Source organism: Ursus maritimus, unplaced genomic scaffold (genome assembly GCF_017311325.1).
Source record: "Ursus maritimus isolate PB19 unplaced genomic scaffold, ASM1731132v1 scaffold_4, whole genome shotgun sequence".
In the NCBI taxonomy this organism is placed as follows: Eukaryota; Metazoa; Chordata; class Mammalia; order Carnivora; family Ursidae; genus Ursus; species Ursus maritimus.
In genome coordinates, this window is record NW_024426552.1 from 73,790,539 (window position 1) to 74,078,896 (window position 288,358).

General features: G+C 38.5%; 3 protein-coding genes and 1 pseudogene across 4 annotated transcripts in view; 1 reads left to right on the forward strand and 3 right to left on the reverse strand.

The window, feature by feature from the left end:
* Positions 1–61,494: 61,494 nt before the first annotated feature.
* LOC103676019 (interleukin 1 receptor accessory protein) lies at positions 61,495–187,171 on the reverse strand. Of its 2 annotated transcripts, none has more exons than XM_040621448.1 (11): positions 187,005–187,171; positions 140,934–140,998; positions 105,607–105,892; positions 102,220–102,406; positions 90,003–90,168; positions 87,966–88,037; positions 85,850–85,976; positions 83,442–83,590; positions 74,073–74,216; positions 72,619–72,762; positions 61,495–63,853 (listed from the first exon to the last, which is right to left on the reverse strand). In XM_040621448.1, exons 2-11 carry the CDS (start codon positions 140,995–140,997, stop codon positions 63,135–63,137), a joined length of 2,058 nt encoding a protein of 685 aa, XP_040477382.1. In that variant the 5' UTR covers position 140,998; positions 187,005–187,171; the 3' UTR covers positions 61,495–63,134. The 2 variants fall into 2 exon arrangements, with proteins under 2 accessions (XP_040477382.1, XP_008703380.1); XM_008705158.2 differs by lacking the exon at positions 61,495–63,853 and adding an exon at positions 68,513–70,090.
* A 40,058-nt stretch (positions 187,172–227,229) lies between these two features.
* On the reverse strand, positions 227,230–227,585 carry LOC103676020 (annotated as a pseudogene).
* Positions 227,586–245,800: 18,215 nt separating this feature from the next.
* TMEM207 (transmembrane protein 207) lies at positions 245,801–264,284 on the forward strand. Its single transcript, XM_008705364.1, has 5 exons — positions 245,801–245,875; positions 247,765–247,802; positions 253,834–253,878; positions 254,676–254,818; positions 264,148–264,284. The coding sequence occupies exons 1-5, from the start codon at positions 245,801–245,803 to the stop codon at positions 264,282–264,284; spliced, it is 438 nt and encodes a 145-aa protein (XP_008703586.1).
* Positions 264,285–283,769: 19,485 nt separating this feature from the next.
* Positions 283,770–288,358, reverse strand: part of CLDN16 (claudin 16) — a 21,116-nt gene continuing 16,527 nt past the window's right edge. The window contains 3 exon segments of the mRNA XM_008705159.1: positions 283,770–284,058; positions 284,781–284,972; positions 288,315–288,358. The exon segment at positions 288,315–288,358 is cut by the window's right edge and continues 121 nt beyond it. Coding sequence (XP_008703381.1) covers positions 283,925–284,058; positions 284,781–284,972; positions 288,315–288,358 — 370 coding nt within the window. The 3' untranslated portion in view covers positions 283,770–283,924.

Below are 288,358 nucleotides of genomic sequence, written 5' to 3' on the forward strand. Positions count from 1 at the left end.
TGATAGATATGCTTTCCATTTAAAACTACTATTGAAAGAGTCTTTCTTCGATGGTGACCCTGCTCCCTTCTTACTCCAGTCCTCCTTTCCAATACACACACACACACACACACACAGCATGCACAAACACACACAGCACTCATCTTTCATTACTACCGGAATGATCATACTAAAGCACACATGTAGCTATGCCCTCATTTTGGTTAAAAACAAAAACAAAACACGTTTAGTGACCCACACTGCCACTCTTCTGCTAAATAACCATCAAGGCTTCCTTCTGCTCATGGCAGGAAGTGCTCTGTTCAACTACTAAGGGGCTTCATAATCTCGCTCTGGCCCCCAAACTCTCCTTTTCGTGTATTTCATGCCTCAGCCAAACCCATTCCCCCAAGTATCTTCAGTAGTTTCTCACCTCAGGAATTTCTTCACATGGTTTTCTCACTTTGAAGTACGTTTTATCCAACTCTACAACTGGCCTACAAACCCATTTATCTTCTAAGACTCAATTCAAATTTCCCTTCTTTTAAGACATCGGAGGACTGAGGAAAGATTCAAATACCTTCCTTACGTGTTAAAAGGCAAAGATAAAACCGTGAGGTGAACACTATAAAGTTAGCGGTGATGGTCACTGTAGACAAAACAAACAAAAAACACTAAGATACATCTGTGCACAGAAAGTAAAATAAATGAACAAATAAATTCTGATTTGAGGTGGTTTTCTATCCATGTAAGAAATGCACGTTGCCTACCTAGTCTCATACATATATATTCATTCTTTTAAAAGTTCCAACACTGCAGATTTTTCTATTGGTTATTTCTCTTCCTTTTTCCTCCTCAAGTGTTAATCTGTAGTTTTCTTTGAGGCTGAAAGGTCAGAGTATTTAGATCTTATCTTTTTTTCTTGCATCAACTAGTTACAGCACCCTGACCACTCACTAAAACTCTTTCTAGATAGGTGAAATAGTATAATAATACTGTGTGTATATGCCTCACATAGATTTTTGTGTGAATCAAAATGTTTAATTTATTCAACATGCTCTTACAGCATAGTTATATTTGCCAAGCATTGTGCTTAAAAGAAAAAATATGATTAAGATACGTTGTACATAATTGAAGCTCTCACAATACAGATAACAGTAGATGAGAAAGCCTTTTGGAAAACTCTAAAATTCTTCACATGTATAAGGAATTACCATCACTAAAAGTGTATAAGGAATACTTATAGTACTTCAATTAACCCTTGAGATTAACGTCATAACAACTTCCATATGCTTGCTAACAACTTGTCCTTTAGAGAGGTTGCTGTAAAAAAGAGTCCAGAACAAGACCCATTGCTCATTGGTCTCATTTGGCATGGCTTTCTTAAGCTCTTATAAGTCTGCTTAGTTGGTTTCAATAGTGAGATTTCTCCAAAAAGTATCATCAGTAACATATTACTTGTAGTCAAGATCAAGGCCTTTTAGTTTTTGTAAAATATTAAAATCAGTATTGTCATTTATTAGAGTTTCCCAAAGAGTTCTCTGGAGTCATAGTTAAAATGTGATGAATCTGGATCCACTCAGACTTCTCCTTGAGGATAACTTCCCACCGGTGGTACTGGGAGAAGACGGAAGTCTTCAGCAGGCTGGGACGAGCAAACATTGCCCTCTGACTGTCCATAAAGCTGTCAGTCACTGTAAATTAAAACTTGAACTTTCTTCACTAGTGCCTTCATTCAGATTTCAGTGTTAGCATCGCAGCTGAGGCAACAGGCTAATCAATAGTGATTCCTGTCCATTCATTACTTGAATGTTGCTTTGTGGCCATCCAGGGGTCTATCCCTATGCACAGTTATGGGCAGTTGCATATTTAGAAAACACCGTTTTTTTCTTTTCACAGTTTTAAGGATGCTTCAGTTTTAGGTCCTTTCACAGTAATCATTTTAAGACTCACATCACCAGACATTTAATTACTATGTTTTCATTTTCTGTATTTTTGTTTTGTTTTCTTTTTTTTTTTAAAGATTTAATTTATTTATTTAACACAGATAGAGACAGCCAGCGAGAGAGAGAACACAAGCAGGGGGAGTGGGAGAGGAAGAAGCAGGCCCATAGCAGAGGAGCCTGATGTGGGGCTCGATCCCATAACGCCGGGATCACGCCCTGAGCCGAAGGCAGACGCTTAACCGCTGCGCCACCCAGGCGCCCCTGGAGTTCTGTTTTCTGTGGTACTTTTAGAACACCACTTCTCTCATAGCAACTGGTATACACTCAGGAAACAGTGTAACTCTACTGTAGGATTAAAATCAATACAACAAATGGTTTTTTTAGATTTTATTTATTTATTTATTTGAGAGAAAGAAAGAACAGGGGGAGTAGCAGAGGGAGAGGGACAAGCAGACTCCATGGAGCCCGACATGGGGCTCTATCCCACAACCTTGGGATCATGACCTGAGCTGAAATCAAGGGTTGGATGCTTAACTGACTAAGCCACTCAGGTGCCCGAATAAAAAAACAACAACAACAACAACAACAACAACTTATGAAAGTAAATCTGATGGGGCGCCTGGGTGGCTCAGTCGTTACACGTCTGCCTCCAGCTCAGGGCATAATCACAGGGTCCTGGGATCGAGCCCCACATCGGGCTTCCTGCTCTGCTGGGAGCCTGCTTCTTCCTCTCCCACTGCCCCTGCTTGTGTTCCTTCTCTCTCTGGCTGTCTCCTCTCTGTCAAATAAATACATAAAATTAAAAAAAAAAAAAGAAAGTAAATCTGAGCCTACTCAAGGAAGTTATCTTGCTAAAAATAAAATTAAAAATTACATGTTTTAGGATTTACTTTAAATTTTTGAAAAATTTTACAGAGCTTTTGGTAGTATTTGAAAATCATCTGAGACCCAAGTGTTAGAACAGAGGGCCATAGAATATTGAGTCAGAAGGTTCTACAGGAATTGTTCCAGTCCAAACTCTTCATCCCAGAAATAGAGGATGTCCATAGAGACAATCTGACTTGAATGAGGTGACTAATCAACTTGGTGGCAAAGCCCAATCTTCCTGATGTTTGCTGTCCCAGTTCATTTCACTGTCTCACATCAACTGGGTTGTTTAAATCTCACTGTGAAAATTTATAAGAGTACCCTCTCATCTGATAATATGCTTCTGACATTTGTAGTTGGAATAAGAAGCAAATACACACAACGAAAGATGTGGCTGTTCAGATTCTCTAGATTCTTTTCCTGATTGCCTAGATATTACATGTAGAAAGCCTGAAACATTACAAGAAGCATAAAGGATGTAACTAACATGGGGTGTATACCAGACCTCTTGAGGACCCGATTTAAGATGAGTGCTGAATGAGGATTGTGTGGTAGCCACAGGTTGGCAGCAATGGGAAGAGCATTTAGAGCAGAGAACAGCATAAGCAAAATCCTTGAAGCAGGAAGTCTCTAGATACGTTCAAGGATTTGAAATGAAGCCATAACAGCTAGAGCATGATGAGTGAAATAAAAGCAAAGTTTGGAGAAATGAATAGAGATCAGCCAATGCAGGCCTTGTAGACCACATTAAGGGTTCGTATTTTACCTTTTTGTTGTTGTGGAAAGTTTTAAAAACATTTTAAGCAGGAAAGGCCATGATGCAAGTTTTAGGAACTATCTCTTCTAGGTTCAATATACATTATGGGTAAAAAGTGGACAAGAATACATGTGAGGTGATCAGGCAGAAAGCTACTATGATAATCTAGGAAAACATGAAGGGATTAGTGACAAAAAGATGACAATGGAGTTGGGGAGAAATGCACACACTTGGAGTTTAATTTGAATGTAGAACCAACAGATTTAGAATGCATGTCTCTGTTTAAAAGAATTAAACACAGGCGCCTGGGTGGCTCAGCTGGCTAAGTATCTGCCTTTGGCTCAGGTCATGATCCCGGGTCATGGGATCAAGTCCCACATTGGGCTCCCTGCTCAGCAGGGAGTCAGCTTCTCCCTCTGCCCCTCACCCTGCTCTCTCTCTCTCAAATAAATAAATAAAATCTTTTTTTAAAAAAAAGGATTAAAAATGCCCAAAGTTGGGGCACCTGGGTGGCACAGTGGTTAGGCGTCTGCCTTCAGCTCAGGGCGTGATCCCGGCGTTATGGGATCGAGCCCCACGTCAGGCTCCTCTGCTGGGAGCCTGCTTCTTCCTCTCCAACTCTCCCCCTGCTTGTGTTTATATATATATATAAAACTGTCAGATCCTCATAAACTGGCAGAGAAGTTGTTTTCTAGGCTTGCACCTCGTCCATACATCTTTAGTATAGTGTCTATGAACTCAGTCTCCCTGTGTTTAAATTCTGACTTATTCATTCAAGTTAGAACATGGACAACTCACGAAACCCCTGTAACTTCACTTTCAGGGGAATAAGATTAACACTTTCCACTTACCTACGCCCGTCTTAGTTTGCCTGAGATTATGAGACATACTTGTTTAAAAAAATTTTGATCTTACCTCCTCACGTCCAAAAAAAATTAAAATACGTGAAAAAGATGTTTTAAGGCATTAAACACACAATGACAATGTTAAAGAATTATTTTCTTCCAAACTGACCAGCCTAAGGAAAATGACTAACATTACATCAAGAGTCCAGGTAAATCACCTTGCAGGTAATAAGCCCCATCCAAGCACTCAGGGAATCCAATTCACTTTAGGGTTCCCCTTCTTAACATGAACGCACAACCAGCAGGGATGGGCATATAACTGAGGGAAATATCTAACAAAGAAACAAGAATAAACAGAAAAAACAAAAAACAAAAAACTTGGAAGAAATAGAGCCTTTATGAAGAGAAGTTTAGGAGAAATTTTAATTTTCATGTTCAGAGCCTTACGAAAAAAATTATCAGAAATTAAAACACGAAAAAGCAGAAGTGAGGAGCTCAACAGAAAAGTTAATCAGATTTAGGAAAATGGAGAAGAAACAATTTAAAAAAGTAGACAATGAGCTTAGGATGTCTGACATATAAGTGAGAGGAGTTCCAGAAATAGGAATAGGGAGGAGAGAGGAGAGGACAGTGTTTATAAAATTTGTCCAGAAATGTGGGAAATTTTTCCAGAAATATGGACTATGAATTTATATAAAATGGAAGAAAATAAATCCAAATTGAAGAAATATAAGAACTCAGGATACAAAAAGAAAAATTTTATAAGCTTCCAGAGAGGAGAAAAATGAAACTAGATACTATGCATAAGACTGGGATTCAGAATGGCTTAGGACTTCTCAACAAACAACACTGGCAGCAAGAAGAAAACTGAGCAATGTCTTTACCATTCTTAGCTAAGTAATGAAAAATCTAAATTTTTAATCCAGCTTAATAAAAAATAAATCTGAAGATAAGATAGAAACATTTTAGTTCACAAAAAAATCCCATGAACTATTCTCAGAAAACTTCTGACATTGTCTTCCACTTCAATATAGGACTCAGGTGATCCAACACAGGAGACAGCTACAGGTTTCGGCTCAGGTCATGATCTCAGGGTGGTGAGATCGAGCCCGACATCGGACTGCATGCTCAGTGTGGAGTCTGCTTGAGATTCTCTCCCTCTGCCTCTGCTCATGCTCTCTCTCTTTCAAAATAAATAAATAAATACTTAACAAACAAAAACCAAAAAACAAAACTAGACAAAAGATGTAGTGAAAAAGCTACCCAAGCAATCAAGAGACCTTGAATCTTGTTCTGAATGTGTCATCTAAGTCATCAAGCCTGGTAGGGTCACTTCCCCCAGGGCAGCAGATTTCTTGTCTGCAAGATCAGAACATGGGACATCTTGTGGATTGTACCTGGACAACTTGACTAAGGCTGGGAATGACATTTCCCAGAATCTCTTTCTCTTTATGGTCTTGAGGTAGAGTTGACAAAAGAGGGACCTGCCTGAGATTTGGAAGCTCAGAATAAAGCAGGTTTCATGACTTTTAGAAGGTTGTCTGTTTCTGACGTGTTCTGGCGTGGTTCTGTGCTGAGCAGATGCAGAAGTCCCAGTAGACCTCAGCTTACACTCTGCTTACAGCTGTATTTCCTTCCACTCTGCCTACAGCTCACCTTCTCCACTGCCAGCCCCACAGCCCAGGCTCATAGTAAGGATTTGGCTGCAGTCTTACAGAGGCCTAACTTCCTGGGAGGTGGAGATTTCCATTCAACCTCAGCAGCTTCCCACCTTGTGTTCTTATTTTTTTTTTTAATAATTTTTATTTTGTTATATTAGTCACCATACAGTACATCTCCAGTTTTTGATGTAATATTCCATGATTCATTATTTGTGTATAACACCCACTGCACCATGCAATATGTGCCCTCCTTAATACCCATCACCGGCCTATCCCAATCCCTCACCCCCCTCCCCTCTGAAGCCCTCAGTTTGTTTCCCAGAGTCCACAGTCTCTCCTGGTTCATTCCCCCTTCTGTTTACCCCCCCTTCATTCTTCCCTTCCTTCTCCTACCAATCTTCCTGCTATTTCTTATGTTCCATAAATGAGTGAAACCATATGATAATTGTCTTTCTCTGATTTGCTTATCCCACCTTGTGTTCTTAATTCACAGACTAAAAGTGTTTGAGATCCTGAATTTCCAAGAAAGCTTCTGTTTGTCCACTCACATTAGTGTTTTAAGTGGACCGGTCAGTGACCTTTTCATAGATTTTCCAACTCCTCTCTAGACTGTCACTTCTTCCCTTCCTCCCACATTTGGGTAAGGTCTAATTCCTACTATAAATCCCTCTTTCAAGTGGTACTTATAGGGGCTCTGTTTCCCTGAGAAATGTGTTAATGAGTTCTATGGCCCCTTCTAAATACGATTTTCTAGGATTCTCGGTATGATATTATATGATCTATGTATATCACAGTAAACAGTTGGGGCAGATTCAAGTCCTTTCATCTATTTGTAGCGGACAACAGGGAAGTTAAGCCACATTGTAAGCTGATTGCATGTGACTTCCCAGAACACCAACAGAGTATTGAGTTCTCGGATTTCGAATATATATCCAATAAAAGGATTTACAGTGACTGCATATGGATTAAGTAGACACACAGACTCACCTCTACATAATAGTATATATTTAGAGCATAAGTGCTTAAAAAAGACATTAAATAAGAAATAACAAATACTTCTATTCATGCTTCTTAAGTATACAAAGATAAAATAGAGACTAAAGATTTGTTCAATGGCCAAGGCCACAGCCGAGTCCCACCCCCAGCTCCTTCCCATTAGTCCTCAATTGTTGCAAAAGTATTTCACTTGTAAGTAAAGGAGAACAATATCTCAGAAACTATTCTTAGACAATAAATCATGAGAGCTGGTTTGTTCACATTTTTTTCTTTTCTTTTCATTCTTGAGGTAAGCCTCCCACGGAGAAAGTTATACCAAGCAAGGGATTCAGCAAAATGAATGAAAATATATTTATGTCACTCATGGATTGCTTTTCTGTGGCACAGATCCAATCAATAGCCCTGAAGGAAAAAAACCCAAAAACGTGTGTGTGTTTGTGTGTTGTATGCTTCCTTAACTTCATAATTGCAGCTGTTCAAACATTTATCATTTCATGCTACAAAATAAGGAATTTACTGAAGCACAGAGAAGCAGCATAGTTTTCCACAGTTTTTTGTCTTGGAGTTAAGCAAAATAAATTAAGAATGCATGTGGCTTTCACATAAACTAGTCCGGTGTCTTAAAAGCAATTCCAAAATTACCTTTTCTTTGCTACCTCCTTCCATTGAAAGCATTATCAATTCATCTTTGCTTGCTGCATTCATTATAAAAGTTAATATCGGCATATTATGTTGCAGTTTAGAAAATGATTTTGTGCACATAAAATGGATCATCAAGGCGTAGTAGGAAAAGACACTGTCTTAGGAGTCCAAGGATCCTTATTATCTGTGCAACAGAGTGGATGGGACAGAGGCAGGGGATCACTGCTATTCTGTAAAGCGTAGATGAGATCATGGATGTGAAGGTGACTTGTGAAAGGTCTGGAATGAAACAAATAAAGAGCATGAAATCAATTTGCATTATATAGATGAGGAACAGCCGCTAAGCGATTCACCCAGAATTAAATAGAGGTGTATCAGGACCAGAAATCCAAAGTCTACACTTCTAGTTGTAATATTCTTTCCACTCCATCTCACTGCCTCTCATTCGTTAGTTTTGTTCAAAAACAAAAACTGTTTTTGTTTGCTTTTTTTTTTTTTACTATGGAATACATCATTTCATGTAGAAATTTAACAAGAAGCAACATATTTTAAAGATTCGAGAGATTGCAATCCAAACCTTCTGAGTTTAAATCTGAGCTTTCTCTCTCTCTCACTGTGGGACTGAGTACATTAATTAACTTCTCCGTGCCTCAATTTCATCATCCTCAAAATCAGGATAAAATTAGCATCAATATCATAGGGCTGTTTTGAAGATTATATGAGTTAGCACACGTAAAGCCCTGAGAATAGTGCCTAGTACATAAGAAACGTTCAGTAAATGTTAGCAATTTTTATGTAAACAGTCCTGAAGAGGCACTATGTTGAATGCAACGTATTATACCAGACTGGCCATCACTAGTCATAGCAACATGACTAGTATCCTGGTATTCTTAAGAGCACTGGGGATGAGGTGAAGAATACACGTGCAGGATGACACTGACTTCATTACCAGAGCCTAAGCAGAATCTTTAAGAAGTTCCAGCTTCAAAATGAGCAACACCATTCATTGCTAGAAAATCCAGAATTCATGGAACAATCATATCTGAATAAAGGCATGTATTACTTATTTTCTCCTTTTTCAGTAAAACTATAGGATTCTTGAAAGGGTTAGCAATGACTAGAAAATATCAAGATAAATATACTGAGAGTTATTTGCCATCAAATAGGAGTCCATTGATACAATATATTCTAGGAAATGCTGTATACCAGAAGCACAAATCCTGGAATATTATGATGGGATGAGAATTTAGGGTCTACCTGTTCAAACCAACCCTCATCCCATACAACAAATACTTTCCATTTACAGTATCACCTATCAGTAATCTTTTAGCCACTATTTAATGTTTCAAAGGACAGGAAAATTCTCACCTCTCAAGGAAATTGTCTCACCACCTAATAGTAATAAATTTTTAGAAAATTTCTTTAGTATTTCTTTACTTTGAACACAATCTTGTTTCACAGTTACTATTATCAACAGGAACTCATTCCTGGTCTAAAGGCTATAATAATATTTCATAAACAAGAAGGACTGTGAAAAAGTACTACAAAACTTAAGTTGTCATTAATAAGCATTATAAAATAAGCCATATTTGGGTATCATGAAATGGCCCTGACTATCATGGCCCTGATTATAGTCAACTGAACCTTCTTATCATCATCTTGTGCTTTTCACACTAGATATGACCTATATCTGCTCTCATTTTTGGTCAGATATACATGTCCAATCTACAGCTTTCATAAATGAACCCACAATATAGTTTGCATAGACATTTATTTCCTTCTGATCAAATTCATTTGTTGATGACATATTTCTTTCTATTTTGACTTATATTTCCATTACTATTGGAGGGGGTCATCAAGAGGACATGACCACTGGCTGACCCATCAGCTGAACCTGGGCATTCAAAGCCTCCTTACCCCTCCCCTGTGCTTGGAATGTACACCCTGCCCATTGTTCCCATAACTGGAGCCATTTCAAGGATGCAACATCGAAGGAGTAATGTGTTGTGGAGACTATCCGGACTGTATATGTGACTGAACCCTGTTTAAGCCTCTATACAATTTGTTACGATTCTGGCAGGTTGGTTCCGAGAATTATTTGACTTGTGACCAGCCAAGACAAGCTTTATATGTAAGTTCCCTTGCTTATTAAAACTGCCACCTACCAGTCTAGAGTGATCTTCCTTATCCTTTGGTCTCTGCTTGCCCTCTGTGGATGGCGGTCTGCTTCAGATTTCATCCAGAGAACTTCTAAAGTTGCAAGCCAATAACTGGTGAGCCAGCCAGGAGATGTTAGGAATGGGTCTTGGGAAAGAGGCATCCACAGGGGCAACTCCAGGTTGGACATTAACATCTATGTGGGGAAGCTTGGCCCGTATGTCAGCTGCCTGTGGACTACTGTATGAGTACGGCACACCCTCAAAATGCTGGCCACTCTAATGTATTCGATTGAGGAATTATTCATAGCATATACCATCCACAGCAAAGAAGCGAAACACATGGCTGCCACAGTGGGATGGCCTCTAACGTAGGCAGCTTGGCTGGCTACCAATGTCCAGTTAGAGGCGGAAGCTTGAGTTAGAAAGTTGGAAGATGAGCTGAGGTTAGAAAGGGAGTGTCTACCACTCTGCTAGCTTCCAGGCTGGCAGACAAGGTGGTAGAAGAGCAGGATAATATGTTGCAGCCTTTAGCATGCCAATTTGCATAGCTAGCAGTGCATGAACGGCCTGGGATTAAGATCCAGGAGCTTGTGACAGAGCCTAATTGGGACACCAAAAAGTGCAATCTCTGGGAAAGTGAGGAGAGCCACGAGGAGTGTATTGTGGTGATTGACAGTGAAACAGACAAAGCTTTCCATGCCCTCTGACCTGCAATACAAAGGAAAATTTTAAATAGTAATTATCCAAGACTTCTGATAATAGAGAAATATATGTCAATGGTCTTCGGAGAAAATCTTGCATTCTTTCACTGTCCCTTGAAAATGCAAATTTTAGCATATCTTTGAAATGTAAATACTCCAGGAGAGAACTAAAACACTGCCCACAGAGACCAAGGAAAATAAAAGGGGGAAAGAGGCTTTTAGAATACAGAGGGCTTAGAAGCTCCCTTGCCCAAAAAGTAGTCCATAGTCTCCATAAACTACTTGTCAAAGGCAAATACAATCTTAAAAATCTTCTCCACAAAAGTTAATAAAAAGTTTTCGCCATGGGAGCAGGTAATCTTAACTTGGACATAATTTGGATTCAACAGTTATTTAGAAACCAGTGAGTTTTGTATTGCTGAATGTGATCCATGAATAAAATTTTGGAATGGAAGCTCTAAGGTCTCTGTGTTGGTTTGTATGTTCATGTGTGTCTATGGATGTATGTTACACATGTGTAATTCTATCTCCACGTGGTATTGCCAAAATTTGTAAAAGAAGTCTACTTAATTGGCTTAAAATAAGTGCATATATAAGTTAAGTATTCCTAAAACGCTCAGAAATATAGAAAGTAACACAAATGCTTTTCAAGTCAACTAGTTTAAGTTTGTTGGCTTCACTAAATATGTCTTCAAATTATCAGCGTTAGAATTAATGCAGGCATACAACTTTTATTCTATCTGGGTTTACTAGTCAAATAAATTCACGTTATCTCTGTTACAAAATTTGTCAGCAAGAAAAATAATTTAAGTTGATGGCTGCCTCTTTAACGTCTCATGAAATTTTCATGAGTAATCTAAACATATTTTTTTTTTTAAAGATTTTATTTATTTATTTGACAGAGAGACAGCCAGCGAGAGAGGGAACACAAGCAGAGGGAGTGGGAGAGGAAGAAGCAGGCTCCCAGCAGAGCAGGGAGCCCAACACGGGGCTTGATCCCAGAACTTCGGGATCACACCCTGAGCTGAAGGCAGACGCTTAGCGACTGAGCCACCCAGGGGCCCCTAAACATAACTGTTAAGAACAAGTGCATCAAATAGATGTCTATGGATACAGAAAGTTGGGGGAAAAGAGAATTCTTACCTTGCGTAATGAAGCTGGCTAAAAGTGGATGGATCTGTGCTAAGCCTTTAAAAAAATACTCTTTAATATCAGTTGTGTACTTGTGTGAAACTGAAACTAAATTTTCCTTCAACTGCTAGTTACAAGTTTTCTTAGACCATTGATCACGTCTGCTAAGAGATTATAAAAGGGTTTTGTTTTGTCTGTTTAATTTTAAGTAATCTGCCTAGAAAACGAAGATTGTGTTTTATCAAAGTAATTTCCCGTGTCTCATGCTGTTTTTACCAGGTCTTGATTACTTTAAAAAATGGAATCTTAATTCCATATTACAAGAGCTAAGTTTTGTTCGCAACTATGAAATCTTTTGTATCTCCCTTAAAAATCTTTTATTGTAATTTTAGTTAAACAGATAATGAAGTGTTGTTTCACAATGATCTGTGATTCTCTTTGGCCAATTTTTTGACAAATTTCCCTAAGTTCAAGTTCTAAATGAAATATTTTGTCTTTCTTTAAGTGTGATTTGTTCCTCTTGTAAAGTTGGAAGCATAGTTGATTTATCTCAAATGATTCTCATTTTCTAATTAATGTTTTATGGCAAAATATTTATCCTCCAATTACTGTTTGGACCTCTTCCTTCTTATTTCCATATATTGTGCTATCATACATTCAGTAAATCATCAGCAGGTCTCAGCGAGATCACCAGCGTGGCTGTTGTGCAATGTAATTAGCTGAATACTAGTTCTCAATTGCTCTTTAAACATACTTTTGCTTTTTAGTTGTCTTTTTAAAAAAAATACTTTCCAAGTAGACAGCCTTTGGTTGTCCTTTTGCTGTTGATGTTTACTATTATCACATTACGGTCAACTGTATTTTTCACTTTTTTTTAATTCATTGAAATTTTATAAATACTTTCAGGGGGTCACAAAAACAGTGCACTCTTTTTGTTGACTCTGTCTTCTAGCTTAGAAGTTCAGTCATCAGCTGTGTTGACTCTGTGATTTTACCCCATCTGTTTCTTGCTTCTGCAATGGGGCTTTTATTTTTGAGATCGAATTGTTCTTTTCAAAAACGCCTGCTTATTTCCCTGAATGTAGTATCCTCAAAAATTTCTTTAAGGGCATTAATTACACCTAGCTCTCTTCTGGTTCCTAAATTAAGAACTTGGAGTTTATTTATTTGATGTTTTGATGTACATGTTGGAAAGTCTGATAAATTTTGGGAGCAGATGAAGGTTTTTTTCACTCCACTGGAAATCTTCATTGCCATGGACGTAAAGGCACATCTGAGAGAAGGTCTACTGGGAGGCATTCGCTCCTTTCATTGTTGTGTCTGCACTTCCAATCTGGAGCCGCTTGCTGCTAGCTGCCAACCAACGATGGCAGAAGCCACGGAGACAAAGCCAACACACCAACGATGTCAAAATGAAAAGATGAAAGGGCTCTAGTCCTTGATGTTATTGCTGAGGCAATGAATAAACAACGCTGAAGATGTCCTACCTACGGACTTCTTACATTATGAGTTAATATATTCTTTAAACTTTTATATCCACTATGAGTTAGGGGCTCTATAATTACAGCCAACATTATCCAAATCCATATACCACCTCCTACAATCCATTTTCCAAAAATTAATCAGAGCAGTCTTTTAAAATTACATATCACATCATGCTACTTTGCTGCCTATGTGTCTCCAATGGCTTCTCATCCATTTCAGAATAACACCCAGACTCCTACCTGCCTACAAAACCTTACATGATCTGACCTCTTCTTTCCTTCATGACCTACCCTTTTTTTTTCTTTTTTTACCTTCGATCGTCTTGCCTTCTTTTGGATCCTCAAACATGGTAGGATTTTTCCTGTCTTGGGGCCTTTGCATGAGCTCTTCTCTCTCCCAGGAGTGTTTTCCCCTGGTCTTTAAACAGCTGGTTCCTTCTTGCTCAGCTCTCAACTAAAATATCAGCTTTTCAAAGAGCTGTTTCATAATTATCCAAATGAGAGCAGCCACTCAGTAATTTTTCTATCACATTAGCTTAATTATTTGCATTGCACTTATTGCAATCTGATAAATTCCTTTTAAAAAATGCCTGATTTTCCTTTCAATAGTGTAAGCTTTATGAGAACAAGGATATTTAACATCATGTTCACTGCAGTATTTCCATTACCTAGGAGAGTGCCTGGCATTTAATACGTCCTCAATAAATAGTTGTTTAATAAGTGAATGAATCTGCTCTTTCAGAAATTCTTCATTGCTCTGATCACTAGTGGTACTTTTCTCCAGTTACTCATAATGCGATGCATGTATTTTTATATCTGTTACATCATTTCAATAGGATTTGGGAGGGAGAGGTAGAGAAATACATATATTCAGCAGCATTTTATAGGAATCAGAGAAAGTTTCCCTAAATGTAATCATCACTGCCTTTGAACTTTTTAGTGATATGAACACCACTGTTCACCCTAAAGTAATATGACTTTTGTACACTCCCCATATTATTATAATCTTAATTCCTGAATAGAAGCAGAGAGCCAGAAAGGAGCTTCATACATGAGGCATACATATAGAACGTGTCTGTTTAGTCCTTCCTATTTTAGAGTTATTAATTTGCATTAAGTAAATATAAAAATAAGCAGACTCTAAAACCCAAGTATAGACTAGAAGAAAAATATGTTAGTAAGAATGCAACCTGCTCCCCACATCTTGTGACCTGAGACATGAGAGTATATTCGGTGATTTCCAGACTCTGTATATTATAGATTATAATATTTTTTCAAATAGGAATTAATTTTTTATTTTGCCTTATTAAGGCATGTATGAATGCTATCATTATTATTATAAAAGAGGACATTTTGACATCAGATATTACAAAATGTATATCTAAGAAGAAAAGACACTTCTTTAAATGCAATACTTTAAGCTTAACAACAAAGTACTCCAGTACTCTTATTATTCTCATTTTGCAATGGACCAGTGGAAAACCTAGCATTCAGCACTAGTTTTAAGACTAGCAAGACTTTCCTGGGACTCAATCTGAAGATGTGAACTTAAGTTTCAACTCCACACTCTGTGACCATGAAAAAATTACTTAATGACTAGAGACCCAGTTTCCTTACCTTTTTCTACTTATCTAGGTGCAGAAGTTTGAGGCCCAAATGAAACAATTATCCTTAAAAATATTTTGTAAGCTATAAAAGTCTTTATAAATATAACTGATGGATTTGATAGAAGGTGAGAGATAGAGGGGCATGGGGACTCCAAACTGTTTCACCTGAAGTGCTGGAAGTTGCTTTAAACTTAGACAGGAATGAAGTTTTGGAGGAAACATCAGCAGTTTAGTTTTTGGACGTAAGTTCGAGGTATTTATTAGCCACTCAAGTGGACATGTCAAGTAGGCATTTGGATATAAGTATTTGGAATATATGAGAGAGGAATTGCCTGGAGATATAAATTTATCAATCTTATAGGTGGTTTTAAAAGTCATGAAGCTGGAGGAGATCTGAAGTTGGAGGAGATCGCCAAGGAAATGAGGCAGACACAGAAGGAAATAGGTCTCATGTCTGTCCCCTGGGCATGTTGCAGTTCTGACATCAGGGAGAAAAGGAAAGTAAAAGACCCTGAGGAGGAACAGTCTTTGATGTGAAAGAAAATGCAATAGAGCATAGGGCCGAGGGTCAACTGAAAAGTTCTGCAGATACGCTAGGTTAGAACACCTGCTTGATGCCCTTTGTAATTCAGGCAAATGAACTCAATACCCATTCAGCCAAACCAAATGTAAAACCAGTACTTGCCACTGAGTTGCCAGGAATAGATGTTAAAACGTAAAGTTGTTTACATAGACAATCCGCACATATGCACATTAACATGCATTCAAAAAACGCCCCCTGCAGTCTTGAACTCTGAGCATTCCGAGGAGGGTAATGAGAGGGCAGAGCTGAAATTTAACAAGGTGCAGATGATCACAAGAGGTATAGCTTCGAGGCGCTGGAGGAAGCATCGGGAGCCCATGAGCAGAATCGGTGGATGTGCTAAATGACTGCTTAGGGATTTGGAAATTGAATTCATGCTTTGCCAGTGGTCTAATCGGGTAGTATGTAGGTCTAATGAATCAAGCCTCAAGGAGCTTAGCAATGTGTTACACCTGAAATCAACTTAGTAAGGACTTTGCAGGTATGTTCAAATGCTACGAAGTAATATTTTGCTTTCCTAAGGGAACTCTTCCCATTTGAAAAAGACCTGCCTCCGCCATCTTTTAATAGTGAAACCACCCACCATCATTAAAATAGATTCTGAATTCCAGAAACTCAATTCATACCAAAATGTTGGGTAACACGCTGATGATCTAATTTAAGGCACATGCACCCATAAAGCTGCAAGTCAATTACAACATCTATGTTAAGAGTGAGTGGGAGGAGAATAAAATCTAGGGCGAACACCCACCACATTTTATGAACTCTTTTTTAAACTTCATTCTTGGTTCCAGCAAAATCTTTCCTTGAGACAGTTGGTTATATATATCTTAGCTGTCTGACCCTACTGACGTGTCTCACCTTTCCCCAGGTGAAGGACTTGCTGTTTACCTCCCTCACGGCTGACGGGCAATGCCCTCCAGTGGCCACAGTGGAAAAAGAGTCTGCAAAGAACGCCCAATTCTACAAAGGATGGTGAGAATTCGAAGCGCGAACTGGTACCGAGGAACTGTTGCCAGCATGTTTCAGCTCAAACCAGTTTTCTTTCCTTTCTTTTTTGTTTATTTTGGCAGTCTATCTTCCTGGATATTCTTTCCAAACACACTTTCTTTCTTGGTATTATTTCTAAACATGTAAATGTGTCTCTTCTATCCACATGATCTCGGTACAGATTATATACTTAGGAAGAATTTACGGAGTAACAGGCAAGTAAAGGCAGACAGTGTGAATGCTATTTTAAGCTCCCAGAGATCCTAGAGCAAAGCAGAGGGTTATTTGAAGAAATTTTTATTCCTGGAGAATTAAAACAGGATTCACAACATTCTTTTCCTAAAATATGTTGCCTAGTGACCAAACGGAATCAATTGTCAATTGATCTGGTGGGAATCTCAATAGATGGTCTGTTTGACTACCCTTTATGAGGAAGAATAACGATGAGTTTGTGAAGCTCTATCTACCAGGGGAAAGGAGTCTGTGGCAAGAAGAAATTGAGAGGGGGAGTGTCTTTCCAAGGACAGGAAAGGGCTATGTGAGAATAAGAGAGTAATAGAAAGGTTCGATTTAATTTGTTGAAAACGATGATTATTTCATTTAAAAGAAAGGAATAAGACAAACTTCATAACAGGAATAAAAAATGCATGTATGTTTAAAAGACTTTCTATGTAATAATGTGTTATCTTCACAACAAAGCCTCTGAGGAAATGAGTATTAATATTGTTCCCCTTTTACATTTGAAAAAAAAATTGAATCAAAGGAAGTTAAGGAACTTGACCAAAGTAAAAGAGAGTCTAGGTCCAGAATCCATTCTCTTATGAAAAAATGAAATAAAATAAGAAAGAGAATATAGAGTTTGGAAATAAGCAATAAGGACATTAAAAAAAAAAAAAGAATGCCCCCATATATGTTAATCAGCTTGGGCTGCCATAACATAATCCCACAAACCAGGTGGCTTAATCAACAGAAATTCATTTTCTCACAGTTTTGAAGGTTGGCAGCCCCAGATCAAGGTGCTGGCTGGTTCCATTTCTGGTGAGAGCTCTCTTCCTGGTTTGTAGACCGACACTTTCACGCTGTGTAGCCACATGGCCTTTCTTCTGTGAGCATGTGGAAAGAGAGAAAGAGAAAGGGGAAGAGAGGGAGGGAGGGTGGGCAGGAGAAAAGAGTGTTTCTTCCTCTTCATACAAGAATACCAGCTGTCTGGGATTAGGGCCCTACCCTATGGCCTCATTTAGTCTTAATTACCCCTGAAAGGCTCCATCGCTAAGGACAGTTACACTGGGGATTAAGCCTTTAATACATAAATTTTGGGGGACACAATTCAGCACATAGTATATTTTATCCTATTTAAATGATATAAAAAGTTAAAAAGGATATAAAAAATATTCTTTTGGGGAGATATGTACAAGAATGTTTATGGTAGCATTTGTTATAGTGGTGAAATAAATCAAAACTGAAAAACAAAGAAGATGCTCCTTAATGGGGCAGTGAGTGAACAAATGTGTGTACCCATGCCATGGAATATTAAATAGCCACGAAGAAGGATGAATTAGAGCTAGCTGATGTGAGGGTTAACGTTAAATAAACAAGAAGAGATGTATACATGAGATAGTCATATTTTTACATAAAACAGTGACAAAAATAATCTTATGTATGTTCCAGTGGGTTTTTTAAATTGACCTATAATTGAGTATATAGTATTGCATTAGTTTCAGATATACAACATAATTCAATAATTATTGCAAAATGATCATCACAGTAAGGCCAGTTAACATCCACTCATTAAAGAAAATATTATTTAATGCAATTTGGACAATGTATTTAAATTTTATCTAGCATAAATGACATAATCCAGAATAAATGGGAATAAAAATCCAACATTCAATGGGAGAGCAGATTAGATTTCTAAAAAGAGTAATCAGCAAAGAAAAGATGACCAGGCCTTAGACCACATCTTCAGAAACTGGGCTTTTGGAAGCAGGCTTGTGGGATAATTCCTAAGACCTTAAGATGCTGAATTAAACTAGAATTTAATCTGAGTAGAGTATCTTAGATTCACTTCCCCCAAATTTTACCTCTTCATTTCTGTCTCATCATCAATCACTTTCCAGTGAAAACTGCCCTTCGTGTTTCTCCCCAAACAGGCACTGAGCCTAATATTCAGGTGATCCCACGAAACACTGAGATGTGTGGCAGTACAGTAGGAAGTGAAAGGATGTCAACTAAGGGCACATGGGAAAGCCAGTTACCACTGGGCAAGTGGAGTGAACATGCCAAGGAACTCCAGAACTCTGGTACAAGGAACTCATGGGTATGTCTCGGAGAGAAAAGAAGCTGAGGATTATGTCAGGTGCCCGTATGTCATTGTGTGAGAGCTGTTTCTGGGACAATAACTATGGCCCTTCCACTCTTCCCTGAGTGTAGATCCAGGATGCTCTCACAGTCAGGAAAAAAAATCCACAGGCAAGCAGTAGCATGTATGGGCAGTAAACCTGAGGCAAAACCTTCTCTAAACTGTTGCTCATCACCATTTGGTATGTCCAAGTTATTTCCAAGTCTTGTTGCTTCCGTGTCTGGAAAATCTCTTGAATCTGGCCATGTCTTGACCTGCACTCTCCTACCACACTAGATCCATCACCATCTCTAGCCCAGACTGTGGCACACGTTTCCAACAGGCTTTCTTTCCTTCACTACGCTTTTCTCCAGTTCATTCTATGCATGACAACTTGACTGGTATTTACACAATATAAATATGATCATGCCATTTCTTTGCTTAAAACATGGTGATGTTTCTTCGGTGCCGTCTGAATGCATAGTCTGAACTTGTTAGCATACTTTGGACTTCTTCATCAGCCATAAGATGTAGTCCAAGTGCCTGCTCGCTACAGACATACCTACACACTCACCCCACTTCCCGGTATCGCCCCGAGCATTCATCACGTTTGACAAACCTGTTCTTGGCCTAGGAAGTGGATCTCTAATCCTTCTCATGCTTCTCATCCCTCAGAGAAAGCCAAAAGAGAGCGAGAACACAAGTATATGATTCCCCTACCTGAGCTTATCTCGAAGTGATATAAATAATCTCGGCATCTCAGTCCCTTTACAGCGTATCATTATCTCTTATGATGGTAGGAATCTGTTCCACAGTTTCTCTGTGGCTTTGAACTCCGGCCCAAAGATCACTTCACAATCTATTTCTTCTTTTAGGTCTGAGGGAAGTTTTTGCAGAATCTTTTCAGGCAAACTTATGTTGGGGGGGGGGCGTTACACATTTTGAGGGGCAGTCTCTGGTGTGGAAAAATATTTAGAATTAATTTACAGAAAAAAGATAGTTGGAATTGAGAAGATGGTAGATGAGTCACTTCTCAAACACAAAATACCAGCCTCTGATTCTCTTTCCTGTCTAGACACTAGACCTGCAATGCCTCCTATAAGATTGCGTGCAGGGGGGCCTTATGTATGGCTGAAGAATAGCATAGTCCTGTTGTTACAAAAAGATTTTCTTCTAGCAGGAGCAACCTTCTGAGATGAGGCTTTGGGTTTGGGGAAACCCCAAAAGGTAAAAATTGACCCACATATGCTAACAAAAAAAGGGACATTATTTAAATGCTAAGACCCATGTCTAACTCCATAACAGTAAGATAGGGATTAGGAGTGAAGGAAGACTCTTTCTCCTGCCCAAACTCTGAATAGATGCCTACTGTACATGATCTAGTCCCTGATTATTTCTGAAAATTCATCCTCACTATGCCCCTTTCTCCCAACGTACTTTTTCTCTCTCTCTTTTTGTAATGTTTCAGGCATACTGTTGTACTCCTAATTCTCTAGAACTTTTCACTGGCTCTCTGCTACCCAGAAGGACTGTCATTTCCTCCTTCCCTCAGGATTGCTTACTCATTCTCTATGTTTTACTTCAGATATTATCATTTTTAGGGAAGCTTCCTGAACTTTCCAAGTCTGGGCTTTGCCTCCTCCTTTGTCCTCTCCTGACTCCTTGGATAACCTTTAATTTTATTTAAAAATACGTATAGTTAATCACACTGTCTTAGAATTGCCTGCTTACTTACCTATTTCAACCACCAGGTAGAAAAATTATTGACAGGATTTCCTTTTCTTTTCATTTAAATCCTAAGCGCCTAACAAAATGTCTGGTACAGATGTTATGATATGAACAATAAAGCTATAAACGAACAAAGTTGCTGTATCATGTAAGCGAAGTAGAGTTGACATGGCCATTTTCCCTCACCTTCACCACCTTCCTTATCTTTCCCTAATTTCACACCAGGTACCAGCCTTGGTTTTATAGCCTGTCCTCAAACAAGTCATTCTAAATGTTCTGGATTCTCAGGTTAAATGGTTAGGCAGACTCATTCATACATGTCACCCTCTCTCACTCTGATCCAGATTAGATATGGATTTCACTATGGCCTCAAGAAGAAAGATATGGGTAGTTACAACTTCAGGAAAGTAGTGACATGGTCTGAAGTTCAGTGGAAAATTCCATGGGCCCACAGACATGAAGTTTGCATCCTCCACTCCTCCCACCCTGCCAGTTACATTGACTCAATGACCAAACCCTGTGAACTGTATTCCAGAAATGTCACCAGAATCTGGGCTCTTTCCACCGTTACCGCTACTGCCCTAGTTGAAGTTCTTTTCTTATCATCTTTCACCTATAAGCCTTTGGTCACAAATTCCCTCTGTCATCCAGTCCCTTAATCCTCCCTGTTCCCCCCTCCCCCTCATTTCCTATACCTCAGCCAGATTTATCAATTAGAAACAAATGTCATCATTTCATTTCAAAATTTGTGTTAGATCATCTTTGATTACTGAAAAAAAGGCTATATAACACTTTCACAATTTGCTTCAGGACTAAATAAATATTAATTAATTAATAATGTTTATTGTTTCAAATTATTTCTGCTCCTCGGACACCCAAAATTCTTGTAATTCCTAGGTGGGGGGGTTCATGAGAACTGATTTTTGAAAGTGTATTTTGCTGTAACACTAAGCACCGGTGCATTTTTCTAGGGGTATCAAGTTGCAAAGAATTATAATTCAATTTCAGAGTTAATTTTTATTTAGACATGCAAGTAGGTCCACAGCAATGTGAAAAAGAAGTTGCTGAAGGAACTAAGTAGTCTTACATTTCAGGCATCCACCACCAGGGGGAGCTAGATAAAACTTTTTCCTCTTTTTCACACAAAACTTATATCAGAAAAATGATGTGATGTGATTTTTCTGGATCTCTTATTTTGGCTGTTCCTTGGTAATTCCAGTAGATTCATCTCAGTAAAGGTGGTCACCTGGCAGATTTGGGGGATTCCTTCAATTTTCTCGGTTTTCCTCAAGTCCTTCTACAACTCTGGAATGTTACAATTTGAAACTGTGTATGTCAGTAATTTAAACTAAGGTTTTCTTCCCTGTTATAAAACAAACGAACAGAAAACAAAACAAACAAACACTCAAGGAGTGATAACTACTTTGTCAAAGATTTTAGTCTAAATTTTCTCTACTGGAAGTTAGGGCCAGCCCAGTCCATTCACTACCCACGCAAATGAGTGGTTTTGAGTGGGGAAAAGCTAGCATGGTTTTTTAGCCCAGGCTGGTATCCAGGACCAGAGGAAACAAAGGGGAAGTCTAAGCCCACGTCCTGCGAGAATTCTGGGACATAAAGTTCACGATGCCTCATATAGTTTCCATGTAAGAAAGCTGAAGTAGGCCATATGCCGTGAGGGAAGCTGGAGAGTACGTGGAGTAGGTAGGACATTGCACAAACAGCATCCTGGGAGACTGGGAAATTTGCAATTAGGTTACTTATTCCACAGATTACAAGCCTGATCAGCTAAAAAATATAGGGTCAAGTACATATCAGTCTCACATTCATGAATACCAAAAATGTAAATGATCTTAGAAATTAGGCAATGCAGTGCTTTCACAATAGGCTATGAGATAATGACTTCACAGCTTGCTAAAGAGGTAAAGGTAGTGGACAGAGGATTGAGTGATGGGGGCTCTGGTACTTTGTCCAATTCAATCCAAGGTGATTTTTGCTTAATTTAGTATGTTTCCATTAAAGATTTCCCTTTGGGGGAGAAGCATTAAGTGTATATAATATTTATTATATATTACATATAATATATATAAAATATATATTTATATATATATTTATTTTATTATATATTTATTTTATTTATAAGATATATATAAGATATATATTTTATTTTATTTTATATTTAGATATATATTTAGATATATATTAAATATTATATTTAGATATATATTAAATATATATTTAGATATATATTTATATTTTATTTTATTTATAAGATATATATAAGATATATATATATCTCTTGAAAGAAGAGTTTGCAGAGGGAAAAAGACCAGAGGAAGGGAGAAATGATGGTTCCAAACTTTAGTGTTGCCCACTTCTTACCAAGGATAGATTGCTAATGACCAATTTATATTTTTTACAATACTGTGGAGGTTCTTTAAAATATTTATTTATTTGACAGAGAGAGAGAGAGAGCGTGCGTACGTGTGTGCAAGTGGGCGGAGGGGCAGAGGGAGAGGGAGAAGTAGACCCCAGTCTTCCCGGGCTCCATCCCAGGACTCTGGAATCATGACCTGAGCAGAAGGCAGACGCTATAGACTCTGGGAAACAAACTGAGGGCTTCAGCTGGGACGGGGCTGGGGGATTGGGATAGGCCGGTGATGGGTATTAAGGAGGGCACGTATTGCATGGTGCACTGGGTGTTATATGCAATAATGAATCATAGAACACTACATCAAAAACTAAGGATGTACTGTATGGTGACTAACATAACATAATAAAAAATTATTATTAAAAAAAAGAAGAAGGCAGACGCTTAACCGACTAAGCCACCCAGGTGTTCCAGTACTTTAGAGTTTTAAAAAGATTTCACACTCACTATCTTATCCAAAGCCCATAACTCTTTGTTGGTATGCATCCTAATTTACCTCTTTTTTTCAAGTTTTTTTAAAGTATGATTGGCAAATAACAATTGTACATAGTAAAGATGTACACTATGTTTTGATATGTGTTTATAATGTGAAATGATCAGCATAATCAGACAAATGAGCATATCACATAGTTACTCTGCATGTATGTGTGGTGAGAACACTTGAGGTTTACTCTCTCAGCAAATTTCAAGTATAAGGTTCAGTATTATTAATTATAGTCAGCATGCTGTATATCAGTCCTCCCTAATTTATTTTATGACCGAAAGTTTGTACCCTTTGACCAACATTTGCTATGATTTTTTTTAATGTATCTGTTGGCCATTTGCATGTATTCATCTGAAAAATGTGTATGTAGGTTATTTGCTCATTTTTAAATCAGGTTATTTGGGGGGTTTTGTTTGTTTTTATTTTTTGTTACTAAATTGTCTGAGTTCCTTTTATAATTTGGATTCAGATATACTGGTAATTTGGATATACAGTATAATTCAGATACACAGTTTGGAAATATTTTCTAATATTCCATAGCTTAACTTTTCACTTAGTGATTGTTTCTTTTGCTGTGCAGAAACTTTGTAGTTTGATACAGGCTCACTTCTTTCTTTTTCCTTTTGTTGCCTGTGCTCTTGGTATCAGATCCCCACCCCCCCCAAAAAAAATTGCCAAGACCAATATCATGTTTTATCATGTTTTCTACTTTGTTTCCTACTAGGAGTTTTATAACTTCAGGTCTTACTCTTAAGTCTTTAATCCATTTAGAATCTAATTTATGTATGATATAAGATAAGGGTCCAATTTCATTCTTTAGGGCTTGGGTTTTTCACAAAACCATTTATCAAAGGGACTGACTTCCCCCCATTGTGTATTCTTGGTTCCCTCATCGAATATTAGTTGATTGTATATGCAAGGATTTATCTGTAGACTATTATGTTTTTTTGGTCTACAGGTCTGCTTTTTTTTTACACCAGTATCATACTGTTTTGATTACTCTAGCTACGTAAATAATTTGAAATCAGAGAGTGTGCTGCCTGTTAACTTTACTCTTCCTGCTTAAGATTGCTTTTTCTATTAGAAATCTTTTGTGGTCCCATATGATTTTTAGGATTTTTTAATTTATTTCTGTGAAAAATGGCATTGGAATTTTGATAGGGATTGCATTAAATCTGTAAAATGCTTTGGGTGGTATGCGCATTTTAACAATATTAACTCCTCCAGTCCATGCTCTGGGAATACTTTCCCATTTATTTGTGTTGTCTTTGATTTTTTTCCATCAATGTCTCAAAGTTTTTAGTGTACAGATCTTTCACCTCCTTGGTTAAATGTATTCCTGAATATTTTACTCATTTTGGTGCTGTTGTAAATCAGATTGTTTTTTAAATTTCTTTTTTGGATGGTTCATTCTTAGTGTATAGAAAGGCAACTGATTTTTGCATGATGATTTTATATCCTGCAATTTTTCTGAATTTATTAATCTTAACAGTTTATTGATGGATTCTTTAGGGTTTTCTATATACAGCGTCATGTTATTTACAAACAGAGGCAATTGCACATCTTTCTTTCTCTTTGGAAGCCTTTTATTTCCTTTCCTCATTGCTCTGGTTAGGACTCCCAGTACTATGTTGAATAGAAGTGGTCAGAGTGGGTACCTTTTGTCTTATTCTTAATCGTAGAGAAAAATATTTTAGCTTTTCACAAATGAATACAATGTTAGCTTTGGGCTTGTATACACCCCTTCTATACCTTATTTGTTGGGAGTGTTTACTATAAAAGCATATTGAATTCTACTTCTACTGTCCCTATTGAAATAATCATATGATTTTTAACCTTCATTTTTAATACATGTGTGTCACATTTACCAATTCAGTCTCATTACTCATTATTGGTCTGTTCAGATTTTATATTTTTTCATGATTCATTCCTGGTAGGCGGATGTTTCTAGGAATTTATCCATTTCTTCTAAGTTGCTAATTTGTTGATGTGTGATTATTTATAGTATTCTCTTATGAATCTTTGTATTTCTGTAATATCACCTGCAGTGTCTCTTATTTATTTGAGTCTCTCATTTTTTTTTCTTGGTTAGTTTAACTAATGGTTCATCTACTTTGTTTATCTTTTCAAGAAACTGATTCTTGGTTTCATCCATCTTTTCTATTGTTATTCCATCTCTATTTCATGTATTTTGAATCTGGTCTGTGTTATTTTTTTTTCTGCTGCTAACTTTAGGCTTAGTTTGTTCCTCTTTTTCTAGTTCCATAAGATGTGAATTTAGGTTGTTTATTAGAGCTTTTACTTTTTTCTTAAAGTAGGAGTTTATTGCTGTGAACTCTTAGCACTGCTATTACTGCATTTCATAAGTTTTGGTATGTTGTGTTTCCACTTTCATTTGTTTCAAGATTTTGATTTCTCTTTTGATTTCTTCTTTGACTAATTGGTTGTTCAGGAGTAGTGTTGGTAATTTCCACATATTTGTGCAATTTTCAGTTTTCTTTCTATTGTTGATTTCTAGGTTCATAACACTGTCGTCAGAAAAGTTGCTTATATGATTTCAATCTTCTTCAATATATCCAACCTTGTTTTGTGGTCTAACATGATCTATCCTGGAGAATGTTCTGCGTGCACTTGAGAAGAATATATGTTCTGCTACTTTGGATGGAATGTCCTGTATATGTCACTTAGGTCTGTTTGGTCTAAAGTGTAAGTCTAAAATATCAAATCCAGTATTTCCTTATTAATTTTCTATCTGGATGATATATCCATTATTGAAATTGTATGTATGGTATTGAACTCCCCTATTATTGTACTGCTGTCTATTTCTCCCTTCAGTTCTGTTAGTATTTGGTTTATATATTTAGGTGCTCTGATGTTCAGTGCATATATATTTACAGTTGTTATATTCTTTTAATGAATTGATCCCTTTATAATTATATAATTACCTTCTTTGTCTTATCTTCTTTGTCTCTCATGACAGTTTTCAAACTAAAGTCTTGTCTGGTATAATTATATCCACTCGTGCTCTCTTTTGGTTAGGATTTGCATGGAACATCTTTTTCTATCCCTGTGTGTGTCCTTAAAGTTGAAGTGAGTTTCCTGTAAGCAGCATATAATCGGGTCTTATGATGGTATCCATCTAACCACTTTCTGTCTTTTGATTAGAGAATTTAATCCATTTACATTTTGGTGCCTGGGTGGCTCAGTCAGTTAAGCATCTGCCTTAGGCTCAGGTCATGATCCCAGGGTCCCAGGATCAAGCCCCACATTGGGCTCCCTGCTCCATGGGGAGTGTCCTTCTCCCTCTCCTTCAGCCCCTCTCCTCAACTCTGTGCTCTCTCACGCGCTCTGTCTCTCTCTCTCTCTAGAATGAATGAATAAATACGATCTTTAGAAAGAAAAAGATTATTGGTAGGTAAGTACTTACTATTATTATTTTATTGTTTTCTGGTTGTTTTGTGGTATTTTTGTTTCCTTCTCTTGCTATCTTCTTTTGTAATTTGATCATCTCTTTACTGGTATGTTTTGATTGCTTTCTCTTTATCTTATGTGTACTTATTATAACTTTTTGCTTTGTGGTTACCATGAGGCATAAATATTTTATAATTATAACTGTTTATTTTAAGCTGATAACAACTTAACTTTAATTGCATTCAAAAATTTATCCCTTTTCTCCACCATTTTATATTTTTGATGTCACGATTTACATATTTTTATATTATGTATCTATTAACAAATTATTGGTAGCTATAGTTGTTCTTAATACATTGTTACTATTCTTTATACCAGAGTTAAATGACTGACACACCACAATTACAGTATTAGGGAGAGTGTTCTGAATTTGACTATATACTAACCTTTATCAGTGAGTTTTTTACTTTCATATTTCCATGTTAGTAATCAGTTTCTTTTTGTTTCAACTTGAAGAGCTCCCTTTAGCATTTTTTATACGGCAAGTCTACTGGTGATGAACTCTTAGATTTGTTTGTCCTGGAATGCCTTTATCACTCCTTCACGTCTAAAGGACAGCTTTGTTGGTTATACTATTCTTGAGTGTCAGGTTTTTGTTGTTGTTGTTGTTTTTAGCACTCTGAATATATCATTTACTCTCTTTTGGCCTGTGTGGTTTCTGCTGATGAATTGGCTGATAGTCTTATGGGGGTTCCCTTGTATATGCTAATTCTTTTTTCTTTTGCTCCTTTCAGAATTCTCCCTTTGTCTTTGATTTTTGATAGCTTGATTATGTGACTTGGTGACATTTTCTTTGGGTTGAACCTGTTAGGAGACCCTTGGTCTCCTTATACCTGGATATCTATATCTCTCCTCAGTTTGGAAAGTTTTTAGCCATCGTTTCTTAAATAAGTTTTCTACCCCTATTTGTTTCTTCTGTTTCTGGTATTCCTCTGGTGTGTGTTTCACCTTCTGGATGGTGTTCTATCACCACACTACTGCTCTAGTGGTGGCTCTGGTGTTCCAGGTGTGGCCACTCATAGAACAGCTGTGAAGCCAGCATCTGGAGCAGAGTATGTGCGGAGTGAGTGTAATTCCAGAGCCAGGATCTGGAGTATGGGTATGCATGGAGTGGCCGTAGCTCTGAAGTCCAGGAAGTATTGGGGTTGGGGTTAAGGACATCCCAGTCCCATAGTAGGCGACAGTGGCTTCTTCTTGAAGGCCACGACATCATCCCCTTCTTGGGGTGAGAGTAGAGGGTCTGAGGCAGAGATGGCTATTGCTTACTTCAGTGTCAAAAGCTGCTAGTGTCCTCTGTGGAGCAGACCGCTGGGTTCTATGCGGATAAACACTACTGGATCCTCCATTGTGAAAGCTTCAAGGAGTCCATGGCGGTTACAGGGGCTGTTGAGGTACTTTATGGCAAAGACAGCTGTGATCCCCACAGAGGAGACCACTAAGGGTCATGGTACCATCTTCTGCCTTCTTTGTTCCTAGCCATCTCTGAATGTCTTAGTTATGCTGATCTCCACAGCAATGCTTTCTTTATTCTCTGCTTCTTGTTTTGTTTTGTTTGCTTCAGTATGTTCTGCAGGTTTTTAATTGGACCTCCTAAGGCTATCTGTACTTGTACGTAGGTGTCCAATTTTTCTTTTTCTTGTGGGGAAACAAAGGTTGGCATTACCTACTCCACTGTCTTACTGTCATCACCACTATGTTATTTTCCTTGGTCTTATTTTTTGTCATTATTGGGCTTGTCCTATCTATCACTCTCACTAGTTTTTACATCCTTCTTTAATTTATGTATTTTCTGCTTATTCCTAGCACAGTTCCTTGCTCACAGTAGACCTCAAGAACATTTGTAGAATATGAAATGTGCTTGGCCTATAGTAGGCACTCAAAAAATGTTTGCATATAATTGGTTTGGATGAAGCATTACGATGTACAGCAAAGCATGTCCTTTAGCCTTCAGCAGCAAGAGTCATTTCTTTTAATCTCCTAAAGCTGGCTTAGCTAATATACCTGCTCTAAATATTCACTTGCGTATTGGAATAGGAAGTCTATTCCTGGAACAAACTAAACTCATAGGCTCCGTGAGGGCAATAGCTTTGCCTAGAGCACCTCACTGACATTTATTCACAGAAGGAAACCACCCTAGCATCAGAATGAGCTGAGCAAGCTGTAGGTGTTGCAAATTAGGACTCCAGTTGGGAAACCCACACAGCACACACCAACAAAAAACCCTTCAGCTAGCTTAAGCTAAATGCACAGATGTGTGGGGAGGATTCCTTAAATAGCAGGGGTGGGTTGTAAGTTTAGACTATGGTATCTCAACTGTGTGCTATGGGGGTGTGGAGAGGGAAAGAAAATTAAAGCAGAATTACAGGACATTTTAAGTTGGAATATGATAGTAGGAATAACTAGATACCCAATATTTCGAGAATATGATTCTTCCCATGACTTAACTTTGAGACAGTTAGATAGGTAAGTGTGCATGTACACACACACACACACACACACACACACACACTATACTACACTGTGTTCCCTGCCCTCTTCTTGGGTGGAAAAAATACACCCTAGATTTATTTGGATTTCCAACGCAAAAGAAAAGGAAAGAAGCCACAAAAGTACATGCAATTGGAAGTTAAAACAGTGTACTCTCTTTTTTCTTTCTTTCTTTAAGAGGAAAACTTGATGTATAGTGCTCTATCTGGGACTCAAGACATATGTGGAAAAAACAAGATCCAGCCCTCTCTCCCTTTCTCCCTGTCCCCCAACTGCATGATTGGTCCTGCTTGTCACTGCACTCTTAGGCATTGCTAAATTAGACTCCCTGGTTCCCAGAGGAGTAAACACTTTTATCAGGGCCACAGTAAGATTTCTCATGAACTTCAAACTGCATCTACTGCTTTCTTTTGTCTCCTTTTGTCATTGGATCAATAGGTAAAGTAAGAAATTGATGTAGTAAGGATGCAATAATCCAAGATTATCAGAAGTTGATGTTTCCTGTCACCTAATGCAAGCAGGAAGGTGTATATTTGGAATTGCCTTGTTGATTTTATACCCAGTAATAATTACTGGATGACAGCGATAAACACAGCTGAAGAAGGCAAATAAGGGCTTTGACCAGGCAGGTAACTCAGACTAGCCAACATGCTAGCCAAGAATAAGGAAACCCTAGAATGAATAGTTGTAGAGGAGGGAAGTGATGACAAATGTCAATTACAGCCTCACTACTACATCAGGAACTGGAGTATATATCAGTATCTTGCCTTAAATCTTACCATCTGAGTGGCATTAAGTAGATCTTGGAAGTCACCACGCTGCCCCAATAACAAGTAAAAAGATGAACGGATTGAAAAATCAACAACTCTTCTTAGGTCCATAAAAGAGGCAAGGACGCAGGGAAACCTACTGCCCCAAGGAATGGAGAGATTGACAGATATATACAGGGAGTTGCAGCTCAGCAGAGCGGAGGCTCATAAATGCAGACTGCCCGCAGAACCAGTGCCAGCGCGGGAGACCTGAGCTGTAACTGATGAGCTGCTGAAGGCTCTGACAGCCCTGAGTTGTCTCAGTGCAGACAACGCTGGAGTTGGAAACTCCAGGAGGGGTACAGTTAGGCGGGGCAACACAATATTGTGAGATTTACCTACAGGATTTCGATCTGGTTCTCATAGTAAATATAGGAGAAACATTCCCTGGGGCTTCTAGCAGGGGGAAGAGGAAAGGAACCATTTTGCAATATGCCAGAGCACTCTGTCCTTCTTAACATGGCCTGCCCTCAGGGGAAATTAGTAAACCAGAGTTTACCCTGCTGGAGTATTATCAGAGTCTACTGACCTGGGGAAGGGAAATGACTAACTCAAGCCACTCTAGCTTGTGTTCCACTTGTGTTCCACTAAAGGTGGAGGAAAGCACCGAGAAACACTTGTAGAGAAACACTTACAACCAGGTAGCTAAAAGAATGAGACCTCATCATAAGACTGCAGAACACTTCCCCTCCTCTGCACCTCACCACCAGTTTACTAAAAGCCTATTTACAGCAGTTCCTTTTACTTGTTATATCATGTCAATCTATTAAGAAAAATTTGCAAGGCATACCAAAAGGCAAAAGAAACAATTTGAAGAGACAAAGCAAACATCAAAAGCAGACATGGAAAGGATGCTGGAATTATTAGACCAGGAATTTTTAATGACTGTTTAATATGCTAAGGACTCTAATGGACAAAATAGACAACATGTAAAAACAGATCTAAGATGTAAGCAGAGAGATGGAAACCCAAAGAAATAACCAAAAAGAAATCCTAGAGATAAAGAAACAGTACTGTGAATAGAAATGATGAACACTTTCAATGGAGTTATTAGTGGACTTGACATGGCTAAGGAAAGAATCTCTGAGCAGGAGGATAAATAAATAAACCTCAAACTACCCACAAAAAATAAAGTCTTAAAAAAGGTATCATATGTGTTTATTTTATCTGTACCCATGTTTCCTTTTTTGGAAAATAAACTGCTATGAGGTACAGAAAAATTGAAGAAATAGATGCACACAGGTGTGACTTTCACTGACAATAACTTCCATGTAACAAAACCTAGTAGATATTTTGCAGTCTTTAATCTACTTGCTTCTAAGGAGCAACATTTCTAGAAGAAACATTGTCATTTGGCCTTTGGAGTACCACATTCTCTTGGTTTTTTGTTTTGTTTTGTTTATTTTCCTACCTCTATGACCCTTTCTTCTTACTCTTCCCGATTCTTTCTTCTTTTACTAAACATGTAAAAGGTGGATTAAAATATGATTTAGTCTGAAGTAGTCTTTCATTTTTTTTTTCCAACTCCACACTTGCATTTTAAGTGATCTAATTTTTACTCATGGATTCAATTACCACTGAATAAGATGATTCATAGTACATTAACCCAGAGCTTTCATCTGTACTCTAGAATCTTAATCTAGCTGCCGAACTTGATATTTCTACTTGGGTATATCAAAGCTATCCCAAGCTCATCATCTCTCATGTCGAGCTAATGATTCTTTCAACCAGTTAAAACAAAACCACAATAACTCAAAGCAAACAAAGAAACCCAAAAATCCCAAGCCCTGTTTTATCAGTGTTTAGTAGTGTTCCTTATCTTGAAGAAAGGCGATGTCACTCTTTCAGTTACGCAGAATAAATAAGGGTTATCCTTATATTAACTCATTTGACATCCTGTGTGCCAGACATAGTTTTATATGTTTAGAATTACATCATTAAATAAAACAGACACAGATTCCTGTCCGTGTGAAGGGAAACACTTTTCTCCTTTCTACACCCATTTCTTTCAGGTTCTAACCCTTTACCGCCTAATCATTCCTTCAGTCTGTGCTTTTTGTTTCAATGTAAGTACTCGGTAGTCTAAGCTACTATCAGTTCTCATTTGTACCATTACTAAAATAGCCCATGACTGGTCTCCTTCCTCTATTTTTATCCCTTTCCTTGAACACTCTTCTTCTTGTGGCCAGAATAATCTTCACAAAATAGTAACCTCATCATCTCTTTTCTTTGTTCAAAAATCCTTTCATAGTTCTCCATTACTCTCAATCTGAAAACCAAAATACCTAACACAGTTTATAAGGCTGTGCATGATCTGGCCACTGTTAATTCCTGCAGCCAAAGTTTTTCCTCACTTTTTCTGCTCCTGCCACACTGACACTTTCTCATGTGTCCTTGAGAACATGACATTCCTTCCCACCAAAGCTTCTGCATGTGCTGTTCTTCCTGTTGGGAAGGCAGGTCAACTCCATTCCCACGCCTCTTCTACAAAGTCACTCATTGTAATTCACAACTGAAGTTAATTCAGCAAGACTAGGGAAGTGGTCTCTGAGTCCTTACACTAGTGATATTTAATTTCATAAGAATAGGCATTTCCTTCTATGAAGGAATTGAAGCAAGTATATTCATATGATGTCATGATAAATCAAAATAAGAATGAAGGGAAATCTGCTTTTGGTAATGACAGAATAGATTGTATCAATCTGGCCCTCTAATGGGTTACAATTATAAACATGGAACAAAATAAGAAAAAAACAATAGAAAGCACTGAGGAATGACAAAAAACAGACAAACTGGAACGGAGTCTATCCTTAAAAGAAGGGTGAACTTTGCATTCATGCCCCTTTTTGTCTGAAGAAATGCTCCAGTTTGCACACCATATTGCCCCTGGAATTTGGGCACAAAGCCACTATTTGAAGAGAAAGGGATAAGGGTTTGAATGCCACTGTCCTGGCTGAAAAGGGAATTGGAGAATCCTGAGAAAGGATCCAGAGAGGGAGAACTACAAAATCCACATATTACTCCACCCAAGTCCTTGACTGACCCCTGAATTACATAGATGCTGGATGGAATCAAGACAGCCAAAAGGAAGGCAAGAGCCAGAAGGATGAAAGAACTAAGCAGAGATTTCACCTGTTGCTAAAGACGGAAAAATAAGTTTGAATTTTGACACAAGAATTTGTACTTTTGACTGCTAGAAAAAAAATCATGTTTCATTGGAAGATAAGAGCATTTAGTATCTCCACAACATATTAAGAAAATGTCCAGTACAATATAAAAAGTAATGAGACATGAAGAAACAAAAACATGATCAATAGTTCAGGAAAAACAATACAGACTACAAGATGATCCAATGTTAGAATTAACAGACAAGAACTTTCAAACAGATATCATATTATAAATATGTTCAAGTATTTAAAGGAAAATACAGCTGCAATGAATGAACAAATGGTGAATACTGGCAAAGAAATGGAAACTTAAAAGAAAAACTAAGTGGAAATTCTAGACCTAACATTTACAGTATCTGAAATGAAAAATTCACTCTTGAATTTTTGAACCAAGAGCAGATTGGAGGTGGCAAAATAATGTGTAAGTAAACTTGAAGATAAATCAATAGAAAATTCGTAGTCTGAAGAACAAAGAGAAAAAAAAATAATAGAAAAAAAAAAAGGAACAGAATTTCAGTGATCTGTAAGCCCATAACAAATAGTATAACATATATGCAACTGGAATCTCATAAAATTAAGTAAAGGAGAATTGAATAGAAAATATTTTGAAATAATCATGGCTGAAAATTCCTAAATTTGCTGAAAAATATAACTTATAAATCCAAGATAAATCATCCAATGAACTCAAAAGAAGTTAGCAAACCTCAATGATGATAGAAACAAGGAAAGCACACATAGTTATCTCATAGTCAAACTTACTGTAAATCAAAGGTAAAGGGGGGACTTTGAATGTAGACAAAGCAAAGCAACCCACTGCATATAACAGAACAAAACCAATATAGCTGACTTCTTAGCAAAAACGTAGGAAATTGGAAGAGAAAACTTTCTGGAATGATGGAGACATTCTATATTGTGATAATGGGAGTGATTATACAGGTATATAAATATAAGGGGCACCTATGTGGCTCAGTCAGTTAGGCATCAGACTCATAATTTTGGCTCGGGTCACAATCTTGGGGTCCTGGGATTGAGCCCCACATCAAGCTCTACACTCAGTGCAGAGTCTACTTGTCCCTCTCCCTCCCATTCTGCTCCTTCCCTCACTCCCACTCTCTCTCTCTCAAGTAAATAAATAAAATCTTTAAAAAAACATGTGTGTGTGTGTGTGTGTATGTCATCAATGTATCCTCATAACATGTGTGAATTTTAATTTATGTAAATTGTATCAAAATAAACTTATTTTTAATACGTACAAGGAGAAAGACATATTGCACAAAGAATAGCAGGAGTATAAATGGCTGCTGACTTCTCACCAGAAGTGTTACACTTGAACAAAACAGAACTATTTACATTGGATTCTATAGTCAGTAAAAATATCTTTCAAAATAAAAACATTTTCAGACAGACAAAATTGGAGAGAATTTGTTTCCAGCTGACCCGCACTATAAAAACTTTTCAAAATGCTAACTGAAATTATTCAGGCTAAAAAAAATAAATACCAGATGGAACTCTGTATCAGCAGGAGGAAATGAAGAACATGAGAATAGATAAATATCTGGGCAAATATAAAAATACTTTTTAAAAAAGTATCTTATTTTCACATGTAGTTTTAAATTTGAAATACTGTTAAGTATTTAGAACAAAATAATAATATATTATGATGTATATAATATGTAGAAGTCAAATATGAAACAACTAGAGTATAGCAGGCGGAAGGGCTGAAAATGGCATCATATTGTTTCAGATCCCATGAAGTAAAACTCTATAATATTATTTGAAGGTAAACTGTGAATACTTAAAGATGTTTATTATAATCTCTAGAGCAACAATTAAAAAGCAACATAAACTAGTTTAGTTAAAAAGCCAGTTCAGAGGATGAAAACATATACTAAAGACAATGATTTATCCACCCCCACCTACAAAAAACAGGTGGTAAAGAAAGACTACAGGAATAATGAGTAAATAGAATTAAGTGGAAATTTAAATCTTATCAATAGTTACATTAAATAAAAATGAACTGAACACTTCAATTAAAAGGCAAAGATTGTCAAACTGAATTAAAAAAAAACCACAACAACGACCATATGCTATTTACAAGAAATACACTGAACACAGAGCACGGGCTGGTTGAAAATAATAGAGTACATAAAATACATCATGCAACAGTAATCATGAGAAAGCTGGTGTGGCTGTGTTTATACCAGATGAAGTAGACTTAAAATGTAAAGTGTTGCTGTATATAAAGAGGAACATTTTGTAATAAGAAGAAAAATTAGTTAAGAAGATGATAATCCCAGATATGTATGCACATTATAGGAAAGAGAGAGAACCCTTACTTCCTCTAGATGTCAACATAACTTGAGGCCAGGTTGTAAAATTCTATAGCAATATATTAATCATGAAAGACTTTGGTCTTAGATTGAAGCCAAGACTTAGGGCAGCAGAGTGAAGAGAAAATAAGTATTATGCATCTACACCCTTGTTTACACTATTAAACCTTTAGTCTTATCTCCCTGGGTCCTGTCTTACCACTAAACTTCCAGTTACAAGTTAATCAATGCATTTGTTATTGTTTCAGTCAATTTTTGGCAAGTTTTTGGTATGTGTAGTTGAAGATGTCCTATGTGAAACAGTGAAACATGAATATACAATTGCTAAATTAAATAAAGAAAATAAACATTATCCTGCAAATGAATTAGAAAATCTGTTCCCAGGGTGTCTGGGTGGCTCAGCCAGTTAAGTGTCTGCCTTTGGCTCAGGTCATGCTCCCAGGGTCTTGGGATCCAGCCCTACATCCTACATCAGGCTCCCTGCTCTGTGGGGAGTCTGCTTCTTCCTCTCTGCCTGCAGCTCTCCCTGCTTGTGCTCACACTGTCACTCTCTGTCAAATAAATAAATAAAATCTTTAAGAAGAAAAAAGAAAATCAGTTCCCATAAGCAGATGCTGAGGAATCTAAGATTCTCAGGGTCACCTACTGGAGCAAAATTGATACTGGGAAGCATTTAGCGTTTTATAGGACCCTCAGGGTAGTAGATCTGCTGGGAAGAATATGGATTTTATGATGATCAAAGATGTCATTTTAGAATCTTCCTTTTGAATATTTTAGTTGTAACTAAACCAGTCACAGATGTATCTTGAAACAGAGACACATTATTAAGCCCCTGTTTGTTCTTCAATCACCACTCTGATATCTTTGCTCTGAATAAACCTCTCTTACCCTCTCCAGTAGGAATTAACTCTTTTTCCCATGCACCTGCTTCATCTTCTATCCTTGTATCTGTTACTCTGTATTGTAATTCCTTTTTTTTTCGTTTATCAACTCAACCAATTAATATGCAAGTTGAAGGTAAGGTTCATGCTTTATACATCTTCAAATTCACCATATCTGGTATGGTGTCTGCTGGAATGAACATTTATTGAAACAAATTGAATCAAATGAGATGAAATCAAATCAAATCAAATTTATATATATTTGTACCAATATTGCTCTTTTTTCAAATCTACTATTAGGATTTCTTAGACCTAACATGTATATGTGTATAGTTAAAATTTTTATTTTTAATTTTTTCAAGTTTTATTTAAATTCCAGTTAGTTAGCATACAATATAATAGTTTCAGAAGTAAAATTTAGTGATTCAACACTTATATAGAACACCAGGTGCTCACCACAAGTGCCCTCCTTAATCCCCATCACCTATTTAACCCATTCCCTCACCCACCTCCCCTTAGGTAACCAACAGTTTGTTCTCTGTTGTTAAGAGTCTGTTTCTTGGTTTTCTTCTCTTCCCCACTCATGTTCGTTTGTTTTGTTTTTTAAATTCCACATATAAGTGAAATCATATGGTATTAATCTCTCTCTGACTGATTTATTTCACTTAGCATTATACTCTAGTTCCAACCACATTGTTGCAAATGGCAAGATTTCATTCTGTTTTATGGCTGAGTAATATTACAGTGTGTGTGTATATATATAAGTCACCTCTTCTTTATCTTTTCATCAGTCAATGGACATTTGGAGTCTTTCCATAATTTGGCTATTGCTAGTAATGCTTCTAATGAACACCAGGGTGCATGTATTCCTTCAAATTAGTATTTTTGTATCCTCTTGATAAATACCTACTAGTACAATTGCTGGATCGTAGGGTGGTTCTACTTTTAAACTTTGGTGGAACCTCCAACCTGTTTTCCAAAGTGGCTGCACCAGCCTGCATTCCCACCAACAGTGCAGGAGGGTTCTCCTTTCTCTGAATCCTCGCCAATACCTGTTGTTTCCAGTGTTGTTGATTTCAGCCATTCTGACTGGTGTGAGGTGATACCTCATTGTTGTTTTGATTTGTATTTCCCTAATGATGAATGATGTTGAGCATCTTTTCATGTGTTTGCTAGCCATCTGTATGTCTTCTTTGGAAAAAAAAAAACTCTATTCATGTCTTCTGACCATTTTTAAATGGATTATTATTATTTTTTTATATTTAATTTGGTAAGATCTTTATATATTTTGGATACTAACCCCTTATCAAATATGTCATATGCAAATATCTTCTCCCATTCATAGGTTGTCTTTTAGTTTTGTTGATTGTTTCCTTCTCTGTATAAAGAAGCGTTTTTATTTTTATGAAGTCCCAATAGTTCATTTTTGCTCTTGTTTCCCTTGCCTTTGAAGATGTGTCTAGCTGTGGCTGAGGTCAAAGAGGTCGTTGCCTGTGTTCTCCTCTAGGATTTTAATGGTTTCCTGTCTCACATTTAGGTCTTTCATTCATTTTGAGTTTATTTTTGTGTATGATTTTAAAAAATGGTCAAGTTTCATTCGTTTGCATGTGACTGTCCAATTTTCCCAACGCCATTTGTTGAAGAGATTGTCTTTTTTACATTGAATATTCTTTCCTGCTTTGTCGAAGATTAATTGACCATATAGTTGCAGGTTCATTTCTGGGTTTTCTGTTCTATTGATCTGTGTGTGTATTTTTGTGCTAGTATCACACTGTCTTGATCATTACAGCTTGGTAATATAACTTGAAGTCTGGAATTGTGATGCCTCCAGCTTTGCTTTTCTTTGTCAAGATTGTTTTGGCTATTCAGGGTCTTTTACGGTTCCATACAAATTTTAGGATTGTTTGTTCTACCTCTAGGAAAGATGCTGTTGGTTTTTTGATAAGGATTATGTTAAATATTTAGATTGCTTTGGGTAATATAGACATTTTAACAATCTTTGTTCTTCCAATCCATGAGCATGGAATGTTTTTCCATTTCTTTGTGTCATCTTTAATTTCTTACAACAGTGTTTATAGTTTTCAGAGTATAAATCTTTTACTTCTTTGGTTTGGTTTATTTCTAGGTGTCTTTTTTTGGGAAGCAGTACAATTGTAAATGGGATTTATTCTTTGATTTCCATTTCTGTTGTTTCATCGTTGGTGTATAGAAATGCAACAGATTTCCGTATGTTGATTTTGTATCCTGTGACTTCACTGAATTCATGTATCAAGTTCTAACAACTTTTTGGTGAAGGTTTTTGAGTTTTCCTTATAGAGTATCATGCCATCTGCGAATAGTGAAAGTTTGACTTCTTTCTTGCTGATTTGGATGTGTTTTATTTCTTTGTGTCGTCTGATTGGTGAGAGTAGAACCTCCAGTACTGTGTTGAATAATGGTGGTGAGAGTGGACGTCCCTGTCTTGTTCCTGACAATAGAGGAAAAGCTTTCAATTTTTCCCCATTGAGGATGATATTAGTTGTGGGGTTTTTTGTATATGGCCTTTATTATGTTGAGGTATATTCTCTCAATCCCTTCTTTGTTGAGGGCTTTTATCATGAATGGATGTTGTATTTGTCAATGCTTTGTCTGCATCTATTGAAAGGAACGTATGGTTCTTATACTTTCTTTTATTAACGTGGTATATCACACTGATTGATTTTCAAATATTGAATCACTCTTGCAGCCCAGGAATAAATCCCACTTCATTGTGGTGAACGATTTTTTTAATGTACTGTTGGATTTGATTTGCTAGTATTTTATTGAAATTTTTTCTTCCATGTTCATCAGGGATATTAGCCTGTAGCTCTATTTTTTAGTGGAGTCTTTGTCTGGTTTTGGTATCAGGGTAATGCTGGCCTCATAAAATGAATTTGGAAGTTTTCCTTCCATTTCTATGTTTTAGAACAGTTTGAGAAGAATACGTATTAACTCCTCTTTAAATGTTTGGTAGAAATTGCCTTTGAAGACATCCGGTCCTGGACTTTTGTTTATTAAGAGTTTTTTATTTTTTTATTTTTTATTTTTTTTTAAAGATTTTATTTCTTTATTTGACAGAGAGAGACAGCCAGTGAGAGAGGGAACACAAGCAGGGGGAGTGGGAGAGGAAGAAGCAGGCTTCCAGAAGAGGAGCCTGATGTGGGGCTCGATCCCAGAACACCGGGATCACGCCCTGATCCAAAGGCAGACGCTTAATGACTGAGCCACCCAGGCGCCCCTAGTAGCATGTTTTTAAACTTCCATGTATTTGTGGTCTTTCCAGATTTTTTCTTGTGGTCAACTTCAAGTTTCACAACATTGTGGTCAGAAAATATGAATGGTACGATCTCAATCTTTTTCTATTTATTGAGGCCTGGTTTGGGACCCAGTATGTGATCTGTTCTGGAGAATGTACCCTTTTGTGTGCTTGAAAAGAATGTATTCTGCTGCTTTAGGATGGAATGTCCTCAATATATCTGTTAAGTCCATTTGGTCCAGTGTGTATTTCAAAGCCATCATTTCCTTGGTGATATTCTGTTTAGATGATCTCTCCATTTTTGCAAGTGGGGTGTTAAAGTCCCCTACTATTATTTTATTATTGTCAATTAGTTTCTTTGTTTGTTATTAATTGTTTTTTTAAAAAACAGCTCCTGGTTTCATTGAAATTTGGGTGCTCCCATGTTAGGGATATAAATATTTATAATTGTTAGATCTTCTTGTTGGGTAGACCCCTTTATTATGATATAATTCCCTTCTTCATCTCTTGTTACAGTCTTTGATTTAAAATCTTGTTTGTCTGATGTAAATATTGCTACGCTATCTTTCTTCTGAGGCCCATTTGCATGAAAATATTTCTCCATCCCCTCACTTACAATCTGCAGGTGACTTTAGGTCTAAAATGAGTCTCTTGGGGCAACTGGGTGGCTCAGTTGGATAAGCACCTGACTCTTGATTTTGGCTCACGGTCATGAGATGGAATCCAGCTTTGAGCTCTGCACTGGGTATGGTGTCTGCTTAAGAGTCTCTCTCAGGGCACCTGGGTGGCACAGTTGGTTAGGCATCTGATTCTTTGTTTCAGCTTAGGTCATGATCTCATGGGTTGTGAAATCAAGCCCTGTGTTGGGCTCCATGCTTATCATGGGATCTGCTTGGGTTTCTCTCTCCCTCTCTTTCTGCTCCCCCCACCCAACTCTCTCTCTCTTTCTCAAATACATAAATAAATCATAAAAAATGTTCTCTCCCTCTCCCTTTGCCCTCTTCCCTGTTCTCTCTCTCTAAAAGTAAATAAATAAGTAAATAAATAAATAAATAAATAAATAAAAAGTAAATAGATAAAATGAGTCTCTTATATGAAGCATATGGATGGGTCTTGGTTTTTTAATAAAGATTTAATTTTTTTATTTGACAGAGAGAGAGAGAGAGTGAAAGCAAGCACAAACAGGGGGAGTAGCAGAGTGAGAGGGAGAAGCAGACTTTCCATTGAACAGGGAGCCTGATGTGGGGCTCGATCCCAGGACCCTGGGATCATGATGCTTAACCAACCCACCCAGCCACCCAGGCACTCGCACCCTATGTTGTTGACTGGAGCATTTAGTCCATTTACATCCAGAGTGATTATTGATAGATATGTATTAACTGCCATTTTATTATTTGTTTTGTCATTGTTTCTGGAGATTTACTCTGTTCCTTTCTTATCTTTGTCACTTTTGGTCTTTCCTTTCTATGCAAAGGGTTTCCTTTAATATTTCTGGTTTAGTGGTCATGACTCTTGAAGATTTTGTTTGTCTGGGAGACTCTTTATCTGTCCTTTTGTTCTGAATGACAGCTTTGCTGGATAGTATTCTTGGCTGCAGATTTTTCCTATTCAGCATCTTAAATATATCATTCCACTCCCTTCTGGCTTGACAAATTTTTGTTGAAAGATCTGCAGCTAGACTTACGGGTCTTCCCTGGTAAGTTAGGGACTTCTTTCATCTTGCTGCTTTTAGGATTTTTCTTTATCACTATATTTTGCAAATTTGATTGCAATATGTCTTGGTGTTGGCTTGCATTTGTTGATTTAATGGAATTCCCTGTGCCTCCTGGATCTGGATGATTGTTTCTTTCCCCAGATTAGGAATTTCCTCAAATGTATTTTCTACACCTTTTTCTTTCTTTGTCTTCTGGAACTCCTATAATACAAATGTTATTATGTCTGATAGTGAGTTCCCTAAGTCTATTCTCGTGTTACATAATTCTTTTTTCTCTCCTTTGTTCATCTTCATTATTCGCCATCATTTATTTTCTGTGTCACTTATTCATTCCTCTGATTCTTCCAACCACATGTTCATTGCATCCAGTCTGTTTCATATCTCACTTATTGTATTTTTAATTTCTGACTGTTTTTTAACTCTTTTATCTCTGTGGTAAGGGCCTCCCTGAAGTCATCCATTCTATCCTCAAGCCTAGCAAGCATCCTTATGATTGTTACTTTAAATTCTCCACCAGGCATATTACTTTTATCTGTTTTAATTCAATCTCTGGCCATGACCTTATCTTGTTTCATTTGGGATGAATTCCCCCATCTTGGCATTTTATCTAAGAAGTCTCTGTCTTTTTCTCTGTGTTAGAAAAGGCTATTATGTTTTCTGCTCATGAGATAATGGCTTTATGAAGAAGCAGTCATATAGTGCACAGTACCTGGTGCTTCAGCCAGTGTTTCTGGTGTGTACTGAGTGCACCCTGCTGCTATGTTTTGGCTGCTCTATCTTTCTGGCCAGTTGTCTGCAGAGGCTCCTAGGGAAGCACTCTGAGAAGAGCCAACAACCTCCCCCTGTGTGTCCTAGGCATTTTTCAGACCACTGCTTTCACACTGTCTGACTCAGGGTTGCCTGCTACCTTCTCTCCAGGAGCAGCACAGTGCTCTCTGAGCTCTATCCCAGCCAAGCCTGCTGACTTTTAAAACTCCAGGCTTTAGGGACAAGGTGTTGGCAGGGGCCTGCACTGGCAGGGGCTGGAAGGTCTCACTGCATTGGGACAGATGCAGTTTTGACTGAGAAGGGCAGTCATGCCAGAGTGTGGAGGCATGGGACCTGCAGCAAACAGGTTGGTAGCCAGTGTCCAGGGAGCCGCCCTCAACAGTTGTCTCTGAGCCTATGCTGAGGGGTGGGGGAGGGAAATGGCACTCACCATCTCCTTTTTCCCCAGAGAGGTATCTCTGTGAATGCCAAGTCTCAGTGTCAAACTCCAAGAGAAGACAACAATCTCCCTGTTGTGTGCCCCCGATGTTCTTCAGATCTCTGCCACTATGCCATCTGCCCTTGGGTTGTTTGCCTGCCTTCTCTCCAGGAGGGGAGCAGTGCCTTCAGGGCTCTATCCCAGCCAAGCCCCCCAACCTTTAAAACTCCAGGCTTCAAGCACCACAAGCTGCAAAAATTTATGAAAATCTGCCCCTCATTTTCCCAGTCAATGATTTTGAGGAAGTGTCCTCCTTGTGCATTCCCCTGTGTGCTCCTCTCTGTTTCTCCACTCTCCATGACCAGGGCTCCCTTCCACAACCCCCACAATATGTTTCTGCCCCAAACCATGTCTCCACACTTCTTACCTTCCTCGATGTGGCCTCTTTTCTCCCTCTAGTTGTATAGTTTGTTCTTTCAGTCCTCAGGTCGATTTCCTGGATATTCAGAATGATTTGACAGTTACCTAGTTGTGTTGGAGGGACAGAAGGAGCCTAGGGCCCTCCTATTAAGCCACCATCTTAGCTCCAGGCAAAATTTTTAAATTGAAAGCAATAGAGAATCTCCTAAGTTACTTTAACCAAAGTGAGTTTATTTTAATGTGTCAGTAAACGATGAAAGTGCTCAGAGGGACTTGAATATTTGTTACTGTTTCTTGGAAACCCTAGGTATGGAATGATCTATTGATACCCAGCAGAAGCAGGGGTTTATGACCTTAACTTCAGTGACCTATTAATATGATTTATGACTTCTGATGAAAAATGAAGACATTTAAAAATTAAAGCCCTGACCTGGTATTTAAAAATACCCATATACTCACCCCTCAGACTTGGCAATTGATAACATTATGATATTTGCTTCAAGTCTCTTTTTTCCTAAAAGAAACAAAAAGCTACAGGTAAATTGAACCCCCCTTCAACCAATCTCATTCGCATTTATCTTCCTACTCTACAGAAGTAACTGCTAATGTGAATTTAGAGAGCAGGATCTTCTGATATGAATAAGTATACTCATAATCAATATGTATTTCCTTTAGTTTGAAGTTTTTTGAAGAGATTATGCTTTATCAATTACTAGTATTTTTGAACTATTTTTACCTTTTTAATTTGTGTTATCTCTTTATCATGCTTTTTTGCTATCTCCCTTTCTTACCTTCTGTTGGACTGATAGCACTGTCTTTTCTCTGAACTACCAACACTTTTCCTTCTGTACTGATCTACCACTTTAAAGTTATAACATACTATTTTAGTGGCTTCTATATATTTTGATATGTCTAAAATATTGTTTAGTGTTTCTAAAACTTTAAACTTAACACTTATTTCTCCTAAACAAGAAAAAGATGCATCTACCTTAACAAGCATCTTAATTACTCCCCTCCAATCTCCCATGTTGTTTAGCATTTTCATTCCCTCTCCCTTTTTTACATATGCAAAAATTGTTATTTAAAATTAATATTTAATCCTTGTGTTTATTTATTAATATATTTATTTAATGCTCTGCTCGCATTTGCTTCTTGCATGCTACTTCCTCTGGGTTTACTTTCTTTCCTGCTTAAGTATATTTTCTATTTATAAATTCCATGGAGAGTACTTTCACTTAGCATTTATTTCTTTTTGAAAATGTGTTTCTTTCATCCACAGGTTTGAATTATGGTTTAGCTGGTATATAATTTTAGGGTGACAGTTTTATTTTTTCCTCAGAGGCTTGAAAATATATTCCAAAAGTCAGGTAGCCTCAATTTTTGCTGATAAGAAGTTCATTGGCAGTCACAACTACTTATTTTTATATCATAATTTTCTATACTTTTTTCTTTTTATCAGGTTTTTTTAATCACTTTGAGCACTGTCCACACATAAATACATTAATTTTAAAGTTTATTTCTTACATTTCTTTTTCCTGTGATGCCATACATATACATCTTCCCAGCTGTACATGTGTGGTCTGCCTTTCTACTTTTCATATCTATAAGAATATCTTCAGTGGTCACCTTCCCAGGGAGACTTTTGCAAACTTGTAGTGCTAGAAGTTCCTCTCTGGGGCAGTTTTATCATTGACTGGGCCTAAGCCTTTGGGTAGGCTAGTTCCAATTTTTATATTGTTTTTTCACTTGAGTTTCTTCCAAATATTTCAAGTGGTGTACATTTGTGCTGCATAGGAGTATGGGACTCTCTTACTGGTGACTCGGTTTATGCCTATGACTTCAGAAGCCGTTGCTTAGTAAGCAGAGATTTCAGAGGTTTTAGGACTCTATGCATACACAGAGTAGTTCTAAATTGGCTTCTGGCTTACACTAAGAGCCCAGCTACAGTTCTGACTGCATTGATTAATTTTTGCATGCAGCATTAAAAATTCAAGTCACTAACACATATATTCTTACTTTCCCAGAAACAACATGGCCTCACCTCTTGATTATTGCTATGGCTCTGGGATTATTTTTCATTTATGGCATCTAGATATTTCCCTTTTTTGTTTTATAGCCTGTCTAATTGTTTTTAATTTATTTAAAATATGTTAGCCTGCATTACTATGTGTTCAGAGTAAGATCAAGAGCTCATGCTGTATTTAACCTTCCTTTGCACTCGAAGTATGGCTCCTCTACTTCCTCAGTTGGTCTCTTTTTGAGCGTCTTCCTATTCCATAGCCATTGTCTCTGTGAGCAGATATTTTATTCTAGGCCATATGTTAGCAGCCAGTTTATGGATTTGCTGCTCTTAAGCCAGTCTGAGTGCACTCACTACAAGAATAACCTTAGACACCTTCTTTTAGTAGGGATGGAACTTGAAAAGATGTTAGTTAGGCCTTGGTAGTCACTGTTACTAACATATTTCATATACTCTGTAATGTAAAGTACAGGTTTATGAAATGAATAATAGATTGGATATCACTTAAGAAATAAAAGTATTACATAATAGATATGCAAAATTATTTGCTGGAAGAGTGACTCCATCAATGAATGAATGGCCTGTGCTTTCATTTACTTCTGCATCCATTTCACCTTAGCAAACCCTTCTTTGTCTCTCAATTTCCTCAACTTTAAAATAGTGAGGATAAAATTAGCTCTGCCTACTTCATAGATTGTTACAAGATCAGGATCACAGGAGGTAGTGTATGTGCAAATATTTTTAAACTGTAAACCATTATAAAAATATGACTTTTTATTATTGCAGTCATCATAACAGCTATATTTTGATTCACAAGACCATTTATGTAGTCTTATTATAATCTGTGATCTGTAATGACAAAATAATAAAGCTTATTAATCATCAAGTCATTCTTGGTCATATTTCATTATTATAATATGTCAATGGTGCCAAAAATATAAACAATAATTTAAGAATTATGTTGCTTTGAAATGTTATGAAGCAGCCTGATTTGTTAGGAAAGCTTAGTCTTTGGAGCCGGGTTTATCTGGTTTCCAAATATTCATTCTGCCACTTCATAGCTGCTTGATCTTGAGCAAGCTAATTTTTCTGAATCTTGGTTATCTAATTTTTAAATGGGGATAATTATACCGGCTTCTTGCTGTCCTTAGAATGATTGAATATCATGATGTGAGTGAAGGTAGGTAAATCCTACTACCCTTCATCTCCCTGTCTCTCCAGTCAGTTCCCTGCTGCCTTCCAACATGATTTTTTATAGCAAATTTCAAGGTCAGCAAGATTGAAAAGGACTATATAGTTGGAAGAAATATTTTAGTTTTTTAAGGAAAATGCTCTCTATAAATGCAGCTATTGATAAGGTATACAACTGTGACTTTTTTTCCTCTATAGTTTAATCAATGTAAGCCATCGGAAATATGGTTCAGGACACAGTCACTGTCTATGGTTAATTGAACTTGATGGCCAATCATGACGGCTTGTTTTATGCAATTAATGTAATTCCCTGAACAGTTTTTGATGTAGATATTTGGCTAGGATTTTTCAGATGAAAGCGTATGTAACAAAACAATGTAGTGTGTTAAGAATGTGACTGTGATTCTGTTATACTCCAGAGGAAAAGGTTGCGTTATTTTTTAATTCTTCCAAAGATAACGTGTTTCACAAAAATAACTAACATGCTATGTGTTTGATCTGCTTTTCAAAACTGGCAAGGAATTATGCAGTGTATTTGGAAAAGTTCTCTCTGCCTTTTTTGTGTGTAACCTTTCTCTGTTCTGGGTTGCTGAATTAACAATAGTTGATTAATTAATTGATTTATAGCTCTGAATAAAAATTTGAAATTCACGAATAAAATATATTGAAACTCTTCCTAAGGGTAAGCAATTTAATAAAATGTAATAGGAAGCAGACTTCCTTTGAGACAGTTTGATTTTAAACTTTTCTTTGTTTCTCTCAAGGACAGGTTTTATCTTCAGACTATGTGACTTGTGTTGAATATAGGCACTGTCATAATTGAGTGAACTTTTAATTGTAGACTTTGGGTGGCTTTCAAAAGGAAGAAGAATTTCCTCTTAATTATCTTTAGCTAATTATCTCTGCATTAATGGCCTGACTGCTGTTATTCATCATACTTGAACTATAAATAAAGGATTAGAGCTGAGGGGAGAGTCCTAGACATTTCCCCACGTTAAAGAGACTGTTCGTATTAGGGGTCCCTGAAGGCCCAGTAATTCTCAGGAGCTTGGGTTTTGATTAATGGGCACAGGACTTCTGATGCTTCATCATATTAAATGATTGTCTTAGTCGTGGTTCTTTTATTTATAAATGAAAGATATTCTAACCATCTTTCAGGAAAAAAAAAATACTGGATCATATGGTTATAAAGTCCAGAGAGAAAATGCTGTAGATACTGCTGGATCCAGGAACTCAAGATCTTCAGGAAGTTATTCTCTCTTCATTGAATGGCTCCTCTTTTTCCCTCTGTTGGTGTCATCCAGCAGATGACAGCTTAGCAGCTTCTGTTCTCCCAATAACCTCATCAAAAGATCATTTTCTTTTTGAAAGTTCCATTAGTAGTCCCAGTTCAATTTCTTTGGAGTAATTTGGACCATATGCTTTTTATAAACTAATTGTTGGAGCTAGAAAAAAATGCTACTGATTGGGTGGGCTTAAATTATAAACCTTCTTCTGGATCTAATCCTACCCAGAAATCAAGAATCAAGAGAAAAGAGAGCTGAATGTGCTAAAAATAAATTAATTAATTAAAATCAGAATGTCGTTACTCTGAAAAGGGAAAGTGGATACTGGGTTGCAAAGAAAAAAAGTCTTGGTCATGTATTTGTTAGTAATATTTGTGTTGCGACTCAAATAATGAACAAAAGTTCATAAAGTGAACAAGTTATTGTGGAAGGGAGAGTAGTGGGCATTTGGGTCAAAGAGGACAGCATAGACATAAGGATGGTCAAAGAGGGTAATAGTTTGGAGAAATGGGATTAGGTTGTTGCTGTGGCTAAATGTCATAGCAATCACATCATACAGTATCACTTCTGGTAGGGGAAGGTCATTTGAGACACTAGGCATTCCAAGGACAAAGCATGTAAAAGTTTTACTGACCAAATTTAGGGTGGAATAGAAAGTGAATGATCAACAGGAACTGAGGGTGGCTAGATCATTACTTCAAGACGGCTTCTGAAACAGCTTCCATGTGTAAGATCTTGGAGAGTATAGAGAAACTAAGGAAACAGCAATAATCATGCTTTCAAGGAACTGTTAATTGGATACTGTAAGATATATAAACAAATCACTATATACAGGACAGCCTATTTTTTATCCTTCACACTTCCATTAATTTGGGTTAAGAGAGAGCCCCAGGACTATTTGTGCTCCTGGAGAAACCAGTGGATCTCTCTAAGTCCAGCACTCCCAGCTTCATGACTTTTTCTCCCTAGAGAATATTGGGACCAATCCTATCATGCTCTGTCCTGGCTTGCATCAGCTATGGCCACAAACACTTAAGACTCTCTTGTCATCTCTAAGCCATTAAACTCTCCTCCTCATAGGTCTCTTTATGTACCCCTCCCCAATTTGATTTAATCTCCCACCCATCTGTCTGCTTGGATCCATCTGATTACTTGCATCATAGGTGACCCATGAACCCAAAGGTCCCAGAGAATACCTTCATTTCCTCCACTATAACTCACATGGGTTTCTGTTTTTCCCCATTTCTGACCTGTTCTACTTCCCCTCTCCAAGCACTAGACCACTTTTACCAAGTTCTCTGGAAGTGATGGTCAATCATCAGCAGAATTTCTGATATCCTCTATCTCTTCTCTGTAAATTACCCATTCTTCTTATTCTAGTAGAAGCTGTTTGCCTTGAGAATACTGTTTGTTCTTTAACCTGCTCAAGTAGTGGTTGTGTTCTTCCCACACTTCTGATACAACCAGTCTGGCCGTGAAATATCTGTCCTCCTTTCTTTTTGTTTTGCTTCTGGATCCTTTTCCCTCCCTCCTTTATAAAATTCTCCAGCTTTAAATTCCAGTATACCACCCAGATTCTCTCTTGAATGCAGTCATATACCAAATTGTGATCCCTCCCCCTTACTTTGTGACACTGTCACTCTCTCAATAGTACTGCCTTAATTCTTGGTGATTAAAATATTCCCATTAGTTATAGTCGCAATACTTTAGCTTCCCAATTCTTTGAGCTTCTCTTCTCTAGTTGTCCTGTCTTCAGTCTACCTCATTGCCACTATCTGACTTTCAATGCTATGAGGCTAAATAATTTTAATTTATCCACAATCTCAGGTTTAAGTACCATCTTCCTGTCATTTCCTATCTTTCTAGCTTGCCTGATCTATTGCCCTTATTCTTACAATCATTTGACCTTACCAAGAACTCCAAACTATTGATTTTACCACTTTTCACTATTCTTTCTTCCTTGTGTCCTCAATTCACTCCTCGTGTGGTTTAAATCCCATAATCAACATAATGGTGATTTTGCAGGTATTTTCAATCCTATCCTAGGTAAATCTGTCTATCTTCACATGTGTAGCCAAATGTGGTGGAGAAAAGCATACAACAATGTTGACTACTCTCCTATCAATTTCATGACCATCATCCTCAAGTAGACCCTTATTGCTCCTCAGAAATAATTCTGCATTGCTCAGGACCACTCACTTTCTCACTTTCCTAGATGACTATTTCATATCTGATCCTTTGTCTCAAATATCCAACACCCAACACCTACTCTCCCATTCTCACTCTAAGCTGATTATCTTTTTTCCCATTTAGAAAGCAATAGAAGAGAACCAGAAGAGACAGTTCTCAAATTCCCAGCACTACATCTCCTCCCCTACTAGCATCACTCCTGTTGCTCTGAACTCTGTGCCTTTTAAAGAAATCTTTCTAGTTGTGCACTAGATTCAATTCACACAGGGTCATTCTTCCAGTAATTTTCTCCTCCCTATCCTGCATTTTTCATTTTCCCTCTCTACCTATATGTCCATGTGCAGCTAAATATGGGTGACAATAACACAAAATTATGTTGAATGGTCTCATATCATACTCAAGACTACAATCCTGAAGTGAACCCTATTGTTATTATTGTCATAAGCATAGGAGAAACAAAAACAAAATACTTCTTGATGCCATGTACACCTCAAAAAGCCATCTCATTCTGTTCCCCCTTACAGCCAAAATCTTTTAAAATTATTTTACTTCCCGTGCCCAGTTCTCTTTCCCCTCTGTCTTGAACCTGCTTCAAGCAGCATCTGCTCCCACCGTTCCACAAAGTTCTTCTTGTCAAGCTCACCAATGACCTCTCTTGTTGCTATATGCTGTAGTCAGGTCTCAGTGCTCATCTCACTTGCCATATTGACCATTTCTTTCAAACATTTTCTTCACTTGACTTCCAGAGTTCTACATCCTTCCTGGCTTTCTTTTTTTCAAACTCTTCATTGCTTCCTTCTCATCATCTTGACCTTCCATTACTGAGGTATTCAGGGATACTCCTTGGACCTTTTCTTTCCTTGAGACATCCACTTTTTTCCTAATCACTTCTGATGGTTTCAAAATGAGTATATCCTGATCAGTCCTTTCTCTTGAATGACAGCTTCCTAGGTTGTCTCCTAAATATGATTACTTTGACGTCTAAAGCATCTTGAACTCAAAAAGAAACTCTAATATACCCCCTTGGTCAACACTGCCACTCCTCCCTTACAGTTGCTTGGGCCCAGACAATGAATTTATCTTTATCTTACACTTTCAAATCCTTTATCTAATATGTCAGAAATTCCTATAAGCTTAACTTTTAAAATATATATATTTATTTATTTATTTATTTTAGAAAGAGGAAGAGAAAGACAGTGCATGTGTGCATGTGGGGGGAGGGGAGAGAGGGAGAGAGAGAGAGAGAGAGAGAGAGAGAGACAGATCCTGACTCGGGGCTCCATCTCACAACCTATGAAATCATGACCTGAGCCAAAACCAAGAGTTGGAGCCTCAACCAACTGAGCCACCCAGGCACCCCCTGTAAGCTTAGCATTTTTAAAAAGCATCGTTTGCAACCACTTCTCCTCACTCCTTTGTGCCATGCTAATCCAGATCCCCATAATGTCACACTGTTTACTGCAGCAGCCTCTCACCTGTGATCGTGTTCCCCTAGAGTTTATTGTTCACAAAAGAATCAATGTCTTGATAAGATTAACAGTATATCATGTTCCCCTCTGCTCAGAACCCTCCAAAAGAACCCAGATCTGAATATCTTCTGTATGCTCCCTAGATCCTTTCTGTCTTTCCCTACCTTGTTTTATGCCCAAAGAAACTGAATCTTTTAGATAGTGTGTAAAAGATTCCTTGATATTTGGGCTCTTTTTGGGTTGAGCAATGAAAGGCACTAGCCAGAGATTGGTGAGCAGGAGGAGAGTGAGGCCTAGGTTTTCCTCTGCTTCTATATGGTCAACAAGCATTGACTATTGCCCTCTATTAAAAGCCACAGGTGCCGCCTGGTAGCTCACTCCATTCAGACACCCTTGGTTCCTCATAACCACTCCTCCCCTTGCCACTTTAGTCCAATGATAGTTACATGCTGCTCACTGCTACATGTACTGGGTCCTATAAGATTCCATATTAGTCTTCTTAAATCTTGTCCATACATTTGTAAGTAGAGTTAATTAAACTATGACTAAATTTCCCGATTTATGTATGCCATCTGTTCCTGCTGGGACTGTGGATGATACATTTGCCATTACACTCAGAGTAAACTGAAAGGTTCTTACAATAATCAGCAAGTATACACATTATTGTCACCTCACTACAGTGATTTCATTTTCTATTCTCTCACACACTTCTTACATTCCAACCACAGGACTCCTCTTTTCTTTTCCCTTTTCTTTTCTTTTCTTTTCTTTTCTCTTTTCTTTTCTTTTTTTGTTTTGTATTCTTTTCCTTTCTTTTCTTTTCAACATCTTATGCCTTTTATGGTTGCTATTAAGTCTGTTCACTCTTCCACAGTACTTAGGCCTTTACTCAAAAGCTGTCTTCTCCTTGGGGTTTTCAGTGAATAGTATTTAGAATTGAAAATCCCCTCTCAACACTTCCTATCCCATGTCTCTGCTTAATCTAAATATGTGGAATTTATCACCATATAACATGCTCTGGATTTTACTTATTTATTTTCTGTCTCCTGTCACTAGAACATAAGCTTGAAGGGGAAGCAATTTGGTCTGTTTTATTCATTGATACGTTTTGAGTTTTACAGTGGCTCTGGGCACAGAGTAGATGCTTAATTAATATTGCTGTGTGAATGAATGAACAAACAAACAAAAAACCCAAAAGAAATGTTATGGGAGATTTAATAAGAAAGAAAATATTTTCTGCTGGTGGTATCAGAAAAATGGAATTTGGATTGTATTTTGAGAGTGACATGTGAGATGAGAAGAAGAGATTCCCTAGACAGTAACAACCTGAACAAGGTCACCCTGATGGAAAAATTATTCAAGAAACAGTAAGTCTTTTAGTTGGGTTGTGTGTTGTGTGCATATGGAATCAGAAAAAGTAAGCTGCTGAAGATAGGCTGAGGCCAGAGAATAGAGTGCCCCAAATTCAGGGTAAAACAAACCGAAACAAATTTTATCTTGTAGGAAATTAGATGCCACAGAGTCTTTGAGACTTGAAATGTCACATCAGAGTTGTGTACTAGAAATATTGATTTGGTGATAGTGTACCCAAGTTTTGAGGGAGACCGATGACATTCAAATAAACTAAAAAGCCACTAGAAGAAGTGATGAATCCTAAACCACAGAAGTAGTGAGGAGAGGAAGGCTGTCACATAGATTGTGGAGAGTATATTGACCCACAGAGGAAAAGAATATATTATGCAGGGCGCTTAGACAAACTGATGACATAATTACCAACTGACCCTGAATCAACACAGCCCTTTATTTCATTTTTCTAATATTGTGTAGATTTTAAAACAATAAATATGTTTAATGTTTTTCTGCTTGAATTCCTTACCCCGCACCCTGTGGCGCACTGTAGGCAGAGAGCGTGTATCCTGGCTTAGTGCGCTGTCATTTTGAGCCTATTTAATGACAACATCACAAACTGAACATCTGCCGACGAGCGTGGTACTGATTCCAGCCTCAGCTGTTATTGCAGATCGAGTGTGGCAGGGGTGGGAGTCCTTAATGTGAGGGTGGCGACCAGGCCAGGCATGGCGCAGCTGGGGCTCTTTCCACCCCTACTAGGTCATGGATCATCTGTCCTCAAGCAATGCCAAGGGCCAAATTTAGTGATGCTGGATGTGGTGTTGGGAGCCCCAGGATTCCGATATTGGAATTCATTTTATACAATGATGAACAAAAGCCTAAAATGGTGCCTTGGATATAACACTGCATCTGTAATGGAGGGGAAATAGAAGAAAGAAAGAAGAAAAGCTCTATTACTTTGTTTCCAATGATAGTGTTCATGATAATTAACATGAATGGAAAAACTGTTATGTGCTTGTCATCATGTTAAGTGCTCGAATTAGGGATTCAAAATATAGCATTAGCCTGTGGGAACTTACAGCATAGCAGGTGAGAGAGATATAGAAATTTTTAATTCAATAACGGAAGTGTATGAGCAACACAACTGTAAAGGAAGGAGCACTCAACACTACCTGGGAAAGTTTCATAGGTTTGAAAACACTGAAAGAGCACTTACAGGGAGGGGGAGGAGGGTGGGCATTCCATGCAGAAGTAATATTAGCAAAGGCACTTGGAGCATAAAAGTATACAGGGTATTCAGGAAATAGGGTTTGGAGTATTTGTAGTTTAAATTCATAGAATTCTTGGGGAGAAGAGGAGAGAAGAATTTTGAAAAGCTTTTTGGAAGTAGAATCAACATTTGGAAAGCAATTGACTCAGGATGAGTAGAGAGGAGAGATCTCTGAGATTTGGTTTCACTCTGTGCAACTTAACTAGCATTTAATGCACTTACGGAGAATCAAATTTCTTAGATATCTGACTTCAGATTACTTGGAGAGAACCATGGTTATACCCTGAAATTCATAGGAAAGTCTCGCTTTGTTACTATTCCACTAACTCCTAGAATATCAGAGATGGAAAGACATAGTGATCCTTGAATTGTAATGATGGGGAGAACATTGCACAGTTCAGTGCTTTGCTCAAGATCTCATAGCAAAAGCGAAAAAAAGAACAAAGAAGAAGAAGAATTATAGTTTGGATTAGAACTCAGATCTCATTTCTGTTGCTGTTTCTACTCTGTATAATTTCAAAATTAGGCTCCCTTTGTGTTTTTTGGCATCATGCAATATATAGATATATATCACAATAGGAAGGTTGCTTGAGGTTTGCATGGGTAAAAAATAATGGCATAAGGCTGTTAGGAAGACAAAAGGTACTATTTCTTCAGTCTCATTTAGAAAGTAGTGACCTTGAGACTTAAGATTAAAATTGGTTTCAAGAAATTGGAGGCACCAGAGTTGAACTATGGGTAGGCTCCTAGTAAACTTGATGTATCTTCTCATAGTCATAAGCCCCAGACAGTGAAGGACAGTAGATAAGGGAGAACAGAAGTTAGCTGTTTAGCTTTACAAGGGAGAAATGCATTACAGGAACTAGGTCTAGACAGACAGAAGCATTCTTTATGACTCTTTGCAAAGAGCTCTTGCTCCTTTTAAATAGTCTTCCAAATCTCACTAGACCTTGGATGCTGATGTGTGTGATACAGAAGGAGGAGAGGGGGTTATCTAAGCTTTACTCAGTGAATCAAAAGAGCATAGAATGATAACATCCTACAGATATGCTAGTCTAATTCCATCCATTCTGGGGCCTCAGAAGTCTGAGATACAGAGGGGAAATGCTTTGATTATTTACATATAACCATTTCAGTCAGAGCTAAGATGAGAAGCTAGGTTACTTCAGAGAAAATAATTACCTCCTCATTTTTTCCTCTTGCAATGGCTCTTTTTTGGAATAAACAATCACTTTCAATCTCTTTAGAGGTTAAAATAAAAGTTGTTTCAATACTCAAACCCCAGAACAAGAATGTGACTAACCAACTTTGTTCATTTCATCCTCCTGAAACTTTCAGAGCCTGCTGTCTCTTTGTGGACTTGAACAGAATGAGGGAAAGGGGAGGAAGGGAAGGGGGGAGGGAAGGAGGGAGGAGGAGTTGGAGAGAGAGAGAGACAGAGAGAGACAGAGAAGAGAGAAAGAAAGGGTAAAGTAAGTGAGGCAGACATACGGGGAGAAAACAGAGACAGAGGTAATGAGGACTACAGATGACTGAATTCTTCCCCACTCTTCATCTTCCACGAGGAAAAAGAAATGTCCTAGCCAGAACAAGACAGCTCTCCCTTGAGTTGTGCCACCTCTACAGCTGGTCAGCTTACTATGTTATGGACAAAGTTAGGAAGCCTGAGGACCAGTCACTTTCCTTTTCTGGATTCAGTCAACGGAAAAATAGATGGTTGTCTATGTTATAGTGCTGGCTCTAAAAGATGTCCCCCAATTTTTGGTTACTCCTTCCTTTAAGAGATAGAGCTGAATTTCCTTCCTCTTGAATTTGGAAGGGACTTAGGGACTCGTTTCTAGCCAATAGAATATTGCAGAAGTGATGATATGTCACTTTGGAGACTAGGTCTTGGAAGCACTGTGGTTTCCTCCTTGCTCTCTCTCTTTGGGATCGCTGGCTCTGGGCTGAGCCAGCTATGTGTCACTAGGATGCTCAACCAGCCTAGGAAGGTCATGTGAATAGGCACTTAGGCTTCCTACCAACACTTATGTGCCTGCATTAGGAGGTGGGTCTTGCAGCCCCGGTGGTGTTCGGAGGGACCTTGTCCCGGTCAATAGTTTGACAGCAACCTCATGAGTAGCCCTGAGCCAGAAACACCCAGCTAAGCCTCTCTCTGATTCCTGACCCAGAACCAAGGAAAATGTGAGATAATCAATATTCCTTGTTTTAAGCTGCTATTAGGTAGTTGGTGATATGGTAGTCCAAAACAAGCAGTTTTTTAAAAAAATTACTTTTTCAGAGTCTGTGGTTTTTTTTTCCCCAGAGTCTGTGTGTGTGGTGTTTTTTTGTTTTTGTTTTTTTTTTTTTTTTGGTATCTTCAACATTTAGAGTCATGTGAAATTGTATTGTTTATTCTTTAATTTTTATGTTATGAAGGGTTACAGTTAGACTATGTGCTCTGGAAAGTACCCCAGTAGTCAGCCAGATAAGTAACTTCTCTTGAGCCCCTTTCTTTTCCGCAGCTTTCTTTTATAATATAATAATAATAGTAACAATATCACTACCAAGCATGTAATTTACAGATGCTAGAAGTTCACCTTTATTATATGATTTTACCCTTACAACAGTCTAATGAGGTAGATATTATACTATTCCCATATAATATGTGGGGAAATTCAGAACTTGAGAGCAAAAGTGTCTGAAAGTCACACAGTAAAGAGAACTGGCACTTCGGTTCAGGTCTCCTGATTCCACTCTATCAAAAGCCTTTATTTATAGAAATGACCATTCAGCTTTATTGCCCAAACTCTGACTCTTACTCCACATTTTAGCTGTGGGAATTGTTCCGGGTGTCTTTTCTCTTTTATGTTATGGTACTAAGGTTTGTAAGTGAGTGAGTGGGTTCACTTATTCTCCCCTTTTTCCTTTGGTTCTTCTTAGAAGTCATTTAATTGTCTTTGCCAATAGCCAAGTTGTTATCCCTTGAGCATTTTGTCCTATTGTAGATGACTGATGACATGGGTGTAATAAATACTAACGTTTCAGCCTTCTTTGGCTCTCCGCTTGATTATTGCTATATTGATTATTGCTATAATTTTATTATGTGCATTTTGTTTTTCTCCTATTTTATGCAATTTCAAAGCAAGATATGAAAATAAAGGACTCAAATTCCAGTATTTGGCAGTGAGTTTTAAGGTTTGCTCTTTAAGAAAAAAATATTGTCTAAAAGATCAGGATTTGCTTTCGCCTTTTTTTTCCCTCCAAATTTATAATATGTTATCACCGATTTTTCACAGAAACATTTGCAGATATTATAAAGGTCCTTAAGTCAGTTATTCTTTAGAAGAGTATACATCTAAATCATTTTGGGAGATTTAGTAGTCTGAGGTAGGCCCCAAATATGTGCAATTTTTTAAAAGAACCACTTACCTCAGGTGTTTTGAAACATGGTATTGAATTATAAACCGACCGCAAGCATATAGCATAGCTTTTGACAATAGAAAAGTAGTAAGTTGTTATGTATGGCTTTGTGTCTTAAATGAAAGATAAACACGTGTCAGCTTTGATCTTACTTTGTTTTTTTCAATAAAGCAATAGAGTATTAAAATTCCCATCACCTGAAGTAGGATAAAAATAGTTCATGATCTGAGTTCAGATTTGGAATCTTTCTGCTTTTTCTATGAGCCCATTTTCAAAGAGCCAGTTTTTTTCCATTTAAATATTTATAAGTGTTTTGTATTATCCAAGAGAAAAACTTCATAAATTACTCTCTGAAGAATTTTGAATATGTCCGTAATCTCCTCACTATACTAAGCAATCCAACTTTTTCTCTGTTCAGCATCGTAACTTGTTAGTATGGATCGAGGCTCTTTAAGCACTGATCTTCACCAACCCGAAGAGAGGTTTCTTCATGACCAAATGATACTGCACAACATTAGACAAGTCATAAAAACTCAAGTCTTTAATACAGAGAATCCAAATTGTAGAGAGAGCAGATGCATACCTAGCAGCCGACTTCATAATACCCACCGCAGCATTTTTCTCTTGCTTCATCTGGGCTCTAGCATGTTCAGTTTGAATCCCCCATTTAGCTCTTCAGATAACTAGATCAAGGGAGTCTTTCTAATGACCGTGTTACATGCTCTGCTGTGTTCTAAATGTCTTCAATCCTTCTGAGGCTCCCTGGATATTCAAAAATGAAATGGCTCGTTGACAGATGGTTTGAGCATCACATTCTGAGAGAACTACCTGAAGTCGCTGAATGGAAATGAACCAAATACAGAAACTTACCAATTTTTAAGAATGCTTTTCCTTAACCAGGAGCTGTAATTATTATGAATGCCTTCAACAACTTTCCTTTAGGAAATTAGGGACAAGCCCTATTCATTTCTGTACACTGTTTTTTCATAAGTACCTGACTTGACACCTTGGCAAGCAGAGGTGGGGTGTTGGCAGGAAAATCATCCCATTTCTTCATTATCAAAGTATGTAACGTAACTCCGGTTGTAGTTCTGCCTCTTGCCTGTTCAGGCAATCTCAATATCTCATTCCTAGGCAAAGACAACGCTATGTGTTCACCAAGTCCCATTTCATTTTTCTGTTCCCAGGAGCACAGGAAGAATGCATTTTCCAGCTTCTCTATGACTAGATCAGTGCCATAGCTAGTTTTGACCAACGGATTGTAAATGCGAGTGATAAGTGTCATATTTAGGCTGGAGTTGAGAATAGCAGGAAGCCACACAATTCAGATGGCAAAACTACAAAAATGTAAGCCCCTATCTGGACATACAGCATAAACAAGAAATAAATCTTGTTATAAAGCTACTGAAATGTCGGGGTTATTTGTCAGCAGAGCATAGCTTATCTGAATCTGGTTAATACATGTGATGACTACAGCAATCCTACCAGATTCCGAATGTCAGTGTTTGATGCTTTGTATATGAGAAATACACTGTACCAACCACTCCTCTATTTAAGAGGCAACTCAAGGGCTAAACATGCCCTATAATTTCATCTATTGCCTGCAAACACCTTGTTAAAAGGATGATTTGTAGTCCTTCTTGACTGTAGAAAATCAGAGCCTACAAGGGTAAAAGAGGAGTTAAAAAGAGATAAAATTAATGGTTCTTAAACTATTTTGTGCATCAGAATCACCCGGAAAGTTTATTCCAAGTGCAAATCTGCCCCATTTTAGAGATCTTCATTTAGTTATTCTTAGATGGGTCAAGAAATATGCATTTTAACACGAACCCAAAACTGGTTCCAATATGGATGCATCAAGGAACACACTTTGAGAAGCCCTGGACCAGACTCTAATAAAATTTTCTCTTCTTAAACCTGAATAATAATATAAAAAATATGGGAAGGGTTTGAAAGAATTCTTATAAGAGTAGTTGACCCATGGAATACATTACCTGAATTATCAAGGTCACAATATCAAAAAGCAGACTCCTAGACGATGCCCAGTACCTAATAAATCAGTTCCCCTGGGGGAGGAACTTGTCCCAGGATCTGTGCTGTAAGATGCTCCCCAAACAATTTTTAGACACAAAAATTTTGAAACCATTACTGGAGGGATTGATTGTCCTTCTGCGTCCTTATATCTTTATAACTAGGCCAATTTATTATTGATGGCATTTTCATGTACATTAGTTTGACCAACTACTGCAACTTTTCAAACTGGAAGTGAATACATTATTCGAATTTTTAGTAGTTATAAGAGATGGTGACTAGAACTCAAAGTGTAAATCATAACTGCTGAAAGATTAAATTTGTTTTCCAAGGTAAATGGTGGATACATTTTTATTTTCCATTAAGACAAATACAAATATTTATTTTGAAAGAAAATTTATAACCTGATCATAAAGTCTGGAAGACACAAAAAAATGGTTCTACTTTTTAAATTCTTAAACAAATGTTATAATATAATATTAAAAAATGAAATTATATAAAATCATAATATGACAAGGCCGGATGACCCATCAGACATTTGATATGACATTTAATCAGCTGCTTGTGGGTTTACATTAACTGACTTACTGATTTGAATATATAATGGTCCAAATTAAATAGTTACAATTAGAAATACTTCCACATGAATCTTATAGGAGTAGCTCCAGAATTGGCACTGGCTCAGGTGTCAGAAGCCTAGATTAGAGGCCCAACCATATTGCTAATTGGCTGAGAGTCATGAGGAAAGTCACTTAGCCCGGATAATACATTCTTGCTATGTACTGCTTTTGTGCATTTTGTGAGAGTTAAAAAAAAAAAAAAAGAAAGATAAGGGAAGAAAAGTGATACATATGAAATCAATTTGTGAGTCATAAATCATTATGCAAATGTAAGTTTATGCAGTCATGAGCATGATTTGACTATGGGGATAGTACTGGCCAACACGTATCAAGCATTTATAATATGTCAGGCACTGTGCTATGCACTTACATGCATTATATCATTTAATGCCCACAAAACCCGGTGAGGTTAATAATATTACTTCCATTTTAGCTAGTAGGAGATTGAGGCCCGGAGAGCCCATGGTCAAACAGATACTTAGAAGCAATACTCACATTCATCTCTACTTGACTTAAAACTCCTGCTCCTAAATAGGCAATATTCCTATGTAAATGATATCCATTTAACCTGCAATCATATCATATCAGTTATGAATATGCATGACCCATGAGGAAATTTTCTTATCATTTGCCTCATTGAAATATATGGCAATGAATATTACACTCAAGTATGGAATGTTGGGTCAGAGACTAATAACATAACCTCCTAGCCTTTCTTCACACAGCAGAAGTATGGTCCATTATCTTTCTGACCCCTGTGTAGCTAATGCCAAAAGCTATGACTTTATACTGCTTACACTGTCCTTATATTGTTAATGGAAATTGATACTGACCAAAACTAACTTAGCTTTTGAGAACACAGTTGTCTAGCTACTCATTCATAAGAACTCATGTTTAATTTCCATGCCTTTGCCACTTATCCTTTATTTTTTTCACACACAAAAAATAATTCATAAATGAAAAAGTAATTTCTCAATTTTTCCAAAGATATGTTATAGTTGGGACACTGAGCTCATAAGGAATAAGACTGATTAACTGATAACAGGTAAAAATATTTATCTCCCTTTTTAGGATTTGGAGAAAGAAACGTTACTCCCTTTTAATAGATTGGAAGAGAAACTGCTGTTTGTCTTCCAAGTGAAGATCCTTGAACATACATCAAGGATGGATTAATCTCTTCAAGAAGAAATATAATATAAAATATGGATTGTGCTCAACTGTTTTCTGCTAGATATTCAGGTAGGATGGCCTGTCATTTCCTAATTACAAGTTCCATGATGAGTCACATTTACTCTGGGGTGTCTTATTCCCACATCTTTTTCTTTCAACAGGAAATGGATATAATAGTTTGTTTCAACAGAGAAGGGATTTTCTGCTTTTCTCTCCAAGTGGAGTAGTGGGATGAAATGTCTGGCTTCTTTCTCCACCCATCCTTTACTATTAGTAACTGGGAATGGCTGATACTCATTGGGTCATAGCTAACTAGCAGCCAGCTCTAATGTATTGAAGGTGACAGCTCATGTCTGGTATGGTCTTTTGCTCTTTTCGTGCTGCTCCTGTTCAGGGCTAGCAGATTGTGCTTCTAATTTTCTTAGAGTAACCTCACCAGACAGGAAGCCCATACTCTTCCACCAGCACAGATGGAAGGCACACTATATTCCAGTTTTTTTCTCCTCTGCTGAAGTGGTAGGTCAGGTCAGCCTTATTTTTGAGGGTTCAGATGTTTTTGATTTGGGGAGGGAATGGAAGTCTCCCATTATGTCCTTAGGTCCAGCCTGTGTTCTCTAGGCTCAGTATTGCCAGGGACACTTGAATCCCCACTCAGATATATACTCTTGGGGTGAATACTTTAGTTCTGAAACTACAAACTAGCGGCCCTCAGGCTGACTATGTGTTCATGTGTTTTGGTTGTTATTGTTTTGTTTTGTTTTTTTTTTTCTTTTAAGCTTAAGACATCCCATAATTGAGAGACTACATACAAATTTTAATTTTTAGATTCTTTGAAAAACTGGACAATCTGCCAACAGTGTGGCTGAGTGACAAGTATCTTGATGGAACTGAGTAGAGGTTGCTCCCTTTTTAAGAAATATTTTTCAGTTATCCATAGGCCCAATCTTCTCTATTATCTCCCTCATTGGAAGATCAAATGCTATGTGTCTTTTATGATTGTGTTAAAATGTTTCAAGTAAAGAAATATGTATCTATACCTATGTCCCTATACACATGGGTCTTAGATGGACAGCATGTGTATTATGCTTATATCTAGCCCCTTTTCCTCTTTTTTCTTACTTTCTGATTCTTGTAGGCACTTGGACTGACTATCCCTTCTCAGAATCTTGAATGCAAAGAAGGGATACATACACCAAATGCTACACTGAATCCCTAACAATACAGAATTTTTCAGCCGTTAGTTCTAAAATTAGGAGATTTTTGTGTAAGCTTCCATTTCATTTGAAATATTTTCTCACTTTCTTTCTGTCCTTTCCAGATCTCCCCTCCATACATGTTAGAAAGAAACTAAGGAGATACCTCAAACTTTCCTAGTACCTAAACCAAGTCTTGATTTCCTGAAATGGAATACTCTTCTGATATGAATTCAAAAGCCATGAAAAGAAGAGGGGAGAGACAGGTAAAAATTTGTTAGTACAAATGAAATCACATAAAAATATAACTTTATTGATGCTAACAACTTTAGGCAGTTTATAGAACACCACTTTACAGTGAGACAGAACACCATGTATCCCTGTGTGAGTGTGTTTGATTCTTCCAGGGAAAATGCACTGTAGGTTTTTGGTAGAGCTTAGTCCTATAGCTTCCACCAGAATCAACTCATTTCCACAATGCTCTCTTGGATACACATACCCTGTAAGTGTCATAGCCCAAGTACACCTGACTGACTCATAATATGAGGTTGATCAACAAACTCAAAGGAAACACACTTAAATTCTTTGCTCAGCTTGAAACCATTGGGCAAGATAGAGGATCAGACTTTAGGCGACTTTCACATACTGACCTTCTAGGGCCGGAGAAGAGTGTGCTCTTCTGAGGCCATTAGAGGGAATAATTCTGGATTCAGGTCCTCAGGTCTTTTGTCTCCTAGAAATAAATAGTTTTTAAAAATCAATAAAGGGGACACAGTCTGGCAGTCCATCAGATGATAAAAGTGTCAATTTCTCCCATAGGTTCCTGACACAAAGAGGGCTGGTGTATAGATAGCAGCCACCACCCACCACACGGTAATTATAGGATATAGAAGTCATTGTTATTGGATAAATCCGTGAAATGGTGAAGAGCAAGGGCTGAGATCTGGGAAGCAGGGGGTTCCAATCTGGTGCCATTTTGTATCCATTGAGTTTCTGAATCTTGGGGAACAGGCTTACAGAGGTGTGTCTCCCACTGGGGCTGGGTATGTATCTCTGCCCGGCTCTTGCTCCTAAGGTGACTCTCTCCTTCACAGTAGGTGACACAGCAGCGACAGGCTGCGGAGGGCTTCCCTCTGTGCTTGGACATCGTGTCTGGGGCGGGAGAGGTGCCTGCAGCTCTCCCTGAGCCCTGGAGTTCTGGGGGCTCTTTCAAACGACTTCTCCTCCTTTGAACATGGTCCAGACTGATGTCAGACTGGGAAGAACAGCTTTCGTTCCAGCCAGAGCTGGCACTCAGACTTCTCAGGGGAAGAGCCAACCTCAAGGCCTTCCAGAATTTAGAGCCAGAATGTTTGGACTTTTCTCCCTTCCAGCTCACAAAAGACACAGATTCCTTCAGCTGCAGGATACTTGGGTGTGGATGCTCAAGGGGGCGGTACTCAACCACAATGAGCTTGGTGGAAATGGAGTTTTGGCACATGACACCCAGTTTAAACTCCAGCATGCTGATGCTTTTTTCTGTCACATAGTCTGGGCTCAGGACAACAATCATCCTTCGGCTTCTCTGAATGAAGTCAAAAACTGCTTCCACTGTATCTATAGGAAAATGGAAAGATAGGACAATGCCTAGTGAAAACTTACATAAACTGTAGTTCATCATTGTCCATCGTACAACGGAGAGATAATAAATAAACACTTAAGATTATAGGATCTCAGTGTTAGATAATCTACCCAGTTAATGAATCTCATTTACGCCACTCCCATAAATGATTGCCTAGACTCCGCTACCTTCAAGGATGAGGAATTTCCCACCTCTAAAAGCAGTTAATTTCAGCTGTTTGCAAGTTATTTTTTTTTTTTTGAAATATCCTTCCCTGCCATTTTTATCTGGTGGTCTTAGATCTGATATGTTCAAATGTTTAAAATATTCCACAACTATTTTGACCTCACTGTATATTCTTCTCATCTTTAGATTTTGATCAACCTTAGAATTTTTTTCTTATTCCTCATAAGACATGGTATCAAGTCTCTTCCCTACTTTTATCATCTCCTCTGAATAATATTCAGTTTATATATGAAACTCCTGAGAGTAGTGTCTTGAACTGGACTGAACACAGTGCTCCAGACATAGTCTGATCAGCAAAGAGCAATAGGGAATTACCATCTCCTGAGAACCACACAGTTGTAGCTCTTGATTCTTAAAATTTTGGGACACAGCATCAGACAGTTCATAGTATTGATCTTGTTATCAGCTAAAATCTCTTTCCTTTTTTTTCATGTACATGTGTGAAGAATTGGACTAAAAATCAATTAAAGGGGTAAAAACATAGCAATGGGCAGGAATCAATTAGTTAAATACTTCCGACAAAGCATTAACTTTTAATAGTTCCTGAGGTGGGTTTGGCTAGAGATTCCAATGGAAAGTTCCTGAGATACATGTAGTTCTTAGCCCATCATGAGATTTAAGGGATTAAACAATGTGATTTTCTGAAGGGAAGGATTTCCAAATATATAAATCACAGCCATTGACAATGCTGAAAGCAGGGGCTGCAGACAGACCATGAGGTTGAGTTCCTACTCTTTTGGGGCCAAAGATGAAGCAGTGATGGAGAGACTTTCTAGCCTGTGAAGACGAGCTGAAAGTTTGCAGCAAATTTGATCATTATGAATTTGACAGAGAATAAAAGAACTGTGCTCTTTACTGGATTAGTTCTTTCCAATTAGTAAATTTAACATGAATTTGAAGGGTAATTGGAAGAGACATGTGCTCGAATTTTAAGACCTTTGAACTATTATGTCAAGAGTGTGAAGTAGTTTTAGAGAATTTTAATTTTGATCTTAAAAGATAAATCTAAATTTTCACTTATCTTCAAAGCCTGTGTGTGTGCATGCGTGTGTGCTTGTTTTGGAAACTCCTTTATCCAAGTTCTACTGAGAATTTGTGTAGCTGCCTTTCTTAAACCTGAGAAAGTAAAAGTAGAAAATCTCCTGCTTCTCCTGTCTCATGAGAAATACGATACAACCTTAAGGGAACATGGATGGATTTCAACAAAAGGAAATTTCTGTGCTCAAATTGTGTGTGCGTGCATGTGTGTGTATTGTGTGTTTTACTTTGAAGTAGTCATGTTAAGAAAATGTATGTTCTGTCCAATAGGGATATCACTGCTGAAAATAAAATGCTGTCTTAGATCCTCTAAAGAAAGACTCTGTGTCTTTTTTTTAAATATATATATATATATATATATATAATTGCTACCTCATCCTGAATATGTAAAATTTGCATTTGAAATAGGGCAATGCTAAAGAAACAGATATGAGTGGTGGAATTCAATGACATTGAGGAATGGATGGAGAAGATGCTTATTAGATGGGGGATGGGCTATACCTGGGGATCTTCACACAGTACTTTGAAGGAACCTGCCTCCTTTATGGCATATTTTAATGTTTTTCATATTGTAAAAATGGCAGTTGAGGATGTGAATTGTTATTTTTTAGTACTGAAGATTATTCGGAGGAGTCATAAATTAGGTCATTTATTCTGTTGGGCTCAAAAAAGTTAGTTGTGGCTATAGACTGATGAGACCATATTTCTTGTGTGGTACTAAGTTAATTTTGAAGTCATGTTTTCTGATCTAGAATTCATCAATGCTCTAGGATACTCCTGCCTTCAAAAGTCATAATCTCCCTGGAATTCACCTAGAAGAAAACCAGGACTGTTATTTTGTTCTCTAGGTAGGTTATTGGTGTATGCAAGGATGACAAACCTCTCTCTTTCTTAAAACATGAACTGTAGTAAAGAAAAGGGCGGGGAGGTACCTAATTTGGAAGATGAATCTAAATTCAAATATTAGTTTCTCCATTTATCTCTGTTTTTATCTTAATATCTTTAAGTCTGAGTTCATCCATCCATAAAATGCATATAGTAAGAGTAAACAACAGGATTGTTAAAAATTAAAAATATCTATATGTGAGTGTCTACACATAGTAGACATTTGAATTAATCACTTTGGGTAAATCCAGTGAACACAATATTAAACTAATGTAGGGCTAATGTTAATTGAATTTGAATCAATTCTTATGGTAACTTTAGAGAATCACCTTAATATGTGGATTTATAAGTGAATAATAAATTTAAAAAATTGTCTATTTACTTTAAAATAAATGTGAATAAAAAATACTACTGCAACATTTAATCTCCTAGCCCATTGCTGTCTCTCTGCTGCTCTGTTATCCTTCCTCTGTCTACACACACACACACACACACACACACACACACACAGAGGCACATGTGCGTGCACGCACACACACACCTGACATACTAGAACAATTCATTTTAAATAACTCTTTTATTCACATGTAAAGATGTTCTTGATATAAAGTTCCCATTTTTCTCAGATTTCTCTCAAATCTAGAAATCTACAGATTTCTACTGTAACTTCTAACATTTCTTTTTATGTGTATCATTAATTCTTCTTATTCTCATTTCTTATGCCCAAACATGAAAACAAAGACATAAAACACATGCACAAAATAAAATTCAAATCTGAAAATAAATGGTTTATTTTTAAAGTAAACAAATTTACAAATCAAATGGAAAATGGAAAATACAAAAGTTTATGAATAAAATAAAAAAGATAATAAGATAATCTTAAAATACTAAAACCTATGGAAAGAAATGGATAATTAGCAAGTGGAGTGATGTTTTTGTTTCCCAATACAATGGAGTGTTTGTTTATTAGAATCCTAGGGAATCACCTAAGTTACAATATAGAAGATAATTAAACAAATTTTATATGATTGTGTAATTAGGCACTTTATATGTCATTGTTCTTTGTTAACTTGGGTGCAGAAGATCTTCATATCATATATGTAAGACCATTAAGGTTTTTTTAAACATTAGATACATAGTTTTTTAATATTATAGAGTGATTTCTCCTTGCTCTTAAGATCATATTTCCTCATCTTCCTCAAAAATTTTGTATCGGGTATCTTCTGGGACATAAAATAAACAAGAAAACCTTGAAACAAAATTCTCTGAGAATGAGACATATCATTTAGATTTGAGATGTTTTAGATTTTAGCATTTGGAAAAGTTCAATATCAAAGACCAGTAGATAAATAGGAAAAAGAATATCAAGAAGTTTCTAGGGGTACCCAAAGCATCTGGGATAAATATCGAATCCAAAAGTGCAAAAGAATGCAGCATCGGCAAGAGAACGGCCCCTTGTGATGGGACTGTTCCCGATTACCTAAAGCTCATGCAATTGATATTCAAAGCTTATCTGGAGTCAGCTCTCCTCTGGTCTTGAGGATGAAGGGTTAACAGGAGGAGTAACTGTGGTTTGTAATAAAGAAAAGCATTAGTAAGACCAAAAAAAAAAAAAAAAAATCCAAGAATGACTCCAAACCATAGTTTTACAGTCAAGAATTCATGAAGCTTCTCTTTTCTTCAATTTAAAGTAATAACTTTACTATAGAGAAGTGATTTATTATGGACTTTACCACTGCTGAAGGACACTCAAATGCAGGAGATAGTTTTAGAATTGGTTATCAACAGTCACAATGCTGGGATAAGGGCTCCCTTAAATTATGAATTACGGTGTTTCATAGGACTCGGGCTTATTTACAGCTATTTTCTTTTCCTTTTCTCTATTACTCAACAGTCGAAATAGAGCTTTATCTCCCTAGTAGTTGAACACCGAGCTTACTATAGTTTAGTTTCTAAGGGTGTGTGCTTGCGACATAGTAGATGGTCAATTAATGCCAGAGGACTGGTACTGCTCAGCAGTGACCACAGAAAGTTCTGTGTCCAACAGATTCCACTGCACCCAGACCAAATGTAGCAGCAGTAAATTCTTTACACTAATTTAGGGAAGACAAGAACTAACAACTACTGCTCCGTGAGCTGTGAATTCACAAATAATGTACAGAAAACACGGACACAAAAGCAGTGCAGTAAAAACATAATTTAAAAACTGGATAAGAGTTCCAGTGGTTTGTAATATTGTGCCAATAGCTATTTAAAGTCACATGCATGTGTGCATAAGTGTGTGTGCATATATATATATACACATATACATTCATACATATATACACACATATACACATATATAATCTATGTGTATATATATACAATGTAGATATATATACATATATAATTCGTGTGTGTGTGCATATACGTATATGTGCGTGTGTGTATATATATGTATGTATATACGTACACCACAGGTATTCACCACTCTGTAAACTCTGGACTCAGTTTTCACTTTTCCACATCTTAAGAACAATACAATTTTATTTAAAACAAAGTAAAACAAGTTTCATGGTAGAGCCTTTCCAGACTGACTTGTTTGGAGTGAGCGTATTAACTGTACCAGTGAATAAAATATGGAAACTACTAGGTGGTCCAGTTAATTCTCTTAGAATATTAATGCCAAAACAACTTGCAAGGTCACTGAGTCTAACTTCCACATTTTACAGTGGAGAGACAGAACAAGTGAGGAGAAATCACTTTCCTAATATTCACATTAGCAAGGCTGAGATGAAAAGACAAATTGCTGAACACCCTGTTCTGTGCTTTTCTCACAAGCCAGAAAATGCCCTAAAAGCATTTTGCTGTTATTTCACTCTCTCTTAGCACCATTAGAAGCTTCCTGTCAGACTGAACCAAGTGCGGAGCCATCTGCAAACTCTAAATGGTTGATACGAGGTACAGTAGATAGGGGAGGTGAAGTGACAAATACAGGTCGACCTACAGATATCCAGGAGTTTACTGCAATAAAGAAAAATACGGTATGTTGTTCAAGTTGACAGATAGGACATCAATGACTGAAATGGAGGGCACGAGGGATTTAGTAGAAGAAAATGCAGGCAAGCCCTTTCAAACCATCATAAGGAACACTTTCAGTTATACTGCCTCGTGGAGTCCTATGTGGGTGTCAGTCTGGCGCAGCAGAATGAGCAGAAGAGCTCATTGTCATCAGCTCAAACGAATTTGGGCACTGATTATCTTTTTAACTGATGAGTAAAAATGCAAAGAAAATGACTTGGAAACTCATAATGACCTTGTTAACAGATGAGTTATCTTTAAGGACTCTTGAAATTCACAGCAAAAGGCTGCCCCACAATGTTAAGATTATAAACAATGAGAGAGAAAGAGGGAATAGAGATGTGGGGACCGGGACAGAGGATGCAGAAAGGGGAAATTCGCATCAACCAAGTCTTTGCCTGCAAAGAACATAGTGACATCAGACCCTGGTGACAGACTGGTGGCACGACCATTCTAAACCATAGTATTGCCTGAGGAAGCAGAACGACCAGTCATACAGTCACCCTGAATGTATCCCTATGGGGAGGCTTCGACAGAATTTTTTTCTGTCTGTGAAACAATAAACTGGGAATAAAGAAAGGGGACTCTTCCTTCCTGGCGTTCCCTTGGTTCTTTTTACCCCTTTCGTTGTCCCTTTCATACATTTTTCAAGGATGAATAGGAGAGACCCTGCTCGCCACTTCTAGACCACCTGGAACTTTTCTTCACTGGCATGGCCACCTGCAGCTGCTTCCAGAACCTGCCCTGTGGATACTTGGATTTCTCCCCTTTCCATTTAATGACTGTGAGCACCGTCTTAGCCCTCTTCAGCTCTTTCACCTTCGTCTCCTTCACCGCCTTGTACTGTACTAAAATGACGTTGATGTTGCCCCGAGAGGCCATGTTTTCTAGGCCAGCCTTGAGCTCCAGGAGGGCTTGGGTTCCCTGGAGCACGTAGTTGGGGCTTAGGACAACCAGGAGGCGTCTGCTTTTCTGAATGAAGCTCAAGGTCTCATCCGTGACAACTGAGAAAGAAAACACCATGGGGATTAGTGTTGGCCAGGAACTCCCCAAAAGCCTGGGGCTTCAGTGTAGTGTAGGGAAGTGTAGGGAACTTAGAGTAACAGCCTGAGAATTGAGATGAAATTTTACCAAAAACATTCACAACAACTTAATCCTTAGACCCACTCACTCTGTCCAATAAATGCCATGCTCCTCCAAGGTACTGAAAACTATATGCACATATTCCACCCCCCAAAAATTCCAAACAGGCAGGAAGCCAAGTATACCTCTATAACCCTGGGCTTCAAAAGCCTTACGAGAAGTAGATGGGTTGTACAGATATCAATTTCTTCAAACCACGTGGCATGCTGCAGCCCTGCCAAATCAGCTCCTGAGTCCTTTCTCCCCAACAATACCCATGTATTTACTCTCTAATGCCAGTGGCTATTCAAAAAGGTAATCATTATAGAGGCAAAATCATGGAAATCCATTTCTCAGTAACACAGGAAAGAAAGAATAAGAACATTCATTTTTCTGAAAATCCCACTCTACTGCCAGACTCCTACCCGACTCAGACTGGTATCACTATGTCCTTAGAATAGGAACTTAAAAAAGTCTAGCCAACGGAATGGCATTTTGGCTGGCATCACATTCTCAGCTCAGCTTTCTATTCTGCTCTCTGCTCTAGAGCCTAAATCAGTCCCTAGATCTTTCTCCTTAAACTCCTATCACTACTATGAAGACACGTGTTTCGGTAGGCTGCTAGCTGATGTGTCTGCCTTCACTAACAGCCAAATGCTTCCTTCAGGTCAGAAAAGAAGAAGAAGAAACAAGGGAAATGGAAATTCAGTATAATTTTATTCTATTGTCAAGGGCTCTGGTTAGTTCCCGTCACCAAATTCTTGGGAATAATCCGTCTCCTCAAGGCTGCTTATCTAGGGCCGTAGAATCCTTTACTTGGGGTTCCAATAGGAGCCAACTCCAGGGAATGCACTAGTGCTGTGGAAAGCTTACAATAGTCCCCTGAGCAGTCATTCTGCCCCTTCATCTTCACAGGTACAGAAGCAAAGGGGAAAGACTTGCAATTAAAATTCCATGTGCAGCCTCGAGGAGAATCCAGGAATCAGTAATTATCTACTCCATGCGGTACGGCTGGAGGCAGACCGTGTGTAAGCATGGAAAGAGACCCAGAGGCAAAGAGGACGAAGAGCAGCTAGGAGAATGCAGATCACAAGGATCGACCATCAGAAGCAAGATGCAAGAGTAATTATGTAGAACTCGAATTCTTCAAAGAATTACCAACCCCTATCGGAGGGTCATTGCTGTTATACTGTATGTCTTTATATAACTTTTCATACCGTAATAAATATTTGTTGAATGGCAGAATGAATGAATAAATGGATGAAAAAGTGACTTAGGATTTTAAGTCTTAAAATGAGTGGAATTTGTCCCTTAACTGTATAATCAAGTCATCATTTCCTGGCAAAATGCTACTGAGAGAGACAGCCACTGTAGAACACTAGCATGATGGATTTCTAGGTAATGGCTGAGGAGATAAAATAAGTGGTCCAGCTAATTCCAAATGAGAATAAACATTTAAGTCTATTTTGTATCTCCACTATCCATATAACATTTTAGAACATCTGAAATGACTAACATAAACAAGATTGGAGGGGAGGAAAATTAGTTTGTTTTGCTGAGGATTAAACACATTACATGCATCTCAACAGTACAAAGTTTAACAGTGGGTTTAGGAATGCTATTATCTATTTATTAAAACAGACTCAAATGGACCATCACTTTGTGTGTTACTGGGTAGACTTGAAAATTTGAGATATGTTTTTATTTGAAAACATTCAGCAATTCAAGTTTCTTTTTTTTTTTTAAACCTACTAGAATATACTGGCCTTTTAAAAATTTTAAACAACATCTCAAATGTATGAGCTGGTAGAAAGAAAGAAACAGACCCATGAAAAGGGGGGATTTAAATAGCATTGGCTTGCTAGAAAACAAAAGTGAGGAAAAGGAAATCAGCAAATAATACAAGGAAATATTCTAATTATTACCAGTGAGTACTATAAAGAAAGATTCCATGGACTCTCGTCACAAACTCATTCTTAGTAAAATCAAGTAAACCTCAGTCTTCATAAAAGTGTTGTTTAAACTCAATGTTTGCAAAAAAAAAAAAATTCTAGGGAAATTAATGCAGATTAGCTTAAACCTTCTAAAAATCTAAATGTGTGTAAGCAGAACATTTAAAACTGAAGCATTTAATAGAGTCCTAATCCACTTTGCATCCACACTTTTCTGACTTGGAGTTCTTAAAGCTTACAAGGGGAACTATTTTAGTACCATAAATGGCACCTCAATAATCTACAGCTCACAAGGTAATTTTATTCCTAAAGAAGTCTCCATTATATCGAACAATTGGACGTTCCATCTCCAAAGATGCCAGCACAGAACTCTGCCATGACTTTCACCCATGACCCCAAACTAAGGATTCCCTTTGCCCTTCAGGGTGGCGTTACTCGTACTCATGTGAAATACCTACTTCCCCCAGGTAGACTGTCACGGTCAAAGATGCACAGCTTGTATCCAAATTCATTCTCCAAAACTCCACGGAGGGTCAGTAACACAAACTCTTCTTCCTCAGCATTCCTTGCATAAGATACATAAATATCATATTCCTTCCCATCTAGCAAAAGGAAGAGAGATCCCATATAAATTAGAAAACTTTCACAATCATACTGCATTTTTTCTTAAATCGAATTTTTGCATATTAAACATTTTTACTTTTTTACATGTATGAATTATGTGACAGATTTCGGTGTGATTTCCCACTTGTGACAGGTCTCCAGGCAAAATGACTATTTTAAGGTGTAATTGCAAATTTTATCTGATATGTCTTCTACTCTCATATCACTAAGTTTAGTTTTTATAGTGGAAAATAAATGAGGTTTGGCTCATTCAACTAAGATTTAACACAATCAGGATGCAAATAGCCAATCATAGGTGCTGGCAATTAATACCATACAGAGAATTTATAGTTCCTGTCCTAGTTTGTCACTACTAATATATTAGAATTATAAATGGAGCAAAACTTTTAGAAAGTGTCTAAATTATTTATACCTGAAAATAACTGCAATTAAAAATACGCTTAGATTCCATAAACCCATCTTTCCCAAAGTTGCCTAATTATAAACATCACCTCTCAGTAAAAATACAGGTTCTTTGTCTCTTCCACGAAACTATGGAATGAAAATCTTTATGGGATGAGTCTAAGAATCAGTATGTTTCATTGTTCCTTTCTTGTCACCAGGCAAATTTGCACTAGTTTGGTGCTTCTAAACTTTTAATGTGCCCTTGAATTTGGGAATATTGTTAAAACGTAGATCTTGACTGAGAATAGGGGTTAGGCTTAAGATTCTCCTTTTAACAAGCTCCTGTGTGCTGCTGATGCTGCTGGGGCCTGGACTACCCTTAAGCACAAAGAGTGTGGGCTTGCACTGTCCAGTTACAGTGGACACAACTACACATAGCTCTCCAACGCTTGCAATGCAGCCGGTCTGAACGGAGATGTGCTTTCAGTTTAAAATATAACACATGCTGAATTATGAGATTCTGAATACCAAAAAATAAGACCGAAATATCACCATTAGCTTTTAAATATGCATGATATACTAAGATAATAATATTTTGAATACATTGGGTTAAATAAGATATATTATTAAAGTAATTTTCACTTTTTACTTTTCCTACTGTGACCACTAGAAAATTTTAAGTTACACGTGTGGCTTGCATTCTATTTGGACAGGCTAATCTAGACGAAACACATACTGAATCAAGAAAGCAAAGTTATATATGTTAGAAGAGTTTTCAACAGTGAGGGTCAAAACCAAAGCTAGTTTGATTAAATTTCCCAGGTATTCTAGCTTTCATCAAGCCAACATGTTTTCTGAAAATGACAGTAGAAGAAGGTATTTGCATCAAACTTTTATTACTCACCTAAAATGGTTTCATCTGTTCCAAAATGAGCCCGGTAAAATAAGACCATCTCCAGCCAGTAAACGTGGTAAACAACAATGAGAATCACTACCAGCAGGACCGTGGCTCCAAAACCACATGCTAATTCCACTGTGTATCTCGGAGCTATCGATGGAGCGAACAACAAAGAGACAATTGATTTCTGCGTGGTGATCACAGTGATCCATCATCCTGCAAATAGCCGGGTAAGCCAGCCAGCTAAGCCATGCACCTGACTCGTATGTGTGAACAAGTAGAGATAACATGATAGGGTTTAAGCACTATGTTTGAATGCCACACTGTGTCATATTTATCTTTTTGTTTCTGGCACCTGACGTAAGTGCTTTTAACTACTAGATGACTGGAATAGGTTTTCATATTATATAAATACATATTAATGGGGCATAAATGGTATATTCGTTGTATATACATGTTAGCATAGGAAAGGATTTGTAAAGTCATCTCATTCAACTCATGATCTGATATATGAATCTCCTCAAAAATATTTTTGAAAGTGTAATTCCATCTTCCGTTTGTCCATCTCTTGGGATGGAATCCTTACTACTACCCAGACCAGACCATGATACTGATAGAAATTTAATTAGAGCATTTGGGTTGAGTGAAAATCTTAGTGTGTTTCCATTAGTCTTAATTCCATCCTGTCGTCAGTGCCATAGGGAAAAAAAATTTAATTACCTTTCCTATACATTTGAAAAAAAAACCTCAAAAATCTTATTTTCATTGGACAGAAGCAGAAGATATCCGCCAAATGCTGAGTATGCCTGGGTTGAAAAGTATCTCTCAGGCTTACAGTTCTAGGATACACATTCTGAAAATTAACTTGCAATATCCAGGTATGGACAGATTCGCACATTCTCTGCTTACTTTCGTATGAGAGGCAATTTAGCAGTTTCTTTGGAACTATCAAAAATAGAATGAGGTAATTCCTGACTTCCTAAAAACTAGATATATATTAACTCAGCCCTGTAAACAAGGTCTGTCATGACCAAACCAAACAAAGACCCTACTGTCTCATTTACCAGTACCTTTCCCTCAAAAACGTCAGGGAGATTTTGCTTCATGTTTTGGTTCATGCTGTGACTTCTGGCAAAAATAGTTCTCTTTCTTTAGTTTTCAAGTCCATGCTCAAATGTCATTATTTTGTATAAGCTTTCCTAGAATAAAACTCTTCTTGCAACCTGACATCAGCCTGGAAGCAATTCCTACTCTTCTTATTGTTTATACTTCTATTATAACATTTGCATTATATTGTAATTCGTCTACAAGCCTGCTGCTCCACTCTCTCTCACTCCCCAGTAAACTATACATCTATAGTCTTCTAGGTAAGCCTATGTCTTCTTCATCCATCCTACTCCTAGAATACGTAGGACCTCAATGAACATTTCCAGGTATAACACCATCTACTTCTGAAATATAAAAGAAATTTAGTACTACTATGTATCAATAACTTCATTTGGTTGCTTTATTAGCTTGTGATAATGAAGCCTCGGTGTTTGAAGAAGGAATAGAATATTTGGATCCGAAGTGGGAGTGGCTTAAATTACATAATTGTTGATTTGAAAATTACTCATCAACATCTATTATTTGCCAGAAGCTGGTGGGGATACAACGGTAGATCAGACCAAAAGGTTTCTGTCCTCTTAGGGTTAATATTCTAATGCAAGGAAATAAACAATAGGACAACTAATGCTAGGTAGTGAGCGGTGCCATAAAGGAAATAAAGCAAGGTAATGTGATGGCAGGGACTAAGAGGCTGGGCTGGGGCAGAAGAGGTATTTCAGGTCGGGTAGCGAGAAAGGCTTTTTGATCACCTGAACATTGGGTTAAGTGCTTGCCAAGGTGAGGCACAGAGGAATTTTGTTCAAAGCTGAGATTGTTATGCAGGCTCTCTGACTCCAAAGTCCAGAGATCTTTACAGAGCTCTGCCATGAAGTTTAATTATTGATCATGTACGAGTGGAAAAATCCCTTTTAAAACAGGTATCTATCCTAAGGGGAAAATGGTAAGCAGCCTGGAGCTGAGCCTGAAGTTCTCTAATTAAAGAGCAGATCTTAGAGTTTCAAGTTCATTATCCTAAATTCGGGATGCTAATCCTATCTCAGAGAGAGCTTGGAACTCCGCAATGCAGAATGATTACCAGGTATTCTCGAGCTCGGTCTATGAATAATGGTGTTTAAAATAAGAAAACTCCATCATCGAATGTCAAAAGCTATGTCAGTGCAATTGTTGAGAATTTACTAAGATCAGTTTGGGTAGCTGGCATGAAAATTGCTGTGTCCTTGGTATTTCTGAGCACATGTTATGTTAACAGTACACTGGGGTAATTCCCACTGTCATCTTCATTATTTGCTCAGTTATTTTGGCCCTTCTGGCGGGACATTTTGTAACAGTGAGGGGGAGAAAAAAACGGTCAGCTGATGCACTTACCTGAAATGGATTTAAGAAAAAATATCGATAGATATCCTGCCTAATGATCAAGAGATCAATTACCCTCATAAATTTCCCTCTGTCACATTCATTTTACTACTACTTATTTTATTTTAGTGCGGATTTTTACTTTGGTTTTGGGTCGTTTAATGACATGTGTCATATTTACAGATTGCATTTTGTGGGGGCCATCTTGATGAGATCAAGAAGTTCCTAATACTATTTAACTAATTGAACTCTTAAGATAAATAATCCACAAGCCTGAATTTCTAAATGGCTTGAATCACATGCAGAAAATGTTCTAAAAAGCTTTCACATAAAGCTTTGCTGGCTTACAGGGAAAGGATGACCCTCAGCCCACATTTTCTGTCTGCCCCAGCTGGAACCTCTGTTGTTTTGGCATAAAGATTTAACTCTGATGCAATCCCAGACCAAAGAGTTTCCAATCAGGAAGGGGTGATGCAATTTGACCAAATTGCACTCCTAAACCGCTTCTCTCTTTGATCTCACTTATAATTGATTTAGGATATAGCCAATTTTAGCCACGTGCTCTGCTGTTGTTCCCTGAGTCAGAATTCCCTCCACTCCTTTTGCAGTTCAACAGTAATAACGGGTTCCAAGGTCCACGTTTCCAGTTAACTGCCCTGAGTTAAACCAATCCAGTACTTTAGCTCCAGTCTTCTTCCCTGTTTCAAGTTATTGGTCTACAATCTTGTTTCTCCTTGGGAACTTAACTTATTCTCTTTGTCTTCATTAGTTGGGACCTTGCTTTCCACCGGGGCTCCGAGCCTGACTCCAGCTGCTTGATAATGGGCTTGCAGGTATTTCCTCCCACAGAACCTGTGTCTGTTCTACACGAAATTCCTGAGACTTCTTGATAATTTGGGGAACCACGTAATGACCATTTCTCTGAATTACAAACAACCAGAATGCTTTATTTAGATGATAGAAAACCAGAGACCTCTCACTGAATTAACCTGCAGACCTGCTTTGTTTGACTCTCATAGTGTTCTAAAATGTATGCATTTTGCCCTTCAGCTTCTGGCCTTTGAGAGGTAATGGGTATTGGAGAGGCTTTCTCTCTGTAGTGTTTATAATGACAGTTTTCCTAAGACATAACCACTGGTAGTTGATCTATGTGTGATCCGTGTGAGAAAGGACACCAAACAGTTGAGCCCCACCATCACCCTGGTTTTTTGCCTGAAGGCACTTTCAGACCGTGGCAGAGAATAGAGAAAACCACAAGTACAGCCATCACGATCAGCTAAGGACACAGAAGTCACAGTTCAAAACTACTGAGTTGGGTTGACTTTACAGGCCTGGGGAAAGAGGGAAGGACATTGTGTGGAGGAAGCGCTCTATAAATCTGCAAGGGGTGACCTCAAGTCTTTGGAAAAATATAAAACTCTGCACAGATGAGATGACACTTGACAAGATTAGACAAAGAACGGGTACTAGTGAAAGAAAAACTACCAGGGAAGGAACAGCTGCCAGGAGACTGGGAACTGAACAACTCTAGGTGCACACGAAGGGCTGGGGGACACTTGAGCTAAGACCAGAATAAAGACACTTTGGGTAGCTCCCTGTATGTTAAGTAGAGACCCCAGATAGTTTAGTTATGTCCAATCTGGCCTTGGAGAAAAGGCTGTTTTTTAAATGTACTCTAGCAAAGGTAAGCAGAACGCTTCAAAAAAGCAAGCTGTTAGGCAAGTAAATTAACTACTACTGAGAACAAAGCAATACTCACTTTCAAAAATCAGACACTCAATAATGCAACATACATAATGCCCAGTATATGTTTAAAAAAAAAAAAAGACAAGAAAAAGCAAAGGAAAAAAAAAAAAGACCCATAATCAGAAGATAAATCAACCCACACAAACAGAATCAGAGGGGCGCCTGGACGGTTCTATCGGCTAAGTGTCTGACTCTTGGCTTCGACTCAGGTCATGATCTCAGGGTCCTAAGACTGATCCCCATCTCGGGCTCTGTGCTCAGCAGGGAGTCTGCTTGAGATTCTCTCTCTCTCTCTCTCTGCCCCTCACCCTGCTTGCATGCTCCCTCTCTCAAATAAATAAATAAATCTTAAAAAAAAACAAAACAAAACCAACAAAAATGATGGACTTAGCAAATAAGCACTTTAAAATGAGTATTATAAATATTCCTGTTGAATTTTTTAAAAAATTATGAACCTCATTAAGAGCAAATAGGAAATATCAATAGGGATATTTTTATGGAGACATGGTAATACAAAAACTGAAAAATACAATTCTGAAATTAAAATTGCTGCAGACTAAACATCAAAAAAGAAATGATTAGTGGAAACTAGAAACTACTCAAATCGAAACACAGGAACAAAGAAAGGATGAAATAAAAATGAGAACTTCAGTGGCATGTGGAAAAACCTCGAGTGATCTATACTAAATTTAATGGGACTACTAGAAGAAAAGGAAAGAACGAATAAATGAATGAGCAAAACATATCTGAAAAAGTAATGGCTGAAATTTTTTTCAAATTAAATGAAAAATATAATAAACTCATGGAACCAAGAAGCTTAAAGAACCCTAGGTAAGATATAGCCAAATAAAACTACACCAAGAATTTGGTAAATTTCAAGACACTCATCATTTATGTGTGTATGTATATACATACATACACACACTCATCATTTATATACATATATATACACATGAGAATTATATATAATTCTCTCTCTTTTTTCAAATCAAATGAAAAATATAATCAACTCATGGAACCAAGAAGTTTAAAGAACCCTAAGTAAGATATAGTCAAATAAAACCACACCAAGAATTTGGTAAATTTCAACACTCATCATATATGTGTATATATATACTCATCATTTATATACATATATACACACGCACATGAGAAATATAATTCAGCAAACCAAAAATAGATTAATCTCTCACATAGATAAAATTCAGCTAAAAAAAACCCTATAATTAACATCATATTTAATATATAAATACTGAATGTATATCCTCTAAGACAGGGAACAATGCAAGGACAGCTGCTCTGATTTCTACTGATCATGGTACTGGGCGGTCCAAAAGAGGCAGAAAAAAGAAATCAAAGGTGTAACGTTTGGAAAGGAAGGAGGAAAGTATGTTTATATATGGGTGACACAATCAAGTGTATAGAAAATGCTAAGGAACCTAACAAACAAAACAAGCAGAAACCCTATTTAAACAGTGAATTTGGAAAGACCAAGATCAAAACATAAAAATCAACTAATTCATTTCTATTTTCGATCAATGAAAAGTAGTGAATTTTTAAAATACCATTATAATAGCAACAAAAACAAAATACTAAGGGATAAATTTAACATGTGCAAGACCTGTGTATATAAAACTAAAAAAAAAAAAGCTGAGAAAAATCTATGAGAACTAGATAAATTGAGAGATATATCATGTTCATGGATTGGAAGATTCAATACCGTTAAGATTTCAATTCTCCCCGAATTGGTTTATAAATTTAATATTATCCCAATCTAATCCCAGCAGACTTTTATGTAGAAATTGACAAGCCAATACTAAAATATTTATGAAAAAATAATATGGTCTTCAGAATAGTCAGATTAATCTTTGAAGAGAAAAAAGGAGGAAGACAATAGTTTCTGACTTCATGACTTACTTTAAAGCTATGGGTCAAGACAAAGTAGTATTGGACTAAAGACAGGCAAACAGACTGATTGAAGAGAATAGGGAATGGAGAAATAGACTCACACTCATGGAGTTCTTTTTATAGTCTAAGTTGGCAAAACAATCCAATAAAAAAGGGAGAGATATTTCAATATGAGGCTAGAACAACGGATTTCTATATGGAAAACAAAATAAAACAAAACACTAAACCTTAATCCATACCTCACAGTATAAAAAAATTTTTGAAATGAATCATAGGCTTAAGTGTAAAAGAAAAAGCTAAGATTCTGCTCATCAAAAATAAAATGAATGCATAATGCTGAAAATATTCACAAAGTCATATATCAGATATATCTATATCTATATCTATATCTATATCTATATCTATATCTATATCTATATCTATATCTCATTAACAAATAGCCCAAGAACAAAATGGGCTGAAGATTTTAATGGATACTTCACAAAGGAAGAACAATTAATTAATGGTCAGTAAGTCCATAAAAAAGCACTCAACATCATTAGTATCTGAAAATGCAAATTAAAAAAATACAGTGTGATACTAGTACCCACTTACTACAATGGCTAAAATTGAAAAGTAGGACAACTCCAAAAGTTGGTAAGGAAATAGAGCACCTGGAATTTATATACATTACTAGAGGAAGTATAAAATGGTACAACCTCTTCGGAAATAGGTTTGACAGATTCGCATAAAGTTCACCACACGCCTTGCCTCAGTCCCTACCTCTCTCCTATTATAAAACAACTGTGTGTTTAATACACTTACATTAGCTGCCTCTCCTTTAATACTTTGCTTTAACCGACTAGATGAAATTGCGCTGTCAGTGAATTCTTATTTTGAGCCCATCCTGTCATCTTTTTAAGGAAGACATAAAATGCGTTGTCAATGAACCCAGAGAAGGACTCACACATATAATTTATGAATGTGAACAGAGATATCACCTCTGAATCTCCGCATTACCTGGCCCAGAATACAAGCCAAGTAACAAACCCATAGCACCTCTGGTACCACAGAACGTTTTACACAGCCCAGACTGGATTCTATGTAATACTGATGGAATTTCAGCATAGATCATCTGTCATTTCACATTCCAGATGCCATTCATACCCAACCATTCAGAGCATGGCCTTCTGTGAAAGGGAGCTACTTGCGTAGCCTGGGCAGGCCGACTTCCGCATCTCTCCTAGACTAAACATGATTTTTTTTTTTTTAAGATTTTATTTATTTATTTGACAGAGAGAGACAGCCAGCGAGAGGGGGAATACAAGCAGGGGGAGTGGGAGAGGAAGAAGCAGGCTCCCAGCAGAGGAGCCTGATGTGGGGCTCGATCCCCAACCGCCGGGATCACGCCCTGAGCCAAAGGCAGATGCTAAACGACTGCGCCACCCAGGCCCCCCTAAACATGATTTTAATTGATTGTTTAATAGTACCTATCTGACAGTAGGTAATTAATTTATGTCATCCTCCATAACTGTTTCCCAAAACACAGGCTTCAAAAAATGAGCCCCAGAAAATGCTCCATACTTCAGGAATCAAATACATTTGAAAAAAACCCTGCCTCCTATATTCCAATTCCCCTCAGATATTCATACCAAGTGTTAATGATGTGAAAGACTCTAAGGGGCCCTTGACTAAAATAACTTGATTGATTTTGTTTAACCTAGCCTTTAATGATACTTTATTTCCTGCAAAAGCCTTTGTCGAATAACGCCTGTGAAAATTTTGTGGAAATAATGAGCAGACTTAATATTTGTTGAGCACTTAGTATATATGTATATAGGCCAGTAATTGTGCTGAGTACTGTAAAAGAATCTTATGAGACAGTGGTAGCATTTGCCTACCTTAAATATAAAGAAATTGAAGCTCAGAGAGGTTAAGTGATTTTTTCAAGATCACAGAGTTAGGATGCACAGAAACCAGGATTCCGACACAGTTCATCTGAGTCTAGAGCACAAATAATGAATTGCAGTACTATAAAGAGTCCTAGTAGTGTTCTGAGGAACCAACTTTGGGAAACTGCCTTATATTATTTGGTTCAGTCTTGCTGCTTTACACTGGCTTCTGAGGAGCAGAAGCGATGAGAACCAATCCACTAAGACTTAAGTGGCATATAGACTTCAGGACTTGCTGTTTACTTTCTAAATTATAATGAAATGTTAAGGTGAAGGCTGTTTTTGCATCCACATTGAAAAAAGGGTTTAAATCCCACTGTAAAATGTAATAGCTATGAATTGATTTCTTCTTTTTAACTTTTGGCATAAATATTATAGGCTCTATCTGACACAAGGATCCATGATGATTCTGAATGACGTGACTGCACGTGTGATAAATCATCATTATCTTTCTCTAGGTCACTGAAACACACTCTTGAAGGGATTAATTGTCTGGGGTTCTGTGTTAGGTGAGAGACCCAAAGATAATTTTAGACACAGTCTGTTTCAGTAGCAACAGCTCACACAAGAGAGCTTTATCACTTTTATTTATTGTGGAAAAAATTAGTAATATCAACATAGAAATCCTCTTACATTACTTTAAGTCATAGTTTAAATAATTTCCATTTTAGCAATTGTGGCTAGCGGTATGTTATAAATCTGTTTGAATACTGATACATAGTATTTAAAATGATCATTTTAAAATTACATTTTCGAGAAGAAATATTTTATATTTTACTTAACTACTTGAATATAATTAAATGGTTGCTATTTATAATGTTTCATTACTATAGATAATGCTTCTAAGAATAGTGATGGGTACATAATTCTCTTTCTGTTATTTGTTCAGGAAAAATTCCAAAAGTATTAAGTCATATGGTATGGTCATTTTTATGTCCCTTGAACTCTGCCATCAATGATTTCTAACAGGGTCTTTACAATCCACCAATTATATGTGACTCCACCAGTTTTATTATATCTTTGGAAGCTTTATATATTTTCTTTATTTTTCATTTTCCATGACTATACTGATATAAAATTATGCCTCATTTTTATAATCATATGGATTTTGGGGCCACATTTGGGCACTAAGTTACTAAAAGTATAAGAAACAGTATTTCGAGTGTCTTCACATAGATGGAAACTTTCCCTCAAGATTTTTCAATTCACCTTTGATTCATTACTATGTGCCAGATGTGCTAGGTGCTGGAGCACTGTCTCCTCATTTTCCTTATTCACCACATTGTTACAATTGGAGTTCACGGACTCATCTGCTGAGCGCATCCATTACCTTTCTGTTTCACCTTGGCCGCTTTGTCAACCTCCCCTTTGGCATTTCTAGCATGACAGACATAGTTGCGCTTGAGATCGTCTGCAGTAACTTTTTTGATGTTCAAAATCTGAGTTCTCGTTTCATCTTCGGTTGCAGTCAAACTTACACTAGAAAGAGGGGAAAGAAAATCAAAGCGTGAGTGAGACCGCAGGGTCATGCGCTGCGTGTGAATCAGACAAGGAGACAACCACAGAGCCCCCAGGTGTGGGCGGCCAGAAGGTGCATGAGGTGTGTTGCCTGAGATCCAATGGTTACAAAGGGAGGATAGCTTCCAGATGTCAGCGCCATTCTTTACCTTCTATACCACACACAATCCCAGTTCTAGATCAAATCCCATTGCTGGCAACGTACAGCAGATCTCTTTTCAGGGCAAAAGTTCTCCTTCCCACAAACTTCTGAGACAGTATTCTGTATCAGTGTAGAGATAAGTTTCTGAGGCCAGATCCATCTGGGTTTTGATCCAAGCTTTGCCACTTACTGGCTAGATACTTTGGGCACAGTATCTAATCTTTCCAAATCTCAAGTTCCTCCTTTAAAAGAGACGTAAGTAGCAATGCCTACACAGTGCATTACATGTATTGACTTATTCAAGAACTCTGAGCATTGTGAATGTCAATGGGTAAGTCTTAGAACAATGCTTAATAAATATTCACATGGGCTATTATTACCATCCTCAGCAATAGTCCATGCATTTCAGGGATTCCCAAAGCTTGGATTTTGAACATAAGTAGAAAATTTCAATAAAAAGCCCGAAACTCCCTAGGTTAAATCCTAACATATAAAAAGAAGAGACGTCTCAAAGCAAGTCATCTTTATGAAAATAAATACATCCAAATCTCAGCATGTCAGACATCAAGTGTTTTGGGTCCAAGACCAAGATTTAAAATCCCTTGGAACTACTTGCTCCAAAGAGAAAACAAAATCTCTCTCCTATAGCTGACATCCAGGCTCTCCTTCTAATGAGGCTGACTGTCAGTCATGAGAAGTTGGTCAAGGGTTGGGATGGGTTTAGCCTGAACTGAACTGCACGGCTCCACTCTGGAGGAGCAGTGAGGACAGACAGCGTGACTTTCATTATCATTCATTCGATACTCTTATGAGGATAGGAACCACGCTGTTCAGAGTTCCTGAAGTGATCAATAACTCCCCCTTTGTGCCTCCAGCCACATCTTTAATCTATACCTTCTGTAAACACTGCTCCAATTTCAGGAGGCTCCTTCTGTACGTTTAAATATTTGCTGCTTCTCTAAATTTCAGCCATTGCACATGGTGTTCCTTTTACCAGGAACATTCTTTCTATTTCTTCACCTAGTTTATTTCTACTCATCCTTCAAATCTTTATTTAGGTACTGTGCCATCTGAGAAGCACTGCCTAATCCCCTAAAACTGACTGGAATTCTCAACCAAAGCTTCCGATAACATCCAATACTCTCCAGTCACTGCATTTATCACAATATACTGAAATTTCTGCTCTATCACTCTTACTCCGATAAAATCTACTCAGTTAGGGACACAGTACCTTGCATAGCACTTGATGTAAAGTAGACATCTTATAACTTCTGCACAAAGTCTGAGTTTACCATGAGGAATGATATATCTTTTGAATCCTAGAAGTTCATGTAGCCAGAGATCTATTTGCACATCATGCTAAGGCTTACGGTCTTTGAACCACTTTGTCATGTAGTTGGTCAGCTGCTAATTTTTATCTGTTGTTTCCATGAACCAATTGTTGTCTTGCACTTGTGTGCTTCATTTACAAAAGGATCTTTTGTCTTCAAAGACCCATATTTTCTTCCTTATCAACCCAACCCCCCTTCACAAAAAGTTGTATTTATTTAGAAATAAAATGACCCAGCTTGTTATTTTAAGAGTGGGCTATATTACCACCTCATCCACGTTAAAAAATAAATTTAAAGAATGTGAATGTATTTAGTCAATATTTTAAAAAATAATAATTATCAGTTATAAATGTGACATGCATGCTATGTGAGTTAAGAATGAGGAGGAAGATAGGAAATATACGGAGGTCTAGAATTCAGACTTGAGAAAGAAAAGAACAGGGCCACACTGACCAGCTTTCATGGATTCAGAGCCCTATACTATGGCCTCTCATTCATGTGGGGTATGCATCCCATCTACTTTCAAGTGGGAATCATGAACGTGTGATCATCAGAAGGTATCTGGGTCTTGAATAGCAAGTCTAGTAATCCTGCTTTGGGATGCAGCCACTAAAGACTTGAAAATCTTGCAGAATTTTGGTACTGATGGGCCAAAGTCAGAGTTTTTACTTTCAATGATTAGTATACACCAGCGGGCATTCAACTGAGGGACAAGCATTGATCACCCCTTGTCTGAGCCAATGGTACCTTTCATTAACTGTTACATCAATATTGGTGTCGTCTGGCTTTTTTCCATCAATGGTCCACCAAACTTCATTGTGAGCGTCCTTCAGGAAAGTAAAATAGACTGTACAGGGGATGAGTAGCTCCTCTCCTAAAAAAACAAGTTAACCCATCAGTGTGTAACCTTCACATGGCTACACTGGTTTCACCCTGTGACTAATCAGAAGCTACAAAAGTACTTCAAACTCTACTTCTGCGTAATTTTTAAGTGGCTGACCATAGTAATGTACCATACTTCACTGCAAAAGAAACAAACCAAGAAAAGAAGTACAGCAGTTTTATACAAAATTTCCAGAATGACCATCTTTTTATACAATCCATATATGCTGTTCCATGGCAGTCCTTGTTCAAAGAGGCTCTGAAAACGTCCTTTTTAGCCCTAAACTTCCATGGACTACTCTTACCCTTTGTTATTTCCCTCACGAACAGTGACTAAGGAGAGTTTCTCTAGACCTTTGGTGCTTGGCCTAGAAAAGATGGGGCAGTGCTGAGACTGAGGGACAGGCTAGATCTTGAAATGCTCAGGTTATTAGGGTATAATCAATAAGTTTAAAGACAATTTACCTATATACACATAATGGAAATATTTATATGTTTATAAATACTAATATTTATGAATAACAAATCTATGTTATCTTCCTGAGATGGAACATGAGGTCAGGAGGATCTCCAGGCGGAAAATGGTAATAACAAGGAGAAGAACAACACCCTCACTAAGAAATTTATATAATTCATTGTTCTAAGGTTTCATACTTACTAGTGAGTTTACTTAATTTTAACAAAATACTATGAGGTATTTTTTAAATTCATGTTTTCTAGATGTGAAAACTAAGGCTTAAAGATGTTAAATGCCATTCCTAGATGAAATTGTTAATAAGCGGCAGACCAGAAGTTGACCCAGACTGACTTTCATTCCAGTTTGCCCAGGACAGCTCTGTTCTAAGCTTGCTTTCCTTAGTTAGTTATTGATATCAACTGCTTTCACTCTCAAAAAGTGTGCGGGTTGAGATGACAAATTATACTGTCATCCAAATGTGAAAGCAAGTTTGTCTCACTGAGTGGTCCTACCCCATCCCCTCTTCTAATGCATGATTCCTGCAATTTCCCTTTCAGTTTCTATATTAATACACAGCAAGGTAACCTGTACGTAGATTCTGTAACCATAGGATAGGGAGATGAAACATACTAGAGCATTAGTAAGGGTTTACCCCGATAGCCAGACAAATGTTCATATTACTATACAAAGCCACTACGAATTCCAGGATATTTGGTCCATTAGACCCGTTTGTGTGTTCTTTGTCTTCTCAGGCAGCTTGCTATTTCAAACCTTATCTTAGTTTGGGGAGGGCATCACTGTGCTCTCCCTACATTTGATCACGACCTCTGTTATCTGCAGTACATTTTAAAAATATATTCTTTTACACCTTTCATTGGGTTTGGAGAGAGCTTATTGTAAAGGAGACAATACAGAAAATGGTAAGATTTTCTCTGTTTTCAGTTTAACTGTGGGAGGTTTTGAGCAAGAAGAATAGCAAACGATGCCTTATTCGGTCAGTCGCAAATGAATTTTGTACAGAATGGAAAATTATGAAAACTGAAAAAAACTAAAAGGAGACCCAGACAGCCATAGGAAACATTCCATAGTGTTCTGATCAGGGTGTACTAGTTCTACCAGTTAACCCATTAAATTCAGTCTCGCCTCCGAGCTCCAACCCCTGTCCCTCCGCAGAGGAGCAGAAGCTTAAAGGATGTCTTGTGCTCATATCACAGCCTTGGCAAACCCAAACTGCGTGCAAGCTAACGTGTACATCAGACAGAAATCACTAATCAGGAGAGGGGAGCCACTGCAGGGGAAGAAGGGAGCAGCTGTGGAGAGAGAAGCCGAGAATCCCAGAGATGCGTAGAGATCCATGACAGACTAGCTAACCCCCAGAGCTGCCTTGGTTTCTGAGGATATTTCAGTTTCGATTCATGTGTTTCCTTACAAAAGCCCTCTATTTGCGTGCATTAACTTAAATGACATTTTATTCCTTGTCATTAAGAGAATTGAACTGAAATGAAGAGGCACAGCTATAATTACCCGGTTCTTTCTCGTAGACCACAAGATCATTGGGTGAATAGATTTGAGGAGGCAATGCGTCTTTTGGAGAGCCTGTTTTAGAGAGGAAGAAACAAAAGGGAGATGATGTTAAATCGTGTAGCCCTCATCTCTCATAACCCATTTCTAAGAGCTGCTCTTTTGTAAAGTTTTGCCCAACTTCCTGGCATAGTTTGTCAATTCTTCCCGCAAGGGCCCACAGCTCAATGTAGAGTCATGTACAATGTTTCATTCATTTTCAAACAAGCAAAGAGACAAACATAACGTACTAAGTACCCTCCACATTTCAGGATAGGAGATTTAACCAGTGCTTTTGCTTCCCAAAGCTTACAGGAAATACCCTTCTCATACGATAAAATAAATGGTTTTCATGTCTTCCTCAATTGTTTCTTTTCTACATATTTCTCGAGAACATGCCCAGGGTGTCTACTATGGGACCTGGTTAAAGAAGTAAATATTAAATCAATGAATTAGTGAATGGAAAATTCGAAATCACAATTGTGAGGCCAGGACATCAGTCTATCCGATGCCTGTGGCAGTTGACCGCTCGTTCATAGGATTGCTGCTCTTTATAACATTCTGTATTTCTAAATTGAAAGAAAAATACCCTGAAGGGGTTTTATAGGGTAGCGTTCAAGAGTAGAAGCTTCAAAGATTTAACAACCAGGCTCTTATCCTTACCTAGTCATATACTAACCATATGACTCTGGTTTTTTGCTTAATCTTTGGAAAGCTAATTTTCCTCACCTCTGAAATGAGAATAATTAAACTCACCACACAGGTTCATTAGAAGGATTAAATTAAGTCATGCATATTAAATGAAGTAATGCATATTAAAGCATCCTACTGGTATATAATAAGTACTCAGTACTTCACAGCTTTAAAAACAAACTTGTGTTGCTTAAAGTTGGAATAAGAACCCTACCCCACATCAGTGTCTATCAACTTCTCTATCTGTAAATTAAGGTGACCAAGCATGTCTGTTCTCAGCTTCCCAAAAAGGGGTATATTTAAGTATCTGTATCAGAAACAATTGCCAAGTTGAATTTAAGGTTAGATTATTCATTTGGCTTTTAAAGTCCATTCATGTTAAGTTCTAAATTTAGTCTGATTTTTCTTCTGAATTAGTTCCCAGCTCAGCATTATTCCAAAAGTAGGCAGAGGAAGAGGAGAGGTAATTACAAAATTTTTCAATTTGAATTTTATTTCCACTGTTATGTTAGAGCCCTTAAAAATGCTGCATCTGGTATCAGACTAGGAGAGAAAGCCCTGAACCAAGAATCAGAAACCTGAGATTTGGAATCACTTCTTACACTAACTCAAAGAGCATCTCTAAACAGGTTACTCTGTGTTATTGAGTCTCGATGTTTCCATCTGTGAAAAGATGGGGCATGAAAAATTCTCACTCTGATATGCTGTCATTTTTAGTATCATGGGCACAGTGGTATTTAGGGCTCTCCCCTAAATGCTGACACTGGTTCTCTTGATTTTTGGGTTTGATAGAAGTCTTTTGACGCTGCCTGGACATTGCCCTTTCCACTTTTTAGTTCAAATATGCTTTTTTTGACAATAATATTAACTACTTAATTCATTGAGTTTCTCTGTTTGCCTGGAACTTGACTAGCATGTGTATTACTTCTAATGTTCTCAGCTATACTGAATGTTAGGTACTCTTAGTCCCAGAGTACAGATAAGGAGACTCAGACGCTGACCAAAGTCATATTGCTAATAAATGGCAAGGGTACAAGCTGAACACAGATTCCTCTGGCACTCTTTTCACTCCCCAAACTGCCTTCATTCATTCACATATTCATTCATTCATGCATTCATTCAGTAGACCAATAGTTATCGAATCCCTATTCTGTATGTGGAACTGCTATGGCTCTCGGGATAGTGCAGTGAACATAAAAAGATAAACCTCTTTTCTCATAGAATGGACACACTTGTTTGTAATAAACTATCAAGAGCCAAAACAGAGTTAATGCATTTTTGTTGTGTGCATTTAAAAATCATGCTTACCTACCACCTTTACAGTCAGAGTCCTAGTGAGATGGAAGGTACGCCCATTTTCTGGATATGTAACAACGCAAGTGTAATCTCCATTGTTCGAAACCAAGGCTATGAGAAAACTCAAGTTCAAGCCTTCGGGTATCACATTGTTAAAGTTCTGTATTTTCTGACAGCCCTAGAAGAAGTAAAAGCAAAGGTGTTCAGTATTTAGATACAGGCACAGAAAATATACAAATGCATATACACACACATCTAATTTTGCACAGAACATACAAATATCTATGCTGGCTGTACCTTTGACAAACTATTTTTGTCAAATATTTGACGATGTTTCTGCAAAGAATGAATGTGAAGTTTCATTATACTTTCTGCAAAAGGAAAATAGGACTTCTGAATGCGATATAGATTCAAAAGCACAGGCTTCCTGTCTCAGGATCCCATATTTGAATTTTGGAAATCTCATGTTAATAGTTAAACAAGGTTAAAGTTTTGAAAAACAACTAAGGCAACTTAAGAAAGTTCACGTGCTATTTAAGAAATGCTTATTTTTCATTTTTCCACATTTATTTAGTGATTATATTAATTTGGGAAGCCAGCCACTCTGACAATTAAGGTCTCCTGTTAGGTGTCCGGTTTCAGTGCTGTTGTTGTTATGTTCGGGGGTTTTTTTTCCCCCTCTTTTTTTTTTTTTTTTTGATATTTTATTTACATATTTGAGAGAGAGCACACAATGGAGCAGGGGGGTGGGGGAGGGTCAGAAGGAGAAGCAGGCTCCCCACTGAACAGGGAGCCAAAGGGCTCAATCCCAGGACCCTGGGATCCTGACCTGAGCCGAAGGCAGACACTTAACTGGTTGAGCCACCGAGGAGCCCCTGGTTTCAGCGTTCTCCTTGGCTCTGTTGAATCATTCTGTCACTCCCGAACATTTTTGGGTTTTCCTTCTACTTATCCCATTTTTTTTTAATAATCAAATATTACAGACTTCAGACTCTAAAACTAAAAGATATTTTATGAATCTTACCAAGAGTTACATTTCTTTCTACTCCAAATTATATTTTTATATACTTCTGCTGCTTTGTAAAATTTGGAGATTGAAGTATCTCATTCAACATAGCTGCAATCCTCTTCTGGCTCTCTGAGCCCCACTAATGGGCTTATGTTGTTTTATTTATTTTTTCTCTCAAAGAAAAAAATACATCAACTCTGACAAAATTGTATGTGGAACATTTACTTTTAGAAAAACTTCTGTTTTTCTTTAAAAAAATTAAATAATTAATCTGCGACAAAAACGGACTGGGTTATGTCTAAGGTCTTTTAGATCTTGAAAATTCAGGGAGATGATTATTGGCTTGTACTTTAGATTTACTGTATTTACATATTTAACTTTGATTCTTGAATACGTAAGTTTTTCTTACTTCAATTCCTGGAGCATGTGTTTTGAAATATGACAGTTACACTGAGTGGCATATTTTGCAATTCTTTGTCATAGGAACTATGTCTTTTAAGAATATTACTACGCTTTTGATTCATGGAAATGAGCACCAAGAGGAAGCTGTTATATGCTCAGTTACTTTCTGAATGCAATTTATCCTGTTCTGGTAAGCAGTGTTTCTAGACACTTGTCACATCAGCAAAATATTCCAATGCTCTTAGGTTATCACAAAGTATAAGGCCACAGAGACCTGTACTCTTATAATGAATTTATGTCAGATTTGGTTTAAATTGAGTTTAGACTATCTATAGAACTCTATTTGATTTTTGTGGCACCTTTCATTTAAACAGTTCAAAGCTATTTTCTTCTCTCATTTGTTAGCTTAGCTGTTCTTAAATCCCCATGAAGTAGACAGATCGGACTAAATATGCTCTAGTTTTATAGGAGGAAAAAAAATAATAATGAGACAGACAGATAAAGAGGTATTGTAGATAACACAGAGCAAAGCTAAAACTCTGTTTTCCAGACCGATGAACAAAGGTTTTTCACTAGCTTCTTAACTAAGAATGAACACCTCTCCTTGGGAGTTGGTTGGACTGGAAAAATTGCATGGACACACGTATTTACATGTACTCCATTATCCCATCTGACCCTTATTCCAAACTTACTAAGTTTGGAATGTTTTTATGCCCATTTTATAGATGAAGATATAAAGGCCTAAAAAGATTAAGTGATTGCCAACGTCATGGAGCTAGGTAGTGTCGGAGCTAAAATAAAATCTAGATCTACCTGCTTTGAGGCCTTTACTTTTAATCCCACCTGACACTGTCTCCCTACCCTGTCCTGTGGTCCTGTCATATGGCACACCTGGGCCAGTCCCAGTGTTAATAGTGTGCTATGGCTCTATCGCTTCTATGAGGTGGATTCCCACAATTAGTGATAAACTGGAAAAGCATACTGTTCAGGATAAGAAGTTAACAATTAGTACTGCACTTGTCAAGAGCACTTCTCAAGAAGGTACTAAAGGAAAGTTATTGTTTTGATTTATCAAGTATCATTTATGTAAAAAATTATTTAAAACACATTTGTTTTAGGATTCAGAGTATGTGCTACAAATATGAAGTAACTCAAACCTTTGCATTCATTCACTCATTAGTTCGTTCACCCTTGAGTATTAATCATAAACCACGTGTCAGCCATTGTTTGAGGTTCTGAGAATATAGCATTGAATAAAACGAAGGGTTAACTCTTATGGACTTATCATGAACAGAGAAATAGAATCAGACACGTCTAAATAGCAAGGAAAATGGTACAAAATAGGTGTGTGTTGATCTCTTGCTAGCTCTCTCTTTTTCTTCGTTTTATTTATTTATTTATTTTTAAAAGATTTTATTTATTTATTCAACAGAGATAGAGTCAGCCAGCAAGAGAGGGAACACAAGCAGGGGGAGTGGGAGAGGAAGAAGCAGGCTCATAGCAGAGGAGCCTGATGTGGGGCTCAATCCCAGAACGCCGGGATCACGCCCTGAGCCGAAGGCAGACGCTTAACCGCTGTGCCACCCAGGCGCCCCTTTTTCTTCGTTTTAACCAAACCCATGAGCATTAACTTGAAATTTGGGCTGGATATGCTTAAGGGTATTCAGTGGTCCTGTGCGTCAATGGTATAAGTATGCTTTCTTGTGAGATTTTCTCTTCTTTCCATAAAGGACAAAAATGTAGGCCAGGGACAGGTTTTTCTTGGAGCTGCTTTGTCTAGAAAAAAATATTTCAAATTAAGGAATATTCCACAAAAATCAATGGGAAAGTTTCCGCTCTAATCGACTATTCAGAAAAAGCTGACCCTTCAAAAAATTTAAATTAACTAGTTTTAACTAAAAGAAGTAATAAGAAAAGGAATAAAAAGCCATTTCAAAGTTATTAGACCTATAGCATATTGGAAAAGGATATGAAAGAAATACTTGACATTCTAAGTGTGCATGTGCAGGGTAGGGGTGGCTCCGGGGCATTGGTGAATTCTAAATAACCATTGACTTTAGCCTACCATGTGTGATAAACTCTTTTTCTTAAAAGCAGGTGCATCTCTAGACCCTTTGGCACATGTGCCTGAGACACACAGTATGTTTTTTAAACGCAATAAAGTATTCTTAAAAATAAATACTGGAGATCTCAAAATTATTTCTTTGGAATCCAGAAAAAAAAAAGATATGAATAAAAATCTAGATAGCCAAAGGAAAAAAAATGTGTCCAAATATGAGAAATGGTTAATGGTAAGTTGATTTCCGCTGTGAAGTAAACACTTGTCTGACTAGAAAACGAGTCATCCACTTCGTTGACCAATCAGTTCCTCATTTTGAATTCAGAAGAGAGAAGTTCGACAGGAGAACATTTTCTAACACATAGTGGTAGCCATGGCAACCTACCACAATATATAGGTAAAGAACAGCCCAAGAAATGATTTTGAGATCTCTGGGAGGAAATAAATCATGTGCTGAAGTGTGGGGTGTGAGTGGGGAGATGTTGTGACTGAAAAAGGACAAATATTTCCATTTGATAAACCTACAACTTTTAAAGAACTGTATGAGGGCACAAGAATGGAAATGGTATAGTTTTTGACCTAGAGGTATGCTGTCTAGTGGAGAACTGCAACAAATACTATGAGAAGCATATTGGGGAGAGGGGAGTGGGGGAAAAGATTAAACAGAAAACATTTAGAAAAACTTCCTGGAGAAGAAAGATGTGGGCTAGATTGTTAAAGGGCAAGTAGAATATTACCAACTATGTGGGAGGAAGGGAGATGTGGGAGACTGGCACTCTCGGCACAGGGAAAAATGTGAAAAAAATCCCCTACGTGGGACACCTGGGTGGCTCAGTTGCTTAAGCGTCTGCCTTCGGCTCAGGTCATGAACCCAGGGTCTTGGGATCGAATCCTGCTTTGGGCTCCTCACTCAGTGGGGAGCCTGCTTCTCCCTCTGCCTGTAGCTCCCCCTGCTTGTGCTCTCTCACTCTCTGACAAGTAAATAAATAAATAGGTAAATAAGTAAATAAAAAAATAAATAAAATAAACAAATAAATAAAATCTTAAAAAAAAAAATCCTCTACGCTGTTATAGCTTTTTGCCCTCTGTGTTAGTCCTTAACCAACTTTATTATAGTGATCTCTTTTCATGCTTCTTTCTTCTCTAGAAAACTTACTGCCAGGGGCAAGCGAGGGGCAAATGAGTACTGTTATCCACATGGGCAGCAACTTGCCCAATAATTGGCACATGGGAAATGCTCAACACTTTGTGTTGTAGGTCAGAAATATGAATGAGAGAAGGAAAGACACAAGACATGGAGTTGAAAGTTCAAGTGGTATGCACATTGCACATGATAACAAGAAGATGAATACAAGAATGGTAACACCTGGAATGGGGGAATTATAGGATGAGCAGGGAAACTGAGTGAGGATACAAAGAGTTTGAGATATAACATTAGAATAGTTACGAATATCTATCGACATTTTTGCATCTAAGATTAAGTTGCTATGAAATGCATCTCACTTGTTTACAAAGTCTTATAAGAGTTCTATGCACCAGTCACTTCCAATGAACTTCAGAACTACATCATCCAATGTTTACGCAACAAATACTTACAAAATCCCTCCCATGTGACAGGTACTGTGTTAGGAGCTGGGCATACAGTAGACAATAAAAACAGAAATGGCCCTTATTCCCATGGAATTTATCAGTCCAGTCCAATTCATTCAATTATTGAATCAATTCCTAAATACAAAGTATATTGGCTCCGTTTTGTGCTGTGTGCTTGTTATTCAAGGTTAGAAAGAGAGTGGTCACTACCCAGTACAGGAGAGAGAAATGCAAACATTACAGTAACGAGGTATAATTTAAGTGCTATCAAAATACAGAGTGGGTGATTCATTCAGCCTAAGCCAGCTTCAAGGCTTCACAGATACTTGAATGGGGTTTAAGTTTAAAGGACGTACCTTAACTCCTCAGAAGCCCTGAAACTATATGTAAAATGCTGTGTGTATATACACATATATAGAATTCAATGTATATGGCTTGGAAATAAAATATGATACATACTTCCTTTATACCGAAGGTTAAAAATCACTACATTGGGACTATAGAGAAAGGAAAGAGATAACCAAACTAAGATGTCAGCTCAGATTGAAACAAGCACCTTAAAATAAAGTCCATTACATAGACCTTGGACTAACTTAACAACACGTGCCATGCCAAAAAGAAGGCCAAGCCTGGCCTTCTTTCAGAAATGATTTCCTGATGACATTCTGTCAGGAAAAGCAAAGGTTTTCAATTTCCTGAGAGATTTATAAACAATACCTGGCCAATTCTGATTAACGTCACGCTGAAAATTAGAGGTGGAGGTAATATTCCAATTTTAATGATCACACTGAGTACAAGGAAAACCAGCATTTTGCAAATTGAGATCCGGAATGATATCTATCCTGCTAAATAGCAGCTCAGAGCATTTCAGCAGCTGCTATAAAGGTAATATCCAAAACACCCACTAAAGTGGTTCCTCTGATCCTCAGTAAGAAGGGAAAAATTGCCTTTGTTTTTACAAGTGCCTCCGGAGAAAAATATTCAAATACCCAGTTACAACAATAAGAACAAGGAACGATCGAGTAGTATGAAAGTTAGATGGCTCGCCATATTGTAAAGCTTCGGTCTCTGAGTAAATCCAATAATGATGGTAACAATAACAACGAGATCACACTTAACCTGTGTCTTTACACCTATGCACTCAGAAGTCCCTATGTGAAAAAACAGGCAGCCTCCAATTTATACACGTGTTGTGTTCCAGAAGTTCTTTTATAAGCTGGCTATTTGAAATTCAGTAAATCACTTCCGAACCATGGTTTGCTTTCCAGGCTAGTAACAAAACCTGGCTCATTTGACAAACATTTACTGAACATCAATTTAATTCACAGGATTGTTGAATTAGAGAACTATGAATTCTGGGCCCAGATTGAAGAACACTCTGCCATCCAGAAGAGAGCAGGAGAGAAGACATGCAGACGAAAAATTCAAGCCTGCCCTATTTCTCCTGCAATTCTGAAAGAGAAACTTCTGATTTTCTGTTCCCACCAATCTCAGTTTTCTGAGCCCCTTCTGACTTCCCAGGGTGAGCTATCCACTGGTCTCCTTGTGGCTCACAGTCTCCCTTGTGACCTAATCTGTGTCCAAAGATGGCTCTGCCCTTCAAAGGGCCTCACGCTCCAGAAATAAAGACTGGAGCACCCTCGCTGTGTCATTTCTGAAGAATATAAGCTTTGGAGTCCAATGAAAGTGGCTTGAAATCCCAGATTCTCCCGTTACTGGCTGGATTGTTTCCAGTAAATTATATAAAATAATGTAAAACTATGGGCTCTTGACATAGATTGTATAGGGTTAAATCTTGGCCCCCAGCTCTGGGACTCAGGCAAAATCTCTCAGCCACTCTGTACTTGGGTTTTCTTAACGATAAAATGGAGAAAATGATAGACCCTATTTCATGTTGAGAGAATTAAAATAATCAAAATATTTAGAAAAATTCCTGTGCTCAGTAAACATCAGCTATTATTGCTAACCTCTCTCAGCCTCTGGTTCCTAATGATATTGACACCGAAGGATGTGGTGAGTATTACATATAACATATAAAGTACCCAGTACAAGGTATTTTACTAGAAAAATGCAAGGAATATTAGTTTCCTCTTCCCTCTTTCAATTCATCCATATTCACCTTCTGCCAAGAGGAAAACAAATTTGCTGGAACTGATTAATGTGTCTTCACTCTCGCAGTTATTACTAAAAGAAACTATTTCTCCAATGTCAAGGTACAGAATTCAGCTGATAACAGTGGAAAGACAACTACTGTAGGAGGGCCAATATACCCAGGCAGATGCAGGGGGTGACTGCAGAACGTAGGAAATAGAAAGCAATGTCAACATTGCTATACAGTGATGGGAGAATCCCCCTGCCAAGAACTCTGATTTTGTTTCCAAGATTGCAGAACTCAGGATTAAAGGTGTCAGTCAACTACTCAAAGATGGAGAAATAAAAGGCAGCATAACACACATCTATAGCAACCTTTTCAGAATCACAGAATAGAAAGGATGTCTGGTTACTGGCTGTCCTTTTAGTCACACGCACGTTGTTGAGTATCTGCCATAGTCACCTGCACATTGTTGGGTTTCACTGCTATGACTTTTTTTCTTGATCTTCTTTCTATGTTTCTTGCTTTCATTCAGTCCATGAATATTCTCTCCAGATTTTGACTTTAGCTCTCCTTCTTTATCATTTTATTTTGTACTTTGTCTTCTTCTAAAGGGATTCAACTATTATACAGATGCATCCAATTCTCTGATCTCCAGTTTTGACTTTTCTTCTGAACCCCACACCCAAACACATGTAGCCATGACCTACAGGTCACTGCTACCTAGATATCTCACAGACATCTCTAACTCCATATGACATTATCAAAACCCATTACTTGCCCCCAAACCTGCTCCTTCCCTGCTGTTTCATATCTTGGTTAATAGCACCAACATTCATCCAACCAGGAAAACCAAAAATCTGGAAGTCTTTGAGGATACATAGATGGGTATGCCATAACGTTATCCTCAAGAAATAGTCAGTCTCATAGGGTACAGGCGTGTACATTTTTCCTTCTTCTTAGAACCAACAATTAATTCTCTTTGGCACTCTTGTGGAACTTAGAATTCTGCTTTTTGATAAGAATAAGAATTCTTATTTATAAACTTGTCTGAATTAAACTATGGGATCTTTTTGAAACTATGTAGGGTAGAACATATATCTCATTCATCACTGTGTTCTCCCATACCCCTGACATATTGCATTAAATACAATTGATCTTCAACAGCTGTTGAATGTATATATGGAAGATAGTAAAACAATAAAGGATGTGAAAAGTGACATGGAGATAGGCATAAATAAGTAGCTGTGGGATTATATTAGGTAAAAAATATTTCTAGCTGGAGAGAAGAGAGAACATTTCATGAAGGTGGTAGAATTTGAACTGTTCTAAAGAAAGAAAGGGGGACATTCCAGTAGGTAATGCATCAAGAAAAAGGAAAAAAAACCATAGAATATATAAAGAAATAAAATTAATTTTTTTTCAGACCACGGAGGATTCAAAGTATAGAAAAAGTGAGCAGGATTAGAGATGAGAGAACTCAACTGCAGGTAAATAGAAGAATACATTTTTTAAATTGGAAAATGCATTACACTTATTGATGTAAAATTGTTAATATTATTCCTTTAATCATTTTTTATGCTGTCTACTATGGAACGCCATGATCATAGAATATACAATGATCACCTGTACCTAGCCTCAAAAGTGTAAATTCAGGATATGTCTTATTTCATCTACACCCACTCACTGCACCCCAAGATTATTGTGAAGCAAATCACAGACATTATATAATTTTACTTGTAAAGATTTCTACGTGTATCTCCAAATGACAAGACCCTTATCTTCTGCAAGCATAACTATAGTACTATTATCACAATTTAAAAACTAATAGCTCATTGTGTTATTAATAGTCTGTGTTCAGAATTTCTCATAACTTGTTTTATAGTTTGTCTGAATACAACACAATCTAATTAAGGTCCATACATTGCAATTAGTTGTTATATATCTTAAATCAGTCTTTCTCTCTCTCTCTCTCATTTTCTTTCTCACCTCCTTCCCTCCCTTTCTCTTAATCACTTTATTATGGCATAAAACATATACAAAAAACAAAGTATATATGAGTTATCGTATTATTGTAAATAATAATGTTATTGTATTTTATAAAGTTAATATGTATATTATATATTTATATATTATATATTCATATATTATATATATTATATATTTATATATTATATAATTATATTATGTATTTATATTATATATATATATATATATATATATAAAGTCAATATTATTATAAAGCAAATACCTTCATAAGCACTGCTCAGGTCTGGAATAGAATGTTACTAGTCACCCCTGAAGGCCTTCCACATGCCCCATGTCAATCTCAGCTCTATTACTACCCCCCCCCCCAAAGTAGCCACTATCTACACTTTCATGGTAAAATCAATTTCTTATTTTCATATATAATCTTATCACCTACATGTACATCCTTTGACACTACAGTCTCATCCATTGTTAAACGTGTCTTACATGTTTCTCTTAACCTACACATTCCTATATCGTGCCTTTCTTTTTCTTGCAATTTATTTGTTGAATAAGCCAGGACGTTTGGCCTATAGAATTTTCCAGTCTGGATTTTGCTGACCACAAACTCATGGTGTAGATCAATACATTCCTCTGTTCTCTATGTATCCGGCAAAATGGCAGCAGGATCCAAAGGGTTTTTTTTCCAGACTCAGGTTTAATCCATTTGGCACAATTATAAGTGATATTTTATTCTTTCGTGAGAAGGAATATGTCTAGCTGTTTCCTTTCTTATGATGGTATCAGTCATTGATGCTTCATGCTTAGATTTATTAATTCATTAGGGACTGCAAAATGATTATATACTTTTATAAAAACACACTTCTCTGCACTATTTCATTACTCAGTGCACATTTCTTATAGGAAAGGCAGAATAAATACCTGATTTTTTTCCCTTTTACCAATTTTCAAGATAACGGATTGATTTCCTATCATCCACTAAATGTGACCAATTATTTTGAGATATCATTATGAACTTATGGATTTAAATTTAATTCATAAGATCAACCCATTGTGATTAATAACCTGACTGAAGTTCAAATTGTTCCATTATTGGCCAGTAGAAAACTCTTAAAGTTGGCTCCTAAATCATTTCATTAATGACTTAAACCGTTAGATGCTAACATTTTAAACTATGATTATAAATTGCCTATTTCTTCTTTTAAATCTGTCAACCTTGCTTCATGCATTCAGACACACTGCTGTGAGGCACATATACTTGTACTATTTTTACGACTTCCTGATGAATTGACCCTTTTATTATTCTGAAAAGTCCTCTTTATCTCTGGCAATACTCATTGTCTCCACTCTACTTTATGTGTTACTGGTATATCCATTTTAACCTTCTTATTTTTATTCACCATTTATTTTCAATTTTAAATTCTTTCTCCCTTCCACTTTCTGTTCATCTTAAGGCATTATCTATCATGTTCATTTGCTGTTACATTCCTCTTAGGTTTTAGCTTCCTTTCTGAAATGACTTATTTCCTTCTTCCTAACTTTCTCATTTCTGGACTTTTCTAATTCTTATTGATCTATGTTATTTTTTCTCATCTCATTTCTTAATGTCTTTTAGCTCATTTTTTAAATAGTAAGTCACATTATGTTCTTCTAGCATGCTCTCTCTTTTTTGGTAGAAATGTTATTCTGCTTCTTCTTTTTCTTATAAGTTTGAATGGGATTTTACCATGGTTCTTTTTTTGGGGGGGGGGTTTATTTTATTTATTTATTTAGAGAGAGCACATGTGAGCAGGGGGGAGGGGGAGAAGCAGAGAGAGAGAATTCCAAGCAGATTCTACACTGAGCGTGGAGCTCGATGTGGGGCTCGATCTCAGAACCCTGAGATCATGACCTGAGCCACAATCAAGGGTCAGATGCTTAACTGACTGAGCCACGCAGGTGCCCCCAATGTGGCTCTTTTTGTTGTTCATTTCTTTGTAGAACTTTTTTTTTTTCCTGAGCTTTTGAATTTGGCTGGATTTTCTAACTTCACAGAGATCCTTCTCCCAAACTATGATCTTGAGATTTCCTGAGCCTGCTGCTTCTCTGTTTTTAGCTGGTCCTTCTCTTTCCTTCCTCTATATTGTCCTGAGCCTGTTTACATTTTATTATACTCCCAGCTGCTTGTCCTCAGTGTGGGTGGCAGTTTTTCAGAGTTCTGAGGCACTAGAACAATTTCAGTCCCTTCAGAATTTCTTACTATGGGTCTCTTGGACTCAGCCTCTGTGAGAGAGCAAAGCTCTTCCCAACTTCATCTGCTGTTCTCAAGATTGGCCCACCATACTTTATAGTGAGTACCACTGGTTCCTCGTTTTCAAGTCTGCCAGATACCACATTACTTCCACCTGCCCCCTTCCCTAGACACTGATTCTATATGTAGTTTGTTTCACTCACGTCATTGAAAGTGATTCTTGTGGATAACTCTTCACTGAGTTTGTTCTAAATGTTGTCCAGTACTTTTTAGCTTTGGCATATGTGGGTATTTGAGGAGATGAAAAAAATAAGGTTGCGATCACAGGTGCCACCTTCCAACACTTTCATTTTTGATGAAACACTTTCCAAGTCTCTCCGATGTGGAAGAGACCACAGATAGACTGTGGCCACAAATGAGGATAAACATGAGAACACATACAAATAATAGAATAATTTGACTAATCAAGAAGCTGACATTTACCCTATGAGCTAGCAGCTTCTGTCCTTACTCAGCAGTGAATAGAAGCGTGCAAGCATTTCTCAAATGGTATCTCATATAAAGTTAATAGAAATATGGTAGTTCTAGTTGTCCGGTGAATGTAATTTAGGAAATGGTGAGTTGAGGAAAAGCATTCTCTACCACTTCCTTAAAATGGCACGTGAAATAAATAAATAAGTAATTAACTAAACAAATAAATTTAAAAAATGGCACAAAGCGAAAAAATGGTGAAAGATCTGTATAAAGTTATTAAGGAAGAAATCAAAAATCTGAGGAGAAAAATCTCAGTTTCAACATTAACTTGACCATCAGGGACAGCCATTTTAGAGAGGGTAAGATGCTCTCGAGTTTGCTTACCATGTACCAAGTGATGGTTGGTTTGACAGTGGAAGGAAAGAACCCATCTACATTTGGACACGTGATCTTCTGAACACCATACTCTATATACAGTTTATGCAGCGGGAGTTTCATGGAGGAATTGAAGCAGCTGTCTTTTTGAACCACTTCCAGAGGAAATGCAACTTTGCTGCAGTATGTGGTGTTCCTGAAAAGAGAAATAGGCAATAAATGGGCAATCTCCTTTGCATTTGATTTGATGCAACAATCACATTAAAATGAGCTAAGTGAAATATGCTGCATATTGAGACTTAATTTACGTGTCAGTTCACATAGGAATTAAATGTGTTATGGAGGTATTTCCTCTACCAATTTGACGTCACAAAATAAAAAGAGACAAAATTAACTACTGTTGATACACTAAAATATTTACATTTTAAGATGACTGGGGAATTGCATTTACGTTTGAGTATCCACACAGGTCATGTAGTCTGCCTGGGGCTCTTCTCCTCCCATTAGCCCACCTTTCACATGGAGGCTTCCCATGTCATCCTCCACACACCCCATTTCTAAATTAGGCCTTTTATTCTCTGAGCACCTCAGACATTTCCTTGATTGAATTTATCATAGTTTAAACAAGAGCATGACCATGTGTCTTTTTTTGGTCCTTGCTTGTAGTACAGTGCCTAAACTTCCAGTAGGCACTGAATAAATGTTTCTTAAATGAATGGAATGGATATAAAGCGTGTGTCTACACATAGGAAAACAATAAAGGAAACACAAATAATAAAAACAAAACAAAACTGACTTCTTAGGATGATGGGTAAATGGGTCATTCACTGTCTACCCATTTTTGTGATTTCTATTTAAGGTGCCAAATACATATTAGATACTCATTAACTAATTAATTGAGACTATATGCAATGAAATGGGGGGATGCATTTTCCTCCCAAAGATAGGAAGAGGGGATGTTTAAAGATGACTTATGACAATGGTAATAAGGTGAGAAGGGAGAGTGGCAGCTATAATCACCACCTAAAAATAGCAAAAGGTCTACCAGGTAGAAGTATTCTACAGGTGGAAATTATAGAGGGTAATTTTCAGCTTCATAAGATATATTCTCTGACTTAAAAAAATAATGAACAGTGGCGGGACTAATTTTTCTGGCTTCAAAAATAAAATCTGGATGTTATCCTCAGAGGGGTATTGAAGCAAGAATACAAGTGGTACAGTCTTGGAGGAGGAATCTTAATTTATGGCCTTAAGGACATCGGGCCTTTGATTTTACATGGTTCAGTTTAAGGTCATTTTCCACTTAGGAATTGCCTCAGGGCTGCGGGGAGCTTCTGGTGTCCCCACCAGACAAGTTCACTTCTAGATTTTCTTTAGGGACACAGAAGATGAGCAGACAGGTAAACTGAAGAGATGGCCATCTGGAGATTGATAAATCACATTAAAGGAATACTCAGGCCTTAACAGCTATGCTGCTCCTCTAATATAAAAGAAGGTTAGAAAAGTGTGAGGAAGAGCTCTAGACAAGTAGGAAACAGAAACAGAGATAGTGAAACACTAAAATGCAGAGTAGAGAGCAAGGTCATCCAGAAAGCTACTGAGGGTGCCTTCCCAGCTATTTCCTGATGTCCACGGTGGGATGTTAACGGATTAACAATTACTAAAGATGGAAAGGAGCCCCCGGAGCATTGAGGCTGATTTTCTCATTGGGTGGATACAGATGCCAAAGCTCTCAGATACACTGTGATGTGCCGAGAGTCACCTGTGAGTAGCATCAGGGCTGGGATGATGGCCTGGTTTCTGTGTCTTTTCATTCCATACTCTTTCCAGTATAATCTGTCCTAACCTCTCCTACAAACATGTCTTGGGACATAAACAGTGAACAAGGTTCTTTGGAAGCCTACATATCAGTCTAGAGTCCACTCCAATAAAACTAAAGAGTTGGATGAAAACCTCAAAAGGGCCTTCAGAGGTTCGAAGGGACTCTCAAGGCCACAGTGATGAAAATGTTTTCTGTGAGAAAAGAGGTCCTTTTTCACTTAATCGTAACACAGCTTAAATATATCAAAACGTAGTCACATTTCTCCATCAGAGACCAGTTAATATCCATGAAAAGACAAGGGGCATTCAGAAGATGGTGTGGAATTATCTATTGTTATGTTATTCTATGTTGTTGCATTGTTGTATCATTCAGCCCTATTGTTATGTTTGCTGAATGTTATGTTACTAATTACATCCAGTCATTCAGAACGTGACCATATTTGGAGACAAGCCTTGAAAGAGGTAATTAAGGTAAAATGAGTATGGTGGGCTGTAATCCAATATGACCGATGTGCTTATAAGAAGAGGAGATTAGGACAGAGATGACGCAGGGGGGAGACCATGTGAAGACATGGGAAGAAGATGGCCATCCACAAACCAAGGAAAGAGAAATGAGACCAACCCTACTGACACCTTGATTTTGGAATTCTAGACTTCAGAACTGTGAGAACACACGTTTCTGGTATTTAAGCCACCAGTCTGCGGTATTTTGTTTTGGTAACCCTAGCAAACCATTGCACCTATTAAACAGTAGGAAACTGTGTGAAAAACAAAAACAAAAACAAAACCATAATCCATAAGCAAAGTAAGGCCTGGAAGCTAAAAGGGGACCTTGGGGAAAAAATAGCCAAAGACCTAAGCCTTAAAATGATTATTCTTCAGACGAGCTTTAGTTTTTTAAAGCTTTATTTTTCTGAATAAAAATAGTATTAATCTGTGGTAATGGAAGAATAGGTATCTTACAGAGTAAAATGCAAAATCTACATGAATTTTCAAGATTAAACAAAATGGATTTGAAAGAAATTTTGCAGTATCGGTGGGGTACTTTGGATTATATTCTTACATTCCCAGTGACATGGTGTTTATTTGCTTTATAGGGAAATTTTGATCAAAAAGTTTGAAAGGCATTTTTCTAAATACATTTGATACCTCCCAAATATTCTTTCTTCCATAAGGCATCATAAGGCTTTCTTTTGTGTCAGGGACATTGAAAGATGCCAAGAATAACAGAAATGAATGGCTTTTGCTCTCCACCCTGCTCATTGTCTAGGAAATAGATGCTTCCAGGTGGGGCAGAAATGCAGGCAGATTTTAATATCAGGGAAAAGGAACCAATAAACAAGGCTCCACCATTCGATAATCTTGATATATGTCAGAGTTTGAAAAGGAACCCCTCATGGAGAAAGTTCTCGGGAGTACAACCATTGTCTCTGCACACCTCTTAGGCAACCTCTGCTAATCCACCGAGGTGAGTGTAACTCTTTCCAGGTGTAACTCTTCCCCAGCTTCATAGCAGATGCACAAAGCCCAGGAACTAAAGCGAAAAGAGAAAGTCGCCACCAAGAATCAGGCTACCTTAACATGCAGGTGTAGTTGCCTGTGTCATTGAGGAGTGTGGGTCGGAACCACAGCACGTCTTTCTCTTTACTAATGCGGTTGTCAGGGAGGCGGAAGTTAATGGGCTCCTCTAGGTCCCGGTCCTGCCTCGTCCAATACCAGATCAGAGTGAGGCCAGATGAATGGGCTGTGCTGTAGTTGTATTTCAAGAAGTGTTCAAAGAGTGGGCACTTGATGCGAGCTGGCTCATCTTCAAACACTTGGATCTGCCTCATGGTATCTAGTCCCCAGTCATCACAGCGTTCTGGAACGATCGAAAAGAAAGAAAAGGCCAGTGAGTCATCTCATGTTAAAAGCCTGGAGAGAACACACCTTCTCAGGACACCCAATCTTCTCTAGGAACCCCCTTGTCTGGTGATGTTCAGTAGCCTCTCTATAATAATTGCATGGAATAGGAACCTGTGGTAGGCAGAAATGATTTTTCCACCTTCCTCTATCATCTTTTCATTACCTCTTGGATGATTTGATCAGATAACTTGATCCTGTCCTACCCTATAAGATATAGGGTAGAATTTCACCTAAAAAAGAAGTCACGTGCTCTATCACCCTCCGGAGACAGAGGAGATTCTAAGGAGAAAATTGTAACTGAAAAGACAACCCTCCAAGACTCTCAGTTCTTCCCAGGTCTCCTGATTTGGGAGCTAGATGTGCCCAGGCAAAGATATCTACATCATGGACTCAGGAACAAAACTATATGTGTAATAAATAAAATGAGGTTTGTTACTAACGTTTATGGTTGTTTGTTAAGGCAACGTTTTTGTGACAGCAGATAAATGAGAGAACAACTAGATTTGTGGCTACTTTAATTTTGATAAAAGCAAAGTATTTGAAGCTTTATGACTTGCAGAGGGATTTGTAAGCAATAAATCCCTAAGTAAGCAATAGACCTCTGAGAATTTAACAAACTGGCTTTTCCAAGACTCAACAAATTACTATTATTTATAATTGCTATGCTTTTATTTAGAGACATGTTTTAAAATCCAATATACAAAGAAAGAATTGGAAAAATCAAAATGTTGTTCACACCAATACAAGTGCGATAGTAATTTTTTTAATAAAACATCTATCTTACCAGGTTCTTCAAATACATTTTCATTAAAGCTACAAAGTTGCAGAATCAGCTCATTTGGTTTATAGGAAATTACAACCACAGATTTTCAGATACATATGTCAGATTGAATATATGCAACAATTTTCACTCCTTTCTGAAACTCCACTACAACTAAAATAATTTTTCAAGACATAACCTCAAGTAACAGCAAGAACAAGAGAAAAAAAAGCAATGACATCGAAATTGACAAGCTGTACCCAGTTCAGCCCATTTAAATAGATAAAGCCTAAACCAGGAGGGGAAAGCAGGGGAGCACACCAATGTGTAATTCAGAATACTGGGAAGACCCAGAAGGAACTGCCAGCCCCAAGATAAGGAACCACTATTGCCATTCGCCCAATGGCAATCTCTGGGTTCTCTTCCTAGGCATATGTAAGAATCTAGTTTTCTGCCCCTCTGGAGAGGCCATGTGACTCACTTCGGCCAATATGATGTAGTGAGTGTCAGTTGTGTTGATTATTTTAAGGGTTAGAGCATATTTTAACATGCTCCTTTTCTTCTGCCCTGGCAAATATAAACGCAAAGAGACTAAACCTCCTTTAACTTGGGTCCCTTGATGTAGGTGACATACAGCAAAAGAAGAAAACAAAACAAAACAGAAGAGAACCATCAATTAAATAAGTTGATGAAAATAGACTTACCCCACAAAAATATCTTCTAAAATTGTGGAAAAAGAGAAGATTCTAAAAACTACCAGAGAGTAAGAAAGGAGACAAAAATTGATTCTACACAAAAGGTAGAAATTGGAATGGCTGTGGAAATTTCAAAAACAAGACTAGAAACTAGAAGATAATGAAGCAATATAGGTGAAGGGAAATTATTTCCAATCTTGAATCTAAACCCAGGGAAACAATCAACTGCGAAGGTGGCATTTTCAGACACATCAAGACTCAGTAATTTTCCTTCCCATATGCTCTTTATCAGGAGGCTTCTGAGGGATTTGTTGTTACCAAAATGAAAGGGGGGAAAAAGAGCAAATTATGGGATCCAGGAAGAGGGGATCCAATTCAATAGAGAGGGGTAGGGAATCCCCAGAATAACAATGAAGGAGACCCCAGGTTAACAGCTATGCAGCAGGGTTGGGCATGAAGCAGTGTAAGTAGAAGGTAATGGAAATCTCCAAATAAAAAAAAAATAATTGTAACTAATAAATTATTTGATGAAATTAACACTGTGGAAAATTATGCTAAAAGGCAATTGTAAAGTATGAAAACAGTTACCCAAAAGGTGCAAATTAAAGTAAGCATATGAGATGGGTAGTAAGGAGGGCACATATTGCATGGTGCACTGGGTGTTATACACAACTAATGAATCATCGAGCCTTACATCGAAAACCGGGGATGTACTGTATGGTGACTAACATAATATAATAAAAAATCATTATTAAAAAAAAATAATAAAGTAAGCATATGAAGGCAAGGCAATTAATAACTTCCAAAAATAAGGAAGTAAACATAATCATAGTTCATTAATATATAAAGGCATATTAATTAAATGATTATTGATTTAACCAAATATTGTAATATTAGTATATAGAGAGCAATGGGTAAGGAAAGGAGAGGGGATGGCCATTTAAGAGAGAAAAATAATCTCATTTACCATAATTAAAAAGTGAACAAAATAATGCCCCGGGTTGACTAAACGAAAAATAACAATATACACAAATTGATTAGCAAAATATAGATAGGAAATGTCAGAAGAAATAAATAAAATACTTAAAAGTGGTGGCTTCTAAAGAAGAGAGCTAACAGATGTGAGGGAAGTTAAGGCAAAAAGAGTACAATTTTTTGTATAAGCCTTTTAATATATTGACCTTAAAAAAAATCTCCATGAATGATTTGCTTTGAACATCATTAAAATAATAATTACGAAAAGAAAAAAAAAGGAAGGTAGGAAGGGAGGGAGAGCATATCCATTATACAACACAAATGGCAAAGCCATTCTCAGTGTTTAACCATCCTAATCGTATTTACTCTGTTCGGAAAAAAGAAAAAAGGCTTAATTTCATTTTTTAACTCCAAAATTTTTATCAATATGCTTTGGCACGACAGTCATTTCACTTTTGAATTATAAGGTGATAGTTTAAAAGAAAAAGAGAACGAGGCAGGCAGTTGGGCAGCTGACGGTGTCTGGAACTTCACCATATTGTTTGTTATCTGAATGACAAAGATGCTGCCACTTTCTGTATTGCATAAAAATATTCTTTAAGCTGTTCCTAAAGGCACCTCTCCCAAGAGCTCTGCACTATTTGTCCAAATCTGGATGATGGTAGAAGCAAGGCGGTTAAATGAAAATGATTCTCTTTCCTGAAACCCCACTCTCTAATACATCTCAATTCAGATTGCCCCAACTTGGGCCAGTAGACAGCAGTCTCACGCCAATGACTCTCTTAACAGGAGCGCTGGCAAACTGGGGAGAAAGAGGAAGCCCTTCCGAGGGTTAATGGTACTTTGATTAAAGGAGACTTCCTGACACCAATATTACAAATTGTCACTTTGTTTGGTCCCTGGAGGTCTTTACAGTCCTGGGAATGATTAATAGTAAGATAGATGATAAGTGACAGGTCAATTTTTCTTTTGTAAAAGTAGGAGAATGCACACTGTGGAAAGGGAGACGAACAGAGAGCTGGTGTGACATCTCAACCACAAGCTAGTGTGACATCTCACCAACTTAGGAAGTACAAAATGGAATTCTGGTGACCACACAGATGTGGCAGAGACTGGCTAAGTGTTCATGAACCCTGGTTTCCCTTGGCCCCTATGGAGACTACACAGATACCCTTCGCAGCTGAATTGGGGCCATTTGATTTGGTTCTGGCCAATGAATGAGGCCAGAAATGGTGTAACTTGAAACTCCCAGCATAATCTCTGACACTTTTTCCTGCCCTCACGTGGAGACCCTGAGGGTCGGAAAAGTTTGAATAGGGTAGCCTCACAAGATGGAAGGAGCCTGGATCCCTGCCTATGCTGTAGCAGAGCTCCACGGAGATGCCATTGCTCTTTCAAGGGGCTGTGGCTGAGTGAAAAATCAACTTCTATTGTGTTAAATCACTGAGATTTGGGGGGCTTGTTGTCACAGTGACTAGCTTTTCCTATCTTGACTACTAAAAGAAGGCAGAATTTTCCTTTTATACCATAACTCAATAAGTCAAGCACAGACACATTTTTAAATAGCATTTGTTAAAGGCCCTTACATATTAAAAATTCAAATACAGATCAATCACCAAGATTTTGGGCTGATTCCTGACACTTAATATCTTTTCAATCAATTTAAATGCGATTCATCTTAAAGTGGAAAAGAGATCATTACACCTGCTAGGTATCTCCCTTACAGAATGTTCCCTGAGCCAAACGAACATACCCATAAAGTGAATCAGCCTCCTTTACTATAGGGACTGAAAACACACATGCCGGTATTCCTAAATGTTAGCCAAAAAAAAGTATTATTATGGAGGTTTTCTTTGGGGTATTTGCCCATTTGAAATATGTTCTGTGAGTTTTTAAGTTTCCCTTGCCAGCCACCTGACGGTATTTTGTCAGAGCTTTTTAAATTATTCAATGAACAAATAAAAATACAATCTATGGCAGCAGGCTGGAGTGTCATGTAATACCAAATTAATTATATGATTCACTGCAGGCACCAGCAGAAGAAAAGACTGGGGAAAAGGCTGTTGTGCAAATAGATTTATCTCTAATAACAGCAAAGGGAATTTAGCAAATTATTGGCACAGAGAATTACCTTTTTGTTGAGCATGTCCCTTCTTACCCAGTGGACTCCACAGTGGAAGTCCCCTCTAAATCGGCCCTTAACATGGGGAGCCACAAAGTCATCATTTCCTTCAGCCAAAGGATTTCTTAAGGCTGAGGCTTGGTGGCACAGAGGACTAATGGAATGTGCAAAGCCTCCCAAAGCCAAGTCACTGGAAAATCCAACCCACGCTCCTGACAGCAATTAGCATTTATATAGCAGGGTATACATTTTAACTAATTAATCTCACAACACCCTCTTGGGCTTTCATGCCCATTCCCACATTACATGCCAGGAAACGGAGACAGAGAGATTAATTGACTTACTTTTGCCTGAGTGGTAGCACAAATAAAAGCTGCCTGAACGTAGATCTCGGATGCTTGTCCCAAATCTGTGCTCACACATTCAAAGCAAGATATTTCCCACAGGAAAGCTAGTCATATATTTGTATTTATTAAATATTCATTCAGAACCTGCTGGGAGCAAGGCACTGTGCTGGGTGCTGGGGTAGAGAGATGTGTAGACTTAAAAACCCAGGAAGCTTAGATATAGGAAAGAAAGAGGAAAAGATTTTAATATTGGAAGACCTACGGTGGAATTACATTCCATATGTAATTATTTGCCCTTATTTGGCGTATCGCCTTGGACAAAATGCTTCCCCTCTCAGACTCAGTTTCTGCATGTGTCCCATGCCCGCCTTATGGTGTTGAAAGAGGACTAAAGGCCTGGTAGAATGAAGGGAGGAGCTCAGTACGTATTAGGCTAAGTTCGCATAAAAAATCTGAATAGGTCCTTACCCAATCTTGGAAAAAAGAAAGACTAAATGAAAATACCTGGTGGAATGAACCAACTATTATAACAGGCTTCTAAATAGGAGAACAGCTATTATATGATTATATTATATTACGTTAGGCCGGGGGTGGCAATGGTAGTTCTGAGATTAGATTGTGATCAGAAACGGTCCCTTTTTGCATCCTCAACCGGAACTCAGTGTGCTTAAAAAACTGTCCCGTCGGTACATTCTAGGAATCTTATCTAGGCCTGAGGGCAGAGACTAAGTATAATGGAAAGGCTGGTTTCACAATCCATTCTCATAGTTTTGCTAAATTTTCTTTTTCTAGTGGTATGCGTGGCTTCTCGGGAAATCTGAGCCTGGGACTGTGATCCGGGGAGAATCCAAGGTGTGATCGATGTAGCAGGAGTGGCATGATGACAAAGAGTCAGTCAACGAGTTAAGTGTGGGTGAGTTTCCAAGGCAAGACCTAGGGGTGCCAGACACTGAAACACTAGCAGGAGCCCTGACAGAAGAGGCGTGTGGCACAGAGCGCAGAGCATTACTATGGAGGGTAACAGACACGATTCAAAAGCAGGCTTTGACACCTTCTGGCTTTCTTAATTCATTTAAAAAACTACATACTGATCCTGTGGCATCCCGTCCTGGGGCAAATGCTAAAGCAGGTGCTCAGGATGCACTGGGGACAAAACAAAGGGAGCACGGAGCTCACCTTCTAACACAGGGAGGCTGACAATAAACAGTTAGCACACTACATAAGAAATGTACAGAGCATGCTGGAAGGTAAGTCAATGGAACAAAGAAACACATAAAATCTGGTAAGAGGGATCGGGAATGAGGGAGGGGGAAAAGGGAAGAAGGAGGAGCGTGCAACCTTAAAGAGGGTAGTCATGGTAAGTCCCTCAGCCATTATGAACCTCGGCTTCCCAAACCAGAAACTCAAGCTCAGACTTGAATTTACTTGAATGTACTCTACTCTGTAGAGTAGTTATGAAAACTGAATGAGCCTAAGACATAAAGTACTACACATGGCCACTGCGAAGTTCTATAGTCATATTACCTACAATTAGCCTGTGGACTGCCATTTTCTATGGAAAACACTTTCCTCACTCCAGTCTATGAAAGAGACTGCTAGACATGTCCCATTTACCATGTCCGCATACTCCCCTTCTTCGAAAGTATGGGAATTTTCATCTGGGCACATAGCTATTCAGAATCAAGGTTACATTTCCCAAGCTTTCCTCTCATGGAGAAGTGCTCGGGTGACAAAGTTCTGACCAATGGAATATGTTTGAAATTTCATGTGGTAGATTCTAAACACCATTCTTGAGAGGTGCTGGCATCTCCCTATGTTTCCTATGCTCCTGCTACCATCCCATTTCTCCCATCCTGCTGCTTGGAACATGGATGCTACATCATGGACCATGAGAATGAAGGCCACACCCAAAAAATGGTGGAATGGGAAAGTGAAAGGAGTAACATAAGGCGCTGCCTTACCAGTCCTGAGCTTTCTAGCTCTAGAGTTTACATGACAAATAAACTTCTGTATATCCTTGCTACTCCAAGTGTGGCCCACAACCCCAACCAGCATCATCCGCGTCTTGAGAGACTGTCAGAACTGCAGATCTTCTGCCCCACCCAGACTAACTGAATCAGAATCTGCAGTTTAACAAGATCCTCAGATTATTCCTAAACCCATTAACACTGGCCGTGTATTAGCTGAAACCACTTTTATTTTGTGTCTCCTTCTTCACAGCTAGTCATCATACTAAAGGATAATAATGTCTTATTTCATCTGCTCAAGTCGGCAGGTGGTTGCACAATTTGTGAGATTATCTCTACCCTCTAAGTCTGTCTCTTTGATCAATTACATTTAAAACATATATATACTTTTTTTGTCCCTCAATGGAAAAAATCCTTAAAAATTCCAGGATATTTTTCTAGCAATGTTTTATAGTAAACAACCAGTTTTCAAAAAACCCCAAAAAACAAAAAACTACAAACTACATTTCCTAGAGTAAGATGTAAGTAGAAAAAATACCATTAAAATTGATATTTTTTATTCAGGGGAGAGCCACTCAAGTAAAGGTCTAGAATATGTTTCTCAAGTTCTGTGGTTATCAACTAAACTATCAAAAGAAGAGAGAGAAGTTAGGGGTGGGGGCGGAAGAAACGGAGCGCCTGTGAGCATCCATCAGACGTCCTCATGTCGCTTGTGCTGTTCAACACCACTGTGCTAATAACTCGGCAGATGGTTTTCCTGGACCAGATAATTAGACATACCTTACTCCCACCAAAAAAAGGGAGTTTTCTTGATTGAGTAATTTGAAGAAAATAAGAAATAGCCCTGAGCAGATGATAAGATTTGCCAGATAAGGAAAGAACGCCAAATTCAGAAAGCTGGTTGACAGGGGCCGGGGTGGGGGATCCACGGGCGACTGCTTCAGTTTTGCTGGTGTCATTAGAGTTTGTTCCTAGAACAAGTTTTATTCCCGACTGTGTGCCATTCATCTTTACACTGACCTAAAGACTGCGATTTTATACCAGTTAGAAGGGGTGAGTCTGGAAGCACCTGGGTGGCTCAGTTGTTTGAGCGTCTGCTTTTGGCTAAGGTCATGATCTCAGAGTCCTGGGATCGAGTCCTGCATCGGGCTCCTTGCTCAGTGGGGAGCCTGCTTCTCTCTCTCCCTCTGCCTGCCACTGCCCCCTGCTCTTGCTCTCTCTCTCACGCTTTCTCTCAAATACATAAATAAAATCTTAAAAAAGAAAAAAAGGTGAGTCTGGCCAGTTTTAAAAAAAAATGTGGAGAAAATAATTACCAGGCAAATGTGAAAACAAAGAAAATAATAAAAAGGAAGAGGTAAAAAAGGAAAATGAACCCTCACAGATGAAAACAACCAAATCTATGAAGTTTAAATTCAGAATATATACCATTGTAGGTGATACTTAAAGGTACAAAATCAAATTATCTAAAGGATGTCTGAGGGTTGGGGTATTTCAGAACCGAATTATCATTTCAGGACCAGTACACCAGGAGCTCTGAACAGTTTGATTTTCAGTTGATCTCTCAGGTGGCATTCATGAACATAAGTGTCATGTCCTGCAAAGTTTCCCTCACGGCAGAGGATGTGAGGAAAAACCCTGAGGTCTCCAGAGAGTTTTCCAGGCCCTAGGTCTAGAGGAGCTGCGGAAGGTCTGCAGGCTTTTTCTAGTCTCCATGAAGTCAGTCCACAACGGGTTTTCGGAGCTCCAACAAAAGGACCCCTTAATGATCATGTGTTCATGTCCAAGGAGGGTCCAGCAGCCCCCCTTCCTGCTGTTGTACACGATGAGGAAGAACATGGAATAGCATCATCCAATAGCCACCTACAAACGGCTCTGTTTCTCTCATCAAAGTTGCAGCAGGGGTTAGCAGGCTAAAGAATGGATTCTGGGTGTGCTGTCTCTGTACCATGGTGCCACTATGTTCTTAAAAAAAAATCACTGTAATGAGCATCCTGATGCAGCTGAAGGGAATGATTTTCTTTGCAGGGCTGTTGTGACAATAAATAAACTGGCTAATGTCAAGTGTGGCACAGTACACGGGGAAACTCGAAGCAGTCATTGGCTGGTTTTTATGACCCGCCCCCCCCCAAGTAATCTTTTCTAATCCATGATTAAGATGTAAAGATCCAATTACTATTCTCATGTAATAATCAAGCAGCCTTTTGCTCTCTATTTTCATTATTACATAATATTTATTCAGGGTCCTATGAGTGCTGGCGGCTGTAAACAAAATGTAGGGAAAAACATGCTCTCTGCCTTCGGATTTCCACTCAAGAAACAGATCGTCAGCATTGGAAGTAAAGGTATTTCACACTTTATCATAGAATCCCAGAACACACGGGTCTTAGATCGGGTCGTAGCCCCCAGTGGCAGTAGAATAGGTGTAATACCCCATACCACAGAGGAGTGAAGGAAGCTAAGAGAATAAAACAGGTCTGAGACATGGGCCAACCATCTAGGATAGAGATGAGGAGGAACCAAACCAAGTCTCTTATATCCCGAAATGACTTCCCTGATGGCGTACACAGTAGCTAGTCTCTGGCGTCTGACAAACTCAATTTAAGCCCTTGTCCTGTCACTTCCTAGCCACGTGAGTACATGCAAGTAAATTAAAGTTCCCATGTGTCAAAGAAGCCTGATTTGAAGATTAAATGAGACAGTGCTTTTAAAGTATTTAGCAAGAGCTCTTCAGTGGTCCTTACTGTTGTTAATATTACATTCCTCTCTTAATTCCAAACTGAGTATGGCCAATTTCAAACTGAAAGTGGCCCAATAAATATTGTTAACATTTAGCCTATGGGGGCTTACCTCTAACAAAGTGTTTGAGGGCATTTGACTACGAGGCAATTTTAAAAACATTTAGAACAACTCTTTCATTTTACAAATGGGGCAACTAAGCCCAGAGAGCTAACTTGATAAATGACGTTGAGCTCACGCGTGGCAAGCACAGAATCACTTCTTTTTGATCCAAATGTCAAGTCCTTTCTATTACATCATCTGGGTAAAATATATATTCCAAATACATATCTGCAGAAACTTTCCCAGTTGGTATCAGGAATGTAAATAGTACAATATTATATTCCTCTTCGAAACAGAGGATGAAATGGGAAAAACGAAAACAAAACCCCAAACCTCAGGATATTGGAACAAATAACATTAATAGTGGGCCATAGAAGATAACTTTGCATGCATTCTGTATGATTCTGTATGATTAAGCCACACGATTACTCTCTTCCTTCCTCTCATTCTACAGGTGAAGACACTAATATGTGGATCTTGTCTTTAAGGCTGAGAGCAAAGTAGGTGTAGTGTGGACCATATTGTGGCACCTGGAAAGAAGGATCTTGTTTCCTCGTATGTAATAGTGCAGGAAGCAAAACCCAAAGCCAATAAAAGTACCTAACACATAGGATTGTTGACAGGGGTAAAAAAGATCATAAACAAAAATACCACATGCTCGGGTACACCGTATGAACTTAATAAATTTTAGCTACAACTATTATGTTGATTTTTGCCAATAAGGGAATTAAGACCTAGAGAGATCGCAGGGGAAATGAATTATTGTGTGTATTTGTCTGTGAGTTTTTATTGCATTTTGCCAGAGCCAGGGACAGAAAACACAAAATTAAGATTTGAGTCCTAAAATGTAGAAGGCAGGCAAAACATGGACTGACTTCGTAATTAGCGAAGATAGCTCAAGCAATCACTTTTCCACTCAACGGCGTGATGGAAATGTAAAGACTCAACGGGTCTTTGTGCCCTCCATCCCCATGTCTGACTTCTCAACTGGAGGTTCAGGGAGGCTTGCTCAGTGAAAACACATCAGGGATGCATTCAATTAGGAGCTATACGAGTCCTCCGCCTCAAGACTTGCAGCCATGTTCTACAGACAACTACAAAGCCAAAGGAAGGAGCATCTTGTGAGCCTTGCCAGCAACCTCCCCAGAAATTCTCAGTAAATTGCTTAGTGTAAAAGGGCGTTTGAGATCTTCATCACCTGCCAGGAAGAGACACAGGCCACAATCCTGCCACTGCATTTAAGAGAGGCATCACCTGTGAAATGCCAGTGCAGTCTCATTCAATTTTAATAATGTGTCAAGCATGTAGATTTTTCTAGAAGGCTGGTAGTGACAAGCAGAAGACAAAAGAATTTGAGAGAAAATCAGGGGAAGCAAACATCAGAAGCTGAGAGCATAAGCAATGGGGTTTGAGGAGACGTCTGGCTGTGAATGATGAGGGAGTTGTTGGAAGAATTCACAAGGGAGGAGTTCTGAGTGGCTGGGTTTTCAGGGGCCCCACAGCTTAAGAACAGTGTCAGCTCCCAAGGGGAGGAACAGATCTTGGGAAGACAAATGCCAAGATACCATCATGGTCCACATTTCTAAATATTTAAGTCACCTATAATCCCCTTTTCATCTTAGAAAACTGCTACATGTTGGAACTGGAAGGAGGCCTTCTGAATCACCCAGCAACATGATACATTATACAGATTAGTCTCTGAGCCCAGAGGGGTGACAGAGTGCCTGAGGGAAAGACTGGTTAGTAGCAGAGGCAGAATGAAACCTTCCAGATTCCTAGTTATTTGCCCTGTATCACATGTAACTTTTGCCTGTAAAACCAACTATGAAAGAGTTTCACTACACTGACATCAGTCAGTCTTTGCTTTTATTTTTCCCCAGTGTGTCAGAGGTTGAATTTTTTTTTACCTATATTTACATTCTGTTTGTTTGTTTTTAAGTATAGTTGATACACAATGTTACATTAGTTTCAGGTGTACAACAGTGATTCAATCATTACGCTCTGCTCACCACAAGTGTAACCACCATCTGTCCCCCATCCAATGCTATGATAATACACTCAGCTTCTTCTTTTTTTTTTTTTTAAGATTTTATTTATTTTGTTTGGCAGAGAGAGAGAGAGAGAGGGAGAGAGCTCACGCAAGCAGGGGGAGCAGCAGGCAGAGGGAGAAGCAGGCTCCCCACTGAGCAGAGAGATGGATGTGGGGCTCGATCCCAGGATCCTGGAATCATGACCTGAGCCAAAAGTAAACACTTAACCAACTGAGCCACCCAGGCGCCCCTACATTCAGCTTCTTGACTCACTACAGTCTTACAGTTGAGGACATTTGCCTCTACTGTGTGTAGTGCTGAAGAGAAAGGGGAAACTACAGATCAACTTTTCTGAACTCCAGAGCTCTTACAACTTAGGAGGCAAAACAGGAGGAGGAAATTTTCATACATGAAGTAAAAGCAGTTTCACTCTAAGAAAATAAAAATGTAGAGTGTCTTCTATACTATCCTTCCAATTGTGAGCCCTCTTTCTCATGGCACACATGTTCCCTCTCCATACACACTCGCCAGGGGCTATTCACCAATGGTCTTCCATTGAAAAAAAGCAAAATAATTACTATAAAGTAGAAAAATGACAATAAGAGAAATTGGTGCAAGATCAGGAAAAGGGTCTGCTGTCATTGACACGAGGGCTGTTAGGAGCTTCATGGTACAAGTGAAGCTGTCTAGGTCTCCGTCTCTGGGGGAATGTGTTTATCCAGGTATAAATCCTCAGGCAAAACTGTTCAGTCCGGAATGCTCAGCCCTGGTATATTCAGCCTCCCAATGCTATAGTTCCCTGCCTCGTGGAGGGACCAATAATGAAGGTCATTGATTAGAAACACAGCTTGTTGCTTCCATACTCCTAGAGGCAGGAAAATGTTCCAAACTAATCATTTAAGAATCACTGCCTTCTTACCCCCACCATATCCCATCCAAGATTATAAATCCATAACTGTTAACAGGATCCATAATAATTTATATTTTACCTGGCAGTTTCAGACACATAATGTTCTTTGATCACAGAAGGAGCCATTGTTGCCCCATTTTGGAGTTTGGAAAGAGAGGCTCAGGAATGATCTGGGAAAGTTATGGTGCTAGTGGGCTGTAGAGCTTTCTGAATCCAGAACCGGTAACCTTCCCAGAGCCAGTCCTTTCTCCATTAACCCTCTCAGGCTCTCTGGTATCATTCTCAGTCCTTTGGTTTCCAGTTTAGAGACTTTATATATAATCTCTTCCCTCAATTCTTCCCACTCACATTGATTCTTTGTGTTAACAAACATCTCAAACCATGTTCTTTCCTTCTGTCTTATACCAAACTAGCTACTGAGTCTTTCTTCGAATAGAGGGATGCAATTTCAGACAGATATCTTTAAAATTCCTTGACACTAAATACAGTTCCTGGGGTACACTTTGAGAATAGGGTCAGGAGACCTGATTTCTTGTCCTAATCCTGTCACTGTGACCACCATTATTATTATTTTAAGTACCACCACCACCACCTAATAGTGAATGCTTCCCATATGTCGGGTATTAAGTGATGTACTTTTATGATCTCTTTCAATTCCCATAACCACTCTTTCAGATAGTTTAATCATTGCCCCCATTTAATAAGTGAGGAGCATGCGTCTTAGGTAAGGGAAAGAATATCCACACAATTGCACAGAGTTAAATTAATTAAACAAGGAGGCCATTAGACTGAGGTGATTCTAATGCTTTAGCAGCCTACCTAAGCAAACCAAAGCCTAAGACTGTAATGCCTCAAGGTCAACAAATCAAAACGCCAGGAAACTGAACACAAACAGCCAACCAGACTTTAAGCTGTAGTCAAACAATTTTCTTACACTGCTTCTGACTCTTCTCTATACAAGTCTTGCCCCCAGGGGTACCTGGGGGGGCTCAGTCAGTTAAGTGCCTGCCTTGGGCTCAAGTCATGATCTCAGGGTCCTAGGATCGAGCCCTGCATCAGGCACTCTGCTCAGCAGGGAGCCTGCTTCTCCCTCTCCCTTTGCCCCCCAACTTGTGCTTGTTCTGTCTCTCTACTGCTCTCTGTCAAATAAATAAATAAAATCTTAAAAAAAAAAAAAAAAAGTCTTGCCCCTAGCTCCCATTGGTGGAGTGCTTCCAAGCACTTCCAGTTTGGTGCTTCCTACTTCGAACTGATATTTGCTCAAATAAACTCTTAAAATTTTTAATATGCCTCAGTTTATCTCTTAACCATAGGAAGTATGGGAGAGAGGATTCTAACACCGATCTGCGTCATTCCCGAGTCTAAAATTGAACCCTGGCTGTGGCCGAGTAATTTCCTTTTCTTGCATTCAGCTTTTTCATGAGTGATATGTAAGAAGGTAAAACCAGATGATCTCTAACCGTTTCCATCTCTAGAGTATGATGGGTGTAGAATCAATGTGAACTTCAAGAGTGTTTCCTAGCCTGAATCTTAAAATTGTAAAATCTAGCCAGTTTTTCAGGGAAAAGCGTGGGGTTGGGGTGGGTGGCCAGGCACTAGTTAATAAAAAGTAGAACAAACCAGGTCTCTTTAATGAGAAGCAGAAAATCCTCGATTAGCAGTTCCCAGCATCAGAAGGCACACGTCACAGCCAAGAGGCCATGGGGCAGATCATATCTGTCTGAATTAAAGTGTCATTATCTAGTCATGTTTCCAATGGAGACTCCGAAGCTATCTTCAATGCTCAACTTTCTCTCACAACACCCACTTTTAAAAAGCAGAGAAGTCAGAAATGTCAGCTTGTCCTCGAAGGCAGCTCCCTCTGGCATTAGCTGCCTCTGTCTTATTAAGTATAGTCAGGCATGACTCAGCTCTTCCATCAACTGTCTGCGAAGGAGAACATTTCACGCTGGTAGAAAATCACCTTAAGCAGAAATATGGAAGGCATTTAAGGTACACAATTAGAGCTGCATTGCTTATTACTCAAAATCAAATCATCCTTTTCATATCCTAGACGGGAGAGCATAATCACAGCCAATAGGGAAACAAAACTGCATTCGATTAGAGCACATAAGATCGCCCTGTCACCTCCAGTTACAACTATCAGCCACTCAGGCACCTCTTCTGTCTGGGTCACAAAGAAAGGTGAACTGTGGGTTATGGCATGTCCTTCAATCAATAAGCCCTCAGTGAGAACCTACTACATGCAAGAGCTTATACTGCAGTTTCCGCTGGGGACCTAAAGACACAGGAAGGCATGGTCTCTCATCTCAGAGATCTCACTATCTGGGGAGGGTGCACAGACAATCACAATGCAAAGAAAATGAAGTAAATGCTATAAAGAAAAAGATGTAGCATGTCATAAGAAGGCAGAAGGAGTTCTTATTTCTGACTATGAGAGGTGGGAAGTTCAATGAAACCTTCATAGAAAAAATGACATCTGACTTAAGCCTGAAAAATGAATAGAATATGTGCTGACAAGTGCAATGGGAGGAGTCCAAGCTGATGGAACATCATAAGCAAAGCAAAGAGGGCGCAGGAGCTGTGAGGGGCAGGTCAGTCAGCTGGGCCTGGGTTACAGGGTGTGCGGCATTGGAGCAGAGCCTGCGAATGAGAGACTAGGATTATACTGGGGAAGGAGTTCCTACTTTATCTTGGTAGCAACTGGGAGTCACTGGTCGTCCTGGAAGAATGAAGTGACACATATTAATTACAACTATGGCAGGGATATTTCCATTGGAAAATATATTTGTGCCCTGAGGTTGTCTGATGGGTCAGACATGTGTGCAATTCCACATCAGTCAAGAATAGAATTTCTCTATCTACTTGTTATCTCCGCCTTTCCTTGTACAAATCACAAATGAAGACAAAAGAGACCATTAAAAAACCTGGGCAGGAGGGAGTGGGAAGGCAGTGAAGCTAATCGCTTCCAAGGTGGTCCTTTAGCTCTGCAGTTGCTGGAGTGGAGGACTGTTATTTATCAAGGTGAGAAAGGCATTGCTGTGCCCTCTCCATCTCCCAACCCCCATCACCACCACTGATAACACATGGGGCTAGGAGGGGGCAGCTACTTTATTAGAGTTCCTAAAATTTAATTATCCAGAACCTTTGTTTCTCTCTTGAGCCTGTCCTCAAAGTATCTTAATAGTCAGAAATGAATGAATGAATGAATGAATGAATGGCAGTGCTCTGTAGTGAGGCACACTATCTACACATCCCTTATGGCACGTGGAACACCATTCCATGGTTATAGATGTTTCGATGCCTAGATTCTCCTTCCAACAACCGAAGGGCTCCTTGTTAACAAGACAATTCTCCATTTCATCATCATAGCCCCAATGTGCCTGAAAAGGCCAAAAAGCTCTGTAAACATTCTAAGCAGAGAAGAGAATCGTGGTAGATCCGATGATGGGATTGGAAACTGGTTTTTTAAGTTACTTGAAAAATTAAAGGTTAGCAAAGATAAGCCACAGAGAAGAAGAAAATATTTTGTAATTACATATCTGATAAGGGACTTATATCCAGGTTAAATAAAGAACTCTCAAAATTCAATAAGAAAACAATTTAAAAAGGGACAAAAGATTTCAATAGATATTTTATCAAGGAAGGATATACAGATAGCAAGTAAGCCTATAAAAACATACCCCAAATCATTAGTCATCGGTTGCAAATAAAAATCAAACAAAATACTACTTCATACTTACTAGAATGGCTACTATTTTAAAAACGGAAAACGCCAAGTTTTGGTGAGGACATGTAGCAGCTGAAACTTTCACTCATTGCTGATGGGCAATGAAGGCACAATGAAGTAAAGTCACTTTGAAAACCAGCTTAACATTTAACATGCACTTATAGTACGACCTACCAATATTAGCTCTAGATATTTACCCAAGAGAAATGAAAACTCATGTCCAGACAAAAGCCCATACACAGATGTTTATAGCAGACTTAATCATAATTGTCAAAACCTTGAAGCAGCCAAATGAACTTCAGCTAGTGAATGAATAAACAAACTGTGGAATTTCGGAATACTACTTAGTGACCAGAAATGAACTTCTGATAAACTTGATAATACGAACTCATCTCAAAAACATTATGCTAAGTAGAAAAAAAAAGTCTAGTACCATACAATTCCATTTAAATGACATTCTGGGATCAGCTGGGTGGCTCAGTCCGTTAAGCATCTGCCTTTGACTCAGGTCATGATCTCAGGGCCTGGAGTTGAGCCCGGCATTGGGCTCCTTGATTAAAGGGGAGTCTGCTTCTCCAACTCTCCCTCTCCCTCTGCCCCTTCCACTCCCCCCACTCATGTGCGCACACTTTCTCTCTCTAATAAACAAATAAAATCTTAAAAAAATAAAATAAATGACATTCTGGATAAAGCATAATTACAGGAACATAAAACAGATTAGTGATTGCTAGGGCTTGAGGTCAGGGAAGTTTGACTGTATGGTAAAAGCATGAGAGAAATTTGGGGCATAGCGGAAATTTCTATCTTAAGTACAGCATCTTTTATGCTGCTATATGCATTTGCCCAAATTCAGAGACTCCATACACCAAAAACTGAATTACTGTATGTAAATAAAAGAGTAAATTTTAAAAAATAAATTCTAAAAAGTCAAGAGTTGTGTAGAATAAAAATGGATCTAAATAATTCAAGCCTCTTGATTAGAGATTTGGCTTTACTTGCAAGGACTGGTGGGAGGCAAGCATTTGCTTATGGACTCATTCTACACTGCCTTTTCCCAACCCTTTCCAAGAAGTTAAATCACACAGACCCTCCAAGACCCACTTGGTCACTACCCCTCTAGATATGGCTGACTCTCTCTAGTGACTCTAACTACTTCCTACCTTGTATAGTTGTTATCTGGAGTTACAGCCGATCTCCTGCTAGATTGTGAGCTCAAAGACAGGGCTTGGATCCTGACTACCCAACACAGTGTCCAGCACTCACAGTTTGGTGGCTAGTTCTTTCAAATTGGGTGCAATGAGGAATATCACTGTAAAAGCAGAGATCAATAACTGCATAGAGATTAAAGTCTACACTTCCTCAGAACTTCCTGATATACACCTTATGATCTCTCATACAAATAATCTCATAGCTGATGTAAAGACTAAAATTTTAGCCAATTATTACATCTATTCATTCATTCACTGAGTATTTACTGAGCACCTAGTAAGTGCAAAGCCTTCGTCCAGGCACTAAAGATACAGAGGTGAATAAAATTGTGCCTGTCCCCATGGAGCTTTCGTTTCAGGGAAGATGACAAAAATTAAGTAACTAATTAACTAAGTAATTAAGTAAATAATTACACAGTAACTTAGATGCTATCATAACAGGTACAATGAAAAAGAAGTACAGGGTAATATGAAATATACAACAGGGATATAGATAGATAGATAGATAGATAGATAGATAGATAGATAGATAGATAGATGATAGATAGATAGATAGATAGATATTTGAAGAACTGACTTTTGCACTGAGTGCTGTAGAATGTGAGAGACAAAGTTGAGGGGAGAGTGTGATAGCCTTAGAGTAGAAAGGGAATGCTCTATGTGAATGTCTGAAAGTATTTCAGAAAGCTTCATTGCCAGGATCAAGAAAATGGAACACAAGGAGGTTGAATCAATAGGTACAGACCCAAACATATAGAGCTACAGGCCACCATAAGGAATGGAAATTTTATTCTCAGAATAATGAGAAACACTTCCAAGATTTCCATCAGAGGAGACAGATTATTCAATTTAACATTTTAAATAGATCACACTGGCTGCCGTGAGAAGAATGAGTTATACGGAGCAAGAGTAGAGGATGAACAGCCAGTTATGAAGCTACTGCAGAAAAGCCAAGGCTTGGACTAGGATGATAGTTAGAGAGAAGTGGACAAAGCCACAGGAAAGAAGACCTAAGACAGATTGATGAGAAGTGCAAAAAAAAAAAGAAAGAAAGAAAGAAAGAAAGAAAGAAAGAAAGAAAGAAAGAAAGAAAAAAGCAACTTGGTTCATAAGCTCTTGAACCTCAAATTCACAATATCAATTATGGAATCCTAGAAGGTTAGGCTCAGAAGGAGCTAGACAATTTTACAGATGAGGAAACACAGATTCAGAAAGGTTAACTTATCCAAGGTCACCCAGCAAAGTAGCAACAGAGCTAAACCACAATATCAAGTTATATTATGTCCCTTGTGTTATTTCTTATTTACACTTTTTAAAGTTCAAATTCAACCTCTGCTTTATTCTGAAGAGAAACCAGAGTATATTATTCTTCATTTTTAAAAGCAAGCACAGTGATGGTGCCATCCACAGGTCATGGTCAATAACAGAGACCCTAAGACATTTAGACTAAGACACAGGGGATTGTAAATAGCATAAAGATAGGAACAGGACCTACTTTGTTCACCATTGTATCCTAATGCTTAGCAAATGCCTGGCTCATCAAAGTATCTCAATAAATCCCTGCTCAATAAATGAATACATTTTCTTTTGCAATTATATTGAAAAATACAATACAATCTAGAAAAACAATACAAATCTCAACTGATCTAGAGTCATCAAAGCCAAAATAAGTGGCAGAGAATCATGGGACCACAGACTAATTTTCAAGCAATTGGTTTTGAAGGATATGCTACTACTTGCCTTTGCATTCTTAGAAGATTGATAAGTAAATAACATCTGGAGAAAATGAAAACCCTTCTGGGCAAGGGTTTAATTGCATTTGGAAATGCATATTCTTGTGGGCAAACACCCACCTTCGAATGTAAAAATCTCAGTCCTAATCTCTTAATACAGAGAAGCAATTGGTGCTTACCCATATGCCAAGCGTTGTCAGTTTTAAAGCTCATCAACTGACTTTCTGCTTACTTACTTACTTTTGCTGATTACAAAAAAAGCTTTGAAATATGTTATCTCACTGTATCTCCATAATAACTTTGTGATATTATCATATTCATTTTATAGATAAGGACAGAGAATTACATGAAGCCAAGATTTTACTTGAGTCCAGAATTTTTTTTTTCTCTGCATCATATATTGTGAATTATTCAGGGCATTTTCTGACCCAGGACATTTTCTGAAATCCCATAGCAATGAAATTTAAGTTCATTATACTGACAAAAAAGAAAATACTCAGATGCTCCTCTCCTGGATCAGAGAGTAATGGGCTGAGCATTGGGAAGACCTCTGAATTCACTATGCTCTTTTTTGATGTAATGTGTTTTATCTTAAGGAGCCATTCTAAAAGTGGCTGAAGTATTGCACCTAACCTGAGACTCATCTGCTATTCAAAACTTCAAAAAAGCTTACTCAGCAATCAGAAAGAATGAGTTCTCAACATTTGCTACAACATGGACGGCACTGGAGGAGATAATGCTAAGTGAAATAAGTCAAGCAGAGAAAGACAACTATCATATGATTTCTCTCATCTATGGAACATAAGAACTAGAATGATCAGTAGGGGAAGAAAGGGATAAAGAAAGGGGGGGTAATCAGAAGGGGGAATGAAACATGAGAGACTATGGACTATGAGAAACAAACTGAGGACTTCAGAGGGGAGGGTGTGGGGGAATGCGCTAGATGGGTGATGGGTAGTAAGGAGGGCACATATTGCATGGTGCACTGGGTGTTATACACAACTAATGAATCATCGAGCCTTACATCGAAAAGCGGGGATGTACTGTATGGTGACTAACATAATATAATAAAAAATCATTATAAAAAAAAAGTGTCTACGAATGCATAGGGAAAGGGTCACCTACTTTACTCAAGGAGAGAACACTCTATGTGAAAGCATCTTGCACCTCACATCTGGTGTCATGAAGTGGGAGCATTGTGCCAAACGGTGTCTGCAAGCATCAAGATAATGCCCTTCATTTAACGACGTAAGAACACTACACAGAAAGCATCTCTCAACTCACATCAGTCATGAGGAGGAAAGCCCTTCAAAAAGGTTGTGTGAAAACGAAAGGAAAGTGCCATCAGTCAATTCAGCGAACCATGTTTTTGTAGAGACAAGGCAACGTTGATCAGTGAAAACACCAGGGTTTACCAATACGTGTGTTGAACCTTAAGGAAACAGCCATAGACGTAATCTCAGGAAGAAGAGGGTATGGAAAGGGTTTTCCAAGTCCCATAAACTGTCATGATGATGGAAGCATGTGTCTGATTGGGAATAAAAGCATAAGGAAAGGGACGTGAACCAATCTTAGGAAAGAACATTGTACCAAAGCCATCTTTGAAGTCACGTCTTCGGTGGTGAAGATGAAACCATTTGTACAGGTGCCTAAGAAAACATAAGGAAAGTGCCATATACTGAATCAATGAAGGAACACCGTAGAGAAACCATCTGGCATCTCACAGTCCTCTGTCATGAAAACGGAAGCATGTGCAAAAGTGTGTAAGAAAGAGACACATAATGCTCCTGGAGCATTCACCGGCCACTAGGAGCTACTTTTCTAATAGCATTTGCTCATTTTGTGTCTCTGTGTTACATTTTGGTAATTCTCACAATATTTCAAACTTTTTCATTATTATTATATCTGTTATGATGATTGGTGATCAGTGATTGTGACTCACTGAAATCTCGGATGATGGTTAGCATTTTTAGCAATAAAGTATTTTTTAATTAAAAAAACAAAACAAAACAAAACAAAAAAGCTTTTACAATGGAAGATAGTTTGGCAGTATTTCAAAATGTTAAACATAGAATTACCATATGACTCAGCAATTCCCCTTCTAGGTATATACTCAAGAGAAATGAAAACACATACTCATACAAAAGCTTGTGCACAAATGCTCACAGCATTATTTATAATAGACAAAAAACGAAAACTATCTAAATGCCCATCAATGACAAATAGATAAACAATGGAATATTACTAATCAGTGAAAAGTAAGGAGCACTGATACAGGCTGCAACATGGATGTATTTTGAAAACTTAAGTGAAAACATTATGCTAAGCCAGTTGCAAAAAACCACATATAATATAATTCCATTTCTATGAAATGCCCAGAGTAGGCAGATCTACAGAGACAGAAAGGAGACTAGTGGTTGCCTGAGGCTGAGGGGAAATGGGGAGAAAGGATGGGGATTGGCAGCTAATGGATACAGAGTTTCTTTCTTGGGTGATGGATATGTTCTTAATTTAGGCTTAAGATGTAGTGATGGCAAGGCTAACAGCACTGGTTTCTATTGCTTTCAAAATGTGGAGTCTTTAGGAAAAATATGAAATAAATGATGTCCTTAGCAGTGAAAGGTTTGGGATTTCCTATGTCTGCCAGGGAAAAGAATAATAGGTTTGGGACTAGAAGCCAAGAGCTGGAGTCCTGGTTCTTCTGTCTACCGTCTGCACAGCTATGGCTAAGTCTCCTAACTTCTCCAAGTCTCTGCTTCCTTATCTGTGAAATGGAAATATGATACACTTTATTGCTATTCTGATGATCAATAATGCAAGCACTTTAAAACTATAAAACACTATATAATTGCATTCACCACTATCACACTTAGTTGATACAATGTGAACAGTACCTGGCACATACTGTAAGCCTAAAACTACATATGTTTAGTGCATGGAGAAATGAAGGACAGCTGAACGGTGAAGGAAGACACACTCATTTGTTTTACACATGTACAATCATGCCCACAGATGCTGAAATATTAACACCTGGCTGAGTACACTCTATAGCACCAATATCTTAAAAAAACAAAAACAGACAACTGCCTGTAATCAACAGAAATGTTTAAATGAGCTGATGAACTCAACAAGAAGTAATGTACATAGGTATTTTGGGGGGCTGAGTATCTAGCATAAGCAAACTTTGAAGCAAAGACATGGGGACTCAACTGATTTCAATTTCCAACAATTTGGGTGGCTAAATGTTTACTTTCTTGAAATTACATACCTAGCACAAATATCAGCCATGGTTATAATGTAGAAATTCAATAGTATTATCTCTTTCCCCTTACCAATCTTCCAAACTTAGTAGTCTACCAAGGTCATTTCATGAATATTGAAATCATTACTGTGTTAGTAAAGTTATTAACAACCCAATGTACAGATAGAAACAAAGAGCTAATTAACCAACAGTACCTTGCAATTGTTCCTTAGTTACCATCCCGAGAACTCCAATGGTTTAGGTCTTCATGCTTTCTTCCCAAAATTAAGTTACTTTTTATTCCTAATTATAAATATAATCAGATTGTAATATATTCAGGTAATACATAAAATTATTTTGAAAGGGTGGAAATAAATTCAAACATAAGTCCACTTTTTAAAGGTAATCACTGTTAAGATTTGGGTATATTCTACCGAAGGTTTTCTACACATATGCACACACATACATACACACACGCCCATGGTGGTGAGTGATAAAACAGCTGGAGTGTGGGAGGGACCTGCTTTGTACAGTCTCTTTATCAACTTCCATGGGGCAAATACTCTCACCGTGCTCAATTTCAAACTACCAACAATTTACCAACAGGCTCACAAAATTTCTGATAACTGAACAGGTGGCTCTCATGAGCCGACTGGTGAGGTCCTGCTCCAAGAAACAAGTGCCACAGTTTTTAAAGTTTGCAGATGAGTCCCGCTGTATGGTACCTGTTTTTAAGCAGAAAATATCTATTATAAACTAACTTCCATATCAATAAATATAAAATTATACTTTTAATGTTTCAATCGTTTTCCCATGTTACTGACAGAACAAATTATTTAAGCATCCTCTACGAATGGATATTTTTACAGTGTTTCCAATATGACCCCCTTTAATAACTGTATGAAAAACAGAGTTGTGAATACATCTTGATGCAGTTCTCTGATTATTTCCTTAGGATATATGTGTGGAAGGCTTATTACAAAGTCAAAGGGAAGCACTTTGGTGTCTTTGGAACAAATAACCACGGTGCCCTCCACAATGCCTGTTCCGAGTACACTCTCGTCCACAGGGTATATAAATACCACATCTGGTCATTATAAAACCATGTCCTGACCAGTGCTAGGTGGGATTTGTTCTCTTCGATTGTTGCCAAGGTAACGGGTGAAAAACGATATCTAATTGTTAATTTAATTTACATCTGTCTTCTTACTCATGATCTTGAGCTTCTTTTTACTATGATCAATTTGCTTTTACCTTTTTTGAACTGCCTGAACTGCAAATTAACAATCTTTGCTCATTTTTCATAGAGTCTACTTTATATTGGAAGGATTTTTTTGGTGTGTGTGCAAAAGCTCCATAATGACATTAACCCTTTGCCATATCCCATATTTTCCAATTCTTCATTCGTTCTTTAACTTATAATATTTTAATGCTACACTAATTGTGTCAATCTTTATGTAGTCAAATATATCAAACCTTCTTTAACGGCCCCTACCTTTGATGATATACCTGGAAAGTCATTCTCTACTTCAACATTATGAAAAAGTTTGCATATATTTTCTTCTAGTACTTTTAGGATTTAATTTATTTTTCACATTTAAATATTTCATTCAACTGAGATTTGTTTGGGGGTCAGGCAAAAGATAAGAATGTAACTTTATTTTTAAAGAAATTATCCAAATGTTCTAGCATTTAAATATATCTTTTCCCAGTAACTCTGGATGCTACCTTGGGCAGCTGCCAGCTGCAGAGCTGGCTTCCTTTCTTTTCTGGATTCCCGGTTTCACTTCAATTTTGTCCTCTGAGGATTTCTTACCAACTCAGCAATTCAATTTAAAAGACATTTATTTTTAAATGCAGCATTTCTAGTTGCTTTACAGCATAAGGGTTGTTTAGGAGACCTTGTCCACCATACTGCGAGAAACTGAAATCTCCAATTTATTTCCCACAAAGCAGCTAGCATGAACATGTAAAAACTAGATATTATCAGGAACCAGCTGAACTCCTTTCAACTTTTTGTTGCAGCCAAGGAAAATGTAACAGCACCCTTAATATGCACTGGATCCTGCCTACCCTTTCCTCTTCAGCTTATGTACATTTCTCCCTAGTTCTTGCCACTGCAGCAACAACTGGTGTCATGATCCTCAGAGCTCAGGGTCTTCACACCTGCCATCGCACTGCCTTCTCTTTGCTTTGCAAAGTGGTTCTTTCTCATCCTTCAATTCTCAAGAGAACATCTTCCGCTCAAGTGGATATTCCCTCACCACCTAACAAAGGGAGCACCATCCTATTACTTTCCTTCAATGTAATGCCCTACAGATAATCTTCACAGAAGTGTTCTTTAAATGTGTTTATTTACTTATTTTCTTTTGCCCCCCCACTCTCCCCAAGACTATAAACTCCATGAGAGCAGAGATCATTTCTGTTTTATTTACAAATAAATATAGGCAAGCACATATCCATACACTATGAATGAATGAATGTGAAGTGTCTTACTCATCTTTACATTCCCTGTGGTACAAAGCTCTGCACATAACAAGTGCCCAGGAAATATCTACTGTGCTGGGTTTCACATCTAATCATGAAAAACCAGCTTTCCTAAATAGGGGGGTTATATAGACCTGTTACTTGCTCCTTTTAAATCACAAAGGCACATTCTCAAAATAAGAGGGGAATAGCTTGCCATCCTTCTGTGATTCAAGTATTGCATTTTTTCATATGGATAACTAAGCTATGAAAAATATTGATTTCCCTGAAACTGAAAAGTATTTGTGCATTAAACCTGAAAAAAAAATTCAGGCATTCAATTCTGGAGAGTTTACAGTAAGTGAAATAACATATCTCTGTATGGACTGGTAATAATTCCCCCAGTCCAATCTTCTGTGCATTTGCTGAATCCAGGTGGCAATTACTGTCGCTGTTTTGTTGCCCCCCCCCACACACATGCATACAAACATACACACACACACAAAAGTGACAGTTTCTGAAAAAGATAAAACATTCCAGCTCCATCAGGAATAAAATGGAACTTGGAGTGAAACCATCATCAAATTTCAAAATTCACACCCAATCACTGCCAAAGTCTAGCAGAAAAAAAAATCCAGTATTTTTAGACTGAAAAGAACTTTCTAGAGCTTTATGCAGCTGGGTACCAAAAAACTCTTGGAGCCACGTGCAAACATCATTTACTAAGTCCCTTAGGAGTAAGGACAGAGCCTACTGTAGTTGGGCAAGAAGGAAAAGATAGGGAGCTGCAGTTAGTATCTCTGAGTTAGCCACATGGGAAGCCAAATGAATAATGCCAAAGCAATCTTGCAGCATACTAAAGGTAATGGCTTCCCTCTCCACTCAAACCCACTGCACCTGCACTGAACCACCATTCCTTTGTCCATCCGTAATCTTGCTTAGAACTGCTCTTTCCTTTAGAAAAATTTTTGTAGTTTTGGGAACATCTATATAATCTGAACATATGCAATGGAAGTACACTGTGTGTGTTTCAGGAAGCTTGGAGCAAATCAATTTAAAATAGTTCCTGCAACATGAAAAATCACATCCTATGTTCATTTATTTATTTATTTTTTTAGTTGGTTGAATGTGTCTTTTCAAATGTGTGTGTTCCATATCATCAATTAGTGACAGACAGCTGTGGTTGGCATATTTCGAAAGCCAAGAGTTTTAACTGTAAAGAATTCAGTGGCAATATGGTATAGCGCAAATAGCATGCGTGCATTTTAAAGTCAAACAGGTATACAAGTTGTCCCACTTCATAGTTATAGTAAGTTATTAAGTTAATTTAACTTTTTAAATTCACTTTTCTGGATCTGGAGTTCCTTGCTGGTAAATAAATGAAAATGCCTATCTCTATCTAATGGGGCTATTCAAAGATTTATGATATATATATATATATATACTCATTCCCTGGTTCAATTAATGTTATTTCCCTCACCTTCCTTCTCTTCTATTACAGACACACTCTCTACTATATAGTTATTACCAATTTACAGAGAATTAGAATAAAAGAGATTTAAAGCCATGCTTAGCTTAACATGATCTTCCTTCAGTGATTAAAAAAATTCAATAGTGTGTAATGCTTCATGACTATTATTACAGTCATCAATTATCACTGCATTGTAGATGAGAGAAAGAACCCTTTTAATAACAGGATATTTAGAGTAATAAAGGTGAGATATCTAAGAGTTTGCTCTAATAAAGCAAACAGGAGCAAAGATCCTGCTTCATGTTCTTCCTGAAATACCCCTCACTAAGCATCTCACTAAGAACACTGCACGCAGTGGGAGCGACTCCTCCAACGCTTTCACTTACTAACTGTTCTATTCACAATTTACATGATTTCATTATTCTCCAAAGCTACCTCTTCCTCCTAAACCTGAATACAAACTGGGTTGCTACCGAGCCTCAAGCAATATGCTGCTATGAGAAAGACGTGTTACAGCTCAGTGTCGATTGCAGACAACAGCAGATTGTTTCTGCCTCCGACTTTATGAATGCAGACTGCAAAGGGGGATACAGGCTGGGACATTCTTGCCTGCTGTCTCCTCTTCATTACTGTGAAGGCCATGTACAGCTCTTTGCTTCCACCATGTCTGCTGTATACTTCCTTCAGAATTAAAGTATCGTGCAAAATATTTGGTTGACAAAACATTATCCCTGGACATGTTGATGGCTCTCATGGCTGAGGGGACTAGATTTAAGGACATCTCTATAACATTTAAGGCTTCTATTTGCTCTCATCATTTTAACACACTAGGAAGGAGAGAAAGAGTTAGAATGTGAAATAATTTTTAAAATGTGAAAATCTAGAAAAAAAAATGAAACATTCAAAAAGAATACTGTCCAATATTAAGCTTGGGTCAGGGAGAGGGAGTACTTAAGTGTGGTACTAAAGAAATGTTGTTTTTTTTTAATAATCTGAAAAAATATATATGTATATATACCTAGGTTTGTATCAAATCCAGCGAGCCCCTCTGTGGGAAGCCTAACTCTTTATCTCTCTCTCTTTGTATCTCTAACTCTTTCTCTTTCTCCTCCCTCTCCCCCTCTCTCCCTCTCTCCCCTTCCCTCTCTCTCCTTTCTCTCAGTCTTTCTGTCTCTATCTGTATCTCTATCTGTATCTATTCTCTCTCTCTCCTTCCCTTCCTTTTCTCTCCCCTCCCTGCTCCTTCTCTTCATCATCCTTTACCTTGAGTGGACAGTAAAAGTGCTGAAGAGGCGTTTAGAATCAAACCATAGATGTCAAAAAGTCTTGCATGAGAGAAATTCAATTTTCCCTAGGGGACCAGACAGATCAAAAAGTCCAAAGCAAATTAGAAAATATGAGGATAAAATTAATGCTTTCTCTCTGAAAAGCAAAAATTAGTTCATCAAGCAACTTTTGGGGGCAGTCTGAACTCCCAAAGGATCTAGAGAACAAAGTTAACTCAGGCACTTCAATTTAAGCTATTAGGAATAATGTGTTTAAACAGCAAACAAGTCCATGGCGAACGATTAAAGGTTTCTCCCCAAAGTAAAAAAGGACAAACAAAGCTATAGTAAATAATGGTTAATAATGGTTGAGATCCACTTGGGAACACCAATTTGTGTATCTGTGTTTGCTTTAACAATAATATAGTCCTATATTTCAACTATGGTTGTACTTGTATGTAAGCTTAAGTAATTAGAAAATCAAAACTCACAATATAATATTAAAAAAGAATTATATTTACATAAAAAAGCCATCAGGGACCGAAGGATGCACTCTCTTTCCATTCCTTTCTTTAGAGTATCTACATTTATGGTGCAGGCCCCACAAGTTCCATTGGGATGCATAGTTGGCAAATACTTCTCAGGTATTCCTCTTGCGGCAATGGCAAGCCCAAACTTTAAAGGGACCACAACATTCTGTTATATAAGTTAGGCAAAAATGCAAACATCGGTACCTTGATACACATTTCAAAGTGCACACTCCTGCCGACTTCAAGGAGCAGTTTAGAAAAATGAAAGTATCTCGAAAGAAAACAAAACAAAACAAAACAATGGGCTGCTGAACAAAGAGCCTTAAAGTATTATTAGTCCAGACGCTACCAACACTGTAGGAAAGTGCTATTTCTTTCTCAATAATGTACAGCTATACCAAAAATTTTGATTTTGATGGCAGAAAGAGAAACAAAATTCATGAAAACAACACAGCTCAGCCAAGTCTAGATTATTGAGGGTGTGATTGTTTGATCTGTTTTTTCTCATCTTCTCAGCCATCTTGTATTATCATTGTTCATACTGCCTCTAAAGAGAGAAAGACAAAAGGAGGCAATTCTCTATATATCGGCTTTTATAGGTTCCAGTACCAGGTACTTGAAGTTATTGACTGAAGTTCCCAGATTATTTGTAAAATGGATCCATTTTCTCTTTGTCTCTCAAAAATAAATAATGAGTGACACTAGCCCTTAGTGGATTTAAAAATAAAGCAATCGTATTTTTATCTTGAGGAGGGATATATATAGTATTTTCTAAAGAAGTTAACCAGCTAAGGAGAAAAGACATTTTAAGTGGAATAAAAATGGGTGAGAATTGGCCCAGAAATAAGTCACTGATCATCAAGACAGTGATCTGATTTTATAAAGCTCATCTCAATAAGGCAGAAACAAATGTTCTGGGGTGGAGAGAACGCAGAAACAAAGGTGATTTAAACCTGAACGAATTCTCAAAAACCAGACATTGTCACCTATAATCCTATACACGAAATGAATCCCCTGCACACATCCTGGTTTCTCTTAACTAACGTAGCCATGTGAAGGAAGAATCAGGTCATTTTTCTAAACATAGAAGTATCACTGTGATACAAGAAGCTGTTCAGGAAAGTTTATATTTGCAAAGTCAGCATCAGGCCAACAAATCGTGGTACTCAAACCTCTTTTCAATCAGGCTACAGAATATCCACTCTTGGGAAGCATAAATGATTTAAAAAATAACCCACAGTGTGTTTTAAAATACAAAGAAAAAAAAAAAGAGAGTGAAGATATCTGCTCCCAAGAGGCAGATTTAAAGGACACTAGGGTGAAATGTTGTAACTTCAATGACCTTTAAGGTCTAAGAATAAAATGAAACTGTATTCCTCAGACATTCTCAAAATGTTTGGACTAAATTGCATAGAAACGAAGCGTGTTCAGGATGACCAGCCATGGGCAACAGAGACAGGACTGAATGTCACAAGTACATCCCAGTATGGAGTTTTTCAAAATGTATATTCAAATAATATGAGGCCACTAGGGCTGGCAACAAATTGAATCCTAACCAAAGAACCAAAACATAGCATCAGAAATATTATAAGCCCTTAACAAAAGTTAAGACAAAAGAAAAAAAGAAAAAAAGAACTAGCCAACTATATCTAAAATATATTAAACACAAATATCCTCTTCACCTGGAGGGATTCCTATCTTCCACAAACTGTCCCCAACCTACCCTCCCAGCTTGGTTCTAAATACCCTCACGCTATCCCTTAGTCACACTGTACTGTTCCATTCCCAAACAAGAGATGCATTTTCTCCTAGAAAAGAGCAATTGTTCTTTGATTGACATGTGTCCTCCAATACCTCCCTACAAAGCCAGTGACGTTCTCTGCTCTATCATGTCATTGTTTGGTATTTATTTTCTCTTCTTTCTGTCAGACTTGACTGGAAGATGCTTTCATAGGAGCCTTCCCTTATTTACCCTGGATTCTGTAATACAAAACTGTCAAAGACACGATCTCTAGACTAAAGTAAAATCAATGTAAGACAAACACTTGCCATTAGAAATCACTTATTCAAATAACAGGAAGAGTGTATGCCGTGTATGTCCACGATATATCGTAATGACCATAATGCTCTTTAATAAAGAAGCAAGAAAGCAGAATTGGCCAGAGCTTTGCTGTTGTTGGTTGGTTGGGTTTATAGGTAAGGTTACAGTGACCAACGAGTGATTAAATGACTTCTTTAATGTCATTAAACACCCATAAAGTGAAACAGTCAGAACTTCCAGCAATGACTCTTGATTCTTGGTAAGCCAGTGTTTTTACTTATTTATTTGTTTTGCATAGTGTCATTCACCCTAATAAGCCAAAAGATTATTTCCACCCTCTGCAAATTCCTCAAAATTAATGAAAATGAAATCGTGGGATCTTACCACTATTATAGCAGAACAAAGTCCTAAAAGAAGGCAATGTAGTTTCAAGGAAAGAGCTCTGCTTTTAGAGTTGAGGCAGCCTTCAAAACCTAGCTCTATCAGACATGCCACCATGAACACTGTTGACTTAGGTCACTTCCCTGGCTCTTCTTTTCCTGAACTATAAAATGTGTGTAAGACTCTCTCTACACCCCTCCTGTGCCCCCAACCCCCAGCATCTTCTGTGACATTAATGATAATGTGTGTGAAATCTAGCCCTGCACCTGGCACACTGTCAACTGTTTGTTGACTTTGAAATAAAAAGCTATATTCAAAGATCGGTGTGAGTGCGCGCGTGTGTGTGCACTTGGGAAAGAAAATGCATTGCTCTTTTTTAACGTGGTCTCTGTAACAAATAATTTTGATATGGTAATATTTTTTTAATTCACCATATTATATGGGGTGCCATTCTCAGCCTCTCTCCAACTTGGAATCACAAGTTGCAAATATTTCTTTCTATGCTAAAGGCAGTTTTAACAGTTCAACTTTCTAGCATGCTGCCAATGGAACACACCACAGGAGAAATGTGTGACAAGTTAAGTTTGCTTTCAGAATTCTTGCAAAGCAGAACTTCTTTGAGTTTAGTATTGGAAATGTTCAATATTGTAACAAGCAAAAATGGGAATATTGAATTTTGAGCTTACATTACAGTGATTTTCCTCCTGAAGAAATCACCTAAGGAGGGGAGTTGGGAGGAAAGATACTTCTTACCTAAAAAGCACAGAAATCTATTACTGAATGGTTCTTTAACAGTTAGCAAAACCTGTGACCCCTTGGACCTTAATCTTTTTTTAAAAAAATTGTGTATATTTTAGTGGAGTCCAAGGGGAGTATATTTAGCTAAAATAACATGCATCTTGAGAACAGAGGAACTAGTTGAAGTCACAGTTATGTTACATATTCGCTGTGTGACTTTGGGTAATTCACTTAACCACTCTGATCCTAATTTTCTTTTCCCAAAAATGGGGTTACAAGAACCTGATTACTCCACAGTTTGGGTGTGAGAAGCAAATGACATAAAAAATGCAAAATGCAAAGCACTTTTTCAGCGAAAGAAGCTTTATTATTACCATTATAACTACCACATTATAATTACATTACCACCATTATAATTATCCAAGCTTTAATTCCCTAAAAGTAAATGCTTGTTTTTAAGCATTTGCTTTTATGGCCACCTGAGATGAAAATGGTGCTCCCACTTTCCTGAATGAATAAGGAGATCACAGTACTGCTACAATCAGAATCAGAATTCTGGGCCTTAAAGTCCAGTTCACTGCGCTTAAAACACACTGCATGAGGGGTGCCTGGGTGGCTCAGTTGGTTGAGTGGCTGACTTGATTTTGGCTCAGGTCATGATCTCAGGGTCAGGAGATGGAGCCCCGCATTGGGCTCTGCACTCCATTGTGAGTCTGCTTGATTCTCTCTCTCTCCCTCTCCCTCTATCCTTGCCCCCCCCAACCCCCTCCCCACCCCTCACTCATGCACATGTGCCTTCTCCCTCCCTCTCTCTCAAAAAAAAAAAAAAATTAAATTAAAAAAAACTGCATGGAATTAAAGCTCTTATGTTCATATGACTTCTTTTTTTTGTGTGTGGGGCTTCCCTTAAGAGAAGGGTCCACGTAGAAAGGTCCAGAACAACCAGACAAAACTCCTACTAATATCATATGCATGTACATTACTTTAGGGTTTTCTGACTATTTGTCCTTTGTTCTTCACATCAATCTGTGATTCCATTAAGATGGGCATCTGAAGCACAGGGAGAACCTCACGAAAGGCCAACAAGTCTGCCAGCATCTACATCATTGTAAGAAGTGATACCTTGATGCACGAGAGGTTCATTGATTCCCTCAAAATGTGCAATGGTCCCTTTTGTCCCTCAGTAGCCCAGAGTTAGTCGTCCCTTTTATTTTTGTCAACACTTCCTTTTTGTTCCTCTTCCTCCAACTAGGAAGTGCATCACTGACACAGACACAATATACCTTTTCATAAGGAAGGCAAATGAGTATGTGCCAGATGGGCTGAGGGGATTACAACATGTTTCCTGCTCCCATGGTGACTCAATGGGCTGGTATGAGAACTTATCTTATTCAAGAAGTCAGCTTCCCTGGCAGAATTATGAGTCACAGTTCCTGGGTAGAAAGCTTACTTTCCAATAGCTTGGGGTGGGGGTAGGGCACCTCCTTGGATGGATTACAGTAAAGGTCATTCAGAAAAGCAACACTGCCAGGACTGCTGGGGAGACACCAGCACCCAGAACCTTCTGGGATGTCACTCAACAAAAATAACATGGTCACCTCTCCTTTTTCCTTCAAGGTAAGGCAGGACATAAAACTACATTGATGGACTACTGGTATGAATCCAAACAATTCCCATTATAAAATTGGCCAGTTTTGGCAAAAAGGGAAGTGAAGGGACTTTTTTTTCCATCCATTATATATATATATATATCTATGTGTGTGTGTGTATATATATATATATGTATATATATATGTATGTATATACATATATATACACACACACATACATACACACAGACAGAGAGAGAGAGCACGCACGCACACTTACTATGTGTCTACGTGCCAATAAATATTCCAAGTATTTGGGTAACAAAGAGGCTAAGTTCACAAGCAGTGAAATAGGGAGGGAAGGAGGGAAAGAGAGAAAGAAAGGAGAGGAGGAGGACAGGAAGGAAAAAGAAGAGAAAGAAGGAAAAGTGAGGGAGGGAGAGACAAGAGAAAGTTAATATAATGTCAAGAAATGATGCGTGTCAGGAAGGAAACCAGAGATAGATACAGAGATGTGTGATTGGGAGGGCTATTTTAGCTGAGGTGGTTAAGTAAGACCTCTGTAAGCAGATATTATTCAAGCATTGAACTAAATCAAATAAGAACTGATAATAAGCAGGGGTTATATTTAACATATTTAAAATCAGGACATCACCATCACTGACCAGGCAAATGGGACACTCAATCAAGCAGGACAGACGCTGGTCTAAACAGCCAGCAGACCTGCGTACTAGTGCCTCCCCCACTGAATACCCACCCAGGTTAGGAGATACACTTTCCTCGTGAAAAGGGCCAACAAAGATGGAAGTTATCTCCACTTCTCTCAGCTGTGAGCTGTACTCTTGTCCTCCTTTAGTGCTATTTTTGGTTTCCAATAAAATGCTTTAAGTGGTATAGAAAAACTGAAACATACCCAGAAAAGATAATCAGGATGAGAAGGGCTCCAATCCATGCCATGTGAAGAACAATTGAAGGTATATATTGGAAAACACCGTCATGGCTATATGATCACTATTTTAACATTTCTGAAGACCTCTCACACAGAAGAGGAATTAAAGTAATGAAAGTCATAGTATCTGTGGTCTTCAGGGGAATTATACATGAGAAGCTTTTTCAAATGAAGATATCTAGGTTCCCTGAATTAAAATTAGAGAACCACTGGACTGAGTATTTTCTACTAAAATCAAGCAGTTGAACCACAGAAATGTGGAAATGACAGAAATAAATTTCAATTATATATACTAAGAACTTTCTAAGAACTTGGTCAGCCCAAAGACATGGACTGCAATGAGATGATCACTAGTTAGAGTTACCACAGACTGGTCCTAAGCAGTAATTCTGGAGATGAGAGGAGCCCTGAAAAGATGGATTTTCAAATCCCTCATGACTCTGATTTCATATGATCCAGATCCATGATGACTGAGGTTGGTTATTCAAACTCAAGCTTTGGCTGGTTTCTTTTAAGAAGCAACATCCAAAGAAAAAAATGAGCCTAATGGTAGGTCCTTTCTTTCCTAGACAGAAGCAGTATGACAGAAACCCATCATTATTCATTTGTTCTTAAAAGGTCTTAATGGACTGTTAGCCTCAATGCCTCCTCCACCAGTAGCCAAAGTCTGGAAAACAGAGTCATGCTACCATCACTGTCATTTCTTTTCTCATTAGACCTGAGGTAAAGGGAGAGAAGCAGGATTCTAGTTGGTTTGGGTGAGAACGTGATGGAAAATTCCTATATTTATACATATTAGACCACTGCCCCCAAGTACCCTGTGTCCCCTGAAGACTAGACATATCATCACCAAAATTCTATGATTCTGTCACATCTATGATTCTATGGTACCACAGAAGACAATGGATATAAACATTATGTAGTTTTAACTCATTTTTCAGAAAGAGTTGACACATTACCCTATAGATAATTCGTATTTTAATAGATTGTTAAAAGCTATTCGCTTACCTGAGGCATCACTCTGCAGGATCCCATAGAAGTAGAGACTCATCACACACCACAGAAGTCCCATCCTGTCAACATAAATACAAAATTAAGGGAGAGTACTTAACACGCTCAAGAGCCTCAGTAATAATTACTCATACCCAAGCTAACGATGGATAAGAAACCGTTCTAACATGTTTATAATATTAACAAACTTAATTGCAGGAACCAACCAATAAGATATTTTTTTTTTAAACCCATATTACAGATAAGGAAAGTGAGACAAGTTTAAATAATGTAACCAATATCTTTTGCTTAGAAACTGGGAGAATAATGAGGAAGCTCCAACAGTCTGGCTCCAGAACTCACTCTTAATCATTCAACGACAACTGCCTACTTAAGAAAAATATCCCTTTTAATTTTTTTTTCACCAGGAATCACATTTCTGGCAGATAAATTTGATCTTCTTCCCCTCTTTAGCATTCTTGTGGTCTGTTCCCAATTGGAAATATTTTATAATCCAGACACTTCTCCTTCTTAATGATTAATAGAAGTCTAGAAATCCTGGATGCAGACTTGGTCTATAGTCCATCACACTCTGAATTTAGGAAGGGAAATATCTAAATCTCGTACTCTGCTGTGCCTGCTCTCCTCTTCTCCCTGGAAGAGACAAATGATGAAGTTGGAGTCCAATTTTTGTGACCTTTAGCCTTTCTATTGATAACCAGGAGAAGCAGCCAACTAGGGAGACTAGAAGAACTGTGCCCTTAATATTTGGCTGTGTGATCTCTAATGCGAAAGACCTAGAGATTTAACAACTCTGGGAAATACTTATTTCCCTACTACCCTAGACATATCTTCCCCCGATAAAATCTTGATCGGGTTATAAATACTGAAACCTGGATATTACTGAAAAATTCCATATTCAAGACTGTCACTGTTTTGAACACAGTAGCCACATAAGAGTGCTTATGGGGTTCTTGGTCACTTGTCCAGATCACGTTTCTAGTAAGTGCCAGAGATGGGATTTATACCCACCTCTGGCCAACAGGAGCCTATGGCACAAGTTTCACCACCAAAGGGACCCACCATCTTGAAAATGTCAAAGAGGTATTTGATAAATAGGGTGGCCAGATAATAGCACTTAAAATTAGACACCTGTAAGAGGATGACACTGAGACAAAAAGTATAAACTGGTACCACCTAAGCCATCCAGAGGGTGTGGTCACTTTAAAGGACAGTGCAAATTTCCAACAGCAGTCATCCCTCTTGACCACACATCACCACAAATCTCTAGTTCATATTGTGCTTCCTTCTTTAGCATGACTATTCAAAAGTTACAAGTGAGTTTATTATACCCTAAACAACAATTTTTATCTCAGAGATGAAAGGTTTCTTTCTTACCAGCACCACTCTCTTCCAATTCTTACACCATTAACTTAAGGAACTCTTCTATCAGTCATTCATTTATTCAATGAAACATGTGTGAAGCACTTTCTGTTTCCAAGTCTCTTTGATACAACTGCAGGGGCCTCTGGTGAGCAAGAGGTCGTGCGTCCTCTAAAGGCAATTCTCCCCAGGAGAGGAGATAAACCACTTCATCTTCGTCAACTATGAACAAGACACATGCAGAGGCAACATAAGATATGCAAAGATTTCTCAGACAGAAGTTCTAGCACTAAGCAGGTCTAGCAGAGACTTAAAATGGGTACAAAAATAATGACGATACAAAGTCAACAATGACAAATACAGAGAGGAAGAGGAACAGATAAGTGTTATCGAAGATTAGCAAAAGAAACAGATTATTCCAGCCAAGGCAATCAAAGAAGACTACAAGAGGTAGCTTCTGACTGAGCAAGAACTGAATTGAAGCAGAAGGAAAGTGGGGAAAAGAAACTCCGTGGGGAATAATGTTCAGAGATAGGCAAAGCGTGGAACATAAAAAGGAAATAGTCTGTAAATAATTCAGTTTGGCTCAAGCACAGGGTATTAGTAAAAGAACTACAGAAGACTTTGTTGGAAGGCAGGGAGTATTAGGATCAGAATATGGTAAGGCCCCGAATAGCAAAGGACTTCGGATTTAATTTAAACAGAAAATAGGGAACCACTGAAGGTTTCTGATCAGAAGACTGATGTGATCATCGAATTGTGCCTTCTGGAGATCGTTTCTTCTGGGCATGTATCGGATAGACTGCCACTAGATTCTGTCTTGAAATCATTTTGTCTCCTGAGCTTGTCATCAAAATAATTGTTTAACTCCTAGCTTTGTGTCATCTATAAACTTGATCAGCATGCCACCTATGTCCTCATCCAACTCATTAATAAAAGTAATTAATAATTCTGCATTAATCATTGTCAGTGGAGAACAACTAGATATTTCATTGCAGATTCAGGGCACAGTAACTTCAGCTCCAATACTCAGTTATGCTAAAGCACTCTACCTCCCAAATTGCTTTCGGCTATGAAAACAAAACAAAACTCACACCTCTAGATTTTCCCAATTTGCCTGTGTATAAGCTGCTGAATTGCTAGGGCAACACTTAGAAGACATTCTAATTAGTGTGATTGAGGGCCTTAATTGATATTCCTCTGAGTAACTGGATTATGCCACAGGCAGCAAGGAGTCAGGTCATCAAGGTAAAGCCAACCTAAGATAACCTGTGTGCAAACCCAAATCCAGGGTCAGTCCTGTCCTGTGATGGATTAGAATAAAGGAGACTGAAAAGGAAATGTGATTGTGCAGGCTGATTTTGACAGACTAAAGGTACCAAGGTTAGTGGGAGGAGGTTGGCTGGTTCATTTAACATCGTCTTGCATTCTCCCTCAGAATTTTATTATTGTGACTAGTCATACATTTTTGGTTCTTGCTTCTTGGGGAGAGAGGGTGCTGGATAGTTTCAGAGATGGAGAAGCTGTCAGAAAGCAAAGGGACCTGCCTAATAACACATGGTTTCTCAGGGTCTGAATTACAACCTAGCTTTAGATTACTGCAATGGTGTTTAACAGACTCTGCCCTTGCTTCAGATGACTACAACTTACAAAAATAAATTCCGAGTCAGCCTTTTCCGCACTATCCACCTCACCTACTGTATAATCATTTTCATACGTCTCCTCTTAGGTCTGAGTACTTCTCTCATATTTAATTCCATCTTTTCCTGGTATATCAACTTGGATGTCTATACTACTTGGCAAAGAGTTTCAAATACACACTCATTTCTATGTAATCCACAACAACATTAATGATGATTGTTAACATGTGGTCACTAGTTCAACAGCAACCCCTGCGTAAGAATCATTCCATTGCCTGCATTCTCTAGGTTTAATAAGCTTCAGGATCTCCTTACCTCTGCGTCAGTTCTGATCAATGATTCTCTCACTGGTCCAACAGGTCACAGGCTGAAACTAGGTCTGCTGCCCCAAGGCTGGTGTTATCTGTGAATCACATTTGCCTTCCTTCTGCACATTTCACCAGGCCACAGGGCTGGATTTCTCCCTCAGTTTCCTGATTCCACATATAGCCTGTACCCAGATCCCAGCCACTCTCTGAAGCCCACCAACCTAGCTAGGGCTTCGACCTTCAACCTGGTGCTTTTCAGCACTCTTCCAGAAGACTGAATTTTGTCCCCTGAATTTTATAAGGTCTTGCTCCAAGCTGGATAAGCCTCCTGCAACCACAAAGCTGTTATCACCTGCTTCATTCCTAGTTGACAGATGTCCTTTGCTATGACCTGTCCACTGAAAACCTGGCCATTAACACCAAGCCACAAACCCTAGATGGTCATCTCCATGTCAGGTCAGCCCTGAAGCCAAATCACTTCCTTGAGTCCTGACTTATCTAGGCCCTAACTTATTGATAAAATTAGTAACTGTTCCTAACTTACTTCTCTAATTCATGGGTCAAAACAGATGACTATTAGAAAATATTTTAAACTGAACAAAAATGAAAATACAACATACCAGAATGTGTGGGATGCAGTTAAAATAGTGCTTAGAGGATAATTTGTAGTATTACATGGTTTATATTAGAAAAGAAGAAAAGTTTCAAGTCAATAATCTAATCTTCTACTTTAAGAACCTAGAATAAGAAGAGAAAAATAAAACAAACAAGCAAAATGAAGGAAATAAAGAATAGATATCATAAATTCTAAAAGAGAAAAAAAATGAAGACAAAAGTTAGTTCTTGAAAAGAACAACAACAACAAAAAAATTGCTAAACCTCTAGCCAGGTGAACCAAGAAGAAAAAAAAAGAGAGAGAGACATATCACTAATATCAGAAATGAAAGGTGGTACATCGCTACTGATCGCACGGGCATTAAGATGGTAATAAGGGAGTACTAAATTCTTTAGGCACATAAACTACACAATTTAGATGAAATGTACCAATATCTCAAAACCCACAAACTACCAAAGCTCATTCAAAATGAAATGGACAATCTTATTGATCCTATAATTATTTTTAAAAATTAAATTTGCAGTTAGAAACCTTACAAAAAAGAAATTCCCAAGCTCCAAATGATCTCAGTTGTGAATTCTAGCAAACATTTAAAGAATAAATAACATCAATTCTACATAATCTCTTTCAGAAAATAAAAGATTAAAAAGTTACCAATTCATTTTATGATACAACATTACTCTGATTCCAAACTCTGACACAGATAGTGCAAGAAAAGAAATGTATAGATATCTCAAAACCAGAGTTTATCCCAGATATGCAAGTCTGGATTCAGTATTTGAAAAATCTAAAGAAGCAAAACCACAAGATTATATCATTTGATGCAAGAAGAACATTTGACAAAATTCAGTATCCATTGATGATATAAGCTTTAGCAAACTAAGAATAGAAGGGATCCTCCTCAAACCAATAAAGAGAATCTATAAAAAACCTACATCTAACATCACATCTAATGTTGAAAACTGAATACTTTTCCACTCAGATCAGGAACAAAGCAAGGATGTTCATTCGTATTACTATTCAACATCACACTGGAAGTCTGAACTAGTACAATAAGGCTATTCACAGATGATGCAATTTCCAAGATAGAAAATCCTAAAGAATCTATTATAAAAATAGAACTAAATAAGTAAAGTCACAACATTACATAGTTAACACACAAAAATTAAATATATTACTATATACTAGCAATAACAACGGAAAACAAAACTTTTTTAAAAGACTCATTACAATAACTAAAAAAAAAAAATGCTTAGCTAAAGTCTAACCAACATGTAGAAGGTTTGTATGCTGAAATATACAAAATGTTAGTTAAAGAAATCAAAGATGACCTAAATAAATAGATATATGTGGTTGGCAAAACAGCCCCATGCCCTAAATCCCTGGAACCTGTTTTGTTACCTTACTTAGCCAAAAGAACTGTGCAAATATAATCAAGGTTATGGACCTCAAAATATGAAGATCATACTAGATTATCCACATGGGCTCAATCTAATCACATCAACCCTTAAAAGCAAAGAAGTTTCTCTGGTTAAAGTCACAGAGATGCATCAGACAGATAAATCAAAGAAATGTGAAACAGGAAAAGCACCTGATAGGACTTTGATGTTAAAGATAAATGTAGCAAACTGTCAAGGAATGCAGGTGACCTTCAGGAGCTGAGAGAGACCTTCAGCTGACAACCTGATAGCCAGTAAGAGAACAGGTACCTATGGCCTACGACATAGGAAATAAAATGCTGCCAACAACTGGAGGATGGGGTGAAAGAGGAACCCTCTCACACTGTCAGTGGGAATGCAAACTGGTGCAGCCACTGCGGAAAATAGTATTGAGATTCCTCAGAGAGTTAAAAATCAACCTATCCTATGATCCTGCAGTCTCACTACAAGGTATTTATCCAAAAAGTACAGCAATACTATTCAAAGGGATACATGCACCCCAATGTTTACAGCAGCATTATTTACAATAGCCAAATTATGGAAATGGCCCAAGTGTCCATCAATTGGTGAATGTGATGAATGGATAAAGAAGATGTGGGGGATATGTGTGTGTATACACACACACACACACACAGAGATATATGTGTGTGTGTATATATATATATATACACACATACATATTTATATTTATATTATATATGTGTGTATATATATGTATGTATATATATCAATATTATTCAGCCATAAAAAAGAATGAAATCTTGCCACTTGCAACAACATGGATGGAGCTAGACAGTATTATGCTAAGTGAAATAATTCAGTCAGAGAAAGGCAAATACCATATGATTTCACTCACATGTGGAGTTTAAGAAACAAAATAAATGAGCGAAGAAAAGGAAAAGAGAGAGAGAGAGGCAGACCAAGAAAGAGACTCAACGATAGAGAACAGACTGGTGGTTACCAGAAGAGAGGTGGGTGGGGAAATGAGTTAAGTAGGTTATAGGGATTAAGGAGTACACTTGTCGTGATGAGCACCCAGTGATGTATGGAATTGTTGAATCACTATATTACACACCTGAAACTAATATTACACTGTATGTTAACTAACTGGAATTTTTAAAAAATTTTTCAAAAAAATTCTGCCTAACTTTGGAACTGTATTCTTCCCCAGAGCCTCCAGAAAGTAACATAGACTGGCTGAACGCTTTAATTTTAACCTTGTAAGACCCCAGGCAGAAAACATTGTACCTGAACTTCTGGCTCACAGAAACTGTGATATAATAAATGAATGTTGCTTTAAGTCACTAAGTTTCTAGTAATTTATTATAGTGGTAATAGAAAATAATTCAGAAGACATACAATATTCATGGACTGAAGGACTCCACGTAGAAAAGATGTCAATTCTCCCCCCAAACTAATTGACAGACTTAATAAAATTCCAATAAAAAATCTTAGCAAGATTTGTTTATAGATATAGACAAGCTGATTTTAAAACTTATATGGAAAGAGAAATACCTTAAATATTGAAAAACATTTTGGGAAAAAGAATAATAAAGTTGTATGAATCACACTATAAACAACCCAACTTTTTTTTTTTTAAATTGAAGTATAGTTGACAGAATACTATTATTAGTGTCAGGTACACAACATGGTGATTTGACAATTATATACACTGCCAAATGTTTGCCCTGATAAGTGTAGTTCCCATCTGTCACCATACAAAATTATTACAATATTGACTATATTCCTTATATTGTACTTTTCAGCCCTGTGACTTATTTATTTTATAACTGGAAGTTTGTGCCTCTTAATCACCCTCACCCACTCCCCCAACCCCTCTAATAACCATCAGTTTGTTCTCTGTATTTATAAATCTATTTTTGTTTTTTGTTTGTTTTTTAGATTCCAAATATAAGTGAAGTCATATGGTATCTGCCTTTTTTTGTCTGACTTATATCACTTAGCATAATACCTCTAGGTCCATCCATGTTGTCATGAATGCTAAACTTCATTCCATGTATGGTTGTGTGAATAAATTCTACCTCTTCTTTATCCATCTAAACAACCCAATTTTAAAATGTCAAAAGTCTTTTTTTTTTTTAAGATTTTTTATTTATTTATTTGACAGAGAGAGAGCACAGGCAGGGGGAGGGGCAGGCAGAGGGAGAGGGAGAAGCAGGCTCCCTCCTCAGCAGGGAGCCTAAGATGGGGCTAGACCCCAGGACCCTGAGATCATGACCTGAGCGAAAGTCAGACACTTAACCGACTGAGCCACCCAGGTGCCCCTAAAATGTCAAAAGTCTTAAAGAGACATTTTACTGAAAAGGATATTCAGAAGGTAAATTAACACAGGAAAGATGTTCAACATCATCAGCCAAAAGGGAAATGAAAATTTAGAAGAACAAAATTAGATACCACTACACACCTTTCAGAATCACTAAAATAAGAAATACTGGCAATGCGGAGTGCTAAAGAGAATACAGAGCTGCTGAAACCATCCTACTGCTGGGACTACAAAATGGCACATCCTCTCTGGAAACAACCTGGCAGCTTCTTATAAAGTTAAACATGCACTTGCCATAGGATCTAGCATTCCCACTCCTGGCATTTACCCAAGAGAACTGGAAACTTAGGTTCACACAAAATCCTATAGGGATATTTACCGCAGCTCTGTTATTAATTGTCAAAAACTAGAAACAACTCAAATGTCCTTCAACAGGCAAATGGATGAACAAACTCTGGTACATCTGAAAAACAGACTGGTGTTCAGCCATACAAAGCAATGAGTTGTCCATAACAACAGCTTGGATGAATCTCAAAGGCATTATGTTAAGTGAAAAAGGCCAGTCTCAATGGATTACCAACTATCTAATTCCATTTAAGTGGCATTCCCAGAAAGACAAAACCAGAGTGACAGAGAACAGATCAGGGGCTAGAGGTAGTGAGTGGGCAGGTGTTAACTGGAAAGGGATAGCACAAAAGTATCCTTTGAGGGATAGAAGAGTTCCATATTCTGACTGGGTCAGTGATTAAATGAGTCTATACATGAGTTATTATTCATAGAGCTGTACTTTTTTAAAAAGTCAATTTTATTGTATGTTAATTAAAAATTTATTTTTTTAAGTGGCATGAGTCTTCCTTTTTAAAAGCTCCAAAAATGATTTGTGAACCTTTCAGACAGTTTAAATAAATGAAAGCTGTTTTAACCTAAATATGGTTTCTATTTTCAACATATACTTTGAAAATAACACTGCCCTGTTGTTACGTACTAAATGTTCCAGAAAAGTCCAGCAGTAGAGGCACACAGAAAGATCAATGAAATGTCCCAACTTTCAGCATATGAAGCCAGTGTCGTTAACCTTGATACAACAGCAGAGTCAAAGTTCGCTCCAGAAAACGTTAGCGCACTCCTCTTAGATATTGCCTTACCGTTCGTTACTAAATAGCTTCAAAATGTTTGGAACTCTGAGAGAACATATATAATATACCACCTGCCATCTTTAGAAGCTTGGAATAGAATGTGAGCAGATTGATTTCCTTTTGTTCTTTAATATTTTGAATAGCAACATGCTCTGTGGGGTGAGGGAAGAAATATGCTCAAGTCTCATCCTTCATAAGAGAGAACTAGAACTAGGTTTTCAGTAAGATGAAGGTGAAAGAAACCTTAAGAAGAGGACTTCACTTGGAGTTCATGTTTGACTGTTTGATCTTGAACAGCCTGAGAGGGGAGGGGGGAAAGACTCACAACAACCACTTAAGAGCTATAAGCTGGTCACTGCCTTGATCACTAATTTAAGACTGACATGCTAGGTGTTCGTGGATACTTCTTAATGGGGACAGGAAGAGTGTTCCATTGTACCCTTTTCCTAGTGGGTGGACAATCTGATGGTTAAGTATTCTGTACTTACAGAGACTGAGGTAGGGGTTTTGCATGGTAGGGGTGACAGAAACTAACGCCCACCTTATCAGTTTTTTGGGATGAGTATACTTGGTAATTAGTACTGCCCAGGCACAAAAGAAGCTCTCAGCAAATGCTCTTATTAAATATATTAGCTCTTATGAAATCAGATAATAAATGTGAAAAACTTGAGAAACTGTGGAGCAACAGACCAAGGTGAGCTACCATTAATGTTATGTACAAAGAAGAGCCCAGGGGGCGCCTGGGTAGCGCAGTCGTTAAAGCGTCTGCCTTCGGCTCAGGGCGTGATCCTGGTGATCTGGGATCGAGTCCCACATCAGGCTCTTCCGCTATGAGCCTGCTTCTTCCTCTCCCACTCCCCCTGCTGTGTTCCCTCTCTCGCTGGCTGTCTGTCACATAAATAAATAAAATCTTTAAAAAAAAAAAAAAAAAAGAAGAGCCCAGGTTACTTGGTTCAAGTTGACCATTGACCATTGGGCAAAACTTGCCATGTCCTACCCTTTCCATGTACCAGGTCCAAATTTATTGCCCTATTCCCTATTTCAGAGAAGACAGTCTTCTGACTGAAAGCGGTTGTAAATCCAGCCTCTGTAACTCAAGGAAAAGCCAAGATTGTTATGATATACTCTACAATTAAATTTGACTTGGAGAAATTATGGTCCAGGAGGTTTTCCTTCTCTAGTCTTTCAATGCCCCCTTTTATTCAATATAAGTAAAAGCCTCTGCCATGACTACCTCATGAGATGGTCGCAGAGGACCAAACGATGCGACACACAGACAGAGGTTTTGTAATTATATGGGGCTATACTAATATAACATGTTATGATGTTGGGTTTTGTTATGAACTTACAGCAATTAATTATTGCTTAATTCAAATCAGAACCTCGATTGCCTTGGGCAATACTGACAGAGAGGGGCAAGAATAAGTCTTCTAAGATCTGATAATATTCTATTTTTTAGTCAGGTGATAGTTACATGATGATGCATTTATAACAAGTCACCAATCTGTACACTGAGAATTTATCTATTTTACTGTGAATATTTATGCTTCTTTAAAATATTACAGAAAAAAATTTTCCTTGACTGAAGTTAAAGAGTGGTTTATTTTTTTTTTTTAAAGATTTTATTTATTTATTTGACAGAGATAGAGACAGCCAGCGAGAGAGGGAACACAAGCAGGGGGAGTGGGAGAGGAAGAAGCAGGCTCATAGCGGAGGAGCCTGACGTGGGGCTCGATCCCGTAACGCCGGGATCACGCCCTGAGCCGAAGGCAGACGCTTAACCGCTGTGCCACCCAGGCGCCCCTCAAGAGTGGTTTAAACAACAGGGAGAGAGGGGCACCTGGGTGGTGCAGCCGGTTAAGCATCTGACTCTTGGTTTAAGCTCAGGTTGTGACCTCAGGTCATAATCTCAGGTCAGCTCATGGTTGTGATCTCAGGGTAGTCAGATTGAGTTCCGTGTTGGGCTCTGTGCTCAGCTCAGAGTCTGCTTAAGATTCTCTCTGCCCCTCCCCCCTTCTCTCTCTCTCTATTTCTCCTTCAAATAAATAAATAAATCTTTAAAAAGATAAAATAAAAAAATAAACAACAGGGAGAGGTTAGAGAAAAGTACAGGGTAACACAATAAAGTTTTAAATCAAGAAAGTGGCTTAAAATCCAACACAGACTATGATGGAGAATCATTTCAGGGAGTTTTAAGGCTGGAGGGTAAGAATATTTATGAGGAATGTACTTAAGATTCCTTCTAATTCACTCAACAGATATTTATCAAGCTCTGGACATAGTCTGAAGGCAGAAGAGGAAAGGAAAATGCCCCGTCCTCCTGGAGCTTACAGTCCTGAAACATAGAAACCGCCAGAACCTAGAGAACAGTGCTACAACGGGAGACATTTCACAACATGTGAGAGAGGAAGGAGCAGCTCCCTGGGGAAATATGATGCCATCTGAAGTTCAAGTAGGGGGGCGCCTGGGTGGCACAGCGGTTAAGCGTCTGCCTTCGGCTCCGGGCGTGATCCCGGTGTTCTGGGATCGAGCCCCACATCAGGCTCTTCCGCTATGAGCCTGCTTCTTCCTCTCCCACTCCCCCTGCTTGTGTTCCCTCTCTCCCTGGCTGTCTCTATCTCTGTCGAATAAATAAATAAAATCTTTAAAAAAAAATGCCTCTCTTTTGAAGTTCAAGTAGGGAATTAGGTGAAATTATAAATATCACAGACACAAAACAGTCATATCACCTTATAGGTTCAGATGCAGTAACCTCCAGGTTAGGGAATTCATCACTTTTCCCAGCATAAAACAACTTTGCTATCTGAGGTTCTCTCCCCTTAAATTTCATATAAGAACTCTGCCACCAATAACCTGTAATTCAGAGGGATGGTCTGAAGATCAGGACGCTGCCTGTGAGGCTGTCAAGACAAAGACACCATCTACACACTGTTAGGCCACAGGTAATGAAACCATGGCCAAGTTTCCATTGATTTCTCCATAAAGACTGTATGTTCTAGCTTCTGCATTGACAGAATTAAATTTTGTTCAAATCAAGATTTATTGAGCTCCTATTTCATAGACTTCAATAGAAACTGTGCAGTATAGAGAAACAAACATACAGTTCTAATAATCATGGATCTCACAGTTTGGGAGCAAAGTCAGACTTACAAGCACAAAATAAAAAGACAAAAAAACCCAGAGGATATGGTCATGTATAGTACAATCACACCAAAGCACATGATGAAAACTATCAAACTATCATATCCCATAGTGAGCATTCTGCCAAAGGACCATGTGGCCAAATGATTTTGAAAAGTGACATGTCACAAAGCTCTTTCTTGGAGATTCACAATACACATTAGCATTTTAAAGACTCTGGTCATCTGCCAAGTAAATATTTTGGTTGACTTGTTTCAATGCAGCATTAACTGAAGTTATTTGAGCATAAACCCCTTTTTTTATGCATTATACCTCTTAGGATTTCATCGGAAATACCTCTATAGATAGAAAAAAATCTAATCAGGGGAGGGAGAGCCCAAACCCTAATTGGCAGATCAATCCTTAATCCATAAGATCCAGATGCTTCTCAAAGTCACCCAACTTGGGACTAAACTGGCTACCAGGGAAAGGAAGTGAATCCAAACTTTCTCGCATCTTCACTCCCACTCTGCAGACTTTCCTGGTAATCTCTCATCTTGTCACTGGCTAAAAGTAAAACTATGGCTAAAACTATGCCTGTTCTAATAACTCTAAGCAGGTATCCATACCTCCTGCAGAGCCCTGAGAAATTTCTGTCCCAATCTGTTTTATTTAGGTTTTTTTCTTTTTGTCTCCCGTTTGGACCAGGACTCCAAGCTCATGTCCACAGTCCAATGCTGTTACAAAATAAACACATATATGCATAGCACAACTGCTGGGAAGTAGAAAGAACATCCCCCTAGGACACAGGCAGCCTCTGTTCTAGTTTGCTGTTGGTCACTCTTTAACTGTGTGCCCCTTGGCTAATTTACTATCGACTCTGGTATCCTTATCGATAAGATAGGATTACAGATATTTACTTCATAGGCTGCTGTAAGGATCAAATTAGATACTATTTATGGAAGAGCTTCATAACAGGGACATGGGATGCAAATAGGAGATGTTGATGCTTTTATTTTACACACGTATTCACGTGGAAACTCCATTCTTCAGCAAGGCTCAAGGCTACTCAGAGGATGCTCTCTCATCTGGGGCTGGGTCTAAACAGATGTCACTGTGAGTCTTATGGCTCTCCTCAAGATCCCCTGCCTAAAAAGTGAATCTGTCTTCAGAAATTAGACTTGAATGGGTCTCAGCCACCCTTGGTCTCACAACACAGTCAGCTGTCCTTTCACAAGACCACTTTCCCGTGTCATCTCTACTTCCGTCAGAAAAAATGACTGGCTGGCCACCATCCATCAGACCAGAGCTTCGCCTGCTCTCATGTTTAGGGACCTAGAAGCTTCAGTAGCTTAAGTGACTCAAACAGACCCTGTAGCACCTAGGGGCTCCTCATTGTCAATTACGCAGAGAAACAAGAGGGATGGGTCCTGGGTCCTGGTCTTAACTCTTGCATTAATGAGCAGTGTGACTTTGCCTAAAAACTTTATTCTCCAGGTGACTTAGTTTCCACAATTAGTTTTATTAAGAAGAGTTAAAGTCACCAGTAAATTTAGAACTTTCACAGAAGACTTACCACATTCCAGGCTGATACTGCTAATTGTGAGAAAGCACAGGGCCTTCAAGGCAGCCTCTGCTTTCAGCCATTCTGCCTGTTGGAGAACACAAACCATTAGGCATCCTCTCCATCCCTACCCCCAGTCTTGTCGCTGAAATGCCAAGATAATATTCCAAGTCTTTCTGGGAACCCACATAAGCCAAAATTAGAGAGTCTTAAAGAAAATATCATCTCTCTGGATCTAAAGTGTTAAAGAAAATCCCCTCATGAACTAACACTGTGTGAGTCTGTGTGGGTCTGTATCCCTGTTGAGAAAATTCTATGGCTTCTTTCACGGATTTTTGGACACCAGGATCATCCTGACAGATGGCAATGTACACCCACCAGTCCCATAGTCTGGGATGTGACCTCAGTCTACCAGATCACTCTGAATGGAGAGAAGGGGTGGGGGGCTCTGGCCACAGTTCTTACCATATGCATTTGACATTTAGTGACTTTACTGCAAATAAAGTAAGAACGTGCAATCCCCCTTTCATCGGAATGAGAACGAGCTGGAGTTTTATAGTGCTATTATCTACTGATCCATAAACCACTAAAAACTCAAGTGACCCTATTTTCAACAAATATGCTACTTAGAAAAAAACAGTGCCCTCACAGAGAGGTGCTCAAGCAGTGCTTAATATGAGGTTTTAAAATGCTTGACAAGAAAATTGAGCAGGAGGGCAGAACATATACCTGTATATATGTATATGCATACACATTCTATATACAGATACAAGCAGGGATTTTGTGGCTGCACCACTAGCTTTTCCAGTGCAAAGCTAATAAATGATAACTGAGCACCTACTAGGCTATATTAAATGCTAAAGGATGAAATGGATTTGAACGTCCAAGAACTCACAACCTAATAGGGATCTCTCACATGCATGGTGCTAATTAAAACCCCATAGATAAGTCTGTTTTTTTAGTTAAATGTTCCAGTCCCTGGTTTTGCCTCTTAATATTGGTAGAATATTGGTACAGTTTACTTAATCCATCTGTGCCTTAGTTTCCTCAACTGTAAAATGGGGGAAAATAACAGTACATAACTTCATGTGTTTTATGACAGAATTATATGAGTTAACATATACAAAATACCTAAAGAAATATTTGCTATTATTATTTCTTTAACTGTACAAAGCAGTTTAGCTGTGTTTGCTCATACTATTATCAAGTATATAAATCAGTCCAAGCAACATGCTCTGAAGAAGGAATTCCTTGCATTTTAATTGGGGAGGGGGAGAGAGGGATTGGGTGGAGTGAGAGACTCCTTGAATGAGATGGTATTACAGCTGGACCCTGGAGACAGGTAACACTCTGAAATACATCCATGCAAAGGAATAAAGGCATTTAGGGCAAAATTAAAATGAAACGAGCCTTACTTTTGACCACTGAGCAGAGAACAGGAAGGAAAACTTGTTGAAAATTCTAATTAGATGAATATCATCTTATAGTCATGAAGTCCCTAGAACCACAGGCTAAGAACAACTATTAGAAATAAAAACTTTGGGGCGCCTTGGTGGCTCAGCTGGTTAAGCATCTGCCTTCAGCTCAGGTCATGATCCCAGAGTCCTGGAATGGATCCCTGCATTGGGCCCTCTGCTCAGTGGGGAGCCTGCTTCTCCCTCTCCCTCTGCTGCTCCCTCTGCTTGTGCTCTCACTCTCTCTCTCTCTCTGGCAAATAAATAGATAAAATCTTAAAAAAAGAAAGAAAGGGGGCGCCTGGGTGGCAGAGCGGTTAAGCGTCTGCCTTCGGCTCAGGGCATGATCCCAGCGTTATGGGATCGAGCCCCACATCAGGCTCCTCCGCTATGAGCCTGCTTCTTTCTCTCCCACTCCCGCTGCTTGTGTTCCCTCTCTCGCTGGCTCTCTCTCTCTCTGTCGAATAAATAAATAAAATCTTTAAAAAAAAAAAAAGAAAGAAAGGGAAAGAAAGAAAACCTTTGTTCTGTACATCATTTCAAGGGCATACACTCCTTGGAGCTGCTAATCATATCAACGCATGGTTACCGCATTCTACCCTAGGTAGCAGTACTGGTGATTATAGGAGTTAATAGGACATTACCCAAGCAATGGAGCCGTAAATGCATGTTCGATTATGCCAACACTGCCAGTTCAAGAACGGAAGGTGTTCTCATTAGCACACACACAAATATTTCTAAAACACTTTGCCATCCACAAAGCTTATTTATTGATATATAAATATATATATTCACTTACATACATATATTTAATATTTAATATATTAAATTATATTTTATTAATTATATTAAATTAAATCTAGAAAATAATATTTAATTTATAAATATTTACTATTATATATATATACTATTATATATATACACTATTCACTTATTAAATATATATATATATATATATATTCACTTAAACCTGTGAAGACTGCCAGGAGTTTGATATTTAATATCAATTCCATTTTACAGAAAAAGTAGTGATTTCCCCAAAGGTCGACAGATAATAAATGGCGACACCAGCATTCAAAGTCAGATACCTTGACCCCCAATCTCATGATCTTTCTGCTATACACTCCTTCTCTTGCTGCCATTATTTTAAATGTTTGTGTCAGAGACATGGGGCGAGAAATACTATTTTCTACTGGGGTCTCCATGTCTATCTTCTGCTTAGCAAACAATCTCAGCATTTGTCACGTCCTAGAGGAAACCCCATGTTGCTTCATGCCATTGATCCGTAGCTGTCTCCAACAAAAGGACCTGAATGCCTGCTGCGGCCCTGGGAATTTTAAATAAGAAGTCAATGAGAGATGCTGGTAAATGGTTCTGTAATTGTCTAGGGGCGGATAAAACCTTGGTGGAATAATAATCATATCGATATGCCGGCTACGTGAATGATCCTGCAGTGAATTACAACAGGGTACTTCAACTCCAGAGCCTAGGGTGGCACATCCGCCTAATTAATCTCACTCTGCAATAACCCCGCAGGGTCAACAAGATTGGCATTCTGCAGCAGAAATTAATGTCCTATTATTTCAGTCCCCTTCGGTGTTTCTTCAGATTCAGGAAAATAATATCAGATGGAGTAGCTCTGTTGACACAGACAAGGTTTTAAAGGATCACCAAGTTACAAAAAAATCCTCACATAAATCCTGGTAGGTAGAGAATGAATTCAATACATAGTCCTAATACACCTCCTAAAGTCAAGGCTCTTGATATTTTTATTTTATTCTAGGATTCAGCCAGACCCTCCAAAGGCCACATATTGATCCATATTGTCCAGCTAGGGCTTCTAGAGAATGATTTCAAGAAATCACATTTTGGTACTATGTCCTCATTTTAGAGAAATATTAGTTGATTAATATTTGATGAAAAGTTAAGTTACGAAGTTATCTTTTTTTTTTTTTTAAACAGGACTTCTCAGAGCCTTTAGAATGCTAATAAAGCACACCGAACTAAATTACTTAGGAATCATTTACTGTGCTCCTCTACCTTAAGTGACTTTAAAAATTTTTGTTTAAGGGGCGCCTGGGTGGCTCAGTCAGTGAAGCATCTGTCTCCAGCTCAGGTCATGATCCCAGGGTCCTGGGATTAAGCCCTGCATTGGGCTCCCTGTTCAGTGGAGAGTCTGCTTCTCCCTCTGCCCCTGCCTGAAGCTCCCCCTGCTTGCGTTCGTTCTCTCTCTCTCTCTCTCTCTCCAATAAATAAATAAAATCTTTAAAAAAATTTTTTTGTTTAGAATATCTCCAAGTATTAGGATAGTACTCTTGGCACAGTTTAGAAATGCAGACTGAAGTTCTTTCAGAAAAAAAGGGATTTCATCTGTATAAGGCACCCGGCAACAGACCAAGCTTTGAGAAATTCCTGTAAATTCTCTCATAGGACATATTATTAAGAACTCCTAGTGAGGTATGGGTCATGAATTCTTAATTGGGGAAGAAAGTGGGAAATTCAAATCAATTTCCTAATTTACTAAGCCATCCCCATGGCAATTTGATGGAGAAGCAATAGCATAATGACTAGCTATAATGAGACATAAGGCATGCTGGTGAATATAAGTACGGCAATGCTATGCTCGGCCAGTATAGCTAATTGGAGTTGATTATGATTTCACTTCTTCTAGCATTTTGGTTGCTTAAAGACCGTTGTCAAATCAGAACATAAGACACCACAGATAAAGAGTCAGAAGACAGCGGGGAGCTCTTATTTCTCCAATTAGAAAAGGGTCAACACATAAAAGGACCTGGCAAATAACCCTTTCACCTCTGTAACCTTCATATATGCTAGACAAATTAAAAGTGTTATTATTTTTAATTGGTCTGCCTTTCTCCGAAAAAGAGAAAGATGAGAAAAATGCATGTATTCATTAGACTGACCTAAAAACCAGTATTTTGTTGTTGTTGTTGTTGTTGTTGTTTCATGTAAATACTTCTTTCTAGCCCCTGATCCTTGAAAAACAGACCAAAATCTTGCTTTCCGAAGGCAAAAGACACAAAACTTACCACATCACAGACAAGAAGGCAGTAGAACAGAAGCCTTAGGTAAGTTTTGAGTGCCATGAGGATACCTCTAACGGCTGACTGATGACAAGGACCAAATCAATTTTCCCACACAGCACAACTAAATTCTATTTCCCTGATGTCCTTCAGATGACATTCTGGATCCTCCAGGATCTGGTGCCACAACTTCTCACCCAACCCTCCTCAAAACCCTCCTCACAGAACCCAGACTGCGGCCACAGGCTCACACAGATGGTGCTACAAATCACTGCTGTGCCTCCCTTCCCTTTTAATCATTCCTTCTGTCTGGAATGACCTGCATTCTCCTCTTCACATGCACAAACGCTGCCCATCCTTCACGATCTATTTGCAAAAGCATTTCCTTCATGAAATGTCCCTGCCTCTCTTAGCCCTATACGATTTATTCCCTTCTCCCTACAACTTTGCCTTATGGTCCCCGTAATGGAATTCTCTACTTTGTACGACTATTAAGCGTGTGTGTTTTCGCTCCTGAGATCCTTGAGAACAGGGTCTACCTCTGATGAATGCGTGTCTTGCAGGGCCTCGCACACAGAATGTGCTCACTGCCCTGGGACTGAATGACTGTGGTCTCCTGAACACTGGGATTCTACGTGCTGTTTTTCAGTCTAGGAAAATACTATAACTCTGTCTCTTGTTTTCTACACCTCAGTCTCTCAACACTCATTTCTTTCTCTAGGTCATCTTTAGGGAGTTGTTTTCTCACTAAAATCTGTCATACAGAAAGCCCTGCAACTGTCATCTGCTTAACCTTCTACTACACACATTTGCATTTATCCTGTGCATGATGGCGCCGAACAAGTGAGACCCCAGTGAGCTCCTGCCTGAGTGTCCACACAGGAAACCAGCCCCGGAATATTATTTAATTTGGATTCGCAATGTCTGATTCGATATTAGTGCAGCTCATTATTTTTTTGGACAGGGTGAAATCCCCCGAGCCTGCTGCTGGGCAAAAAGAAATTCCCTTCCTCCTAACTATACACGTTCCAGTGGATGACTGTATTTCTAACGGCCATCTCAGAAGCTCTGAGGAGGCATCTAGGTTAGGAAGGAAGAACTGAGAGGAGGAATGACAGACATTCTTTTGGCCCCTTCTTATCACTCCCCAAACCCTGAACTCTGGAGTTTTTACCTGAAGCATGATTTGGGTCAGGGGAGAGGGGTATGAGCAGGAACCAGAGGGAAACAGAGAGTAAAGAGGTAATAAGACAAGCCAGGACTAGGTGCAGAGAGGAGAGAACCCCAGGAAATTTAACTTTGAGGACAATTATCTGTTCATTCAATGACTACTTTCCAAACCCCTACTACATACCAGGTACCTTAGTCAACTGCAACATGTCATGCTTTCACCATATGCATGGTGTTTCTTTTTATGTCTTATTTTATTTGATATTCATGGCACTGATTCAGAAAGAAAAATAATTTTCCTGTTTTACAGATGAAGAGATTCGGGGCAAAAAGGTGAAGTGTCCTACTCAAGCTCTCACGGCAATCGAATAGCAGAGTTGGTTTGAAATCAGGTTCTGACTGCAGCAGATTGCTGACCGATTCTTCTACATCATTCTCTCCAACGCCCATGGTAGCCTATGAGCTATGCATGTGAAGGAAGTGTTCAATATTTAGCCTGCTGTGTTTCACAGAACCACCCAAAAGATCAATTAAAAACAATAAAGATGCACTGGAGCAAAGGTCACGGAAAATGCCAGACGACATTGGTAAAATCCCTGAATTTTAAGCAAAAAATATTTCACTCGGAAAGCGTTTTTTATTACTTTGCAAGTAATGGAGTGGCACAAATGAGGTGTTTCTGGGAACTGCACAGACTTAGATTATTTGTAATTAGTGTAGCATCGCTTGGGTAAATGGGGGCACCACATTCAAAGGTTTTAGAGTCGTTTTTTCCCCAGTCAGTTTCCCAAGAAAACACCTTTGTGTTTCAAATCCTGGGCAAACAGAGCGCTACTTACTGCTATAAGCAGTATATTGAAATTTCACGGGCAGTTTTTAATAGGTAGGTTAAAATGCTAATGATGGTGGTTGCCAAGGGCTGGAGGGCGGGGGTTGTAGGAAGTTAGTGTTTACAGGGTACTCTTTCTGTTGAAACTTGGAATGATGAGAAAGTTCTGGAGATGGATGGTGGTAACGGTTGCACCACAGCGTGAATGTACTTACTGCCACAGAAATGTGCACTTAAAAATGGTTAAGATGGTAAATTTTATATATACTTGAACACGATAAAAAATAAAAATTAAAAAATGATAACGAATTCTCAAATCAGATTCCATCATGAAGGTAGAGAATTTGTTATGCAAGCTCTAAGGCAAACTTCAGTTGAATCTCTGGTTGATCACGAACTTAGAAAAAAATGACTTTACTTCTGAACTGCATTAGTTAAACATAGTAAAATGTGTCCTAGCCTCTGTAAAAACAAATACAAATTTTAAAAAGAGGCTTAATTCTCCTTGAAAATAAGGGAAGAGATTCCCACCCCCGCCTACCCCCATTATCGCTTTTTGTCACAGCATTTACTTTAGAAAACTAGCAATTATTAGGTACTTTCCCCTCTCTTTATGTATATAAATCCTTTTGAAGACTGGACAGGACTCTTGTCACCTTTTTGACACAGAAATGTCTTTCTCAAAGACATGGGGGCCATCTCTTGGAAACATAAACATCAAAATAGAGGCGCCTCTAGCTTCTGTTGGAGAACAGATGCTTAACTTTGATGGGGCGCCTTGCTCTAAATTGCAAAACTACTTCCTGTCAGATCCAGCAATCCCACTCCTGGGTGTTTATCCAAAACCAACTAAAATCAGAATCTCAAAGAGGTATCTTTACTCCCATATTCGTTGCAGCACTGTTCACCATAGCCAAGACATGGAGAAAACCTAAATGCCCAACCACAAATGAATGGATAAAGAAAATGTGGTATATAAACACAATGTAATACTACTCAGCCTTTAAAAGGAGGAAATTCTGGGATCACAAAAAAGAAAGAAATATGGGACAACATGGATGAACTTTGAGGACATTATGCTAAGTGAAATAACCCAAATCACTGGAAGACAAGTACAGCATGATTCTACTTAAAAGAGGTTTCTATAATATTCAACTTCATAGAATCAGAGTGGAATAGCGGTTGCCAGGGGCTGCAGGGAGAGGAACATGTGAGCTACTAATCAATGGGCATAAGGTTTCAGTTAAGAAAGATGAATTCTAGAGATCTGCTGTATCACATTGTACCCATAGTCAACAATAATGTGTTGTACACACACAAATTGGTTAAAAGTGTAGATCTTATGTTAAGTATTCTTACCACAATAAAACACAATTTAAAAAAACTAAAGACATGAGAAGTTTTTCATTTGGATAAAGCCAATGAACTAACAATTACCAAGTAAAGGATGAACTATGCATGACACATGATGATACCAAGTCTTCCTACTTGAATACAAGTTGTTAGTTTATCTTGAAAATGAGCTGCTTGGTAAGATTTCTGTTTTTGCCATCTCTTAGTGGGTTACCTGTGATGTGCTTCTTACTCTGGATTAATGCTTACTTAATAATAAAAGTGTTTTCTTTCTCTCTTACGTTTTTGGGGAGGATTTCTGGGCTGAGAGATTTCATTCTTAATTATATTTCCCCAACTCTATATAAAACGATAACACCTATACTATGAAACCTATAATTTTCACCAAAATTAATTTTAGTGAGAAAAAAACTAAAACACAGACACACGTGAGAGAAAAGGTTAACTCTCGTTTTTACAAACTGGCAGGAAAACGGAAAGGAAGGGGCAACCGAGCTTGTGGAAGAAAAGGAAAAACGAATTTTAAAATAATGAGTATTGAGAGTTATGAAAGCCAATGAATGGTGAGTGGTACATCCAGGACAGGAAGAAATTTCCCTACAGACAGGCTCATAAAAAAGTTTTGTAAAATTACTCCCCAAAAGAGAATTCTATGCCTTCAGCAAAGACAAAAAATGGAAAGACAAAAGGGAAGAAAGGCAAACAAAACTTGAGAAGGAGGGAGGAACAGAGGGAGAGAGAAAGAGAGAAAATATGGATGTAAATACAGTAATCAGAGTTCGTAGAAACTTCTCTTTCAGTTTCTGATGAACTTCCTTCCTCCTCTGCACATCCTGGATTTCTCTAAACAAAAACTCTGACAACTTTACACATTGTTGTTAGTATTTATCCCTTTCTACCTTGTACTGTAGCCATTCCTGCATATGTCTCCTCTCTTCTATTCCATTGTGAACAACTTAAGGGCTTGAAGGCAAAACAAATTGTACTTTTTTTATAATTCTCATTTACATCCATTACAATGTCACATGGAGAGCACAAGACTAGAAACTATCTCCTAAATAAATTAATGAATATAAGTAGAAAGAAATAGTCAAACAATTTTCATAATCTTAATAATCCCCCCAAATGGATGAAACAGGCATTACATAGTCAAGATTTGTTTTTAATAACAGGAAAAAATAGCAGGTGTTCACTGGGTTTGTTATTTATATAGGCCAAATAATCACCTGCTTGGTTATTTTTTTACTCTATTTTTATTTTATTTTATTTTATTGTGTTTATAATTATATGATTTATATGATTATATTTATTTTTTTACTTGATTTGTTAGCATGTTTGCTGATATTTTTATTTTGTTTAATCATTTGTTTTATCTTATATGTTTATTTATTATATTTATTTTTATTTATATTTATTGTAATTTTACTAATTACACTCAGCAGTTTTATGAAGGGTGAGGATCATCATCAGAATTACACAAAACAGAAGTTTGATTATGGGAAAAATGAGTGAAATGAATAAGAAAACTATGAAACAAAGATGTAGAGACTAGAAGACAGAAGTGCCAAACAATAAGAAAAACAATAATTCCAGAGACAGTAGTCAAGACGGAGATGTTGGGGGAAAGACTCTGAAGGGAATCTCTAAGGGGAGATAAAGGAAGTCTTTTTGAAATTATGAAGCTCCTCCCTTTCCAAGTTTTCAAAAAGCAAATATAATCAACTAAAACAATGTTATTTTCCTGAGATCATATGCACCAAAATCTGACTCTGGGCCTTACTCTGACCTTGTGTCTTAAAACAAATATACAACCATGCCAGTTGTACAGATTTTTATAACCCTACTAATAAGATATCGATACAAAATGTTTTTCTGTGCCTTATATATAATCCTTTGGACAGAGAGTTCCCATGAGCTCCTGAAAGCTCAAATACTCCACATCATTGAGGTACTTTTCAAAGAAGTGAGAGGAGAAAACAGATTTGATATCGGGGTAAAACCTGACCACAGCAATGGCAGGAGTGAGACCATTTGAAAGAGATCTTGCTGACAAGAATCATGAAAATGCCTTTTATTCATAGATTTCCCTCACATATCCAAGCTCATTGAAAGCAGAGGCTTTCATTCCACAACACACACTGAAGAGCTTCTACTATGTGCAAAGCTGTCCACCCTGCCCTGCAGATGAAAGGTGAGGGAGACACAGTCTCTGATCACAAGACACTATCAGAATCCACTGACACAGGGGCGCCTGGGTGGCACAGTCATTGGGCGTCTGCCTTCGGCTCAGGGCGTGACCCCGGTGCTCTGGGATCAAGCCCCACATCAGGCTTCTCCGCTGGGAGCCTGCTTCTTCCTCTCCCACTCCCCCTGCTTGTGTTCCCTCTCTCTCTCTGGCTGTCTCTCTCTCTGTCAAATAAATAAGTAAAAATCTTCAAAAAAAAAAAAAAAGAATCCACTGACACAAAAGCAATCAAATGAAAGAAAGTTAGATATCCGTTCTAAGACGGCGCTTCTTCAATAGTAATGTGCGTAAGGATGACCTGGATATCTTGATAAAACGAAGATTCTGATTCACTACGTGTAGGACAAGACTCAAGATTCTGCATTTCTACTCACCCTGCCGAGGCTGTGACTGTTGCATCACAAACCACAGACTGAGAAGCAAGAGTCTAAACGCTAAGGTACAAGCCAAGAGCTAAGGAAATGCTAAGCTAGAAGTGATTCCTTCTGGCTGATAGGTTCAGATAGGTTCCACAGAGAAGATTCTTTTTTTTTTTTTTTAAAGATTTTATTTATTCATTTGACAGAGACAGAGACAGCCAGCAAGAGAGGGAACACAAGCAGGGGGAGTGGGAGAGGAAGAAGCAGGCTCATAGCAGAGGAGCCTGATGTGGGGCTCGATCCCGTAACGCCGGGATCACGCCCTGAGCCGAAGGCAGACACTTAACCGCTGTGCCACCCAGGCGCCCCCGCAGAGTAGATTCTGCATGTAAAGAGGCAGAGATGGTGACATAAGAGATGTGTGTGTGTCTGCAAAGGTAGGTGAAGAGCGGAAAGACCACACCAGGGAGGGGGGGGTAGAGGAGAGGAGGCAAGGAAAGAAGAGAAAGAATTGAAAAAAGAGAAAATAAGTTGAGCAAAGTTCTGAAAGCAGAAAAATGCATAAACTATTAAGAAAAAAAGCAAGATACCTGGTAAGACTAGAGTGTAATCTGCAAAGGGGGGCTACAAGAACTTATGGGAAATAGGTCTGGAATGATCAGTAAGGAAGAAATGATGGGGATCATATGGATATGACTTTTTCTGGGGAGAGGACAGAACGTCTGATCACCAAAAAGGGAAGCAAAGTCCAGCTGTTAAAATAAATAAAGCAGAATAAAACCTCCTAGGACGTCGATCTGGTCTAAAGTTATTCATATTCCACATTTGGACCTTTTACCTAAGTACCCAAAACCATCATTGTTCTTCAATATAATTGCCTTTCTGCCAATAATAGCCTACCCTCAGCCAAATAACCTATCTTCAAACAAGACTATACATGGCTGAAACCAAATATGGTCTGTTCCAAGCTTTTACAGCGTCTGCCATTGGCAACCCTAACCTCAAGCAGTGGCTCAGTGGAATCATAAAGCATTTGTACTTATTCTCAAGACCTGATAATATCCAGAAACATTTCATAATGTAATATCCTGGAAAAGGAAGCTAAATGAGGCTTATACTGGGTACTACATAAGACTGATGAATCACTGAACTCTACCTCTGAAACTAATAATACACTATATATTAATTCATTGAATTTAAATTTTTTTTGTCTTAAAGGCTAGGTGAAAATTGGTATTTTTTATTTATTTATTTTTATAATAATATTTTTTATTATATCATTGAATTTAAATTAAAAAAAGAGTATATAGGATTTGCAGAGCAGCCAACACGGAAAGGCATAGCACAGTCAGTGCATGGTAGCACAGGACAGGGGAGCTCACAGGATGCCTATGAAGTTCAAGTAAGCTGCCTAACCCCTCAGGGACAAGTTCATTGCCTCCTCTGCCAACATCATCAATAATAAAAAAATGAAAAGATATCTAAGGTACCTAAGGTAAAGATGTCCAATAAATCCTCTATCGGTATTTGTTTCTGTGTCTGTCCAAATCGGTAGAATATGTAAATGTCATTATGGCTCTTTGGGACATGATATGTGTCTCACTTAGAAAGAGACTCCATGTTGATTCCTTAAATAAGTCTGGAAGTAGTCAAAACATAAAAACATTAAAAATCACCCATAAGGGCACCTGGGTGGCACAGTCATTAAGCGTCTGCCTTTGGCTCAGGGCGTGATCCTGGAGTTCCGGGATCAAGCCCATCAGGCTCCTCTGCTGAGAGTCTACTTCTTCTCCCACTCTCCCTGCTTGTGTTCCTTCTCTCGCTGGCTGTCTCTCTCTGTCAAATAAATAAATAAAATCTTTAAAAAATAAAAAATAAAAATAAAAATTACCCATAGATACATAAATGAATAGGGATGTGATAAAGCAGGTATTAAATAACACTAATAGTAGAATCAAGGTATTGGTTATACGGGTGCTCACTGTAACAGATTTTCAACTCTGCTGCATGCTTTTAAATTTACATAATAAAATGTTAGAGGAAAGTTACCAATAATCCTAGTATCAATCCTATTATCCCCCTTATAAAAATTATAGTAGGTAGGAAGTGAAAACATCATGTCCCCCTCTCTGCTCTTTTCAGCATTCCTTAATCTCACACCCAACGTAATCCCATGTAACTGCTAGATTTAGATTTTTACATGTTTGCATATAATTTTTTCCTTATTTTTCTTTTTTAAAAAATTGAATCATGTATGGATCTACCAGTTGCTTCTCTTATATAATATATATCATTCACGTGTATCCAGATCCATATAATTATATTTCACTCCTTTTAATGGCTAAATATGATTCCATTATCCAGCTGTCCCATAGTGTATTTAACCATTTTCCTATTGATGGCATTTTGACTATTTTTAGAAATTTGCTCTTTTCAAACTACATTTAGGCTTGTGGTAGTTCTAGTATTAATAGACAAAAATCCATAGGTCCCTGGCATCTACCCAGAAGACCACAGTACAAATCTGGAGTGTTTCTAGTGGCTAAGAAGCATAACAGCTAAAAGGGGATGAAAGTAAAATACACAGAATCAAAGGCTTATGGTTATACCTCAATAGTGGGTAACTCAGTTAGTAGGCAGTGTCAGTTATCAAGCAAATACCAAGTAGCTAACATCTAAGCAAACTAGTGCTCTGAATACTCACCAGAATGAGTTCTGCACCAACTTAAAAAAATTGACTAACTTCACTTTGAGTACCCTCAGATCCTCATTCTAGTAACTTGCTTATCTGAGTCCTTATGCCAGCGCACACAAGAAAAGCAAATTTGGATGGAAGGCAAAAGGCTTTTATAAGTAGGCATGTTGATGTCAGTGAGAAAGTTGAGCTATTTAAAGAAAACTAAAAAACCAACCAAAACAATAATAAACAGGTGATATGGAGTCTGGGGCCATTTAGTGGTAGAGTCTTACATATTTCAACAGGCCCTGAGGACATCATTATGCACAGTATAAAATAACTGATGTTCAAAATCATGGCCCTGAATTATTAATTAAAGGTATAATTTCTCAGGATACTCGCTGTAAGACAGCTGTGTGGTATGGAATACACTTTAGAAAGACATGCTATTAAACCAGTTACAAGAAGATCCTTGATCATAGAAGACTTGGGGAAGGCCTTGAGCTAACCACCTCACTTGACAGAAAAACAAAAGCACAAAGATAACATGATTGATCCAAGGTCAGTTGGTTGTTGGAAATAATCAGAGCTATGATCCAGGAGAGGTGAATTTCCCGCCACCCTGTTTGTGGCTACCTCACGATTACAGAATTGTCAATGAGGAATTGCAGCCTTGACTTTTCATAACATTCTACAAACCAGAAACTAGCCATCAGGGAGTCTTTTCAGAGAGCTGAGGTTTTACCTTCAAGCAATCCTGTGATCAGAGATGTGAAAGTGAGTGGTCCAGCTAGAGAACAGAGAGCGATAAGGCATAGTTTTCCTTGGAGAAGTAGATGTTCTAAACCCAGGAGAAAGCAAGGCAGTGTTTATTGGCAAGGAAGAGGGCTGCACAAAAGGGAACTTATGTCCAACACATTTAGCATGGGAAAAACAAGGCGCACGCGTGCGCGCGCGCGTGTGTGTGTGTGTCCTTGCTAGCATGTATTTCTGGTCACCAAAGTATTGTTGAGGATCATTCAACTTTGAGAATCTAGCCTGATTCTTTCTCTAAATACTCACCATTGCTAAATAAACTGAACAGGCGATGTATTTGAAGGAGAATTGCCCAAGGAGGAAGGAGATGTCCATTTAAGGCTCTGTATAACTCTAGACAAGGGTCTTGGGATTGTTACGGGTAAAGTGAGTGAACTGAATCTGAAGATCTCGGCGTTTCTTCAGGGCTATGATTCATGTTTCTAGTTAGGTCTTAGCAAATAGAAGTGAGACAAATAGGGGAAATCCGAATACCTAATACCGTGTACTTTGCAATACAGACAAAGTTTCACATATTTGCAACAAAGACTTGTTGCAACAAAGGCTTTCGGAGCCTTATTTAAAAGAGAGAACTTCTTTTCCTAAGCCCTGTATTCTACTTGGTTGTTTTTTAATCCTCTCCCTCTCTTTTCATCTTCTTATCAAGATGACCTCTAGAAAATCAGAAAGGGCCTTAGAAGTCAAATAATGTTATTTGGACACTATTTAGGAAACAGGAACCCAGGAAGGATCAGTGACTTTCATGAGGTCAAGAGCTTGCTTGTAAAAATGTGGGATTGTTTTTGATTCCCAGTTCAGACTTCTGATAAAGCCATGCTGCCTTCCAACTCTGAAAAACTACTAGGAAATATAACTGTCCCCTAAAAATAACACACCACTTATATCCCAGGGAAGAGTCGTGTCTAAACCAGCAATGATCCTGTGTCAAAAGAAGACAGCTACCCGGGCCCAGGAGCAGCGAGTCAGCTGCTAGCCAAGCTAACGCCGCTGTTCTCTTCCCACGACTCTGTGAAGATTTATGGTGTACATGGGGAATCTTGGCCAAACTACCTCCAGGCAGTGTTGGACCAGATCCCTAAAGGAGTCCTTGCAGCTATGAAGTTTTTAACATGTTTATCTGCTGGGGACGAGACAGCTGTGAGTTCCTGAAGCTTCCCTGTACGGAATAAACACTTCACGCTTTGAGATAATCCACACATGAAAGATTTGAGCAAAACAGACTTAGCTATAATGTTTCACTTAAAAAAAAAAAAGTTGACGTAGGTTGGAGATTGGTAAAGTCTTTGTAAATCCTGTGGGGAAAGATCACTAGATTTAGTGGAAAAGCACAGTCTATTCTTACACACAGCAGTGGTTGGTATGACCTGCTGTTAGTTTTGCCTCTTTTTATTCTTTTAAATTAAAGCTGTTAATCAACTTCTGGACACTTTCTATCATTGTACCACTCCTTCCTTCGAGAATCGAGGCAGAGTCTCAATTCTGACATTCAATCAAAGGATTATCATTTTTGAACAGCCCAGCTTTCAGATTAGTAGTAAGCCAATTAAAAAAGAAAAAAAAAAAAAGAAAGAAAGAAAATCGGGAAAAAAAGGAGCTTTGCCCTCCTGATATCCCGGCCTGCAAGCGGCTCTCCTTTGAAACGGCAAGAAGGAACTGCTCTCAAAGACACTTTCTCATATGCTGCCAGCTGCGGAGGGGTTAGTTCTCAGGGGATGCTTGTCTGGGCTGACTAGGACTTGTTTCGGGGTGTGTCTCCATTCCTCCAAGAGGCCTGCCCTGGGCAAGACTGCATTCATTAGTAATTCAAAAAAATTTTAAACTCCCGAGCTGGCAGCCAGTGGGAGGTTTTCCTCCGCGGATGTGCCCCTCCCACGTGCTCCAGTCACAGGCACCACTGGGCTGGTGAGAGGCCCCGACGGATCAGTGCCAGGCCCAGACACAAGTCCTCCATTCTGACACGGAGTGCTGCCAAGCGGGGAAGAACCACATCCTTCCTCATCCGAAGGCCCCTTCTTAAATCGAGCAGTTGTTCCAAGGGGAAAGCACAGGGGGGAGGGAGGAGGCGACATCACTAGTTGGTGTTAATTATAACAAGGGGAAACCTTTATTCCCAATATGAAGTTTCTAAGTGAATTCACCACAGAAGCTCAAGGCCGGAAAGGCCCTCAAATATCATTTTGATTCAAACATTTTCCAAAATTCAAATATCCCTGTAACATCCTTGCCAAGTGGATGTGTAGTCCTTCTTTAAATATCTCCAATGATGGCGAAATCATTACCCAGTTAGTTTTCACATGGCCTGAACTGTAACAGTTCCGTCTCCTTACGTTGAGCTGGACTCCAATCCCCTGGAATTTGTACCTACTTGTCCTGGTTCAGGTCTCTGGCGCCATCTCAGAAGCCTTCTTTTCTCTTTCACAGACACCAAAGGGCATTCAACCCAGGGGTTCTGGTGTTTGAAAGCAGCATTGCCATATCTCCATAGACCCCACTTTCCAAAATGGGAGCCTAGGGCTTTGGCAAAGCACTTGTCCCCTTCCTTGCTTCTCTAAACCTCAAAAGTAAGAAAAGGATACTAAGACAATGAAAAGATCATTAAAACAGGAAGAACTGGTGTCAAGTGATTAAGGAACTTCCTATGCTGTCTTGGCTTAAAAGGAAGTTGAAACAGGAGCTGAGGAAGCAATTTGCCTAGTGGGTTAGCTCACCCAAGCAGGGTTTCTAGGGAATGGTCAGACTGATCAGTGTACCAGTAACCGACCATCTGTCACAGATGCCCACATACCCGTGGGCAAACTGGATGGGGCCACGGGACAAAGGGCGCACCTCAGCACAGTGAAGCAGACAGCAAAGTTCAGCATGGGCTTCGGACTCACACAGCCAGGACTCAAATCCCCTGGAGCTATGTAAGCTTCCTAACCACATGGACTCTCCGTCGCCTTATTGGTGGATGGGTCAGTAAAGCATCTCACGGAATCAGGTATGAGGGTTATGTGGGATAATATTATAAAGAACTTGGCACACAGTAAATACTCAGATTTCTCAGCTATTATTTTTTATTATTATAAGCGGAAGTCCAGCCTTCAATTCTCCGGAACTTTTCCCTACATAGCATAGCAATGCAGGAAGCAGAAAACCCATATATCTGGCAGGGTGAAATGAGGTCAGCTCTCACGTGGGAGAACAAAAGCAGGAGAAGCAGCATGTTACAGTGGAAAGTACACTGTACCAGAAATTAGAAGACCAATTACAGAGTTTTGGCTAACTAAACAAGACACATCCCTCTCTGTTGTATTGGCAGAGCCAGGGGCTGAGACTTTTGATCCGAACTTTCTAGTATTCTCAGAGAACCATTACAAGTACTCTGTGTAAAGACAGCTAGGAAGCCTTGATTTCTATATACCTCCTCTTCCTCCCCTGAACCATGTCTCTATATCGGTAGCTGCAAAAATCCTACACAGCCCAAAGCCCACAGCCTGAAGTTGTCACCCCAATTTGATATGCCTTAAGGACCTCTCTAGGAGGACAAAACTCTTCAGGGGTGCAGTGAATAGAGGTTATAGGTTTTGTATTCACTTGCTGTTGGCCGTTTGCAATCTCAGCAGATAGAGCAGTAGGTGTGTGTATTTTAAATAAGTCAAGACAAATGAATGAGCCCTGGTGTGTTTCAACAAGTAGGAAGCCAGGAGATATGTTTTATAAACATTTGGGAGTATGTGCTTGGAAACGTTGATAGGAAAGACCTACAGAAGGACCTAATTCAAAGATGTGTGGCTCTCCTGCAGGTGTTACGGCACCCATTCAGGTATGCTTTGGTAAAGAAGTCCTTTTTCTTCATCCTGTGTTTGGTGTTCTGTGCTTTGGTGGGAAGAAGTAAAAATCCTGCAAGGGGTTGGGGAATTAGACAGCTGGAACTGTAACACTGGGGTTACAAAGAGCCTGTGCTCTGGGGGGAAAAAGACCTTAGAGGTAATGAAGTCCAAAAACTACGGGCAGATTTAGAACAGGGACACGGAAGATCCAGGAATGTGCCCCAGGAAGATTATCAGGCAGTGGTGCATAGTGTGAAATGGAGGGAAGAGCCATAGCGAGGTGTCCACTGAATCTATACGAGTGCAGTAAGTGCTCTTGAATCAAGGGCTAAGTGGTCACTTGGTGGTTATCACAATCTCTAGCTTCAGTTTTGCCACTTAGGCCAATTCAGACCAAACTGACCTTGCAGATTCGTTGTCAAATCAAACGAGATAAGGGACATGTAAGTGACTAGCAAATCGTTAAGCACTTGGACAAACAGAATGGAATACTCTTATTAATACTCGGTGAAGCCAAAAGGCATGATTTTACTAAATTAAATAAGTGATGTTTATTTTTATAGGTTCTTCCTCTCAAAATGATATTGACATGGCTGCATAAGCCAATTTCATTTTGGTCAATGTTCCAATTACACATACACTTTTTCTTGCTTTTCACATACTGGACTCAGAATCATCAGGGAATTTTAAGGAACAGTTATCAAGGTATGCCATAAGGATCTTACAGGCAACATATTAGCCATAGGTCAGATCACCTTGGCTTGCAATTGTACGCTAATATTTTTAATTCCTAGGATGGCCCTGAACAATCACTTATGATGATTCTGAGTCACTTTCCCAGGTGAAAATGGAAGAATGCAAATTTTCTTGCCTGGATTATTATATAGAAGCTCATTAATTGCACCCCTTATTCCTTTCCTAAGCTCCAATGCTATGACACCAAATATCAGATCTGTCTAATACACAGATCTGATAATGCCCCGCCTCCTTGCTCAAGAATATTCAGTGCTTCTCTTTGCCTTACAGGTTTAGGTGCAAATTTCTTAAGAGAGTATTTAAGGTCCTCAACAATATGGCTTTGGCTCAGCTTTTTTAAGTACGATCTTCAATGACCCTGGTGCTTGAATACCATCTTCCAGTCAAACTGGAAGCAAGTCATCAGTTTCCTTTCTTGAGACTTTATGTTTTCATCCTTTTCCCTGTATCTGGAGTATCACGCGTGGTTTTTAACTGTGTCAGTTTAGCTCAACCGGAACTATGTTTTCCAGAATCCCATTCTCTGTATGGTTCTTAGGGGTAACCACAGGGAATCGTACATGAAATTCGGATGGGAGAAGTGTAGCAGCATCCATTGCTTTTTGAGGGCCTGTCTAGGCCCCTGGGTACTACTTACTCCTCTCACATACATAATTGCTGATCTGCTGGCTGACCTCCTAAGAGGGGGCCGCAGCCATGCCCTTTATGCCTTCAGGGCCTCACAGATCTCTCCCTTCAACCTCTCCAAGTCTGAGGCCAGGCAGGTGTGGAGCTCTGAAGCTAAGCCCACCAGCTCCTTCTGCAGGCCACCCACATCATCGAGGTTAGGTACGGTGAGAGATAGTTAAGGGCTGCAGTTCGTCTTCATGGTTTCCAGGTTGCTTTCTTCCCCTTCACATCTGGCTTTTCTTCCTAACTGCCTGACTACCATAGGTAGAGGGAGTCTTCCACAGACTTCTTGACCACCTCCTCCTCAGGGTCCTGAGTTAGTGACTTTTTCTCATCTCCCATTTTCCCCTTTTGGGGCTTTAATGGTCCAGCTTTTCCCCTAACTATAGGTCCAATCCCTATGATAAATCCCATATTCCATGTCATCTACCCATTTCATTCATGCTCCTTGGCTGGACCCTAACTCATACACTGCTCTTCCCCTCTAGCCTATGTCCAAAACCTGTCCATCAATTCAAGACTCACTTCAGTCATCAGTTCCTTAGAAACCCCTTCCTGAGTGACAGAGGTGTCTCTTTTAAAATGCAAACATGTTTTTCCATATATCTTTTAAAGTTATGTTATCTACTCTTACACTCTCCCAACTATTATACAAGTTGATTGCAAACCCCTGTGAATATCTTATCTTTCAAAATGATCTATAAATTCTAATTCTTCAGGGCTTGTGTGACTATAGGTTAACCTATCTCACTAGCGTCTTGCCTACAAAAGGTTCTCAGCAAATGCTTATGGCTGAAAAGAGTAAATGAATTATCGATGCTACCAGTCCCTTTTTAGTATCACAGGTAATGAAAATGCAGTGCTACTGTATATGGCATGGCCTCACTTGTATGGAGACTGTTCAAGTAGCCACTTTACCTTTCCATTCCCTTGCCTTAAAGAAGAGCCTGTCTAATACGAATCCAACTCGGTTTATTTTTATCATACACACAGTTCTAACAAAACTGATCAGTCCGCTCCCTAGTCTATAGTAAAGCGGAAACAGCTAATTATATGGGGAATGGAGAGAAAGCTGCTACAGCAAGACATGCTGAAAGCAAGAAAAAAATAGCAGACAATGAAAGAGAGAGAGGCCAGAAAATTTATGAAAATCAGATTACACAAATTTAAAAGTATATCGGTCTAGGGCCACTTAGTACACAGGTAAATGATCTCATCTCAATAAATTTTAAAGGAATTACAGTCCACTCCAATAAGCTGTCCTGAATCACCAAGATTAAGTAACACCACATATCTTAGAATAATCTCCTTCTGAAATTATTTTTAAAACAAAAATTTTGAAAGAAACTTACATACCGAATTCTCACCATTTTTTAAAAAATTCCATAGCCCCTCCCATTCTCGGGGGGGGGAGTTGTTTGTTTGTTTGTTTTTAATTTTGTCACGCATTCATTCAGCAAATATATAGAGTGTCAGCTATGACTCGGGCACTGTCCTCATGTTTGTGTGTGTGTGTGTGTGTGTATGTGTGCTGTGTGTGTAGACCTTTCCTCCAAGGAAATCATCAAACTTGGGAGAGGTGGGACGATGAAAGTTACACCTTTTAAGTATCTCACAAAGAAAAAACAAAAAAGGTCATGGTAAAGTCAGCACCATATTGGTTTCTTACAAAGAAGCGAACAAATGCAATCAACAAAAGAGGACTGAGTTCATTGTTACTAGTTTCTTCCAGGGCAAAATAAACTGTCAACTAGAATGAAGCTTCTTGCCTTCCCCACACAACCTTTGCCTCATTTCTCTGCCAAACATCTCTTCACTGCAGGGAAGGTCCCCGGAGACTCCAATGGTGCTGCAATCCTGCACAGTTTGCTTTGGAAGAGAACTGGGGCAAAACAGAGGCAAGAAATATTTGGTTTTATCATCACAGCCTCCCCGATACACGTATGGAGGCAAATATAACACTCTAATTCCCCCCCCCCAAGGTTTAAAACTAAAATTTAAACTTTAGGTAAGGATACAATAGGATTGAATAAGATAATAAAAATAAAGCCTTCAGCACAGCTCTTGGCACACAAGAAGCCCTGGATCAGTATGAGTGATTATGAATTAGCAAGAGGTCTGAAACTTTCAGCACATTCTATAAATGAACCTCATTCAGTGATATCTAGGGTAAAATCTGAGTCTTCTTCTGTTTTCCCTTTGCCACCCAGAATGTTCTGGAGCCATCACTGGAATACAAAATAACTTTCCCAAAAGCCAGGTCTGGCTGGGGAGAAGAATGGGCAGGGTGAGAAGTACTGTCTGCAGGTATGTCAGATATCTGGAAGAGAAACACACAGGGCAGTCCTACAGCATTGTTGCTCCCACATCGCTCCCCAGGACTGGCCCTTCTACCCGCAGGAGTTCTCTGCTGAGGTTAAGGGATCAGAATCAGTCCTGGAACAAAATTAGTATCACTTTTTTTTTTTTTAAAGATTTTATTTATTTATTTGACAGAGATAGAGACGGCCAGCGAGAGAGGGAACACAAGCAGGAGAGGAAGAAGCAGGCTCATAGCGGAGGAGCCTGATGTGGGGCTCGATCCCAGAACGCCGGGATCACGCCCTGAGCTGAAGGCAGACGCTTAACCGCTGTGCCACCCAGGCGCCCCCAAAATTAGTATCACTGATTATGTGATTAGATCTTTGGCTCTGAGTTTTAAGGGAAGTTAATAAAATAAGCACAACTGAAAAACTGCCTGAGTATGTAAGTGTATGCATGTTTGAGGAGGTTATTTTAGTACAAAAAATAATAAAAATAGCTCAAATGGACTGAGCACTAATTATGTTCCAGGCACTGTGCTAAGCACTTTATATACACACTTAATCCTAACAACGCTTCTATTCTTGTGCCAACAATGCAGATGAGGACACAGGTTTAAAGATGTTAAGTAAATTTACCACATCCCAGAGGTAGTGAGTCGCACTACCTTACACAGATTGTCTCAGTCTAAAACCCATGTTTTTACCACTACTTGCTAATGAAATGATACGACTTGAAAGAATAGGTCACGTATTCATTCACTGATTCAAGACATTTATTGAACTATTCCTTCATATGAGTCACCATGAAGTGGGGCAAATAGAGATGAATAAAATATTCAGGGTCACTTACAATCAGAAGGCAGAATGGTAAAGTGGTTACACTTGCCCCAAGTTCAAATACTGGCTCTACCACTAACTGACTGTGTGACTTTGAGCCTCACTTTTCTGTTCTACAAAGAGAAATAACAGGATAAAGTTATTCTTTGGTTTCAACAAGCGGATATTTGTAAAGCACTTGAAAGATGCCTGGCACATGTTATCAAGCTGTTTTTCGCTTATATCAGTAAAGGCATATATGAGACTACATATGCATATCTCAATAAAGACTTCATGGCGCAGTTCTATTTCTTGAAGAGTTAGGCACCATTTAGCTTTGTAGAGCCAGAAAGAAGAAACTGATCTTACATGGAATTAAATTTGCCTTTCATATGCTTAGTCCTCAATACATCAGATTTCAGAAACTGGTACTGAAAATCTTATAAGGGAATAGCTCTGGGTCCAGTGTTTTGGGGGACTGATTACATAAAACACCTACACAAGAACTGTAAAATTTCCAGCTGAATTGAATTGAGCCACGGTGCATACATTTTCATCCATTACTTAGTACATGTGGAAACAAGAATGATATTTCAGAAAAAGCAAAGGAATCTGGTTTTGCCTATTTTGCCTATTTGTGTGTGTGTGTGTGTGTGTGTGTGTGTGTTTTGAGACATGCTAATGGGAAAGTCTATGAATGACACATCAGTGAAACTGAACTGTCTTTCTCCTCTGTTCATAGGACCTTATATGACATCAAAGCAGTTTAACTCTTCATCTTATACATAAATTCTTCTGTTTCCTTTCACTGTTTGAGGCTCCAAATACATCAAACCTGGTCACCACCCTACTTCAATCCTTTCGGTGACCTCCTGTTGCATTTTGCATAAAATCCCAACTCCTTCCCACAGTCTACAAGAAAGCCTGATGTGCAATGTCCACAAGAGCCAAACTGTGGAAGGAGCCGAGATGCCCTTCAACAGATGAATGCATAAAGAAGATGTGGTTCATACATGCAATGGAATATTACTCAGCCATCAGAAAGGATGAATACCCACCATTTACATTAACATAGATGGAACTGGAGGAGATTATGCAAAGTGAAATAAGTGAAGCGGAGAAAGACAACTATCGTATGGTTTCAGTTATTTGTGGAACATAAGGAATAGTAGGGAAGACATTAGGAGAAGGAAGGGAAAAATGAAGGGGGGGAACTTAAGGGGGGAGATGAACCACAAGAGACTATGGACTCCGGGAAACAAACTGAGGGTTTTAGAGGGGAGGAGGGTAGGGGGACGGGTTAGCCCAGTGATGGGTACTAAGGAGGGCAAGTATTGCACGGAGCACTGGGTGTTATTTGCAAACAATGAAGCATGGAACACTACATCAAAAACTAAGGATATACTGTATGGTGACTAACATAACATAGTAATATGTAAAAAAGAAAACCCGATGTGGCCCCAGTTTATCTTAGGACCTTATTCCCAGTCCTTTTTCCCCTCTCACCTGGTCCCTGCCATCTCAACCATGATCTCAGACCAGCCTGGCTCCTTCACAGGCTCTTCCCTTAATTCAAATGTCATCTTCTCAAGGCAATATGCATATATATGTGTATTAGCATAATATATGTGTGTGTACGTACGTGCATAAAACAAGTTTTTTTTTAAATTTCAATCTTACATATGTAATTTATTTTCTTGTCCAGTTCCATCCTTTCTTTCTACCTCTTGAGGACAAATAATTATACTACCACCTAGCTATCCATTTATTTATTCATCCTTTCCTCATGATTAAGCAGCTGCTATTGGCTAGGCCCTGTTCAGGGGATACAGCAGGGAGTGGGGTCTTTGGCCCTGTGGGTGTTACGTTCTAGTGGGGGCTGAACTAGACAATAAACAATGAACAGACTAAATATGTGGAAGCTGATAAAGGTGACAATTGCTATAGAAAAAGGAAAAGCAGAGTGGGTCAGTGAGATGAGCATGGGCATGGGTGGAGATGGGAAGCAGGAAGGGGGTAATTTTATATAAAGCAGCCGAATAGCCTTTGCTGAGAAGATATTGGAGCAAAAGCTTCCAAAGAGGTGAAGGAGTTAGCTTCTTGGTTATCTGAGAGACGGGAAGAGAGGAAACAGAATGCAAACCATACACAGCCTTACAAGGTATTTTAAAGACCGGCTCACACACTGAGCGAAATAACGTGTGGTTCCTTGTACCAGTCACTGTTCTGGAAACTTCATTTGTATTAACTGACTTAGTCATCACTAACAATCAAATGAATTACATATTGTGTTTACCTCGTTTCACATGAAGAACTTAAGTAACTTGCCCAGAATTATACAAATGGAGCCAGAATATGAATCTATGTAACAAGACTCCAGTGCTCTCCAATATACTGCCTCTTGGTCTAGAAAATTCTGATCCAGTGATTCTGAGGCTTCAGTGCAGAGGCCCTAACTACCTGCTTCCTTAACAAGCTGTCCAGACGATTCAGATGCAGATGGTCCACGCACCACAATTTTTCACCAGTCTAATTCCTCCTCCACATGAAAACTTTCCATATATTTTAAGGTAAATATCACAGTCACTTCCTATCCTTACCATCCCCATTGTTTGTCAAAATGGGAAAAATGTCCTTAGACCAGTGGAAGCATCTACTCAATACACACCCCCTCTCCATCTGTGTTTCATGTGAATTTCATCATCTGGCTGAGGCTTTGGGGTAAACAACAGTGCTGATTGAGGAGAGGAATGAATATTTATTGAGGGCCCTTTGGGTGCCAGGTAATAAGTGCTAGGGACTTAAAACATTTTATCTGACTTTAACCTTGGCAATGTACATAAGTATATAGATACAGGTACAGATATAGGTATAGATGTGTGTCTGTCTAGGTTAGAGCTAGAGTACGCTAATTACCATTTCTCAGATGAGGAAACTAAGTCTGCACAGGCTAAGCAAGCAGATATCTAGGATTCAATGACTTTAAAGCCAGCCAACTTTTCACTACCCACTCTAACCATTCAATCCCCAACCCCTGCCATTGTTTCATTCTGTAATTGGAAACCGAAGTCTAATCTTCCAGAAAAGTGCTATTTCGTGTGTATTTCCACTCTCCAGCATCCATCATTTCTGTAAGTGGAAAGAACTCCTATATTTATTCAATGAGAGCCAAGCCTCTTCCATGGGCACTAAATTAGCTCAAAAGAAGAAAGCAGAAAATATGCACTCATAATGCTAAAATTCAAATGAAAGCCAAATATTTTATCTCTTTATTTCTTTGTAGAAGATTATGGTGATTAATGGTGATACAGAGCTTGCTTTATATAAAAAGGCTCTCTTTTCATTTCCCAAACAATAAATGTCAGTGTGCATAACCCAGCCATCTATTTTCTCTTCCCACCCCCAAACCTAGATACTGAGGGGGAAAACAGTTTAGAGGTCATAGGAATGTGGCAGAATCACATCCTGAAGGACATGGAAGGTGTCTTTACGGATCTAACTCCCAGTGCAGTGCTCAGTTGTGAGTCTCACTGAGGACAAGGAGCCTGCTGGGTGTCTGGGACTTAGGACACCCCACATGCCATTCTGTATGGGTACCTCTGTGGAAAGAAAAAAGCAGTTCTTCTCTTAGCTTTTCATGATATCTCCCACGTCATTACTCTACAGGCACAAATTCATAGAACACCATACCTTAGAGAGCACCTTGTCCAAATTTCTCATTTTAGAAGTGAGAAAAAGGACTCTGAGAAGGAAAAGCAATTAACCAGTAGTGGGGCTTTTGGACTGAATCATTAAGGGGGAAAAAATACTTAACTTGGAGTTAGAAAGCTGGGACCCAAGTCCCAGCTCCACTATTTGCTAGCTGTGTAGTCTCAGCAATATTTAGCCTCTCAGACTCAGGATATAAATGTTAGCAACACGTGCCTTAATTACCTCCGATTATTTAAAAAAAAATGTGTGTGCGTATGTATATAATAACAGTCATTTTGAGTGGTTAAAGTACTACATAAACTAAAACTTATTATTTGAACCTAAGTCTTGCACTTCCTATTCCAATATCAGTCTGGGCATGCAATTGAATATCATTGCAGCTGTTAATCATAATAAAGGTTAAAATTCCCAGGCACCAGACCCTTATCAAATGTTATGGCATGTGACTGACACCTATCAAAAGCCTGATGAAATGGGTTTCACTATCCCCTTCACAGATGATGAAAATAAAACAGAGGGCGCCTGGGTGGCTTAGTTAAGCATCTGCCTTCGGCTCAGGTCATGATCCCAGGGTCCTGGGATCAAGCCCCATGTGTCTAGGCTCCCTGTTCAGCGGGAAGCTGACTTTCCCCCTCCACACTGCTGGTGCTCTCTCTCTCTTATTATCTCTCTCTCTCTCAAATAAATAAATAAAATCTTTTTTTAAAAAAAAAGAAAGGAAAGGAAAGGAAAAGAAAGGGAAAAAAAGAAAAGAAAAGAAAAAGAAAGCAGAGACGGACAACTTGTGAAAAGTCACATGCAGGGAAGTTGGTCTCATGCTAAAGCTCACGAATGTTATATAGCCACAGTTGTAGGTTACCATAGCATCTAACCATAACTGGCTTAAGGAACTGTTATCTATGAAAAGAACACTTTCAGATATCAGAGTTTATAAAATGACTGGTTCTCTTTTCTGTTGCCTTTAGCATTGATTGGCAAACAAAGAAGCCAGTGTAATCATAAGGACTTATGTGCCAGACAGGTAGAAACCACACGCTTCTCCTGGGTAGAAGCTAGATATAAAAGGTCACCTGTCTTTATTCCAATTATATCAAATAATAGATGGATGGACGCTCATTCTTCATTGCTTTTAGCAACCTTGAGATCGAAGTTCATTGCAGCTTCCCACCTCCCTGGAAACTTCCTACTTTCTTTCAGGTAATTAATTTATGACACTTGACACTGGCCTTGCTGTCAATATATGCAAGCAAGCCCTTCCTTCCCTGTGTTTGCTGCAAAACACCCTTTTTTATTAGGATAAAAATGTCTTTTTTTCCATCATTGAGCCAGTGATGTCCAACCTTCTTAGAGTCTGTGACTCGTTAGCATTTTTCTGATTTTGTAAATATAACATCAGAGGAAATGAAAGTTACCTTCCAAGTCTGTAGAGACAGCCTTTGACATAATTAATAATATAAAAAAGTGTGAGACAACGAGAAAGCCAACACTGGGCCAACCTGACACAGTATGAAGTCATCGTTCCCTTCACTCTGCACTTTTTACATATAAGTGCTTCAGCTGCTTAGGCGCTAATCAGGGACTTGGACAAGAACACAACAGGACAAATTACTGGCCCAGAGTGAAAACAAACAAGTAAGTTTTGAAAATCACAGTAGAGATAGAAAGATGATGGTATAAGCATGGGCAGGCTCAGGAAAGGATTCCAGCAGCAGGCGTAGGAAGGGAGAGGAGGAGAGGACATGGCTGCTGCGGCAGTATGGTGTGAGGACACAGAGAGGGGACATTCCTGAATCTAGCTCTACAAGTCTTCCAGTTTGATGGTGTGGTGTCTAGCAAACACGGCATAGTAGACCAGATGCCTTTTGCACTCAGGCACACGCCAGTTCTAGTTCTTACTAATTGACTAACCTTGAGTAAGTCTGTAAGTCTCCCTGAGCCTTCGTTCTTTCATCTGTAAAAGGCAGACAATAATATATATCTGAGAGTTATTTTTATGCTTAAGTGAAATGACAGAAGTGCACGCACCAATGAATGCTGATTTCCTTTGCCCTCCTCTGTTTGCCCGGAAAATAGATCTCTTGGTATAAAACATAAGGGTATTTTCTCTTTATTCCCCTTTCTCCTTCTAGCCTCAACTTTTACAAAGAGATATGGGGACAGGATTTCAGAGTTGAAGAGAATCTTAAAGAAAAATAACAATGTATTGTAGCAGAAGAACCTCCCATTTGAGGCCCAGAGCTAGAGACTTCTCAGTCACAGACAAGATAAAACCAGGCTCAGAATGGCAGGATGAGGATGGGTGGGCCATCATCAGTCCTAGCCCAGGCCCTCAGTTCTAGTCCAGAGGCCATGCAATCTCAGGTCTTTCTCGCCTACTTAACCTCTCTGAGCCTCAGTTGTCTCCAAAAATACACAGAGTCACTGCAAGGATTAAATGAGGTGATACTTGTAAAGCACTCCCTACAATCCACAATGGAGTTCAGTAGAGAATAGCTATTAAATTTTGATTTTCACAATTTAACAGACTAATAAATTGAAAGAACTAGTAGCAGAAGAAAGAATTCACGTTTATCAAACGCCTCCCATGAATAAGGTGCTGGGATAGGGACTCCGGTTTCCGGGCAGGCATGAGCGGTCTTGTTTCCTGGCTGAGGAGACAGGAGGCTGACTGCTGTACACTGACTTGCCTCAGGCCCCTGTCGGGTTCTACAACTCCACACTGCCCCAGGTGCCAGAGCTGGGCAGAATCAAGTCAGGCTACCAGGAGGTCTTCCCATCAGTGCCACGACTCCCTCAGTGCATTCTCACTTTCTAAAACAGAAAAAAAGGAAAAAGAAAAAAGAAAAAAGAAAAAAATCCAAACCTGAGCCAATGAGTAGCTAACCTGAATTAATCTTCCAAAATATCAGATGCCAAATGTTCTGTAACTTTTGCATCCTTTGGGGTTTTTATTTCTCCCACAGAACAATTTCCAAAATGGGCAAAGAGCACAGTAGGTGGCTCTCTTTAATATTTCACGGGCAAGGCGACAGTGACTCACCAGATCCTACATCTGTGTCACCAGCAGAAGCCCTGACAAAGTTGAGCAACAAATGAAACTGTGTGTGCTGGAGATAACCTTTATTATTTTTTTTTCCTCTTCTGCCTCCTCCTCTGATTTCCTCCAGCCACATTCTGCTTTTCTAACAGTGCCAGGTAAGAGGACGCTCACTGGATACCTTTTGGCAAAAGCAAACATATGCTTCCAAATGCCAAAACCAAGAAGCAAAACGTTTCTCCTAGAACTACATTTGCAAGCCTGTCTGCTTGCTGCAAAGCAGAGAAACCTGATGGCCTGTGGGGAGTCTCAACGGATAAATGGCCCCATTGCCTGGGCCAGAAACAGATCTGTTCGTTTTCCTACATAAGCCTGCAGCCATCAGTTTCCACAGGGAGCACTGAAGCTCCAGACCAGTGATCAGCACCGCCAGCAAGCAGCGAGTGGTCTTTTCTGCAAATGCTGCCTCTGCCTACTGCTCTCCATTCCATCCTGTACCCACAGCGGTAGTGAAAGAAGTGAAGAACACTATGGTCGCTCATGACACTTGTTCCTCCATCTTCTTACTACCCTATGATTTAGCACAAGGGTGAAAGACAGAAGAAACCACTCACAACAGGAAGAAATACGTAATATAAGTCTGAACTTTATGTCTTCACAGTCCTCCTCCTCTTAGGAATGGAAGGTGCATTACAAAGAACACAGGAAAGTAGGAAGGTTGCCTTAGAGACCAGGGCTTTTGAACTTCCTCTCCCCAGAGCTGCATGTTTCCAGATTGTTCCCTCAGCAAGAAAATTTCCTCTTTGGGACAGAAAGGATACCCTGCAATCACCAGCCCAATAAAGTCAACTTAACTGAGGTAAATTGTTAAAGAACTCACTGGAGAGGTGACAGGGTGTGACGGGGCAAAGCCCTTAACTACAAGTTACAAGGTGTGAACTGTACTTCCAGGGCCGAAACATAATAACCATGTGACTCTTAGCAACCTCTCCTTTCTCTGAGTCTCACTCAGTCTCTTTCTCCATAAATTGAGACCAGCTAAGAAGAGGTATCATTTAATGAGCACCTACTCACTACATATACTTTACATTATTCCACTGAATTTAATCCTCACGCAAACCCTTGGGGTAAGCGTTTTCTTTTCCATTTTAGAATTGGATAAAACAAAAGCTCTAAATGGTGAAATAAATCGCTCAGTATGACCTAGCTGCAGAGGAATTAGGGCTGAAATTTGAATTTGACCACAAAACCTAAGCTCCTTCCACCACTAATATGCCTGCCATGTCCTTCTCTCAGGGTTATCACAAGTAGCAAAAAAGATAATATACATGGAATATGTTTTGGAAATTTTGAAGTTTCTATATTATGTATGTATGAATTTTGTAACAAATAATCCGGATAAGGAGGAAAGGTGTAACTGGGTATTCTTTCTTTAAAGAACCAGAACCAAAAAAAATTACCTTCCAATCTCCCTTCCATCCCCTTGTTCTGACCTTATTGTTAACATTTTCTTTTTGCCCACAAGTCCCCTATTTCTCAGGCACACGTTCAGATGTATCCTGGCCAGCTCACCACAATGCATGCACACGGAACAGGCTGACCGAAGCAAGTGATCCCCTCCCCTGCAAACACTGGGTGCGGGAGGTACCTACAGAGGCACCACGAAGTTCTTCCCTTCCCTCAAGATGTATCACATCCCCCCCCCCCCATGCACTCATCAATTCCCCACGCAAATGGGAGGGACTGGGAAGCAGGCAGCCAACTATAAATGCTGAACACTCAATTCGGGGACTTACGGCATAGGCAGGAGACAGTAGTAAATAACTGCATGAAGTCAATCAGAATAAAATCAATTTTCATGAGCCTGGTGGGGACATATGCGGGGAGCTATTTCATTTAAAAATAACAATAATTAAGGAAGAGTAGAGTAGACATGTGTAGCATTTGTGTTTAAATGAGGTAAGTCTGTGTCCGGAGGGACTGAATTTAGCAACATCACGGCATAATCCCAAAGAAATACATGAGAATTGTGTTGCTGTTTTCCTCTACTAAAGAAAACATAAATTGCTTGTCTGACCTAAGACAGCAGGAATACAAGGTTTAGCACAGTCTGTAACATAGAAGGAACTTCCAAATTCTGTTGTCTTCCTACTTTTCATCAAATTCAAGACCCTCTTTGCCAATAAAGGATGCCTCAGACCAGAGCTTCATAGACCTAAAACCTAGGGGGCTTGGCATCACTGAGAAACATTCGTTTTATATTCCAACTCAAGCATCCATGATCAAAGTCACATGCAGAAAGCACTCAGAAAACACTTCCTATAAAAGATGTTCAAACTCCAAACAAGAAAACTCCACAGCATTCCAGATTTAAAAAAAAAAAAAAAGGTCACTTTAAGGTAGTATGAAATCACCTTTCTGAAAATCCACTGTGTATAACAATATTTACAACAGTGGCCATCAATCTCCAATTCACCGGATGCCAGGCCAGGCACTGCACTAACACACTATACTGTTTGAATTATCCCATCTCATCCTCCCAACTACCCTCAGGGCTCATTGTGATCTTTAGAATCTCCATGTTGCGCCCGGGAGGGAAACTGAGTACCAGAAAGATTGGATAACTTGCCCGACCAAGTTCACACAGTTAATACTCGGCAGAGCTGGAATCAAAAAACCAGGTAAATCCTCTTTCTCAGCCGGTGGCTAACCCAGATCGGTGAACAGAGCCGCAAAAGCGCTTCCAGAGGCGCGGTGGATCTCAATTTCCCCACCGGAGGTGGAGGGAAGACAGACTGGGTACTGGTTCTTAAAGGAAACGGCAGAAGTTTGCTTTTCTGTTGGTGATTTTTCTCTTCAACTCAGCTTCCTCGTTCCCTGCCAGCACTCAGAAGTGCCAGGGGCCATGGCTCCGTGAAGCCAGCTATTTCTGACCCAGGGGCATCCCATCCCCTCCAGGACCACCAGCCTCCTCCCCGCGCTGGGAGACAGATGTGAGTACCAACCCAAGTCAGCGGCGCCCCGACGTCCCTCCCCTCGCCACCGCCTCCCCAGGAACCAGCCAGACACCCTCGGCAGGGGCATCTTTCTGAGAAAGCAGGTCAGGGGAGGACGGAGCGAAGCTGCAAGCAGCCTTTCCCCAGGCTGTCACAGCTCCTGGCTGGGAGCGGCACGAAACACGCTGGGACACACTGCCCTCTTCTATCCTCACCGCCCACAGCAGCGCCCTGGAGAAACCCAGGCAGGGGTACACCAGGGTAGATCCCTCAGAGGGGTGGAAGTGGGGTGCAGCAACGCGCAGTCGTCCCCAAACTGCGGTACCTAAATCTCCACAAAGCAAAGATGGGGCTCTGGACAGTTGGGTTCGAGTCCCGACCACAGCACTAACTAGCTGTGTGATCTATCCCAGTCGCTGCCGTGCTCTGTGCCTCAGTTTGTCCTTCTGGAAAATAAGAGGGTTGAGCGAGACGATTTTCAGGAGTCCTTCCACCCTGAGATTTCTGTGGGGAGGTGATTCCTCCGAGCCTTCAAGACAGCGAGAGACTCACCTTTCTGGGGAAGCAGAGCGGGCGCAGCGAACCGGTGGGAATGGGTGCAGGGTCGCTCAGCACTGCTTCTTTCGGTGAGTCTGGCCAAAGCGGAGCCGGGGGACCCTGATCCGGCCAGTCTTCCCCCAATGAGCCTCTTACTTTCCGCCGCACTTTCTTTTTCCCCCTTTGGGGCTCCTCCCCCGGCGCGGCGCGATTGGCCGCCGCCTGACTGCTCCGGCTCCACCCGCCGCCCTGGCTCGCCAGCCCCCGGCGCTCCTAGCTTCGCGGAGCCGCGGCCGCGGGGCGGCACCGAGGGCAGCCCCGCCCGCGGCGAGGAGGAGCCGCGCCGGGCCGGCGTGCGGACGGCGGCGAGGCTGCGCCTGGCCCCGGCTTCGCCCCGCCACGGCCTGTGCTGGCTCGAGCGCGCCCGCAGAGGAGAGGGTGGGTCGCGGAGATTGGCCCGCTGCCAGGCGCGCTGGGAAGATACGCCCCCACTAGACACAGAGATGCACACATGCGTCCATTGCAAGATCCTGGTCTTACAGGCGAGATCGATGCCACCCTGCCTTTTCTCCCCGGCTCTGTGTACTTAACTGCCCTGCTGCACCAAAGCCGTGAATCAATTCAGACTACAGGATGTGCGCGCGCCCACCATGTGCCAAGCACAGAGTGCCACAGGAAGAAACAGACTTAATTTCGGTGTTCCGGAGCTCTTGCTCCGCCACAAGTGACAGTCGTGGGACAAACAAATGGTCATGACAGCAGGACTGAATCTGTATTTTCCACGGGTAGATATGAGTGCCTAGCACAGTGCCTGGCACAGTGCCTGGCACAAAGTAGGCCCCAATACATGTGTATTGAATGAATGAATGAATGAATGAATGAAAGAAATAATCGTTATAGAAGGAAATAATCTCAAAATATATTACTTCCCTTTTATTCATTCCCATTTCTCTAGATTTCTGCCAGAGACCTCAAGTGCTCTCTCCCATTCTAGATGGTCGTCTGTATAATCACCCTAAACAAGATTTATAATGACTTTCATTGTTCTTTGTTCAAGAACCTTCTGTTGGTAGTTCCTCGTGATTTCTTCCTGACTGGCAGGGCCCCTTCGTCATCTGTCCCCATTTTTGACACTTCCTGACAAAGGCCGTTTACCACGTTGACTTGTCTCTTCACACATACCTTGCCCACCACGGCCTCCTTGATTTTTTTTCTTAGAGTTACCTAATTGAATCTTATGAATTTATCCAAGAAAGCGAGATCCAGAGAAAGCAATTAAGGCAAAGGAGAACAAAAGACATGAGAGAAGAATAGGCGCTGAACGAACTAGCAGGTGGAACTGGCAGGTGGCAGTCTCTACCAAAGATGGCCAGCACAGCTAAACTCAGACAGTGCCCCTGCCTTCAAGGAGCTTAACTCCCCAAGGCAAAATAACAGGATAATCCAAGCTGTAGAAAAGTTCATATTCTTTTCAAGCTTCTTGATCAAGCTACAGTTGATCAGTTTCTCCTTCAAACTCCTTCTTACCCGACTTCTCATTTTCCATTGATTCATCTGCTGCTCCTTTCCAGATTTTTTTGTTGGATCCTGCACCTCTTCATCATCTCTGAAGGTTAGAATGGCCCAGACCTCATGCAAAGTTCATGTTCTTGCACTTACTGCTATCACTTGTGAAAATTCGACCCGAGAAATGATTATTTGTCTCTGGCTACCTGACACGTAGTACATGCTCACAACATTGTTTCTGAACCCAAAAGCAAATAACCCAAAAGAACTTTTAAAATTACCTGTATGAAACAAAAATAAAACTGTCCTTTGATTTATTATTCATTCATTGAACATATTCAGGGCATGGACTTTTGTTCTTCTATAATATACTTATCAAGCACTTTATAAGTGCTTACAGTGTAGTGGGCAGGTTGCATATATCAGCTCATTTAATTCTCATGACCAATAGGGTACGATTATTATCTGTAATTTATCAATGAGATACAGAGAAGTTCTATCTAACCCATGGCTACAAGGCCGCAAGTGGAGAATGCAAGATGAGAACCGAGGCAGTGAGTCTTCCTGTTATTAGCCATTCCACTATACAGTCTCATGTGATTCTTAGAAGTCAAGACTGTGTGACAGGCACATGCTGGTGATTCAAAATTGAACCACATGTAGTCCTGGACTTTGAGGGACTACTCATAGCTTAATGAGGATGACAGACTTATAGAAAAATAATCATTGTATTATATATTGTAGTTTGAAGATAACATAAATGGTTGGGAATGAAAATAAGGAAATAACTAAAGCTGTATATTCATATAAATAAAATATCTGCTGTCAAATTAACATATTATGAAAATATGTTTACAAAGGAAAAAGGCTGACGATATAATTAATAACTTTGTGTGTAAAAGTTTGTATGTATGGAAACATACATCCAGTAATTGAAAGAAATGTGGACAGGTGTTAATGTGTTGGGATTATGAGAGTATAGGCATAATTTTTAAATTTGCTTTAATGTCAAAATGTTATTGTAACAATTAAGAAAAAATGTTCTAGAACTCATGTACTGGGCATTCAATGAAGAGTTGTTCCCTAAATGAATGAATGACTGAGGCTATGAACTCACTGGTGTCAGCGCCTAACAGTGCTGGGTGCGTAGAAGATGCTTGATAAAATATTGCGAAGTTGATTGAAGTATTTGGAAATGCATTACCCTCTCCTTCTGCTACTCTCCCCCACCTCTTTTTTCAGATTATCTTTACTCATATGCCTCAGAATATTGCTAGTCCCTTGAAACCAATCCAATCAGAGTCTTGACCCTAACACTTCAGAGTCAAGGTATCAAATGACCTCCTTTTAGCCAAATTCAATGGTTAATTCTCAGTCTTCACCTTACGTGACCTATCAGCAGCATTAGCTACAGTTGATCAGTTTCTCCTTCAAACTCCTTCTTAACCCGACTTCTCATTTTCCATTGATTCATCTGCTGCTCCTTTCCAGATTTTTTTTGTTGGATCCTGCACCTCTTCATCATCTCTGAAGGTTAGAATGGCCCAGACCTTATCCTTGGTGTGCTTATGTTCCGTCCCTAGGAGATCACAACCAGGCACATAGCATTCTCAAACATTTGTGTGACAATGACCAGCAAATTTAAATCAACAGTCTGAAACCCAGACTCTATTTACCCTATTGCTTCCTTTATAAATCTTCTTAGGTGTTTCATATATATTTCAAATTTTACGTATATAAAAAAAACCAAAACTATTTCCACCCCTCACCAAACCACCCCAGCTCCCAGTTTTTCCAGTTTTGTAAGCAACACCATCCTCTACCCAGTTGCTTAGGCCAAAAAGTTGGATTCACCATTGATCTCTGGTTTTTTCTCATAGCTCATCTGCAATCCAACAGCAGATTTTCTATTTCCTCTACATTCAAAATGCATCTCAAATCTGACCATTACTTCTCTTCTCCACCACAACCACCACAGCCCACATTCACTGTCCTCTCTCCCTTCATTGGCCCTCTACTTAAGCTCTTGCCTCCAGGATCTTTTCTCATACTTCCAAGGGAGTTATCGGTGGAAATCAGAATAAATACAGGTTAGGGGTTGAGGGCAAGGACCTTGGAGCCAGACCACCTGGGTTCAAGGTCAAATTCTGTAACATATTAATACAACAGGTCAAGTTACTTAACTTCTTTGTGCCTCAGCTTCATCCTCTGCAAAATTAATTAATCAATAATATAATGTCTACATCAGAAGGTTGTTGTAAAATTAAATGAGTTCATTGGAGACGAGACTGACACACAGAAAGCCCTATAGACATATTAGTTATTATTTTTACTACTAATAAAGTGTCATCCTCTGCTCTCAAATATTCAGTGAATTCTCATCATGATTAGAGAAATTTCCAGAGTGCTTACAGTAGCCTACAAGGTCCTACATGATTTGGCACTGAATTACTTCTCCACATCTTTCACTGTGTGCTCCTTACTGCCACCTGCCCATGTTAACACGTTCTCATGGTGGGCCCTTTGCACCTGCTGTTCTCTCTGCCTGGAATTCTTTTCCCCCTGGCTTGTTCCCTTACTTCATTCATGTCCTTGCTCAATCGTTACCTTCTCATGAAACCCTTTCCTGACCACCATATCAAATACTACTTCTTTTATTCTCTATCTTAATTTTGTTATTTGCCTTTTGAATATTGCTTTCACTGCAATGTAAGCTCCAGGAGGGAGGTCTGATGTTTCCCTAGCGAACAGACAGTAGTCTGGACATAGTACTCATTTAATAAACACTTGCTGAACTGTGAATCCAATCCAAAATTCTCATGATTCAACTGAGACCCAAAGATATTAAGTGACCAATTCTTTGCCCAGACCAAGACTGGAAGCTTTACATTTTTTGCAAGGGCAGAATAATTGGAAGAGAAGAAATAAAACAATAAGTAGCTTTTCTTGGCTGGGAGCAGAGGAAAGAAAGTACAGTACAGAGACATTTTACTTTAAGTTTTTGGATGGAAGGTGAAGAGCAGGACTGAGCCAAAACAAAAAATGTGAACAAGGAAACAAGTAATGATGTCACCCTCCCTGTCCTTTTATGTTCTTCCTTTTTATATTTCTTAGCCCTTTTCCCCTTCCATCCCCACCCGAGCCTGGTAGCTGCTCTCTGGCTGTCCCTTTGCTGGGCTCAACCATGCCTTTTCCCATTGCCCCCGCAGTGCCCTGTTTTCCAAGTCAGTTTTCCTTCTTGCTCCTTAGAGTCTCTGTCCCTGATAAAAGCCTCTCTCCCCTCAGTTTGGTTCGCCTAGGTGTAGGTAAACAAGCAGGTTGAACATAGTCGTGTTAAGATGGAGACTGCTAAGAGCTCAGCCCTATCTCACCAGTGTTATGTGCTCAGGTGCCCAAACACTATTGAAAGTCAAGTGGTTTGGAAGAGGAAATTTGGCTGTGCAGAGACAGACTTTCTTCATTCCTATCCCTCAACCTAGCAGGCTGTTTGATGTGCAGCCCTGGAAGAAGAGAGGTGAAAGGGGGAACTCTTGGATTCCTTCCAGAATTCTCTTTGCATAGGGGTGGAGGTGAGCCCCAGGAATAGGTGGTTCTGCATGGAGGTGTCAAAGTTCAACACAGCTGGACATTAGTTAAATCCAATGAAAATGGGATTTTATTCTGTGACTACTGACAGCTTGAAACCCAGAAATGCTTCAAATGTAGGTAAAAAACAAAAAACAAAAAGAAAAACAAACAAAAAACCCCCACTAAGATTCATTCTGATTTGTGCAGAGGAAATTCGGGTATTTCAAAAGAGAATGAAGGAGTGGGGAGGAGAGGGGTTCAGGAGAGTCGAGAACAAAAATTACAAGAGATTGGTCAATGTAAATATGATTAGGCCAGCTGTATCTGCTGGTTGGCATTATGGAAGTTAAGATCCTATCCTCCCACAGCCACTGGCCTTCCTGACGATTCCAGTTCAAAGGAGTAGCTCTCAGGTCCTTGAGAAAGATCCTTCTGTGTTGAGATACATAGTCACAATCGCGAGCCCTTTTTAGTAAATGCTCTAAGAAAAGAAAAGAAGGTCAGAGGCCTATCATCAAATGTTGGCTTGAACAGATAGCAAATTTTCCTGGCAGCGTTGAGCTTTCTCAAGCAGGCATTTTAATGGAGGCTGGGGTCATCACAGGAGCACAGACTTATGCTGCTAAAAGCCACTCTAGAGTTTGGCCTAGTCTCTTAGCACAGGGGTTTGAATGAAGTTGCTATGTGCTAAGAATTCCGTAGTGTTCAGAGGCCACTAGATTCTTTTACTAGATACCATACGTCGTCGGAGAATCAGAAACCCCATTCTCCCAGTTGCTTCTCCTTTAAAACTGGCTTCACCTCCCTTGAAGTGCTTGTGTGCACTGTCAGGCTCCTCCTGCAACGTCACAGGAGCGTATCTAGGTGAGTGACAGGGTGACGGGCAAAGACATGTTTTCCGAAAGACAGCCTGAGTCTTCTTGGCCTATGGCCTAAAGCTCCTGGAGACTGTTAGAAAAGGCCTAATTTTCTCTCCCTGCTTTTCTCCTTCCAAACAGAAGCTTTGAAGTAAAGGTCAGGATTTTAATAAAGTCTTGGAGGATGGTTATTATGCAATGTTGACACTTCACTACAGCAGGAAATGTAGAGACAGGAACTTTGCATGCAGAAAGGAGAAACTTACCTTTATGGTTCTCACTTGGCCTTGTAAGTAGTTAACAACACATTTACCAGCTTCCAGCCTCTAAAATCTAATCCAAATTGAAGGCATGCTCTTTATAGAGATATCATCACCTATATTATCCCATAAGCCAAACCACGGCAATATTCTTTAGAGCAGACTCAATCTCAGTCGTTCACCATCTGGTGAATAACAACCAATCAGTGCCAGGTAAAATCATGCTAATATTTGCTTGTTCCTACAGCACTATAAGAGGGCTGTGCCATTTAGCCTCCTTTTTTTTTTTTTTTTTTTTCTGTGCAGCAGAAGGAAAAATGAATGATCTCCTAGCAGGCAGGCACGTATATTATTCATCTCCAGAGAAGGGTTTTCAAATAGTCATCTGGGATTCAGAGACTTTGTATGGGATTTTTTTTTTCTCTGCCACCAGCATTAAGAAATTTGTTTTATCTTTTATTCATTCCTTTCTTGAAGCATGTGTTGAACATTTGCTCTATACAGGTACTGTGGGTGATGCTGTGGTAGGGTAGACATGGATCTTACATCATAGAAGAAGATACAGTGTCTACTTAGATTCTACAAAGCGGGGCTGAGATAGTATCTCTTTTTCAGTGAACAACTATTACATGGCATGCCCCTCAAACATGCATTATTTCTAAAACTTACAACAGTTTTGAAAGGTAGACCTAGTTTTCCCTACTTTTAGTGTTGAGAAAATAAAGTCATAGAAGCTTACTTGCCTAAGGCCACACGGCTAGTTAGAGCTGAACCCAGTGGCAAACCCCAGATTTAACACCTTCTGAAGACCAGACTTCTCCATGCTACACTAAGGTCCATGAGAAAGTTCAAATAAAGTACCTTTGGAGTATGGAGGAAGGAAAATTGCTTCTGTTTGGGGGGGATCAAGGAAAGAAACTGGGAAGGTGCCGGTAGGGGGACTGGAAAGACAGGTAGAATTAAGGTTTGTGATGACAAAGACGTAAGGACTGAGCAGCTACAGGACAGAGAGCAGCATGCATTTATTCATCCATCCAACCACTATTCCATACATAAATAAAAAACCTGCAACGTGAGGTGGCAAGTGCTTCTGGAAAGAGACAGCACCATGCTCCTGTAAGCCCAGAGGGGAGGGGTTTGCACATGGCTCCGAGAGGTGGGAAAGGAGAGTGGGGTGAATCCACTCACTGGCTGGAGAACATGTGTGAAGTAGTGGGAGAAAGGGCTGGAAAGCTGTACTTTAATTTGATATTGGAAGAAAGGGGGAAATCCTATTGAAATGACCCATCAGAGAGCAGGAACTGTAACTTACTGGCCTTTATATCCCAGAACGGCGCTTGACATGAAAAATGTTTGAACAAATGCATGAGTTACTGATGCCTGCTGAGGGCCAGGTGCTCTCTACTCCTGCCGCTTCTTACAAACCTTATGTCATCACCACACCATCTCCGTGAGATAGGTATTTATTTTTTTCCATTCGAGACACATGAAGAATTCTGAGGCTCAGTGACGTAATATGGCTTGCTCGACATCACAGAGCTAAGAAGATATAAAGCTGAGATTTAAACTTTGACTCTAGAACTTGTCATTTTCTCTCTCTCTGTACTGCTCAAAATGCCAGGCTGAGGCAGTGCTGTCTTGTTAGCGCTTTTGTTATTATTGTCAGTAAACATTTTATGGAAGTGTCACATGAATATGTAAATGTATGCTAATCATATGTGTAGAGCATGATGCATTTTCATGAAGTAAACCCACCCACGTAACTCGTATCCAGATCAAGAAAATCCCATTACCACAGGTGACTTTATATGATAGTCAGTGTCTTCATTTCTGTTGCAGTAAAATTCTCCCCCTGTAAGTCTTTACTCATGCACATACCACTCATCGGAACTCCTGAGTTATTGAGCGATAACCTGACTGGAAAAGGAGTTAGTCCGTAAACTGTAGCTCCTTTTTAGGGAGCATGTGTGTTCCCTAAAGTCAGAGGTTGCCTTTATTAGGCACAGCACCACCGGCATGCCTTGAGATCACTGGGCCTGGGGCAAATCTGACCACGTCTAAATGCCAAGTGGCAAAAAGGGAAGCAGCAATGAGACTTCTCTATCTAATTTATTGAAAAATTATTTATAATTAGCATGCTGGTTTGTTGTGTTCCTACAATTATAACCCATGAAAGTTATAGCTGTCAGAAAGTTAGGTCAGATATGGAGAAATCCTGCAAAAGAAAAGGAAGAGTGGATGTTTCAAGAAGAAAGAGACATAATGGTACACTTAACTGGGGCAAGGTGACCTGGGTTGAGGTCTGGGTGTGACTACTCCTTCTCTGTGCCACCTGACACAGTCATGTCTGCTCTCTGATCTTCTGGTTCTTCACCTTTAAAATGGTCATGAACTTGCAACATTGTACTAGAACAGTGGTCATCAGCCCTTACGAAGCATCTAAATCACCTGTGGCTTTTAAATTTTGTTTTAGTGTTTTTTGGACCGTTCATTTTGTGTTGAATAATTAGAGACGCCCAGTCCTTATGCTGACCAGTGGGTTGTGGGCATAGCGTGAGATTAATCACCTCACTCAGAAGTGATTCTAATAATTGAAATTTGATTAGAGAATGACTGGACTTGCTGGTCATATATTAGTTCATATATTAGATCATATATTAGTTTGAACATAAATATGAAAAAGTTCACAAATAGTCACTTAATCTGACTCCAAAGGCTGTATATTTAAAATGTATTTATCTGAGAGAATGGCCCTAGGGTTTTTATCACAAGAGATAATTAAATGTAAAATACATTTAGTAAAATTTGCACATTTGTCATCGTTGAATATCACATAAAGTCCACAGGAAGGAAGAACAATTAAGAGATCATTTTATTGTTTTTGCGTATGCTTCTTAATCTCAAATGAACTATCATATTGTTTAAGATCTGGTTTGATATTTAGAAAGGTTATCATGTGAAAATAAAGATGAAAACAATTCAAAGATTAAAACAGTTAGTAAATGTAAAATCCCGTATTGCATTCCACAGAAAATGCACAGTAAACTTAAAAAGATAGATTTCGAGTATGAAAGCTGAGCAACCACATACACGCTCACTGATTCTATAGAATACAAGATGACTTCCAGCTGGGAACTCAGGAAAGTTTTATGGAGAGGATATTTGAGATCAGTCTTAAAAGATGGATTGGATTTTCAAGAAGGGAGGGAGGCGGGGCTACTTAGGCAGTAGACACAAGCAGGGACAGACGCATGGTGGCACAGACATGAACAGCAAGGAGAAAAGAAATGGTGGACGTTTCTTGACTGTAGTCTCTATCCCTGGGAATAGGTAAAGAGAAGGTAAGAAAGACTAGTTGGAAACTAGTCATGGCAGGCTTGGTTGTATTAAAGCATTGTCTTCAGAAACCATGGGAAGCCCTTCAAAGTTGATGAGTAAGGGAGTGAGTGGCTTCAGGTCACACAGGTGATAGGAGTTAGAGGGGCCAACTGGAATTCAGATTGTCTGAGCTGAAGTCAGAAGATCATTCTCATTGTCCCCAACTACTGGAGAGGGGTTGGTAGGGTCGTGGGAGAATACTCAGGCCAAATACACCGCACTTAAAGACCCGAAGACTTTTCTATAACAGTGTAAGTGTTAGGAAGTAGGTTCCACGAAAGTGAAAGACAAAATGACATTTATAATGACTTTTCCCCTGCTACCTTCAAGGCCTTCTCCAGGGTAGAGGGCACCAGTTACTTATCAATGCAGATCAGTAGCTTGTTGGCATCAGGAAGCAACATGCTTGTTGGCATCAGGAAGCACAGAAGGGCATTGCATTAGAAACTGAAGAGGGAATTTAAAATTGACCGAATGCAATTACCCAAGTTGGAATTTGGCCAAGGTCTCGGGATTTAATATCACCACTCATCCTGGGTCCTTGTAAAGACCCTCTGTGGTCAGAGACCTTAATTTTATTGTTCCTGTAAAATTCATGGGATAGCATTTCTCCCCCTTCCTCCCACCCCCAAACCAGGACTCTTTACTTTCTTTTCTTGGCCACAGTGCTTCCAATATGGCTTTGATTGCGGCTGCTGACACCAAGACACTTTCATTGCCCCTGAAGGCCATTTTATTTATTGGTGCTATGTTTCTAAAAGATGCATTTCCTTCCACCAATATGTTCAGCTGGCCACGTAATAGCATAGGCTGACATTTTGGTCACCACTCAGGAGAGCAGCAGATTGTGTAAATTTCGCAGCTCTGCATGTCAATTGTGAGGTACCTTGAAAAAATTTTGTACAGGTTGACCTTGCTTTAAAAAAAAATCATAGAAAATATACAATTGTAGAAAATACACCAGACAGTAGAATCTAGTATCACATTTTAGAAATCAAGGAGGTTTAATTATTATGCATACACATACATAACTTTTTACAATGAAAACTAGAGCACAACTAAGATTGAAATATATGTATAGAGAAAATATTGCAGAATATTGAAAAGTTAGGTGACAAACATCACACTCTAATGGTTAAATAGGCAAATATGTGATCAAATTATTAATAAACAAGGAAACGTAGTTCCAAAAATATTTGGAACAGTATTGAACTTCACTAGTTTTCAGAGGAATGCTAATGTAAACAATAAAGAGCATCTTTACACTTATTATTGAAAAAGGCTTAAAGCTAATTTTGCTAATGAAATTCTGGGATTACCGGTACACTGCTACTTTTCATGATGCTAAAGTTCATAGACACAACTTTTCGAAGAAATAATTTGGCAACTAAAATCAAGATCTTAAAAATGTTATGTTCTTCAAACCAGAAATTTCAATGCTAGAAATTAACCTAAAGAAATAATTCAAAGAGGAAACTGTATCCACATAGACATTGATTACAAAATGCAATAATAAGCTAAGGTTAATACCCCGAATAGACAAAGGATCTCTGCAACTCAATAACAAAAAACAAATAGCCCAACTAAAAAATGGGTAAAGGACTCGAATAGACTTTTCTTCGAAGAAGATATATAAATGGCCAGCAATCACATGAGAATATGCTCAACATCACTCATCAGTAGGTAAATACAAATCAAAGCCACAATGAAATACCACCTCATACAAAAACAAAATAAAACAAAAATGGGGGGAAAAAGAAAATAACATGTTAGCGAGGATGTGGAAAAATTGGAGCCCTTGCGCACTCTTGGAATGTAAAATGGTGCAGCTTCTATGGAAAACAGTAAAATTCCCCCCCCAGAATTAAAAAAAAAATAGAATTACTATATGATCCCACAATTCCATTTCTGGGTATATACCCCAAAAGATTGAAAGCAAGTTCTTGGAGAGATATTTGTAAACCTCTGTTCACAGAAGCATTATTCACAATAGTCAAAATGTGGAAGCAACCCAAGTGTTCATCGACTGACAAATGGATAAACTAAAGGTGGTATATAGATTCAATCAAATATTATTCACCCTGAAAATAGAAGGACATTCTGACGTGTGCTACAATGTGAATGAATCTTGAAGACATTATGCTAAGTGAAATAAGCCATTCACAAAAAGACAAAGGCTGTATGATCCCACTTATATGAGGTACCCGGAATTGTCAAATTCATAGAGATAGAAAGTAGAATGGTGGTTACCAAGGGTTAAGGGCATGGGGAATGGGGAGTTATTATTAAATGAGTATAGATTTTTGGTCTCGCAATAGAAAGAAAAGGTTTCTGGATGTTGGTTGCGTAAGAACATGAATGTACTTACCACTACTAAACTGTATATTTAAAAATGGATAAAATGGTAAATTCAATGCTACGTGTATTTTAGCACAAGTTTAAAAAAATGGCAATCTGATATTTAAGAAGTAGAAAAATTACATTCAATATTGACAGGTCATGTGGTAGAGTATGAAACAACCATTAGATTATAATTACACATACTATAAAAAATCTTATGATATTTAAATTTTAAAACAATTCAAAACTCATACTTATAGACATGCAATCAAATATAAAAAAATAAGTGAAGCGTTAAGATGTGTAGCACTGTATATGTATAAATTTTGTGATGTTTTATTTATATTATTCTACAATATGTGTGAAAGAAACAAAATTGGTACTACTCTTCTACAAAAAGAGGGTTTTAATATCTTTTATGGGAAAGAATCAGAAATAAATGTTCTTTTCTTTATTAAGTTTTTTAAATTTTAATTGCAATGTAGTTAGCATACAGGTGTAGGATACAGTGATTCCATACATCACTCAGTGCTCATCACGATAAGTGTACTCTCGGGGTGTCTGGGTGGCTCAGTTGGTTAAGCGGCTGCCTTCGGTTCAGGTCGTGATCCTGGGGTCTTGGGACTGAGTCCTGCATTGGGCTCCCTGCTCAGCAGGGAGTCTGCTTCTTCCTCTTCTGTCTCTCCTTCAGTGCCTCTCTCTCTCTCTCAAATACATAAAGAAAATCTTTTCAAAAAAATGATAAGTGTACTCTTAATTCCCTTCACCTATAGAAACAAATGTTCTTCCTCCCCATGGAAAAGTGCACACATAAGTAACTCGTACATAGAGAAGCCCTTTTAGAAGAGAAATCAAAGGATGTATTCAGTTTGAGATAAGAGCAAAGACATAAACTGGAATTTGAACCATGAACTACAGAAAATCACAAGGGTACAAAGAAACTGAGAGTATTACTGAGAATTTTATGTTTTAGCAGATCTAATTTGTGATTCATTTTTAATATTATTATTATTGTTTTATTGAATTTTTTTATTTTTCGATGTATGGTATTATGAGATTAGTAAGCTTACTTTGTTTTTGTTCACGTCTAATGCTGCAAAACCAATTTGCTAATGAACTATATCTTCACTTTTGTAACGCACATCGAAAGAAAAATATGATTTGGTAAATATTCTTTATAATAAGTAGTTTTTAAAGGATGCCAATGTTAGCTTTAAGTGTTTGTTCACTCAATAAATATACATTTTTCCTTCACAAAATAATTTATAACTGATATTTAAAATTCACAAACATGTCAGATGTTTCTAGATGTTATTTAACATGCCACATTTTTTTTTTCTAACTGAAAAAACTAAGTAAGCTCCCTCATCCCCTTTGTGGTAATCAAATATTATGTGAGCATAAGTGAAATCCTATGAAACCACCATACACAAAACAATTAAGATTTAAATGAAGAGTTCGTTATGAAGCAGACCCCTAGAGAAAAAGAGATAGAAGGAGAGATAGCACAGAGCTACATGTCCCCAAAATGTGATTCTGTGTGCAAATGAAAGTGGGACCACCGAAAACAAGAGGGTAGGGGACACTCACAATAGGCCCTACCATACTTGACCGGCCCTTCCTATTTGCCCAAGACCCATCTTGTTTGGTGGGTGGATTTCTGACTGTTTGGTGATGGATTCTTGCATGATATCTGACTTCCCTATGCCTGGAGATTAAAAAACCTTTAACTCAAAAGGTAAGTTACTGGTGAGGATGAAAAGGGAGAATGCATTTAAATTGCCTACCAGAGTGCCTAGCACATTACATGTGAACAGAAAATGGAAATTCCTGCCCCCACTCCTTGACTTAAAATGAATTTCTAATTTGTCTTTTGTTCCCAAGGAACCACAGGTACCATAAGGGAACCATGGCTGATACTAATTCTTATTCTCCCCAAAGTCCAACACAATTCTTTACATGTGATAGGTACTTGATATACATTTATTGATTAACACAAACACTCAATAAACACTTTTTGCTTGATCAACATTACAGCAGGAAATATATGGTTTAAAAATGCTTTCCTGATTTATTATAAGAAGTCCAAAGTACCAAACAAAGAGTAACTGGGGAGCCAGCTTCTACCTTACTATTTAAGAAGAGGGAAAGATCCTTACTAGAATTGCTGTAATATTTGCAATTCTTTATGCTTATGCCCTTCAATATACCTTACAAGGCATTATTCTCTATAACCTGATCCTCAAAATAATATGTAAGAAAGTTAAGAAGCAGTAATTATTATTCCTATTTTAGCATGAGGCTCAAATTGGGTGATGTGACTTGCAAATATATAGTAAATGTCAGCAAAGGGACCTGAATCCAGGTCTGCCACACTATGCTCTCGTTACAATCCTGCTTTGGTTTACACAGAACAAGACAACACAAGCCCTCATGCAGCCTTGCAGACCTGACGTTATAATTTGTCTATCTCCATGTGACACAGAACTACTCAGTTTCTTCATGACCTGGCTTCAGAGTGTTTAGCTCTGAGTCCACACCTAATATTGTATTGTGGTTTATTGAGACAAGTTGACTGCCCCTGGAGAAACACACACAAAAAGATGATTTTTATTAAAATTACTGTAATCATCATTATTTCATATGGGCTCTGCACCAATGCTTTTCATACTCTATTCATATTCAGTAATCATCACTTTGGAAATTTTTTACCTTACCTTTGAAGACCCACAACTCAGAGCTAAGGCTTTGAATAGAATCTTAGCGTAAAATGAGAGGGTAAAACTGTCTAGCCTGCAAACTAATTAAGTGAAGTTAATATCTCGGGAGGGAGACGGCCAGCATCCTTTCCAGGCACTGTTGATGGCAGCTGTCTGTCATGAGCACGAGTGCCATGTGATTTGGCTTCACAAGCCAGTCTTGCTGATATAACAACCTGATATCTTGTCACTTAAGAAACTGTGGTGTATTAGGGAACATTAAATCATGTGGCTGCCTTTATAATCGCATTGGCATGTCTTAATCTAAGACATGGGACAAAAATTGGAGCTGATTGACAGCCCAATTCAGGAATACAGAAACCACATGCTGTAATATATGTGTCCTTCATATTAGACTTGCATGCCTTCTCATGACTGCAGCCAACCAATCATTGTTTACCGTGCCCCTATTACGTACAAAGTACTGTGCAAGGGTTATGGGGAAGAATATTCTAAATCTGACCCATTCTCTGCTCTCAACAAAATTTTAGAATCTCGGAGGAGGTAAGAGTAGACAAACAGGGACACTTGAGTGGTTCAGTCGGTGAAGTGTCATGATCAGGGTTCCGGGATCGAGTCCTGCATTGGACTCCTGCTTCTCCCTCTGCCTGCTGCTCCCCCTGCTTTACTCCCACTTGCTCTCTCTCTAACAAATAAATAATTAAAATCTTTTAAAAAAAAGTCGATATCACAGAAAAAAGATGGGAGCTATAGACAGTTACAGGGTGCAAAGGAGTTCAGAAAAAATAAAAATTAAAGCAGTCATCCCAATTGCTTCCATCTGGCAAATTGTCTTCTCCATGTATATCCCTTGGTTTTAAACAATTTTGTTAAAACCTAAGATCCCACACTCTCACTTTGTACCCTATGTTGGTTCTTTCTAAGATTAATCGCCATCCAAAAAATTAAGGTCTCTTTTTGCCCTTGCTATGCCTACTCTTGGTTTTAGCAAGAAACAGATTAGTTCTGCTCATTAAGTGGTTTTAAATATTATGTTTTATTTTCTGGTAGTAGAAGTCTTGGCATCCATATAGCTAAAATTTCAAAGGAGATAGGAAAGAGGGGTCGTGCAGTTGTCTGGACTCAAGCACATGACTTCCGACTTGGGACCATCTCTTACGAAGGACAGTGAGGGAGAGACAACATATGACAGCAGGACGTGCATCCTACTACTGAAAATTCTAAAGGTCAGACTGCGAGTGACCTGCTCTTATATGTGAATTTCACAGTGACTAAAGAACAAATGTTCTGAAGAGATTAGCTGGATAAAATGACTATTATAAACTCACCATTTATGTATGTCAGGACAAATGCAGCAGCCTAAGAGCATTTTTTTTCCTGAATTTCTTTGAGGTATGACAGAGGAAATTAATTTGAGACTAGAGAATAGGAAGGAGAGTTATAAATTTGGAATTTGACAAATAAGGCATGCTTATACAATGTGCCAAGACTGAAATAAAAAATGAACTTATGAGAGAATCCCAAATCCTTGTGAAGAAGTCTCTTTTCTTAAAATTTTTTTTTGCCAGTCAGTCCTTTCTCTATTTTTTTCTTTTATCTTTTTGTTGTTATTCTTTTTTATTATGTTATGTTAGTCACCGTACAGTAAATCCTTAGTTTTTGATGTAGTGTTCCATGATTCATTGTTTGCCTATAACACCCAGTGCTCATTGCAACACCAGCCCTCCTTAATACCCATCACCAGGCTACCCCATCCCTCACCCCCTCCGCTCTGTAATCCTCTGATTGTTTCCTGGAGTCCATAGTCTCTCACGGTTCATTTCCCACTCTGGTTTCCCCCTTCAGTTGTTGTTGTTGTTGTTGTTGTTGTTGTTGTTATTCTTGTTTTTATTGTGTCTCTGAAGTCTTAAGCCATAATCAGATCATCACCACTGTCATCATCATGGAAAAAATACATTAAAAGTGGGCGTGCATTTTTTCTGAGTTGTGTACAAGCTAGCACATAAACAATAACTTCCATTTTAAGCTTTAAGCCTGGGGGGGGGTGTTTACGGAACCTACTAAAGTTAAATAATAGTATTTATATGTATCTATTTACATATACATGATATGCATATAGGGCAACTATAAATTTATAGTGCTGTTTTTTCCTCTGCATATATACACCAGTGCCCACACACACAGCCTACACACCCCAGGCAGTACTCTTACTATATATATGTATGTGTACATACAAACACACATGTACAATGGTCTATATAACACTTTGTCCATCTGTTTAAGAAGTTGCCATACATTCCCTTCAATAGAGTTAAATGTGCACATGTGTTTCCGATTTAAGATCAGGTGAATCCATATCTTTATTTCTACCCCACACATGGTATATGGTGTCCCAAAACACAGTCAGCGGTTAGTAAATATTGTCTGAACTAAACTGCATTGAATGGTGAAAAACACAACTAATGAATCAAACAATGCAACTCTGATATGATGGGTCACACAGGCCCAATGAGACTTGGCTTAAAACTATAATCAGGATAGTTCAAGTCCTGGGGTGTGGAAGTATTACGATGCAGTAAAGAGGGCATATCCGGACACGGAAGTCACAGAGTCTGGGTGTGCGTCTCAGCTCTGCTACTAAAGAGCTGTGTGACCGAGGACGATTTATTTAACATCTCATAATAGCACTTGCCTGTTGAAGCATGAGACAGCAAACTAAATAACATGTACAGGTGACTTGTACCTGCTAAGAACCTGCTACTTGTCACATGCTTTCTCCTCTTCTAAGATCCAGCTCTGCAATATTTGGAAGTAAGAGCTTTGTCTTCCCTGGCATTTAAAAGTGCACTCCCTCTCCCACTTAGAAGAAAATTAAATGCTTAAAAATATTAGACCTTTGAATTAGTTATAGTATCCATTATGTTCTGCATAATCAGTTATACTGTCCATTATGTTATGCAGCAAGCATGTATCTCCCAGTGGAAAAGGTAACTGTGACACGTCCACTTTTACCCAAGTATGCTAATCTTGGGAGCCCTCCGGGTTAGGCACTAACGACATGTCAAGGCAGTTAGGAGAGTGAGGGCAAGACTGCAGGGACTGTGACCATGGACAAATCATTTCTCCATCCTCTGGGCCACAATCCCTCTATCTTTAAAATGGGGTAGTTACACCGTATCTCAGGGTTATCCTGAGTTTGGTGATTGTGCATGCAGAAAAAGATTCTTGTTTATTTGAATTCATAAAAAATGACAGAAATAGAAGTGGGGGGAAAAGGAGAGTTACTTGACCTCATCAGGGAATGGATTCCCTTTTTTTTTTTATTTCCTCTGTCTCACAAGTGTTAAATTTTTCAGCCAACTCTCCATAGCTACAAATGTAGATCTTTGATTATACTTGCTTTGTAATTTGAATTATTGCTTCAAACAATGACAGTTAATCTTATTCTCACAGTCTCTCTTTAGGCAACCTATCCTCTTTGACTGCTTGCTGGGAGCTTCCTGTACATCAGCTGCCTCGGTGCTATGGGCACTGCACAAAATAAGACATGGTCCCTGTTGCCAGCCGAGAGACAGAAAGAGAGACAAGACAAGTGAGGGAGAATAAATAAGTTCTCTAATTAGGGCATGAGAAGGTAGGGAGTTTTGAGGGGAGAGTGATTAATTCTGACTAAAGGAAGCAATGCTTAGTAATTAAAAATAAATGAATTGTAAATTTCCATACACCCTGCTCAACAGAACTGTTTGCTTAAAAAATAATACTATTTGAGAATGATGTGAATGCAGGCTGCAGTCCTGCTCATGGAAGGTTTTCTGCCAACTGCTAGATCCCACCTGCCCTGATGAGAAACAAATTAGATATGCGGAGGGGATTGTGACCCAAACAGCCCTATCCATCAGTCATGCTTTCAATTCATTCCTTGATTTATTCATTCATTCATTCAAAAAATTTTTATGAAGGAACTCCTCTGTGCCAGGCACTGTCTGGGTGTTAGGGCTATAGAAATAATTGAACTGACAAAGATTCACCACTGCTCCTTGGAGAAATGGCTGATTCTAGGACTGGGGCAGGAAGTATTCAAGACGAGCCTGGAGCATCTCTTAATGCCAGAAAGTAAGAAAGCGCTAAAATAAAAAAATGGTGGTAGTATGTCAAATGGGCACAGGAGTGACTGAAAGATTTCTCGCTGGTCAAAGCTGGGACAATTTGAACAACAAAATAAAGTAGTATTGGAATATAACCTAAAGTATAAAATAGAATACCCTCAAGTTTATACTAATAAAAATAAATGATTAAATAATCTATTACATTGGTGAAAAGAGACAAATCTCCCCTGCAGAAGAATTCCAAATAATTTAGAAGACACTTTGCCTCCTAGGAGTTGGAACATAACTGCCCGTCCTTAAACGTGGACTGAATACAGTGACTTCCTTCCAAAGATTACAATATGGAAGACTGGGTAGGAGGGAAGTAACAGGACACTGGAGAAGCCTGACAAACACTACATGAGCCAGGTGATGAAGGTCAACACCATCAGTCATAAATCATGGTGATAGCATGCACTCTATATGTAATGAAAACGGCACTTTACTTCTGTGACCTTCCTCTCCAAAATTCATAACAACAGTCTAATCATGAGAATAACATCAGAAAACTTCTCGAAGAGGATATTTTGTGTCCTCCTACAATATATGTGAACAGTATGCTTTAAAACTCTCAAGATCCTCAAAAACAAGGAAAGTCCTAGAAACTGTCCAAGGCAAGGGGAGCCGAAAGACACATGGTAATTCAATGTAACAACATCATGTCCTGGGTGGGATCCTGGATTAGAAAAAGGGCATTACAGGGGCCCCTGGGTAGCTCAGGCAGTTAAGTGGCTGCCATTGGCTCAGGCCATGATCTGGGGATCATGGGTCCTGAGATCAAGCCCCTCATCAGGCTCTCTGCTCAGCAAGGAGCCTGCTTCTCCCTCTCCCTTTGCCTGCTGCTCCCACTACTTGTGCTCTCTCTCTGTCAAATAAATAAATAAAATCTTAAAAAAAAAAAAAGAAAAGGGGCATTACAGAAAAATTAAGGAAATCTGACTACACTACAGGCTTTAGTTAATAATGTTTCAAAATTGGTTCATTAATTATGACAAATGCACCATAGTAAAGGGACATGTTAATAATAAGATAAACTGGGTGCCAGGCATATGGGAATTCTCCGCTGTCTTCTCAATTTTTTTGAAAATACAAAGTTGTTCTAAAAATCAAAGTATATTTAAAAATTTTCACCACTTAATGGAGCTTATAATAACTTACACAAAATAAAATGTAAAATATACAGTATGTCAGATGAAAAAAATTCTGAGAAAAGAAGAAAGAAGGAAAGGAGTAGAGAATGCTGGGAGTAGTATAATTTTATCCAGAGTCGTCAGAGAAGGTCTGCTGGAGAAGGTAACATTTGGACAAGGACTTAAAGGGTGAGGCAGGGATAGCATAGATAACTGGAGAAAGAGATTCCAAGAAGATGGACTAGAAAGGGCAAAGGCTCTGAGGTAGGAGCAAGCTTGTCATGTGTGAGGAGTAGCAAGGACACCGGTGTGGCTGTAATACAGTGGAAGTTAGACATACAATGGTTGGCCGCACCATATCACGTAACACAGTATAAGGTATTCATCTGTCATTCAGAGTGAGATGAAAATGGCACTTTACTTCTGTGACCCTCTCCAAAATTCATAACAACAGTCTAATCATGAGAATAACATCAGAAAATTTCCCGAAGAGGATATTTTGTGTCCTCCTACAATATATGCTTGAAAACTCTCAAGATCCTCAAGCTGCTGGTGGATTCTGAGCAGAGGATCGGCATGATCTCACCTATTTTTCAAGGGGATGGGACATTTCTGAGTGTCGCCCTGATCACAGACTGCAGGGAAAACAGCAGAAGCAGGCAAGGCTATTGCAATGATCTAGATAAGAAATGACAGCGGTTTCAGCTAGGGATTTAGAGGAAGAGGTGGTGAGAGGTGGTTGATTCTAGATACATTTTTTATGTAAAGCCAATAGAGTGCTAACTGTTGGAAAGAAGGGTGTGAGCGAAAGACAATGTGGAACAAGGATGGCTGGCCCTTAACTCAAAGGGAAAGACTGTAAAAGGAGCAGGTTGGTGGTGGAAGACCAGAAGTTCATCAGCAAATGTCTTTTCTTCTACCTCCTAAATATATTTCAGATTTGCCTTTCTGCTGTCTCCACTGCCGCCTGCCTTATCAAATACCCATTGCTTTTTCTCCTGGACCTTTGCCATGGCCCCCTAACTGGAGTTCCTGCTTCATTCTTATCCTCTTCCTACCAGTTTCCTTCCTGGAAATGAATATGATCTTTTAAAAATGTAAATGGATCGGGGCACTTACGTGCCTCAGTCAGTTAAGCTTCCAACTCTTGATTTTGGCTCAGGTCACAACCTCTGGGGGCTTGAGATAGAGCCCCAAGCACCCCGGGCTCCCTGCTCAGCGGGTGTCTGCTAGAGAGTCTCTTTTTCCCTCTCTGTCTGCCCCTCCCCCCACTGCTCGCTCTCAATCAAATAAATAAATAAATAAATCTTTTTAAAAAGTATGAAAAATAAAAATGTAAATGGATCCAATGTCTCACTGCCGTCCAAGTGATTTCCTTTCACTCTCTGTAGCTTAAATCCAAATTTCTATCTGTAACTACAACCTCACATCCTTAACTCACTACAGGCCAGTTCATATTGGTCTTTTCTCAGCTCCTCCATGGCAAGCTCTTTCCTTCCCTCCCTCCTGCCCTGTTCTCCACTTCTCACCTGCCCTGCATCCCCCAGAACATTTGCACCAGCAGTTCCTCCTGCCTGGAATACATTTCACACAAGTGACACCTTCTTGGTGGTTGTACCTTGGCCTCAGAAAGGTCTTCTCTTTGTTCTTATTTAAAACGCACACCCCCTCTCCGTGTTATTCTGTCTAAGCTACATGTTTATTTCCTATCACAATTTGTCATTCTGGTGCTTCTGTTTGTCTGTCTCTTTTCCCATCTAATCTATAAACTATATAATCGGGGGCCAGAGATCTGGCCAATAATTTATTCCAAATGCCAAATAGCCATAAGCCATAGTAGGAGCTCAGTATATATTTGATGAATTGATATATTTTGAGGTTTTCCTATTATTTTATTAACACATTCCTTGGGCAGGTTTTTGGCCTCAGTTTTACACCTTCATCCTGGGTGCCACACTGTGGAGTCCATAGACTTGGTACAGAAACACCCATGAATGCTTAACCTGCAGAAGCCACTTTGCAGCTAGCGTCAGTGATAGGATCTCATTGAGTGGGCCTCTCTATTCTGCTCAAGTGGAGTAAAAATAGGCACTGCTTAGCAACCAGCATTTCATACTGAGCTCTCTCTTCGAGGAAGGCAGAGTAATGCTAGGGCTAAAACAGCGAGGGGATTTAGCAACTAGTAAGTATATTAAACAATTAGGGAAGAGTGCTTTTGAGAAAAGGTTCCGAAACAGTTGCTCCAGAAAAAACATGAACCTGACATGCCAATGATGAAAAGACCCCTTTTTACAGTAAACCTTTGCATCATCTAAATTAGGGAATACACTCGGGTCAGATTACAAAAGGTTCTTCACGTAAACCACAATAGGACCATGGCACACAAATCTTCCCTTACCCTTCTGTTTAACTTGATTCATTGCTCTCATTCCCACACACCCACCGACCATGGAGATAAAGTTAAAACCAAATTAAAAACTGAGCTTTGCTTATTTGGGGCTTTTGCTTTGGGTTTGATTATTAATTCTAATCAGGCAGCTGGTATATCCAAGTCTCAATTTTATTCCTGCCACTTCATCTCCGTATAAACTTGGGTAAGTCACTCTGAGACCCATTTTCCTCAACTGTCAAGGGAGGTGATTCAGGGACGCCAAAGGCTCTTTGACGCCTAAAAGTAAGTGATGGAATTAATCTTATTTTTGTTAACAACCTAGCTTCCAGAAGCAACTATTAGCATGCAATTTATTTTAAAAAAAAAAAGTAATGATTTCAAGAGACATAGAATATATAAAATATATCTACATTTTCAGTACCAGGCACTCTCACCTAATCTCATTTAATTATCCCAACAATCTTTTGAGGAAGGTAGAATGCATAATTTACAGACAAGAAAACTTGGGAAAGCAAAATGTATAGCCTTAAACTATACACACCTAATATCTATAAGTAAAACTAATATTTTAATCCCGATTGTTTGATTCTTAAGTATAGAGAACTTTCTCCCATATTACCGCTAAGTTACAGTAAAATTAGAAAACTAAGTTAGGAATTTATTGTCTTTCTGCTCCAGATGTATCCTTTAAAACTCTGATCAACTCTGTAATTTTTTTTTTTTAAGATTTTTTTTTTTAACAGAGAGAGGGAGAGAGAAAGCACAAGCAGGGGAGAGCAGCAGAGGGAGCGGGAGAAGCAGGCTTCCCACTGAGCAGGGAATCCGACATGGGACTCACTCCCAGGACTCTGAGATCATGACCTAAGCCAAAGGCAGGCACTTAACCAACTGAGCCACTCAGGTGCCCCAATACTGGAATGTTTGTAATCGGTTCTCCTTAAAAGCAAGCACCAAGATTCCTCAGTAGAGGGCGCTAGTGGGACATTGGAGAAGGAAGTGGTTTCCTCTGCAGACTGGAGGTCTGCCAAGCAAGTGTGAAAACATCTGGTGGAGCCTCCCTGAGCCATGGGCCCAGAAGACAGTCTCTCTAGGATCCTGCAGCCTCTGTCTGATGATAACCCTCTCGTAGCCACCTGCCCAGCCTCCGGGTGAGTGCTAACCTCCTGAGTCTCAGAAGGTCACACACCTAGCAGTGGTTTCATCTGTAAGGCCCTTCCCCTCCTTAGCATGGCCTGGCTCTGAAGCCCTTCTGCTCTGGCGGTGCCAGCAGTCCCACTGCGCGCCTACACCACAGACTGCTGACCTTCTGCAGCTCACCTGTAATCAGAGGATTATCCATTGTTTGCCCTGCATCTCCAGCCCAGTTCCGGCTATCTCTGTTATCCCGTAGCTGAACCATACCTTCTTTAGTGAGGTCTGAAATTCTTCCAAGTATGTGCTTTCTTGGCACCCCATCAGCCCCAGGGTACCATATAGAGTTTCCTTATATCTTGCAGTTACTCCCTTATAGTGATTATTTTTTGTATTCAACTTCCCCTGTTGAATCTAAGTGGTTTCTATTTATCTCTTAACTGGACCCAGACTGCTACACCAGTGGAATTAAAGTTGTGATACATTTTGGCAGAGGATTGTATTTATTGGAGAGATGATGAAGCTCTAAATTATTTTAAAAAAATATAGCATCTTGGAGCATATCAGTTTAGTGAAAGATAACTTTCAATAAATACTGATCTCAGGCTCATACGAATGGAATGAATAGAGTAAAGAGAGAAGATTGTCAAAGACAGGTCTAGCAACCAACCCTAAGGAAAGTCTGAGGAGCAACTTGGGTCATTGAAAAATGCATATTCAATTTGGTTCCAAAAATCTGTCCCTTCTCTCCCTACTTTTAAATTTGTGAAACCATTTTGTAATGAAAAAGAAGGGCAAGAAGTTTTAATACAATTGAGAGTAAAGTTGACTTCTTATCATCCTTGGGAAGTTTCTATCTTGTTATTTCTATCTTTTAGGAACTTGTAAATTATCTCAACTGGAGAGAAGATTCTGGTGGAATGACACAGAAATCCATCTTGTATCCAATTTGGTTCAATGTTTCTGCTACTGGATTAAAAACGAAGAGGGAAGATTTGTTAAACTTGGAAATAACAGATCCTATGAGGAACAATAGATGTACAGGGAGAGAACAAAGAACCACAAATTTGGATCTGTGTGGAGTTGAGGCTAAACGCACTAACAATATGCTAAATGAAAGCTGGGTCTTCGGTAGATTCATAGTTTAAGACAAGTTCCTAAAATTTTATGACTCTCCCCAAAGGAGAGGGATTTTACTATTTTCTCAATAAGAAATCATGGGTATTGCCTGTCTCTGCTGATTGCTCTTGGCAAAAGTGGAACCTTTGATGAATTTTCAGAAAGATTCATAAATATAAAGAATTCACTGTCTTGATCTTCTTTTCTTTTATCAGTTCCTACGGACCAGACGTGGGTTGTGCCTACACAAAACCATAAATCTGGTCAATTCAGGTTGAAAAGAAAAGCAAGTGAAATGAGTGGGAAATAAATCAAGGAGATGTCAGTTATAAAACACCTCCTTGCATGATTCAGGTTTTCAGTTTCCATGTCCATATTAGTGTCTCGTGCAGTATATGTAACCACAGACAATTTAAGGTGTATTAATGGAAGCTATGAGAAGACATTAGCCCATAACCAAAAATGAGCTACCATATATATGCGCCTTAGATAAAGTCATCCTAAAGGGTTTATAATAATAGAGTATAGTATAATAATTAAAATAGCTAATAATTACTGACAGCACTCTATTTTCCAAGTATTATGGTAAGCACTCTACTTGTCTTAGAGATTAAGTAACATACAGATGTTGGATTTGCACCTTACTGTGCCTGACTCTAAAGCCACTTTTCTGCACTGCAGGGTTGAAGGGAGCCTGGAGATCCTTGGTTCCACACCTCATTTTGTGGGAGAAATATTTCTGAGAGTAAAAATGATGTGTATGACATGGACTCACAGAATCAGAACTCGAGTCTATGTCTCCTGACTCCTTGTCTGTTACATTTTCCATCACACAAAGCTCATAAGGGACATCAGATTCTCCTTGATGCTACAGAATGTTTTTCTGAATCTGCCTATATGCAGAGTAGGATAGGACAAAGGTGGGAGCAAGGGAAGAGAGGCAATTGTTTAATGAATTTAAATCAGAGCCTAAGGAGTTGGTAATGTTCAGATATGGATAAGTAGTTCAATAGATATTTTTATGTTTACTGTGGGACAGTTACTCTGCCAGGGGCTACAGGAGATCAAAAAATCGATCAGATATAAATCTTCCCTTCAAAAGAATTATATAAGGTATAGTAGAGGGAAAGTATACAACTATAAACTATTTTAATACAAGGCAGCCATGTTTCAGTCCACAAGAAATTTCTTTAGAAGAGGATTGGCTTGGATAATTAACCAGTGTATTCACTATATTATAAGTTCTATCACTAAGAGCCCAGTCTTTGAATTACACTGCCCACTGGGTTCGAATCCCAGATACCAACCTAGTCAGAGGAAGGCAAGAAGGAAGAATGGAGGGAGGAAGAGAAGAAGGGATCAAGGGAAAGATACAAATGCTATCCAGTACAGAAGAGATGTTAATTGATTCCAACACATAAAGTACACCTTGTCCCTGGAAAGTCATGGAAGGCATCTGAGCTAAGCTTGGAAGAAGACTTCATAGAGTTTCAATATGTGCAATGGGATCAACTTCAAATTCTGTCTTATTCTCAGAGTTGTCAGAAATTTACAAAAATGAAAAGTCAGTTGAAAATTTCTCTCTTTTCACCATTCTAGGTGGATAGGTAAGACTTTGTATCCTAAGGTCTAAGACTGAGGTCACCAACCTCCAGCCTGTGGGCAAAATTTGGTCACAGATATCTTTTAATATCTTTTAACTGGTCCATAAAGGGTTTTTAGACACTTAAAATTTTGCCAACCTTTAAAAATCCAGAAATTTTGCATAAAAGTAAACATGGCATTTTCTGTCTCCCCAACTGTGGTAGAAACAGATATGCATGATTAAGGTATAGAAATTATTGTCCAAGTTTTCTGGACTCCATAACCGCCCCCCCCCCCCAGATTCCTGCATGATCCTGAAAGAAGGAGGTGACCCAGCTGCCCATCTAAAAACAGTGACTGAGATAACATTGCCTTTCAGTTTTTCTGAAAGAAATGTGAGGTTTTTTGGCATACAAACAAACAAAAACCCTATCTTTTCACAAGTATAGATGGAAGTAGAAGGAAGAATTCTTGGTTGAGAGAAAAGGCAACAACTCAAAGTGTGTTCAAGGAAAGTAAATAGGTAAAGGAATAATTATGTGGGGTGGGATAGGTGAAGGTAAAGGGAGAAATGAAGTGAGAAATGAGGAAAGGTAGGTATGTTGTGGTCACATCATAGAGGCTCTGGAATGCCAAAATAGAGAGTGTCTACTAAGCTCTTTTCCCCTCCTTGTTCCTTTTTGAGAAGAAGTTTCAAAATGTGTTAAAGTCATATAACAACCTGAACAAAAAATAAAATTAAAGAAACAATATTCAATCAAAATCCCATCTTAAACGAGAATTTTTTCCCTTAAGTTCTTGTCCATCATTTATTATAGTCCCTAAATATTTTCTAAAATTTATCTGTCAGAGGGATGCAATGTGGAACATTGCAGTTCGATCCCACAATTACCTCTTGGTCAAATAGTGTTTTAGTGCTTGGCTTTACCAAGTGCTTCTGCACACATTATCGTTCAAGTCGATGGAGCTAAATCCCGTGTTTTGTGTCTCTAGGTCCATGTTCTAGAATTCCCAATTAGCACTGTGGTTCATCTGATCTTGGTGTTCTGGGCAGCTCTGGGCAGCTCTGGGCACAAAAAGTATGGGGCTCATGAGGACAGGCTGAGCTAGAACCAGGTGTGTTAACCAAGAACGAGGCAGAGTTTGAGCATGGCAGTGGGGCTAGGAAGTGATCAGCCTGCAGGTGCAAGCCCAGTATTTTAGGAGGGAAATGGGACATCAATGGGAGATGCTCCAGAGTCCCATTGGGCAAGTACAGAGGCAACTCCATAGGGTGGGGCAGGCTCCTGAGCAGACCTGTAGTCTATGTAGGAAGCATCTACAAAGAGTAAGGGAAATTCTATATCTACAGCCCCTTGGGCATATTAGGAAGACAAGGGTTCAGAGTTGTAATAAAGACTCTGGGACAAAGTGGGAGTCAGAGTGTTACAAATGGCAATGCCTCTCAAACTTTCAGGTGCATTCAAATCACCTGGAGGTCTTTTCAAAAATGCTGATTCTGATTAAATAGGTCTGGGGTAGGACCTGAGATCCTGCATCTCTAACAAGCTCTCACGTATTGTGCATGATGACGGTTCTCTGTTGAGTGGCAAAGCTCTAAAGCAAAACAGAGTCAGGACAGATTAGCTGCCAAGGGCCCTAGAGCTGTCTTAGGTGAGGATCCCTCCTGAAAACTCCAAAGTCCAAACTAGTATGTGGGGATCACTCAGCCTCTGCTATGTAGAATGAAAGAGCTCAACACAAGGCTAAGCCTGACCCACCTCCTCAGGCTGTTTGCTGACAATTGTGGTGGGGAAGAGTCTCAATTCATCAGGAAAGCGCTCCTGTGAGAACCCCCGCCCCCAGCCATGCAGGGCCATTCCGAAGTAGTCATTTGGTATATAAATACTTTCTAAACAGGCTTTCATATCTTTGCAGAGGAACTGGAGTCAGTCATTTTACATCCTGCCCTAGGTCAGGGGGAAATAATAAGTATGAGATTTTTATTGTTTTAACCCTGGCAGTAAATTTGGGAGCATAGCTCAGCTTCTGTTGCTACCCCAAGAGAGCTGAAAATAGGATTCACTGGCAGAGAATGTCATCTGCTGTGTTTGAGATTGAAACAAAAGCCAGATGGGCCCCAAAGACAGAAGAGGTGGATGGATAGGAAATGCCTACCATGGACTATATAAAATGCATGATAAGAAACCTGTATTTTACCCTTTGAACCAAAAGGGTGTTAGGGAAGTATTCACCTTGAGATGAGGTGGCCAGCCGTCCAATGTCAAAAATGAAGTTAGATAATAGTTAAAGTGGCAAGGACAGATTTTAATCCGCAATATACTATTGCAATGAGGGGGGAAAGTCCAGCGTGAACTGAATTCAACTTTGCTGTGCACAGAAGTGACTGGACATTTGAAAGGAGAATGAGGGAATAAGGAAAGAAGTGAGCAGGGGCTCAGCAGAGTCAGGAAAGTAAAAATGACAAAAAGCAGGAATGGGGGACTGGTCCCTGGGAAACCCATCTGGATTTCTTTCTTTTTTTTTTTAATATTTTTTTATTATATTATGTTAGTCATCATACAGTATGTCCCTGGTTTTTGATGTAAAGTTCGATGATTCATTAGTTGCGTATAACACCCAGTGCACCATGCAATACGTGCCCTCCTTACTACCCATCACCGGTCTATCCCATTCCCCCATCCCCCTCCCCTCTGAAGCCCGCAGTTTGTTTCTCAGAGTCCATAGTCTCTCATGCTTCATTCCCCCTTCTGATTACCCCCCCTTTCTTTATCCCTTTCTCCTCCTACCGATCTTCCTAGTTCTTATGTTCCGTAGTTGAGAGAAACTGTATGATAATTGTCTTAACTGGTGTTCATCAGACTTGGTTCTTGGTTTCCAATACAGGCTGGGAGACAGGGGCCCTATTTCAGGTTGGGCCTGGAACAAGCAGTAAATTCTTTTGGCAGCCTTGAGTTTCCCTAAGCAGGTATTTTAAGAGGACCTATGGTCATCCTAGGGATAGAGCCTTAAGCTGTTAGAAACTATGATAGCATTTTGTTCGAGTCTTTGTAGGCCAAGGTTGAGTCCTAGTTAAGAGGAAGGCTCAGAGGAGCCTGGCTAGATTCTGGTCAGGAGAAAATCTTTGTCACTAAATACTGTGACATTGAAGGTTCTGGGAAGTTCCTAAATGGCTCCGCCTTTGGGAAATTCTGAAGCCTGGAAAATATGCTCACATTTAGTCCTTTGATATGATATAATCAGAGCACCAAAGATACCATAAAAAAGAGTCCTCGGCTATATTAATAATAGCAAAGTAAATCCATAAGAGGTTGGTGCTGGAAGGACTCCATGTGTCCATCTAGACAGCCCCACCCTCACCATCCCCATCTCACAAATGTGGACAATGTGATTCAAGAAAAGGTACGTGTCTTTTCCAAGATCATGCTTCACTAGGGAGAGAATCAGATATATGTCAGATGTATGTTTTAGGTAAGCAAAAAAAGGAGTTGCTGAAGCAATGTGGGGAATTTGGTTTCACAAATACTGGGATTCTCCCCGCCTAAATGGAGTGCCTCCCCCAGCCCTCCCCACACCCACATGCCCGCGCATTCTCCAGCCTCCACAGCCTCAGGTGTAGTGGGAGGCATGAGTCCCCATGCCAGCTGTGCTGCTAGGATGCCCTGGTATTTCCACCCTCCGCCCCCTGCATCTCATCTCCACCCCTAGATTTTCTGTCTAGAAAAATACGCACTGGAAGCAAAGAAGTGTTCGAGCTCATCTCTCTCCCCTCTTACCACTCCCTCTCTACACACTTAAACACACATTTCTCCCTTGAGTCAGTTTGTCAAACCTTTTGTTATTTACCCTTTCGTGTCACAAATAAGTCTGGTCTTGCCAACATTAACCACGCTGCAGTATTATTTATATAACAGCAATTGCTTCCTGCATCTGTGATTATAACCTGGGGGAAAGAACTAGAGCACCGGCTGGTCTTTCAAGTGTTTCCTTTTTGCGTAAGTCATTAATGTTCCAACATTCGGAGCAGGTTTCTGCCATGGCTTTTAGCCGCTAAACTAACGTTACATTAAAGTGATAAATGATGCTATAAAAATGAGGAACCCCAGCTGAGGGATTAATGTGAGGTGCCCTTTAAAAAGGATTTAGATTGTGTATTTTGAATGTATTTGTGATGAGATTTCTTGAGCATTTCAGTAATACACCAGCTTTAAACGCTTGCATTCTCATGTTGTCTGTTTAAACAATGTCAGATCAACTCTCGCTTCATAGACGCCAAAGATAAATCTTCTCATTAAATGAAGCCCTTTTGGTCCCATCCAGATAGAAGCCCATGGTAGGCAAATGATTAAGCGTCTCCTCTGAACTCATTACCATTCATTCTGTCCACACTGCCTTCCTCTTCCTAATCTCTTCCTTTCTCTCTCCCTCCACAAGGGCCAGTCTGCTTTTTCACACCAAGAGGGTGAAGCCTTGCCCTGGCATCCTGTACTAGGAAGGTGGTTTGGCTGTGGATAAAAGACTCTTCAGTGCTGAGAACTCCACTAATGCATCCTCCCCCTAACACAGGGCCAGTGTAAGTGGGCTCCACACACAACATGGGGCCCAACACAGGACTTGAACTCACAACCCTGAGATCAAGAGTCAGATGCCTAATGGACTGAGCCATCTAGGCACCCCCTAAAACAGGGCCATTTTATGTTATCCTTAAGTTATTCGAGACCACTTAGGGGTTAGTTAAGAAAAGCTCAAATATTCTCCTGGTTTTGTCATGGCTGGATTTATTTTATTTTTACATTTGTAAGAAGCTTTTAAACTAAAACTCTTGCTCAACCCGTCCCGCCAAGTACAAGCTGTTACAGTCAATGCATCAGAAGACATATGTGGTAATATTTGTTAGGAAGATAATTATGTTTCCATTAACTAAAGTACTGACATTAAATTATTTCTTTTTCTTTCTTTCTTTTTTTTTTTTTTAAGTAAGCTCCACACCCAGCATGGAGCCCAATACAGGGCTTGAACTCATAACCCTGAGATCAAGACCTGACCTGAGATCAAGAGTTGGATGCTGCTTAACTGACTGAGCCACCCAGGTGCCCCGACATTAAGTTATTTCTTAATGTCACCTTCAGTGAGTAGATCTTTTCCCCCTCATACCTTTAATCCTATGTCACTATCCTATCTTCTTTTACTAGTATTCAGAACAGTTATGATACAGGAAGATGTAGGTATAAGAGGTGTCATAGCAACCAGAAGAAGCTGTAATTATTCTGCAGTGCTATCAGTTTGGTTTTGCAGGGAGTTACGTTCTTTAAAAAAAATAAAATAATGTACTTTCTTTTCAAGTTAAGGCAATTAGAAGTCTGTGCAGATTGATTGTTATATGGAACCTTCAAAGCACATCTGAGCCCAGTTTCTCAGCTTCTTATCCGCAACACAGATAAAGAAAAGTGGGGAGCTCAGGGGTTATATTGCTAATTCAAGCCAAAAATGCTTTGAGGGGTTCCTCTGTGTCTTCTATTTTATCATTAACGTTTTAATTGAAGGACTAACATCTTCTCAAACTTTATCAGGTCTTCTTACCTCTCTAGTTCCCTTTCTTCTCTTCAGATCAGTATTGATTCACAACCTGGAAGCTTAGTCTTTGGACACCTACAGAGGCACAGGGAAACTGTGTTCTTAAAAATTAAAACCCCAAAGTAAGGCATAATAATAATTCAAAGATGGCTTTCTGTCATCCTTTCATCAGTAAAATCCTTTTCCTGTATTAAAGGCCCCACCTGGAAAAACCCATGTAAGTAGGAATACAACAGAAATACTGGACTCGGAGCTTTGCTCATTGTAGATGACTATTTTCAACTTCGCATTTCTCGCCAATCACCAAAATCTTGTATGAGTTCACTACGATCTAAAACCAAGAAGTCTCTACTCTAAGTAAACATTTATTACTCAGAGTAAACTCTTTGTGCCTTGTTTGTACCTTTCATATTTAAAAATAATATTTTATTACCACCTCCATTTTCCCCCTCCTTTTCTATTCTCTATCTTAAAAAGCTTTTAAGAAACCCTTAGTTTTTGAAATGATTTCTCAGCAGTGAGATGTAATTCTTTTTTTTTTTTAAGATTTTATTTATTTCTATATAGAGAGAACATGTGAGAGTGGGGGGAGGGGTGGACGGAGAGGGAGAAAGAGAGAATCTCAAGCAGACTCTGCACTCAGTGCAGAGCCCCATGTGGGGCTCGTTCTCACGGCCCTGAGATCATGACCTGAGCCAAAATCAAGAGTTGGGTTCTTGTACTGTATGGTGACTAACACAATATAATAAAAAATCATTAAAAAAAAAAAAAGAGTTGGGTTCTTAACCAACTGAACCACCCAGGCGCTCCAAGATGTAATTCTTCATAATATCAGATCTTCATTCGGGCCAAACCTATTGTCTTCTAGGGGTTTTCTTAGTCATCTGCTGAACTAACTTTGGTTAGATCACTAGATCCAGGGATCAGATGTACTAATCCTTACATCCATTTATAGAGAACTATGCTCAATTTCCCTGGAATAGACAAGACATAGAAAATAACAGAGTTAGGTAAAGGAAACACAGATGAGGATATACGATGGTATATATAGTTCTAAATTATAATAAAAGAATTTTATGAAAGATTATTTATGTATCACTTTTTCCCCCATAATTACTTAGCTCTCATCTACAATATTCTAATTGCTTGCTTCCTGGTTTCAGTCCTTCACAAAATAAAATAAAATAAAATTTTACCTTAGAAATTCCCTATTAAAAAAAATCTACATCAAAGGTTTTTTTTTGAGTTGATCCTTTTGAGTTGTGATCCTTGAACTCTTTGATTAAGGATTGTTTACAAGCAAAGTAGATTCCTAGTCTCCTCCCCAAGCTAGTGAGTCAGAATCTGTGTACCTTTCCAACAAGCCCTGTTGGTAATTCTTAATCCATCAACTACTAGCATATATAGTAGAGTGTAAAATCCCCAGCTTACCCCAAGACATTCTCTAAAATGTGGCCTAATTTCTCACTAGTTTTCTTAGGCTCTGGATTAACCAGGTTCTTTTGATTTGAGAACCTGAGACTCCTTCCAGGTTAGGTTTATAAGAAGGACACATTAAGAACTGAAGTTAGCCTAGGGACAAACCACTCTCTGACTCTTACATGAACCCCATGGTTTCTCTTCATGAGGCTTCTAGCCCCTCAAAATTTTAATTTGCCATGACCTTGATTCTACCTTATAGTTTTTCTCTTTCTTCTCTTCTAGCTTTATCTTCCACGGAGACTTTGTGTTTCTAAGTTCAAATAATCATAGAAGGCCTCATTCATCTTTTGGCCAAGCCAACATATAGGTTTGTAACAAACCTGTGGAGTAGCTTACCTCCACTTCAATGAGAGGCATTTGGAGACAAGGTGGCATGATCATGGCTACCTAAGAGAAAGTCCTGAGTGATGGCTGGATAATGGGCGGCCTCAAAGAAGAAGCTGCATATGGTCAAGCACTGCACCCTCTCTTCCTTACCCCAAATACATACAGTGTCTTTCCTAAAAACCACATGAGACTCTGTTTTTGTGTGTATAATCCTTTCTATCTGAAATGACCTAATTTTCCAATGGTCATCTACTGAAATCTTACTATTTCTTCAAGGTCCTTTCTCAATTTAATTTCATGGAGGTTGCCCGAACTCTCTAAGAAGAATTAAACTCTTCATGATCTATTTTCCCTATACCCCTCTAAAATGCTTTTTTTTTTTTTTTTTTGGCTTAAGGCCTATATATGTTGCCTATAATTAATTTCATTGGATAAGTGTGAGCCTCTGGAGATCAGGAACTTTGTATCTTGTATTCATTGATGGTTTCTTTGCAGAGTTAAGCTCAATGCTTATAAGCATTCAGCATCAAAACAGTGTTTTTGAATTTTATTTAATAATGTGGCTAATCTGAAATCATAAAGTTCAAATCATTATTTTGGGCTTTGATTATGACTTAAAATTCACTGTCCTGTCATAGTTTCAGATATATAATGTTAATAAATACTTTAATAATATTATTTGAAAAGAATGAGTAACAAAAACAATGCCTGTGATGTATGTTCCTTCAAAAACATGGAGATTCAAAGAGGTATTATATGTCTTATAGTTTATTTGATAAGTCAATTATATGTCTTATAGTTTATTTGATAAGTCAATTAACATTGTAAAAATCAAGCTTTATTACTTAGCTACTCTGGGTCTTATTTTCCCATTTATAAAATAAAGGGGTTTGTCTGGATTGTCTGGATGGTCTAGATGGTCTCTAAAATACCTCTCAGTTCTGACATCCTATAATCTTAGGCGCTTCATGTATCATTACCTATATCATTCAGTATCAATCAATATCAATGATCTTCCCCATCATTCTTCTCCCTTTATTTCCCCGTCCATGAAAATACTTTTTGCACTTTTTCTTATTCCTCATCTCTAAAAATATAACAGAGACTTCCAAATTCATGACCTGTGCATTAGTCGAAGTCTACTTTCTCTTCACCTTTCTTAGGTTTATAATGGGACTTTCAAACTGACCCTATTATCTTCCATTTCAAGCTACATTGGAAGAAATCCTCCACACCTCAGATCCTTTTTAGTTTAGTTTCCTTCAATCTAACTTAATTAAGATGTTTAGGATATTTTGTGTAAGTACACAATCTAATTGTCACGACAAAATGCACAGGGACCTCCAGAAGCTGGCTGGAGCACACACACTAGGAATCTCTCCCCTCCCGCCTCTCTCCTCAGGGAGCCCCAGCTGGTGAGTCAGGGCTGTGCTGGCAGAACCCTTGAAAGAGCCTGGAAAATAAAATTCTTGAGAAGGGCAGATTCCTCTCCTCAGTGGAAAATGCCAAGTTGTAAAAACAGAGGCCGAATGACTGAATTTACAGCCGTAATTATCTCAGAATGATAATTAACTATTTTCTTCAAGTTTTCAGAGATTTAAAGGCCTCCCACTTTGCTCTAACTGTATCTGTTTTAGTATGAGTGTGTTTGGATTTTCTGCTTGGATTCTAGAGAATGATTGAAAACTTGTTTTTTTCTTCCTTCCCAGGATTTTTGCACTCATTCCCCACTTGCTCTCATGGTCTATGATGGGAATCACTTCTGTAGAACTAGTTTTTTGTTGTTGTTATTGTTTATGCTTCTTTCAATTTAAATGACCATCAGTGAATGGATCCATTTTTAGAACCAAGCATTAAAATATTTTTTAACATACTGGGACAGTTAAGATCCCAAACTCTCTGGCATCAGATGGATTTGGTCTAGTTTGGTTTCTGCCACACGGTGGTAGATAAATGGTGGGGTGACAGTGTCTACCCCAGGTGCAGGCAGTAAGACAGTGCATTATTGGTAGAGGATTTATAAACAATAATAAAACGGACAATAATTCACTTTGATTTTTATTATCATCATGTGCAGGCACTTCTAAAAAATGCCAGTAATAAAATACTCCTCCTTGAAAAAATTCTTTTTTGGTCCAAGTTCTAAACCAATGGTTCTCAAAGTATACTTTGACCTAAGACCACTGGAAATAACTAGAGATCCTTTTGGGGAGCCTGTGAAGTCAAAACTATTTTTATAATAACACTAAAATATCATTTGCCTTTTTCTCTCCTATTCTCTCTTGAGTGTACAGTGAAGTTTCCAGAAGCTGTAATGTGATAGTACAACCTACTGGAGGATGAAGCAAATAGGAGTGTTTAACACCAACCAAAATGCAAAGCAATGTACTTCCAAGCTAATTTTAATGTAGTTTTTCATTAAAAATACTCTGTTGCCATGTAATATTTTTATTGTTATTTTTAAATAAGTTATAAATACATATGTAAATGTTTTCCATTCTAATTTCTAATATGGTAAATATCACTAGATATCATCTACAAAAGTAAAACATGTTTCACCTCTCAAATGATTCTTAATAATTTCAGAAATCCTGAGACCAAAAGACTTGAAAATCACGGTTCTAAACAATTGCTGTGGTTAATTTTCTTTTTGATAGCTGTGGAGTATTCCTCTGAAAGGATGAAACACATGTTATAAGCATACACATTTAACAAGTAATCGATGGACATTATTTCTAATCTTTACTATTATTCACAGATCCGCAATTAATATACTTATGAACAATTACTCTCACGCTTACCTATAAGATGTGTATATAATATATCATCCAATGAGGACATCTTTGAGATTGAAAGGGTAGGGATGGTTGTGATTGTGCTGGGACAAAACAAGTCTAAGCCAGGACTATACCCCAGTCACACTGGATACATCATCTCTCCACTTCCATAGCACCTACCATGGGGCAAGCATTTGACATATGTTACTAAATTTTATAATCATGGCGGCCCCATGAGGTACTTGCTATTATTATCCCCATTAAACAAATTAGAAACCCCTGACGTAAGGAATATCAAATACTTTCCCCAATACCACACTTAGTAAATGCAGAACCAGGATTCAAACCCAAATGGTGTGACTCCAGCATTTATGCTGTTTACCTCCACAGTACGTTGTCTCTCTTTGAGGCATGTAGGAACTTACCAAAGCATAAATTCCTAGAGTTACGATTGTGAGTAAAAATGTATGTGAATTTTTATGTTGATAGATATTGTCAAATATCTTCCCCTAAGGTTGATCTGATATTCACTAACCAAGAATTCATAAGCTTCTCTATTTCCACAAATTCTCACCAATGTTGCATATAATCCTTATAAAAAACACTTGCCATTCTGATATGAGAAAAATTGTATTTCAGTGTGTTTGCTTTGCTCCTCTTCTGATGGCAGTTGGGCCTACTTTCATGTGTTTAAAAATGCTGCATTGTAACGGTTAATTTTATGTGTCAACTTGACTGAGCTAAGGAATACCCAAGTAGCTGGCCAGACTTTACTGGGTGTGTCTGTGAGGGTGTCTCTGGAAGTGACTTCAATTAGCATCGGTAGACTGAATAAAGACGATCTCCCTCACCAACGCTGGTAGGCATCATCCAATCCACTGACAGCCTGAATGGAACAAAGAGATGGAAGAAGAGTGAGATCCCTCTCCTCTTGAGCTGAGACATCCATCTTCTGCCCTCAGACACTGAAGCTCCTGGCTCTCAGGCTTTCAAGCTCAGACCAGTACTTAACACCATTGGCCCACTGCTTCTCTGGCCTGAAGACTCAGACTGAATTACACCACCAGCTTTCTGGATTCTCCTGCTTGCAGATGGCAAATTATGGGACTGTTTGGCCTCTAAAACTGTGTAAGCCAATTCCTATAATAAATCTCCTCTTATCTAGATCTATCTCTCTATCTTTCTATCTATCTATCTACTTACCTACCTATCTACTTACCTATCTACCTACCTATGTGTCCTACTGGTTCTTTATATCTGAAGAATGTTGAATAATACATACGTACTGATATTTCTGTTCATAATTATTGTACTTTTTCAGTTATATTCTTCATCTTTTACTTACTGATTTATGCAAGCACTGTATTAAGGAAATCAAATCAATTATCTGCCATATATATTTCATGTGTCTTCCCTCTTCTTTTCACTGTTTATATTACTTTGCCATGTAGATTCTTAAAAATATATTTACATAATTAAATTCAATAATCTTTTTTTTCTCTTGGCTTTTGAATTGTCTTTTATACGCAAATGGACAGCCTCACTCTATTTATGGGTGTGTGTTTATGTGTGTGTGTGTGTGTGTGTAATACTTTCAGAGTTTCTCCTTGCTTCTTTTATAGCTTAATTTTCACATTTCAGTCTGTGAATTACCTGTCATTTACTGTAGTGGAGGCAGGTAGTCACTTTTAATTTTATTTTCTATCATACATTTTTAATTATTATATTGTCATAATATAAATTATATATGATGATGTTCATTTCTCTACTTTTTCAAAAATATCCAGGATATTTTTCTTGTCTAGTTTTCCACATGAATATTAGAAATAGCTAATCTAATTATAAAGTGAGAGTTCCATTCATGTTGTTAATTAATTTCTCTGTTATTCTAATTTATATAGATTTAAATTTTGTAATAGTTCACTTGAAGAAACTGGAATTCTTTTTCATTATTTCAAGTCTTATTTGAGTTGCTCAATAATTTTAAACTCATCTTCACATAGATCTTGTCTGAATATAAGAGGAATAGTTATTTTTATATAAGAATTCTGTGCATAGGACTTTTACTGAATTATAATGTTGCAGTCTTAAATGTGAACACACAAACAATGATCAAACATAAAATAAATCTTTCAAAATGAAAGAGTAGAACAAAATAAGCATAAAAGAGAAAAGATATCACTGGAACTAACACAGATAATTCCAGGAAAACTTCATATAAAAACAACACTAATCAGAGGCCTTAGAGAGATTAGAAAAAATATTTCATAAATAAAACAAAAACAGAATGCCATGGAAAAGGGACAAATAAGTACAAGGAAGAGTTCTTGGAATTTAAAATATCTGTTCAGTTAACCAGTTCAAGAACAGCATTGAAAGGTGACTTCAAGGAAGTCTCCCTTTTTTATGCAAACCTAATAACATTCTTTATTTTGGAAGGAAGGGATTTTGTTGGTGTTACATCTTTATATCTTGCATTTTGCTTTTTTTTTTTAAAGATTTTATTTATTTATGTGGCAGAGAGACAGCCAGCGAGAGAGGGAACACAAGCAGGGGGAGTGGGAGAGGAAGAAGCAGGCTCCCAGGGGAGGAGCCCGATGTGGGACTCGATCCTGCGTCTCGAGGATCACTCCCTGAGCCGAAGGCAGACGCTTAACCACTGCGCTACCCAGGCGCCCCTGTTTTCTAATCCTAGCTTACCACTGAAATAGGTAAAGCAACTTTTCAGTATCATTGTAGACCAAATAGGTTCTGCTTTGTTTTCGATCTACTCTATTGAAATCTCCTTAGTTCTGACTTTGGGGTCACACTGCATACTTTCCCCTCATATTCTTGTTCAAGTACAGTGTATTGAATTATGAAGTATCTATTTAACCCTCTTTTTCACTATTAATCTGGGAATTCCAAGAGGACAAAGACTACTTGCTTAGACACTTTCACACACATTCTGAAGAGAACACCCCACATGTAGTGGACACTAAGGACTGACGTTGAATGAAAATTCAGTTTCACAGATGTTATCGTACCTCGTAGCAGGCACGACACTGCATATTCTATGGAATCCCAGGTGAGACCCAGTCCATGACACCTTCTCTTTTTTTTTAAGACTTTTTTTTTTTTTTTAAAGAGAGAGAGAGAAAGCAAGAGAGCAAGCACAAGCAAGGGGAAGGGCAGAGGAAGAGGGAGAAGCAGACTCCCCACTGGGCAGGGAGCCCAATGCAGGGCTCCATCCCAGACCCTGGATCATGACCGGAGCCAAAGGCAGACGCTCAACCGACTGAGCCACCCAGGTGTGCCCATGATACTTTCAATGTAACTGAAAGTGAAGAAGATGAAAAAGAAAATTAGCAAGCTACAAACGAAAACTGGGTTTCTCCTTCTCAACCTCAGCACTGTTGATATTTTGGGCCAAAGAATTTCTTATTGTGGGGAACTGCCTTGCGCATTTTAGAATGCTTAGCATTGTTTCTGGCCTCTACCCACCACAAGATTCCCCGCAATCATGAGAGCCAAAAATGTCACCAGGCATTGCCAAATGTCCCCTGGTGGAGAAAAATGCCCCTGGTTGAGAACCACCAAGTTAATGTAAGACATATTCAATAAAGTAATATAAGCAAAGAACTCTGGAGATTCAAAATAAGGAGAGATGTACCTAGTTGGAAAAATCAGGAAAGTTTTCATAAATAAGTTGTTTACATTGAGACATCATTAGAACTATGTCCAAGGCATCTTTGAAATTTTGGCTAAAGTGTTCATCCCTTGCACTCTGAACAAGTTTGATTTGTTAATTTTGAGCATGAGGGTTAGCAAAGGGTATTGATAAAACTAGAGGAAGATTATGCTATGACTATTTTCTGATATATAAATATCGAGGAGATAACGCTATTCTTTAGCTGATTATGTATGGATGTGTGTTTAAAACAAGCTGTGGTCAATTTTATTAAAGAAAAATTTTGCGTGATTTACTTTTTACAAGTCTGTTCTGGCAGGCTTCTAACGTTATCAGAATCACCCGGATCAATGGTAGCCAATCTCATACTCTAGTATTTCCCACATACTGTGCTCCATTCAATATTACTGCCACTGTGGTGATAGACACTAGTTTGGGCCAATGTGACGTGGTATTCTATTTCAGATTTCCTCAAGGCTAGGCAGTTGATGGCAAGGATGACCAGTTTGGCTTAGCCATATCTGATCATTTTCAGGGTCGGCTTGTACCCCAGCACATACTTTCCACTTTTCATAACAAGGTGGAGCCTAGAGTTGATCGATACCAGGAACTTTTTTGTCTTCTTTGCAGGCACCATCATCCTGCCTTAGGTACAGGATGGCCCCAACCAAGAGCAGCTGCCAAAATAGCTGGAAGAGAGAAAGGAAGGAAGCTGATTGTTTGTATATTCTCCAAGTAACTCTTTAGATTTGCAGGTTTTTTGCTTTCATCTTGAAAATGCAATTTAATAGTATTGTCTATTTTCTTGATAAATTATTCCTGTTTCATCATATAATGATCATCTTAACTCCTTGTAAGACTTTTTTTTTGCTTTACTGTCTATTTTGTTATTAATATAAAGTAAGCATTTCTTTAGTTAGACATTGTTTGGTATCTTTTCCCACCTTCATAATTTCATTATTATTTTATTATTTATTATGTAAGGCTTTTCTTTTGTAAATAACATATTTTGATGTTTTTGTTCTTTTAATCTGTTCTGAGAGTCTTTTAATAGGCAATATTATATCATTTATACTTTACTCTCTTAAACCATTTACGTATTAATTAGTGATAACTAGATTTATTTCACCAGCTGAATTTTGTATATAGAGAAACTATGGTGGTAACAGGATTTATTATGTAAGGCTTTTCTTTTGTAAATAACATATTTTGATGTTTTTGTTCTTTTAATCTGTTCTGAGAGTCTTTTAATAGGCAATATTATATCATTTATACTTTACTCTCTTAAACCATTTACGTATTAATTAGTGATAACTAGATTTATTTCACCAGCTGAATTTTGTATATAGAGAAACTATGGTGGTAACAGAATGGGCTCCAGACCCAGACCCTCTGAGTTCTAGCTATGTGAATTTGAGCAAATTATTTAAATCATTTGCATTGCCAGTTTCATAATCTATAAAATGACATGTTTATGATGCTTGTTGCCTGACATTGTAAGAATTAAATGTGACCACACATCTAATACACTTATAATGCTGCTTAACTTTACTATATTCACTCGATGACTTTATTTGTACACGTAGTATTATTCTCTCCATACTATGCCTTCTTTACGCTTCTTCTCTTTCCTGTTCTTCCACTGGATTAATCTTAGTGTAATACAACTCATGTCTTGTTCTTGTCCCTACTGATTTCAGTTTTACAGTAGCATTTATAGTCTTCTGTGGTTATTTTAACTTCTAAAGTTTACTTAAAGTTTAATCAATAGCTTTGCTTTCCACACAAACAATACAAAGCTTATAAGATTATTTACTCACATATTTCCCAAAATTTTCTTGCATCCCATTTCTCCCAGGACTTAAATCCTTCTTCCTAAAGGAAGAGACTGTCAGGGGAAAATTCTCTCAGCCTTTGTTTATCTGAAATTTTCTTCATATAACCCTCATTCTTGAGAGATTAGCTGGACAGAGAATTATAGGTTCACAGTTACTCTCTTTCCACACTGTAAAGATATTATTCCATAATCTTGACCCCTATTGTTTTTGTTGAGCTATCTATAGTCAGTCTAATTAACTGTTCTTTTTATGTAACATCTTCTCTATTTCAGTTGTATTTTACATATTCTCTTTGATTTAACGTTCTGAAGTTTTAATCAATTATGTCTAAGTGTGGAATTATGTGTTCTTTCTGGAGCTTATGCTTCTTAAAAAATGAAGAATTTTAATTCTGAAAAGTCTCAACTATGTTGTGTTCTAACAACTATGTTGTTACTTTCCATATTGTCTCCTGGAACTCCTATCAAACGTGTGTTGGGCATTCATTCAATCTATTCTCCCCGTCTCTGAACTTTTCCATGTTTCTATCTCACTGTCTGCTGCAGATTTTCTCCAATTTATCTCTCAATTCTATGATTCACTCTTCAGTTCTTAATAATCTTCCCCTATTTTATTGTGATATTTCAATAGACCTCCTTCTGTCGGATCTTCTTGTGATCTGATGGTGGAATGTCTCTTTAAAATGTTTTCATATTTGCTTTGTTAGGTACTCACAGATTTGGAACGAATTTTTATCTTTATTATTGAGATGTGAATTTCTCTATCTTGTAGTTGTTAGTAACTTAGACTCTAATATTCAAAGACTTGAGTTCAGGTTTCCAAATTCTTTTTCTTTCTTTTTTTTTTTCTCCCCATCCAGAATTTAGCCAGGGAGAAGCTTCATTGCTGTCTATCTGTTTCCTGTGTCAGTGTATAGATTTTATTCTAGTTTACCTTTTCACTGAGGTTTCAATTCTCTTAGGGCTCCAGCTATATGTAGCTATCTTTTTTCCAACTTCTTATATAAATGAACTAAAGTTGGTCATGAAATTCCAAGTGCTACATACACTGAGTCTGATACTCAATGCTTCTATTTTTTGTGCCCTATGGTTTCCAGAGATTCAGCCCATGAACTGACCACTTTTCATTTCTACCACCTGGGGATTTTTATTCCATTTTCTTAGTTCAGCCACACATTTCATATATTGTTGTATTAAATCCAGCATCTCTAGTTGTTCATAGTGGGAGGACTTTTATACTACTTTAGCCCACCATTTTCACTGAGGTTTCAATTCTCTTAGGGCTAAATCAATTCTAATAATTTGTATAAGGAATGCTCATTATGCACAAGACATCATAGGAAAGTACACTAATGTTTTCAAAGAGCTTTTAATTCAAACTTCTGTTGATGGTAATGGCAACAGGATTTCTCCATTTTCAAGTGGTAGGAAAGCAGGTTACTTGGTTTATTAAAAGCATTCAGCTAACCTTACAACAGAAACCCAGACACTTCTTCTAACTTCACTTCTAGGACCTTCCTATTTCAAAGAGCAAAGATGAATATCTGGGTCATAATAATGTAACAAATCACACACTGTGGTTCTAGAGATGTTACTAAGAAAAGAATTACTAGTAAAACATAAAGATGGTGAAATTATATTAAAGCTAGAGTTATTGACAGGTTCTTTGAAACTCTGAAATAAAAAGGAAAATAAATTATTCATAGCCATTGAAATTCTGAGGTTCTCAATAAGAATAATTTTTGGTATTTATCATGCTGCATTCATATGTACCACCCAAACATGAAATTTCAAATACAATATGCAGGAATTCGTGATAAAATACCTTAAAGCAGAATATATTTCAGTTTTCATTGCTAAATGGTTTTGCCAAAGAAATTGATCAGATAACGCTTCATATAAAGTGCCAGGTATTATCAAGTAATTTCAAATTCCAGTCTAAAACTCTATCAATAGTTTATAATAGGATAAAAAATACTTTTATCTTTTTAAAAGTCATTTGTTTCCTCTCTTTCCTTTCCTTCCTAAAATTAAGTGAAACTTAAGGCTTGAAATCCCAAATGAATTATTTTTGTCATAGCTTTTTACCTATATGCCAGTTACAAGTAATATGTGAATACAAATTCTAACAAACAAATGGGTATGTTGTAAGGAAGCAGAAATAAAGTAACTGCATGACGGAGCAAATGTAATTTAAAAATTACTCCTTATTCATTTACTGAGGAGTAAAAAGCTTATTAAAATAAAAAATTATAGTCACCATGGTTTAAGTCTTAAATCCATAAATTTCAGATGTGTTTTATTGCTTAGCTATTCTTCTAAGTGATGAGAACCATAAAGAGCTTTCAGACAGCCTCTCTTACTGCAGGCTCATCATATTCCTAATTGCTTTCTCTAAAAAATGAAACTGATCTCTAAGTTAATAAGCAGATAGGATAATTTCTAATTTAGATCCCTAATTCCAGGCCCGCCTGAAAACTAAGCAAAGAAAAATATGCTCAGAGGGCATGATGGATCCTCAGACGGTGATTATTTCAGCCTCAACTAATGGGGCGGCAACAATGTAGACTAAGTCACAGATCAAAACCCAGTCTCTGCATGCTTCTTAGGTTTCTCTTTGACTTTGGCAAAATGCTAAAATGCTTCTTGATAATCAAACATACCAAACAAAATTATTTATTAAGAAAGCTAGGTCAGGATTCTGAATATAATAACCCCTTATTTTCTATGGAAATATGGAGTTTATAAAGGATTTCTGCAAAAAGGTCTGATAATACATTCCTAGGAAAATTGATGCTCTGAAAAGCAAAATGACTTTCCCAAGCACAAACAATTAGTAATTAATTATTTTTTGAAATTACAAATAAGAATAAAACTCAGATTTTCTTTCCTCTATACCATGAGCTTCTTCATATACCAAAGGTGTAGGATTAGTAATTGAATACTGTTTCTTTTGTCACACCATTTCTCCTTCCTTCTAATCAGAACTATATGTAATTCTCTCTGGAATATAGGATCAAAAAAAAAAAAAATGGGGGCAGAATACTTTACCAAAAAAAAAAAAAAAAACCACACACACACAAAAAAAAAAACCCACAAAAAACCAAAACAAAAAACAAAACCAAACAACGTGAGTTTCAGTTCTGGTATAGTTATTTGAACTTCCAATAGCCCAACCCTACTGTTGATAAGAGCTATAACATCTACGCAAAACAAACAAACAAACAAAGAAAAACAACTCTAGACTATGGAAAGGAGTGTTGGTATGGAGAAGCAACACTATGGGGGAGTTTCCAAGGTTTGTTTATTTGTTTTCTTTTAGAAGTATTTGAAGGTAAACCACAACTTCAGGTTGATATGGTGTGGAAGTTCCAACTTTTTTCTGGCCACAGGAAACAAAAAAAGGAAAATAGGTGGGCTGGGGATGTGCGTAGATGGCAAAGAGCTAGGGAAANAATTGTTAATTCTGGGAATGAATTCTCATAAGTCTCAGCCCAACTAAGAACAGGACTGACTCAAACAATGGAGTAATGTTTTAAGAAATTGATCTGAGACTTGAGCCACCATCCTCAGAAAAGGAGACAGAATTTATAATCTAAAAATAATTGGATTGATTGACTGCTAAGAGGAGAATAAAAATATTTTCCAAAGAATTATAGCAGAATCCACAGTATAAAAATAAAGCATTCACAATTTTCCTGACATGATCCGAAATTAACTGACATACACAGAATAGGAATTGTGAGCTATTCTAAGAAAAAGGCAATCAACAGATGTCAAGCTAAAATGACACAGATGTTGAAATGACCTGTTAGGACTTTAAAGTAGCTATTATAGTGTGCTTCATGGGGAAAAGATCATATATTAGAAAAAATAGGAAATCTCAGTAAAGAAACAGAAAACAACAAAGAAATTTTAGCAGAATGGAGGTGAGAGAGGAAAATGTCAGTGAACTTGAACATAGATCAGTATAAATTACCAATCTGAAGAAAAGAAAAAATAAGATTGAAAAAAATGAACAAGTTCTCAGAGACCTTTGGGACAATCTAAAATGGCTTAACATATGCATAATTGGTGCCCAGAAGGAAAAGAGGAGTAAGGACAGGAAAAAAAAAAAGATTAAAAAAAAATGACCAAAGCCCTTAACATTTTGGATAAGGAATATTCATTTATGGACTCAAAAAGGTCCATACCTCCCACGTAAGACAAACCCAAAGAAACCCGTGTGAATAAAAATTATAATCAAACTAACAAGCAAAGATAGTGAGAATATCTTGGAAGCAGAGAAAAATGACACATTACATATAAGATAACAATTTAAATTTCTGCAGCTTTCTTGGTACCATATGGATGAATTAACTTAAAATGAATTGCACCAAAGTGCAGGAGCTAAAACTATAAAACTCTCAGAAAAAAAAAAAATGTGTAAACTTTGTATCTTTGAATTAGGCACTGTTTTTTTTCAGGGATGACAATTAAAACACAACTAACCGTAGGAAAAAAGGTAAATTGGGCTTCATTAAAATTTAAAAAATTTTGTACTTAAATTTTTTAAAGATTTTATTTTTACGTAGTCTCTACACCCAACATGGGGCTCAAACACACAACCCTGAGATCAAGAGTCGCATGCTCCTCTGACTGAGCCAGCCAGGCACCCAATAAAATTTTTTTTCTACTTTAAAAAACACTATCAAAAAAATGAAAAGGCAACCAACACAGTGGAGGAATTTGCTAGCAAATTGTGTATCTCATATGGGACTAAGTAGCCAGAATATATAAAGGGCTCATATAGTAAAATGCAACTAAATTTTAAAAATGGACAAAGGATTCAAGTAGATGTTTTTCCCAAGAAGATACACAAATGACCAATAAGCACAAGAAAAGATGTTAAAAGTCAATGGTCATTAGGAAAGTGTTAATCAAAACCACAAAGCAATACCACTTCACACCCAGTAGAATGGTTAGAATCAAAAAGTAAGCTAATAATAAATGTTGGCAAGTATACGAAAAAGTCAAAACCCTTGTTCACTACTGATGAGAATGTAAAACAGTACAGCTGCTTTAGAAAACAGTGTGACATTTTCTCAAAAACTTAAATATAGAGTTACCATTTGATCCAAGAATTCCATCCTATGTATATACCCAACAGAAATTAAAACATATGTCCACGGAAGAATCTGTATATGAATGTTCATTGCAGCATTATTCATAAGGGCCAAAAGGTGGAAACAATCCAAATGTCCATCAACTGATGAATGACTAAACACAATAAGGCATATCTCTACAATGGAGTATTATGTGGCCATAAAAAGGAGTGAAGTGATAATATTGCTACCATATTCATAAACCTTGAAAACATTATGTGAAGTCAAAGAAGCCAATCACAAGGACTACATATGCTATGATTCCATATATATTATATGTTCAGAATAGAGAAATCTATGGGGACAGAGAGCAGATTGTGGTTTCCCAGAATAGAGGAGTTGGAGGGTTAGGGAATGATAGCTACAGAGTACAGGGTTTCTTTTGGGAGTAATAAAAATATCCTGAAATTGGTCGTGATGATAGTTGCACAGCTCTGTTAATATATTAAAAACTATTGAATTTTACACTTTAAATGATGACATATGATATGTGAGTTATATCTCCATAAAGCTGCTACCAAAACCAAAACCCAAACCAAAACAGATAATATGTTAAGACCAATTAGGGATTATCCTAGAAAAGTAAGGTTGATATAACATTCAAAAATCAAACAACAGAGTGACATCAGCAAATTGGCAAAACAGGAGATTCCAGTCCTCAAAGTCCCACGGAAACACCAATTTTAACAGCCACCCACAGATGAGAATACCTTTGTGGGAGCATAGGAGTCTGGCGGATAGGTTCCAGCTCTCGTGTAGCAAAAAATCCAAGAGTAGATGCATCGAAGAGAGTAAGAAGAATAGTTTTACTATAACTTTGTCACCTCTTGTGTGTGGGAGAGGGGAGAGAGGGAGATAACCAAGGAATGAGAATTATGGTATCTGAGGACATCTGTTTCTGCCTCTAGTAGCAGAATGGGTGGAGAAAAAAAAGACAATACAGAATAAATAACAGCTTGGTAGAAGATGGTGTATTGTGGATATAGTAAGTGTGGATATGTCCGGCTGGAAGGATAGATATAGGTAGAGATACCTATGAGACAGTTGAATATAAAGGTCTGCAGTTCAGAAAGTTTTCTGCTAGAGCTGGAAACATTTAGCATGCAGATGATACTTGAAGCCCAAAGACAGGATACTGTATCCAGGGTCCATTTAGTGAACAAGGGAAAAGGCTGAGGATGGGATCCTGGGAACACTGACGTTGAAGGGGTTAGTATTAAAAAGAAAAAAAGAATCCAGAGCAAAGTAAAGAGATTCTGAGAGGCAAGAAGAAAGCCAGAAGAGAGGGATATTACAGAAGCTCAGAGAAGAAACACAACAGGAAGATGCCCTGGCCATTTTCCAATGCCAGTTTGGGATCACCACATTTCAGGCGAAGCAACTAAAATGTTTCATCCAGAGAAGATAAAACCACAAGACAGAAGCGGAAATAAAAGCAGAGTCGGTTTTCTGATATCTGCAGACTAACGATAACATGAAACCGAGTAGCTTTTTATGTGCATAGGGGGTTCAAAAGCCAGAACTAGAGCCAATGTGCAGAGGTTCAGAAACAAAGAACTCAGCTCAATTTAGGAAAAAAAAAATTCGTCATTTTGCTAGAATTATCCAAACATAAAATGGGCTGCCCCGGTGGGGTTGTTAGTACTAGACTGATGGGTCACATGTCAGAGGATCAGGGGTCCACGTAGAAAGATACCATATATCTATCACCATTATCCAGAAGTACTTACTAAACAGTGGGTGGAATGACATGTAATTGCTAATGTTTAGTGATTTTTAACCAAGAAAGATTATAATTTTATTTGGTTCAACCTAGTATTTACTGGATGAAAATTATTGAATAAATAAATAATGAATGAATATTGGACTAGGGAGTCCTTTTAATTTTCAGCGAGTAAAAATGTAGATGCTTTTTAAAAATCAGTTCTAAAAACACTAAGTATTTCCTGGAAATAACACAAATTGACTATAGAGTGTGCCAGAAGGAAATATATTTCCTTCCACCATCATGTAGCTATTTCCTAAAGGATTCCAAAAGCAGTATTTTAGTTAAGTATTTATTTGAACAATTTTGAGTAAATTTACTCAGAAATATTGCATTGAAAGTCCATTTTATAGACTGAACAGCAAAAAAATTATTTTATTATTGTTGTTATTATTGTTATTGATAACACCAGAAAAGAAAAAAAAAAGGCATTCAAAAATATACCTCTGAATCAAGAAATTTAATAGAGAATTAATTTTTTTTATTTTGAAAGAAAATATCTTATTTAACAATTCAGCTTATATGATTCAATTTCTGTTGGCTTTTATCATCCACTTGTAAGGATTTTAAGCTACTCAGAAGGAAAGAAATTGCTAGTTGTTGATTTTTTTTTTTAATGATTCCAAGTTACTACGAGTATAATTTCCTCGGGTTGTTGCTTGGGAGTCATAAATGTCACCACAAGTGCAAGTTTTTGTTCTTATTTTGATTTCTATTGACTAAGCCTTTCCCTTTTCAGCCACTTAGTGTCACCCTATCACAACCCAAATTATAGTCTAAATTATAAAGACAAAGTGCTCCTTTCCTCTGCCACAGTGGAATGCAGACTCCATGGAGCATAAATTGTTCCCTAGAGCATGCAGTAGTCAATCTTTCATTTTCTTTCACATTCCTCATTCTAGAGATTTTCTGGCAAAATTACATGATAGGAAAATGAATATTTTGCTTCTTTGACATTTTGGTACATTTTGTACATTTATAGTCTAAATTATTTTCATCCTGTTAGGAATCTGATTAATTATTAGCCTGCCTAGCTTCTGAATAAAAGCTAATTAAACACATGATTAATTATTAATAATATGCTGAAATACATGTGGTCATTTTATCGATCTAGATGTTAATAACCACAAGCACTTCAGTTGACATCTTCTCCAGCCATGGTTAGTCTAGATGAGATACTGAGCATGGGGTTGTCTTGCTCAAAAGTCTTCTAAGTAGTTTTGTTTCCTGTAGGTAAAAATTTGACCAGTCTCTTTATTCTGATATTTAAGGCCTCTATGATCTGGCCTCATATCCCTGGTTCTAGCCACATTGGAGTCTCTGGTTGCCAGTCCCCAACTGTATCTTACACAATCTTGAATATGTACTTCTGTTTACTCTGTTATTTCCACTGAGATGCCCTTGTACTATTTATCACTATACATTCCTTCCCAATCCGTCTCCAATATTGTCTGTTCCATGAAATCTGTTATGAATTAGACATAATTTTTTAAACACAAAATATCCAAGTCAGAAAGGTTTTATCATCCTCTGATTAATATTTTATGTGTGGAGAAGTATTTCCTATACTCCATGTCCCCTACAGCATATTGCCTTTCCATGTCTCAATGTCTATAGCTGGATCACATACTAATCATTAATAAGGTAAATGAATGGATATAGCAAAGGGTCCAACCATCCATGGGGATGTGAGAAGAATGAAAAGTTCAATAAAGCCAGTGATATAAGAAGGGAGGCAAAGATTTTGGGTAGACAGTCATTGTTTTCAACTCTTTCCAATGTGAAAATAATTGCTATGTCTATAAATTCTAATAGCATTTTCTTTAGACAGTTATCAAAGAACACCTATTTCAATAGCCTGTGTTACAGAAGAGAAATAGACTAGAAATTTCATCTCTTTATCCCAATATCTGGCACACATTGGGTACCAATAAAGTTCTTTGGAAGTAAATCTTATTTAAGTGACCATTGCTGGTATTCCTCAATAACAGATTGATGACTCTGTACCCCATGTTTGAAAGGCAATAACTAGAGGTTAAAAGAAGAGTATTTGTGTATAAATTCTGCTGGTGGTTACAGTTGTCTGTTCCCAATTTTATCTGTGCTACTTCTTAGCTGTGTGAACTTTGGCAAGTTACATAAGCTCCATAGCTTTACTTTTTCCATGTGTAAGATGGAACGACTTTACATGAAAATACTTAATTTTTTAAGTGAATTAATGTTTGTAAATTGCTTAGCCCAGTGACAGAGACTTAGTAATTAGTAGCTACAGTTAGGAACCTCCATGGATCACAAAGTTATGGCTATTTTGGTCAGTGCAGGGTATGGAAATAAAGTTAAGTTTCCTTTCTATGAACCAAATCAAGCCAATTTCCGTATAGGTAAATGGGGCTAGCAAGACCAATTTCCCTTTACCAACTGTCATGGCAACAAAGTCAGCAAAACTGATAAACTCTGAATTTTCCCATTACCTTTTGTGGATTTAAAATAACACAACAGCTCGAAAGTATTTTCTGATAATTCTTTTGAAAGAAATATTGACTCTAATCTTTATGTGAAAAGAGAGAAAACCCAGCGCCCCAAAATGAAGGTAGAGACGTAAGTAATATGAGATACTGTTACGGGGTTGGACCCCAAGACGGGACCTTTACTGCCCACCTGCTTGTACTCACTAACCTTGGTCTTACATTTTTCCTTAAGCTCTTCTTTCTGGCTTACCTCTTACCTCAGGCAAACGAAACCCCACAACCAGGCTCAGATGATGATGACTGCCCTGACAAGACATCCCGCCAGCCCAGACCACCCAGATCATCTGAGCTAAACCCCTGACTTCCATCTGCACATAGGCCGTAAGGTGACCCCCTGGAAGAACCAGCAATTGCCTCTACCTCATTATAATACTAAAACAAAATCTCCACCCATGGAGGAGCGGTTGCCTCATTTATATAACATACAATGTAGTGCCGGCACGCTCCCTAAGGCGCATGCGTGACCTTATGCTCGCCTCTGCAGAGGATGACAAGGCTACCCTATCTAAATATTCAAAACCCTGAACAAAAGGTGCCCGTTCACCCTCTTCGGGAGTCCCAGCTTTGGAAGCTATTCCTTATTTGCTGCAAATAAAGTTTATTTTGTGTGACGACTCCACCTGGGATCCGTGACTCACCAAGGAGCAAACTGACGGTTCGGTTACAATATGAAAGGAAAACGAAGACTCTCCCTCATGCGTTCACCGAGTTTTGAGCAATGTCTTTTAAAAATCAAATTTGGAAGTTAGAATCCTAAACTTTTAATATCTGACAAGGAAAAAAAATTCCACTGAAGTTGGTGAAAGAAACTGCGAAGTAGAGTTTAATATCTGTCGCGTTACATTTACAAAGCAATAAGCTCAGCTATTTAGCAACTGCAATGTTTATCCAATTGTTTTTAAAACACGACCAGAATTTGCAATTTTCAAGAATTCAGTAATGTTACCAGTTAATAAAACAACTCTTACTCACTTCTAACCTAAGCACGGTTTGTCAATTATTACCATAAGCAGAGGCACTTACAGCAAATGTTTAACTCCAAGTTATGTCAAAAGCCCTTTTCAGAGTGATATAATTTGTGTTAAATCTGCAAAGGACTATATTTAATGGTCCATTTCAGACATGGCCTCTTAGTTGCTGGTACAATCTAATAATGAATGTAGAACAAACCAATGTCAAGTTTTTTCCGTCCAAAAAGCTGTAGAGACACTATCTCCCCAAGCTGAGCTTAGGTCCATCTGACTACGGTGCATTTGTGGAAATTCTGAGTCTCTTTTTCCCCCCCGAATTTTTTTCCTGGTTAATACCTTTTCATATTCATGTGACATTAGGTTGGTCAGTTACATTCCAGCAAAAGTGACCTTTAATTAGTGCTTATTTTTCCCCCCCTCATATAATCTGGAGGGTGCCTTCACAGTAGAAGAATGTCTGGCCCTCTCCTCCTGCAAGCAGCTGGCTCTCAGGTCAGCTCATTCACTCATTACTTAATCAATTATTTAGCTCATTCGCTCATTACTTAATCGATTATTTAGCTCATTTATTCAATACATATTTATTGTGTGCTTACTATGTGAAAGGCATTGTTGCAGGTACTGGAGGTACACAGTGAACAAAACAGCAGTAGGCACATTTCCTTCCTGAAAGCAGAAAGAGTTCTGGATCCCCAGTAAAAGAAAGACACGAGATAGCTTTCTTGACACAAGGGATGTTATTTTTTCCTCCCCACCCCAACCCCCAGTATTCTCTGTAATCCAGGCTCTACCAGCTCTCCTTGCCCAAGCACACTTCCTGCAGAACTTCTTAGGAAGTGTCCAAATTACAAGGAAATGCAAAAACGTCCATAGTTAAGGATTTTAAAGGAACAAAGGAAATGCACAAACTAACAAGTCTCTACCCTCACCACAACAGAGACAATAAATCAGTGGTAAAAACTCCCAGGGCTGCTTGAAAAGCAAGCAAGTCCCTGTATTCCTTACCAGACATAAGGAGCCCAGGGCCCCATGCAGTTTGTACTGGCTCTCGGAGCATAGCCATAGACCTTCCTCTGTCCACAGTTAACCTCTGCTTCATTATAATGTTACAGTCTCAGGCCGAGGAGGAGCACACACTTCATTAACATAACCCAGGTTGCAGGTATAGGCATGTTTTCTAAGCAAGCCTGCACAATCTTATGCCTGACTTTACGTGTGATAACAGAGCTCTACTTTCTGAATATCTATCCTAACCCTAAATCAACGAAACCCACTCACCCTACTCATAAAGATGTGGCTTTGAAAGTATCCTCATGATCTCCTTTTTTGCTGCAAATCAAGTTTCCTTTGTGTGACAACTCACCTGGTGTAGTCTCTACCTGTAACTCACCAAGAAGCCACATCATGTTAGTTCCCTTACATTTGCTCATGACAGTTTCACTTCAGAGGGGGGACAGAAACAACAGCATGACAAGTAGGCCTTTCCAAAAATTCTTTGGGACACACAAATTACAGAAAGAGTAGATAGGGAGTGTTGGCTGGGGACGAGGTTCTCATAATATCAAATATAGTGGTAGGGGAAAGCCTCAGTGAAAATGTGGCATTTGAACCAAGGGCTTAGGGAGGTGAAGAAGTAAACCATATGGGTAAATGAGAGAGGTGCCTTCAAGATTGAGGGAAGGACAAATGCAAAGGCCCTGAGGCAGGAGAATGCCTGGGGAGTTCAAGGAAAAGCATGAAGTCCGGTGTGCTGGGAACAGAGTGAGTCAAGAGGAGACCAGTAGAATATGAGGCCAGAAAGAGAAGAGAGAACAGCCCCTGTGAGGTTTTGTAAACTATTGCAAGGATTTCTTTTATTCACTTTGAGGGAAATAAGAAGCCACTCAAGAGTTTTGTGCAGAAGAGTGACAGGATCCAACTTACAGTTAAGAGCATCACTGTGGTTGCTGTATCAAGAGTAGACAGTAGGCAGGCAAGTGTAAAAACAGAAGGAAACAAAAATCTACTAGGAAGCCATTGAAGTAATTCAGGTGGCAGGTGATAGAAATTCAGGTGAAAAGTTGCTGGAGGAGGTAATGAAAGTGGTAGGGGTCTGTATATACCTTGAAAGCAGAGACTACAGGATTTGGTGATTGACTGGAGATGGTATGAAAGAGAGAACTAAAAAGTGTTTTCAAGTCTTTTTAGTCTGAACAACCAAAAGGAAACATTTGTAATGTACTGATATAGGAAAGATGGGTGGGAATGAAAGAGGAGAGGAGAGGTGGGGAAAATCTAGATTTGGGGCAAGTTTACTTGCAGAAGTCTAGTAGACATCCTAATGGTGATATGGAATTGGCAGTTGGTTATACATGTTCAGCGAAGAGATCTGGATTGGAGAGATGAATTTTGGAGTCTTCAGTTTGTGGAGGATAATCTCTGAGACTGAATGAGATTCCTGAAAATGCAGGTAAATAGAAAAAAAAGAGGTCTGAGGCTTAGCCTTAGGGCATCTCAAACATGTCAAGTCTGGATAGATGAGGGATAATCAGCAAAGGAGATGGAGAGAGACAGTCAATAAAATGGGAAGCAAATAGGGAAACGTATTGTTCTGGAAACCAGGTGAAGAAAGTGTTTATGGAAGAAGTGATTGCTTATGTCAAATGCTGCCAATTAGGTCAAGTAAGATAAAGACTGAAAATTGACCATTGGTTGAGCAATGTGATCAGTATTTCTTCTCAGTGGGGAGAAGAAGCAAATGATGCAATCGGACAGCCAGACATACCGCCTCCTTTGAGGTCCTCCTTACATAACCCTGGATCCCATAGTTTCCATGAACTGAATTGACTTTGTAATTTATTTTATTCTATGATGCTCCAATACTCAATTCCTTATGTCTATGCCTGGTCTGATTTCATCTTGGTATTTTCAAGTTGATCTTTTAAAAAAATTATGTGAAAGAGACACATTAATATTATTATCATTGTTTTGCAGGAAATAGTTTTAAGAGAAGATAAATGTTTTATTGTTACACTTCTGGTTAGTGCGAAGTGGTGACTTCAGTCCAGGCCTTCTGACTTGTAGAACTTTATCCTGCTCCATTAATTTCTATAAAGAGTGATGATGCCTCCTTCCTTTTTCTTTGGACCTTCCTTTATGCATTGCCCGCTTCTTTTCGTAACTTCTGTTTCTTCTTATTAAATCCCTTGAATCTGGGTCCTTAGATTTTTGTTTTTGAACACCTGCATGCCATGACCTTTAAGGACAAATATCAATAGAACTTTAGAGCTTCAGGGAATTTGGACTTCTGCCAGGCTGCAAATCCAGATAGTAGTTTCACATCACCTCATGACCATCCTTTTCTGCAGGACTTACTTTCTTCTACTACCAGCACGGGAGAAAGGCTGGGTAAATGACCACCACTGTACCATTGAACATACATCTGTCCATTCTCTTGTTACAAAGATAATGATTATAGAGTTCAATACCCAAGTACTCAGTAAATATTGTGAGTATAATCTCATACAAGATACTCTCTCTCCTTTTTCCTGATTCTTTCCAAGAGTTTTCCTTCCACCCTTACGTTCAAACATAAGAAGTCCATAGAATTTTAAGGACTTAAGAGACCATGTTACTAGTAGCAGACATCCATCTTCAACTTGACTTCTTGTGATATCAACTCACTACCATTCACATACATAAGCATGCATTTGGAAAAAAAAGTATTGGATTAGTCACAACTTTTAAATGATAAAACATGAATTACAAAAACGAGGCAGTGGATTGCATCAGTATCGGTATCAGTTCTCTGGTTGTGATATTGTATAGGGCAAGCCGTTACCATTGGAGAAAACTGGGTAAAGGGTATTTAAGACCTCTGTTTTACTTCTTAAAACTGCACGTGAATCTACAGTTATCTCAAAATAAAAAACTGAAAATGTATACAGGTAAAAGGACATTCATGGGCAGACTTCTTTTTCTAAGACCTTCAAACTGTCATAATGCTGAAAAGGGAAGGCACAAGAGAAACTGCTGTCTTTGGCAGAATCTACCATGCTGGCCTTTGGAAGTGGTGTAAAAAAGTCACAGAAGCTAACGATAAATAGCAATCCGGGAAAAGAGAGGTGGCAATGAATATGAATTTTTATTTTAGCACCAAATAGAGTCGTGGTGTTTGCAGTAGTATTGTTAGTATAGATTACACCTCCAATCAGCTGCCATACTCCCAGCCAGCCACCTGCTGCGAAATCATGCATTTTTTTTTTCACAAGAATTATTTAATCTAGTATCCGGCTGGTCATAGTTCCAGTCTCCAAAGCTAAATCAAACATGTTGTCCTTGTTTCCACTTCATCTCTTTTCTAGTCCTCTGGCTTTCCTTTCCCTTCCCAGGATTTCTTAAGATCATTCAGTCCACTGACAGAAGTCAGGCTTCTGACCGCCTCATAAATAAGTTCACAAGTGAAGAGCCTATTTTTCCTTCCGTTTAATTACAGGCTTCAGAGACACTAAAATGGAGGGTGTCCTAGGGACAAATAATACTGTGGGCTTGGTTTACTTATCTCCTGTTGGCACTGGCACCAAGCCCTTCCTCTGCTTTGTAATTCATGGTTGTGTCTGTGGCTGCATACTAAACAGACTGAGGCCACCACGCGGCCCGCTTAGCCTGTCCAGAAGCAGCTCAACTAATCCACATACCTCACTAGCCAGTTCAGAGCGGTAGTTTAGATAACGAGCACTGCTGCTTTGATTCTCGTGCAATCTAGGCATGCCGTCGTAAATTAATTCACGTAGTACCCTTTGTATTGGATGTGGTGAACTCTCCTGGGACTTAAACTATACCACATGCTTGTCCTGGATTCTGGGTGATTGGCTTCAAAATTGACCCTTAGAAATGTATGTATGTATAAAATGATTAGACGACAGAATTAAAAATAAAACCAAACATACAGGAAACTGTGAAAAGTAAATTTCCTTCCTCTTCTTGTTTCCTCAGACTCTCATTTCCCTTATACAGAGACACTCACTGTTAATAGTTTTAAGCAGAGACAGTCTATGTCTATATGAGTATATGTGTGTATGTTTCACAGAGAGGGAAGACACTATAGCTATATTTCCCTAATTATTACATAAAAACTAGCAGGATGTATACAGTGTCCCACAATTTGTTCCTTATACTTGATAATTCTTAGAGGCCTTTTCTTGTCAGTATCTGCAACCTGCCCCACCTTTCTTTCTATCATCGCTCTCTCTCTCTACCTACCTACCTATCCATCTATCTATCTAGATATCTGTCTATGTATTTTAAGTAAGTTCTACATCCAATGTGGGGCTTGAATTCACAACCCTGAGACCAAGAGTCGCATGCTGTACTGATTGAGCCAGCCAGATACCCCTGTCACACCTTTTTAAACAGCTGCTTAGTATTTTGTTGAGCAGATATAGTCCTTTTGCATTTAAATAAACAGCCCCATCTTGACATATGTTGTTTCTAATATTTTATTACCAGCAATGCTTTGGTGAACATCATTGCATGTAATTATTTGTGCTATGTGTAGTAGCATCTGTAGGATTTATTCCTGAAAGGAGAATTCCTGACCAACAGATATATTCAGTTCTTAGGTTAATTGGTATTGCCTAATTGTCTTGAAAGAGGCTGTACAGTTTTCCCAACCATGTAAGAGAAGACTTATCTTCCCATAACTATCTCTTTTTATTATCAATTTTTTTAACTTGCCATTCTGATGATAACTGCAAGCAATATTTATCTGATTATGAATGTGGTTAAGCACCTTACAAACCATTTGCTCCATTCTTCCCACCTAACCACTCAGTTCTTCACCATTCCCCGAATAACATCTATTCCTCACTGGCTTGAAATGACAGCTGAAATCTTTGTTTACTTTAATCTGTTTCTGAATTCTCTTCTGTTATATTTATCTTATTGTTTACGTGCATCCATACTAATTTTTGTAAACTTCTATACTTTTCTAATAAGTCTTAATATAAAGTAACTTCATGCCTCTTTATTTTTCTTTTTCAGAACGTCCCTAGATATTTTTGCAAGCTTTTATTTATTTATTTATTTATTTGGCAGTCGTGTTGGAGTTGTTTCAACAAACATTGAAATATGCACTGTTTAAAAGTATGGCGTGATCCTTACGAGACAAGGAAAGCTTTCTGCCCAAGGTTGAGTTAGACCTGGGACTGAAAATGATGTGTAGGAAAAGAAGAGCTAAAAGGACCACAAAGGGAAGAAAATTAAATGTTCTAAGTACCAGATTCTGTATAAATCCCAGAAACGTCCAGGAATAAAACATGCTCTTGAATGTCCAGAGTTATTTAAGCAGCCAGCTAGCTCTGCAGGTCAGCATGTATAACCCTTGTTTCTAAGGGCTTGACAAACAGTACCAGGGTTCTGACCTTACTCTGAAATTCCTTGAACTCTGAGTACCTGCGAGCACGCACCCAACAAGCCTGCCCCCCAGCATGTACATTACCAGTCACAAGGAACATCATTAATGAGCACTCTGGGGGGAAGCATAACTTAGAGGCTGGTAGGTTCTAGGGAAAGAGGGAGATCAACACGGAAGGCCAACCACTAGCTTCAAGCAGCTTGTTCCTTAAGTATGTTGAGATCCAGACCTTTTAGTTTTACCTCAGTGATCTCAAAAGCAGGAATCTCGTGTTTTCCACTATTCCAGGTAACTGTTTCTGTTTCTCGGAAAAGATTTTCAGAGGTACTCTAAGAACCTGATTTGTTCTCGATTTGTTCTTTCGGTAACTTAACTATTCTCACATTTAAAAGATTTCCTTTAAGAAAGTGTTACCAGCATCTTATGACTTCTTATATTTATTGGTCAGAAATACAGAAGACGAAATGGTCCATGTCATTAGTCTTCTTTCTTCTTTATTAGTTCTATTGCTATTGAAATAACACGACACAATGTAATCTTTGCTTAGCTTTGGTTGGCTGTACATTTTTTTTTAAATAAAAAATGCTACTGATATATCAAAATGCTGTGGCAGGATTAATTTAAGACACGTTTACTGTTGCCTGTAACTGTACTTGAGGCTTGCCCGTTTTTCAATGCAGAACAATGTAGACAGAACCATCTTAGAGTTTATTTTGGTTCCTCTGCTTTAGCCTCTCATCCGGACTAAAGCCTGCATCTCTGTATCTGTATCTGTGTTACTTGAATGCAACGTATCTGAACGATTTCAGTCTTGTGCGTCATTTCATGATAACCCTGAAGTCCATCAGCTGATACATCGGCAGTGAGGTGGGAATAAGGGGAGACCGTGGACTCCTTGCTAGGTAGGGTGCAGCACACAAGAAGATTAGGGAGTGACTTGAAAGTGAAATGCAGACTTTATTTGTTTATCTGTTAAGCTGGATCCCAAATGATTTCATCTATTCATAAATAAACTTTCTTTATGGACAAAATCTGAATGTTCATTTTCCTCTCAGTTAGTATGCAAATCTATTTGCAGCCTTCTCGCAAAAGAGAGCGCAACTCATTTTCTGTGCTTATAAATTGTTCATTACCATGCTCTCTGATGGCCAATTCATGGCTCCATCTGCAGCTCCACAAATCTCTTTGCCCAGATAAACTTGGTGGAGTAAATATAAGGTGCTTAAAAGGATGCATTCGGGATTAAAGGGGAAAAAAAGACGTATCTCCCAAAAATCCCCAAGCTTATCATTTTAAATTTTGTAACTTCTTACTTGTATTCCTATTTGCATGATATACTCCAGAAAAATAAATACTTCACTGATCTCATTAACCCAAGCTTAAGGACTACATATAAATGACATGTAAAGATATTTTCATTGGGCATGGGAAGAGTCTCAGTTCAAGGGAAAAACAAACTTACAAACAAAACCTCCAGAACAGAGTATTTTCTTTCCTCTGTGATGTGTTATTATAATCTGTAAGGCTCAACACAGAGAACTAGGATAATTATATTGAAATGCTGACGGTTTGGGTCTTTTAAAACAAAGCAATCAAGGTTATTACTTGTTCTCTCTTCTTTGATAAAGAGAGAAATGTAAATCTCAACAGGAATGTCATGTAATTTTAAATCGACCTTCCCCTTAGAGCTAGTTAAAGTCACTCCTTCATGCATATATTTAACACCCATTAATGCTAATGGGATGGACTTCTGTTTTCACGTGGGGAACTTGATTTCTTTGTGTGAAAATAATACTCCACAAATAATGAACTTTCTTCCTCTGGCTAAAATGTGAAAACAAAGAAAAAATGCAAGGTGCAAGAAAGGTCTTTAGAGCAAGCAAAATCTGACTATAGAGAGAACAAAAGGCATTTCACATCCATCTCCATGGGTGTGTCGGATAAGAATCCGGCTCACAATGTATGTCTCCTGTCACGGCCGAGCTAGAGAATCTACCAGGGGATTTTTTTTTTTTTCAATTAAAATTCTGTGCACCGATAATAGACTCTGCAACAGAGCTTTTAATTAAAAAAACAAACGAAATGATATAAACCCACATTGTCTCTAAGCGCTGTTTGTATTAAAGGATTAGACTGATGAGATGTTTGGATTTTATTGTTCTAAACATGTGTTTCAGTTGGTGCTCTCGGACCCACCATGTGAAGAAAATGAAATGTAAGTAAATAGCAAGAGGCTCCATGTTTTTATTTAGCATTTTCAACATTCGAAGAATAAAAAAAGGCTCAATTCATTTGAGAAGCCCCAAATGAGTCTCGAATGATGATTACAATCATGCAAGAAAAGTAACAGCAAATTGTTTTTAAACGCAAATGGCTCAATTTTTCTAAAAGCAGGAAAAAGATGCACTTCCATTATAATTAGCTTTGGTAAATATAAGGGGCCTCATTGATTTCTAGGTATTTTTGCTTACTGCATTCTCCACCATTGTGCTGTCAAGGGTTCTTCAGGTTCATGAAAGCATCAGGATGTCCTCTCCGGCTGCACCCCCACTCGTAAGTCGCAGGGAAGGTGGGCCGCCATTTTCTGGCTATTCAGTTTCAAATATAAGCAAACTGACAAAGATTCTCACCGGTATTATGAGTACGTTTCAAAGTGCGTTTGATATAAGTTACGTGAATAATTGACTCAATTTTCTCACTTTTGGGGCCGTAGACATAATGGTTCCCAGAATTCTATTCGGAGATGGGGAGAAGGTGTCTTTAATAATGCTGCTGATGACTGATGAGAGCTGTAATGCACTGTGACTTTAGTGCAAGTGTCAGAAAACATGTGTGCCAAACACGGTCTTCTCCTGGGTGCGGCCCTGACGGCTAGCTGACTGTTTTCAATTATTATTATCTGTTACCCTCAAGGCCAGGGTCTCATGGCCTGGGCACTGCCTCCAGATGAAGAGGCCATGCTATGTGGGATGGCTTCGTTGGCCCTGAACTATTCACCTGCTTTGGTGGGTCACCTCATTATTGATCACCCGTTCGTTGAGTCTGTGCTGTTTTTCCAGCTTTTGCATGGTTCTCCATTGCTCTCTTTGCATTGATTTTGGAGTCTGTTTTCTGTCTTCTGGTGTTTGTGACATGATGCAGTTTTTGATGACCGATGTATTTACCTAACTCTGGACCTCTTGGCTGCCTCATCCTGCCCAATCATCTTCTTTCTTTGATTCAGAATAATAGAATACAGAAATTCATAATTGGAAAGGATCATAAATGTTGAATCTAATTCTTCAATCAATATGACCATAAATATTGAATCTAATTCTTTGATCAATAGGACAGGAAAATATGCTATTGAGGACCTTGATAAGCTGGCTTCCCAGTCACTGAGGCTACTAGTCTCCTTTTCAGGTAAAGAAATTGAGACTCAAAGAAAGACAGCAGCAAATTAATGTAGGGCTTCAACTATACTTAAGGACACTTCTTTTTTTAGCTACCTCACTTTGCATGTAAGTGTCTGTTGTGTTTGTCATTAATACCATTGTTTTTGAATGAAAGGAAGAGACCACCTCAAATAAAATGCCAACTAGCAGAAAATAAAAACAGAAGGCAAGAGAGTAGCTGGTATTGCAGAGAGGTGGTATGAGGTAAGTATTTGTACTGAAGATAGATGCTATCCCAAATCTTATGCCACTACAAGGTATTCAAGAGATGATTAGTTCTATTTATAATTGTTTTCAAACCCAAACTATTTTGTCTGATCTAAACTATTCAGTTTATTTTTATGACAACATTTCATTAGTATGAACAATGCATGGCTAGGCTGTCTTTGTATGAAATTTAAATACTTTACGTAATTAAGTATATGAAAAAAACAAGATAGAGCCTCCCCATTACATCCCTAATCCTTCTCCCTCCCCAAATAAGCAAGTACACTGGTGTGCACGTATGTGCCTAAGTAGGGTAACATACAAACCATAAATATGATCATACACACACAGGATTCTGTGAATTAATTGCATTAATAGATTCTGAATATGTCACTTTCTTACCTGGCTTGAGGAAGTTAAGCATTTTGTTCAAGAGTAAGCAAGTAAAAAGCAGAGCGTGGATTTGGACCCAGGACTGACCTGTGAATCAGAATTTTATACTACAAAGTACGCATGTGTACCACGCATACATGTATGCTATTCGTGCTGCTGTCCAACTATTAGGTATTACAATTTTGCACTATCAAGCCATATTGCATGTCCAGTAGCAAATGAAAGTATACACTGGGTGAAATGCCTGGTTCATCTATTCTTCTAGGTACTATACAACTGACCCCGGGTTAATTAGGTCAAGCCACCAGTCCCCGGGTGATATGCTATAACACCCATCTCTCTCCCAGACTATTATAGATAAATTGCCCTTTAGCCTACGTTAAGGAATGATTTAAAAAAAAATCCATGAAATTTGTTATTGGATTTATTCTAAGAGCATATGAAAAACAGTGTCCCCATTGCCAACAGTATCCTCTTCGTAAAGCCCCATAGTTTGAATTCTTCTCTGGTGTCTACTCCAGAAATAGTTGTGCATCTGGTGAGTAATGCTGCATGATTTTGTTAATTTTAGAGGATACTATATAACCAAATCTCTCTCTCCTCCTATTAACTACTAGAAAGCTTAAGCTAGATCTCGAGTTGGGTTAAATTCTACATATGGGGTTTACTATATTCAGTTTAAAAACTGATCTCACTCTTGGCTTATTCTCTTGGTGTGATACCCTCCATGCTCTCATTTCTATTACTTTTTGTATTTCTAATATTTTTTAAAGCATTTTGGAACACAGGACATTGAATGCATTCAGGCAGTACTCCCCACAGTAATGGGAGGCCAGAGCTGGCTTTTACGGTTCCCAGCGGTGGGGCTGCATGGTGGTAAAAGACACAGACTCCACAGCCAGACAATTTGGGTGTGAAGCCCGACTCGACCACTTGCAGCTTTGTTATCTTGGGCAAGCTACTTCATGCCTGAATTTTCCCAATTGTGCAATGAGGATTATAATATTGTGATCTTACCTCATAGCATTGTGAATCTGAATTCCCCTTGAAGTTACATAACTGGTTTAGAAGAATGCCTGCACAGGAGTTCTGGGCGATCCTAGCAAAGGAACCACTGGCACAATTCTGCAGTTTTCTTCTTGAATTTATCAAATTATGGAATTTGTAGTTAGCCTTAGGTCCACAGGATCTCAGCACTGAGAAGAAAAATAAAGGTCAACTAGGCTAATCATCCCTGTAGAGGAAGAATCATTTCCACAGTATCCAAGTAAGGAGGGCAGTAGTCTTCCAGTGGAGTCAGAGAAAGTCCTTCAGCGACCATTTCCACAGAATTCTGATGGTCGGGAATGTCTTCCTTAAGCATCATGGTTCTCATTTCTCCTGAAAGGTTTTCATTTTTGTCATCATCCCCATTTGACCAATCATATATAAATCTTTGAGGAATAACTTCATTTTAAAAAAATGTAACTTTTCCTACACTGAACATTTTGCATCTGAAATTCGAGCAATTAGAATATTGCTATTGTTCAGATACTGCTTTTTTAAGATTTTTATAAAGATCTGTTTAAGGAGCACCTGGCTGGCTCAGTCAGTAGAGCATGTGACTCCTGACCTCAGGGTTGTGAGTTCAAGCCCCACGTTGGGCGTGGAGTCCTACTTAAAAGAAAAGAAAAAAGAATTTTAAAAAATCGTTAAAAATTGACCTTGTGAAAGACATGGAAATAATGGTGGGGAGTGAGGCAAGCACACTGAGTCAGAAGACTTGTCATCTGGGGGGCCTGGGTGGCGCAGTCGTTAAGCATCTGCCTTCAGCTCAGGGCGTGATCCCAGGGTCCCGGGATCAAGCCCACATCAGGCTTCTCTGCTAGGAGCCTGCTTCTTCCTCTCCCACTCCCCCTGCTTGTGTTCCCTCTCTCACTCGTTGTCTCTCTCTGTCAAATAAAGAAATAAAATCTTAAAAAAAAAGAAGAAGAAGAAGAAGAAGAAGAAGACGACGACGACGACTTGTCATCTCGTTTAAATTCTTTGGCCAGCTAGCGATCGCCCCACCAACTTTGCTACTCTAGGTTTCAGCTGTAGAGTGTTTCCATTCCTGAGTGAATTAAATGATCCCAAAGGTGCCTGCAATTTGGAAATTACATGATCACTTTGCATTTGTCCAGCTAACTCCTTCTTGACAATTGTAGTTATTGCATATGAGAAACTCCACCAGGGAGTGCACAGGATCGGAAAGAGAAAGTGAAATAAGTCAATTTGGATAATTGTTATCACTGGCAAAAAAAAAATACTGAGTGTCTTAAAAATTAAAGAACTGAGAAACAAATCTTTAAATCTTTAAAATCGACATTTTGATACGGATATGGCCTATTTTTAAATGTAGAGAGGGTAGGCAGAGATTTGTAATGGAGGGAGCTGAAGCAATCCGCATCATGCCCTTACATTCCAAGATCCCAAATAGGAAACGTCTGCTTTTTTATTGGGCTAGGGCACCAAGGACATTTCTCTGTGTCTAAGGTGGGATACTATATGTTTAAGATTTATATATATATATATATTTTTTTTTTAATGTTTTTTTATTATATTATGTTAGTCACCATACAGTACATCCCTGGTTTCCAATGTAAAGCTCGATGATTCATTAGTTGCGTATAACACCCAGTGCACCATGCAATATGTGCCCTCCTTACTACCCATCACCAATTTATATTTTTTAATATAATGTTTAAAATTTTTATGACCATGAAAGTGACGTATTATATATTCAAACAATACGGAAGTGTGGAGAAGATAAAGAGCCTCATGATACCAACTGTAAGGGCAGTAACCATTGTTAGTACCTCGGTGTATATGAGTATACTACTGTAAAATACCTATTTAGTGAAAACATTGTATTTATGTAAAAGAATATACAAAGTAGAACTGAGCCCTCTTCATTATTTACTTCACATGGCTTTTGATGATAAATATGAATCAACATTCTTTTTGATGACTGGATAACATTCCTTTATAAGGGTGTGTCATTATTTTTAAAACTCTTCATCGGTGATTTCTTGTCTTAGGATGTTTTTAAAGTTATACTTCGACTGCCATTTTTCCCCCAGCCATTTGTACCTGTGTCTTTAGGTGAATACACACACACATACACACACACACACACACACTCACACACAAAGCCTACAACACAAAAAACGAAAAACTTGTTCGCTGGGTGATTAACTTTCCTCTTAAATGTTTGGGGTAAAATGTTTACGTTGACACTTCACATATGTTAAAAAGTCACTTTTTACTAGGATAATGATAAACATGACACACTGCCTCCTTGGAGATGCTGGGAGCAATAAATTAGCTGACAGTTATGAGTGTTCTCAACCTGAAAAGTACAGAGTGTTATTTTAACCAAGGCTGAAGTCGCCATGATTAAGTACAGCTCCAACGCACAAGCTTATCGGGCTATGATGAACAGGTGTCCAGAATACTTCAACAATGGCTCCTGTGCCCAAGTATGAAAAAAGTCCATCAGCAAACCTACGTGCCCTGGGTGTGGCATAGTGACGACCTTCGCAAGGAACAGCCCGGAAGTGTCTACACCTAGGGAGCTAAACCTCCTGAAAATCACACTGTGAATTTTGTTTTCGTGTGAGGAAACTTTTTAAAACTTATCCCAGAAATGATTGCGTTATGCCTGGACACACCAATGGTTTGACGGTCCCAAATGAAGAAATCAACTTCTCACTCCTTGGTCAATGGCACGTGTGGCCACTTTCATTCATTTCCCCTTTCCCCAACTTCTTCCTCTAACCAGGTCTGCAGCCTTGCTACTCTCTACGAAGATATTAAAGGTTAACGGAGATTATAAACCTTCCCTGGTGAATCTGCATTCTAAAGAACCCTCATACCTAATATCTGTGACATGTTAGCCCTGAGAAGTTAGTCACCACCTTCTCAATACAGAGCTGTCTTTGTAGCTCTAAAATCAAACCTATGACAGTGCAAATATCTACATGGGACAGTTGCACATTTGCCTGTATCCTCAGTGTCCCGGATGACGGGGGCATACTATAAACATTTGCTTCTTTGTGCAGGAGGGTGGTGTGCAGTGAGTACATGATCGTTCTGGGGAAATAGGTATGGTCAGAGCAAATATTAGAGTCCAAGAGAATAGGCTTTGGCCATCTAGAGGTCCAGTATTAACTCTTCTTCTTTTACCACCAGGTGTATAAACTACAAAGATCAATACACAAACGGCTGGTTTATCTGGTAAGAACATCCTCAGTTTGTTATAAAACCCATTTCCCAAATAATTGAAATGGCACATAAAATCATACAGTCAAGGAAATTTCAGGGGTCATGTAATGTATGTGGAAACATCACTTTCTGATTATTGGCTAGTGTTTACTCATGTACTTCCCGTGACAGGGAACTTAACTGTTTTTAGGAATAATAGTTTATTCCCAAATTAAAGAAATTTAACAGTAAAATAGTTGTTCTTTCTTTTGAAATCTCCCTGAATGATTTCAAAAGTCTTAGAAGCCTTCCAAATAAGACTGCTGCCTTTTACAAGCTAGTCTTTCAGAAATTATAAGACAGTCATTAGACACCCCCTATAGCGTGACTTCTGTATTTTTTAAACTAAACGTTATTAGTTCTCTCAATTAGGTGGTTAGCTTCTATCTCATCTACCCTTAAATCTCCAACCCCACCCAACATCTAAAATCTGTTCAGTTGCTTAAATACTACTTGAATACATGGGTGGCTGGCTGAAAGGTAGGACTAATGGATGAATGAATGAAGAGACAAAGGAACTGCTCCTTGGAACAACTCTCCAATTTCCAGAGGAAATGATCATCAGCACCTGGCAAGATCGACCCACTCTTAGCGCAGCAAACATTCCAGGTTTCGTGAGAATGTATGAGTGGTGGTGGGGGATTGCTTAAGGAGTTTGGCCTCACAGATTTCTTGCATCCTGTCTCATGGAGCTCTTACCTACTTTCCAGAAAGTAGCAGGAGTTCTTAACCTCCTTGCACGCTCCACCTCACTCTTCTTCTGGCATCAGGTTCTTGCTGCTGATTTTCCTGGTGGCTTTTCTCTGTGGAGTCGTGTTCTTCTGCCTCCAGTGCTGGCTGAGGAGACGCCGAATTGGTTCCTCAAGACGCACTATGGCTGTTTTTGCTGTTGGAGACTTGGATACCATTTATGGTGAGCTGTCTGCACACTTCTAGACTTCCTGTTTGAAACCTAATGGTTTGTGGTGAATTGAAAAACTAACCTCTGGAAAGCAGATTTGTGAACTGAGAACAAGACATAGTTTATTGGAGACCCAAAGGCATGCCATGGGGAGAGTCTAGGTCAGAAAACTTCAGAAGAAAGGAGACCTCAAAAGAAAAACATGTGTCTTAGGGAAATGACCCATAGCTGAGTATGCGGATCGAACCCCAACATTTTGTTCAGTCAACATGTAAAAGAGAAGAGATATACAGGGCTGGTCACCAAGTGAGTGGTAGGGCATAAGGTACATAAGAACCTCTCTGAGCCTTTGATATCAGACTATCCGACCCGGTGTTCATAGTCCAAGATCTCCATGCCTCACTCACCTGCAGTAACATTGAACCATGCTTTCCAGATTGTCTGCTACCAATTCACAGCCTGAGATACTTTGACTTGGGCAGGTGGATGTCGATATTCATGTCACTTCTCCCCAGACACACAGGCAGCACCCGGATCCCGCCTGCTTCTAACCCCCACCCCCAAAACCACGCCCATCCTGTTATTTTCTAGTCTACATTAAAGAATAAGCAATGGAGGAAAGCCAGGTTTTAGAGTTATTTGTAACTTCCAACCTTAGCTGTAAGTAACAAAATTATCACTTCCTGATTTCCAGATCACAGATCATAGATTATTTCTTTGTGTTAAGCATTGTTCTCAACCAGACCATCTGTTCCGAAACTTTCCCTCTAAGGTACTGTCTTGCACACCATACGTAGTGGCCTCAAGAGGGCTTGGTAGAGATTAACAGCTGCCCTTCAGGAACTTGGGCCAACAGAAGATTTTCAATAGATGGAGTAGGGCATGCCCTGGGAAAACTAACAGCTAAATAAAAAGTGGGGTAAAAATAAGCTTAAATGTGTAAATATCAAAACTTGGTACTCTAAGATTTAGTGATTATATTTACTATTGGCTTTTTAAAAAGTCATTATTTAACAGAAGAAACACATGTCAATTTGAGAAATGGTTACTTGTGGAAGGATAATTAAAGTCTCCAATGAAAAAATAATCTTTCTCCTAAAATCGAACACTTTCTATTGAGCATAGGGGAAAATAGGGTCACTGACATTCTAATAAATTGTATTAGCCAAAGGAATCAACATGGTCACATTGGTCTATTTTTATTTATTTAACTTGAGGTATTTAACAAATAAATGTAATTATGATTCCTCCAACTTGACTTGAGTTTCTAAGGAGGAAAATCTACTCTGGTCTTCTTAGCCCTTTACTTACTCTGAAGAAGACTCTTTAACTAGATTATCTTGAATTTTTAAAAACTTCTTAATTGTAAGTAAGCTATCCAGTTATACTGTTACTGTTTTTAAGGCAGTGTATGTGGCACAGTTATATCCCCATTTATCTGAAGTTTTTATATTTCCTGCATGGTGATTTATACATATGCTTTTGAATTTGCCTGAACTTGCCTGAACAGGTATGACTGGGAGAGAAGGTGTCAAGCCTGATAGATGACTGCAATAATCCGCGTGTAATCATACCAAAGGCAGGGCATTAGAATCACATTCTCTATATTACCCGGAAGTCATTGTGGACAGGAAAAGAATATACTTGGAAATTATTTTTAAAAATATAGTCACAATTTATTTCACATCTACCAAGTGTTAGGCACGAGATTAGGGGCTTCTCAGATATTATTTCTAATTGTTAAATACCAACCTGGAAAAGTGGCTATTATTCCTGTCAGAGGATGCTATCTACTTTTCTCCCTATGCTGCATATACCACATATGCTGGATATACCACATAGATCTTTGCTGCGAGTCAACTAATAGACTTCAAATTGTCCATATTGAGGGTAGGGAGCCAGTGACAATTTGGGCAGGGCACTCATGGTTTAGTCTCTTCACCCCTTACTCTAAGTGCAGCCTTGTATCTCAAACCTCCTGGCATTTCCACTGGGTGATTCCTCAAAGGTAAGGATTGCTCTCCAGAATCCCCATGCCCTTTCTCATACTATAGGTTCCTTCCTAATTCCACTGGCATCGCTCTGAATCTTGTTTTGCTCAAGAAACATCGAAGCTCTCCACCAGCTTAAGTTATATTACAAAACTTTTTTCTTGCTTTCCATCTTAGGACCAGAGGCTCAGTTGCCCATTCCTATTTGTTTTGTTTTGTTTTTTTCCCCTTGCCTCGTTGGGTGTCAGGTTATTCCACCCATGACGCATCTCCTACCCTTTCTCAGGGAGGCTCAGAAGAGCGGTACAGACCGAGAACAGCCATTACATGGTCTTTGATGTGGATGTGTCTCCCAGAGTTGTGCTTCCTGGCATTCCTGGTTTTTTTTTCCCCTTCCAGACAAAATACAACAGAGTAATTGAGGAATGGTATTCTCTGTGATCTTTAGTGATATCTTCCTGACTAGCAATTTCTGGAAGTAAATTCCAGGGAGTCCATATTTTAAGGCAGTCTGAAAGCCGGACCGAGACTGGATTTCTTTTCCCCACTGGATCCCCATTATACTTTAATTTCTCCTGACAAATGATTCTTCCTGCCTAATATTTCTGTAAAAGGAGCTTTTCTCCAAAAGGGAAGTGAGGAAACCATGACAGGATCTTTTTATGGCCACAGGGGCGGTAAGAGCCAAACTCTCCACAGCACCTCAAAAATATGTGCTCATAGCTTCAAGTTGAGTCCAGTCACTGCCAGATTCACACCCACCCACCCTGCAGGTTGTGGGGTTGTACCTCAGGGTCTTCCGCATGGTCACAGTTCAGAGGGGAGAAGACAATGAGAACTCATTTGAAAGACACTGGTGACATTAGAATATGAAATAAGGGGGCACCTGGGTGGCTCTGCCTTTGGCTCAGGTCATGATCTCAGCATTCTGGGATCCAGCCCTGCATCTGGCTCCCTGCTCAGCAGGGAGCCTGCTTCTCTCTCTCCCATTCCCCCTGCTTGTGTTCCCTCTCTCACTGCCTCTCCCTCTGTCAACTAAATAAATAAAATCTTAAAAAAAAAAAAAAAAAAGAATATGAAATAAGGTTTCTGGACTCCCTGCCATCCTTTGGGCACAAAGGGGAAAATAGGACATTCTCTCCTGAACACAGAATGTAGAATGGGTCATTTAAAGCATTTTAATGGAGAGACCAGATATGCTTTATTAACCTTGGGGTTCTTCCTAGACCTTTATTTTATTTCTTCAAAAATTATTTTATGCTATTGCCACTATTTGCTGAATCTATTATTTGAAATAGCTCTGCTTTTCTGACCTGTGGGTCCAAGGATTGACTCTCAGGATCCCATGGAAGTTGCCCTCACGTGATGAGCCAAGAGGACAATTTTGTTGGAATATGGGAAACTGGGATGGACTGAATTTTACTGCTGTTAAAATACATAAAATAGGAAATAGCTCCCACTAGCAATACCAGGCAATATTATTATGGCTCAGGTTGTCAATTATCTTGATTAGAAATATTCAAGAGAGAAAAGTGAACATTTGGTTTGGGATCCTCACCAATGGTGTGTAAGAAAGGCCTTGCCAGCCCAACACATCCAACGCATGATGAGATTTCTGTCTGGGAAAGGTCCTTGGGAATCTTACACAAACACCCAGGCCCCAGTTGCATCTCATGGGCCAGTAGTCATTCCTTTTCGCAGTCTCTGCTGATCCAGTGCTCAGATTTCTCAGTCTTCCTTCCCCTCTCATGGGATCTATGTTTCCATGTCCATAACATGTCACAATGAAGCTCTTCATACACCAAAAAGGGAAAAAGAATCCCTCCAATACCCCCATGGAGGGTAAGGAGGAAGAGGGGTTACTGCTAGAGAAGAGGAAAGGAGGGAGACCAGAAAGAAGTCAGGAAGGTGGAGGGAAAGGGGAAGGATGAAGAGCAAGAGGAGAAGGAATCTACAGTTGGAGATTGGAGGTATTATGAGGAATGAAATGAATAACTATTTATTTTATACAAATCCTAAAGTAATGTTACTTTTTTCTGCCTCAGTCCCACCTCCTCTTCCTGAATCCAGCCCTGGGGGCCTCCTAGATAGTCCCTTCTTCCTTTACCACTCTGCCCCTCCCCACCTCTACCTCATCTCCTGTATCCAGTTTTCCCTTAGCATCCCTGCAGTACCCCAGAAAGGACCTGTTCAGTGCCCTCCTTCTTCCTGAAGGGGTTGCCTGTGAAGTGGTCTCTGAGACCTCTGGCCCCTTCTCCCAGCCATCAGACTCTAACAGTTCTAGAATAACTCAGCACCTGTGTTAGGGGCAAACATTTCTTGTTTCAATGTTTTTATGGGCCTACCTTACCTTACCTATGCTTTTGGGATCCGTTTTATCTGAGAAGTCCACAGAAAACAGGAAATTTGCGGGGTATTTCCCCCTCCTCAAACATATAAATGGAGACAACACACTGGGCCAAAGAAAGTGACTTTTTAAAGGACTGTATGCAAATTTTTAGTAAAGGCGGGAAAAGAACAGCATCAAAATTCTCCATACCCATCTGTACCCCAAATCAGAATCAATGCCCTCACTTTGTAAAATCCAGGACTGGGAGACAGCATGAATAAGTAGAAAATACAAGTGACTTGAAGAAGTTTTGAGTTTGTTAGTTTAATGGTTTTGTTTATATGTTAAATCTATTTGAAAAAAAATAAGTAATGGCAAAGGAGTTGCAAAGTTAGCTATAAATAAAAAACATTTTGTTGATTTGCTGAAAATAAGCTTTCATTGAAAATAAGGTTGTGAAGCTGAATAAAACTCTTATTTATGAGAAAAGACATTTAAGGATAACGAAAAGAAAAAAAGTTTGGGGTCTGGTAGGTGAGACAAAAGGTCTGGGACAGAAGGTCTGGTAGGTGAGGACAAAAGGCTTGAGACAGAAAAAACAATCTAATGTTGATTAGAAAAGAGAGAATTTGAGAAAAATAGAGGAGAGAGCCCCACCGTTATCTGTCCATATTCCTTACTAAAAATAATAAATTACCGTAAAATCTACATTGACTCCTTTTCCATCCTAGGAAGATCAGAGCTGGGTCCTGTTAGCCCCAGCAGGGCAGCAACAGGTCCCATGCCATTCCTAAGAAGCCAGCGAGGTGAGTGCCCACGGAGAGACCCCTCCTGGGACCACTCATCTTGGGGGCTGATCTCCCTGATAATGCTGCCTTTTAGAGATCCAATCTTCCTGGCCCCATTTCTTCTGCAATTTCAGAGATAATCTTCCCTTTTTCTTACTTCAGGGTAAATAGAAATACTAATCTTTCACCAATGATGAAATGTGAGGGCTCTGAATCGGGCAGGGGAAGGAGGGGTGAACAGGGACAGAGCAATAGCAGGCTTCGCATGCCAGCTCCTTTCTCCCACCCCTCTCCCGGATCCTATCTTATTTTAGGATCGTTTCTGAGTGTTACTTCTCCATACTTTATGTTCTTTAGGTAAAGTTCTGGGACTCGTTTTAGGTAAGGAAAGAGGGAGAATTTCATTTGCATATTTCCCCTCCAGGCCATGATAGTAATAACAGGTCACATTCATTGAGCACTTCCCATGTGCCATGCTGTGTTGCTAACCCCTGACATCTCTAGTCTCATTTTTTCTTCCCTACAATGCTATGAGGGGTTCATTTGTGCTCCTGGCAAGAGGATATTAAAACTGCTCTCTGCGGTAGGAAAATTTCATGTTACCACCTCACTACAAATTTGGCCAAAGATGAGGGAAACCAGGCACTTAGAAATTAAAGTTAACGCGTGGTAGAACTGCGACTTCTATTCAGGCTCTGTTAACCACTCCCATAGAAGAGGAAGGAATGAGATAAAGAAACAAAAAGAAAAGAAAGAGGTGAAAGGGGCCTGTTCAAATAGGCAGGTCTATTGGACTGATCTTAATGATGTGGGAAATCTGAACTCTGGCTCTAAAAACTCAGCAGTGAGTATATTAGTTTTACAAAATTAAATAACAAACTCATCCCTTTGCCAACAGTTCCGTCAAAACTACAGAATTTTTGCAGGCATTTGAACTGAGTTCTTCCAGGTTGTTAATTTGTCAAAAGATAAAAATAACGTCTTCTCACCTCCCCCACGCCAGTCCTAGGATACAGGCTTCCCCGCTATCCGAAAGCAAGCCTCTCATCAGCTGCAATGGCAGAAAGTGGAGAACCAATTACCATTAATTTATATAGAAAAATTTTTGACTGGTCCCAGGCCTCAAAAATAACCTCTCTAGGGCTTTTCGGATTCCTTATCACACATCTTGCTGTTGGAGGACAAAGTAAGTCGCGGTAAAGCACAGATAGATGCTCGCAGACGCCCTTCAAAGCCACGGAGGCTTGATGCCCAGATGCCCACCTTAGCTCCGGGAAGGAGCTGGGCGGGGCCGCTCTCGCGCTCAGGTGCACGCTGCCTCTGTAATGGCTCACCGCAACACAGATAGGGAACGCCGGACGCTTTTCATCCGATTTTGTAAAAGCAAAATCCTCTTCGATTGTCTTTCGGTTAGCAAAAACAGGTGCTAATGCAGGTCTTTCATGAAAACGAAGTGGAGTGATGTGAACTTACCGAAAGTGGGGGATACTCGTATTGCATGTAAATCTGCTTTGAAACAAATTGAGAACTGATAGATGTTTGATTTCACGAAAGCTTTCTGAACACATTGGCTTAGTTATGTTTACCAAATAAGTGCTCTGTGGTTTTCATAATAGGCTTAAGGCAATGGCCAAATTTGTAGTGAGATGGTAACATGAAACTTTCCTACGGCAGAGAGCAGTTGTTAATATCCTCTTGCCAGGAGCACAATATTGATACTGGCAGCAGTAGAAATAAATTCCAGCTCGTAATTGTGTCAAGTCAATCTGATCAACCGCTCCAGGCAGAGTGATAGCTAAATTACCATTGTCTTTGTACTGGATATACCAGGAGCAGTCCACCTAGGAAAGGGACAATGCCCAGTACCACTATCCACAATGAAGGGAAAGGCTGGGGTGAGTACTCTTTGCCCATATTAATTGTTTTATCAAGTGCCTCAGACTTAATTCATGTCATCCTAAACTTCCGAACTGCAAAAGGCTCTAACTCCACAAATTATTTTGTTTAATAATCTCTGTTGTGATGTTAATAATGATGATCAAATAATTATGTAGCCATTAAAATAGGATAAATTAGAAAATAATATTGTAAATAAAAGACAATGTATGCATATTCCTAGCATACAGTAGAGTTCTTGAAATATAGTTCCATTACTACTACTACAATAATAATAATAATTAGCTATTAAAGAGTAATTACTCTGTACCATGTTTTGTTTTAAGCTACATTCCTTTAGCTGTGTTTTTACAGACATAGATAATATCATTATCCTTTTATTGCATAGGAGAAAATTGGCGTATGAAATGTTATGTAATAGCCTAGGAATAGATTATTCAATTAAATAAATAATTCTTAAAAAAATGCTGAACCAAACTTCTATTCAAAATTCTCTCCCCTTAACAGATTATATTAATATTTGGTTTTTTATACTTAGGTCTTCCAGCTAGTGAATACAAATACAAATATATGAACATTCATGATTCTAAATAAACATCGTCCATTCCAAGATAACGATTCTGAGTAACCTACATATGGATTCCAGGGACGCAGCAACTGCCTTACATCTTACTGTTCCTTAAATTGTTTTAATAATTGTGCTATTTTCTTTGGGATCTCCTTGGTGTATCCAGTCTTAATCCTTCAAGAAGAAGTCAGCAAACTTTTTCTATTAAGGGCCAGATAGGAAATATGTTTGGTTTTGGAGGCCATTGGTCCCTGTGGGGGCTACTCCTCTCTGCCACTGTAGTGCAAAAAGTGACAATATGTATGGGGTGCCTGGGTGGCTCAGTCGTTAAGCATCTGCCTTCAGCTCAGGTCATGATCACGGGGTCCTGGGATCAAGCCCCGCATCGAGCCCCATGTTGAGCCCCGCATCAGGCTCCCTGCTCTGCTGGGAGCCTGCTTCTTCCTCTCCCACTCCCCCTGCTTGTGTTCCCTTTCTCGCTGGCTGTCTCTCTCTCTCTCTGTCAAATAAATAAATAAATTTTTTTACAAAAGTGATAACATGTAAATGAATGATATGGCTGTGTTCCAGTTAAATTTAATATACAAAAACAGTCACAGAGCTAGATTTAGTTCAAGGGCCTATTTTTCTTTAAAGGTGTATTTATTTCTATTTTTTTAAAGATTTATTTATTTATTTATTTGAGAGAGAGACAGAGAGAGAACATGTGAGCAGGGGGAGGAGCAGAAGGAGAGGAAAGAATCTCAGGTAGACTCCCCACTGAGTGCGGGACCCCCTAGAGGGGCTCCATTCTAGGACCCTGAGATCTTGACCTGAGCTGAAACCAAGAGTCAGAGGCTTAACCCAGTGAGCAACCAAGCATTCCTCTTTAAAGGTAAATTTAGAGTTATTAATAGAATTTATAGTTGTTATTGTTTTGAAAAGAAACAATCAAACCATTTCCCAGACAGCCAAAGACCAAGGTAGGAAGTGTGTTTATATATATATATATATACACATATTTTTTTTTGAGTGAGAGGACTGTGGCTATGAAACATTACTGTTGGTTCCTGTTGTAACTCAAAAACAGTAACAGTCTTTCAAGGAAATACTAATAGGAGATTTCCAAAAGAGCTATGGGAATAAATACATAGTTTCTCAAAGTGATCAGTTTGAGGAAAAAAATGCTTGTTTTTGATATTTAGTGCCTTATGGTGTGCATAATCTGAAAGTCAAAATTTTGATTTCGAAGGATTTTTTAAAATTTGATCAGGCTTTTCCTTTATTGTGTGTGTGTACTTTAGATGCAAACTTTTCACAAGTTAACATTTTTACTATTTATCATAGAGAAAAGTTTAATTAATTACATTAGTTGTAGTTTGCAGGCATAAATATAAAGTAATGAAGTTCAAACATTTTATTTAAATATTTCTATTGAAATTTGCATTTCTCATGATGGAAACATTAGCTAAAATACCATGAGCATTTACAGGAATCTTGTCTTCCAACCTACCGAAAAGGGCATTCCTCCTACTTTAAGCAGCTAAATTGTAAATGCTTCTTGATGGGTTAGTCAGTGATGATATAATCTGTTCATGAGAGCAAATTTTCTTGCTATACTAAGCTATCATTGCGGAGCGAGCAGGATGGTTGTAAATTTTTTCTCAAGGGTACAAATAATTTTCTGTTGCTCCAGTGATCCAAGAAATGCCAGATTTTATTAGGCAGTTCATGTACCTCTGTTTTATGCTGACTAGAAAGATTACAAGTCCCCGTTTTTCTCTTTCCAGGGGCAGAAGTGGTTGTGAATCCAAGTGTTGGAATTCACCTTCAAACTCAAAACCCTGAACTGTATCCTGCTCCATGTTTTGGCACTTTAGGCCCACCACCTCCATATGAAGAAATTCTGAAATCAAGCAGATTTTAGCTCTGGATCATCAACTGGAAACATTAGAAATATTTTTTAAATTCTAAATCACCAAATGTAGGAACAATTGTTTTATTTAGTGTGAACTTCCAGAAATCAATTAATATAGTCTGAAAAAGGACAAATAGACAAAAGAATGAATGTAGAGAAAGAATTTTGGTCAGGGAGATGTTTCAGTAGTAAATTACTGAACCTATAGTGTATCATTGCTGTGTTATATTTTGTGCTACCCAACCAAGTGAATGTTTCTCCATCAATACTCAAATGGACAGTAATTAATGCATAAAGTGGTCTCCATTAAGTTTGGGATTCCACTCCAAGTACGCATCACAGCTTTCTCTGCCTTATTAGCTCTGTTTTCACCGGCCTTTCTCCTAGTATGGAGTTAATAAGAATTATCATAACTTAACAATGGCCCAAGAGGAGATTCAGATGTGTCCAGACCCAAACCAGAAAGAGAATATTTGAATTAGGGTAAAAGGCAAGAGTAGGAACAAGGCGCACTCAGAGGTAAAGGGTGAAGGATGAATGAAGAGGATTAAAAGTCCTAGTTCAAAAAGTTGCCTGTCTCAGCCTGAGGAGAGAGAAAGTGTAGATAGAAGCTGAAGGAGACCCCAAAGTTATGGGGCGTGTGTAATGGCACAGTGTGGAGAAGGATGAGGCTTCTATTTTGTATGGGTAGATGTGGACTCAAGAGCCCACAGCCTTTCTCTGGTACCTGGAGACTTGGCATTTCTTGGAGAACCATGACAATAACCTTTGGCATAGATATCAATGTTCTTATTGAGAACTCTGACTAGAGAAGTAGCAATGGGACATTTTCATCATTTTTGCAGTGACCATGGGGGGGGGGGCAGAAGAAGAAATCCATGCTAGACACCCAGTGGTCTTCAGCTGACAAATTTGTTGAACAAAACAATTGATATCTCCACTTGTTTATTTAAAATACCTCTTAAGTTGAACTTGACCAAATTTATCTCCTACTCTTTTCCCAAACTTGTTTATCCCAACTTTCCTCATCTCAGTTAATGGTAACAGCAACTTTCCAGTTGCTTAGACCAAACAACTTGGAGTCATTCTTGAGTCCTTGCTTTGTGTCACTTCCTATACCCATGTTGTCAGAAAATGGCTTGGCTCAGCTCTTAACTTCAAAGTAAGCCTAGATTCTAAACAGTTCTTATTACATTTCTGGTGTGAGCCACTCAGGACTAGTTCTTGCCTGGATGACGGTAATAGCATCTCAAGTGGTCCTTTTGCTCCCAACTTTGCCTTTCTATATATTCTATTTCCAACACAGTAGCTAGAGTAATGTTTCCAAAACACGAAGAGGATCATGTCCCTGAACTAAACTCCAATGACACTCTACATCACTCAGAAGAAATACTAAAGTCCTTGCCCTGGGCCCCTGTAGGGTCAATACCCTGCCCAGGTGTCCTTTCCTATGACTCTTGCCCTTACTTACTTGTCCCAGGAACAGTTATCAGACCAATTAGGTGTTAACCTTCCTGCATCTGTCCCTTAGGGCCCTAGTACTTGCTGTTTCTTTTGCCCACAACACTCTTCCCCAAATATCAACATTGTTTCACCTTTTACTTCCTTTAATTCTTTGTCCCAATGTCACCTTCTTCATGAGACCCACCCTAATTACTCTACTTTAGATTGCAACCTGTCCCCACCCTGGCACTTCCACCTCTTTATCTTAGATAGTTTTTTCCATAGCACTTATCACCTACTCTCCTACATAGTTAAATTCTGTTTATAATCTGTTCACCTTTCCTTGCTAGAATGTAAATCCATGAGAGGACAGATCTTTGTGTCATTCACTAATTTATATCCAAGGGTCTAAAGGAGTCTGGTACTTATTCAAACAAATTGTGTAAGCCATGTTATGTAGTTCTGGAAAGTCCCAAAGATAAATGGATGAGATTTGATGGGGTAAGTCTTTATGACAGTGAGTGTGGGTAAGAGCCAGGAACAGATGGCTTAGTGCTGCTAAAATAATCTCATTAGTATCCACTGATGAAAGAAGCCCAGAGAAACTTGGGTTAATATACTCTAATAATCCCGGGTAGGTAAGCAGGATTTAGGGTATACAAACTGCTTTCAGATTTAATTCTCATGATAATTTTGTGACCTAGCTATTCTTAAGTTCAAGTTATACATGGTAGATTGAACATATCTCCTCCCTTCTGAGGTAAAAGAGGAAAAGATTACAGTAAAAGAGGAAAAATGTTTTCAATTCGCAAGAACAAAGAGAGTGGCAAGAAGATGACAAAGAAAATTAACAGCAAGATTTTAGTACACAGAGATATCTGAGATGGACGCAGATGGATAAATCATAATTCACTGGGGTTTCAAGTTTCTCCACTTGGCTAAGTGTCTTCAGCGACAACACTGAGAATAATCAAGCAAATTCATGCAGTAGCAATGCAGAAATTCCCCAAGATTTAGAGGTAGGAGAGGTGAAGAGAACTCTGGAAAGGATGATGAACGCAATCTAAAGGAAGACAGTATTAAGCAACCCATCAAAGAGCCAGTTCCAGTCAGAACATGACAACAAATAGCTGTAGGATATAAGAGGGATATTAAGAAAAAATGCGTAATAAAAATGTGGTGATAAATTAACGATCAGTAAATGGAAAGTGAAGGAACTGAAAAGACAAGGCAATTACAAATTTAGAAAAACAGAAGTTGGATTAACCCCCACCCCTGAAATGGTTAAGCTATGAATAATATAAGTAATACGTATTGAGTTTTACACTGGGCATTAGTCATATCGACAAGCTAGGCAGAGGGAGAAGTACATTTAAGGAAAGGTGGCAGGATTTAATAAGAAAACTAAATCCTAATCAGATTGTGGGAAGCCAATGAATAATATCTAAAATTAAAAGAAAAAATTTTAAAAATGGTTAAGTATATCATTTGGAAATTAGGTCTTTAGTATCTGAAGCAAAACACTAAAACAGTTGAAAATTATTGCCTCAAGAAATAAACTTGGAGATAATGCTGTGGGCGGTGGGTAGAGCCGAGATATGCTAGCTTTTATCATGAGCCTACGGTACTATTTGACTTTTTAAAACTAAATACATGTGTTACTTTAATTCTCCCTCAATCTCTCTTTCTAAATCTATCCTCTATCTATCTATCTATCTATCTATCTATCTATCTATCTATCTATCACTGCCTTCATTTAACAGATTAGAAAATTTGGGTTCTGGAAGGGTAACTGACTTGCCCAACATGCATAGCTAATTAGCATGAGAGACAAAACTAGAGACTAGGCAGTTTGATCTTTCAATTCCTATTCCAGATATTTTCCCACAATGATCATCTAACATCAAAAGAGGTTACAAGGGGCACCTGGGTGGCTCAGTTGGTTGAGTGGTGGACTCTTGATTTTGGCTCAGGTCATGATGTCCAGGTCGGGAGATGGAGCCCCTAGTCTTGCTCTGTGCTCAGCAGGGAGTCTGCTTGAGATTCTCTTCCTCTCCCTCTGCTCCCGCCCCCAACATGTGTGCATGCATGCATGCGTGCTCCCTCTTTCTCTCTCTAAAATAATCTTTTTTAAAAAGTGGCTACAAACATCTAAGAATGTGGGTTATAATTAAGTGTACCTCAAGTAAGTAATGTTAAGGGGTTTTTGTTCGTATCCTATGAGCTATGTGTGTTAAAATTCATTCCAATTACAGAACAGGCAGTGGATACAATCAACACCTAGAAAAGTACAAGCTCATCCAGAAACAAGGCTAATGATTCAGCAGCTGGAGTTTCCCAAAGACATTAGTGAAAACACGGTTGAAGTGATCGGAATTTGTTTTTGTGACTTGAACTTATGTGTCAGGACATGCCCAACCAAATTGCATGCTTGGCATATGGTTGGTTGCTTGGTTGGTTGGTTTTGGGGAGTGGGAGAGGAAGTGTGGGGGTGTTGGCAGGTAAGTAGGGCTGGTAGAAAAAGTTTGTTTCCATAAAAACTTTTTCGACAAGGATGTCTTAATCAGATATCCCAGATTACATTTTCATTTAATTCTAAAAAATATGCACTAAATGATCATTATATGCTCATTTTTGTGTAAGATTCTGTATGTATTTCTCCACCAAACTTATTGAGTGTGATTTTTTAATGATATTAGAGTTTCCACTACTTTGCTCTGATCTCCAGACAGAGACTTAGAAGTTCTAGCAGATGCTCTTTATGGTCCACTGAAAACTACTGAAAATAATAAGACTATTTTGGATCATATGATTATTTTAACATTTAAAAAGGAAATTTAAAACTATAAAGCTGTACATTTCTGTCGTCTCATCTCTGAAAATCTTTAGTTCACCAATAAATTGTTAAAATTCTATTTAGCCTGGTGTTTCAGATTTTAATTCTAATAAGACTTGAGTTTTTTCTTCTAATGTTAAAGAGCATTCGTTTTTTAAATGAGGCTTTTCTAATTGTTGAGGAGTGCAGCGTTTTCTTTGAGCATCCAGCAGAGGGCATGAAAGCCTACCTATGATTCTAGCCCAATGCTAGATTTGATTTAATGGCTAATGAAACCATGAAGCCGGGTTACTATTGGTATTAGACTTCTGACGGACCTGAGCAGAATGGAATGATAATGATGGTCAAGTTTGCAACGAGGAAATCTATTACCTTCGCTCATATCGCTCACAATGAAGCTGAGCATCAGGTAAGACACTCGCCATCAGAGATTCTAGAAAATCTGATATATCCTCTCACTTCTGAGGATGTGACCAGTGAGTTTGAGTTGCCCACAAAGGCAGGCTGATGCCTTCCAGGACGCTCACGTGGTAGGTACCGTCTACAGCCCCGACCCCACAGGTCTAGCCTATTTCTTTGCTACCTGGCCACAAGTTCCCCTTTCCTTTTCAGTTTTGTGTTCCAGAGTTGTTTCATTTGTGTTAGGGGCATAACTTTTATAAAAGACTACTTTAAAATTCAGTATCTTTCACGGAAATGAAATAGAGTTGGGTTAGAACGGAATAGCATTCATGTGGACAATGAAATGTAACTCCAGCAGAATATTATATCTAAGGCAAAATGTGAAATATGTCAGGATCCTGTAAGAGAAAATGAGACAATGAAAATGTGTTGGCTATGAGACCCTACTTTCGACAGAGGGTGATTTTTTTAAAAAATCATAACAGCAACAAAAAAGAAAAATATAATATACATCCCAAAGGAATCTTTTACTTTTAAATTCATTTTGCTTTGTGATTTTGTGCAAAATAACTCTATACAGGCTATTTTTTTTCTTTCGTATTTAATACTGGATCCTGGAAAAGAGTATAATTGCTTTGTTATTTTTACTAAGTGTATTTCTAGGAAGAGGAAATAAGTGATATCCCTTTACAAAATGGAATCGTCTGGTGATAAAATGTAATTTAAAGTTGTGCATTTAGACTTTTCTTCTAAAATTATGTCGGTCTCTACCTAATTCATGAAGCAAATAATGTATGTCAATCAAGATGGAAGATTTTTATATTAATAAGGTGAGAAATGGTACTGTTCAGAAGCACTGAAATTATCAATAAACACAAGTTTCTTATTTTTATTATTTTGTTTATTAGGGGAAGGCTTCTTTTTTGGAAAAACCTATTTCGTGGGATGCAAAAAGCAAAACTAAGAGAATTTTTTTCTCTGGCAATTAATACCATTATGTCTGTCTTTATATTTAATAAGTAGTTTTTATTTTTCCCATTGCATGAAAACTGAAGGGTCAATTCAGATTATTTTTTCTTTTATATATCTAAATCTGGGTGAATTTATAATGTTATAGAGTCTTAGGTACCACTAACTAATTGCCTACCAGATTTAGCTATTTTTTTTTTTTTTGAAGAGTAATGAAAGACACGAAAGAAGAAAGTCTAAGGGCATATTTTAAACAATCAGTGAATGATTGCACACTTACCTGATATAGTGGGGAATATTTGTCACCTGAGACTTGGCCAAAACAAAACAAAACCAAGAAGATCAATGCTCTATCAGGAGAGTTGAATGAGGGACAGGATAACAGTCTCTTCAAGATCCCAAAGCCTTACTGGGGAAGGTTCTGATAAGCTGCCAAATGTAAAGGACAGCCACCTGTGGGACACACTCAAGTAATAAGAGATGGTCACTAAAAAGGGTGAAGAAACCCAGGGGTTTTGCCTTGTTGTTGGAAGAATACATGTTCCTTTCGATTCAGAACTAAACCGTGTAAAGCTTCAGAAGAGAGTTTGTTTACTTTAACAATACATTTTCTTTTACTCTGATTTTATTGGCATAAGTAAAGGATTCCATAGAGAAAGCAACAAGAATTGACATATGCTCGGAACAGCCATTAGTGAAACATTAACTCCATGTGATTGTCTCCACTATGTCTGTAGCTCCTGATTTTTATTCTCCAATAGCGTATTCTTTTTCCTTAGTTCCCCTCATCTTTGTTTCTGACAAGGTTTGCGGACTGCTTCAGTTTCTGCTATATTAACCAAATTAGCTTCTCTTATTTTTATTTACTAACCTCAACGCTTTTCCCTTCTCTAATAAAATAGAGTCCCCTCTGATTTCCTCTTCTAATCAATACTTCCCACGCAATAGCTTTAGAAAAGAAAGGCATGGTATAATGTTTGTTTTAATTTAGTAAGGGAGAAACTGTGATTTGCAGCTGGAGCAAATCTCAACTCCTTCCGCTAGTTCTCTGGGTTCTGCAGGCTTACCTTTGCATATAATAACGTAATTTACAAAACAGCAGAGACATTTGATGATTTCAACAACCCTCAGGGTTTTGCTTCCACATCCAGCCCCTCCTCCAGCAAACTCAGGAAGACAATTCAAGAGGCAGGTCTCTTGGCTTCATGTCCATTTATCTGTAGGAAGTGAAGCCTATATCACAAAAGCACCCGCTTTTCTTCTTTCAAACTTCCGATTTCCTTTCCGACTCCGGTTTTTCTTTTTCCGCGGCTAAGTATTATCAACAAACATTTATGCTGTCAGTTTTGTGGAAGAAGTCAAGTTTTTGCAAAGAAAACCATATAGTACTTCACATCTTTCAAAAGTCTCCTAAACCTCGATTCAAGTGGAGATTACAGAAATTAAAATCACGGTATTTTATTTGAGTCATATCAACAGCAAAGTGTGAAAAATGTTGGATTTGGAATTTGGGATCCAATTTAAAAAATATTTTTCAGAGAGTTGCAACAAAATAGACATTGGAAAAATTTATACTAAGGAGTTGTTAATTGTTAATGTTGACTGATAATGGTATTGTGGTTCTATTGATTAAAAAGTCTATCTGTTATGCATATGTAATGAATTATTTATGAGTGGAATAATACGATTTCTGAGATGCGTTTTAAATAACCAAAATAAATAAGTATTATTTTGTTATTTTTAGGGCTCTGGAAACATCCTATATATTGAAAAACCGCAGGCCCAAAATGGTGTCTCTTCGGCAGAGTTCCCAAACGGGGTCTTAATACCCAATCTGATTCCAGTTTCCGCCTCCTCAGACATGTAGCCTTGACAGGTCAGTCAGGAACTTTTTTCTCCATCAACACCAATAAGTCTGTCACCTGGGTTCTCTCCATCCCCCAAAGAAAGAGGAGATAATTAGCATGATAAGACAACTTGGAAACAGCCTCTTCTGGGACAATCCTTCCATTATGCTAATAACTTCCTTGTCCCTACCCCCCCCCCCATTTATAAAAATCTTCCATTTTGTACAACTCCTCCGATTGCCTCTGTACCTGCCATTTGGGGTCCTGCGTCCTCATTCATGAATTGTTCAATAAAGCCAACTAGGTCTTCAAATTTACTTGGCTGAATTTTGTTATTTAACAGAGCATATGTCCATTGTTCATTTCCTAACTCTAATCCTAGCTTGTGGCTTTACTTTGCATGATCAGAGTATATTCTATTTTAAGACTACTACATTGATTAAACCATGGTATACCAAAATTCAGTCTCTCAAATATGGACTTTCTCATTTTTGATTACCCGAAAAGTGTTTTTAATTGTTTTTATTTAATTATTTTAAATCAACTCAGTTTCAAAGTTAAATGTATTTTATTTTATTTTATTTATTTATTTTTTTTTTTTTAAGATTTTATTTATTTATTTGACAGAGACAGCCAGCGAGAGAGGGAACACAAGCAGGGGGAGTGGGAGAGGAAGAAGCAGGCTTCCAGCGGAGGAACCTGATGTGGGGCTCGATCCCACAACGCTGGGATCACCCCCTGAGCCGAAGGCAGATGCTTAACAACTGCGCTACCCAGGCGCCCCTCAAAGTTAAATGTATTTTAAACGGAAACTTTAAATTGTATCATAAGTGGAAAATGTGCCTTTTCAAATCCATGTAAAAATAAATAGATGGCTATAAAATAAAAAGATTTAATGTACCATCGAAAAATTTTTCAAATACCAATGTTAGTAAGTTTGATACACTTTTAGAAGCTCGTCAATATATGCTTGAAATTTGGAATACTCCATAACAGGGGACTAAAAACAAACAAACAAAAACCTTATAATTTTTATCTGCAGAAATATTCAATTAGTGATTATTTAAAAAGTGATCACTGTGCTCAATTTAGTTAAATAAATGTAAATCAAAGCAGCAATATTATATCATTTTTAATAGTATTAAACATTTTTAGCAGTATTAAAGATTGCTAACATCTTGCATTGGCAACACTGTGGGAAAACAAGTGCTTTTATATACGGCTGATGAAAGTGTAAGTCAGTACATTTTTTTGGAGGCCAATTTGGCTATAGGTATCAAAAATTTAATATATTCACATAAATTCAGCATTTCTACCTTTAGACATAGAAAGTAATGCTTTCATTATAATCCTATAAGAAGACAAAGATGTTTTTATTGTTTTTATTTTTTTATTTTTTTTAAGATTTTATTTATTTATTTGACAGAGAGAGAGACAACCAGCGAGAGAGGGAACACAAGCAGGGGGAGTGGGAGAGGAAGAAGCAGGCTCCCAGCATAGGAGCCTGATGTGGGGCTCGATCCCAGAATGCTGGGATCACGCCCTGAGCTGAAGGCAGATGCTTAATGACTGAGCCACCCAGGCACCCCAACAAAGGTGTTTTTAAAACAGTATTCATTGCCACATCACTTAAAATAGCAAAAATGAAGATGTTTAAAGGGGCAAATTAGATAAATAATGGTTCATATGAACAATGAACTATGAAGCCATTAAAGTGAATGAGGTGATATGAAAAAATGCCAATAGATATATTTAATTATTCATTTTATTTTTAAAGGGAAAATATCAAATAACAGTATGCCGTATACATTTTCAAAGGATCTATATATGCCATAAATTTTAATTTTTGTTTGTTTGTCTGAAAGGATACAAGAAATAGGGGAGAGGTACATCTCTTGGGAGAGACACTGTAAGGGAAGTCCCTGGAAGTGGGTAAGAGGGACGTTAATATTTACATTTCTGTACTGTTAATTTTTGAAAAATCATATGCATATATAATTTGCTCTACATTAAATCTCTGTCAGGTGCTGGAATAATCATGGATTTTTTTGTGTGTTTTCTTCCTTATCCTTTTTTATTTTAAACATATAAAATGTTTTCAATAAAAACTTTAGGTGACAAATCACCAGCTTTTTTTGAATGGAAACAGGGTAACCAATATTGGACTGTGCATTATGTTATTTTCAGTTAATTACTGCATATCAGGGGCTAACGTTATTTACTTGGGAACAATTATTTCTGAGCTCAAAAGCGGCAGAACCTACTCCAAGAAGTATTTTTCTACCTAATTCTCAGTTTATCCCCTTAAAATAAGATTGGAACTATTCTCTCCAGTAGGACAACATTGAGACAAAGAAACAAAACCGAAAAAGTAAAATAATTGATTTGAAAGAAGTTTAAAGTGCAAAGGAGAGAATATGATGGGAAGGTTAACTGGGAATCAGAATTATGTCTGTGGTGGTGAAAACTGGCTTAATAAGACTTTGCTGTGTAGAGGATTCCTCAAAGAAGCTGGCTGCTTTAGGGAACCAGGATGGTCGCCATGCCAAATAAAGCCAGCACCTTCTGAATTCGGGTTGTATTTCTAACGATGGCATTGAGGGTTTTTAGCAAATATCTTCCCTTCAATTTTCCTATCTTGGAAGGAGGGAAAATCGTATCTCCTCATATATTTTTCATTTTAAAATAATTTGTAAATATCAAAACCTCCTTCTCAGGGCGCCTGGGTGGCTCAGTCAGTTAAGCATCTGCCTTCACATCAGGTCATGGGATGGAGCCCCAGCTCTGGCTCAGTGCTCAATCTGGAGCCTGCTTCTTCCTTTCCCTCTTCAGCTCCCCCTGCTTGTGCTTGTGCTCTCTCTCTCTGTCAAATAAGTAATAAATAAAATCGTTAAAAAACAAAACAAAACACCCCCTTCTCCTAGTTATGCCCTAGGAACATGCAACTGCTTGTAATTTTTAGCACATTAGTTGCTTTCTCTTGATTCTTTCTCTGTGCATGTTGTACTCTGTATAGAATTCTTTCTCCTACCTCGTTTTCTTTGAAAATCTCCCTCCTCTGCAAAGCCTCCCCTAACTCTCAGGTGAAGCAATTGCTTTTCCTATGACATTGCATACATACCCACATTGTAGCAATTATTTTATTGCACACTAACTTCAGTTGTTTGTGTCTCTGTCCCCTCTATGCTTGAGGATGCTTGAAAACACACAGATGGTCTTTTAATAAAACTGCACAAATATATGCATGAATAATGTAAGAATAATCCAATCAACAAATCGATTGCGTGCAATGAATGCTTAGCTTTTGCAGCCACAGTATGATTGCCATTCATTCACTCATTTATTCACACATAGGTACTGAGGGCGGGCTATGCATCAGGCACTATGCAGGGTACTGGGAATAGAGCAGTACACAAAGTAAAATACGTTTAGCCCCTTTAGAGTTTGCAGTCTTGTTAATTATTATTAAGATTTATTTATTTATTTGAGAGAGAGAGAGCAGAGGGGAGGGGCAGAGGGAGAGGGAGAGGGAGAAGAGAGCTGAGCACAGCCACACAGGCCTCGATCTCATGACCCTGAAACCATCACCCGAGTCAAAAACAAGGCTCAGATGCCCAACCGACTGTGCCCAGAATCATGTTAAAACTTTTGTTACTTTATTTTAGAAACAATAGGAAGACAGTTAAGCAAAAGGAGAAACATGATTGGATATGGTAACTACCCAGACTCAGATGGGGAGACCAGGTTTATTTTATAGGGGAATTTCTACTACAGTTGTAAATTTCTACTACAGTTCTTTTGAACTTGATTACATCAAGTCTCTAGAATTAAATTTCAACTTACTGGAAATACAAGACATAGAGAAACAAGTCAATTGACACCAAAACAAAATCCAAAAGGTGGAACAAAATTTAAGAAAACTGGTTCCATTGTTTTGTTTTTTTTCAGGGTCAGTGAAAAAGACATGTAGCTTGAATCAAAGAGACTTAACGGGCATAACAACCAAAGGATATGAAGATTCTGGTTTGGACAAACCAGCTGTCTTATACATTTTGAAAAACTTAGGGAAATTCCAATATGGATAGGAAACTAGATAAAAATGAAAATTTATTGCTATGAAAAAGGAGAGATATTATGGGGGAAAAAGTAGCTTGCAAAACAACATATATGAAATGATTTCTTAAAAAGAAATACATGTATATGTGTGAGTGTCTTTGCATTTATGTGTATAAATGTAGACTATCTAGAAGGATATGCAGATACTCAGTGAGGTTTCAGGGATAGAGAGGCTCTCGGTGGAGAGAATATGGGGCCATATTATAAATATGGAAGATATGTTTTTGGTTATTTTTGTTCTCCAACATTCTACAATCCCATCCATATACAACATCTATAAAAACGAAAGTCTAATTTCTTTTTTTTTTTTTAGATTTTATTTATTTATTTGACAGAGAGAGAGATAGCCAGCGAGAGAGGGAACACAAGCAGGGGGAGTGGGAGAGGAAGAAGCAGGCTCCTGTCAGAGCAGGGAGCCTGATGTGGGGCTCGATCCCAGGACCCTGGGATCACACCCTGAGCTGAAAGCAGACACTTAACAACTGAGCTGCCTAGGTGCCCCAAAAGGCTAATTTCAATTAAAATGTGATATTAGAAAGTGGAAGTTAATGAAGAGTTATAGGTAAATACAATTGTCCAATTTTTTAAAAATATTTTTTAAATTATATTTTTTTAGTCACCATACAGTACATCCTTGGTTTTTTATGTAAAGTTCGATGATTCATTAGTTGCGTATAACACCCAGTGCACATGCAATACGTGCCCTCCTTACTACCCATCACCAGCCTATCCCATTCCCCCACTCCCCTCCCCTCTGAAGCCTGCAGTTTGTTTCTCAGACTCCATAGTCTCTCATGCTTCATTCCCCCTTCTGATTACCCCCCCTTATTTATCCCTTTCTTCTCCTACCGATCTTCCTAGTTCTTATGTTCCATAGATGAGAGAAACCATATGATAATTGTTTTTCTCTGCTTGACTTATTTCACTTAGCATTATCTCCTCCAGTGCTGTCCATGTTGCAGCAAATGTTGAGAAATCTTTCTTTTTGATAGCTGAGTAATATTCCATCGTATATATGGACCACAACTTCTTAATCCAGTCATCTGTTGAAGGGCATCTCGGTTCCTTCCACTTTTTAGCTATTGTGGACAATGCTACTATGAACATTGGGGTGCATCTGGCCCTTCTCTTCACTACGTCTGTATCTTTGGGGTAAATACCCAGTAGTGCAATAGTTGGATCATAGGGTAGCTCAATTTTTAACTTTTTAAGGGACCTCCACACTGTTTTCCAAGGTGGCTGTACCAACTTGCATTCCCACCAACAATGTAGGAGGGATCCCCTTTCTCCACATCCTCTCCAACAATTATTGTTTCTTGCCTTGTCAATTTTTGCCATTCTAACTGGTGTAAGGTGGTATCTTAGTGTGGTTTTGATTTGAATTTCCCTGATGGCTAATGATTTTGAACATTTTTTCATGTGTCTGCTGGCCATTTGTATGTCTTCATTGGAAAAGTGTCTGTTCATATCTTCTGCCCATTTTATGATTTATTTGTTTCTCGTGTATTGAGTTTGAGAAGTTCTTTGTGGATCTTGGATACCAGTCTTTTATCTATAGTATCATTTACAAATATATTCTCCCATTCCGTGGGCTGCCTCTTAGTTTTTTTGACTATTTCCTTGGCTGTGCAGAAGCTTTTTATCTTGATGAAGTCCCACAAGTTCGTCTTATCTTTTGTTTTTCTTGCCTTTAGAGATGTGTCACGAAAGAGGTTGCTTTGGCCGATGTTGTAGAGGGTGTTGCCTATGTTCTCCTCTAGGATTTTGATGGATTCCTGTCTCACATCGAGGTCTTTCATCCATTTAGAGTTTATCTTTGTGCATGGTGTGAGAGAGTGGTCAAGTTTCATTCTTTTGCATGTAGCTGTCCAATTTTCCCAGCACCATTTCTTGAATAGACTGTCTTTTTTCCACTGGATATTTTTTCTTGCTTTGTCAAAAATTAGTTGCCCAAAGAGCCGAGGGTCCATTTCTGGGTTCTCTATTCTGTTCCATTGGTCTATGTGTCTGTTTTTGTGCCAGTACCATGCTGTCTTTGTGATCACAGCTTTGTAGTACAGCTCGAAATCCGGCATTGTGATGCCCCCAGCTTTGTTTTTCCTTTTCAACAGTTCCTTGGCGATTCGGGGCCTTTTCTGGTTCCATACAAATTTAAGGACTATTTTTTCCAGTTCTTTGAAAAATGTCCTAGGTATTTTGATCGGTATAGCATTGAAAGTGTAGATTGCTCTGGGTAGCATGGACATTTTAACTATGTTAATTCTTCCGATCCATGAGCATGGAATATTTTTCATCTTTTAGTGTCTTCTTCAATGTCTTTCAAGAGTGATTTGTAGTTTCTAGAATATAGACCCTTTACGTCTCTGGTTAAGTTAATTCCAAGGTAACATATGATTTTTGGTGCTATTGTAAATGGGATGGATTCCCTAATTTCTCTTTCTTCAGTCTCATTATTCGTGTATAGAAATGCAACTAATTTCTGAGCATTGATTTTGTATCCCGCCACATTACTGAATTGCTCTATAACTTCTAATAGTTTGGGAGTGGATTCTTTTGGGTTTTCCATATAGAGTATCATGTCATCTGCGAAGAGAGACAGTTTGACTTCTTTGCCGATTTGGATATATTTTATCCCTTTTTGTTGTCTGATTGCTGTTGCAAGGACTTCTAGTACTATGTTGAATAATAATGGCGAGAGTGGGCATCCTTGTCGTGTTCCTGATCTTAAGGGAAAGGCTCCCAGCTTTTCCCCATTGAGAATGATATTTGCTGTAAGCTTTTCATAGATGGTTTTTATGAGATTGAGGAATGTACCCTCTATCCCTACACTCTGAAGGGTTTTATCAGGAAAGGATGCTGTATTTTGTCAAATGCTTTTTCTGCATCTATTGAGAGGATCATATGGTTCCTGAGTCTTTTCTTGATGATATGATGTATCACACTGACCGATTTGCGAATGTTGAACCACCCTTGCCTCCCAGGGATGAATCCCACTTGGTCATGATGGATAATCCTTTTAATGTACTGTTGGATTCTATTAGCCAGGATCTTGTTGAGAATTTTGATGTCCACATTCATTAGGGAAATTTGTCTGTAATTCTCCTTTTTGATGGGGTCTTTGTCTGGTTTGGGGATCAAGGTAATATTGGCCTTATAGAATGAGTTTGGTAGCTTTCCTTCTGTTTCTATTTTTTGAAATAGCTTTAGAAGAATAGATATTATTTCTTCTTTGAATGTTTGGTAGAATTCCCCAGGAAAACCATCCGGTCCTGGAGTTTTGTTTTTTGGAAGGTTTTTTTATCACTGTTTCAATCTCTTCATAATTAATTGGCCTATTTAAAAAATCAATTTCTTCCTGTTTCAGTCTTCGTAGCTTATAGGTTTCCAGGAACTCCTCCATCTCTTCCAGTTTGCTTAATTTATTGGCATAAATCTGTTGATAAAAGTTTCTAGTAATCCTTCCAATTTCATTGGTGTTGGTTTTGACCTCTCCCTTTTCATTCATAATTTTAATAATTTGGGTCCTTTCTCTATTCTTTTGGATAAGTCTTGCCAGTGGTCTGTCAATTTTATTTATTCTTTCAGAGAACCAGCTTCTAGTTCTGTTGATCTGCTCTACTGTACTCCTGGTTTCTAATTCATTGATTTCTGCTCTAATCTTGATCAACTGCTTTCTCGTGCGTGGATTAGGCCTGTCCCTCTGTTGCTGTTCTAGCTTCTTGAGGTTAGAATATAAAAACTGCATTTTAGATTTTTCTATTCTTTTGAATGAGGCTTGGATGGCTATGTATTTTCCCCTTAGGACTGCCTTTGCAGTATCCTAGGTTTTGGACCATTGTGTTTTCATTCTCGTTGGACTCCATAAATTGTTTAAATTGATTTTTGATTTCCTGGTTTATCGAATCATTCTTGAGCAGGATGGTTCTTAGTCTCCAAGTGTTTGAGTTTCTTCCAAATTCTTCCTTGTGGTTGAGTTCCAATTTCAGAGCGTTGTGGTCTGAGAATATGCAGGGAATAATTTCAGTCTTTTGGTATCGGTTGAGACCTGTTTTCTGACCCAGAACATGGTCTATTCTTGAGAATGTTCCATGGGCATTAGAATAGAATGAGTATTCTTTGGTTCTGGGGTGTAGTGTTCTATATATATCTATGAGGTCCAACTCGTCGAGTACAGCATTCAAAGCTCTTGTTTGTTTTTTGATTTTCTGCTTAGGTGACCTGTCTATTGCTGATAGTGGAGTGTTGAGGTCCCCTACTATTAACGTATTTTTATCTATATGTCTCTTTATTCTGGTTAAGAGTTGGCTCGTGTATCTTGCTGCTCCCCTGTTGGGGGCATATATATTTATAATTGTCATATCCACTTGTTGGATACATCCTTTAAGAATAATATAGTGCCCTTCTGTGTCTCTAACTATAGTCTTTAGTTTAAAATCCAATCTGTCTGATATGAGAATTGCTACCCCAGCTTTCTTTTGAGGTCCATTGGCGTGAAAGATGGTATTCCATCCCTTTACTTTCAGTCTGAATTTATCTTTAGGTTCAAAATGAGTCTCTTGTAGACAGCAAATGGATGGGTCATGTCTTTTTATCCAATCTGCAACCCTGTGGTGCTTTATGGGAGCATTTAGGCCATTTACATTGAGACTGATTATTGAGAGATATGATTTTAATGATGCCATGTTGCCTGTAAAGTCTTTGTTTCTATAGATTGTGACTTTCTGTTGTGTATCACTCTTGCGGGCTTTTTACTTTTATAGAACCCCCCTGAATATCCCCTGTAGGGCTGGTATCGTGGTTATGAAATTGGTCAATGACTACATATCATCTTGACCATTGTTACTCTGAACTCCATTTCTGATAATTTGGTTATATCCATATCCATTAGTTCTGTGGCAGAGGCCACAGCCTCATTGTCTTTTCTTTGCTGGGGGGGATTTCTCCTTCTGGTCATTCTGATGAGGAGAGGTTGCAGGGTTGTCCAGAGCCCAAATTATTTACCAGGACCCAGGCCGTGCGCACTTGTTTTATAGGGATCTTAGGGATGTGGGCTTGGTTTTTCAGCCTGCCTTCTGGGGGAGGGCCCTGCCGTGCCGATACTCAGGCAACCCTGTTTGGGTAGAGTCTCCGTGTCCCCTGCGAGGGGGGATGGGGATGGGCACGCTGTGAGCCGGTATTTCCAGGCTTTTGTTCTCTGGCGGCTTTCCCTGGCGGTTTGCTGTGCCTCTTCTGAGGGTCAGAGCAGCAGAGGCTGCATTGTCGCAGAACAGAGGGATCGCGGCCCATTCTCCACTGCTGTTCTGGCCACTTTAACTCTGTTTCTGTTGGTGCTGCTCAACCCTGCAGCATCCCGGGATGTGCACCCCACACCCGGCGTCCCAGCCCTCACTTCCAGGGCTGGCGCCTCTCTGTCCTTTGTGTTTCTAATGCCGCCAGCCGCCCCGCGCGCTCCGGAAGCTCCCGGTCTCAGTCTGGATCCAGTGAGCGCACCGGAGCTCCGGTTGTCAGTCTGGTGGCGCGCATTCCCCGGCTCACGGTCTCAGTCTGCTGTTTCGCGGGTGCCGGTCCCCGAGTCCGCCCGCTCCCCCATGCAGGTGGCTACCGCTTCCCGGCGCCCGAATGCGGCGGCTCCCTCCCCCTTCCATTTATCTTCCGATATCTGTGCGCGGTTTTAGGGCTCCCCTCTTGGTACCTCAATACTCAGTGCTGGAGATGTTCATTTGTAGAGATCCAGATGCATCTTCCTGCGTCTCAGGCTGATTCAGTGGTTGTTTAGGCTGGTCTGGTACCTATCTAGCTCAACTCAGGGGACCGGCTAAAAAAGGGGTCCCCTACTCCTCCGCCATCTTAACTCCTCCCCCTCCTTAAGGTGCAATCCAGTTGTCCAATTTTATACATTTTATTTTGTTTTTGTTGCAAGTAACAGGCTATGACTAAATTTTAGTATCCAGAAGTTAGAGGGCTAGTTCAATATTTCAACCTAATAATCTTGTATGTATACTTTGGGCTTCCCTTAATTTTTCTTTCTGGGCATGTAGAGTTGTCATAATGCCAATTATTACTTCTTCACTATTTAATATTTGTCTTGTCACTAGTTGGTATTCAAAATATATTCTTTGTCATGCTTTATTTTGGGAGGCTTCATTAAATAATAGTGAATGAGGAGTAAACATTCCCAAGGAAATTAAAAAAAAAAAAAAAAACCCTAATATCTCTCCCAGGATATACAGAACATTTTTATTAAGAAAAATTTCAAAACATTCATAGATGTCAGCCATCACCAGAATCTTCTGAAATATCTCCTTATACAAATGAAGTCTTTAAGGAGGGAAAAATTTGTATCTCTAAAATCTAATGAGTTATTTAATTAATTTTACCCTGCTTGTCCCAAAAAAGAATTTCAAGAGACTTAGAATATATAAAACATGACAGACAATATATCATAAAATAAAAGTAGGACTAAAAATTTTAAAAACCAAAGGAGTGAAAAAAGAACACAAAATAAGTCTTAAGCTGCATAAAATAATACCAATATAACAAGTAAACATGATCTACAAATAATTTTTAAATGTCAATTACATGGTTAGTAATATCCATGAAATAAAAGTGAATCAGTTGATTTTAATTCTAAGATTTGCTTAGAATTTCTCCTGAGAATACTGGTAAGGATATACCATGTGAAGTCATGAACACCATTCTCAACAACATAAATATATATATATATATATATTAGGCTTTCATCATCTCATTTTCACCTGATTTTTAGCTTTTTAAATTTAAAACACTTTTTTGGGGGGTCTTCAGAAATTCACAACTGAATCTCCATTTTCCAAAGAACTAATTTCTAGGTCAGTGGATAGTCTGCTAAGGTACTGCAAGAGTATTAATGCTATTCATGTGATTTATAAGAAATCAGAAAACCTGAGATTAAAATATGTAACTTTTTAAAAAACCCTACCATTTAAAAAATTAAGATGATTACATTAGAATATGAATAAAACCCCATTAGCAATCATTCACTGATTTAAGTGTATAATTAAATATATAATTCTATTTTTTCAAATAAGTACACATTTTATGAGAAAAATAGATCTTATTTTCAGTAAAGAGTTGTGAGCCTTTATTTCTTCCAATCAATAACTATTTGTTTAATTTTATCACATGTCAGATACTTTGCTGGGCGCTGAGGATCCAGTGGTGTGAGGGCACCTGAATCAGTGAATTTTAATATAATGCTTTCTTAAAACATTTTTGGATGTCCAATAATCAATCAATGAATGAACTCTCCGGTTTAGCTATTGCTGCTGTGGTCTAACAGTTTGGCAATATATAAGCAAAATTACAGCAGTGATAAAATAATACACAGATCTCTTATGTTGTTAATGAGAAAGAAACTCACCACTGCTCTGGTATTAATTTAACATTTGCATTTGACATTCCAAGTGTGGAGGGGAAACTTCTTATCTTAAAGTTCCACCAGTAGCTGGTATATGAAGCTGCTGTTTTATTTTTTCTATTTTAACAGAGTCAGAGTAATGGTAGGGTTTGATATACTAGTTTAAATTTCGAAGAATCATCTTCAAAGTTATCAAATAACTCATGTGGATGAGAACACAAAGAACAAACCAAAAGCCAGGAATTTTTGCTAAGAGGCTGTCAATCCCTTCAAAGATTAGAATCTCTGGCCTCTTTCAAAGGTTTCTTTCTAGTCTTGAAGTGTCATTTTACTTGAATATCACCATGTCACAATCTCTAATAGCAATATAGAAATCACAAACAAACATTTGTATATCCTAACAACCTTATCTGAAAATACAGGGAAATTGTGTGTGGGCCTGTGAAAGAGGAGGGTAGAAAGGAGGAGGGAGAATATGAGAATAACAGAAAAAGAGTAGGGATAGGAGAATCAAACTTCTTGATTAAGCTGAGCAGTTAATTTGGTCAAACATATTGAGGTCTAAATATGTGTTACTGGATTAACCCGACATACTGATTGATTACTTCAGGGACGTACACACAGACTGACGTGTGGCACTCTACACCCTTGTGTCCACAGCATACATTTTGGCAGTCTCTGTCCGAGGGGCTACGTATGACTTGGCCATGGAAATGGTTGCTGTTGAATAGGCTTTCCTCATGGAATATGGATAATTCCTCTCAGGTCCAACATCTGTTGGAAAGAGAAAAATGTCGTGATAAAAAAAATAATTAAGACTCAGTAAGCTTTGGGGAGAAAATGTCATTTTACACATTCTTCTCATAAAGAGGCAAGAATATAAATATTCTAAGAAGGAATCATCTAAGAAGAACCTTAGAAGAAAATCGAAGATTTTCACCTAGAAAGTTACTTTTTGATTCAAAACTTAGGTAATTTCCTTTTCTTTCTTTCTCTTTCTTTCTTTCTTCCTCAATCTCTCTCTCTCTCCTCTTTCTCTCTTTCTTTCTTACTGATGAGGTGATGGAATCTCTTGCTTTTTAACTGATATTTTTAAAAACCCAATAGTAGCACATTACATTTTTTAACAACAAATATTTGACTTGGCTCTGAGTCTACTTCTCCATTTAACTCTAGATATAAATTTAGTAGATTGGATGAAGTTATATAAGATTATGAACACATTGAAATCATCATTTTATATTTAGATATTGGATATAGTTATAGCTGTGGGTCTGTTATTTTTTTTTCACCCAATATACCACTAACCACGTAATAAGGCTTGAATATTGCAAATCAGTTGTCCTTGAATAACAGAAATTTTTAAAATGTCATTTTTTTATAATAGGTAGGGATCAAGTACACAACATTATTTTGTGCTGGTGAGATCTGTTTCCACCCAGCTTGGAGGACTGATACTAGAGGCAAGTAAGTATGCTATTTTATTTTGTTCTTACCTTTGAAGAGGCATAAGCAGCATGTCAGGACAGCACCAGCCAAAAAGCAACCCAGAGACCCAGCCATTCCAAGCCAACAAGACCAACCAAATTTATACTGGATGCCAAGAAATATATTGTGCAGAACCAGAGAAGAACGTTCCACATAAACATCGACAGCATACCACACTGAACCAATGATTCCTGGTGCACCTGAAAGAAAGAAAAATTGCTAAAAATAATGCAGGCCTCTCCAAATTTAAATTCAAGGAGATCTGACTGCTACCCAAAATGCATGGCATCACTTAGAAGGATAATAACGATGCTACGGATTCATGGACAAATCAAATTTTGGATATCTCTTCTATGTCTTCCTTTTGCTTTCTATTTTGTATTTCTTCTAAACCATATATCAGTTTATACATAAAGAGAAATACAAAGATTAAACAACGCAGTGTTCCTCTGTTTGTATAAACTTAAAATGATTATTGTGGTTTTGTTTAATTTCCCTCTTTCCAATGTTCTCTTAAGTGCAGTGTAAAATGAAATATGAAAAGCAAAAGAAAAAAAGAAAGAACACAAAATTGAAGACAAATAATATACAGCATATGTTCATTCTCTATTGTTTTTTTTAATTAAAAGTATATATCTTTAAGAATATTCTGTTGCTCCTCTGCCCCACCACCTAGACCCACAATTAAAACTATGTCAGCTACATAATCAACACCCATAAGGAAACCATGCTTTTGAAATCAATAATTTTAGTGTGTTGTGGTCAAAAACAAATAACTGGAATAAAAAATGTCTTTATTTTAAAATAAATTCTTATCTACAACCCCCACATTATGTAAGGATGAACTAACTATTTTTTTTTTTAAGATTTATTTATTTGACAGAGAGAGAGAGACAGGAAGAGAGGGAACCCAAGCAGGGGGAGTGGGAGAGGGAGAAGCAGGTTTTCCACTGATCAGGGAGCCCAATGCAGGGCTTGAACCCAGGACCCTGGGATCATGACCTGAGCCGAAGGCAGACGGTTAACGACTGAGCTGCCCAGGCGCCCCAGAAATTGTGCTCCTTTTAAACAAAATTTAATCCCCCAAATTAGTCTATCTGACAATTGGACTGGCTTGAAATGATGCCACTAGAGTTCTCTCACTTTAAAGGTATAAATTGCATGTCGTTGCTTAGAAGCAAGGAAAAAAGGTGAGCAACTATGGGAAAAAAGGCTATGTGAAAATGGAAAAAAAAAAAGAAGAAAGAAAATGGTGTTCACCATTTCATTGCATTCTTTTCCCAATTGTTTAATGCAAGAAGTTTAAGGACCAGATCATGAACATATCACCTTCAGATAATGGTTTAAATTACCACATATTTTCTACAATATTGTAACCTACAAGTTTAAGATGGAAATTCCTTTATGAAACTTTATATGTATATGTATATATATACATATATATACATACACACATTAATACATATATATGAAATATGTATATATTTCATTTCATATCATATGAAAGTAGTATGCCATAAATATTTATGTGTAACATATCATATGTATGGCATTAGTATCTTATACATAAAATTAGTTTTTTATATATAATACACATGGCATACTAATTTCAAATGATGGTTCCAAGCCTTTGGTCATCTCCAGAAATTTAATTTTGTCATTTCTTCATCCATCCCTGTAGGGATTTTTTTTCATCAATTTGTTATTTCTTTGTTTTTGTTTTTGTTTTAATTTAGTTTGTTTTGGTTTTTTATTAAAAAATGATGTATCTAGTGATATTGTAAAAAGTATTCTGGAGCAAAATTATATAGCATTAAATGATGTTTAAATTTGTTAAATAATACACATTGTTACATACAAAAACTATGTTATCACTAGGCTGGACATGGGAATAAATGCCTTAAAAAGGTAAACTTATTAAGTTCTTGTGACTTTTTAATACAACCTAAGGATCATCAGGCCTTGACTCAATGTGTGTGTAAAACTTCAGGGAGGCCCCAGCTTTTACTGCGTGACAGGTTAGGCTCTCTGCTATGGCCTTACTCTACCCACACTGGATCTTCACGACAGCAATTCAGAGTAGAGATGATTACTAGGGCTTCACCTTACTTTGCAGATCAAGAAAAGACGAGCAGTTAAAAAACTGGCGTAAGCTCACACGTCACATGTATATATCTTCAAGTATTTATTTTTTACTTTTTATTTTTTTAAGTAAACTCTACCACCACCATGGGGCTCCAACTCACCACTCCAAGATCAATATCTCATACTTTACCGACTGAGCCAGCGAGGTGCCCCTCCAAGCATTTTTAGTTCCAAAATCCCTATCCATTCATCTTGCACTGCCTGGTGAGGTTCCCACTTATATTTGCTTTGCTAACATTTGGCTGCTACCATAAAAAAATGATGGTTTCCTCTCTGAGGGATGTGCCCATTTATTTTCAATCTTCCTGCACTTTGCTTTCTTCGACAGTGTATTTTCTCCAGCTTGCATTAAGATCCTAAGAAGACATCACGTTGTGACAGAAGAAGACTAAAGTGAATTTAATGACAGACCTGCGTGAAATATCACTTTTGCTCTTTCATCAATAAACACTATGTAAAGTGCTTCTTGACTGTTTATTAGTCATGCTTGATTTATTAGCCTTCAGGACTCCATTTACTCATCTGCTTCGTAAGTGGAGATATAATCTGCTTATTGCTACATTTATGATCAAATGGCCTGGCACATGAGAAAAGTCTAACATAGGACTTGACACAATTTAGTTCGTTGCTAAAAAGAATTTGGTTTGGGACTTACTTTAGGATTTAACATCAGGAATAATCAAAAAATAAATCATTTGAAAATTTTAAAGCATTATGTAACTTTTTATTTATTTTTATTTTTTATTTTTTAAAGATTTTATTTATTTATTCGACAGAGAGAGACAGCCAGTGAGAGAGGGAACACAAGCAGGGGGAGTGGGAGAGGAAGAAGCAGGCTCATAGCGGAAGAGCCTGATGTGGGGCTCAATCCCGTAACACCGGGATCACGCCCTGAGCCGAAGGCAGACGCTTAACTGCTGTGCCACCCAGGCGCCCCGATTATGTAACTTTTTAAATGGTTAAAAAGTAGTTTGGGGTGCCTGGGTGGCTCAGTCGTTAAGCGTCTGCCTTCGGCTCAGGGCGTGATCCTGGCATTCTGGGATCGAGCCCCATGTCGGGCTCCTCTGCTGGAAGCCTGCGTCTTCCTCTCCCACTCCCCCTGCTTGTGTTCCCTCTCTCACTGGCTGTCTCTATCTCTGTCAAATAAATAAATAAGATCTTTGAAAAAAAAAAGTAGTTTGAGGACTTCGATAAACTTTGCTTTGGGATATCAACAAAAATTATCTTATTACACAGCTAAAGAAAGTAGGGTTGGTGGATGAGCTCTTTACTCTTTCAATCTAGAAAAGCAGGTCACATATGTTCCTAAAATGAACTGCATGGCAATAAGCACCCTTCTCCTTCATCTCAAGACCGTAGATGAGCGTCTCTACCCCGATCACTAGTACAGAGAGTACCTGCTATTAGTAATACTGTTCCGGCAACAAAGCAGATGCGGACT

Bases quoted from the DNA above. Each gene is read 5' to 3' on its own strand.
- LOC103676019 (XM_040621448.1), bottom strand. From the start codon at position 140,997: ATGGGACTTCTGTGGTGTGTGATGAGTCTCTACTTCTATGGGATCCTG. The intron at 83,591-85,849 runs GTACCATTGGCT...CCCTCTTTCTAG, and splicing joins GATGTAACAGTTAATGAAAG to TGTAAGTTTGACTGCAACCG. The intron at 63,854-72,618 runs GTAGGTATTTCA...ATTTTCCTATAG, and splicing joins TGACAGTCTACCTGGGGGAA to ATACAGTGGAAGCAGTTTTT.
- TMEM207 (XM_008705364.1), top strand. From the start codon at position 245,801: ATGTTGAGATCCAGACCTTTTAGTTTTACCTCAGTGATCTCAAAAGCA. The intron at 253,879-254,675 runs GTAAGAACATCC...TTCTGGCATCAG, and splicing joins ACAAACGGCTGGTTTATCTG to GTTCTTGCTGCTGATTTTCC. The intron at 254,819-264,147 runs GTGAGCTGTCTG...TTCTCTTTCCAG, and splicing joins AGACTTGGATACCATTTATG to GGGCAGAAGTGGTTGTGAAT.